The 288,358-nt window shown below is 35.3% G+C and overlaps 9 protein-coding genes and 3 long non-coding RNA genes across 22 annotated transcripts; 8 read left to right on the top strand and 4 right to left on the bottom strand.

The window, feature by feature from the left end:
- The first annotated feature begins 6,576 nt into the window (after positions 1-6,576).
- On the top strand, positions 6,577-35,582 carry LOC123547069 (uncharacterized). 7 transcript variants are annotated; one of them, XM_053551357.1, is made up of 19 exons: positions 6,577-6,714; positions 7,186-7,595; positions 10,747-10,923; positions 12,801-12,975; positions 15,688-15,876; positions 16,610-16,757; positions 17,985-18,057; positions 18,188-19,279; positions 21,637-21,738; positions 21,951-21,983; positions 23,415-23,557; positions 27,496-27,587; positions 28,361-28,518; positions 29,774-29,824; positions 31,255-31,442; positions 32,682-32,773; positions 34,093-34,178; positions 34,399-34,496; positions 35,388-35,582. In XM_053551357.1, the coding sequence occupies exons 2-19, from the start codon at positions 7,247-7,249 to the stop codon at positions 35,535-35,537; spliced, it is 3,396 nt and encodes a 1,131-aa protein (XP_053407332.1). In that variant the 5' UTR covers positions 6,577-6,714; positions 7,186-7,246; the 3' UTR covers positions 35,538-35,582. The 7 variants fall into 7 exon arrangements, with proteins under 7 accessions (XP_053407332.1, XP_045189778.2, XP_053407331.1 ...); XM_045333843.2 differs by having other exon boundaries at positions 6,617-6,954; positions 31,255-31,415; XM_053551356.1 differs by having other exon boundaries at positions 6,617-6,954.
- Positions 35,583-38,760: 3,178 nt separating this feature from the next.
- On the top strand, positions 38,761-84,639 carry LOC123547947 (monocarboxylate transporter 9-like). 2 transcript variants are annotated; one of them, XM_045335192.2, is made up of 6 exons: positions 38,761-39,193; positions 72,448-72,682; positions 76,510-76,653; positions 80,652-81,428; positions 83,076-83,126; positions 83,746-84,639. In XM_045335192.2, the coding sequence occupies exons 2-6, from the start codon at positions 72,475-72,477 to the stop codon at positions 84,147-84,149; spliced, it is 1,584 nt and encodes a 527-aa protein (XP_045191127.2). In that variant the 5' UTR covers positions 38,761-39,193; positions 72,448-72,474; the 3' UTR covers positions 84,150-84,639. The 2 variants fall into 2 exon arrangements, with proteins under 2 accessions (XP_045191127.2, XP_045191128.2); XM_045335193.2 differs by lacking the exon at positions 38,761-39,193 and adding an exon at positions 61,443-61,961.
- Positions 84,640-95,120: 10,481 nt separating this feature from the next.
- LOC123547067 (EF-hand and coiled-coil domain-containing protein 1-like) lies at positions 95,121-104,948 on the top strand. Its single transcript, XM_045333840.2, has 8 exons — positions 95,121-96,406; positions 96,710-96,813; positions 97,856-97,950; positions 100,926-101,093; positions 102,085-102,131; positions 102,459-102,583; positions 102,946-103,177; positions 103,698-104,948. The coding sequence occupies exons 1-8, from the start codon at positions 95,608-95,610 to the stop codon at positions 103,772-103,774; spliced, it is 1,647 nt and encodes a 548-aa protein (XP_045189775.2). The 5' UTR covers positions 95,121-95,607; the 3' UTR covers positions 103,775-104,948.
- A 126-nt stretch (positions 104,949-105,074) lies between these two features.
- Positions 105,075-116,415, top strand: LOC123547068 (uncharacterized). Its single transcript, XM_045333841.2, has 6 exons — positions 105,075-105,622; positions 106,959-107,053; positions 109,343-109,511; positions 110,571-110,651; positions 112,675-112,797; positions 113,099-116,415. Exons 1-6 carry the CDS (start codon positions 105,473-105,475, stop codon positions 113,807-113,809), a joined length of 1,329 nt encoding a protein of 442 aa, XP_045189776.2. The 5' UTR covers positions 105,075-105,472; the 3' UTR covers positions 113,810-116,415.
- An 11,789-nt stretch (positions 116,416-128,204) lies between these two features.
- Positions 128,205-175,556, top strand: LOC123547066 (VPS10 domain-containing receptor SorCS1-like). 2 transcript variants are annotated; one of them, XM_045333835.2, is made up of 24 exons: positions 128,205-128,525; positions 134,555-134,616; positions 141,656-141,749; positions 147,584-147,739; positions 148,117-148,276; positions 149,041-149,222; positions 151,096-151,266; positions 152,176-152,337; positions 152,801-152,974; positions 153,588-153,682; positions 155,072-155,179; positions 156,528-156,651; positions 157,101-157,240; positions 157,600-157,716; positions 158,952-159,117; positions 159,794-159,980; positions 160,745-160,893; positions 161,137-161,275; positions 162,284-162,396; positions 165,955-166,071; positions 167,567-167,669; positions 169,054-169,237; positions 169,911-170,056; positions 170,346-175,556. In XM_045333835.2, exons 1-24 carry the CDS (start codon positions 128,220-128,222, stop codon positions 170,432-170,434), a joined length of 3,444 nt encoding a protein of 1,147 aa, XP_045189770.2. In that variant the 5' UTR covers positions 128,205-128,219; the 3' UTR covers positions 170,435-175,556. The 2 variants fall into 2 exon arrangements, with proteins under 2 accessions (XP_045189770.2, XP_045189773.1); XM_045333838.2 differs by having other exon boundaries at positions 134,555-134,621.
- An 11,090-nt stretch (positions 175,557-186,646) lies between these two features.
- Positions 186,647-189,248, top strand: LOC123547946 (homeobox protein vex1-like). The gene is made up of 3 exons (XM_045335191.2): positions 186,647-187,309; positions 187,586-187,761; positions 188,337-189,248. Exons 1-3 carry the CDS (start codon positions 186,838-186,840, stop codon positions 188,838-188,840), a joined length of 1,152 nt encoding a protein of 383 aa, XP_045191126.2. The 5' UTR covers positions 186,647-186,837; the 3' UTR covers positions 188,841-189,248.
- A 510-nt stretch (positions 189,249-189,758) lies between these two features.
- LOC123547065 (acylpyruvase FAHD1, mitochondrial-like) lies at positions 189,759-198,512 on the top strand. The gene is made up of 3 exons (XM_045333834.2): positions 189,759-189,856; positions 194,268-194,364; positions 197,869-198,512. The coding sequence occupies exons 1-3, from the start codon at positions 189,789-189,791 to the stop codon at positions 198,358-198,360; spliced, it is 657 nt and encodes a 218-aa protein (XP_045189769.2). The 5' UTR covers positions 189,759-189,788; the 3' UTR covers positions 198,361-198,512.
- A 10,884-nt stretch (positions 198,513-209,396) lies between these two features.
- LOC123547064 (uncharacterized) lies at positions 209,397-216,562 on the bottom strand. The gene is made up of 4 exons (XM_045333833.2): positions 216,428-216,562; positions 211,715-211,769; positions 211,127-211,228; positions 209,397-209,751 (listed from the first exon to the last, which is right to left on the bottom strand). The coding sequence occupies exons 1-4, from the start codon at positions 216,506-216,508 to the stop codon at positions 209,657-209,659; spliced, it is 333 nt and encodes a 110-aa protein (XP_045189768.1). The 5' UTR covers positions 216,509-216,562; the 3' UTR covers positions 209,397-209,656.
- A 22,769-nt stretch (positions 216,563-239,331) lies between these two features.
- On the top strand, positions 239,332-246,461 carry LOC123547063 (uncharacterized). The gene is made up of 5 exons (XM_045333832.2): positions 239,332-239,485; positions 240,172-240,405; positions 241,074-241,165; positions 242,486-242,625; positions 244,651-246,461. Exons 2-5 carry the CDS (start codon positions 240,175-240,177, stop codon positions 246,246-246,248), a joined length of 2,061 nt encoding a protein of 686 aa, XP_045189767.2. The 5' UTR covers positions 239,332-239,485; positions 240,172-240,174; the 3' UTR covers positions 246,249-246,461.
- Positions 246,462-255,659: 9,198 nt separating this feature from the next.
- On the bottom strand, positions 255,660-268,206 carry LOC123547061 (uncharacterized). 3 transcript variants are annotated; one of them, XR_008372420.1, is made up of 3 exons: positions 267,775-268,206; positions 257,301-257,373; positions 255,660-256,190 (listed from the first exon to the last, which is right to left on the bottom strand). It is a non-coding gene; the product is annotated as an uncharacterized LOC123547061 (long non-coding RNA). The 3 variants fall into 3 exon arrangements; XR_006685579.2 differs by lacking the exon at positions 267,775-268,206 and adding an exon at positions 258,305-258,769; XR_008372419.1 differs by lacking the exon at positions 267,775-268,206 and having other exon boundaries at positions 257,301-257,624.
- LOC123547062 (uncharacterized) lies at positions 265,138-267,150 on the bottom strand. Its single transcript, XR_006685580.2, has 2 exons — positions 266,785-267,150; positions 265,138-265,676 (listed from the first exon to the last, which is right to left on the bottom strand). It is a non-coding gene; the product is annotated as an uncharacterized LOC123547062 (long non-coding RNA).
- A 14,707-nt stretch (positions 268,207-282,913) lies between the features above and the next one.
- Positions 282,914-285,461, bottom strand: LOC123547945 (uncharacterized). Its single transcript, XR_006685774.2, has 4 exons — positions 285,197-285,461; positions 284,860-284,946; positions 284,337-284,504; positions 282,914-283,461 (listed from the first exon to the last, which is right to left on the bottom strand). It is a non-coding gene; the product is annotated as an uncharacterized LOC123547945 (long non-coding RNA).
- Positions 285,462-288,358: the final 2,897 nt, after the last annotated feature.

Genomic DNA, 288,358 nt, shown 5'->3' with positions numbered 1-288,358 from the left:
GTGCTTTAGGCATATTGTAACTTGAACACTTTTACTACCTTTTATTACTTTTATTATTAAATCTGATAATACTTTTGATTAGTTACAAAGTCAGCCAGTAGAGAAAATCATATATAATATAAATTCCGCTTTCAGTTTAGACAATTAAAATGGATTACAAATTTACACTCGCCTTTTCCACTGGGCTTAAATATTACTAAGGAAGAAATAAAAAATATGTGTGGTTCACTGAACTAGACTGACCCTAATTTTACCCGCCGACCCTAACATTTTTTTCCCTATCTTTTCGGTACGAATTTTTTGGGTACGATTTTTTTAGTACGAAACATTTATGCCGACAACGATATTTCTATTATGCGCCTCCGATTACCAAGTTACGTCCCTCTACTGAACAAAACATGGCGCAACTATATGTGTTGTTTTTACTAGCGAAATTTAAGGAGGCCCGAAAAGGACACTGTACATTGAAGGTAAAATCACATAAATTTTGATAGTACTTTTAATAAAATGAATTGCCCTGACAGTTAAAGTGGAAATGTATTTCATTTGAACTGTTTGTTTTTAAACTTCCAAAACAACATGGGGTTCCGTTCAATGTGATTTCACCCTGAGCTCTTGGTAGTGCTATTAATATTTCCCAATGTTTAATATGATATTCTTTGTATTAAATGGTATTGTCAAAGTGTTCTTTTTATTCCTGTTTCCTTCAGTGATGGGGTTCAAACTGGTATAAACAGGAAGAATGAAATATTCAACAAAACTGTAGACCTGTCTGACAGAATGAATGCCGAATTCCTTCGAGACACGGTTGAGACAGTAAGGAAGGTACTTTGTGCAGCTGTGTATCATTTATGGTGTGGTTAAATAAACAATAAATGCTGTTTGACAATCAGTTATATATCAAAAGATTTTCAAGCATTATTTAAATGTAATTGCCCAGTTAAATTGTCAAAATAATTTTGAGGTGTGAACATCATTCAGCTTAGTTTATAAATATGGAAATTACGCTCAATCTTTGATCGTGTCTGACGTTAGAGGGGGAGGACTCTGTGATAAGCAGTTTTTAAATTCCACCAGGCCTGAACTGTTTTGATTTCTGTTTTCTGGCCTGTTTCTTCGGGCCCTTAAGGGTGTTTCTCTTGATGCTCTGTCTTCTGCAAAGGCACTGAGTACATACGTTTTCGGTTCTTAAGGTTTGCTTTGTTATGTAATTATACAGGAGCATTTTTGTGTTTTACGTGCCATGCCTTTTGTTTCCATTGCGTGTGTTAGAGATTCACCTGACGGGCATTACTTTTATAAATTAGTCCCCTACTGGTTGAAAACCAGTTTCGGGGACTATAGGAATGCGCTTTTCAGTCATTCCGTCCGTCCGACCGCAATTTCGTGTCCGGTCCATAACTCTGTCATTCATGAAGGGATTTTAGTATTACTTGGCATAAATGTTCCCCATGATGAGACAATGTGTCCTACGCAAAACCCAGACCCCTGGCTCAAAGGTCAAGGTCACAATTGGAGGTCAAAGTTCAACAGGGCTTTTTTCCTGTCCGGTCCATAACTCTTGCCATCCATGAAGGGATTTAAATATTACTTGGCATAAATGTACCTCATAATAAGACGATGTGTCATGCATAACGTGCAGATCACTAGCTTAAAGGTCAAGGTCACATTTGGCAGTCAAATGTTAACATGGCATGAACAGGGTCTGTTTCGTGTCCGGTCCATAACTGTGTCATACATTAAGGGATTTTAATATTACTTGGCAAAAATGTTTCCCATGACGAAACGACATGTCATGCGCACTACCATGACCCCTGGCTCAAAGGTTTAGGTCACAATTAGAGGTCAAACGTCAACAGGGCTTTTTTCCTGTCCGGTCCATAACTCTGCAATCCATGAAGGGATTTAAATATAACTTGGTATAAATGTTTCCCATCATAAGACGACATGTCAGGAGCAAAACCTGCACCCTAGCTAAAAGGTCAAGGTCACAATTGGAGGTCAAAGGTCAATAGGATTTTTTCCTGTCTGGTCCAGAACTCTGTCATCCATCAAGGGATTACAATATTACTTGGCTTAAATGTTTCCCATGATGAGACGACAAGTCATGCGCAATACCCAGAACCCTAGCTTAAAGGTCAAGGTCACACTTGGAGATCAAAGATCAATAGGATTTTCTTCCTGTCCGGTCTATAACTTTGTCATACAAAACAGGATTTGAATATCAGTTGGCACATATATTCCCCTGGATGAGACAACCTGCCATGCGCAAAACCCGAGCCCTTAGCTGAAAGGTCAAGGTCACATTTGGAAGTCAAAGGTTTAAACGGCTTTTTCTTGTCCAGTCTGTAACTCAACAATCTTTAAAGGGATTTTACTATTACTTGGCAAAAATGTTCACCACCATAAGACGGAATGTCAAGCGCAAGAACCAGGTCCCTAGGTCTAAGGTCAAGGTCAATATGAGGCCAGGGGTCAGAAAAAAGAATGACTTTGTCCGGGACATTTCTTCTTCATGCATGGAGGGATTTTGATGTAACTTGGCACAAATGTTCACCATCATGAGACGGATTGTCATGCGCAGGAACCAGGTCCCTAAGTCTAAGGTCAAGGTCACACTTAGAGGTCAAAGGTCAAATTCAAGAATGACTTTGTCCGGAGCATTTCTTCATGCATGGAGGGATTTTGATGTAACTTGGCATAAATATTCACCACCATGAGGCATCCTTGTTTTTAGAACTACTCTCCTTTGTTGTGTTACTATAAATAGCTTATACTGTAACTTTCTTATTACTGGCCGTAGGGAAAAATCGAGACCACTTTTCTGTGGTACAACATGCTTGTTACATCCAATTTTATGTGTATTTTGACCTATCTCAACCTGGTACTGAGTTTTATGTGGACCTACATTATATAATTTTTTTTGATTGGTGTTTTTTTTTGTTTTTTTTTTTAGGATTTACTTCCCTGTGTTGTTACTGTAAATAACAGTAGAGAAAATTAGGTGCCTTCCAGTAGGGGACTTTGTACTGGATGGCAATACTTCATTCACTTGTTTACACTGTCCCGTGACTTTGGAATATAGTTGGGGTAAGAGTGAGGTTGGGTGCACACCATAAACCGGTTTAAGCTCCCCAGTGGTGTTTTTGCCACTGACCGTTCCAAGGCGGTGCCCCACTTTGTTCCTTTTTTGTTCGTTTTGTCCTCGTGTGTTTGCTTTGTATGTGAGTGTGTGTTGGCAGTGTGCTCATCTGCATGCTGTGAGTTTCGTTTTGGGGAGACTGTGTTTTTGGAACGTTGCATTCCTTGTTTGATATTTATCCTTGTTTTTATACAGTATATTTAAAAATAATATTAAAATATTTATTTGCGTATATTTATGATTTCTGTGAACTACAGATTCAGTTTAATGCTATTTTAAATTGTCTTTTACCCTGCATTTATAGTTTCTTTTTCGGATGCCTGTATGTACCAATATCTATATATAGATTCAATTTGAGCAGCGTCAAGCAAAAGCGGATGTACAACCTGGACCCGGGATTACAACCGATACTTTATACACTCAGACTTCAATACTTACTCCCAGAATTGAGTTGAGGCTGAGTTTGCAATAGGCAACACTCAGCATTTTGAACTCTGACCTCAGGAACTCGAGTATTCCTGCAAGGGAACAGATCTGTTCGCTTAGAGGAAGTTGTTCTTTCTTGTTGTCGAATAGGGGTATACTCGTTTGGCCCATTCTTATCTTCTGAACATGTGTGCCATGTCAAACACCGCTTACTATTAAAACCTGTTTTAATCGGTTGTGTGGACTTCGCTTCACAGCGCAGTGCGTTGTTTTAAACAGTTTCCATCGTCAATATATTATTCTTTTTAAAAGATTTATCACAAATTCTGAACATCATATTTTACTCACATCTTTGCAATATTATAATGTTTACAGCTGATATTTTTAACACTTTTATATGTATATACATTTTTACGTAAATGTTTTAAGAGATGCTTTTACAATTTACGTTTTCAATACAGCTTCTCTACGATATGTGACCTTTTTGTGTCGATTCGCCGTAAAACCAAACTCACCCACTCACTACATGCTAATCGTTTCTGGAAAAAGTAGGTTTCGCAGTGTGCGTTGAATTGTTAAAATTAGCAGTTGGATTCTGCTGATTTACAGGACTATATGAGTAGTGCGATTTCCACATTCTTGTCAATATCGGATGTACTAACTTTTATCAATTGATGTATGTCAGTATTTTTACATATTTTATTACCTTATTTACACGAATTGGTCTATTTATATTATGTTTTGTGTAACAACTACTTTTAATATACAATAGTTACAATAAGTACAATGTCCCTAGCACCGGAAGTCGTGTTATTTTGGGGAACTGAAAACCTCTTCCCTACCATACACCAGGATATGAGTAAAACTTGCCTTTCCATTTGATTTGTCTCCTGAATTAGTAATTATAACTAGGGCGTCTATAACGTGACGCGTTGTTACGTCTTAGCAGGGTTGGTCTATCGTAATAATCACGTGAACAATATTTTTGTGATTCAGTGGTCCAAGGGACGATACTAAAGAAACAACATTTTCACTCATGGCTGAGTTTGTCCCCCTTATCATCTGTGTAAATCGGTTTTCTAACTTTTAATAAAAACTGATCCTTTTAAGGCAGCATATTCGACAGCGGTACGTATTGCTTTGTACAAAATGAGTGTGTCAAACTTCGACATTGTTTTTTTTTCAATTCAAAAATTACAAAAGCCGTGCTAATATTAGTCTATAATACAAGACTTAAGGACAGTACTAGGGAATAAAGACTTTTGACTCTTATCCTTAATCTGAATAAGATTCTACCTTACTGTGAATTCACGACAGTCTCATTCCTTTTCTTGTGTACTAAATGGGTGTGCATGTGTGTTCGGGTATAACGTCGTTTTCAACAATTTTTCAGTCATAAACGACGGTGTCTACTTATAGCAGTGAGCACAACCACCCTCACTGGAACATCACGCCGTAGACACGTGACATGATACCCCACCCAGTCACATTATACCGACACCGGGCTGACCAGTCCTAGTACTGTCCTCTTAATGCTGAGTGCCAAGCGAGAAAGCTACTAGTACTATTTTACGTCTTCCATGGGCCTGGGATCGAACTCACGACATCCCGCACTCTAAGCGGGCGCTCTACCACTAGGCGACCGAGGCGGTACACTAAATCTTAGCTAAGACACGTTTGATTTACAAAATCGCTCCGATTTGCCTCATTTTATGAGGGGCACTACTTGTATGATGGAAAGTTTCACATTTTGACAAAAAAAACAACACTTTCTCACTCAGTCAGAAAGAGTTGTGGCCCTTGACTTTGTCAAAAATATGCATATAAAGGTACAAAATTTCTGTTGCACGTATCTTAAAATATATTTTACCTAGGGTAATGAAAATATAGGAATATTATTCAACATGTGAAGTTGTGCACCAAGGGTTTTGTTTGGGAATCCGGTCGGTCAGATCAGAGTTATGGCCCTTGATTTAATAAAAAATATATACAAAGGGCATACAAGTTTGTACTGCATGCATCTCAAAAAGTATTTGATTTGTAGTCATAAAACATTAAGAGCTGTGGTCCTTAAAATGAATGTGTTTTTCGACTGAATTATATAAATCCGTTTATCACATGTTTGACGTCGCGGGAGTGTAATACAGCCATTACTTAAATATGATAATACACTATAATATAGTGTAATAAAGCTTTGACGTCGACGTCGTTTACAGTATAGGAGACGTTGGTCAAATTGACTTGTTTACATAGTAAAAGAAAGTAGATTTTTTTTATGTTTCGACAGGAAAAGCTAACATGTGATAAAAAGAATATAACATTTGTGACTTTCCACATTAAATTTATTAAACTCGTTGAATAAAATTGATAAAATGCTCGGCAGAGCCTCGCATTTTATTATTTTATCAGCAGAGCCTCGAATTATATTTTATTCAACTCGTTTAATAAATTCAATATGAAAAGGCACTCATGTAATATCCTCTACACTGTATTTATAAACATCTAAAATAAGTAAGTCCGATCTTATGTAATACCTTAATGTTATAGTTTCTCTTCCAAAAGTTTAGTTACTAAATAGAAATCTTTTGTCAGTTTCATATAAAGTTTATAATAAAATTGTCAGTCCTCTTACTAGGGACGTTAAAAATGTACCGATACAGTCCAAATGGCACGAGGAAATATGAGCCGTGCCATGGGAAAACCAACATATTGGGTGTGCGACCAGCATGGATCCAGACCAGCCTGCGCATCCGCGCAGTCTGGTCAGGCTCCATGCTGTTCCCTTTTAAAACCTATTGGAACTGGAGAAACTGTTAGCGAACAGCATGGATCCTGACCAGACTGCGCGGATGCGCAGGCTGGTCTGGATCCATGCTGGTCGCACACCCACTATGTTGGTTTTCCCATGGCACGGCTCATATATATTTCCCATTAAAGAATCAATGGGTGACTAATGATATCGTCAACATCTGGTAAATACATTCGCCTACATCAAAGAATAAGATCTGCATAAGGTGATCAATCAGTGTGGATACAAAACATGTTACTCATAATTTATCGACTTTGATTGTTACATGTGGAGGCAAAGTTCTACATGAGCTAACCATGAATATTTCGTATTGAGGATTTGCAACTTCTGCAAACATGTAAATGATTGGATGTAACTTTTTGTTCTGGATACTCACTGTATACTACGCGTAGTATTTCTTCTATTCTAATTCGTTAACTCTAGTTTTCTAACTCATTTTAAAGACCCACATTATTAAAATGTGCTCCGCAATCGAACTGAAGTGAAGTTGGGACATCAAATGAAGATCAAATATTTTCTAAGATATCTGGAATTAAAATAATCTACAAATGAGCCATGTCATGAGAAAACCAACATAGTGGGTTTGCGACCAGCATGGATCCAGACCAACCTGCGCATCCGCGCAGTCTGGTCAGGATCCATGCTGTTCGCTAACAGTTTCTTTAATTGCAATAGGCTTTGATAGCGGACAGCATGGATCCTGACCAGTCTGCGCGGATGCGCAGGTTGGTCTGGATCCATGCTGGTTTTCTCATGGCACGGCTCAAATAAGCTTCACCTGATAAGAACCTTATGAAAATAATTACAGATGAGCAGCACTTCAAGCTAGATACGTACGCATTAGAGAAACTATTAAATAACTCATAGAAATGGCTGAAGAAGAAGATATTATAACAGATCATGAGGATGACGAGGAGGATATGCAACGACAGCGCATGCGCGAATTTAATGAAATGGTCCACATATTATTTACAAAACCAGAAAGACTTATACTTTACAAGATTTTAAAAGATTATCAGAGGCGTCGAGATGTCGCGCGACTGGTTGTGGGCCTAGACTTAATCCTTAGAACGTATACAAAATTAGAATTATTGAAGTATGTGAGGTATTTTGTATGGCAAAGGCATCTTGACGAATTTGATAGACTTACTCAGTTTCAAATGAAATTTCGCCGTCGGCGTCGTCAACACAGGAAAGCTCATTTACTACAAATACCAGGTTAGTGTGCAAATCTTTGAAGCAAGTAACGTGCACTTGAAAGGAAATAACATAGGGACTTTTTACTACAATGTGGATGTATACTTTTACACTATGTAACAGTCCTTTATTTTTTTTTTGTAACTCGTCTATCAAACATGCCGAAAAACGCCTGCTTTCTCAGCCGAATGTACAAGTTGAGTCGAGCGAGCTTTTAAGATATACACTTATTTTGTAAATACCGCATATATTATGTGCGTTACACTTGTTGGACACCATAAGAACTTTTTTTTACATTTTCTCCAAAGCTGTACACCTTCACACAAAATAATGATAAATGGAAATAATTTAGATGCATTATAACATACAGCTCGTTTAAATGGGTCAACCGTGTTGTTGCACTTATAAACTAGACTGGCCCGGTTTATAGGTGGTTGGACAGGGCTACAGATATGTATTGTATTTTGCCATCGAAATATTTCTATAGATGCTTCTTCCCCTTCCGTTTGGATCCGTCCATGTTTACAAACACGTTTGTTTATTTCATGGACTTCATCTGTGTTTTAACAAGTAAATAATAACCACGTCAATTCGTCAATAATCAGCCCTATAATACGTAAACTTGTATTGATCAAATATCCCCGCGTAAGACACAGAGCGCATCAATTATTCAGCGTAATTAAGAAGTCAATAGGATTCTTCCCACCCGTAATTACACAAAACAAATGCAGCTATTGTTCTGCGCTTTTGTTTTTGGTATAGTGATGCTAACATATTTTTGAGTTTTGAGATAACGGAATGAAAGTACAAAAGAAACCTTCAACCTTAGGTAAGAATATTGTATTTACTTTGATTCTTTTGTTTAAATGGATGGTTGCTGTTTTAATAATTAGTCAGCTAACTTACCTCACAAATACCTGTAATCCCCATTTTTTTTTCAAATTAATACCTATATTTGTAGAAAATATGTTAGACGTATCTAAAAACTTCATAAAATCTGAGCTTTTTTAAGCATGAGTAAATCCCGAGTATGGGTAAAATAAGAAATTGAAACCATAGAAAATGAGCATGACAAAATCTTTGCCAAATCTTTCTTTGCAAAGGAATGAACAAGGTTATTATTATATTACTGAAACGCGTTTCATTTTCTTTCATACACGTGTATGTGTATCTTACATTAGAATTGATAACAGCAGTTTTATGGAATTGACGTTACTGGTTGGGTTGCTTCCGTCAGTGAATGTCGGTAAAGACGAGAATATGTTTAGGCGATTTCAGAATGTATAATACGTTTTTTCATCTTCGGATTTGGAAGTGTACTTCCTATAATTTACCTCTCAGTTATTATATTATGAAACGTCTCTAAAATATGTTTTATTACAAACTTGAAAGCAGCCACCCCAGACAGCTGTGGCGTTCCATAAGTAAGGTAAAGTGTAATGCTGTCATCTCATATCAAGTAAACTAAACGAAAGTCGAGACGCTTTGACGAGCGCAGTAGATCGAAATGAAACGACAGCTGGTTGAAACAAGAGTAAAAATCCATAGAACTATTTAACTCTTTATTTCCGAACTGAATATATCACAACATAATTTGACTTGCACATTGTGTTACTTGATAAATATCATTTGCATAACCAACAACATGTTGTATATGAATAGGTTGATACAAAAAGCTTGAAAACAATATCAAGGGTGTTGTCAATGAACCAGTCAGACGGATCTAGAGGCGCTGAGATGCACACTCTTTAAAGTCTGCCAGGCAACTATTTTGCTTGGTTTTAAGCTTAGTAGCCAAGATATTTTGGAAAAGCTTTTATTTCGCTTGAAATAAATATTATGTTATGTTATGTTATGTTATGTTATGTTAATATGTTATGTTATGTTATGTTATGTTATGTTATGTTATGTTATGTTATGTTACGTTATGTTATGTTATGTTCTGTACATGTATTTGTAATTCATTTACTATCTCGCGTATGTAATATATATTTGTAATTTACAAAAACAAGACAATAAAAGAGCTGAAAGGCAAAATACCTTTGCTATATACCAGCCTTGAAAGCGTTCGCGAGAGTTTCTGTATATGAGATGGGCAAAATTTTTCCCAATAACAGAATTTCTTCAAACTTTGGATATTGAAGGACAATCATTTAAGAAACAAAAATATGCAATAAAAGTCATAGGTCCCCAGTATTGAAAAAGAGTTATCTGCCCTTGAACGTATATCTGAACGTTCAACCTAGGATATACACCCGATTAATCTTTAATAAGTGGAAGAATGGTATCTCTGTGTCGGAGAAAGGGTTTATTGATTTTCATAGGAATTGTGGAGAAACATTTCAATTTGTTTCAGAAACTTCTATAAACTTACTTTAGACAGTAGGTTCCTCATCGAACAACCCACTAAACTCATGCTGTTAGAAAGCATAAAAATAGTTTCTAAAATTTCCTATTCAACGTCTTTCATAATAAGTTTTAATTATATTTTTCCGCGATGGGAAAATAAATAATTAAAAGAAACGGAAGGGACTCATAATTTTACCATAATATAACCTTGCTATTCATCTTGTAAAGTAGTGAGGGCTGACTTCTGAGAGAATGTCTTCGTATCCTTTCAGTCATTATATACAGGAACTGAAACTGTGGTTTTAATATACATGTACATAAATGTATTAACCATTCTATACTTACTACACGTTTTAGGCTGCAGATCTAGATTCGTCCAAAGTCGGGTTAAATTTAAATGCTGCGAATCTTTTACTTTGATCCGACTGGCGTATTAGATCCAGAGTTATGTGCCGCTGAATTATCAAAAATATGTTTGTAGATCTAGCCATAGCATATTTCTTTCTTTCTAATGAATTACTGGCTCTGACACTTCATATAATACCACAGTCACACAAACGGCGCGAATAGCTACGTTTAGCCACGGATAGAAACGTAGTAATCCGGATCGATCCGTACCTGAACCGTACCTTAAAGTAGTAATCCGTATCAGTCCGTACCAATCCGTACGGCTTAGGTACGGATTACTACGTTTCTATCCGTGGCTAGACCTAGCTATCCGCGCCGTATGTGTGACTGGGGTGTTAAGCAGTGAAAAAGAAAGAAGTTTGCACTAAGACATCTTTCGCTTTCAGCCCTCTTCATAAAGTTGAAACTGTTTCAGATCACAGATCGATAGCCAGTACGAGCACTAACGCAAGCGGAAGAGGTATTAAAGATGTAAGGGTCTTTACAGTCCATAGAGAAAAGGAGGAACCCAGTCTTGGGTTTTGTGTCCGTGGAGGTTCGGAACATGGCCTCGGGATCTACGTCAGTGAAATAGAGGAAGATAGTGCAGCTGGTAACATTTACATCTATCTATATCTTTATTCGGATGGCATATATATTGTAGCACCAATATAGATCTATCTTTACACAAAAAAAAACCAAACTTCTGTCATACACATAATGCTGTTGGTTAATCTTTATATAAACAATACCAAGCTAATGATGCATTTTTTATTTTTGTAGAAGGAAGCTATTGGTATATATCTGTATAGACAGCAGCAGTCTATTATCGCATCTATCAAAGTATAAGCCATTGCTATATCACTAAGCTATATCTTTATGCAGTGTACCTATATATTCAAAGCTCCATACTACAATCGCTACTGTTTGCCGTATTCACCCACTAAGGGTCTATCACATTTTAATAAAGATACCTGGGGTTAATTTTAGACACAGACAGTTTGTGGTCAGGGCCCACCTCCTCCACCCCTTGCAAACTATCAGCTAGTTTTTTGTCATATTTAAATGACCCGAGCGTAGATAAAATATTAGACCATGTTTTGTTACAATTTAAGTATGTTTAAAGATACCCATCAGCTAACTGTCACTAAAATATTTAATTTTAGATAGATCTAAATACTTCAAAATTAAAAACTCCTCATCAGATGCATTTAAGTTGACTAAATATATAAACAAATTGTGTGTGCGTGCGTGCGTGCGTGCGTGTGTGTAGAGCTACATTTATTATTACATGTCATGCAATAACAATCGATTGTTTAAAAAACTTCTAGTTTTTTAGTGGTAGTACACATTTATACTGTGTTCAGATATACATGAATACAACGTGTACTTATTTAACATAATGCATGGTACTGTTAATACACATAAACTTGTTAATCATATGAGCCGCGCCATGAGGAAACCAACATAGTGGCTGTGCGACCAGCATGGATCCATGCATCCGCGCAGTCTGGTCAGGATCCATGCTGTTCGCTTTCAAAGCCTACTGCACTTAGAGAAACCGTTAGCGAACAGCATGGATCCTGACCAGACTGCGCGGATGCGCAGGCTGGTCTGGATCCATGCTGGTCGCAAAGCCACTATGTTGGTTTTCTCATGGCGCGGCTCATATGTGCTTATCCATATGATCTCATCTTGTAATCTTGTAAAAATTCATTTGTAAATACTAAATATGGTCTATGGTCACCTATGAGCAGTTTGTTTTACAAAGGTTAGAGAATGATACTAATATTTGGAAGTGGGATGGGGACTGACCCCTAAGTGTCTGTGTGTTTTTGGACGCTTTACGGGGCTGTCAATATAAATAGTTGTCGATTTGTGTTCATTAGTTAGTACGTCCAGCCGTATCAATAAGACATCGATACCTTATAAAGATGTGTATATATTCAAAGTTGTCCACGACCAACAATATACCGCCTCGCTAGCCTAGTGGTAGAGCGTCCGCTTCGAGTGCGGGAGGTCGTGGGTTCGATCCCCGGCCGCGTCATACCAAAGACGTAAAAATGGTACTAGTAGCTTCCTCAGCATTAAGAGGATAGTGCTAGGACTGGTCAGCCCGGTGTCAGTATAATGTGACTGGGTGTGGTATCATGCCACGTGTACGGCGTGATATTCCAGTGAGGCAGCACTATAAAGTTGGGCATTGTGCTCACTGCTACAAGTAGACACTGTCGTTTATATGACTGAAAAATTGTTGAAAAAGACGTTAAACCCGAACACACACACACACACACACACGACCAACAACTGAGATAGGATTTATTCACACGGTATTTTGGTTGATTTATTTGGGAAAAAAAATTGATTTAAAATGGAATTGACTATACATAAATTCACCTACCTGAAACATTTTTGTTATAGCTCTAAATAACTAGGTAACTATTTTATAGAAGTGTCTTTACAGTTTTAGTTTCTTTAATTCTATTACAGCAAAATCTGGACTGGAGACCGGGGATAAAATTCTTGAAGTAAACAACATCAGTCTACGAGGTGTGGCCAGTAGCAGCGCGATCAAGGTTTTAACCGGCTCTAATCGGCTCAAACTTGTCATTCAGCGGACTAAGAAAGTTCCAGAGTGGCGGTTGTCGAGAGAGAAAACGTCATGGTATGTCTTATAATAAGGGGCAAGTATTGGTTCTGACAACGCGATATCTCTTTGGTTACTATCAGTTAAAATCCTCTAGTTTTCATTTAACACATGTACCAACGTATGTAATTACGTAATAAGGCCTTCCAGTAAAAGTCAACTCCATCAGCCCAGAGGGTAAAGTTAAAGTAGATTATTTCCCTTCATCCAGCGGGCAACTGTACACATCTATTAAACAGAAAATAGAAAAGTCAATGTTCGCAACAGAAGCTTTTAAAAGTCAATGTGCAGAATTTAAGGTTTTTAGTTAAAACGAAATGATTTCTGAACAAATTCTATAACCGTAATATAGGTGTCCACAGCCGGTAGGTTCTAGCTGTACAACAACAATTATCTCAAATATGTACAATTTTAAAATTGTACAGTTTTCACCTTTAGACAGTATTCCACTCCCGTATAAATCACAGAGTTTTATTCCAAAAGATTTCCCTCCAAAATGGATCTCATGCAGGATATAGATGGAATTATTGTAACTGTGTGTGTAATTGTGATTATGTCTGCAAATAACCTGCAGCTTAGAGATTTACGAGGTAGACAATGGGTTCGTCCTTGAATTGCACGTAGGGGACAATACGGGGCGCATGGTAAAATTCAATTAACTTTTCAGTGTCATCCTTTTTCCATTGTGCATTGGAAGCCATTTTGTTTCAGATTTGTGTTTATATTTTAGACAATTATTTCTGGAATTTCATTCACTTGCCTCATAATCAGCTAATATTTAAATTTGTTGCTTGTCAACGTGGGTGGTACGTAAGACAAAGCTTACGAAATAGAACATGTAAAAAAGCCCTCTACAGACGGTAGGTTTTTGTTGTACAACACTAATTATCTGAGAGGTGTACAATTTTGAATTTGTACATTTTTCACATACAGACAGTATTCCATTCTCATAAAAATCACAGAGATTTACCTAGTAAACATAGTGCATCAGGTACTGAAAAAAATGTAACTATTAATAATAAAAATAATATTCACCTTTTTATGTTCCATAAATTTGATTACGTATGACACATATGAGTCACGCCATGAGAAAACCAACATAGTGGCTTTGCGACCAGCATGGATGCAGACAAGCCTGTGCATCCGTGCAGTCTGGTCATGATCAATGATGTTTGCTTTCAAACTCTTATTACAATTAGAGAAACCGTTAGGGAACAGCATGGACCAGACTTGGAAACGCACTATGTTGGTTTTCTCATGGCGCAGCTCAAGTCATTTAACTTTTCAGTGTCATCCTTTTTCTATTATGCATTAGAAGCCATTTTATATTAAGATTTGTGTTTATTTTTTGGGCAATTGTTTCTGGAATTTCATTCACTTGCCTCTTATCAACTAATTATTTACCAATTTGTTGCTTGTCAACGTGGGTGGTACGTAAGGCAAAACTTACGAAATAGAACATGTCCTAATCTGTAAGTCAAGACTTAAGATTTACGAAATCAAGGAATAGCAACGTACACACGGTAATATTTAGCTGTACATCTTGAATTTAATTGGTGTTGTACAACAAAAACTTACCGTCTGTAATAAGTCGAGACTTAAGATTTACAAAATCAAGGCATAGCATCGTACACATGATTAATTTGGCTGCACATCTTGCATTTAATTGGTGTTGTACAACTAAATCCTACCGTCTGTTTTTGTTTCGTTTTTGTTTTCTCTATAAGCCCTCTACAGACGGTAGGTTTTTGTTGTACAACACCAATTAAATTTAAGATGTACAGCCAAATATTATCGTGTGTATGATGCTATTCCTTGATTTCGTAAATCCTAAGTCTTGACTTACAGATTAGAACATGTTCTATTTCGTAAGTTTTACCTTACGTACCACCCACGTTGACAAGCAACAAATTGGTAAATAATTAGTTGATAAGAGGCAAGTGAATGAAATTCCAGAAACAATTGCCCAAAAAATAAACACAAATCTGAATATAAAATGGCTTCTAATGCATAAAAGAAAAAGGATGACACTGAAAAGTTAAATGATTTGAGCCGCGCCATGAGAAAACCAACATAATGCGTTTCCGACCAGCATCCGCGCAGTCTGGTCCATGCTGTTCGCTAACGGTTTCTCTAATTGCAATAGACTTTGAAATCAAACATCATTGATCCTGACTAGACTGCGCGGATGCACAGGCTGGTCTGCATCCGATGCTGGTCGCAAAGCCACTATGTTGGTTTTCTCATGGCGTGGCTTATTTGTGTCATGCGTAATCAAATTCATGGGGCATAAAAAGGTAAATATCATTTTTATTATGAATGGTTACATTCTTTTCAGTACCTGATGCACTATATGTTTGCTAGGTAAATCTCTGTGATTTATACTAGAATGGAATACTGCCTGTATGTGAAAAATGTACAATTTCAAAATTGTACATCTTTGAGATAATTAGTGTTGTACAACAAAAACCTACCGTCTGTAGAGGGCTTATGTAACACTATACCTCGAGGATGATGTATTACTTCTGATATGTACAAGTGATGGGGTTACGACCTGGATTTTGGTCGCTTGAAACTATGCACAATTTGTCATGAATCCTGATCCTGTTATATAAGGATCAACAAGAGTCAACTCCATCAGTCATTAGAGTAAAGTCAAACTAGATTATCTCTCTTACTCCTGCCTGTGTTTAATTTATCATTGAATAGCTCTCTCTCTTGTCGTTTAAGGTATGATATTCATGACAAGAAGCTTATATCAGGAGAATTTGAAGAATGTGGTATAAGTCACAGTATTCGAGGCTTGGACGTGGAAGTTCCTGAAAGAAGAATCAATCTTAAGTTTGGGAAGGCCAATCGAGGTCTGGGCTTCAACATCAGAGGTGGAAGAGAGTATGGCCTTGGTATATATGTATCAAAGTAGGCGAAATGATATATTGCGTAACTTTATAAGTGGCCCGTTACTAAGAGTGAGATCCCTATTAAAATGTGTCTTTGATTATTTTTGTTAAGAATTTTGAAATTACCTACCTTTAATATGAAAACAGTGGAGTGTTCCTTTCAATTTGAATCTAATTTTAAATTTTACAATTGCATATGACATACATTGGCACTATGCAACAATATAAACAAAAAGACAAGTTTCAAAACAGCCTTCAGATGCCAAATTCATTTATTTACGATCTGTCTTTGATGCACAAGTAGGATAGACATTGGAAAATAAACATGAACAGAATATATAGTCGTCAGTGAAAATCCTTGATGATATAGTATTTCTTATATTTTCATCGTTCCTTCGACAAAGTATGTTTACAACAATTTTATACTTAATTAGCTAAAATAACTGGTATATTGGTTGGGAAATTAGACTTTAAAAATACTGCCAGTGAAAATCTTGCGTATGAAGCACTCAGTAAACATCAGTAAGTGTAAATGATATTGAAGTGCATGAACTGATCCCTTTGGCAAGTATCATATCGAGACAATCGCAAACTCATGAATCTAACTTATTAGACCTAAAAGAAAATATAAGATTTTTCTGGGGAACTGTTGTTCAAAACTATTGTTTACCTTTTAAGTATGCCGTTGCATTAAAGTAGAATGAAACAAAATGAAAAACAAAATGTAAAACCGTATTTTTACTTTGTTGAAGAGTTGACCGTGAAGGCTTGGCTGACAAAAACGGGGTTCGAATAGGAGACCAAATTATTGATGTGAATGGAATTCCTTTTGAAAACATTACTCATGCTCACGCTGTGGAAGTGCTGAAAGGAAAGAAACATCTAATTCTAACGTTACGGGTGTGTAATTTTTCGTTATCTTAGAAACTCAATGATAATATTAGGGAAAACAACCGTTAATTTAACACACCTTTCTATCTATAATATAAAACTATGCTATAACGACGAAAAGGTACAAGCGGAGTCTCTGGAAACAAAACCGTTCAAAGACTTGTTATAGGCATATACTTCAATATGCAAGTGAATTCACGTCTGAAATAAAAGTTTATTAACTTAACTTCCCTTTGCCTAGACGGCCCTTCTGCTTTGATGACTTCCGCTTAAGCCGGTAGCAGTGGATGTCGCATATTTCATTACCTCTCATGAACAGACTCAATCAAACCAGAGTCTGCTATTAATTTGTTTTGATTCGTTTTAAGCCAAATATGGAGAGCAGTCTACGTATCGCATAGTCGCGAGTTCAATCCCCGAGCGTGGCGTACTGTTTTCGTGACGATTTGATAAAAGACAAGGTGAATTATTCGTCTTCAACCTCTGATTTATGTGGAGAAGTTGGTAGTTACTTGCGACGAAGAAACTAGTACTGGTCCAGAATCCAGCACTGGTTAGGTTAACTGCCTACTGTAACACAACGCCTCGCCCACTGATCGAACTCACAACCACACAGACCGTAGTCTGCACTCTCCTATTTAGCTAATTGGGCGGACATTCGTACTCTATCTCTAATTCATGTGGGGAATTTAAAAAGTTACTTGCGGAGAACAGGTTTGTACTGACCCAGAATCCAAAAACACTGGTTAGGTTGACTGCCTGTCATTACAAAACAGAAATATTGTTGAAAAACGACGCGAAATCCAAAACAGTGAAATTTCTTATAGATTTTATTAACTATGAAAACAGCAGACTTAAAGTGTCGCTCGGCGCCTTTGAAAAATCCCCTTGTACTTGGACTCATTGTTGTTATATTTTCTGATCCAGAGATTACATTCCGTTTTACTGTTATAGAATTCCACTTTAGCGGCTGCAAAGGGACGTGAGAGGTGTTGAACATTTCATTACCTCTCATGAAGAACACAATAAAACGGAGTCTGTTATTGTTTTGCTTGACTGCGTTATTTGCTTCCAAAAGATCTTTTTATAGATTTTACTGAAAATATGTATGTTTTAATTTATTGCAATATTATGAGATAAATTATTCTTTTTAATTGTTAAGTAAAATTACATGATCATCTGTAAAGTTAGCGTAGAACGTGAAATAATTATACCAGAATTTATTATTTTATGCAGGATGTGGGTCGTTTTCCTGTTTACAAAGAATTGTATGCTGAGTACACATGGAGTGACGGACATATAAAACCAGGTGTGTTTCTTAAAGAATTCCGTTACTAATTAAAAAAATAAACATTAAAAGTATACTTTAGAAAAAGAGCAAATTGTTTATGACTACCTTTCGTCTAAACAGAATTTACTTTACATGCCCTTACCTTCAGGTTCAAGCACGATGAGTCTACGAGATATACATGTTGAGCACCATGAGCTTCCAAAAAAGGCTGAAAGTGTTTCTGATCTGTTCTCTGGCAGAAGAAGACCTAGTACACTACACACTGAGATATTTCTTCCCGGTGAAAGACAGCTTCACCCGGAAGGTACTAGTAGTGCTAACGACGATATTGTACATAATATGAACACTGAAGATGATACCGATAGTCTTATCGATCTTGACCAATGGGCACAAGATATTCAAGACACTGGAAATGAAAACCGTGCATATGTTCATGACGAAGACGTTAAAGATAACTCTCTTCAGAACAAGTATGTGAAAAGTCATTTAGTTAAAAGAGGGACTGTTTTAACTAAGCATGACATTACCGTTAAAGAAGCTAATATAGAAGACATAGATGGAGATTACGACAGTCCAGACATGATGTATGCCAAGATTAACAAACATACTGAAAGATACGCATCCACAAGCAATTTAAGTGCATCTATTCATAAAGAAGATGAAACAAAAAATACAGAAAGTATGATGCCAAGAACATTGCATGAGGATTCATCTTCCGAAAGATCATTCAGAGCTACAGAAAACAGACAAACATCATCTAATGAAGATCTTCATTCTTTAGCACCTAGTGTGGATGGAGCACTTTACTCTACAGTGAGGAGACTAAGTGGTGGTTCATTTAAAAACCTGACTGGTTCATCTTTAAGTATCTTTGATGCTAACCAAAGTACCAAAGACAGTGAAGTTAGTAAAAACTTTGACAATCTTGAATTCACAGTGCATTCAGAGGATAAATTACACAAGAAACGTAAAAGTGTAACTTTACCATATGCTGAGAAACAAGATACTGACAGTGACGATGAGCATGGTGCAGACTCGTACGACTTGATCAATCCATATTCAATTCAAACAAGAAGCTTTAAAGGGCCTGACACATCTGACCACATTGGTCATACTTCAACGAGAAATGAGGACGACGGGTTAGACATGGGGGCATTGGAAGATAGGCTTCAAGAGCTTGAAGAAAGACAAACAAATATTGGCTTACAAGAATTGAATGCTTTAAACGGAAACGCGCAAGGTATATAAAATATTTGTCCTATTTTAAACGGTCTTCACGGGTAGGTGTATACTTGAATTATGATGAAAGATTTAACCATATCCATCAATATTTTGGAGTCTTGCAGAGATGTCTGATTGCAGTAATTCAATTTTATTACCTTATGCGATACACTAAGCACTATTGGCACAAATACAATTATCAGGCGTTCCAGATACCACAAAGAAACATTATTGTACATTGTAATTAATAGTCTAAATGTTGGATAATATCTTGCTTAATGTTTCATATTGATAGAGTTACACGCCTTAAAAGTGAGTCTCCCTCAAAACAAAACAAAAATCGGAAAATATAAAACTATTTTCTGAAAAATTTCAGCTTTCGTATGCATCCAGTGGATGTTGCTGAACATTAAGGGCTTAAGATCTAACTATACCAAATGAATCGTTAATTACGAGACGACAGATGTGTCAAGCGCATTTTCAGTAATTTTCAGACGATAGATGGTGTAATGAATTACTTTCCCACTGGGAAATGAACTTGATTAATCAACGATTAGTAATTTCCCATTTGTCAATAAAGAACTTTCACCAAAGATTATGTTTTGACATAACATCCTTTTTAAGATACAGTTTTTGTGGTACATCATCTGTAATTTCCAGCTGATTTTTATACAAATGGGAGATAATTTTAATATTATAAAAAACACCTCTTATGCCCGAGAAAATATTCCAATAATGGTTGAGTAAAACGTATGATAACTGATTTTCTGCGTATATACCTGCATCATCATACAGCGCTCATTTTTATGTGCAGTTTAAATAAAATTAGAAATAACCCTTACAAGAAATTATGGCTTTAACTGTCTGAAAATGATACAATGTAGTATGTTACAACTTATAAGTGACCAATTAGCAATTTTATTACGTGTACAAATTGTAATTCGTCATTTTTCTTACTTTTTCTCGAAAATTTCATCAATCTCTTGAGGGACGAGCGCAGAAATAACTAATGTCCACTCATGCTGGAGAGATGCGCAAAATTCCAACTACGGCTCGCCTTTAATTAAGCGTGCAATCGATCTCGATCATGTAAAAGTTATGAAACTGTTTGTCAAAGAGATTTATTTCACTGACTAAGTTTTAAACTGCATATAAGCTATTGATTATTCTTCCGGATTTGATTAGGTACTGGCTCAGTTATTTCATTGGTGTATTGCAATCATCAAACGTATTGACCCTCGATATCGGAGATGATATCTTTAAGAATTGGTGACCGTTCTAAAGTCGTCCCCACTAGCCTCGGAAAAAATAGTTTTATCCCAGAAAAACAAATCTGGGGGGAAAAAAACATTTCATCTGATCTTTTCTATCTAAAGTACGATATTTATATTCTCTATTGTGACTTTAGGGTAGAACTGACAAAGAAATTATACTCGTCTTTGAAAATTATTTTAAAAAGGCACGTAGTGGACATTTGACACAAATTGAAAATCTTAAAAAATACGCTATTATATAACTTAAAATGTTTCATGTCTTAGGTTCTTGTATGTCAATATAGGGCACGAAAATTAAAAATTGAGAAATTTGTAAGAGTTCACGTAAACTGGAAAATTTGAACATATTAAAGCAAATAGTGACTTGTAATTTCAGATGACGACTCTAGTGCTGACGGTAAACTATGTAAATGTTGTAACTGTTAGCCATTGTTATGCATGTATCGTGTAAAACCATATTGTTTGCAATTATTACATATTTAATGAAGCACAAATTATAATGTAGCTGAATATACCCGTTAAAGTTTCAAAACCGGTATATCTATGATTCAAGTGATTCTTTCAAATTAGCAAGATATAAAACTTGTCCAGGTCGAAAAGTAAACATAACTTCCATTGCGATATAAAATAATGTAATAACGTGAAAACATTTCTTAATTAATAACCAAATGTTTTCGCCAGTTGTACCTGCTAAATTCTTACTTGTTTAAGAGAGAATCAAAAGAGGAAATATAGTCTGATTCTTATAGATACAGATAAGATATGCCTTGAACATTCGTGTTTTAATTTATTGCGTAAAACATCTTAGTTAAAAAAGGTTTTAATTTTGTATGACGTCATTTCCTGTATATTTATGTTGTTACTGATGAAGGCATTGAGCCGAAACATGTTTAACAAAAAGACATAAATAGAAATATTAGTGTTAGTTTTGTTTTGGATTATTTAAGTAAGTATTGATGGAAACTTTCAAAATGATTTTATTGAGATGGATTCCTTAAGCAGCATCGCTGACGAATACAAATTCTGTCTACACGTTGTTGTTTTAAAAGAACTCATAAGAAGCCAATAACACGTACCCAATGACCTGTCTTATATTTTGCAGACACGACATATTACGATGGCAGTGTCAGAAAAAAGGGAAAATGGAAAACTTTAAAGAATAAAATTAAAGGCAGTCTTCGATTAAGATCACCAAGACATACAAGTAAGATAATAACAGTGAATATGATAATGCTGAAAAACTGCTAGTCTTTTCTGCTCCTAATCTTTTGTCACTATCAAACAAATGTGAACTTAAATGTTTGTAACATGTACTATAGATAACTGTTGTTGTCATATTTCCAGATAGCATATTCCAATGATATACATATCACGCATATTCTCAATATTTCACGTCAGTCTTTATTTTCTTTTCAGAAAAAGAGGATGTTAGTGTAATACGATCAACAGGTAATGCAATCATAAATAAATGAGCCGTGCCATGAGAAAACCAATATAGTGGGTTTGCGACCAGCATGGATCCAGACCAGCCTGCGCATCCGCGCATTCTGGTCAGGATCCATGCTGTCCGCTAACGGTTTCTCTAACTACAATAGGCTTTGAAAGCGAACAGCATGGATCCTGACCAGACTGCGCGGATGCGCAGGCTGGTCTGGATCCATGCTGGTCGCAAACCCACTACGTTGGTTTTCTCATGGTACGGCTCAAATGTTAAAATGTTAGTTTTTTTCTCAGTTAAGAATACTCTACTGACAGATCTTTTGATAGACTCTCTCCAATCCAAGAGAGGATTTATAATTCACAAAAACTAAAGATGCCTTAAGAGTTCAAAATAACCGTTAAAATAAGATTTTAATTATATTTCAATTTATCTGGGAGAATAATAAAGAAAATCAGAAAATAAATGACACAATACAGTTATGTTCGTATCCATAGGTTTATTCTAACCAACTTGTTTTGTATTCTATGCCTCCTTTTATATGCGGAATAACAATCCGGCAATCATGTTTATTTACGTTATATAATATTGACATTATAACTCGCAAAAGCGGTTTTTATTCCACTTTTTTAGCACACTTTTAACAGTTATGACCATATAGGGAAACACGAAGCTCCCATTGCTCAAATGAATGCTGTTCTATTATGTCTGCTACATGTAGATAGTTATAACGTGTTTATTCATTGTTGTTGGTGTTTTTTTTTTCAGCTGTTTTACTATTTTCTTGTCAGTCAAGCTGTATTTATGTATATAATGATAATAAAAAATGCAGCAACTTGTCCTTATAAACGACAGGCTCAAGAAGTATTATTTATAACATAATTTTTGTAATAAATAACTTCCACAACTATTTGAGCAATATAAAATTGTGTTCCTGTATCTCTTGACTTGCTATGTCAAGATACAAATTGCTACTTTCCAGTCGAGACTTTGACGAAAATCCTTTAATTTGTTTAGACCACTTAGCTTAATCTTTGCTTAATTTTGTTCGCATTCGCTAACAATAAACATCTCTTCTCGCACAAAGCACGAATATCACACGACATATCACACTGAAAATAAGCAAATGGTTCCAATCGGAAAGCAATAAAATGATATAAATTTACTATTTTTGTGACCATGGTTGTTCAGATAAAATAGCATCTACAGCAAGCTATTTTCCATGCTGCTTTTTAATTTTAAATCTAAAATTTTGTTTTCCTCAAAATGTTAGAATTATCCATGGTTGTTTTAAAATAACACCAACTACTTAAACTCAAAATTTCTGAGGTAAATGTGAAAAAAGAAAGAATGGTGTTTACTTTCTATGTGAAATTGTAAACATTATTATAACTGAATTATACTGAAGTATATGATTCTAGTTGTGAATAAAATGCTTGCAGATATTCCAGAATACTCTTCAAAAATAACGAAGGAATGGAAAGCAGAAAAGATTGATAGCGTCAGTTTGGCAATGTTAGAGGACGCTGCACAAAGACTGCTCGATGAAGATGAATTCAAAGTAGTAAAAAGACATATTAAAACGGTAAGATAAACAAATTTTCAATGAAAACACTAACGAACAGATAAAATACTGTAATGATGTAATGAACCTTTATTACTCTGTTTAAATCGATCTCCGGACATAACAAACATATTTGGCAATGTTTGAAAAAAGAAGGTTTACTTTTATTGCTTTACAAGCCCACCATGTTTACGGACTCTAAAGCTACACAGGGATCAGATCAATAAAATGATGCTGATACAATTTCTAATTTAGTTTAAAGTGCCGCAAGGAGTCTTTATTATTCTTATAGATGATTTCATTTCAATTTATTTTAGACATGAGAGCAATTACTTCCGCAATTAAGGCTACATGTATACAGTGATGGTTTTAATATAATTCTCTAGAGCTTGCAAATGTAGCATGCGTTATATCGGATCAATATATACCAATTATAGATTTAAGTACTTACTCGTGACCGTATTTCTATATTCCCGAGTTTATTCAAAGAACAATATTTTCAACTTACCCTACAGCGGATCGAATTATCATTGCACACGTAGCGTCAGAAAATGTCTCAGTTTCCTATAAATAGATAAGAGCAAAATATCTCGATTCAATGAGATTGAATCTTGATTCATGGTATTATGGTTTAGTTGGTTCTGCTTTTTACAATTGATCAACATAAGTCTAATCGCAATTTTCAATATCTGCAATATGACAAAAAAGTTATTTACAGTGTCCTACAAGCTTTTTATTTCTGTATAACAAAAGCTTGTAGTTTACATTTGCCATCTATATTTGCTTTCTTGTTGTATCAAGAAAGTAAATTTTGTGAATTCTGTTAAGATAAGCACAGTCACGAGTATCGAATCTGGGATGAAAAACAAATATGATCAGAAAGACAATAAAACTTGTTTTCATCTTGAATCAATCCAAACTGAAAATGTGGTGAAATATGAGCCCCTATCAAATGATATATACCATCTACACAAGGCTAGAATCCAGAGATTCGAGCCTGAGAGCAATGGAATCACTTCCAACGCCGTTGTGAAATAAATTCTCCTGAAAATTACACAAACTGTCTATCACTATTTCACGTATGTGTTTAGTTACAAAATGTCATCAGGAAACGAGTGCCTTCCGGTGAATTTGACCCGTGCTCAGCTGACAGCCATTTTCATACCGTTTCGTTGTGCCGCATTTTTATCTCGACTTTTCGAAGAAAAAATAGAGCTGTTGCACTCGCCCTGGCGTCGGCGTCGGCGTCGGCGTTGTTTAAAGATTGATGAAGTTAAATATATCTGTTACTATCAAAGCTATTGACTTGAAACTTAAAATAGTTATTTACTATCAAAGTCCTCACCAGGGAAAACAATCCCCATAACGCTGATTTGAATTTTGACAGAGTTATGCCACTTTTTATCTTAGCATTTTTGGGTTAAAGTGTTTGATAAAGTTAATGTTACTATCAAAGCTTTTGACTTGAAACTTAAAATAGTTATTTACTATCAAAGTCTACAACAGGAGAAACAATCCCTATAACTCTGTTTGAATTTTGACAGAGTTATGCCCCTTTTTAACTTAGCATTTTTTGGTTAAAGTTTTTGATAAAGTCAAATATCTCTGTTACTATCGAAGCTTTTGACTTATAACTTAAAATAGTTATTTACTTTCAAAGTATACACCAGAAGAAACAACCCCCATGATTTAAATTTTGACAGAGTTATGCTCCTATTTAACTTATAATTGTTTGGTTAAAGTTTTTAACCAGGTTTTCAACGATACCTGAGTTATTAGATTGGGGTATGTCGTTGGGCGGGCGGGCGGCGTCAAACTGGTGTTTCTGGTCAATAACTTTTGTTTAGGTAAAGATATTTGAAAAAACTTGGTATGTATGTAGCTTATATCAAGACAAAGGCTGGGATTGATTTTGGGGTTTCTGGGGTCAAGGTCAAGGTCACTATTACTTAAAATAGAAAAAGGGTTTCCGGTCAATAACTTAACTTAGGAATTAGCTATCATGATGAAACTTGGTGTATAGAAAACTTATATAAAGTTGTAGCTTGGGATTGATTTTGGGGTTTCTGGGATCAAGGTCAAGGTCATTGTTACTAAAAATAGGGTTAGGGTTAGGTTAGGGTTAGGGTTAGGGTTTTGCTTTAAAGTGGTGCACTGTGATTCAGTGTACCTTTTATACGCCCGAAGGGACGTATTATGTTATGACGCTGGTGTCCGTCTGTCCGTCCGTCTGTCTGTCCGTCTGTCCGTTAGCAATTTCGTGACCTCTCTGTAACTCTTGAACCCCTTGAAGGATTTCAAGGAAACTTGACACAAATGTTCACCACACCCAGACGACGTGCAGAGCGCATGTTCCGGATGTCTCGTTTCAAGGTCAAGGTCACACTTAGGAGTCAAAGGTCATATCAGTTTGTTTCGTGTCCGCTCTGTAACTCTTGAACTGCTGGAAGGATTTCAAAGAAACTTGGCAGAAATGTTTACCACATTGCAACGATGTGCAGAGCGCATGTTCCGGATGACTCGCTTCAAAGTTAAGGTCACACTTAAGGGCCAAAGGTCATATATGACTTTGCTTTGTGTATATTGCTCTGCATTGCAATGCTCTTGTTTTTATTTGGCAGATCTCTTTTTTTTGTACTTACAATAATTTTTTTTTGAATTACTTCCCTTTTATGTTACTATAAATAGCTTATTTTGAAACTTTTTTATTATTGGCCGTAGGGAAAAACCGAGACCACTTTTCTGTGGTACAACATGGATGGTACCTCCAACTTTAAGGTGTATTTTTACATACCTGTACCTGATAAGGATTTTTTTGTAGACTTTGAACTTTTTTTGTGGACTTAGATTTGTTTTTTTGAAGTTTTCCTTTTGTTGTTCCAGTCCTTTGGGGCTTCAACAGTCAAGTTCTTAAAATTTTGCTCCCATCCTATGATGTAAGCCTTCGGGCGTATATTGCCCCGCTTGGCGGCGCTCTTGTTTATTCTTATGAAAAGTGTTGAAAACCTGGTTTCGTGGCATTGCCGCGTTTCTTGTATAAAGTTTTAACTGGCAAAGCTCTAATTCAGAGTCAAGCACTGAGAAAAGTCGAACGTGCTGTCTTACGGACAGCTCAAGTTAGCTACCTGGGAATTTCAGCAGGAAGGCACTCGTTTCAAGATAGATATTTCATGAACGGGAAGGGCTAGGGATTTCCGGTTGGTCTCATGTTAAAACTAATTCCAAGGTCCAGTACTCGTGCCTTTGAAGATACGGTGGAACCTCAGACGTCAACAGTTTTTCTTATTATATACTCATTTAATAACTCCGTTAAGTTTCAATGGAACCTGAAACCATATTGACGTTCAAATTTCATATCGGGTGTTTGTCGTAGTTTATGACGTCAGTTTCTTGTATGTCGTCTCGTTTAAAAGTTCTTTAAAGACGATATTTTTAATTTTGCTCAGGCTTAGTAACAAATTTGTATAATTTATATAATAATTTCAAGTGTAGATGCGTAGATTCTATGTAATAAAAAGATTATTAGATTTGCACTCATTCTTTCGCGAAATAATATTGCGCTCCTAAAGTCGCGCAATATTTCCGCTGCAGAACTCGTGCATATTTCTCGATACAAATCTAATAACCTATAAATATCAACTCGTGAGTGTGACGTCATTTCTGACGCAAGGTTCATATGTGTCGTCGCGTTAAAGAGTTCGTTATATTCAACTTTATTCAGACTACTGAACATATTTGCAAAAATATTGGTAAGTCTAAAGATGTACGTAATAAGCAGAGTATTAGATTTGCAAAATACGACGAAAATATCATGCGGGTTTTTCGATGCTACTGTTGCACAATATTTTCACTGCAGGACTAATGGATATTTCTCAATATAAATCTAAAAACCTATAATTGTTGTAGAACCATGAAAGCTAAATGTTTACAAAAAGCAATATTCTTAACCATATTTGCAGTATCATGAATCCCATGACCTTGAAAGGCTGGTTGATGTTTTGCTGGTTATACTAGATAAACCGGAGAAGCTTACCTTAATCAAGGATGTCAGGTAAATATTGAAGATATAATTAGTTTGTTTCAAAATAAGTGGGTGAATAAAAAATACACTCAAGTATACGTAAGGCATAAATTTTTAGTTAGTTGTGCATGCTGTTAAACATTTTTATGATTTGTAGATTCTACTTGTATTAAAAATGCAAAAAGAGCGTTGGTCATATACAAGTGTGTTTCGGTAATTTTATACTTTTTCATGGCTTTGCCACCTTAAGACCAACTTTAGCATCATTTTACCAGAACACAATAAACCTTTTATAAAAGGAGTCACGAACTTAGTATTTAGTCGTACAGAGAAAAAGTTTTAAAGACTAGAAATGACACCTATAACCAAAACATATAGCTTACCTTATACATTGTATCACACACATTTTCCTAAAACTTCAGAATTCCACCATTCTATCATAAAACAAACGAGATATCTATTAAAATATCTTATTTGTAGCAATGACAACATTTGTTTATATTCAGAAGATCATAATTGAGCCGCTCCATGAGAAAACCAACATAGTGACTTTGCGACCAGCATGGATCCAGACCAGCCTGCGCATCCGCGCAGTCTGGTCAGGATCCATGCTGTTTGCTTTTAAAGCCTATTGGAATTGGAGAAACTGTTAGCGAACAGCATGGATCCTGACCAGACTGCGCGGATGCGCAGACTGGTCTGGATCCATGCTGGTCGCAAAGCCACTATGTTGGTTTTCCCATGGCACGGCGCATATAGTGTTTCTCAACATTTATAAACATTTTTCACAATTACAATTGCAGGGGTGTTATCTACCAGCACGACATGGTAAAATTTGACAATATGGTGAACCACTTCGAAATAGAAGAAGCCTACCAGAAACTATCAATGAAGCTGCATCTACCACTGAATCATAAACCACAGAAGAGGCCACGCAGAAAGCTAATCACCACCGAAATAGGTAAATGTCCTTGAATAACCTAATAATTTTCTTCTTCATACGCGCATTTTGTTTTATTTTAAAGCATATCATCTGTTACCATTACTGTCAACATTGTCTGGGAGTAGTGGATCGTTCGGAAAATAAGTAAACGCGATCAGGTAGGCGAGTGTTTGAAATTGTACCTCAAACATCCTTTGATGTTATTGCCAATATCGATGACATGCATTCTGCTTAAATATCCAAAGGTTCATTTAGTAACATGTATACCAGGCGCTAAAAAGCTGATTGCTTTGATGAAATTTCTGTATACTCACAATAGACCTATAGACCGAGTGTTTTGCATGAATACTGTATGTACTCTTTGTCTGTAATCATCAAAATCATAGTTGCATTGATTTTATCTCAGACTACTGTTCTATTTTGGACTGTAGTATCTCGTTCTTTTTCATGACATCGTCCTTAATAATTGCCTATCTTTTATACAATTTACTTTCTTGATTTGTCGATCGATCAAATCCAGTGTAGCTGACTGTCTGCTGGAAGTTGATACGATTTTCTGATAATATGTATTCCCTCGGTGAATCTGCTACTACGTTTGTAAGGGAATATACCAGAACCTCTATTACTTTCATCCAATTATTTCGTACTATCATTAACTAAACGTGTAGCAAACTGGATATAAGATGTATTAATCATAGTATATGTAATCTGGTGTAAACATTTTTAGAAAAAAAGCAGAATTTGAATATTTGGCTTAAAATCAAATTTTCTCAATTAGATTGTTTGAATAAATGTGTGAACGCTATATGGACTTTTAGAAATCTTCTTGATACATCTGAATGAAATTAATCCACAAGATAAAACTGTGTCTTGAAAGTACGTTTGCCAAACAGTCATAAAAATATGTTCGTATTGAATTCAGTCCCTTCAAACTTGATTCCACGACAACTGTCTGAATTGTGGGCATTATCGGTATTATTGGACACAAAAACTAAATATCTCACAAAGTGCAGGGACCTAAGGCCACTTCTTCATTGTTGGTCCAGTCTTACCGTGCCTAATCAAAATAAAATTGTAATGTTGACCTGCAAATTACACAAGATCTCTTTTTCAACAAAGGTAAATGCTGTACTTTGCTAGAATTCGTGTTATAGAATTTACAGATTATTTATACAATACCTTAATATTTTACCACGATAGATAATTCATGTCATTTAGATTTATTTTTCTTTATACCTGTTGAATATTCATATTTGGTTTGCTTTGCATCCAGAAAATCCATCCGATGTTCCAAACGCCGAAAAAAGCCTCGATTCTGGTGAAGGTATATTATATCTTGTCCTTATTGTTGTCTGCATTTGTGTCTCTGCTTTTGTTTCGTTTAGTTCCATGTTATCAGTATTAAATTTTACCACTGATTTCCCAGATTATAAACATAGTGCCAGTGCACATTGACATAATACAACATGCAAGAAAAGAGTTATGGTTCATGACCTTCTTACTCACCTGTCAATAATGAAAAAAGGTATGACGTATTAAAGAAAAAAGACAACTTCAAGAAATTGCTAAAATACAAGTCATCTGAGAGAAAAACGGCCATAATTCTTACAAATGGTGGGGGGCCTCTTGATAATGAAGTGTACAAAGTTTCAAAGCTGTACCTCTAAGAGTATTCAAATAATTGAACCAAAATTTCAATAAATAAATTGGGCTATACGTGTGACACTATGTAAGTCAGAGTAATGACAGTGCACAAAAGGCCATAATTCTGACGAAATGCAGGTGATGATTATGGTACTTGTCCTACTTAATCAATTAATGATAATAAACAAGAAATTTCAAAATTATAGTTCTGATAGCTTTTTTTTTTTAAAAGAGAACCTGAGCAAAAATCTTAATCAACGCCGACGCCGGCTGCCAAGTGACGACAATGAAACACAAAAAAAAGACTTTATAGTAGAAATTTTCTCCATTTAATTTCAGAGTTGGATTGGATTCCTATTCCTACCGTCGAGGTTTTCTTTTTTTTTTATTTGTTTTTGTTTTTCATGTAATTCTTAGCTATTGTTAGCAGATTCGCCTTCATGTATATTTCCATTTTCTTAGATAGGATTCCTTGATCATTATACTTTAGTTTCAATATGTGTTCAAATATGTGTTCTAACTATCATGTAACTAGCCTTGAATACGGAGTCATCATTTCCTCTCATCTTTTATCTTTTAAAACGAAAAAAAGACCAGATTCATTATAATTGTTATCTCTAGATTGTTAATCTTATACATTACTTGAAATTTTCCAACAATTATGCATGTGTTAAACTTTGAAAATATTTACAACAAAAGTCAGGTTTATTATTTAGGTTTAATTAATTGTAATGAATTAGATCATTAATCTAAATGAACTGAATATACAGAAAACTGAATCGATTTTCTGTATAGAACAAAACCCTTAAGCTAGCGTGAAGAATCAGTGATTTAATATTTCATGATAGATTGTGGATGCGGAGAGCATTTAATTGCTTGTATCTGACACGCACGCATTTTTCTATTTTGAGGTTGAATAAAATTAAACATAAATGATCATATATGCACAGTGTTTTTAGCAAGTAAATATACGTTAACAACTCCCTAAAAGAAACACTAGCTTTCAAAATTGTTCTTAAAATACAAAACGCCTTTGGTATCAATAGCTGAATTATTTTATCTAGAGAGTACTAATACTCGTGCTGAAAGATTTTGTTATCAATTATTCAGCGGAAGATGGTCATTTTCATATAAAGACGATGAAAAAGAAGGATGTCGTTGACGTTATGAAGGAGAATGTAGAGGAAACCAAAGCTAAAGTAACCTCCCCACATAGACAGGTAGAGTTTATTTCAACAAAACCTCAAGGAGTCTATAGAAAACCCAGAGAGGTAGAGTCTATGTCAATAACATTTCAGGTGATCTATAGCTTAATCAGAAAGATGGAAGTTATTTAAATAACTTAAACCTTAACCACACAGTTTTTAAACAAAACTTTAAGAAGCATTAAAGCTTAACGTCCCTATACTCACCAGAAGAAATATTGTTTTCCATAAATTCGTATGGAATACAAATGTACCTAGAAAAATATAAATCCAAATTATCTTTCCAACAAGAGAGTTAGGTTTGAAACTGGTTACAAAATGTAAGTGTACCTATTAAGAATAATGGTTTATGACATACTAATCAAAATTGCTTAAGTCCCGTCAGTATCTTCGGCAATATCTTTCACAATTCATAGTACATTTGAGCCGTGCCATGAGAAAAGCAACATAGTGGGTTTGCGACCAGCAAGGATCCAGACCAGCCTGCGCATCCGCGCAGTCTGGTCAGGACACATGCTGTTCGCTTTCAAAGCCTATTACAATTAGAGAAACCGTTAGCGAACAGCATGGATCCTGACCAGACTGCGCGGATGCGCAGGCTGGTCTGGATCCTTGCTGGTCGCATACCCACTATGTTGGTTTTCTCATGGCACGGCTCATTTATTGAATTTCTTATGTACTTAAACGCTTTTCTGATAATAAAATGTTAAAATTTCAACAAAAATGAGTGGGGCAAAGACAGCATTTCATTCTTTTGCATGAAAGTCACAAAGTACACATGAAAGAAATTGTGTTCATAAAACGAGCAAATATCATTTGTAAGGTTGCAGAGATCTGGATATTGACTTTTCACGAAAAATGATCCAATATCAAAAAAATAATAATTTGTTCCAAATTTAGGACAGGAGGAAGAGGTTACGTCGTATTTGTCAGGATTTTCCTGCATTATAATGAAATTTATTAGTTTACCAATTGTAGAATTGTACGTGTATTTTATGAATTTGGTTAAGGCCTTGAAATGGTAAATTATGTCATACCATCACTCTACTTTGCTGAAGTTCTATTATATTATTCACAAAATCTTGTTCTAAATAACTGAGGCATTTGAAAGATATACCATTAATAATCTTAAAGATGTTGTCAAATATACCGAGGGGTGGGGGTGGTCATTAGAAATTTTCTTTAATTGTACATCTGCATGACTTTTTCCTATGAGGACTATAACTTTGTATGCCCTTCTTGATTAATTGATTGTTTTTTAATAAAGCAATGTCTTCAGAGAAACACGCAATTCATTTAAAATGATATTTTACCATGTGAGTATCCTTCCAGGGGCGAATCGCAGAAGAAAAGTCAGCTTTAGATGAGTTTGAATATCTTGACTTTGAGCATTTAGAAGAAGGCTCTTGCATAGCTGCTTTTAGGTATGTTTTCCCTGTTGTCGACAAAAACTGCGTATACACTACCTTTTCAAATTAAGGTCCAAGTCATAAAATACAATGCATCTCTTAGTCTAGTTACCATCCGTATACATAGTATACATGAAATTTTGTAATGCTACTGCTTTATATTTGTTTGAATCTATACGCTTGCATGCAAAATTCTAAATTCATTAAAAAATTTCTGTCTTTTTGTTGAGTCTTAACGTCTCACAAATAATGTTATGGTCATAGAGATTGAGATCATATAGATGCAGTATTTCCAATGCTTGTTGCCCTAATAGCATAGGTTTACATTTGTTATTCTGTGCCGTCGCAAATAATACATGTATTAAGTTCAATGTATGTTAACCAATTAGACAAATATGTCAGATAGACGGAAGTGTATATACATTGTATGGAGCATATTTTGTCTGATACTTTATCATTTCGCACATGGACGGAGATGACATTTATGATCCGTTATGAAACAGTAAATAAAAATACAATTCGGGGCAAGTACAATAAAGCGTAGATCTAAAAAACACTTATGATGTAACAGTGACGTTAAGCTAAAAACGTGTCCGTGTAAGTCATGCCCCTGGTCATACATGTATACAAACTTAGCTGTTTTATTGACAGAATATGAAATGAAGAAAAATATGCAAATGATACTATTAGTTACATTGTCGATATAACAAACCTGTAGATGTAGATGGTTTATCTTGACGAGTACTGTATACTGGAAATATGTTTGAATTTATCGTTACTAGACATAAACATACGAACGTTCATTCCACACAGGACACCATTCTCTTTATAAAATGATACACGATTTATAAAAAAAAAATATTGCTAGCTATGGCCGAAGTATACGGCCGAAGTTCAAACTTTAAAGTAACTTTCTCAAGTAACAAATATTCCAGTTTAGGGCTAATTTAAAATCTTTCCTATGTGTGTTTAAATAACGTTAATTAAAATGTTGCTTATTACCAATGGTTTAGTAGCATACGACAATTTTCGACAAAATGTTTGTCGGAATCATAACAGTATAACAGTAATCATTATTCAGCATAACAGCTTACAGACACATTTGCTTTTGACCTAGTAAAAAAAAAACAACACAATATCCATATCAAACGACCATCAACAGTAACCCGATTTGGAAAATAACATGACGTCTTCTCGCCATAAGCTCACGAACTTTACTAGGAGGCATAATAAATACAATTACTCAGTATTGTCACGTTTGAAAGCGATTGACGATTTATACACTCTGTGTTGTAATGTTTCGTAAGATCAGCGCTATTTTTTATATGTTCCAGTGACTGCGGTTCTCATGGGTCTGGAGAGGTAGGAAAGATTCCAGGAACTGTTATTGTTCACCTATCTAAGACTAAACATTCCCTTGGTACAGTATGACACTTCCTAATTTGTGTAATAACAAAAATATGTATCAATAGCTGTACACACTGCTTTGCTGTACAAAATGTATTGCTCTACAGAAGTATAATACTTTAATTAGCTGTGCTTTTCAGCGGATGTGCCGTCTTCATCATTTTTACTCCATTGCACAATGTACTGTACTAGCTACACTGTATATAAAGGTTTTATGTAATTTCTTTTGGTAGGTATCGATTTTGTTGAAGAGATGATAGACGGTGTAAAAGAAGTAAAAATTGATGGAATAGACCCTAATGGCGCCGCGAATGATGACAGTGAAATACAGGTTTGTGAAGAACTAATTCCTTCCTTGTTAAACTATGAGAAAGTTCACAATAACCATTGTTTAATCAACAGCCTGTGGCTATAAAACTGCATTTAGAGACTGTTACCCTTTAAGAACTACTCAGTCAGATTCTGGAGTACAAACATTTATCAATGGTTTTAGTTGCAGATGGGAATGTCCGGCTCGAGAGTAACTGCTTAGGTGGTAACGTACCTCTGTCGAGTAACCGCCAAAATAGTTACTCAAAATCGGATATCTTCATCAGCATAGATATTTTTTGCATATAGTATTTTTAAATAAAACGAATGACTTTCTTTGTAACATTCATTCCTATCGTACCACATGCAAACAAAGCGCGGGAAAACAATGCCCATTTGAATAGAATGACGTCACGACGTTTCAAGGTCGCAACTCGGTTTTATTATTTGTAGAGTAACGCTATGCAAATTTTCGTAAAATATTTTTTGAATCGAGAACTACTCTATAAAGAAAAAAGAGCAACTATCCAAGTATTTGACGTTTATCAGTTTAATACAACAATATACATGTACAGTTATTGCGAATATCTGTTATAGAAATGTAGTTCTATATTCGTCATTTACAACAAGAAAATCATTTGTCATTTTGAACACGTACGATAGTGATTATACACACTGTTCTAACTTTTAGAGATATAAGCATAATTTGCTTAATGCGTCAAGAAACTGTTCTGAGGCCTATAATCATCTTTATGTAGTGCTTCAAATTTCATAGATTGTCAAATTATAAAGTTTCAGTCATCGCCTAAATTATTTACCTAGCATTTCTCTAGTTTCATGAGTACAGTTATATATGTAGTCGCACTTATATCATTTAATAATAAACTGTATGTATCGATACATCTGTCTTCAGGTTGGTATGGCAATACTTGCGGTTGACAGGCACAAAGTAGAAGGGCTCTCACTTGAAGAAGTCTGCGGAATTATAGATACTTCATATATGGACAAACAACATGTGAGCATGAAACTTGTGCTTCGAAAACCAGAGAGCACGGACTTCTGAGTTTAAACTAGTTAGATTTTAATAAATAAAGTGGAATTAAATTTTTGTTGTCGTTTTGTTGTTAATTCTGATTTAAATATGCGAAACTATAAGTCCGTTAAAATGGTATGAAATCACATGAACTTCAAATTTGTCTAAAGCTTTACATTTTCACCCTACTAAACGGTCATTGATCAGGATACTGCATAACACAGAGAGGATTTCGTGCGTACATAACACGTTTTCCCTCTAACAATTTACATGGATAAACGGTTCGTTAGTTTGTATTATAAGTGCGCCTTCATCATATGATTTCTTCGCCATCTGGGCTTCCAGCAATGATTTTTTTCAGAGACAAATCACATTTTTTTTAAATATTAATATATACTTTAGAATTTCGTTTCTGTGGTTAACTCATCGTGTCTTTTTGTTACAGTTATGTTACAGTTACGTCAGATTGGGGTTCACCTGGCAGTGATACCTTTCATTTTTCTCAGTCATTATGTCACTTACACAGTAAACTTATAGGTAGTTGCATTCTTTCCATCTAACAAGTTCACGAGATATACCTACATGAGGCAAAGGTTGTTGTTTTTCTTATCACATGTATAACATTTACCTCATATAGAGCAAGTCCGGGTTTTTGTAAACCGTCTATATTTCACCACAAAACATCTGTTATAGACTTTTTATTGATAAAACACTGACATACTTATTACAAACGACAATATCTTACAATAAAGGTCATTACAGCACAAGAAGTGTATTAGGACAATATAAAGTTAACTATGCGGGACATATAAAGTTATAATAAATTGACGAAGTGAAAGAACGATGGTTTGTCAGATGCCCAGATATAGTGTGATATCAACAAACACAGACAAACACTTCAAATACAAGGAATACCTTGATGAACATAATAATATATCAACAGTTATATCATATCGTATTATTCTAGTAAATTAAATCTAATAAAATATGTCCCAAGGCCCTTCCACACAATATGCTGAAAGCGAAGGGATAAATTACTTGATTTTCATTGCCATTATCTATTGTTTGATGAAGCACAAATGCATTGAAGTTTATCAATAAATTCCCTTAGACATGCGGACTTGGGTGCATCGGCGCCTTATTGGCTTGTGCAAGGACATGATAATATCTATAAATCACTTTTGATCTTGTAGTAAAGTATCACTTCGAGCTATAATTCGTTGAATAGTATCATTAGACATTTATACCATAGCTCTATCAAGCAGTCCTTTGTTAAATAGTATAACCATACATTTATACCATAACCCTGTAAGTTATCTTTTGTTAATCAAATTAAACAGACAGTAACATCATAGCTCTGTATTTGTTTGTTTTGGGTTTAACGCCGTTTTTCAACAGTATTTCTGTCATGTAACGGCGGGCACCTAACCAGTGTTCCTGGATTCTGTACCAGTACAAACCTGTTCTCCGCAAGTAACTGCCAACTTCCCCACATGAATTATCAGAAGTGGAGGACGAATGATTTCAGACACAATGTCTTTTATCAAATCGACACGGAGAACATACGCCCCGACCGGGGATCGAACTGGCGACTCCGCGATCCGTAGACCAACGCTCTCCCTACTGAGCTAAGCGACGGGCTCACAGGTCTATAAGCTAACTTCGTTAAACAGTATAAACAGACATTGACATCATAGGTTTATAAGCTAACTTCGTTAATCATTATAAACAGACACTGACATCATAGGTCTATAAGCTAAGCTCGTTAAAGAGTATAAACAGACATTGACATCATAAGCAAACTTCGTTAATCAGTATAAACAGACATTAACATCATAGGTCTATAAGATCACCTCGCTAATCATCATAGGTCTATAAACTAACTTCGTTGAACAGACATTGACATCATAGGTCTATAGGCTAACTTCGTTAATCAGTATAGTTTAATTTATACATAATTTGTTTTAGGTGGATTGTGAAGCAAGTTTTACAACTTATATTAATCACTCTCGACACCTCATTATCTCTAAAATATTTTATCTTTAAACATGTGCTAGTATTTATTTCAAATGTGGGAAATCTGTATCAAATTGTCTTTTACTTTACTAGATATATAAAGAATTGTGTATATAGAGCTACGTTCATCATTAACTGTCATGCAGTAACAGTCAACTGTAAAAAAAAAAACTTCCAAATTTTAGTGGTAGTACACAAATATTTTGTATTCAACTATACATGTATTAAGTCTGTATTATGTTTAACCTTATGCGTACTGCCGAATACACATAAACATATTAATTTTAGTTTAACTGTGACTTTTATGAAGTAACTCTTCATATCTTTAGATATGAAATTTTATGTCTAGTATACATTCATTCAAAACCCTACTGGCCATATGTCAATAAACTAGATCTTTAACTAGGTCACTTGGTCAAATCACAGAAACCCTTATTAGCAATTCTACTTAATAATTTTAAATCTTTGTCGGAAGGTTTGTCTGTATGAAACGAAGGTGAAGTGCAGGAATCGGTAACCTTAGGTCGTAAACTAGGTCACTGGGATACATCAAAGAAAAACCTTACCCTAGAGGCCACATTTTCTACTTGATCTTAATAAAACCTTGTTAGAAAGTTTGCCGCTATGACATCCAGGTCAAGGTCAACAGGACAAATCATAGGAAGACCTAGGTAACACCCGAAGGCCACATTTTCTACCTGATCCTTATAGTACTTGGTCAAAATGTTTGTCCGTTTATATATGAACCTTACTCACTTGGATAAACAACTACGTTAGTAGGTCTGGTAATTGCAAAACTTGGTTAATAATCTACCTGATTTACAAAAAAAGCATGGTCAGAATGTTTGTCTTTATAAATTCTTGTTTAAATAACATCACAGAAATGTTCCCTCTTCGGATCATTTACCAAGTTTGTTCAAATTATTCCTGTTAATAGGGAAGAGACGCTTCTTCGTATATGCAGAGTACTATTTATACATATAACATACTACTTTCATGTTGAAATACTATTAGACTGTATGTTGTAAATTGTTCATATATGAAACTGAGATCTTTTATACCTTCAAAAGGTATTATCATTTATTTGTACCATAACTCTATAGGCCATATTTCAGTAAAGAGGATAGAAATACATTTATGTCATATTTCTATAATCTATCTACCGGTGTACAGTATAAACAAATATTTGTATCATAACTAATTAAGCTATCTTTCGGTAAGTAGTATAAACCGCTTTTATATCATATCCCTATAAGCTAACTTCTAGAAAACCGCGACATATCCGATAGTTTCATCGGCATAACAAGTAAATCATCGAGTCTCATAGGACTCATCTGGTAGAAGCTTGAATTCAGGGAAACTTTAAATCAATACTCTGCAAGCCACGGTTAGATAAAACACCAAATGTGCTTTATAATTTACCGCAAAGACAAATGATCGAATAATATTCTATAAATAAAGTATTTTCTTCTATAAAGGATAGACAGTATGTGTGTATTGTTCTTTTTTCAACTCGGAATATATAACTAGCTGAAATTTAGTGAAAGATATGTTCAAATAATTTGCAAAAAAAAGGCAAAAACGTAGTGCAAAAAAAATATTACAGACAGGATATGAGGGGTTTTCTTTCAAGATGTATCAATATGGAATACTTAATACCGTTTAGTATGGTAAGTCAATACTTTCTGTAATTTTTGCTGTTTTCTCGACAGAAATATTTCAATATCAGCGTAAGAAAAAAATGTTAAGGTCAATGTCATCATGACCCCGGTACACAAAGCTCAATCAAATGACAGCAGGATAATATACTTGTTCTAACAGGTCTCTTTTTTGTGTTTGCTGGGTTTAAAGTTACACCAACGCAATCATAGGACTTATAGTGACGTTCAAGTTTTTTTTTTGTGGTAGAGTAAGACCCGAAGTGCCCCTGGGGGCATTTTTCAGGTACGATCGGAAACCTGATAGAACCGCGACCACTCCGTGAGCCAAGATGGCTTCATCACATGAAGGAATACTACATCCCAAGCGAATTTTTAAACCCAAAGCGGTGGCCTTAAACACTCTGCCACGGAAGCCCCTAATAGGTCTTCGTGTTACTTTGTTGGCTCTTTTTTGTTTTTGCAAACTAAATTTCCAATCCCCCACCGAGACTGACATCAACAAATATATAACCAACGCAAGAAACACGTAACAAATGTATCAGCCACGTTTTCATCAGAAATAAAATGTATCATTCAATCATTTAAGGCATATGTTAAGACAACAAATCAAAACGCAATACAACACTAAATTTGACTGAGTCTGATAATGAAATATACACCGTCTAGCACCGGCTAAAAGAAAACATTAAATGAGCACCATGATCTCAAAGACCAGAAATAACAAAAAAAATCGACAAGATTGGGGCGATATCTAGCGGCTACGGCACGAAGTTTGAAGACTGCTATAATTATCTATAAATGCTCTTGGAGACTGCTGTATTACTGTGGTTTTTTTTTTTCAAATCCATACAAGTTTCCTTAAAAGCATACAACGCCAACTAGATTGGGGAAAATTCAGACAATAACAGAATATCAGAAAATGCATTCAGGACAATCTGTCCGAAGAAAATAGATGTTTAGCAAGAGTTAATACTAACCATTCTTATATGTATTTAAATGAAATAATCAAGACTTTATCTAGAAGATTGATTTACCATGTTTCCCTCTCAGACACTACATTCCTGAGAGAGTACATATAGATTTACAAGCTCAAGTCTTTCCTCAGGCATCGCACTACAAAATTGTTACTTAAATTGTGAAATGTATATCATATAGCAGAGTGATGATGCTATACTGAATAGCATTACATGTTACCAGATATTACCAGAATAAATTTCTGTTGGTACTTGTAAATTCGTCGCTTACCGTTATTTGCCAATCATAGTGTCAAATAATGCAAACAAATACATGAACCGGAAACTATGATCAATAAAAGATGAACGAAAGTAACCAAAAAAGCACAATACCGGATCCACAATAGCAATAAGCAAACTTGCATGAACAAAGTAATAAAACACATTACATGATCCAAAGCAAGATATACATCACCCAACCTGAACAAAAAATAAGCAAAAGCGCACACAAACTAAACGAAAATGGACAATAAAGCGCAAATAAGCATTAAAGCATCTAACATGAACAAGCAAAAGCAACGAAGCAAATAAGGTGGACCAAAGTACGATATGAAACAACTTACATGACGAACCAAAGTAAGTTCTAAAGCACACGGTAATGTCAAGTGGTATGTTGGCTGAAGTGCCGAATAATCTCTTGCAAAGGAAGTATCTGAAATTATAGCCATTCTCCTAAATATGCATATAAACCAAAAACGCGACAGTGTAAATGGTTTGATAGAGTTACAAGTTCTTCAGTTTAAATACCTTCTGAGCGCAACGTCCTTATTTCCTATTCTGTCAGATAAAGAACACAGTATTCAGACTTCTTTATTTGTATCTGTTGTCTGTATTTGATACAATGTATTTTGGTCTGTATTTGATACATTGATTTTTATGTCGACTATTTCTAAACTAGGACTTCGCAAAACTAATTCTGATTTTACGATTTTAGATTGGAATATAGATAAAATATACATTGACCTTTATTTACAAAGACAAATATAATTTCAAATTCAGTTCACAACCCTGGTAGAAAAAAAATCTCTTTAAATGCTGCTGTTCTGTTTGTGTTTTGAACTATATTTCGTGACATGGATAAAGAAGCCAACAGAAAGGCGACAAAGACAAATCGGTCGATGTGCAGATTGTCTGATTAACACAGAGAAGATGGATTTTTAAATTAATCAAAACATTGCGTGACAAATGTATAGTGAACTATCTAAAGTAATTGTCACGCAATTTACAAATGTGTTTATATTGGAATAATTCTTGGAATGCGGTTTCAATGTCTTATCACTTAAATCTGAATGTTATTTTATCCTGTAAAATCAGGTCTTGATATTACAATATCTACTTATTTTTCTCTGTTTCGCACAAATGTAGTAAGATAGAAATTGGTTCTCTATCGAGTTAGACAAGATTTATTCTGAGAATGCATGGCTGTCACAAAGGCTGAAATGTTTGTTTGTTTGTTCTTGGTCGCTAAGCATAGCAAATAAGCTTCTTAAAATAGACAGTTGTACTACCAGGTAACAATCTAAACATAGGGCAGTGGCTAGTAGACACGAAAAATATTTTGAGAGGTTTCTGCTGATTTAAACGCCCTAACCACAGTATCTGCTCTGTACATCACGCTATAATAAAACACAAACCTGAGTATCTGTAAGTTATGTATATCTCCCTCTCTCTTAGAGCTTCTGCACGTATTATGTCTGTAATACATACCTCTGTTAACATGCCCAGGCCTGAAACATAAATAATAACAATAATAAAATGTAGAGTTGATATCAAATGGATATCATACATACAATCAGATATGAATCAAACGACTATACTCCAATTATTTCATACAACGTAGATCATTTAGAACATAATATATATATATATATATATTATTTAAGATGTTACATGTAATATAAATACACAAATGTAACTTAAAACATAGTATAAGTATATATTGCATCATTGTGCGGCGGTCTATCGGTACGTATAGCGGCTAACATCTAGTGTTACATGTACAAGTAGTTGGCAAACTTTACCGATCTTTTACTTCAATCACTCTGTTACTTCATATTTAAGTACATGTATGAAACAATAATATATTCACAATATACGATACCTTATTTATAGAATATGAACCCACTGTACCCAATCTCTTTTGCCACACTGACTGCGCATCTGTAAATTACTGGCACACCCAAGAGTTGTAACTGTGCTGTAATGTTAATATCATGATATTCATGCAAGCAAATGGCAGTTGTAGACCTGCGATTACAAAACTTTACGCTGATTCTAGAATGACAAACAAAACGCGTAAAATGAATGAATACAGCAATTTCAACAAATTCTGAAATAACACAAATCCATAACATTATACGAATCCAAATTCGTTATCCAAATATCAGTTAACTCGATTATAGATACTAAAACACCTAATAGCTATTAACAACTTGCTGTGCTGTTCTAGTTAAACATAACCAAGATCACATGACCACAAAACAACAGACACTCGGGCCTCACTGGTCATCTAAATTAATGAATTCATGGTGCTTTAACGGCTTGTTGACAAATGACACAAAAATAGGTTTAAATGTCCTATCTGATGTGACGAGCAAACACATAAAATGAACAATATAATCAAAAATGTTAAAATGACGCTGCAACAAGTGTACAAAGATCTGCGCCTTTGCAATAACTGAAAAAGAATTTGCCACCCCTCTAATGAAGTTAGACGTTATAGTAGGATCTGATACTAAAATTGTAACTGGTAGAAATTATAATTTAATGTATAGAACATTTGCAATGACGAATTCATCCTGTATCTTAATTGAACGTGTTCCTTCTACTGTAACGTATCAAATGTAGATTTATCTCTCCATTTTCTACATCAGTTGAAACCGGCATGTTCCCGAAAGGGGAGTTAATAAGCAGGATCAATAGATAGGCAGTTTTCAATGATCTATAGGTGATTTAAAAGGAATCAATTTATCCATGCATAATTCATTTGTCATAGGTGACAAAGGGGAATTGAATTATATGCTGTTTCAATTATTGTACATGTATCTTTTAGGAAGTTAGTCATATTGTATAGTGTTGAATGTACTAATGATATAAGATGTGTTAGTGGTCTCAAATATCATTAACGATAATCAAATATTGCTGTCAAAAATTAACTCGCTTAATCAATTAAGTATGAATAGTCGGATACGTAATAACGTCTAAATATGTATTAAACATAGAATTTTAACAGAATCTTTTGGAATAAATTTCCAAAATAAAATCTTCCTATGAGATAAAGCAACAAATTCTCTTCCTTACTGTCATCACTTTCTAGTAAAGTTTAAAGGACCAAACAGAATAAAAGCGTGCCATATTAATTGCGTGCGTCTTCACTTTCTAGTGAAGTTTCAGGGAAAAAATACACCAAAAGTGTGTTATATTAATTGCATGGCAGACATTTTATGAATATGAATTTTAAAAAAAAACAGGAAGGAGTCCCAGTAAACTATATACAGCTCGTAGACATAACATAGCTAGAGTTCTTATAGGTCGATCTTCTTGAGGAGATGTTGGTTTATTATGAATAAACTAGAGAAACTGGTGAGGACTTCCCAAAACAATGACCACCATATAGAACTGCAATACTATTGAAAAACAACGTTAGATGCACCCATTTCATACGTATTAATTTTGAGCCTTCATCTAGTAATTCATACATACTCAAACGAAAACTGCTAAATACTTGTATATAGTGGTATATGTGTAATTTATTACTTTGAATAAGTTTCATATCATATATTTTTATTCAATTAATTCAGTAAATTCAGAACTGTACTCATATCTTAATATATACATTCCTAGTATTCTTTATTTATTCTGTAGACAAACTAAATCTCTTAAAAAACTTTTCAGAACCATTCTCTCAGACGTGTTGTTCACATGCAAGACAATTGTCAACTAAAAAGCGTCTTTATTAAGGAAGTCTAGACTTGCAGTTTAATAATGAATTGCAAAACAGTAGGAATATCTACTAGCGCATCCACGCATTAATTTACCGTATATCTATTAAATTCAATGTCAAGGACGTCGTTAACTCTAAGATACACAGCTACTAGTCATGTAACCGATAATACTATGCCGGAATTGCGGCAATATCGAGCGATGCTATCGGTTAATTCTACTCATTTTACACAGTCACTAACTCTCTCAAATAACTGTTAAACGGTCAAGAAATCAGTTCATGAAAAATAATCCATAATACCTGGAGCTATATACTGTCATGCCGTAAAGTAAATAAGCACTTGCTCAAAAGGGACCCTCCTAGAGTTAGTTGCAAGCAATATTTCGGGTCCCGAATTCGGTTCAAACCCCGCTACTTTCTTTGTACATAAAGCATATAAGTACATAATCATGTATAAGAAATGTCCGTTTTTGGAACTCCCTTTAGTATGTATTTCTATCTATCACAAGGCACAGGAGAACCCCTTGCGGGTATAAAAAATAATCAATAATACCGTAAAGGAAATAACTATTTGCTCAAAAGGGACCATCCTCAGATAACTGCAAGCAATATTCCGGGTCCAGAACTTGGGTCAAAACCCTGCTACTTTCTACGTACATATAGCATATTTTTATATATCATCATGTATCGGAAATGCCCGGGGTTTTTTTATAACTCTATTTAGTGTTCCATTGCTCATCCGTTCAAAGTCAAATTTAAAAAGGTTAAGTATTCTGGGAAAGTGCTAAGCTATACTATGATACCATACATATGTATTTCTACCTATCACAAGGTCCAAGAGAATCCCGTTCGCGTATAAAAATAACCAAGCACTGAAATAGGGAAGGCACTGAACTAGAGCTATATACTGTTATACCGTAAAGTAATAATAAGTATTTGCTCAAAAGGGACCATCCTACAGTTGATTGCAAGCAATATTCCGGGTCCAGAATTCGAGTCAAAAACCTCTAATTTCTACGTATATTTAGCATGTAAGTATATAATCATGTATAAGAAATGTCCGTTTTTGGAACTCTATTTAGTGTTCCGTTGCTGACCCGTTTTAAGTCAAATTTAAAAAGGCTATGTATCCTGGGACAGTGAATGTGCTAAGCTATAGTATGATACCTTTCACATGTAAGCACGGATGAAACGTCACCGAAGTCAGACTTTTATAATATTTATGAATTTCTCTGGCTTCTTTTTTTCTGCTGTCACAATCTCTATTTCCGGTCAGTGAATTTTATATGAATGAGTTTCATTACCTTAGTTATAGAATACGTCATTCTCTTTGACATTTGCTTATAGAGTTAGCAGTCGGTATTTGCAGTTTGCATGTGAGCAGCATCAAGACATTAACTCTATTTATGTCATTAATGTCATATGTTTGTCTCATAATCCGTATTGAGTACTATTTTGTAGGAAAACAGGTCCTTCGTATATGAGACTTGCCATTATTCTGAAAATTTGTCCCTGGCTAATTCGCATCTAAGACTGCTAATAAAAGTTCATTCACAAATTCACTTAAGGGGAGGAAAGAAAACTCCGACAGGATTATTATGTGATTTTATGAGACAATGACCGACATGAATGTTTGCAAATATTACTGAATCGGGTTTAAATGTAAATATTGTTCAGGTGTGTTTGTTGAAGTTGTTGCTAATTACTTTTTTGCATTATGTCTGTTGAGGATTTTATAATACAAAGTGTTTGTGAAGATAGTATTACTGATATTAGCCTCACTGAAATTTGAATTTGCACATACAAAATTATACCCCTTTTGATTTGCTGAAAAGGATAAATGTGAACATTATTTCGCGATCTGCTTTGTTATATATAAAATGGTCCCTGCTAAAAGTTTGATCTTAGACATAAGAACAAGAGAAACGACTACTGGGTACCCTTGAAATAAACCAAATGCCCTTGGGCTTCAAGATAATCATTATTATCTCTTGCGCTCAATCAATGTTGGCATCCCAAGAGTGTCTGGACATACAGTTTACAAATGAAAAGAAATAACAAAAATTAATCAAAATACTCAAAGGACATACGGCCTCGTATTGATGGTCGCATTTACCCACAAAGAACATCATATAATTTGATAACGCTCAATAAATGGTTTGAGCAGAATTTATCAGCAACATCAAAAGAACTGGTATTTTCAGATACAGAAAATTCTCCTTTATATTATGTCAAAAAATGATTTAATAGAGTAAATATCTATAAACGAAGGGGAAGAGTAAAAAGAGGAAACGCTGCTTTATGAAATCAGACAGAAATTTTGAACTCTGTACAAGCGCCTGAAATAGAATGTTAAAAATATTAAAATGCCAATGACTGTTATACTGGACAATTATCGATGGCTCTTTTAGCTCAGTCTGTTTCAGCAATAATTTCTAGAGGAGGGCGTCTCCCAGCACAACCTGGTGTCAAGTCTAGTTTGCTGTCGCGTCTTTTAAGAAATCAGACGAAATTCGTTCATTATAATATGAGCTTTATTGTTCAGGAAGGAAGAAGTTTCCTTCTTTAAACGTTGTTTGTCTTCGTACTCTACGACAAGTATACAAAGTATGTCTACTTATGACCGGACTTGATATCTATTCTCCTCATGGGTGGACTTGATATGTGTCCATTACAATGTGAATTCTTGGGTTGAGTCAATGTGCGGTATGTTTGTTTCTATAGTTTGTTTTTCATGACAAGAAATAGCAAGTTTTTAACTTTGAAATTCAAGCAGACTGGAAAAACAAACCACGTCTGCCAACTGATACTGTATTTATCAGCCCCAGTCTGTACGTTTCTGGCGTACGTTTCAAATAAGCCGTATATAACCAAGTAACAGCAAGCCGTATCTCTAATTAAATCCATAAAAATATCCTTAGGAAGCATAGAACGCAACCAAAAAGATATAGCCACCCAGTCAGCATATTTAGTAATCTTGCTGAAGAGAGGTCAAATACTTGGTCCTAATGTCTATTAGTGATTATTTCATCACTTAGGTGGTACGTCTAGCCGAGACATTTTCTGTCGAAAAATAAGAACTTTTCTAGTACGCAAGAGGTATTAATGGAAAGTTTGTTGCCAGGAAAAACACATAGCAGACAAATTTTAAGTTGAAAGCATTGATTTACGTTAGACTCTGCCAGCAAAACAGAATCGTTGATTTAGGTTGACATTTTTTTTGCGATAACTGCCTTTAGGACAGACAGTTCTTGAAGTAAATTCGTCTTGTTCTTGATTAAAAATAAATAACTAAAGAATGTGAAACAAGCCACTGAACTTCTTGCGGACAATTTATCTACCACTGGAGGGTTTCATTAGCTTATTCAATTAAACTTCCGTTCCAAATAGCAAAACGATTTTTCTGTACCATCAGCATAAAGTTAAACATTTAAAATTACTTTGGTGTTACCTAGAAATTGTTACCTGGCCCTCAAGTCGTAGCACATTTCAGGTTTTTTTGTTGTTGTTTTTTTCATTTTGTGTGACTAAAATATGCAACAATATACAAAAATATCTTAACTTATTTGCGCTCCAAATGACTTCTTCATTTACTTATATGCCGAATGTGCTAAATTATCTTAGCTCTTTTTCTAATCATTGTATGTTGTGAGTAAAATATTTCACCTTCAGTAAAATTGTTCAAACCTGAAGGAAAATGCGAAAGGGGTGTATCGGAGTAATATAACTACTAAAAAGTTAATACTTGCTATAGAGCAACATTAAAATGCATTTAAGTATTTACTATGAAAAGTATTAACGATTCAACTGATTTTGACTACAAAAAAGACAAAATTGTTATATAATGAGGACAAGACATGGGTAAACAGTCTTTCAAACATTCACAGTAGGACTCAGTTATAAAGAATTTAATATTGGTCGTAAAAGAAATGAAAATAATATTTAAACATTTCTAGTACAATGTTTTTATGACATTTTCTCGATTCAGGTAATTGATTTATAGTGGAATATCCATGTCTTACATCAATGAGAAAAAAAGCCTCGCTATATTTAATTAATTTTATTTCTTCAAGACAAAGTCATAGCAAAACTAACACAAGTAAATTATTCCCTATCTTTTTACGTAATTTATATTTAAAGCATTATCGCAATATGTAAAGATGTCAACAAAGGGGGAATAGGATTCTAAAACTCCACATAGAAAAGATGTAATTGCTGTAATTTTATATGCAAGCATAAACATTACTATTTAAAGCCCTTTCTTCGTACCATGCCGATGTAAAAGATTCACATACAATGTTAAAGGAACTCATTCTGGTATATATACGGTCACGATAAAAACAGTTTCAGAAAGAGGTTGAAACAGCTACGATCTTCATATCACCTTAATACTAATTTAACAGCATTACACTTTATCACCTTATTTACCTTTACCTAATTTATTTTTACGGTTACATATTCAGTTACCGTGAATTGTTTACAAAACACTCCTGGTCTCATATAAAGACATAAAGAGTCGTAAAAACCATATTTGTGCAATTAAGTCTGAAAATGCCCGCAGAGCCTAACTGTGAATGAATAGCTACCTTAGTTTGGAAAACAATGTAATAAAGAGGATATCTATCTACTTTTTATTATTTAATTTTTATTTTTATTTTTTCTATTTTTTTTAACAGCTTATTCTAAATATGTCGTATTTTATATGTTCGCATTAGAAATCTGGATATTGTAGAATATATCAAAGAGCTATAAAATAAATGTATTTTATAGTTCTTTGAATATATGAGGATTTATAAAAGATTTTAGATGGAAAGAATATGCTGTTCTCGGAAATACTGTTATGTGAACATACTAAACCAAATAAATGCTTAGTATTTTAAATGATTGTCCTTGACCGGTTACTAGCATACGGGAAATTTTCTAAACGTGTAAGATGATTTAAACAAAGCATTAGATACTGGCCCTGTTAAATTTATTAAAGCTACAATTTACACAGAAATACCTTTTGAAAGCCTAAAAATATTAACAAAAGTGCAATTCTTGGATGTAGATATCTTGTCCCAACTCTCTCTCTCTTTCCAAATCTAGTTAACAAGACGCTTATCAGCGATTATTCGATAGTTGTTTATTGGAGGGCAATTAGCACAATTTACACAGAAATACTTTTTGAAAGCTTAAAAACATTAACAAAAGTGCAATACTTGGATGTAGATATTTCTATAAGTATTTAAACATCTTGCCCCAACTCTCTCTCTTTCCAAATCTAGTTAACAAGACGCTTATCAGCGATTATTCGATAGTTGTTTATTGGAGGGCAATTAGCACAATTTACACAGAACTACCTTTTGAAAGCTTAAAAATATTAACAAAAGTGCAATTCTTGGATGTAGATATTTCTACAAGTATTTAAACCTCTTGCCCTTACTCTCTCTCTTTCAAAATCTAGTTAACAAGACGCTTATCAGCGATTATTCGATAATTGTTTATTGGAGGGCAATTAGCACAACAGGGCCTCAAATTAATATTCTCTCAGTGAATGTATATCTAATAATAATAATAATAATAATGATTTATAAGAATAATATTTAGTCACAAATATAGCAAACATCGATAAGTTTGTTTTATTGTCAAATAATATCTGCCAATGTCGTCAAAATGAAAAAGGTCATACCAGTGAAAGTGAACTTACCTTTATCATATTTATTTATTTATTTATGTCTCATTCATTTACAAACATATAAAATTACATACAGACTAAAACAATTGTAAATGACCGTTCTAAATAGAACTATAAGAGACAATATACATACTCACATTTAAAAACATACCATATAACTTATAAATTCATATTAACTTAATTAAGAATTAAAATATAAAATCATGTGTACTATATTCAATATCATTTATGAATAAAATTCATCTGGTATGACACTAAATAAAAGTTGACAATGACCAAGTAACTACATGAATACATCTATGGACGTTGTATGACTACCCGAATGCATGAAAGTTGAGTAACTGACCGAGTGAGTACATGAATGTACGGATGTTGAGGTAAGTAGCCGAGTGGGTACATAAATACATATGAAGATGATGAGTAGATGACCAAATGAGTACATGAGTGTAAGGATGTTGAGTGAGTACATGAATGCACAAATGCTGAGTAGCTAATCAAGTGAGTACATGAAAGTACAGATGTCGAGTGAGTACATGAACGCACATATGCTGAGTAACTGACCAAGTGAGTACATAAATGTACGGATGTTTAGGTAGGTGACCGAGTGGGTACATGAGTACATGTCCAGATATTGAGTGGGTGACCGAATGACTACACGAGTGTGTGGATGTTGAGTGAGTACGTGAATGCACTAATGTTGAGTACCTGACCAAGTAAATACATGAATGTACAGATGCTGAATGAGTGCCAGAGTGGGTACATAAATATATGTACGGATGTTGAGTAAGTGTGTGTATGTGTGTGTGTATTCGGGTTAAACGTCTTGTTCAACAATTTTAAGTGACTAAAAGAGTACATGAGTGTACGGATGTTAAGTGACCAAGCGAGAACACGAGTGTACCGATGTAGAGAAAATAACCGAGTAAGTATATAATACCTGTATTAATGTTGAGTAAGTGATCGCCTGATTATATTTTATATTTATTCATTTCTATAGTATCATCTATGCAAATAACTTCTAATAGAATATAGCATTGTGCATATCCGTTCTTAAGATACAATAAAAGGTCATTGTGTCATTCCTTTCTAGTACACTATAATTACTTTTGTTAAGTATTTACAGACTAACACTTAAGAACATAATAACAATGTTTATCTTACAGAGAGTAATTGTTACATATTCTGAAGAAAACAGCAAATACTGTCTCTTAAAAACTAGTTAAAACAAGGAGTGTAAGACATACACGTGCGATTGCTGGATTACAACAGAATGGGATTAAATCAAATTATTGTGTTTTTCAATTTTCAATAAAAAGTCGCATAAAGTTTGCCTTCTCCGTACTTTATTTTAAAACATTGAAATGACCATGTTAGCCAAATGTTTTTAAAATATTCGGCAAGCAATCAAATAAAAATTTAGATGAGTTAACGCCTCATTTTTCCTAAAAGTCTAATTTGAATTTGTGCACATTTCAAACAATTTTTAACCAGATTTTGTAAGTTTAAAATTGTTAACGTAGACCAGATAAAACCGTGCTTTTCTTCCTAAAATATGGCAAAATTAGTAACTTAAATATATTCCTAAGTAAGTTTCTTTTTCTTTTTTTTCTTTTTTTGTTGTTGTTGTTGTTATTATTATTATTATTATTATTAAGTTTGAAAAACAACAAATATTTTTCTTGTCTTGAAAAAGTTTTACCTTTAGAATTATCACACAGTTGATGATGAAACACACTGTTTCCTCTTTAACTCTATATTGGTACAGTTGTAAAGCTGACTGACTTTCCAAATAACAATGACCCTCATTTATTGATACTATACTGTCAAAGTTACTAGCCCATAATTGTGCAAATCAAGGCCCACTGCCTTAATCAAGGCCTATAATGTCAAGATCACACAGTTCATTTTTATGTTTTCTTATCTTGGTCATACCTATCATCTTACATTGAGTTGAATGCGTTCTCTACTGCACACAATTGTTGCATAACGTAGTCAATGTCAGGTAAGCGCCATAGGACTATTATAAACATCTTGTCAATTTCTCTGTTAATCTTGCTTTTACAATTGACGGAAACGTTCTATATCATTTCTATGGTGTCAATTAATTGACTGCAATCCCATTTACTGCCTACCTTTTTCCTTTTAAGCATTTAAAGTTTGTTTTCTCTTATCGGTTAGACCTTTCTGTACCTGATAAAGTGCGTTATTCAGGTTGTGTATTGGTACATACTTCAATCAGCTTACTCTAGCTGCTTGATTAAAAGACTGTTTCTGTGTAACGGTATAGAATTTCACTGAAATTACCTGTGATGATTAGTTTTATGCATGAGATGGATGTGCTCTGTATGTCGGGCTTTTATATAAATTTGACTTTTCAGCTTGATAACATTTAAGTACATTGTTACTAAAGGAGTTACCCTACTCATGCACATGTAACTGTGTTCATCACATTTATATGGGCCGTTCCATGAGAAAACCTGTATTAGTGACATGATATGATTATTGCATAATAAATAGTTCAGAATACTGGAAAATCATGATTGTTTTTTTTTCTCATGGTCATGCGGAAACTAGAAACTAGTATATTGTAATTTTATTATCTAAGGCAAATCAAATTCTGCCATATTTTACAAATATATGTTTTTATGTTGTCATGACAACCGAAATCTCAAATCTCAAAGCACCTATGTACCATTAGAATTAGGTGGCTAGATAAAGGGCCCGTGATAAAAAAAAAATACACGGTTAACTCATTTATTCAGTAAAGTCATTTTAAACTGTTTCTAAATATTCAAATGTATTGCGTTTTAGTGAGTGATACGTATAATTTGTCGCATAGATGACATGAAATATACACGCCATGCACAAGGACGTCATGTCTCTAAACGCCTTCGATGTGTATGCATATATATGTATATTACTGATATATACAAAAAGAGATATATCAGCAGCATTACAATAATGGTATATTGTGTCTCAAACGATAAAGGAAATGAAGAAAATCTGTAAAAAGATATCTCGTAAGCATAGAAGGTAACCAGAAGACTCGTTGTGATCGTGTCTATTCACCAGAGATAATGGTACGTTATTGTGTAACCACCATCGCATCCACTAACATCGGCTTTTTAGCGTACTTTTGTTATACAGAGGAAACTAGAAACTAGTATATTGTAATTTAATTATCTAAGGCAAATCAAATTCTGCCATATTTTACAAATATATGTTTTATGTTGTCATGACAACCGAAATCTCAAAACACCTATGTACCATTAGAATTAGGTGAATAGATAAAGGGCCCGTGATAAAACAAAATACACGGTTAACTCATTTATTCAGTAAAGTCATTTTAAACTGTTTCTAAATATTCAAATGTATTGCGTTTTAGTTAGTGATACGTATAAATTGTCGCCTTCGATGGCTTGCTTCAAAGCAAATTAAGATTTAAAATATTGAAGTTAATTCCTGCAGATTTTCAAATTTGAAAGGTAAAAGGTAAAAAAACAAATCTTGATAATATTTTGTTATCTCTATTTTAATGTTTTGTCTCTAATACAGGTTTTGTCATGGAACAGCTCTGATACAAAAGCAAAACAGTTAAGATAGATACAATAGGATAATTCGCGTTCCGAGAACATAGCTCACTCAAACTGTTACCCTTAGGCATTGCATTTTATTGTTGGTGTTTTTGCTGGATTTAGAACCACACCAGAACAGTTTAGGTCATATGACGAGTTTGCCGGGTTTTAATCCAAGTCCACTTCTGATCATTTTGGGAGCATGCTGGGAGCATTTGAGTGGAACCAACGATCCTTCTATAAGCCAGCTGGATTGTTTCCTCACATAAATTGTATTTCGAAACAAAGTCGGTGGGAGGGCGAAATCAGCAAACTTTGCCACGGAGACCCCAAGCTGTGTATGCATATATGTGTATATTACTGATATATACAAAAAGAGATATATCAGCAGCATTACAATAATGGTATATTGTGTCTCAAACGATAAAGTAAATGAGATAAATCTGTAAAAAGATACCTTGTAAGTAAAGAACGTAACCAGAAAACTGGTTGTGACCGAGTCTATTCACTAGAGGTAATGGTACGTTATTATGTAGCCACCATCACACTCACTAACATCGGCTTTGTTGCGTACTTTTGTTATACAGAGGACCCCATGATACTAAAGTACCAGAAAATATAACAATACTGAGTATTAAACAATTAAAACAGTAACATACGCTTGAAAGTGCTGAAACTGAAAAAATGTAACACAAAGTAGGCGATTAACTTTTGATAGAATTTTATAGAATAGGTTAAGTATAATTATTTGAATTTGTCAAACACTACCTGCTTCCAGAACACAAAGTATCTTGCTGCAGCAACAAAAAGCGTTGCTTAGATGTTACATTACATACTAGTAAATATTACTAGCATATTTAAATGTAATATGCTACAATTGTTCTTTGTAGACATCCATAAACAACTTGTTCAATACAGCAGGCATTTTATGAGTAACATTCCTTATGCGAATAGCTGGAATGTAAATTTATTGTAAGAAACGCAGTTTTCAATTTGTTATAAAAGTCATAAAGTTTGTAACCATATGTTTTTGAAAGAAAAAAACATTTTGTTTATCAAAGGTCGGGCCAAGGTTTCAGTTTTTTATATGTTTCTCAAATATTAATTTCACAGTCTTTAAATCATAAAGTAAAATACAAAAATGAATTCGTAGATGTAATTTCACTTAGGTATCAAGTTCAATGTATAATTAAGTTAGTCAAATTATAACCCGTGCATGTAGTCATTACTATACAATGGTTTGATTTTTTAACATGTCTATAAAAATAATAATAAAGATCTCATTCTTCCATCTTATGCTTCAAAATTTTCACTGTGTGGCTTACAATATCTGGCCGTAGTTACCTCCTCCTCCCACCGCCCCCAACTGTCCCATCAAATTAACACATTAATTACTCAGCCACTTTGACTTATGTTTAAATATAGTTCATGGTTACTTTCCATAGTAACTTTATAAGGAATTATAGATTTATAAAAGAGTAAGAGATCAACTAAATGCATTTGAAACATCAACGAAGGAAAACCAAATATTTGTAGTACATCACTTTAACTGTGTAGAATAAGGTATCGACAGAAAACATGGGGAACTATATTCAAAACATTTCTATTATTGATAGTTTGTACTAGAGTTGAATCCACTTCAATGACAGCAACCGCGGGAAATGTCAATATTGATTCTCCCATTAGCACTAGCTAAATATTTAATTGATAATCATCTCTCCTGCCACAGCGGCACGAGCGCGTCCAATATTTCCTTCTAGTAAAATTAAATAAAGTACATACCGTAGACATGCTGGTAATTAGGGACACCACGATACAGGCAAAATGTATGAATAAATAACAAGAATATTGCAAAAACAAACTTGAATGCACCCTTCTGTAACTAAATACAGAAACCCTTTTTTACGAAGCATAAAGTAGGGCGTTCAGTCATTGCGCCATTACACGTGTTACCTAGCTCTAAAAAGGATATTATAATACTACAATAAACTATAAGTTCACGAGTGTGTCAGCAATTTAGGAAATCGCTTTTATCTTTTCTTTTTCTGTCTTAACAAATATGCTGTTTACAAGACCATTCCAAAAGTAAACAAAATGTAACCTTTCCATCTATTTCACCGATGTCCTCTTAAATATTTCTCGCAATAAACTCTTATCTTTGTGTGTAAATATTCAAAAACCATATTTTGTTGGTCTAACACTCACAGTCTAATATCTGGTGACATGTCACTGATAAAACTACTTGCAATCATTTTGAGAGTACCTGAAATTGCTTTGTACCTAATTTATACAGTTAATTAGCGTAACATAAAGTCTTGAGGCAACTATTCCCTAGCAATAAAATGCCATAATTATTGTAATTTATGTTCCTTGCATTTATGCATGCACTTGTATGAGACATTATTTCAGATCGCAGAGATTTTACTAAAGCAGAAAAGAACTAGGCTTGATGAATAGTTAAACATTGATAAAGTGAAAATTATATTAAAGATGCAAGGCAAGTAAACATTATAACAAGACAAACATTTTTGCTTGTTATCAAACACTTACATTTATAGTTTAAAATAACTACAAGTGATTTACATTTAGACTATTAAATCAAATACAATTTATTAGTGAGTTTTGCTGCTCTTTCCCGTCTGCACCATTAGCAGACAGCAACGTGCACGTGGTATTTACCTTCGAAAACAATATACATTGTATTCTATTTATGTGAATGACTACACTAGCTTTAAGACTGTGGTAAATATTTTTTTCTTATAATCTTGTAACTTCTTATTATGTTTTTAAAATGTGCAATGAAACGTATTCTCTCACAGTAACTTGCTATCAATGTGAGTTTAAATATATTTCTTAATCATTCGTCATTACCCTGGTTCGAACGTAAAAGCAATGATTGAGGGTTTGCAATAATACATTTAGTACAATATAAACATCGCACGACATCAAGTTTAATTGAACTTGCACTCACTGATGCTCCGAGCTTTTCATGATTCCGACGATTAAGGCATAGGTTTTGTTACCCTTCCAATTCAACTAAAGCAACTGTAACAGAAAGAATGTTTAATGTTGATCCCGGCTAGCTTTGTATACTATAATAAACATTTCAATAAATACATTTTATGTTAAGGTTTTAACCTCCTTTATGTTTGTTTTTTGTTTTTGTTGGGTTTAACGTCACACCGACACAGTTATAGGTCATATGGAAAGACCCCAGGTGCCCCTCCGTGCATTATTTCATCATGAGCTGGCACCTGGGTAGAACCACTGACCTTCCGCAAGCCAGCTGGATGGCTTCCTCACATGAAGAATTCAACGCCCCGAGTGAGACTCGAACCAACGTCGGTGATTGGCAAGTGATTTAACCTCCTTTATGGAGAAGCAACGTCGTAACCTTGAGAATAGTGTCATTTTATAATGGACAAATTCCGTAATCCTTCGCGACGTACCTTGCCGACTGCCGATATTGTTTCTGCAACAACTACATAAAATCGTATTGGTTAGTAATAAAAACTCTTTTCAAAAACGTTATTTAAAAAAATTATCCGTGCATCATCCAACTCAGTAAAAGAGGCATGAGTATACCTGTTGAGATAGCGCTTTTATTACATAGAAGTTATTATAATAATCTTTGTTGTATACTACTGAGCATGTCTTGTTAACATGGTAAAACTTTAAAGAAAACTAGTTACTTCTTAATGAATTGCAAAACATTAGCATATTCAAATCCAATTGAAATTTAGTGACAATTGCTGTTTTCTAAAATGTTGCCCGAATACCATACGTTCATATAATCTAGAACGGTAATATAAACATTGGTTATTTCCTGGCAAATATAGCATGTGCCTTTCTAACTGTCTTGAAAGTCTCTTTGTAATAAAGTAGCTGTTTGCTTACCCGGAATAATTTTTACAGACAAATCCATCAGAATTAAAGATAATGTTAATAATTTTATATTCTGGTAACCCAGTATTTTATGTAAAGCTATAGCGGACAAAGGTTTACACATTTTTACTTGAAAATAACGAGATTGTTTTCCGTTTCGATTGGTCCAAAGGTCAAGTTCACAATTTAAGAAGCAATCTAAGAATTCAAAGTCTACAACAGAAACCAAATGACAAGCAATTACCATACCGTCTTTTATTCGTTTTATTCTCTCACTCTCTTTTATTCTCTGTTTCTGAAAACTGTGACATTTTTATTAAACGTGTATGGATCGATAAAACCTTTCAAAGTTATATCAAGTACATTAATCGAATTTCGTTCATTGTGGAAGCAAACATTTTTCCACACGCGTAAACTTTAAGACGTGATTTTTTTTCTCGTGTCGCAGTAAATTATTTTTATCGGAAAAAAGCAAATTCGTTCGCTAGATATTTATTTTCCATGTAGTTACTGTTAAGGCGTTACCTTAGATTTGCAGGCACACGTGTATTAGTTAAGAACATTACTAGGTGGAAGCTACAACAAGCTTAATGTCATTGTTGTTTCTGCTAGCATACTAATACATAACGTAGCAGGAAAAAACTACAACAATCATGACAGATAAAATTGAAAACGGAAGCAGAGCGTTTCTGTTGAAATGTTTAACTAAATTATAGAATGGTTTTCACACTTAAACAGAAGAGAAACATCAACACAAAATGAATAAGAGTTGTGGCTATGGGTTGAGGTATGGGGAGGCTTTCCCAGTTGGATAGTTTTTACTTGGATCATACTCGAATACCCTTCCTTTACATGTTGCGAAAATTAACAATCGTAGATTTTATAACAATACCTGACTTACCAATGTTTAGAAAAATATCGGGCACATTACAGCCAGATCCACATCTATGCCACCCACTTATATAAACTGTAGCTAAAGGATATAGTAGACGGGATACTTCATTTACCCATCAAAGTAATGCAATTTAGCTACATGAAAGATATCAAAACATTGGGATGGAGAAGGGGAATACCCTGAAGAGGGCGTGGGCGGGAGGGGGGGGGGGGGATGAGTAGCACCACCAAAATACAAGAAAACAAACATAAAATATAAATGTTTAAACGGTGTGATGATAAAAAAGAAGTAATAATTAGGGTACCGCCTTTGAATGGTCAGTAACGAAACGTTTTGGGCATGCCAAACTTACTATAACCATATTTTCAACTTTCTATACCAGACAGTGTAAATTGAATAATTACGCTCTGGATAGTTACGCTCTGAATAGTAACAAAATAATCGATTGTAAGAAGTAAAACACGTATATAACGTATTACCTAGGTATCAGTACACCGTTAAGTCGAACAGCAAAGAGCAAGACTAGGCCAATTGCAAAACAAAACTCAACTCCTTTCGTCCGTTATGCGTAGGATTTAAGAAAAAATTATTTCAGTGTCAGTTCTAGTATCCTCATAGTTGAAGAACATTCCTTTCTTAACTTACTTGCATGCTTACAGACGTCTTGTTGCGATACTTTTTGTTGGAAAAGAAATGTGTTAAAAAGACAGATTCATTACTAGAATGTTTGTGGTAGGAAATAAGAATATACGCGTCGGACTTTTTAGAAAAACAATATCGGTGGTAGAAGACAGCGTTTTATTTTCAAGAACTGTTTTAGGTCCTATGTAATCAACTCCTTTTATTTATACTAATCAAGAAATAATTTATAGAAAGTAAAAGAAGTCTTTGGAGTTTTCGTCAGGGTCCCTGGGACTTTACAGGTGGGCACAGAGGTCAACGTTTTATTGTGCCGTAATAAAATGTAAAAAGAAAATCTTCTTTAAATTTAAGGTACACGACAGAGGCAAATGATTTATACCTGACGTAAGGTCTCCCGTCAAGCGTGTCTATGACAGGCCCCTTAGACTAAATTTGGAGACGCAACAGGGGTGCGTGTTTGATAGAATTACATATAGAAATCTCAATGAATCTTTTCTTCAACGGGTGGAAGTGCAAGACTCTCAGACGATATATTTTACATGAAGTTTTAGCTGATGGCACCCAAGCTTGGTCACAGGACAGTCACATGGTCCGTGTATTTACATTGCATTACATTTAAAGAAAGCCATTCGTACATTACCTTGGGTCATATATGCTGATATGGAATAGAACCCAATGAAGAGGCGGTATTTGAGGTCCTTATTCAAGATTGGGGTCGCAATCATGCCATGGCCATATCCTTTTGATACCAGAAACAATTGTTAAGGTACAAATGCAGTATTTCGCGGCAAACATTCGAAGCCAAAATGTCAGTGTAGGTTAAGCACCATAGGGTCATCATGGTCACTTGTTCATTGATTTCTTAATTAACAGAAACATTCTCTGTCAACACCATGCTAACATTTGACAAAAGCATGTCTCGATCTCTACGTGCTTTTTGTACTCTCATTCACTTTCTGTCTCTGATGAATGTTGAGAACTTCTATTAAACATTAATGTTGTTTTTCTGTTATCAGCAAGAACTTAAGTTCGTTAATCAAGTTTGTTCAGTGCTATTCCTTTTATTAGCTGACCGCAGTTGCTTAATGAAGACGTGGTTATGACTTGTGTCACGGCACCGTTTTATACACATTTTTTTAATGAAATAAACGTTCTATATAGCTATTTGGTTTCAAGATCGAGTAGAAGTACGTGCTTAAATACAATATGAAGTGTTCCGAGTAATTCAGAGTAGAGCTATAGCGACAAAAAGTGTACTTTTTTTGGAGGGGGGGGGGGGGGGGGGGGGGGGGCGGGGGAGGGAGAAGTTTTAAGAATACAACTTATTTTACTGTCGTTACTTAAATAGAGTATAGATCGAGTATATTACATGAGTGTCGTTTTCCATTTTCAAGTTATTACAAGACTAGAATAAAAAATAAAATGCGAGGTTCTGCTTAGATATTTTCTTTTTTTAATTCAACGAGTTTAATAAAACATCTGTTTTATTCCTTTTTCCGATTTGTTAGCTTTTTCTACTGAACCAGGGAATTTCTGATAAAGGTTGGAATTCTCTCGTTACATCTTATAGCCAGTCTATTCGAACAACGTCATCTATATTTGAGTGTCACATCAAAATATTATAATTTTGTGTCATACTAAACTTACATAATGGCTTGTTTTCATTCCAACGACGTCAAACCTGCGAAAAAATTTATATATATCAATTATTTGAATTAAGCATGTTAAATGTAAAATGCAATGCAATTAACTTCTTATCTTAGTGCGTAAATGTCCAGTCACCAGATCTTGCTGTCCGAGCTTCGAAATTAGTTTAATATGGACGGACAGCGTTCTCTCTTACAAATTTCATTGCTTCAATCATGCTTAAGTCTGCAAAATTTTCCAGCCAGTCTAAGCTGATGTGTGAAGTAAATACAGACATCTCTACATGAACTTGTAGTTACGAGTCCAGCAAGAATCGGGTGCCTTGGTAACCTTGGATTTTGAAGAGAGGCTAAAGAAAACGACCGGGTAGTGATCAAATTTTGGATATTTCACTATTTTGACCATGTGTGAAATGTAGTCATTTACTGGGCATACATTTCATTTTTTAATTCTTATCTCGTAATTTCAAGCTAATAAATAACATACACCTGCAATAATTCTCTGTCGTACTGTAAAATAGTATTATTGTGTACGTTTAAAAGAATGACTGTGTTCAGCTTGCATCATATATATTACGTGTGTTGTTGATTTAACTTCCGCCCTCCCCCTTCGCCACCCTTTAATACCCCTTCACCCATTTTTATTTCGTTTTTTATATAATCCAAATGTATTTTGGGCATTGAAGAAGCCCGTTTCATATAACACTCCACTATAATTAATACTTTGGGCGGCCTGCATTGCGGTGAGTGGCTCTGATTATGTTAGCTCCGTGTATAAATTTGACATTTAAAAAAGAAACGCATCGGCATGCAATTACAGGACTGTTCTTTAATTAATTTCTTCTATCACTCCATTTTATTCATTGTTGAATTTTTATCAAACATTAATGACTTTGTCTTCTGTGATCAATAAAACCTTTCAACGTTAGATCAAGCAGCTTCATCGGGTTTGTTCACTGCCTTTTCCTACGCGATCGGCAACTTGGATTATTTCCGAAGACGCGGTTTTTTCTTGTGTTGTCGCTAATCATTTTTATTGGAAAAAGTGCAATATGACAAATATTACATTGAATGACAAATATTTCGCCTTCTGTTTTTATCCAGTACGCCTTATTACTGTCGCCGTAGGTGCTACTGTTGCAGACATTTATGCTTAGAAACGGAGCAAATTAGATAACTTTGTTAAAACAGGAGCAAGAGAAAGCTTTTGTATTCCACTAACTGTCAGAAAATATTATTGTTTTGATGGAGTATTAAAAACGATTTAAACTGCATACCATTGCAGCAGTTTATGTTTAACAAACAAAATGCAAAAGTGAAACAATGAAATGTGATTAACAGAAATAAATTTGGCAAATATATAAAGCGTTTCTTATGAACTTAGATATACAAATTTAGTTAAGCTTCGTACAATGTGCTATGGAATGGATAAAAACACTTTTATTACCAAATGAAAACAAAGGTTCTCTTACAAAGGGGTAGGTGCAGTGAGGGAAAACATGTAAGTTCATTTTTAGAGCAATTATAATTTTTTGACTGAAAGATAATAGCGAAAAACATTATATCAATACACTATATCAATTAGCTAAATGCTGACAAAGAAAAACATTTAGTATATTAACAATTTATAAGTCATTTTTGTATCATAGCTTCATATTGTTTTCTTATAGCGTCGATAACTTGCATGAATTGAAAACAGTGTTGATAGTTATATTATTTCAATATCTAGTTGAGAAGGTGACTATTTCTGGGGATATCTTATCCACATTTAAAGATATAGTTACATTTGTTATATCAACGATTTATTTCATTCTTGAACCATAGCTTCGAACCGTTTTCATAAGAATGTTGTCGATAAGTGGGAAGTGCACAATAGTGAGTTAATAATAGTGTATTTCAATATCTAGGTGATAAAGTGACTATTTCTGGGGACATCTTTTCCAAGTTTAAAGATATGTTTTTAACTTTATCAAGTTTATGTAAGCATTTGTGAATGTATGTGCGTTTCAACAATTTCTTTTTAAACTTAATTTTGCAAATATTGCAAAAGATTGTGACGGATGTGCAGGCTGATCTTGGTCTGCACTGGTCGCAAAGGCAGAATCACTTGCCGCCAGCAGGCTAAAGGTTAATAACACGTTTTAGTATAATTATTTTCTTATGTATCATTTTGTAATATCTCGTATAAACTAATTATAAGTAAAAAACTCGTATTCTTAATTTTGGGTCACCAAATCACAGAATTATTTTTGAAAATTGTGTGGTTTTAAACAATCGTCCTGCCTCCTTTAATAATGTTATTGATAAAACCACTATATATGTATGTGTATCTTGAAACGTTGTCCCCATCAATGTCATTATTGTTCGCACTTTGTTGGAGAATAATTTATGAAAAATACAAAATACGAAGAAATAGTTTCCCCTATTTTACCTACAATCCCTTGTTATTTTGTTTTATTGAAGACAAACTATCTCATGTTGGAGTGATGTGTGGATTTCTTCTGGAATATTGACTCAGACATATGCTGGTATCACCTTGTTACAATCCTATGAATATTTATTATGCAGACAGTTTTTTTTCTGTTCTAGCAATAAACTATGATATAACTAAGTTACACAATAAAACACAATAAAGAATCAAACACATTTTACTTTAAAAGTGGGGGCGGGGGTGCGGTATTAAGGTATATGTTTGTCATATTTGGGAAAGTATTACCAACTGGTAATTGGCCACAAAAACAGAAAGTAGTAAGCTAGGGTGTAGGCAGTGTTTATATAAAAGACTCTCTTGTTGTCCGTGATTTACAAAACAAGATGGCCAGAAGCAAATTAAGGAATTACATATAACACTTTTCTCACAGATTTAAACCCCGTTTTGTTTTGCTTTAACTTTAACCTGTCTACTTTGTTTTGTTCCTGACGACAAACAATCCAAAAATAACCACGCCTTACTAGCACAGCTCTTTTTTTTATTTCAGAGAAAGTGTCGCGTGTAGACGAGGCAATTTACAACTTAAATAATAAAAGAAACACATGCTGATGTCATGTCTGTACTAATTCACTTTTCTGAGAAGAATAACTGTATTTTCAGAATATTTTTTGTTTCTCATTTAAAGAGCTATAAGGGCTGGTTACTTATGTCAAGAAATAACAATACCAACAATTAAATAAACTAAACTAAAAATACATTTTTTCAAAACTCATGTAAGGTAAAGTTAGTGCTGTTCTTTGTGCTTGCATACATTCATCAGTACAGATCTGTTGTACTGACGCAATTGGTCCATTGAGTGTTTCATATCAGTAGTTTTTAAGAAACCTTAATTTTGTAAGCAATGGGTCTAGACACCCTTGGGTATGCAGCGTTGATGGAGAATGGTTGGAGATGATAATCGCAAGTCCGGATTTTCAACAAAAGTTTTATATATCTAATACTTGTGTTGGTATAACGTGCTCGCAGATTCTGATTTTTTTATGTACAGCATATATTGAAATTACTTACACAATACATTTACTTGAGGACTCAATTGATACCTATTACTTTATAACATGGCACCGAGAGAATACATCATTTACCGTAGTGTTTACATTACTCTATCAACATAACTAATCAAAAAAGCCTTAAAGGCGATCAAATTGGAGGACAATACATTAAGAGAGAGCAAATGCAATGCGACTTACCAAGACACAACATGATATTTATATGAGCCGTGCCATGGGAAAACCAACATAGTGGGTTTGCGACCAGCATGGATCCAGACCAGCCTGCGCATCCGCACAGTCTGGTCAGAATCCATGCTGTTCGCTTTTAAAGCCTATTGGAATTGGAGAAACTGTTAGCGAACAGCATGGATCCTGACCAGACTGCGCGGATGCGCAGGCTGGTCTGGATCCATGCTGGTCGCATACCCACTATGTTGGTTTTCTCATGGCACGACTCATATAGTATTTATTATAGTGTAAGTGATAAACGCAACAAAGTAGCGAATCTTGCAATAAAGTAAGGAGAATACTCAACGCTTTAACTTGTAGCATACAGGATGATTTTCAATATTTTTTTACATATCAAAATATTGCAAAATTCTTTGCCATTGTTCTAATAGATGTAGATATTTCGAAACATCCGCAAGGGTCCAAAATATGCGTATTGTATATTTTTGTATTTGACATGACATTCTCAATGAATAAATTTTCTCGGTTTCAACAACCTGCATGGGATATTCATGCATAATATTTTATGTAACCCGGACTTGCATAACATGCGAACACACATAGATGCATATGTTCATTCTAATCAGAAGTTGAAAAGATAAAGTATAGTTACTACCATACATGTATCATGCATTATTTTTAAACACTCTCTGTATCGTCTAAGTAGAAAATAAATAGGTAGGTATAAACTTGAAGATGTCGTTAAAGAAAAACATAACCTTTCACTTGATATCAAAACAGCAATGCGGAAATGGAACTAAGTATTGTAAAATATGAGATAGGGACGAAATATTTAACATACTTATAAATCATTAATATTTACGCGGGCTTAATTTTCGTGGATTTCGTAGATGCTTCAACCTACGAAATTAAATCTAAACGAACAGGTAAATTTCCAGCCATTTTTTGCTGCAAAAACTGAAATCAACGAATTCATTTCCAGACGAGAAAGGTGCTTTGACCGAAGCCTTATAATGTTGTATTGTCACGTCCACGAAATAAAAATATTTTCACAGAATAGAGGAGACAACAAAACAAAACGGTAATAATGTTGATATTCGCATTTTGCTATGAGATACATTCATCAAAACACTGATTTCTACTTTAGACCAAAGAAGAATGTATCGTTTGCTGTGTAAAACTGCCATTAAGAGTTTGATGTAGACTGACGAACATGGGAAAACAGGAAAATACGTTTCAAACAATTTCAATAACTGATAGTTTGTACAATTCAATGTCAGCCACCGCGGGAAATTCCAGTATTGATCCACCCAGTAGCACAATTTACCGTTGATGATCATCCGTTTTATCAATGAGACACAAGTGGCGTCCTAAATGACAATTTATATCAATTATCTATGTCACAGGCAACCAATAATTGTGACTGGAAACATGTTTCAACTTACAAAGTTTATATTGGTAGTTAAAACTACAATTGTAATGATTTTTTCAGTACAGTATACATTATTCTATCCGCTACTCCTTATTATATAGTGCGTTTTAGTAGTTGGTATCCTCGAGTAATGTATGTTATCACAATAATACAAGTATTTGTCTGGCCTTAAAATATACCATATCCGTTTCATAATTACAAAGAAAATACTAGAAAAACAAAGAAGTCCAAAATGTGTGAAACATTGTTGCAACTGTTGCGCAAAAAAAGTCCAAAATGTGTGAAACATTGTTGCAACTGTTGCGCAAAAGTTCATTGCTTTTACAGGCTGGACAAATGTTTGCAATATAGCTTTCAAATTAAGCAAATGCTTTTTACCAAATGTTCTCAAACTGTTTTAGTGTCACAGCGTGTCATATGTAATAAGTCTTTTAGGCATAAATTGAACCTAGTCAGTGCTAGAGACGTGAGCGGCTTTGCGCATTTCATTACCGCTCACGAATATACTCAGTGAAATCGAGTCTGCTATTATTTTGCTTGTGCATTCTATGCTTCAAAAAGTTCATTCTAGATAACAATGCAGACGTATTTACTGTATTTGACGTAATCCATCCTAAGGCCTTTCTCATGACAATTAAATTCATGTCGTTTTATACACATACTCATTGACAATACAATTTTTTAATTCATGGAGGGTTATGTTCTAATTACGTGTAGCCAGGCGGGAGATTATTTGGTATCATTCCATTCTTTTTCTATACACTGCCAATACTTGAAACTTCCAGTATGCACTTGCATTGTTAAAACATTACAAGAGATAAGGTCACAAGAAATAGTTTATTGGTTTTACTGTTCAAAGCGTTATTCAGTATGAACCGTTAGTCAATATTAGGCGTTCCATATGATCCTGGGTTTTAACATTATTATATAATAATAATAATAGCAGTAGTAACTACGAAGGTAAACACGTTATCTTTCTTATATTTCAATCTTTCTTGGTCAGGCAAATCTAAAACAAATTACGCATAATATAATATTTAAACGATTGGTAAAAAGTAGAAGTACTAAACTGACAGTCGCATAGCTTGATTTCACTGGAAGTAGTTTCCTCTCAATTAAGTGAGACATGAGTCATATTATCAATTAATAATTAGTTTAATATATTTATCATTTGATCATATACATAACAAAACGATAAAAGAGAATCGTTTAAAAGCAGTTATCGATTGGAAACTAATGGAGCTATTTGAAATTGAATGCATATACATATATGCAGTTGTAATTATACGGTCGATACATTTTACCCAGTCTATAAAAGTTTTTAGATATTTAATTTCGTTCCGTTCAAGCTTTTGTTAAAAATATGTATTTATCTAAGACAACTCGCTCGACTTTTCGACAATTTTTAAGTCGAACAAGGGCCATAACTTAGACAGACTTATATAACAGTAAATCAATTACAAATTAAAATATTATCATTGCGTACAGAACTTCATTCAAATATTCTAAGTCAAATAAGAGCAATAATTTAATCTTATTTCAATCACGAGTCCTCTAACTTGGTTGTGGATAAACTTTGGATAAGAAGGCTGTCTTGTGTTTAAATCCAGTATATTTGTTTGTTACTGAGATACAGCTCGATAGCTGATTGTAAACAAACGTTCAGCTGGATTTTCTAAACAGAAAAGATCACAATATGAATCAATTTCTAACACACTCATTTCAGTAGAAGCATATAGTTGTTGCTGAGATACAGCTGAATAGTTATTAGCATGAAAAGTTTTAACTAAAGAATCTAAGTCGAAAAAAAAGGTCGTGATTTTTTTCATATAAAAATTCAACCCAAAAGTTATCTGACATGGGTGTCTAGTAGGTGTGATGAATAGAATGTCTTGTGTGAAGTTTCCATCAAATACATACCATAGTTACTGAGATATGACGACGAAGCTTTCACACGGGTTTAACTTTTCTTCGAATTGTGGTGCAACCCCCCCCCCCCCCCCCCCCACCACACACACACACACACTTTTTATACTCCTAAAGCAATGATATTATTCTCGTGCTTGGAGAGAGTTTTCCGTGGGCGCTTCTGTATATATAATTATGATTCTCAACTTTTGTTTCAAGTACATGTACCAACCAAAACAGCAGTCCATGTAAAACTTGTGATTTTGTTGTTGTTGTTTATTTTTTTAATATATCAGTCGCTTAAGGTGTATAGCAAATATATGTGTATATCTCAGAGTTTCTTTAATAGCACTTATGGCTTTTCGAAAAGCGTCGCCATGTTATTTAAATTTGTTTTGATTACTTTTCAAAATGCAACTGTTTTCAGCAATTTCTAAAAGACATTGCATTTTCACAGATGTCATACTTAACGAATGACAATACAATATCTATTTTAAGTGTTCTGTAAACAAAAATAGAACAGTTTTGATTACAATTATGAATTGAATATGATCGACGCAATGATGTTTCAAAGAAAAACTTGCTATCGTTTTATAAGAAAAATTATACAATCGGAGGGTTTTCGTTTGATATCAACAATTTCGATCGTCGTTCGAGATCTTCCGCAAAGGGAATGCTACTGGCGTTTCATATATAAAGAAAACAATATTACCTTCGATACGCTTTTTATTGTGTTAATTTGTCATTCATTCACAAAAAAAACCTGACTAGTATCTACATTCGTTTATTACCTTGTTATCTCATTGAATACAGAAACTGATAATATTTCCCAGTTTCAGTTAATTTCAATTGATCTCTTTTTCCCACTCGCTTTGATCAGGTTCTTTCTATTTTGATTGACCCTGTTGTGATATATGGTACTTTTTGCATTGAATTCTAATGATTTTTCCTCTGTTATCAATACAGCCTTTCGATACTAGATCAAGTCGGTGCATTGCTTGACTACATCACATGGCTCTTTCAATACACTAACGTGGATTATTACACTAAAATGTGATTACTTCTCGTGTCGCGGAAGATTCATTTTTATCTGATAAAATAACGGAATAAATCTTTTCCGGAATTAATCTTTTCTTTTTCATACGAGAAACATTTGCTTTAATATTGATTTGTAACATTGTCACCGTAAATGATACTGTGAACAACGACGTTTTGTAAAGGTGAAGAACAATCAAATCACTGATTTAATAAAGTCTGTCACTAATGGTTTTCCAAAGAAACCGTGCGGCAGTTTCATGTACTTGATAACAGATGTTTACTCAACATACCTCCAGTTAATATACAATTGACCAAGTTATCCATTGTTACACACTCATATACAACGGCTATATTTTAGTCAAGGCTATAATGAAACGTGAAGAAAAGGTAAATATCAAAGCTTGCATTTAAGCTCTGCTTCTTTTCAGGTATCTGCAAAAGAGATATTTTCTTACAGTAATAATATTCTATCAAAATGAATGCCCAGGTAAAGGTTTGAAAGGCATACTGTTTATACATGCGTCCGCACACAAACGACTAATTGTACAGTCTTTCTTAGAACAAAGAAAAGATTATCCAGGTTGGGCACCCGCTTTATTCTCCTGACCTAAGACCCTGTGACTTTTACTATATCCCTTGCTTAAGAAAATGTTCAGAGGTAGACGCTGTGCTACTAGAAGTGCCATTGGTTCTGCAATTTTTCAGTGTATCAACAGTTTAACAAGGGGAGACTACTTGGAAGCATTTAGGTCATGGATAAGACTTCAAAAGTGTGTTTCTGTGCAGGGAGAATACTTTTAATGGACGACGTAAACATAGTCTTGATCTGATTGATACTTTTACGCACAAGGTGACCAATAACAGAACCTGCTGAACCACCTACTGCCTACAGAGCCTCAAAAAATGTTAACTTTCAAGCTATAAATGTACACAGAAATTGATTGTCTTTGAAACAACATGTGGACTAAAACCTGTACAAAATATGACAGCACTGGAATTTAATTGTAATTTCTAGTGGAATTTCTAGCGGCATAAATAAGTTTCATGGGAATTTAAAGTGAAGTCGAGAGCTACAGACTGGGTATAACAAACTTATTGAACTAATATAAGATCCTCGTAAGAATACTCGCTGCTGCGGATAGCAATGTAAGTTCCATTTTAATCAAAACATGTTACTGATACTGACGATAAGAATGCCACAAAAGTAGCTAAGATTAAACATGGTATAAATTAATTCTGGTAAAGTTAACTAACCTTTAGACTGCTGGCGGCAAGTGGTTCTGCCTTTTCGACCAGTGCAGGAACATCCGTGCAGGCTGATCATGGTCTGTACTGTTCGCTATTCAATCCGTAAATTTTTAGTGAACATCCCTTTGAATAGAAAATGGTACTGCCCAAACTGAACGATGGACCAGTCTATTTTATAAATTTAGCTATCTGTGGAGTCACAATGACCTCTAGATGAACATTTATATCGCAAGCTTTCATATTGACACTGAAGTGATAAACAAGATAGTTATTGTTAACATTTTCAAGTGATTGTATTCTGAAAACATGAGCTTATCAAAATTACCAATGCAAGCTTAAATGGATCAGTTTTCCGCATTGGCAAAAAACCAGTCCTGATATGTGCATTAAATCACTTCCAGAAGTTTCAGTATCATTATAAAAACAGTTTACAATTCAATTCCATTCAATTCAATTTTATTCAGGTTATAAGATCACAACACGTGACTTGATAAAATTGAAATCTACTTTTAAAATACCACATATCTGTAGTACTCACAGACGACGTTATCTCATTCACAGACGACATTACGTCACTCACAGACGACATTATCTCACTCACACGTAACTTACCTAAAATGCGATTCTTTTCATTCTTGTGTCAGCATTTTTCAGTCCTGCACAAACGAAAGTGGGGTGTTTATTATGAAGACTGCGTTTTAATCTGATCATGGACGTACAGATGGTTTAACTTATCCGATCCTGAACTGACTTGAACAATTATTTCATAAATCGAAAGCCAAACCGTTCATCATTATTGAATTACCATTGGTTTGGGTACAGCCTGTGAGAAACAAATTTTCTGGCAAAACATATCTATTTTATAGCGATAAAGTTTGTTCATGCAATGATGGAAACTATTAATAGTGTCATATGCACGCAAATAAATAATGCATCTGATTTCTCCACAAACATGCAGTTTTACAAAGCGTAATATTGAATAAAATCAATGGACAGGAAATCTATTTAACTGCGGCAGGAAATAATTAGCACGTTCATAACAAAAATCGCTTTCGCCTGCAGATTATGTCATTTTTAATATTCAACTACAATTTAGCTAAGCAATGTTTTAAAGTTGCATATAATTTCATTTTCTCGATCAAACTAAGTCCGCTATCATTTTCTAGGATCCTAATATTAATTTGCTAACAAGCTGTGGCTGTAAAATATAAAGGCCCCCATGATGAACTGGCGGAGGTAACTTAATGTGTTATTTTGCCAGCCATAACACAAGTCTAATCCTTTTACTGGTTTGAAATAGTTTACAGTCTCTAGGTCAATGTAACCTTGACCTTCTGACGGTCCGACTACTGGCCTATGACGTCCGGCAACTGTAGGGCAAATCATTCTCCAATTATTTACCAGAAACTGTTTCCAGTCTAACCGTCCTAATGACCTTGTCCTTTGACCTATAAAACCCTAGTCAGTAGAAGTTATTTAGTTACCACTGGCAGTTGTCCAATAAAATTATTCGCTTTTTTTTCAATCTGAAGGTCATTATGATTTTGACCTGCTGACCTCACAAAATTAAAGGGACCACAAATATGCCAATTTTTGTGATTTTTTTTCCATAAATTTGACCTTTGACCTTGAATATCAAGTTTGACCTTCATTCCTTTTTGATGAATTTCTAATTGCTGACATTGCGTGACATATATCCATTAACTGACAGTCAGATAGCACTGTAATCAAACAGTGAAAAAACTGGTAGATATAAACTTGACCTTACCCCCTGATATTTTTACAAGCGAATTTTACCTCCCCTATCACAAACATAAGTGAACAAGGTATAGATAGGCATAGGATATGGGTTTTCATGGAGGATATGAAATATCGTTTCCAAAAAATTATAAACTTCTTTTGGCCTCAATTGTTGTACTAAAAGTCCGTGAGCTCTAGGACCAGTCGGCTGGCCGTAGGCAAATATCCTGAAAAAGTTAACCACCGTACGTCCAAGCCTCGAGTGATTGAGCCGTAAACCGTTTTCAGTTTAAAGGTCATTGTGACTTTGACGTTTCTCCTACAGACCTCAAAACAATAGGGGTCATATACAGTCAATCATTTTATGACGTATGGCCACTGTTTGCCGTTGCGTTCTCTAGTTATTGAGCGGAAACCATTTTCAGTCTGGAGGTCACTGTGACCTTGACTTTAGGCTTACTGGCCATAGGCGAGTATTCTATAAAGTTTGACTAGTGCAGACCCAAGTCTTCTCCAAATATTCAACATTTACCAAACACATGCAGTCACCATATGAAGTTTTAAACTCTGTACTTATTATTTAACTGAAACCCGTCAGAAACAGCTAGGTAAATTACTAGTAGTGTTTTCCTCACAAAACATCTGTCACGATATATAAATCTTTCCAAGCATTTTTTTTTTCATGGACGAATGTGTAGGTTACGTGCACACAAGCATTTGGTCGAAGTGATTGTGAACAGTATTTAGAATGTCTGGCAGACGCACTACGTGCTCAGCTCTTTTTCATTTTACTAAAATCCGTTAAATGATAAGATACTATTAGAAAAGCAAAAATGACAAAAATGTGCACGGTACCGAAAGGTTTCGTGGCTTGGCCATACTGAAATCAGACCTGGCACGAATGTTTGAGATATTTAAGTAAACATTTCTGAGATTTTCAATATTTTTTCAGGGCACGTAACACGCTTTTCGTGACACCATGACACCTATGATGTCACAAATGGAGGAGCTGGATAGAGGCTGGTCATGGGTAGTACTTGTTTCATCGTTCGGCTATTTCATGATATTTGGAATGTTTCTGTACGGTGTTGGGATGGTACATGCCGTACTCCTGGATGAGTATTCCGGAAAGTCGGCCTCCACAGCTTGGGCCGGCAGTTTGTATGCAGCCCTGGTGTCATTGGGAGGTGAGTTGAAGAATACATTTTATTATGATGGACAAATAATACGTTCAGCTCTAGCCCAAGGAAATCCATATAGACCTACATTTATATGTTACCGTTCATTATTATTCGATGACCGTGATCGAGTGAATGAAGATATTTTCATTGGCATACAAAGCTATTGACTTGAAACATAAATAGATATTTACTATCAAAGTTTACACGGGGAGAAACAGTCCCCATAACTCTGATTTGAATTATGACAGAGTTATGCCTCTTTTTAACTTAGATTTTTTTTGGTTAAAGTTTTATAAAATTCTACTGGCAAAGCTCTAATTCAGAGTCAAGTACTGAAAAAAGTCGAGCGTGCTGTCTTACGGACAGCTCTTGTTATAACGGCGGGCACTTAAGCTAACCAGTGTTCTGGAGTCTTTACCAGTACTAACCTGTTCTCAGCAAGTAATTGCCAACTTCGCCACATGAATCAGAGATTAAGGGCGAATTAACTTTAGACACAATGTGTTTTTCAAGTTAATAAATGCATGTATATATTTGCTCAAAATTGCACAAAACTGAAAGTTAGCATTCCTGAAAAAAGTAAAGTTTTAGCCAAAAGCGTTTCTTCTTCACATACAAGTCATACTTGCCGACATCTGAAAAACACTCCCAAGTTCAGTGTTTGGAAAATGTTTGGACTCTGAGTTTCCCTACAATTCACTTTGGGAATTAATTTCTTGTAATCTGGATGTTTTACGTACACTTTCAAAACGCTCTATATACATAACGTCAGTCGTGGAAAATAACTTCAAAAGAATCTTCAGAACTATCTGAAGGACAAAGAAAACAGACTGTAAATCTAGATATGAATGGCTAATTATTACCATGTAGGTATGAAATATATAACTATGGTGTTGATAAGTATTTTAAACATGTCCAAATCATATGTATTTTATATCCATATGTTAACTACTGGATCTCGAGTTTGTTTCTTTTTAAATTGTAAATATTAAGTTATGTTCTCTGATTAGTTAATCAATAATAATTCATATTGACATCGACTTTTCTTTTGTCTTCTCTATGCTAATCTTACTCTTGTAAGAATCAGAGACCACAGATAAAAAAAAAAAGTGCTATTGAAGAGGATTTTAGGGCAGACCGATTTATTTTTAACGGACTCCAACGACTGATGGCAGTCTAGTTGTATCCAAGGTCTCGTACAAGTAACGTCGAGCAGATATCATAGGCACTAGAATGTCAAGGATATTTGGCATGTAGCGTTCTCCATCAATGTACAAAGAATCAATGCTACCGCCAGGATAGTAGATTACAGGCTTACATTTGCCTTTTTTCGACATCAATTTCCGTGCTAACTATAGAGTAGCGGCAAATAAAATCTGAGCGTAATAATGCGGTGTCTAAGTGAATTGCCTATAAAACATTCGTGAAATATAATGTATAATGACTTATTTATTGACAGACTCTTAAACTAGAATCTGTTTATGACCTAAATTTATATCCAGACATAACCGGTTTCATTCGAGCATGATATTGGATTTCGGATCAATTCAGAAATCACGGAACACGATTATGAAATATTGCTCATTTCCGAAAAGAAAACTCCTAAATAATTTTTTCTTGTGATATTGCTATGCATTATTGCACGCATAAAATGATATAATATGCTATTTATCTTTAAAACTGACATGTTTTTATTCTTTAGTTACGGCATGAAATATTGCCCGCAAGCAAACAAAAAAAAAACACGTAAAATGAATCACAGAACCAGCATTTTTCCAACATAACATGCATTTTCATACTTGTCTAGGCACAAATTCGTCAATTGAGTTTTTGTTAATGCAACTTTATTTTTCACTAAAACCATTCTTTATATCAGCCTTAGGTATTGATTAGCAACAGCAACACGACAATATCAAGCGCTAGGGACTTTCTCAACAGTACTGATTAATTTAAGCATGACGTTTAGATACTTTCTCAACCAGTATTGAATAATTTAAGCATGACGCTTAGGGACTTTCTCAACACTACTGAATAATTTAATCATGACGTTTAGGGACTTTTTCAACAGTACTGAATAATTTAAGCATGACGCTTAGGGCCTTTCTCAGCAGTACTGAATAATCTAAGCATGCCACCAAGTTTAGCTCAAAAGTAGAGAAATTTACAGATAGCGTTGTACTAAAAGAGGAAAAAACGAATAACATTTTTATTCTGTCTGTGGTAATTCTTTTGACAGATGTAATTATTTTGAAAATGACGACAGTTCGAGGTTTTACAAACAGTAATCTCTAATCCAAAGTCCCGCAGGAAGGCATAAAAACTAGCATTTCTTTTCCTGGATAGTCTGACTTCTTATCGATATCGAAAACCTGTATCTTCCTTGTATTCCTTTCCTGTTTATCATAGCAGATAATAACTTCTGGTATCCCTTTGATTATGAATTAATAATGCATTTATGTCTGGTAGGCTATTTTATGTCTGATAGGCTATTCTTGTATAAAAACTACCGTTTCTGTATTAAATACAGAGTATATTGCATCTTAGAACGAGTTTGAATGAAATTTGATGAAATTTTCTGCATTAAAAAGTAACATTTTCTAACATCGACATCCCTAAAAGAGGGAATATAATATTTGGTAACAAAAACTGCACATGTGTAACAGTATAATTTAATATTTCAATATCGGCCTTTCGGCAAAAAAAGAAATACAAAAGAAGATAACTTTCTTATTCGAACTTCTTACACAGACAGTGAATATTGGAATATTTTTCGTATGTCTGTTATAAATGTGGGGTTTCTTCCGCAACTATGCACTGCACGGCCTCGTTACTGCGTTTTCTTTTTTGTTCATGAAGTCCAGTCTGCTGTGACCTTAACAGGTATATCGTGGAGACATGAATTTATTAGGGGCCTCCACGACCGAGTGGTTAATGTCGCTGACTTCAAATCACTTGCCCCTCACCGATGTGGGTTCGAGCCTCACTTGGGACGTTTAAATTCATGTGAGGAAGCCACCCAGCTGGCTTAAGGAAGGTCGGTGGTTCTACCCAGGTGTCCGCTCGTGATGAAATAATGCACGGAAGGACACCTAGGGTCTTCCTCCACCATCAAAGCTGGAAAGTTGCCATATGACTTATAATTGTGTCGGTGCGACGTTAAACCCAACAAAGAAACAAACATGAATTCATGGGTGACAAATCTTATTAGTAAAATATATCAGATTTTTCATTTAATGCCATTATACAAGCACACAATAAGCGAAAAATTAGAACACCACAACTTCTAATGATCTAAAAGTACAGTCAAATTTGCCATAGCGACAATTTTTGCAAACTTCTAGACTGTGAAAAATGCCAAGGGTCGTTCGAATCAGCCATATAATCGTCACGGGATGCAAAAATTACGGTCGTTTGTCGCGTCAGACAGGGAGTCGTTTAATTCAGTGACTTTATATAGTGATTTACGTTGGGCGGTCTGGAACAGGGTCGTATATAGGTCGTATACGACAGGAAGTCGTTTAATTCAGTGAGTCGCTATGACAAGTTTGACTATTTGATTTACTTCAAATCCAGATTTGTCGTCTCTTTAATTACTTCATATCTGATTAATATCAGGATTGTGTAGACTTTGGTGTTCTCTCTAATCATGTCATGTATGATTTATTTCAGGATTGCGTAGACTTTGGTCTTCTCTTTAATCATAAATGTAGGATTATTTTAGGACTGTAGCATTGACTTTGTTGAAGTTGCAAAATATTTCGTATTTGGTTCGTTTCAAACACTGTGTGCCGCAAGTTGATAATAATTAATACGTCATATTTGATTCGTTTCAGGTCCCGTTTCGAGTATAATCATCGACAAGCTTAGCTGCAGATCTGCTATGTTTATAGACGGGTTTCTTACCACAGTCGGTTGCTTGGCAACAGCATTCAGTCCAAACTTAACCTTGTCTATTTTCACTTATGGAATACTAGCAGGTAAGTCGGCATGTTTATAGCAGGGTATTGACTGTATTCCTGGGACCAAATCGTTTTTTAACATTCTTTTCTTCTCAAGTACATTGCCTTTCTTTTATTTTTTGACGTTGTCGTAGAAGAATTTACGAACTGACTGAGGACATCTGTTCACTTGAATCCTACCGCAGAATGTAACTTTTTCCCGAGAAAATCAATCAATAAAATGTTTAATTACGTGATCTATATAGATCATTCTACGGGTTTACTAGATAATGACACGAATTAAAGATGTTGTGCTAAAAGTGGATGTAAGAGTTATTTAACTGTCAACTTGACCGTTGACAAATACGTAATGAGAATTATTTGAATAATATCTTTGTGACAAATGCAGTCTGTTGACTATAGCATTCTGGCATCTGTTGCCGATTTCATGAAAATACATAAGTTTGTTGAAAAATGCCGTGAGCACTCGGAGCTGGGCGTTGCACGAAAAGCGACGTCAGGGGCCATGTTTGTGACACAACAGGAAAAAACTCGAACAAAATGGCATCAAAATAGAGTCGGTACTCAATCGCATATATCCTGAATTTTTTACAGTATAAATTTCAGGACGAAATTCGGAAAAAAATTTTTTACAGTATAAATTTCAGGACGAAATTCGGAAAAAAATTTGAGGCGCATTCCACCTTAACAAAACTTAAGTATTTTCGTGAAACCATAAAGTTCGCAGCATAAAGTAAAACAATTCTGGAAAACAGAAAAAATCAATACCCTAAGCCTCCATAGAATATGTATCATGTTAAAGTTGTCGTTTTTTTTGTTTTTTGTTTTTTTTTTCGATTGCTGTTTTTGCTTATTGACAACTTGTATATTTTACTACCTTATAGTATTTTTTGTACATACGTATGTAACATAAACTATGACAAAAATAATATATTTGAAAATAAACAGTTTTGTATATTTACATATTGTTATAGAATCACCGGACTTCGCAGTGCTACACTAGTGTAAACGAATATTCCTGACGTAAAAACTGATTACTTTCTAATTCATTTACAAATGGTATATTAGCACTTCGCGATTTCAGTTAGCAAATCCATCTTAATCGTCATGAAGTTGGTGCAATACTACTGTCAAATCCATTCGGTTCGAGAAATTGTACGGTGGTATGTTTAGGACATGCATTTATTGTTTTTAAGATTAAATTATCTCGTGCGCACGACATCTTATCTCGAGCGCACGACATCTTATCTCGTTCCCACAACATCTTATCTCGAGCGTATGACATCTTATTTTGAGCGAGATTACTTGTACTGCAAGTAACCATTTTGGCGGGTCATTTGGTATAAAACACACAGTGCGCTGATCGGAGCGATTTAGCGAAAACAGGCGCCGTTTCCAGAAAAACAACGAAAAAAAAAACACCGCAATGCAACAAAATTACAACTTAGAATATTTTCAGATACTGTATCGTCTGCTCAATGTCGGACTGTAACTGATTTGTGCATTTATTGTGTAAATACAGAGCCATCTTATTTGTTCGTAGTGCATATGAAAGTTTGACGGCGGAACAATTATGTTTGTATATTGTAACTAGCAATCGCTTCCACCCGTCAAACACGAGCTGTAGGTCAAAGAACCGCCGTCCGCCAACGGCAACACTGTATATCTGTAAATGAACATTATGTAAGCTCATACAAAGGGTTACATTATATTTTAAGTTTCATTAATCAAAGCATGGTTTATGTTATCCACTTAACGTATTATTAAAAGTATAGATATGTACCTCGGTCTTTATGTGAATTTTGGTATCTAGATAAAAAAAACGCTTCTTAGCCATCTCTATCTCTGTATCAAAAAGCTCTGCCGACAGTAAATATGAAAGCTTCGATCTGTGTTGTTGTTTTCAAACGAAAAGCCTATCATAATACAGACCCGTCGCGACAGGCCGGAATAATCATTCTGAAAAAGACCCGACGACCATAACAATAGATTTACATAAAATGATAAAAATGCGGACACGGCAGCTAACGGCACTATACAGTACGCATTGTTATCTCCGTCAGCAGGAAGCATGATTATTCAAACATAAATCTCTGCTTGTGTATAATATAATATTGAATTGACAGAAATATATTTTTCTTCCGTTCCCGGATCATCTCCTGCTGGCATTACGTCTATTCTTATAAATGATTAATGGAAACACTTTAAATGGAGACATGCACGATCGACAGACATAATTTGCTAGTCGGCGTTCATTAAGTTCTTTTGCTGATAATTTTTGCCACTGTCTCAAAATGATAATTACTGTTACATTTTTAACAATTGTTGCATATTGTGAAAACAATCTCATTTTAACAATTTACACCTAAATGAAGGAGTGGTCTTGGCACTTTTACATAAGGGAATCAGTGATACATCGGTAAGAAGATTGGATTGCAGTGATAATAATGATCCTGCTTCCATTAACTGTTGCGACTGGTATCCCAGTTAGTGTTCTGTGCTTATATAGGTACTATTTCAAGTAGTATCGGCCTTGACCGGATGCTCGAGAGGTAAAAGTGATACTTGCCGCATGTTCGACTGGCAAATAAGTGTTTTTCCACCCATTCCAGTGTTAAATATGTAACCATACAGGATAGCACTGTCAGACTTGCAACTGACTTCAATTTGCCTTCAGCTGAATCACGTGCCTGGCGTAAAACGGCGTGTGCTTTTATTGTTACGAAGTAATCCGATTCATCACACCCTATGTTTGTGCCGCGTACCAAGACCATTACAGTCCTTAACACGACCTGTGCAAGACTTCATTAAAACCGTTCTTCAATGGAATTAAAAACATTGACCTTACGGAACTCGGAACCTGAGAACAACCGAGCATGTGCCGCTTCGCGTGCTTGAATTTCGTGTAACGATTCTTTAATTAGTACACGTGTGCTAGTTCCGGCGGTTTATTCTGACAAGTTGTCGTAGTCGATATTTCTAATTAATTGAAATCCTTCCTTTTATATTGGTCTAACTTCTTGTTAGCTATTGTCAGTGAATGTCTTCCGTTACACTTTAGTGTTCTTTTATTGTCCGATCGAATAAAATTAATGAGAAAAGACGGCAAGTTTTTCTTTTCTTTCTGGCATTATTGGGATTTCATCAAGACCGTTTCAACACACAATGAAGCGCAAAGTAGTAATCGGCTGATATTCTCTTTTCCAAACGTTCTTTAAATCTTTTATTACATGCGACTATATCTTTAAAAAAAGTATTAAGTTTTCTAAAAAGAAAAAATGAAAATTTATAGAAGCCGAGGTTTCAGAACTTATGTGTGCAAAATATGCCGAAAACAATGTCTATAACTTTCACTGGAATAGTTCATACTAATACAATTTATTAATCAGTGTTTGAGGACAGCAATGCTCGACTATTCAAAAGCTGCTAAACAAAACTGAATTAATATAACTTTGTGAAAAAGGACAGCAGGGTTATGGAACTTTACCATTGCATGTCAGTTAGTCATAGCGAATAAGTGTGTTAAGTTTCAATCCATTCCCACAAGTGATTATTTAGATACCAGCTTTTGTACAAAAAAAACTTACATAAACTGGGACCTTAACATAGACGGCAACGCCGACGAATGAGTAAGTGCAAAAGCTCAAAAGTCGACCTATACATACTCATTTCTATCCTTATGTGGTACGCATGGATGTCATTTTCATCCGAAAAGTTTTACTAGTGGTAAATATGTATTTTTTTCGTTATATATTTGAGAGCTGTTTGATATTGATAGAGCGGTGAATTCTGAAAATGGCACGTAGCAATAGCTTACACAGGTGACAATGTATTTGAAATAGGTAGAAACGTAGGTTTCTAACGAGATATTTGATGTCAAATTTTGAAACTTCACCTAAGTTGCATCAAATATTATGGTGATAATACAAGCATCAAGAGTTGCCTCCGATAGTAACACTTTGCAGTAATGAAATTGATGAAAGTCTTTGAGCAATTATTTATATTTATATCGACAGGTTTTGGTGGTGGTGTGGGCTACACGGCAACTATGGTTGTAGTTGGATTCAACTTTCGACGGTGGAGAAATACTGCTTTGGGAATAGCAGTATCGGGCGTTGGTGTCGGAACATGTATTTTCACACCTATCATGGAAGTATTACGTGATTTCTATGGCAACGCTGGTTATTTTATCATAATGGCGGGAATTGGATTACACAAATGTCTATTCGCTGTATTATGTAAGCCTTCAAGACTGGAACTAGCTAGACAGGAATCCATTAAGACAGATGACGACGAAGAAATTACCAAACGACAGCTATTAAAACACTATGCAAAAGTGTATACCAATAAACTTATTATATGTTTTTCGCTCAGTTTAATGTTATTTAGTATAGGGACATATATGATATTTCTCCATTTACCACATTTTTCAATGATCAAAGGATACAGTCATATAGCGACCACTATTCTAATTTCATCTTGCGGGTTCGCGACAATCTTAGCACGGGTGCTGACGTCATTGATATCAGAGACTAAGAATATTGACGAAGTAGTTCTTTATTCAGGTACATTTGGCTCACTCGCACTTGGAACTTTTTTATTTCCCCTTTATTCTAGGACATATACGGGTCTCTTAGTGTATTCAATTCTATTGGGTGCCTATTTTGGCGGGTGCTATGCAGTTATGAACACTATCAACATTAAACTCGTTGGTATAAAGTACTTGTCTATAGCCACTGGTATGGAACTCATTTTCTGTGCTGTTGGAACAGCCCTCGGACCTGTGATAACCGGTGAGTACAAAATAATGGCTCTTCTTCTAAATTGTATAGTAACTAATCATTTCTCTATGGAATTCGTAAAACAATTTTAGAATATATAATTTTTTTTGCCTCTTTTTAATATCAAGTAAACTTAGATATCTGGCTATGAATCATTTTAAGCATTCATTATTTGATCGCGATCCATAATTATGACGCGTGTACTTTTCACTGACATGGAACTTCAAATACTGTCCATAGGCCATGTAAAGGTCTTGAAGAAAAATAATTATAATAAAAAAAAGTACAGTGAAAAATAGAACTGCGGTTTTTCATGAATGAAAAGGGAATCTGGTTTTAAGGTTTAGATTAAGGTAATTAGTTGTAAAAATATGGACAAAAAGGGGAGATAAACCGATAATTATCTAGGAATTACTTAATCTTACTGACTATTAGTAAACTAGGATGTCGCTAATAACTACATATCCTACTTTCTCCATAGAAGAGTTCGTTTAATTTTATACATAATTTGTTAGTTTGAAAAAGACAAAATTTTAGCCCTTGCAGTAAAACATAAAGCGAGTTGAGCTCAAGGACTAGGATGTCGCTAATAACTACAAATCCTACTTTCTCCATAGAAGAGTTCGTTTAATTTTATACATTTGTTAGTTTGAAAAAGACAACATTTTAGTTCAGCTCAAGGACTAGGATGTCGCTAATAACTACAAATCCTACTTTCTCCATAGAAGAGTTCGTTTAATTTTATACGTAATTTGTTAGTTTGAAAAAGACAAAATTTTAGCCCTTGCAGTAAAACATAAAGCGAGTTCAGCTCAAGGACTATAGGATGTCGCTAATAACTACAAATCCTACTTTCTCCATAGAAGAGTTCGTTTAATTTTATACATAATGTGTTAGTTTGAAAAAGACAAAATTTTAGCCCTTGCAGTAAAACATAAAGCGAGTTCAGCTCAAGGACTAGGATGTCGCTAATAACTACAAATCCTACCTTTTCCATAGAACGGGGGCCTCCGTGGTCGAGTGGTTAAGATCGCTGACTTCAAATCACTTGCCCCACATTGATGTGGGTTCGAGCTTCACTCGGTGCGTTGAATTTTTCATGTGAGGAAGCCATCCAGCTGGCTTACGGAAGGTCGGTGGTTCTACCCATGTGCTCGCTCGTGATCGGAGGAGCACCTGGGGTCTTCCTTCACCATTAAAAGGCTGGAAAGTCGCCATATAACCTATAATTGTGTCGGTGCGACGTAAATAAATTCTCCATAGAACTTGAGTTTGTTTAATTTTATACATTTGTTACTTTTTAAAAGACAACATTTTAGTCCTTGCAGTAAAACATAAAGCGAGTTCGGCTCAAGGACTAGGATGTCGCTAATAACAGAAGAGCGGAGATCTATTAACACCGCTCTGTGACAGGGTTGACACGTTCTCGGCTTAATGTAGTCGTAAAGAAAGAGCATGGCAAAAGAAGTTTTACTAGTTGCCTGGGCCAAGACTGTGAGTGGTCGGTTAGGTGGGAGTACTTTGTACCAGAGTAACAGCTAAAGCCAGCTACTGAATACTGAAACGATACGTATACAATATTTGCTGACAAAATAACATATAGGAGTCCAGATTTAAATGCTCAAGAGATTTCAATAGTTTGACTGTTTTGCATTTCAGGCTTGATTGTAGACAAAGGTGGCTCATATGACCATGCATTTATGATAGCAGGTATGCATTTATTCGCAATTCAATGATGTCATCTTTGATAAATGAGCCGCACCATGAGAAAATCAACATAGTGCATATGCGACCAGCATGGATCCAGACCAGCCTGCGCATCCGGGCAGTCTGGTCAGGACCATGCTGTTCGCTTACAAAGCCTACTGCAATTAAAAAAACCGTTAACGAACAGCATGGATCCTGACCAGACTGCGCGGATGCGCAGGCTGGTCTTGATCCATGCTGGTCGCAAATACGCTATGTTGGTTTTCTCATGACGCGGCTCAAATAAACTTTTCGTTGGTGTCATTTACACCAACTTTCCGAAATATAAATTTCTTTGATGCATACGTATATTAGTTCAATGATAGGCAAAACCCATTACCAATACGGTATTGTTTTCCCAGAAGAAGTTTATCCATTTTAGTTTTTGAGGATAGCGCGAAGCACAACATATTTTTCATTTCCAGAAGAATCCTTTTACATGCATTATTTAAAGTATCCTTAGAAATCTAGAGTACCTCCAACGTAAGTCTTATTTGAGATACGTAAGACTTGAAGATTTTAGATTAGATCTACTGTCAGATGACAAGACCTCTGGCGTTAAAGTATTGTCTTTACTTTTCAGCATTCATAATCCTTATTGGTGCCGCTCTTGGTATGGCAACGGTGGTTTTTCAGCCAAACGGTGATTCTCCGAACCCTCCCGATGTAGACTTTGTCGTCACGAATAATGGTGACGTCATTAATGAGACGTGCACGGCATCTTCGATGATCGCCAGCAGCAACAGCAAACAAGGAAAACAAAGCAATGTAGACATGGAGGAAAAGCAGGATTCCGAATGCCAAGAATTCAGTGCGAATCAAAAGCTCACGTGTTCCGGAAGTGGTTGCTCAGCAACGTCCAATCAGAAAGGTTTTAACAAATATACTGATTCCGCAGAAACTGAACCTTTGAATTTTACTGAAGAAATACAACGGCTTTTAAATGGTGAAGAGTTGAAATTTATAGATGAAAATGAGGATTTATGATGAAAAGCCATATTTAGGTTGTGTTGTTTTCTTTCTTTATGATGATGATGATGATGATGATGACGACATTTAATACGAAAGTACGCGCTGTGTATGTGTATTAATTATGTGGTAACAACCTTCATTGTAAAAAAAAAAAAACATATCTAGAAAAGAAAAAAAGTTTCTTCTTGTAATGGTCACCGATTAGAGATATTTTCCCAATATCCGATTTGTTTATATAAAGAACATTAACATTTAGCTGTAGAATTATTAATAACCAAAATATGTGGAAACCTATGCGGTCGAAATTGTAGCAAGATTGCTTTAGCTATAACTCCGTTTATTAAACCGTAGTGTCTGTTTTCTTAGAAAAATGATAGTTGTAGATCTATTTATAACAGGTTCTGGTCCAATGTACGATATAATATTTATCATTATGAATGTAAAATTTTAATGATATGTCTTTTATATTGATTTCATACGTTCTACACAGAAAAAAGTTCAAACTGTTAAAGCCTCCTGTTGTTTTAACTTTCCCGAATGCTGAATTTTGTTTTTTCTTAGGCCTGGTATGATAAGTCAATAAAATTTTATTAAGCATGCTCATTCATAGTAAAAGGCCAGAAAAATCACATACTTAGATTTACCATTTACAGTGACGTTGGTCTTTGAGCGAAGAACTAGGACCTTTTTACGTCTCATCGTGTTTATGCATTGTTATTTCAAAAGTCTATTGTGGGCGCAATGGTTATAGGTCAGATAATTAGAATTGTTATTTTTATATGCCAGACAGGACTTTCCTGTGTTTTTGCCGGCGCTGGAAAAACTCGTCTTACACCCCGGACGGTTCACGCGGATTTTTTATTTAGATAAAATATCACTTATAAATAACTTGAATAAGGCGACAAAGAGAAATTCAAGAATTTCTAATACTTTTATTATGGTTTATATCTTTTTATTGGACTACATATCAAATAGATAGCTCTGTAGCACTCAACTCAACGAGCAATTCACATTCTGTCTAGGAGAGGATGCGTGTGTGCGTACATGCGTGTGTGTTCATCTTGTTGAGAGTCGACATGGCTTTCAAGAATACGCGCATGCGTGTAGCCGTGTCTAGTCCCATTTTGTTAACGTCCGGACGATAAACTTGAGGTTACAATACACTAAATAGCTGTTCTTCTTTATTCTATATAAAATTGACATATTTCCAATGGCTGCAGCACACATTAGGACCAATTTTAAATGTCTGTAACTTACATTTTCTTGAAGAATATTGTTAATGCTGAATAAAAATCAAAAGGAAAGTGAGGGTCATGTTTGATGCAAGAAAAATATATTCAGTCAAACGCATACCTTTTTTCCTCTCCATTTTCCTATTTAGTGTCTTGAAACACTTAGAGTAATTATTTTACGAAAGCAACGTGAGACAACAGCATATTAGAATCTTTCTGTGGTTGAAGGTGCGGATGGAAAAATCTGGCTCGAAGTAATGTTCAGTCGGTAATGAGGCTTTTACATACAGTTTTCGTCGACTATAAAAAGAATTAAAATAAAACAAACGCGTTTCTTTCGAGCACTATTTTATTATAGTAGCGTATGAATTTACGCATTCATTCATAAATTTCAGCACGTGAGTCATCTTTACACCCCGGGATGTAAGACGAGTTTTTCTAGCACCGACAAAAACATGGGAAAATCCTGTCTGGCAAGAAAAAAATAGCTAACTTTAGTGGTTTGAGCGGTTGATAAGGCTTTCAAAGATACTTACAGTTGGAAAAGGCAGATTATCTTCAGGCGAATTCACAAAAATAACAACGTAGCGCATTTTCGCAACATCATACAATAACAGAAATAATGTTTTCTGAAAATTATACCATACAATATGCACACATGTGATTATTAAGGATCACTAGAAATGTAGAAAAAAATGGCAGCCAGCTTGTCGTCGGTTTAGGAATTTGTTACAAATCATTGACTAGAATACATTCGATTGCATACTTAGGGATGCATGTTAACTAACTGAGCACAACAGAATTGCTTGTGCATTTAGACTTGAAGGTAGAAATTGATCAGTGTAAATCCCATATTACACCGGAATATTTAATAACTCTAAATCTTTGTTTACTATTCCTTTGAGGCTGTCTTGGAGTGTCTGTGGCATCATGTAACTTGCTTTTAACAGGCATTGATACACCGAAAGTAATGTGGTAGTATACAATGTGATTACCGGTATAAAATTCTGCCAAATTTTGATAGCGACAAAATGCGTTGTATATTGCAAGGGTGTATACGATTTGATAAGGATAATTGACTGGAACGCAGTTTGGCATCTTTGTTCATAGCAGAACTATCATCATAAAAGTCGTAATCATCATTCATCATGAACGTCATTTTCATAACAATCTTCATCGCTATCACTAGCATAAGTTTCAGCACCATCATCATTAGTTTAATCGACATTTTAAACTTTGGCTTCAGACGGACGGACGTATGGACATTGCACACACCCGCTGAAATGACAGCTAAGTCATTGCTCAAGTACATGTGATTTTGTTTATAATAGGACAAATATGTTGCTTTTGTGATGATAATGATGATGATGACGAAGAAGAAGACGTCAATGACGATGACGATGACGACGACAACGACGATGATGATGATGATGATGACGACGATAATGATGACGACGATGATGATGACAACGACGATGATGATGATGACGACGGCGATGATGATTATTATGATGATGATGATGACGATGGCGAAGATGACGACGACGATGATGATGATGATGATGACGACGACGACGATGATGATGATGAATACGACGACGACGATGACGATGATGATGATGTCGACGACGATGATGATGATGATCATCATGACGACAACCATGATGATGACGATGACAACGATGACGATGATTATGATGACGACGACGACGACGATGATGATGATGATAATGATTATCATAATTATATTTATTAAGATGATGACTGTAATGATGATGTCGACGTGATTTATTATCAACAACATATAATGATATTTTTTCCCATTTAAAAGTTATCTGTTTGTTGTTTTTTCTTTATTAACATCGGCATTGGTAATTGCTCCGGCGTCCATCGTCAACATTTTCCTCAATCTGACTAAAGTACATATCCTATTACGCTACGCATAGGATCTGAGAACGACCTATTCATAGCCTCGTTCTGACAACCCTTTCGCTAGCCAACCAGGGCTTAGCTTACAACATTTTGCAAATCTACCTGTAGCCTTGACTTTTGATATTTACAATTCTTATGTTAGCTCAGTCGGTAGCCCGCTTGCTTTGTAAGCGAGGGGTCGCGGGTTCGAATCCTGGAATGAACGCACATTTTCTTACTCTTTGACTTTTAGAACAAGTCGTCTGATTGGTTAAAATAAAAATAGCTATACTGGAAATCCAAAATATACAGAAGACGTATGTGAATGGGTCGTTCTCAGATCTTCGTTTAGACGTATGTGAATGGGTCGTTCTCAGATCTTCGTTTAGAAGATCAAGTACTTAAGTCAGATTGACATTTTCCTTTAAATACTAAAATATCTTCTCATCAACCGCTTGACACGATATTCAATCATCCTTACACTTCTCTCGAGTTTGTCCAAATGGTCCGCTTGACTGCAGCTTATCAGGTAGACTAGCTCCTAGACTATGATATATCTTTTTATATTTTTATGATTGAATGTAGTGAACTGAGCCAGTCTATATCCTATGTCCAATATCATAGACTGATAATTTCAACATCAGTCCTGTGTGAAAATCTCTAAAATAGACTGGCTTTTGTCTCTATGAAATTGAATTCGTCAAAAAAAGGAAAAATATAGAAATATAGTTATTATATCAGTCTAGTGGCTAGTCTACTTATCAGGCTCTCTTGATATCTATAGACGATATTGTTTCCTAATACTAGTATAGCCTTATTTGTGTAACTGAAACAAACAAAATCGTTTAAATGTATCAGTTTGCCAGTAATACCAGTTTGAGGTGCAATGCATTTCGGTATTGCACCACCAAAAATACGTTGTGTTTTACGCAATTTGGTATGTCTACCCGCCAAATTCGGACGAGTTTCGGGAAATCTACTAAACTGTGTTGCTTACATTCTGATGCGTATTTCTTTTATATTAGTAGACATTTTCTGACGCAGTGATGTGATCTCAAGAACAAAACATTTTGGTAGGGGGAACAAGGATAAAATGTCGTAAACCTGGCCAAATTTATTCAATGATTGCCTAAAATGTGGGTGAAAGGAAAATCCTTCAGACCGACAGCTTCCCGAAATAGAAGAAAAATCCTCTAGAAAAAATCATGAGATTTGCATTTAATGACGAAAAGCACAACCATTCAGTATGAATTTAAAGATATATTATCAGTATAACTCTAAAATATCATAGAATTAATTTATCTACCTAATAATTATATTGAAACTTCACATAGAAAATAAATAAATGTGTTTGTGGATTATTATACCACCAACTGAGACCACGTGCAAAATATCTCATTTCGCACGTGCAGTCCATGGCTCGGTAATTTCCCAATATCATGTTTATATAAACCCAATCTGACAAAAGTACTTGATCTTCTAAACGAAGATCTGAGAACGACCCATTCACAGTCGTCTTCTGCATATTTTGGATTTCCAATATTGCTATTTTCATTTTCGCAAATCTATCTTTATTTGAACCAATCAGACAACTTGTTCGAATGTCTAAGAGTAAGAAAAATTTGCAGTCAATCCAGGGCTCGAACCCGGGACCTCTCACTTACAGAGCAAGTGCGCCCTACCGACTGAGCTAACCGGCTGTTTGACATCATTCTACATAAAAATTTTAGATATCAAAAACCAAGGCTTTTTAAAGCTTGCAGAATGTTGTAAGTTAGTTTTTGATTGGCTAGCGGAAGAGTCGTCAGAACGAGGCTATCAATAGCTCGTTGTCAGATCCTATGCGTAGCGTAATAGGATATGTACTTTAGTCAGATTGATATAAACCTTGATATTTTGAGCAATCAATATTTTGAGCAAACCCTTTGGAGCAAATTATGAAACATTTCAGCAACTGTGCATAAGATATGCTGAAAACAATAATTACACAGTATGAACCTTGTTGTTTTTTTTTCTTCTAAACATATGCATTTAGAACTAAGTGTGATTATTTTAATTAGAATAAAACACGATTCTTCGGAGAGTCAGGTAACTGGATTCCGTGTTGTCAGCGAGTCACTGGAAACTTACTCACATTCATAGACGTTCTATCCAAACGAAACGCTGCCGTTTGAAGTATCCCTAAGTGGAACAGGCGTGTCAGTAGGTGTATAAACATGTATAGCGTTTAATTTGTGGCCAAGAGCGGATGCAGTGGCCCAGTGGTACTCTGACTGACTGCGACACCAAGGTTCGTGACTTCGAGCCCCGTTCCCCAACTAAAAATAACAAACACAGGGATAAGAGTCCCGCGGATGGGTGCTTTACACCTGGCGCGCTTATGAACCATGGAAGCTTCTGGAATTGGATTGTCTTCTGTATCTTGCACTATTTTCCCATATGGATTATCGGTGATGACTTAAATAAGCTTAAATACAAACAAAGTTATTTTCATAAAGTCTTCAGGTACGAAAGTAGTAATTCGCCGAATATGCCACTCGAATGTAGTCCATATCAATATAATATAGTGCCATTTCCGCCTAGTCTGCCCATTAAGCTCCATATAGGGACAGCGCAGATCTACGGATCGGGTGGTCGTTGGTTTGATACCCGGGCGAGGCATAACGATTTGATAAAAGACATTGTGTCTGAAATCATTTGTCCTCCACCTCTGATTCATGATGGGAAGTTGGCAGTTACTTGCGGGGAACAGGTTTGTACTGGTACAGAATCCAGGAACACTGGTTAGGTAAACTGCCCGCTGCATTACATAACTGAAATATTGTTGAAAAGAACGGCGCTAAATCCAAAACAAAACAAAAAAAATCCCGCTTAGTAAAGGCCATTTTCAGGCCTCATTGCATTATGGTCAACCCCATATTTTTGGTATTTTTTTGATTGCCCAAAGACGGACCTTCAAGACAAGGTTAGTCTCGCAAGAAGTGAGCGTCTGAAAATGCTGATAAAACATGTCATAAATTGTTCTTTTTACATAGAAAATAGTAGCGGAGGCATTTAGTACCGTCTAACCTTCAGCATCGTTAAGATGATACGTGCTCTATGGCACCACAAGAACAAAAAATACAGGGTAAATAAGTTAGGGTAATTTAACCGTCTATTCAGCCAACAAAACAAATAGTACAAAGGGAATAAATTTACATAAATATTCAAAACAGAATTACGTGTCTTGCATTCCGCAAATTTATTTCATTGCATTATCATCTACCAATAAGTTATTCTTAGGAGTTTGAGAACACAAGGTTTATGTGTAGTTCCGGTAAATAACTATACATGAACCTTGTGTACTCAACTCCTCCAACAGCTAGGTTTCATTAAATCAAATACATCATCAACAGGAAGTGGATTGCTACTTTCATGCTGTAAAGTCAGGATGGTGCATTAACTTGATTTCATAAGACAGTGTGACGGACTGACGGACGTACAGTTCAAACACTGTTTGCCTTCCGGATCAGCACATGAAACACAAAATTACTTTGTGTATTAGCAAGGGGCAGGACGTGAAGTGGTTGCACACTTGGTTCAAGCGAGTGAAATGGTTGCAAACTTGCAAAATGGCGGATATTTTCTGAAATCATCGCGTGTTCGCTTGTTTTTTTATCAGGTAAGTGGGCTTCTATGATATTTTGAACCCTATGGATATTTGCATGCATCAGATCTATGTCTACGTCACACTCGGTTTTGTGTTTCAGCGTTGTAGATTTCGAATTTTCGAAGTTATTGAAGTTATAAAATGGTCATGCCCATGTTTTGATATTTGAATTGCGTCGTGTCTTGCTGTTTTTTTTACATTCTTATGATCAAACTAGCCTGTTTTGGGGCCCTTAAACGAGACAAAACAAATAATTGTGAAGAATTCTATAAACATTTGGCTCTGCATGTTTTAGGGATAGTGCTATACCAAAATAAATCTTGTTCAAGCTCTTTTTTGTAGCAAACTTGTACTTCAAGCAATTTCTGTTGCAAACGTTTTCTGAAGAAAAAAAATAGTGTCCAACTCTCAGAGAATGTTTATTGTGCAACTCGTGTATATTTCTTTTCTGTTTAGGGTCGTACATTTTTATAGCATCAAATGGCCCTTGTATATTATAATATAAATTTTGATAAAAAAACCAAACTTACCATGTTTTAATGAAACCTGGTAGGATTAGGGTTAGTGTTCCTACATAATTTTAGCATCTTCCCTGTTTATAGATTCAGCTGTCTAGATTGCAAGCAGAAATAAAACTAAACTTTCGGAGATATTGTCTATAGGTACATTTTGTCTTTTGGATCTTTTCCGGCTATACACACTATACAGACAACGACTTTAACATGCAGTTGTTTTCTTTCAGATCTTTTCAGATCTGGATGCTATGAACATCAGATGCTATTATGACCCGAGAGCATGAACATGAATCTTCCTTTGTTGAACAAATTACGCTAACACGTACATCAGAAATAACCGTTAGGTAAGTGTTATTGGTATCAAAGACAATTTGTAAAATTTTGTAAGCCTACTCTTATTTTCTATTCCTATTCTGAACCAACACTTTTAGCAACCTAAAGTCAGATACATTTTTTGCGTAATATTATAGTAAACACAAGCAATATTGGTTACCAACCAGTAATGAAAAGTACATTAATTACAGTGCCATAATACAGAAGACATATAAGTTTTGCTACAGAAATGAATGGCAAGGACAAACATTGAAATGCCGTTTACTTGCAAAATTTATTTTAATTGTTAGAAACAAAACAAAAGCGTCAAGTGCAACAGTGCATAATAATGTTAATCAGTTATTTATATTATATCAATTTTGCATTACATTGCAATATATTACACAAATTACCAGTGTTACTTTTTATTGCAGAGATCACGAGTTTAACCGAAGGAAAGGAAACGTACCAAAGTATAGAACATTAAGAAAATTGAATGATATACCAACAGGTGTTCGACCAGTTAAGTCACATTACAGAGTTGACGAGTCCACTAAGACTATATTTTGAGCGAACTCACAAAGTAAAATACAGCGCAACAGTTACGCTGTATACAGTGGATTGAAATTGATAAACTATAACAAGAAAAATGTTCGGCTGCGATTAAATCAGTCTTCTCTGAAAATTAACAAACATAATTATGGTGTTTTCTGTTGATTGGCACCACAAATTTAAATGCCAACTCTACTGTTTTCAATTTTGCCGTAATAAAGTTGCTTGTGTCCAAGATTACAGCTTTTTGGATACCGTGCAACTTGGGTTTTGCCTTTTCCGAAGTTGTATGTGGTACTTCTTCTTTCTGTTTAAAACCATTCAATTTTCCAATCAGAAACTTTCAACGACAAAATTAAGTACATGATAAAATGGTGGGAACTACATTCATATTTCAGCAGATGTTACACTGTAACAGAGATGAGTTAAACATTTTATCTCAGTTTTACTCTCATTGTACAGCGTCCATGTGTTTTAGTGTTAGTATCGAATTATTTATTGCTTTTGATACACAATAGTATGACTCCTAAGATATTCAAAGACGACGATTTATGTTTCAGAAACAAAATATGAACTATGCCGCATGTACGTAAAGGGGTATATTACATGTACCTTATCACCAACATTCAATAGCCTTGTTTCGTATTATGATCATGTTATATCGACACAAGATTGCGCAGGTGGATAAACAACTACTATAACTTCTAATGAGTTCAAAACATTTTACATCATAATCATATCTTAAGACTAGGATATATTATTTTTGTACATTTAATCTAGAAATGAAACATTATGTATGCATCTATGTCATTGTGTTAACGTTATTACATCACTGTTGTATATAAATGTCTTGGTTTTCTTTTCTATCAAAACTACATGTGCTAATATTTTACGAAAAACAGTTTTTTATGAACAAATCTTGTATCCTGGTAGTTTCTTGTTTCACGTGATGACAAATGACGTTGAAGCACAAACCGTGGACGGAATTTCTTTTTGCAAATACCACATTCCAGAGGAGAATTCCCATCGCTGTCTCAGTCTTGCATTTTTGCCTGAAAAATAAATTGAACAAGGAAATACAATACTGTAGATTTCAGATCGATTAAAATTAAAACACACGTTTGCTATATATTAGTTCGACTATGATATTTCTTTTATGTAAAATATCTTTAACAAATTTTCTGTCAATTATAAATACAGGTCAATGGACATGGGAACTTAGAATTAAGACGAGAACTTATCAGATTACACGATTTGCATTAAGTAATTTCTTGGGCAAGATACACACAAGGCTAGTGCACACCATAGCAAAACATCGACCATATTATTTCACTGATCTTCCAAAATCACAAAAAGTTAAAAATAAGTCTCTGTTTTGTGCCCAAACGTCGTTATACGTGATTAGAAATAGAATTATGAAATTTCGCGCTATCTACTGCAACTCTGAGGAAATTTATGATTTGCCACTTCAACCAGTTGCACAATAAACGTTCTCTGAGAGTTGGACACTATTTTTCCAGAAAAAGTTTGCAACAGAAATTGCTTGAAGTACAAGTTTGCAACAAAAACTAGCTTGAACAAGATTTATTTGTGTATAGCACTATCCCTAAAACATGCAGAGCCAAATGTTTATAGAATTCTTCACAAATAGTTGTTTTGTCTCGTTTAAGGGCCCCAAAACAAAATAGTTTGATCATTAGAATGTTAAAAACGGCAAGAAACGACGCAATTCAAATATCAAAACATGGACATGACCATTTTATAACTTCAATAACTTCGAAAATTCGAAACCTACAACGCTGAAACACAAAACCGAGTGTGACGTAGACGTAGAACTGATGCATGCACATATTCATAGAGTTCAAAATACCATAGAAGCCCACTTACCTGATAAAAGAACAAGGCAACACGCGATGATTTCAGAAAATACCCGCCATTTTGTAAGTTTGCAACCATTTCGCTCGCTTGAACCAAGTGTGCAACCACTTCACGTCCTGCCCCTTGATTAGGGAATACGTGAAACATAAGAGTGAAATTTCATGTTTCACTGCTACTGAACTACAAACTTGGTAAACACTGATTAATTAAAACAAAGAAATGAAATAAAAAGAGAAAAGATTATAAAAAATGTCCTTCGTGAACAAATTATTTACATCCGGCATTCGTAGCTACAAGACTCGTGAAAAAAATGCACCTGGTGTTCACAGATATTCACATCCATTCCCCACCCCACCCTTTCCCCCCTGTCTCTTATTTCAAGGGGGTTGTCCTTCCTATCATGGCCTAACATTAGTAACTAAAGCTCCTTAAAATTAAATTTAGTACTTGCCCACTAATTTTCTTGACAACATGTTAACATGTATGTACGAAATACTGGTAATGTTGATTTCAAAGAAAATAAAGTTAGATATCGGTCAACATTACTAAAAGTACAATACATATGAGCCGTGCCATGGGAAAACCAACATAGTGGGTATGCGACCAGCATGGATCCAGACCAGCCTGCGCATCCGCGCAGTCTGGTCAGGCTCCATGCTGTTCGCTTTTAAAGCCTACTGGAATTGGAGAAACTATTAGCGAACAGCATGGATCCTGACCAGACTGCGCGGATGCGCAGGCTGGTCTGGATCCATGCTGGTCGCATACCCACTATGTTGGTTTTCTCATGGCACGGCTCATATGAATTTGCATGTTATCTTAAAAATATCGTTCAATTCATGTTATGTATACTTTGTATCGTGGCAGCATTTCCGTGGAAATGTTTAATTGACCGGACGTCAAAACAGTTTTAGTATTACTTTGGCACCATAATTTGTTATCTTTAAGCACGGATGATAAAAGGCGTAGACCGTTAGAAGTGGATTTTGTTGTATGCTTTACTTCTCGGAAACCAAAACAGGTGCGAGATTTTTATGAGATTATGATAGACATTAAATGGAGCAATTGATGTTGAAGTTGAAGGGTCAATTCTGCTGCAGCAATGATAAAAAACATCGTTCACATGTGGTGTCAGATAACAATCTTAAAATGTTGATAAGTAGGTAAATGTAGTTTTAAGTTGTGAAATACACATCGCTGTACAAATGTGTCAGATTTTAGGAGTTTACAGGATAAAAAAACTTTGGAACTATTTTTGTGATAAAATTTCTATTCGAAATTGTGTTTCAAATGGATGTAAACTTATTCTATTTGTAGAAATAAACTGGAGATCAATTATTTTACTGTAATATATCAAGTTTAATTATATCTTTCCCACTGGGGTAAGTCTGAGGCTAAAATAAACCAGTTTACTGAAAATTAAAATGAGTTTGATTCCGCAATCTCCGAGGGTCGGCCGATCTCCAAAGATGAAGGCAAAATGGCTGTCGAATACAATGGCATATCAATATGGCAACAACGGCACGAAGAAAAGTGAAATTATCGTGCTCTCAAATAATCTAGATCAATATCTACAAGATATATTTCAAAGTATAGACGCAAAGGGACGTGGGAAAATCTCCGGGGAAGAATTTCGTCTGTTATGTGATGTTCTTAATTTACGAGAGTCTGTTATTAACAGGGATACAGACAATGACCTTGGATTTAAGGATTTCCACGACCGACTTTGTGAACATTTTGCTTGCTATGGGGATTACACTGGTTTTCTTGTGAATCAAACATTTCGGGCTATGAACACGGGCAATTCTAAAAATGGAGATACCAAACCTAAGCTACCAGATACAGGAAAACTTACTCAGTTTCAAAAACGAATGGCAAACGGGAACAGTCATAAGTGCATACATGACGCTGAAATTTTCAAAAACTGGGATAAACTCCGTCTGTCTGGTTTCCGGCTCAGTGAGATTAGGGAACATATAGATCAGATGTTGTATGAAGTTTCCTATCACAAGGAGGAATCACAGACTTTGAAAGAAATCATTGAAGATTTAAGGACAATGTTGCAGGCCTCAGACGCCCAAAATATTGGGATGCAAGTCGCACTGAAAAAGTATCAACGTAATCTTGTATCTACACCGGAACTGGGTGGCATGATACCCAATGGGACCAACAGACATTCCATGCCACCAGGTGGCAGCACACTCGTATATAAACCATTAAAAGGTATTGTAAAATGACATATTTGGTTCTATATTCCTATTATAAGTACCACTGGCGTAGTAAATCAAACTCCACCAACCTCGATTCCCCTATTGATTGCTTCTCTTAGTGGTACCCCACCTGTTTAGTATTAAGGATACTACTGCAATGGGGATTACCTCTTAGTACGCAGACGACATCTACATTGATTTTCTTATAATATTAAGAAAAGTGCAAATTGTTGGAAATTAGATACTCGTGTAGATATTTCCTTTTAAGTTTTATAAAAAGGAAAAAAAAATGTAATGTACAGCTTTTGTATTTTAGGCGAGGAGAAATCTGTAGGAAGACTTGCACGAGAACTAACCCAACTCAGAGAGCTCAGAGATAAAGAAGTGAAAGAACTTATAAATTTCAACAATCAGCTACAGGTGAATTTGCAATTTCGTTCCATAACAAAGTGTTGTTTTTTCTAAATCTATCAATATAAGTTGATAATTTAATGATATAACATTTTTATACACAATTTCAATTGTGTGACTAACTCGTTTGAGATTTTTGCTTCATTGTTGACTGACTACCAGGGTTTTTATTAGCAAACATAACAATTTGTTGTTTTTTTCTAAATCTATCAATATAAGTTGATAATTTAATGATATAACATTTTTATACACAATTTCAATTGTGTGACTAACTCGTTTGAGATTTTTGCTTCGTTGTTGACTGACTACCAGGGTTTTTATTAGCAAACATTTTTTAAACGCACAGAAACAATTCATTTCTTCTTTCTTTTGCAATTAATAACTAATGAAAACCAATTTGATAAAAAGACATTGCACCATGTAAGTTCTTTATTACATTTATATTCTCTGCATCTTGAGGGGATGTCTCATAATGAGTGTATATCAAAATCCCCTTGATCAAAATCCCCTCCACTGAAAAATGACTGGGTGTTACAAAATCCCCTTCATACTTTTGCAGGGGGTATCATAATCCCCTCTGTGATTTTCATTATAGATATATAGATATCAGTGCTCCAAATTAAATTATGTTTGCTAAAGGCATTGTATTTACGTGCTTTATGCAATAGACTTTTTAATAGTGTATAGTTGTATTTGAACTTGATGAAATAAGTAAAAATCACAGAGGGGATTATGATACCCCCTGCAAAAGTATGAAGGGGATTTTGTAACACCCTGTCAGTGTTCAGTGAAGGGGATTTTGATCAAGGGAATTTTGATTGTCTCCCTCTCATAATACCGCAATGTCGAATATTTTCAAAGAAAGGAGATGTCAAGTTGATTTGCAAATTGTCGCTGTCTTGTAATTTCTAGAAACAATTATGCGTGATATCAGGATAGATTTGCCAAGAATTGCCAGGAATACAAAGAAATAGTCACTAAGAGGTCTGTTTATTGTTTCCTTTAATGAAGAGCACACTGACAGCTGTCAAACACTTATGTATTCTTTCAGCACGATCTGACTGACATGTCACGCGAGATTGTACGTCTGGAAGATGAGAGCAGACGACAGTCAGGGCAACTAGAACTGATCGTGAAAACATACAGGTTCGGTTTTTGTTATGAAGGCATGACCATATACATAGACATGTGGCTCTATTATTCAGGAAGCAGACATTTACGATTGTGGTGTAGACAATATTCTTTCAATACCAGACCCTATAGATGGCGTTTCAATCAATATATCAAATAATCGGACATTTTATTGCTTTTTTGCACTCCTATAAAATGCAGGAAACGGATGTAAGCAATCTGACTAAAGTACTTGATCTTCTAAACGAAGATCTGAGAACGGCCTATTCACATTCGTCTTCTGTATATATTGGATTTCCATTATTGCTATTTTTATGTTATCCAATCAGACGACTTGTTCGATTGTCAAAGGATAAGAAAAATATGCGGTTATTCCAGGACTCGAACCCGGGACCCCTCGCTTACAAAGCAAGTGGCCTACCGACTGAGCTAACCGGCTATCTGATACATTACGACATAAAAATTGTAAATATCAAAAGTCAATGCTACATGCAGATTTGCAAGATGTTGTAAGCTAGGCTCTGATTGGCTAGCGAAAGAGCCGTCAGAACGAGGCAATGAATAGGTCGTTTTCAGATCCTATGCGTAGTGTAGTAGGATATGTACTTTAGTCAGATTGCGGATGTAAGTGTAGCCGTTTTATACGAAAATCATATCAGCAAAATAATGTGTTCCTTCATTATACTGCTGTATTGAAGATAAATCTGTAATACAACACTTTAGCACTTCCAGTAAATGGAATGATATCAAAAATTGAAACACATGCTTTCCTTGGTATGACGTAATGTTTAAACTGATTAAGCTACATAACCATAGTAAAATGGTTGTTTTTCTCTAGAAAGTTTTGTCTAGACTTTATTGTTTAGCAGCTTTAAAGATAACCTTAAGTCTGGCAAACATTCTCGTGTTTTGATAATCAAGAGAGCACCTAACAAAGACTAATAAATCAAAAAATGAAACAACAAAACAGTCAAAATTAATTCCCGATGCAATAAAACACTTACTGAATGGCTTGTCGGTCAATAAGCATATAGTTACTATATCCCCTTACAATTTTACAATTTATAACGTTTACTCATACATATATATTTATTTCTACTAAATGTAAAAATAATACATCCACCATGAAATTAAAACAAATAGTGTTCCAACTCCATGACTTGTCCGCCATTAAACGACTTAGGCCTAATTATAGTAAAGGGACCCATGGCGGACAGGTTTTTGAACCCTAATTTTTCACTTGGCATGGCCACAGAGGTCTAAATTAAAGTTGGTTTCTGTTTAAATTTCATTGTTGATATATTTTTTTACATTTTGGTAGAATAAAATGAGGGAGGAGGTTGTATTCGTGAAGTTAAACTCAATTTTAGTATGAGTAGTACTTCCAGGTCCCAGCAATGTGATTTTGATGTGATTTTACAGTAAGCAAAAGTGACACGAGAAATCTCTCTTAGAAGATACATGACTTCTACTTTACTCTTCGTTTTATATCAGTTTTATCATAACTAAGGATTTGTTCTCTGAAATGGGTCTAGCAATGTTTGGTAGCTCTTTAAAAATGTCAGTTTTATATAGAATATATAGGGAATAATATTTACGTGCTATGTGACCTAAAGACCACATGTCGGCGCTGCATACGTAGTCTGTTACCCTATTTTTTTTTCGTTTGGGTGATTCCCTTTTGTATATACTAGACTGGCGTCAGCCGTCATGAGCATATATCCAGTAGGGATCAGGAAGGGTTTTTACAAGGAAGCTCACTCAGCAGTATATTAATACTTTTCTAATGTGGAGTGTTTTACGTTTGAATCTCCTTTTCCGTCACATGTTTTCATTAATATTTTATACATAATAAAAATTGATATGCCATACCATTAGGAAGAATTCGTAGGATGCTTATACGAGTTTGGCTGGTGATTTCAAATGTAGGCCAAAATCTCCCTGTTCAATTCCGTCCAGCTCATATAAATCTCCCCCTTTGGTTTTGATAAATAATTTTCAATGTATGTAGATTTGTTCAAATTGTACAGTTTTAAGTGTTAAAGTGATGCCGCATGGGGATGCGAAAAGTAACTGAGTTATAAAAGGTTTCGATTGATCCAAACATAAAAAATACATAGAAAACGGCATATCTTTATTTATTATATACCTATATAAATTCTGTTAAAAATCGGCTTGTATTGCACAATTGAATATGAACAGACAGACAAAAATTCCGTATTGTACCTTTTAAATTCCGTATTGTATGCTGCCGGACTAGTTTCATTAATATGCATGACCCGACACATTTCTATAAATAGCGCACATAAAAACTTCACTAAATTCCATTTAATATCGATAAACATTGAAAATTTCGTTCAAGAACAAAACAAGAATCAAAATGGTAAAGGTATATAATAAAAGGGTCATTATAACAGTAGCTAGATCTGGGACTTTGTATCCGGCTCTCGTGGATTTTGCAAGGTCGGATCACACTCGGCGCTTGCGCGCCTCGTGAGATCCGATCTGGCAAAATCCACTCGAGCCGAATACTGCATCCCAGATCAAGCTACTGTTATAATAACCCTATTGTATTCTTATAAAACCGTCTTTGATAGAATTTTGATAGCATATAAGCAACATTTCCATTTTAAACAACTGTTCAATTCGAAAAGAAAAAAAAACTGAAATTGTATTTTAGATTGCGTTTTGGCACGATTTTTGCCCTGGGAAAAAACATTAACTCGCTTATTTTTTAAATAATTCTTGTGAGCTAATGAATGGATGTTATTAACCATTAAATGTTTTCCGAAATCATCATCGATATCTTTCCAGCAATAAATAATATTCTAGAACTGGTCAATAGAAATTGTAACTTATGAATTACAAAGATTGTGTAGCCTTGTAGTGGTCATTAGTTCACTAGAATATGGCTACCAAGAATTTATTTTATACTAAAGGCATTGTTAAGTATAATTCATGTGATATTATAAAACAAAATGTTTTTGCAGGTGTTGCCGGGAGTTGTTTGCGGTGTGTGTGGAGAGTTTTAAAGAAGTTGAGAGTGCCGGAGACACCCCACTGACGCCAACTTCCGTCCCCCAGTCTCCCATCCTTGTAAGGACACCAAATTGTACTCCCGGCTTGAAGAGAAAATTCTCATTTTCGGGAAAAAATAGGTAATAAATGCATGTTAGATTTTGTCAGAACAGGCTTTTTTTCTACCAGACAGTATTTCTATCCAGCCGACTTGCGTAAAGTCCGTTGTACTACCCAGGTACCGGCCATACTTTCTGATTAGCGGATTTAATTAAATCTCCATTACCACCCAAACTTCTCTCCTCCAAGACAAATGAAATGTTTTTTAATTGATCGTAATTGCGGTTTTACCAAGTCCACAAACAGTGTACTACCTTTTCAACTACTTAACAAATATGCTATATGAAAATAAAACAGAAGACAGCTGTGTTTGTTTTTTCAAAGTCACTGTACATGATTTTTTTTCTATGACGTCTCTCTTTAAAAAGTTATAATTATGCATCTGCAGTAGATATTTTGTCTGTAGACGAATTAATTTTAATACGACGAAGCTACAAGCAAATAGTATTATGTATGTGCAAAGCTGTAATATAAAAAAAAACTTCTTCTTCCAAAGAATATCATGCAAATACCGATGCTTCATTTATCACTTGAAAGAAGAAAATTCGATATCATTTGCATTTAATCAGGAATTCAAAGAGTTTGTTTTCGGTTTTCTAATTAACATCCGTATTTTATGATAGAAAACATGAAACTTCATGTTCAATTAGGGCTCATGTGATTTTCTTACAAAAAAAAAATTAGTTTTTGCTAATTTGTATTTTCCTTTTAATGTTTCTGTTGTTAAAACCTAGTTTCTTGAAAAATCCCTGTATTGCAGAAAGTCTCAAAAGCTTTGAAACCACTTTGTCGCATTATAAAAGACCTGAAATTTTTCATTTACACAAAATAAGATGCTGAGAAATAACAGAAAGGAGTGGAAACTGGTCATGAGAATTCAAAGGCCACATTTTAAAAAATGTATGATGTTACGTTTTCATGTCAGTATTTTAAGAATATGGTTCTTTTCTGTAGTAAATAAAACTTAACATGAGTGTCAACTTAAATGTGTCGTTTTTTTTTTTTTTGCAGATTCAATGATTCATCACAATCGGAGAGTCTGGCAGAGGATAACTCAGGTAGGTTTGGTACATGCGGAAGTTACCTCCCCTATAAGTCACTTATTGTTTTTAAGTAGCATTTGTTATTTTTAATACAATTAAGTTAATTCATTACTTCATGTGTACAGTTTGTTAATTTAAGGGCTGAAATAAGCTTACTGCGCAAATAAACTACCGGCAAAATACCACTTTAAAATACGTACGTTGATAAAAGCCTGTTCCATTTCTTTATTCAAGGCAAGCAAACTATTTTTTGGCAAAAGAAATTATTTACATATGTAAATCATGGTATTTTTGCAAGGTACATCTGATAAGAAGTTATAGGTCATAAACTTTATTTTGTAGATAAGATCGACATGGAAACCGCTGACATTGAGGCAGACGAACACTTCCCACCGGAAGTTATCTTGATAAAGAGGCTGGAGCACGAGATAAAAACTCAGTGTGAAGCTTTTCATACACAGCAACAGGTAAAGCATGGGTTTAAAGAAAAAGATCAGGTTTTTATTAAAGAGATAAGAAAAAAAAGTGTCTTTAAATCTGCATCTTAGTTTATGATTTAAAAATTCCTTTTGATATTCGCGAAGTCTTTTTTCTGCGTGGTTTACCGAAATAGCTGAATTATAAAAAACATTTGGAATTACAAAAAATATAAGTGGCTTTTATCGTAAAACTCTTATATCAAAACGTAGATTTATTTTAAGCCTTTCATCAGATTTGACAGGGATGCAGTTGTAATAACGCTTCTTACGCAACTGTTTCAAATCCAAATCCTGCAGCGCAAACTTCAGCATTTATACCTCACAGAAATTATAAATAATGTTTTATTCAGGAAATGGCAAGACTTGACACGGAGTTAGACCTCTGCAGACGACATCTCCAAACGGCCAATTTCCAGGTTGAGGCTCTAGAAACGGAATGCAGTCGTCTGTTGTCCTTAGAGGACCAACTTGTTTCGGTATTTCGTCTGCTGCAGAAAGGGCGCAGCCAGTGTCTGAGCCGAAAGACGCTTGGGCAGTTGCTGCTGGATGTGATAGATTCAAGCTTTGGAGAGGATGAACAAGGTTAGTCTGACTACCGGCTAGATGCTCCATTTTAAAGTTTTTATCGTTTCTCTTATATATTCTGACTTAATCTCTCTTAGTTCTGATCATGTTTTGAGAAGAAAATGGTGAGATTTATATAAAGTTTTGATAGAATTAGTAGTTATCTATATTATTCAGAATAGCCCCTGTTAAATTGGCAAACAATGTCGAGATTAAAATATAAACTGTTGGAACCGTAAAATACGCCTAAACCCTATCTTTTGCATTGATATTCATGCTGTTTCTAATATCTAATTACGTTTAACTAATGGAGGGCCAAATCTAGAGTGTACTTCTTAAGCTTGAACAGCGACTCCCGGTTGGAAGAAGAATACAGTGTCCTAAATGAATAAGTTGCCCCGAAAGTTTATTTAAATCCATTTTTGTTTTTGTTTTTACTAAGACCTTTGGATGTGAGATTACGCTTATTTCGACAGCGTGAGCTTTCTTAATAGTGTTTGGATAATACAAATTATATGTATGCTCATTTACTTTGCAGATATGACAGCGGACCAATTCATCCGCATCTTACAGAAGACATTATCGGATTGTCCGTTGTTTCTATTCTCTAGCTGACAGTAGTAAAATAGCGGCAACATCACTTCCGGTCATATCAACTTGGCATCACATCTGTTTCCGCTTCTCATTTTCTACTGATTTACTTTACGTAATTTCATGGGGGGATACGAAATACATTTGTAACGTTATTACATGTAAACATCTTCTGTCTGATCGTAAAATCCTGTCGAAAGAAAAAAAAGAATGTAAGGGATAACACACAGATCTGAACAAAATCTTGATTTTTCCATCAGTATACTATATTTTAAAGGAATGTGTGACAATTATTACTCTTTTAAAGACGAAATATCGACATTAATGGATTGTGCATAAAGTCGTTAAATGCTTTCTCCAAAGATGTCTTACAAAGACTTTGTTTTGTACCGTCTTGCACTTAAAACATAGCTTACAGTTCGCCCAAGTTGCTCTGCCATTTCGTTCAAATCTGGCCATTCTATTTCACATACAGTATTCACATCAACTGTATGTATTAAATTTAATTGTTAAATGTTACGATTTAATAGATTCCGCCAGGAAGGTCTATCAGTTGTTCCAGATTCCGCCAATAACACTGTACCCGAGTAGGGGCTAACTGTAAGCCGGTTATAAGTTGAATACCGCATTTTTAAGATATTAATTTCGAGCGAGCGGTAGCGAAGCGAGAAATTGATATCTTAAACTTATAACATATACATAACTTATAAATGTATCTAAAATTTGTATCTCTTACATGTAGATTTCTTATATAATGTAGTGTTTCTATTTTATTACTACCCCTACTGATAGTGGCCCGTTATGACAATCGGCATTTTTTGCTCGATTATGTATTTTCCGCACGCGATTTCGGTATTCTCCGGTTATAATGAAAATTGACCGAAGGATGCCGAAACAGCTGTTTTTCGCACGGAAATTGCCGAATGCCTTGACGGGTCCACAACGTTCATCTAAGATTTTCAACATTGTCAATATGATATATACTTGTTTATTTACACATTGCACAAACTAACGACGCATGAATTCATCATTCATATGACAAATCATTTGTACTTAGTTAATATATTATTTATTAATTATGATTATATTTGTACCAAATAAGTTATATACCTCAACTGCCTTGTCAAAAGTTAACTCTATTTTGTATAAATATTTTGTATACATAGTTCAGTTATCAAATAAATTGATATACACATCTATACAAGATGGTTTCTTATATATTTATTAATCTATTCATCACATTTCAAAGCAAAATGAAATACAGCATTAAACTTGATTGAATACGAGTTTGGGCGCTTATATTGATTTCTATTTTGTTCAACTGAAGTGTTAAAAAATCTCAACATTTTATTAACGGTGTATTGATGTGTCAAATAATATAAATCATTGAAAAATATGGTGTCTGCCTGCTTGTAAAAAGTTTGAATTTAATATCGGAATACTGGAATTAAAGATTTTTTTTATTTGAAGAAACATGTTTCTAATGAAATGTTTCACGTTTAAAAGGGTTGCCTCTGAATATTTTATTTAAAAAATACAGGTTTTTTTTGCACTTTCTTTCCAATATAAGATAATATATTTCCATGTGTTATTCATGACTGTATGTACAGAAACAGTAGGAGACTATGTTGTACAAAACGGTCACCTTTGACCTGTGATCCTTAATTTTTAAACGAAAACTTTTGGAAGTGATGTTATTATGGTTTTTATCGTGATATAGAGATGTCGGACTTACTAACTGTTAAACTTGACGAACTTTTCCGAAAGTTACCGAAGAACAGCGGACTAGATCCCCGCTTAATTGAAGAGGCAAAAACCGAACTGAATGTTCTAAAATTTAGAGCTGGGGCTCACGTACAGACGCACAAACAGGTAACTTGCTTGTATATTATTATGCAATGATAAAATAGCATTTAATAATAATAATAGCAATAATTATAATAATATTATTATTACTACTACTAAATACTATTTTATTATTATTATCATTACTATTATTATTATTTATTGTATTAATAATAACAATTCGTAATAATAATAATAATAATGATAATAATATATATTAGTAATAATAATAATAAGTTATAATAATAATAATAACAACAACAAGGATAACATCTTTTACTATTGCCGTTCAAACATGATAATGAATTCATTGTCCTCTGAACAAGTAAATGATCATTTTTATTAAAAATTCTATCCTTTCAAAATTCAACACAGACCGTGAATTAACCCTTATCATGCTGGATACAATTGATTCTGCCTTTGCGACCAGTGTAGATCATGATCAGCCTGCACATCTTGATCTGCACTGTTCGCCATTCAGTCAGTATCTTTTTTGGTAAGCACCCTTTTTAACAGTTAATGGTACTGTCCAACTTGAAAGATTGAAAAGTTGATTATAGAAATTTAGCAGGGTAAGGGTTTAAATAACTTAATAGTGAAGAATCTGACCCGCAGTGGCAGAAAATGTAGTACTTAGAAGAACATAACATTGATCTAGGCAACCTCAGACGGCAATGTACAAGCGGTTAGAATAAGAGTCATTTGTATTTCACGCATCGAAAACTCTCACGGACAAGTGTTATGTTATTCTTTTTAGTCATTATCTCAGCATGCAATTCTTGCGGAATTGAAGTGCATGGAAAGTCTTATTATAAAGTTCTGTACACAGCTAAGTGAAAACTTTTACAGTGACTACATAGTAACCGGCATTATGGTTTTAACAAATATGATTAACGTTCGTAAATGTACTTTCTTTTCGTTGAAAAAGAACTATAAATTACTAGTGTAACAAGCATTTTAGTCTGGCTACCGACTAGATAATCTTTTTTATTTTAGAAAAATAATAATTCCGTAAAAAATTCTGACTTCATAGGTCTTGGCTCTGCTTAGCTATGTTTTGAGAAGATAAGGGACATAAATACGCAAAATTTGAATAGCCTCAGGAGTTATCTCCTTTGAACAAAACATACGGTCTGGACACAGACTACAAGCATTTATGAAGGGATGATTTTGTAATGAAATATCCGAATCATCTGAGCCTTATTCGTTTGGTGTCTATGATTTGCCTCATGCTGGGCACGTAGACTGAATCTGTGCCGAAAATACAGAGTAAAGTCTGTCTGGGAAATGATTCCGGCGGTGCCGAGTTAACTCCGCATAAAATGTGATATAATTCGTACTATATGCCATACTGATTTTGCAGAAGTCCTGGAGTAAAACAGACACACAACAACTACAGGATCAGTTGCAGGATAAAGACGCAGAAATCTTGTTGTTAAAGCGCCAGCTTCAAGACAGGTACTGCCCTAATGAATGATTCTGTTTGGAAATTGTAGTTTTAAGACAAGTACAAAGTTATTTAACTGTCAGAGTCGAAACTTTGAGACTACAACTTAAATAAATGTTGTGTTGAGGCAAAATCTTCAACACAAGTACTATTCTAATTCGCTTGTGTAAAATCGATGCATACATGTTCAAAACTAATTTTCTGGCACCTTAGAGACGGCTGGGGCTAAAATACAAAATTAAACCTGGTTCACATCGGATACGGTCATCCATCGATGTCGATTCTGCTCAAATCTGCGTTTATGAGACCCTTTTCGCGCTACCCTTATTAAATAAACGCCTGGCATAATGAGTATAAAACTATACATGCGCTGAAGGTCTGTCATGTGCATGTAATACGGTGCCCTGAAACTGTTTTCATCAAATAAACGACTAGCTGGACAAACTGAAAATGTCGTACTTGCAAGGCATTTTTTGTCTTGAAAATCAACAAAACTTGAGTGTCTCATACTGGTACATGTAACAACCATGCAGTCTTTTGGAGAACTTTCAATTTAACTAATCCTCTGGGCTCACAACAGAGACTCCGTTAAATATATCCTACTGGGGGGAGTATCCGTATTCGCGATAATTTTGCTAAATACCAGTTAGAAAGGTATAATTTTGTTACAATTATCTGGCAACACGTGGATACAGATTAATACAAAACCGCACACTTCTGAGTTCTCAGTCACTGTGAATAAGATTCAGGTACACTTGAAACATTATTTTGGTACAATTTACTATTAGTGTTTCATTCTTAAATAAAAGAAACTTCAAGTTGCTAATACAGACAAACCTGTCTACAAAGACCACCCTTGGAAGAGCCAAAATGTGGTCTTTATTCGGAAGTGGTCTTTATTCACAGGTAAAAATGCATTGTAAATAATAAAATGGGAAACAAAACATGTGGTCTTTATAGCCAGGTGGTCTCTGTTCAGAGGTGGTCTTTAACACAGGTTTGACTGTATTGCCTTTTTTCCCATGAATAACAAGAACAATTTCAAGAGAAATTCCATTTCTATTTTGCTACGTGAAAAGCAAGTTTAAACAAACTCGTTCTGGAAAACTCCATTTTCAGATATTAACTTTCATCCCTAAACTTGTTTGAGACGAAACGTTTGAGCTTGTAAAATGGATTATGTTTGAACTAAAATGCTAAGCTTAATTTGTCTGCCACATTAAGCCCTGATAAAATGTAATTATGTATGTTATGTACATTATCAAAATACAATTCAAGGGGAGGATATAGAAGCTTATTCAAGGCAGGAAAATTATCGTAGTATCCTCCCTTGTATAACATATAGACGAATCGTCGGATATATAAAAAGTTTGTACACGCGCGAGACCAGCGGGAAGTTAGCAGTAGAACAGTAACAGCAGTGACAGCAGTATTACTGCTATTACTGCTATAACGTTATAGCAGTAATAGCAGTAATACTGCTGTCACTGCTGTTACTGTTCCACTGCTATTACTGCTATAACGTTATAGCAGTAATACTGCTGTCACTGCTGTTACTGTTCCACTGCTATTACTGCTATAACGTTATAGCAGTAATACTGCTGTCACTGCTGTTACTGTTCTACTACTAACTTCCCGCTGGTCACGCGCGAGTTTGTCCCGTTATCCGACTGAACGACTTTTAACTAAGATTTCAATAAATATATGTTTGTTTTGTCATACCGCCACAATCATTTGATCATATGCATGCAGATTTCCAGATGTTGGTGGAGAAAGACCTCAGCTAAGTGCCCATTAGTCCAAATAATAGGACGTTTCGGGACAGCGTGATAACTTTTGACTGTCGCTGTACATGTCTCCGCCCCAGAGGGATGACAACTATAAAATATCAGATCATAAAATAAGCCATCCCGATAAGTCAAATGAGTAAGGCTAGGTGCCAATGTGCCCTTTTGGTAGAGCCATCCACCTTCCATAAGCCAACTGGATGAAAGAATTTTACACACCAGTGTTTCGAAGCCACATCAGTGCGGCTTAAGTGACTCGGAGTCAGTGACTTTAACCACTCGGCAAGCTACAGTCTTAAGCGCTTACACGGAATTTAATTATAATCCTCGTCTAACATCAACAGCAAACTTGTCTCCAAACACCATCAAGGTTTAGGGACTACTGTCAGAGATCATAGAAGAACTGGGCATTATGTCCAAAAATCCCGTTGTTGTCATCAGTGTCAAACTGCAATAGTGCAAATGATTTCGGTTTTAAGTCAGTTGTTTTCGTATCATATTTCGGGATTTCAGAGATTCATTTTCACGTGACGATGGGAAATCTGAAAGCAGCCAAGTGATAAAGATCAAAGACAACTATAAGCGTTTATTTGAGCAAGAATGGGGTGAAACGTACGATTACTTCAAATCAGAGGGATGGAATGAAATAGAGATAATTGTTACACTACAGAGGATACTGCGGGTAATACATTATTTTACACAATAAATGTATATAGTAGGTAGGCTCGATTCATACAGCACTGGGTGATCAGTACTGTACACCGAAATGCGCCATGATGTTTCGATCGGGCTATTCGGCATATCCCACATGTGAACCGAACTGATGTGCGCGCAACTAGCCCGATTGAAACGAGTACAAATCGGGCAAAATCGGTGGACCAGGCAAAAAACGGGACACACAATCGAGCCCACCTAGCGACAACTGAATACAGGCTACTCAACAGGGTGCCACGGTATAAAACTGTGTTTTGGGACTAGCCCTGAGACTCTATCATTTGACTTGTTGTTTACGAGTTCACAATGAAGTCAGGTTAAAAATAAACTTGGAGATTTATATATACATGTAATTAATTAAGGTACATTTCCCCATGCAGCTTCATCTAAGCACGTTTAATAACTATAATTATCGCATGACTCCTTACAAAGTCGCCGATCGGTAGCATACATTTATTGATTGGCTTGCCGGGAAATAGTCACAACAATTGTCAGAAGGGCATAGGGTAAATAGTTTTGACTATTAATCGGATCGCTATTCAATAACTGTTTTGCTGCATGGCATTAGACATGAATTTCTAAGTTCTACTTTAAGGCCAGCCTACAGATCGGTCAAAAGCACATACTTTAGACGGGCCATTTGTGTAAGAAGTCGTGCAATAATATGTGCTTTTGGCCGATCTATACTTAATAGTGGTAAGCGACAGTCTATTTTCAGAGTATTTATGAATAATCAAGGTTATTTACTTATGATGATTTTAGAAATAAGGATTCCCAAAAGTTGGTATAATCGAATGTTTGGATCGATTTTTCTAGCTACATGGAGTCGGCCGTGTCTGAAAAAAAAAATAAACCGATGTGTCGGGTGTCAGTTAAAACGAATATAATCAGTTTGTAATTCCTTGGAAGGAGATGAACAGTTCCATATGACCTTTTACAGAATGCAATAATGATCATATTTATTTGTCTTTAATTTGTTTTCCTGCGTTTTTTTTTTCTATAGTAGATGTCTTGTTTGTTTTTCAAGGCGAGTTATTCATTCAGCCAGGACGTTGCACAGGAGCAACTGGAGAATATCGAGGGCGAGGCTCTGTACCCCTCAGCTACGGTATGTATCGCGTATTTCAATCAAACCATTTTGTGTTTTTGTATCGCCATGTTTCTTCGTATTGTTTGTTTGTTTGTTGTGTTTTTGGTTTTGTCTGGTTTGGTTTAACTCGCACCGAAACAAAATAGGTCATATGGCGGTATTCCCTTCGGACGTGCTTTCAGGCGTTGGTCGACACCAAGGTAGAACCCTGAACTTTCCGTAAACAAGCTATATGACGTGTTCATTATCTTTTGCGGGGCTTTGAGCCGAAGTCGATTTGAAGAAAGCGACCCTGACCATTCGGCCATAAGAACACCTTTCAACCATTTGAATTGTGCGTTTAAAATGCATGTAATTGTTTGGAAACACTTAACCTTAAGATCGTTTACTTTAACATTTTTCGATCTATATCAGAATGATGACGGAAATTGCTTTGTCAGGTGATGGGAAATTTGATTAGACAAAACATTAAAAAAGTGGATAAACTTACCCGTTAAAAAAGAGTGAAATTAGTGTAGAGACACATGTATAGGGATTACTCTGTATCATTATATGACTTCTTTTCGAAATCGCTGGTCCACAAATTGTCCTACAAGACCGATCTATATTCAACACATGTTTACTGGGGGTATAAAAATTAACATTTTCTAAATGACTTTTCGGTCGATAGTCAAAACTAAGAGGTAAGGGGAGCGGTGGTCTAGTGGATAAGGTGTCGGCCGCTCAATCCAGGGGTCGTGGATTCGAGCCCCACTGGGGTCACGACCATGACTTCTCATATGACACCAGAACTGGTTTTTTCCAGGAAGCGGACTCGAGGAGAGTGGTTCCAATAAGCTTGAAGCCTTCATCACAATCGAGCTAAAATAAATTAGTATAAACTAAAACTAATTGCCAAAGGTCATTCGGAAACAGTTTTGACTACTATTATGGACCAGCGAGTCATTCTATAAGTGTACATCATTAAAAGACCCCTCCTTGTATAATTTCATGTGCATAGCTTCACACAGGTTTGCTAAGCATATGTCTAAAATTGAGAAAAATAAGGTTGCAGTTCATTTCAAATATCATGAAGCGAAACACTTATTAAATGGACTTTCAGCAACAGTTTTGCCTATTGAATGGCAAACTATTAATAACATTTTGTAGATTTATAGTATTAACTAAATACATGTTGTCTCTTCTTTTCAAAACATTTAAAGGCCCATAATGCCTTTGTTTAAAATGTGGCTACCACTTTTTCCGTTATATCAATTTCATGTTTAATCCTATTTAATTGTTTTCCCTAATATTTGTCAGAAGTTTGAATATTGATGAGCAAAGTAGAAAGTTTTATTGAATCTACTGTTTTTTATTACCTCCCTCTATGACATTAACTTCAACAGTTCATGTGCAGTATTAAAAGTAGCGCTTTTCCAACAATATTATTATGCATAACTTCTATTTGGATAGCTGTTTCATCTTTTTTTATCATAAAATTTAAAACCTTATGGAATTTTGATAATATGAAATAAGACACTGCCTCAATCGGGAATCGATTCGACTTCAACTTATCCCATAAGATTTGAAAAGAACTGTTTAATGACAACACGGAAGGATAGATTTTTGTAATTCGATACTAAATATATCATTCGGAATATCGCATGCTATCGCAGAGGGGTCGATCCCGTATCATTTTAAATGTAGATTTTGGAATAAAAATAACACTGCCCATATTTGTACTGATGTGCAAGACGTAGTGGTTCGGACAAGTTATGTGGCCGCTTATTAGGCACAAGGAAAACGCGCATTCTCCCCCCCCCCCCCCCCCCCCCCAAAAAAAAAAAAATCCGAAGTCAGACGCTCTGTGTACGTGCCGGAAGGACACAAGTTTTAATTCGATAGCATATATCTCATTCGGTATATCGCATGTTACCGTACAGGGATCGATCCCGCGAAGCGACGAAAATTGGTAGGATCGATTCCCTATAATATAGAGATTTTCTTACACATAAGAGCGGGAAAAACTTGCAATTAATTGGAGACCATTTTCCTTTTACAGTGGATGGATGATGATGGTATAATCACGCGCATGAAACAACGCCAGATCTCGCGAGAGATTGCGACACTTGCCAAACTTTATCAGAGAACCACTGCACAAGAATGTCTCCCATCTCTACAGAAGGCAAGTGTTATGCATTATATACAAAGTTGCATCTTTTATTTATATCATATATAAACAATCGCGTGTCATTAAAATGTTCTTACGGGAAGTGCAACCGCAGGTTTTGCAGTTTTCTAATATAATAATGTTAAGACGAAATGCCCAAACCATAGTGCCACGTTGCCTTTATGGTGTTATGGTGTAACGGCTTCTTATTTTACATGGAACTAGCCTGATGATTAATACTTGAAGATACTGGTAATAACAAAACTACAAAAATACAAATAAAAATTGAACTTTGAGCGTGATTTCTGTTTTTCAGACGTTTATTGACCATGTACTCCCAACCTTTATTGACCCGGCAAGATACAGCAACAAGATAACTAAACAGTATACCAAACAGTGTGTAGAAATCACGTGGTGTATGTGCATACAGGATCGGCCCATGACTTTTCTAGACAAGCTTGACAGAGGAGCCGACTTTGATACAGAAACGTTCAGAAAATACACGACAACTGGTGGAGATAAGTTTGACTACCTTGTATGGCCAGCTTTGCTTCTACATCAAGACGGGCCTCTGTTAGTAAAAGGTATAGCACAACCAATTAAAATCTCACCGGTATTGCGTGAAGACGTAGTAAGTAACGACAGTGAAATTCTTCCTCAAAGAACGCCGCCTTCACCAACTAGATATTCTAGAATGTCAAAAAAACATGAAGATATGATTTTTGTTGAATCTGAAGGTCGCAGGGGAATAGCTCAAACTCCCCCGAAAGTATACAAGCGTGCTCAAACATATAACGACAATGTGGCACCCAGTTCACCATTCTTTGCGCCTCACACTAACCGTACACCAGCTCCGCTATCCAACCTTACGCCGACAACCAGCCCCATCCCAGCCATACGTGTGTCAAATCATGATGAAAGAGTAAGTCGACAAGGCAAGTCAGGGGCCGGGTACCACCATGATCATGGAAACCTGACAGTTGCTTGGAAAAACAAGAAAGATGAGCGCATGCCCAGTGCCCCATGAAAAACAGTTGTGCATTTTTGACGTCATTATTTTCACAGTAGAACTAATTTGTTTAAAATGTTAATAGAAGTAAAAAGATTGCCGTGCCTTTAAAAAAACGGACCTTTTTTGCACAAAACAAACTATATTGGAAATAGGTCTATTTTCTATGTACAGCTTTATGATTTCATTGGGAAAAAAACAGATGTTGACTTTCAAAAAGTTCAGTTCCTTGAATTCTTAAATGAACAGACGCACAATCCTAGAAATATTCTTTCCGAGATACGGGGCAAAAACAACGCTTATTATTAACGTGGGAAACCTGGGCGTAGGTGAATGTAAAAGGATTATGTTTGTATGAGTGTTGATGGCCCTAGATTAAATAAGCAGAGTCATTCAAGAAATATTTCCGCGACATAACTTTGAATGTATGTTTTCAAAGTGTAGCCATATCGAGAAAATGGCGTCTGTAATTAACTTAAGAAGCATATACTGCTTCTTGTGAGGCGCTGATAAATAATTTTGACTGATTCATACAGTCAAAATATACGCCATGATTATTTGTAACAACTTTATAGTACAAAAATATTGTAATGCTACTAATAATTCATTGAATTTTTATCCCCCGCTTGTGAATGAGGGATCTAAAGTTTGAAAGATATAACAATTAAAGGACAATAACTCTGCCTTTATTTGAGAAATGCCAAAGACTTTGCGCGTGCACTACTGTCCTATAGTGATCGATATTTGTATTAAGTTTCACGCAGATCTATCAGTGGGTCACTTTGTTTTGTGGAAATTCATTAATTCTAGAACAATTAAAGAGCAATACAAAATGTAACTCTGCAGTTACTGAAGAAATCCTGGCGAACGCCGTTCTATAGTGATCTTATTTGTTTTTAAAGTTAATGAATTACGTGGGAATTTTAATAGGATTGTTAAACAAGTTTGGGGCAATAAATTTTACACCACATATACTAGCATATTTCTTTTAAGGGAATTTTCATAAATTCTGATGTTTGCCTGTGTCATAGGTATCATACACATTTAGGCCATTTGCATGCGCGATAATGTTCTTAAACTGTGTTTACGCATCAAATTATGATAGTTACAGTACTAGTAAGCCTCGCAGATAGATATCCGAACGTGCGAATCAGCGAAATTACATTCTCCGATAATTGAAGTAAGTTCTATTAAGGTATTGGACCCGTAATAGAGTATCTCCTTTTTGAAGAGTATTCAATTCCCACCATAAACCTACTTTGATTGCAATTTTCAGGAGGGCGTAGGTTCAAACCCCACTGGGACCAAATTTTTTTTCTCCATGTTTTCCTTTTTCTCTAGTAAGTTTTTACTTTTTTCAAGACTTATTATGGATGAATTGTACAAAAGTGGAAAATTTTCATTTTATAAGCGATTTTTTTGCTGTTTAATGTGAATTTACTTCTGAATCAGGAGGAGTAGAGTTAGACATCTTTAAAAATACTGAGTTACGTGTTCTCTATTTTGCCTTTGTCGACGGTTCGTTTCCCTTTCACCACTTCTTGGTGATGGAGCTAGGGTTAAGTAGCCGTAAATTTACATTAAGAGTTATCTAAATCGTTTGCTACAGTGAGAAGTGTGTGAAATTTCAATCTAATATTAAACGCTTATTGAAGAGCTTGCAGGTCAATAGTCAAAACTATTGCCCGAGGTCAATACATCTAAGTCGTTACGTTCCTATAAAATGCGCGAAAATCCCGGCAGAAAAAAAACCTAAGAAGTCGCGAAAATCGAAAAAAATATACCATAATAGTTAAGGAATAGAATTCAGTCACGTGACGTCAACATAGCAACAAAAACAGTATTGAATCGACCGAGTAATTGACACATCGTAGTGGTACTTTCCAGGGATATCTATGCCATTTAAATCACTTTCCACATTCATTCTTAATATAAACGCAATTCCTTCATCCATGTCAAAGTTACGGCCCGGACACTTTGACCTCCAAGTGTGACCTTGACATCTGAGATAAGAACCCGGGGTTTGCGTGCGACACTCCGTCTCATTGAAGTCAACATTCACGTCAAATATAAATACAATTCCTCCATGCACGTCAAAGTTATTGTCCTGCCAAAAACATCAGGACAGACGGACGCATGCACTAACCCACATACACCGAAAAGCCATTTTGATGACTATGTCTTCCCCTCCTTGACAAAAATCAGGATCTTTGATGCAAAACTTTTAAAGCGTAAGTAGGTGGTTAATCTGATTTTAAGCAAGTAATGAATTTGTTGGAAAAGGACGATTTATTTTCTTGAAACAAATCCGTGCAAACCGTGAACATTGGCCACGTTTTGATTATATTGTGTAAAACACATTATTTCATTTGTATTTGAGGCTCCAGTACTTTAACTAAAATATTGTGTCCGAAAATCTCGGGGAAAATGTTACTTCAACATACATTTGTATTAAATGTTAAAATGTATTAACAGACTCTGATCAGTTTTCAATACACTTTTTTCTATATCAAATTAGTAAATAAAATATAATTAATAATAAGATATACTGACTTTCTGAGAAATGAAACAAGAATCTGTCTGTAGCACACAGGGTGTGCCCCCGCCCCAAACTGGTACATTTGTCACAAATAAGGGGAAATAATTCAAGTGTTTGCAGTCTTAATGGGGTATAGCCTGAAAAAAAAATTATGAAAAAGATTCATTATTCTATACCATATACTTTTTGAGCTATGAGCATCACAAACAAAACATCCACTATATTGACTATTTCAAGGGCCATAACTCTGTAATAAACACAAGATTCTCAAGAAGAATGCCAAGTGTGCAAGGTCACATTATGATAATGACTCGAGCAAAGTTTCATGAATTTACATTAAATACTTTATGCGTTAGGCACATAACTAGGTGAAAATGTGCATTTTTTACTATTTCAGAGGCCATAACATTAAAGATAGGGGAAGGAGCCAGCAAATAAATAAGAGGTGTGCAAGTTTATATCATGATAAAGACTCGTGTAAGTTTCATCCATTTATATCATATACTTTTTGAGCTAGGTGCGTCTCAAGGCGAAAATGTGCATTTTTGACTATTTCAGGTTTAATAAATTTATATTAAATATTTTTGAGTTAGGCGCGTCACAAGGGGAAAATGTGCATTTTTGACTATTTCAGGGGCCATAACTCTGGTAATAAGGGGCGGACCCAGATGAAAATAGAAGGTGCGCAAGTTCATATCATGATTAAGACTCATGCAAGGTTTCATGAATCTATATCAAATACTTTTTGAGCTAGGCGTGTCACAAGGTGAATATGTGCATTTTTGACTTTTTCAAGGGCCATAACTCAAAAATTTGGGGGCGGAGCCAGACGAAAAATAGAAGGTGCGCAAGTTCATATCATGATTAAGACTCATGCAAGGTTTCATCAATTTATATCAAATACTTTATGAGCTAGGCACGTCACGAACTTCGGACAGACGCACGGACGGACGGACGGACAAGAGCAAATCAATATGGGGGTGGGGGCACAAAAAGATTATGTAAAGCTATAAAAAGTTATAATGGCTAGCTGTTCAATAGTCAGAAATATTGCCCGAGGTCCACAGAACCAATGACAAGTAGTCTGAACATTAGTCTATACTTCTGGCCAGCAGGCTATTCAGTAAGTGTGTAATAAAATTATAACACAAAATGAATTTCAACAGATTTGACTTCAGGAGACAAATGTTGAACTTAAACAGTCATATAGCAGAAACTATGGACCGCCAGTTTATATAACGGTCATGTAATAAATCCGAGTGTGCCCACCAAGATTGATTTCTGATTGTAATCAGTAGTACTTCATGTGCACAACTTAACGTTTTGAACAACTTTCCAAGTTTCAAGACTCCAGGTAAGATATGTGCATACAAACGTTTAGGCCATTAGCTAAGTATAGGGCGACAATTCTGGTTTGGCTAAGTAAATAAGTAAAGTCATAAACAAAACCCTAGATGCACTAGATACTTTTTGAGAGATGGGCGACACGAATTTTAAGTCGTTTATGCATATTTTTGACAAAGTTAAAAAAGGCATAACTTTGGTCTTACTTCAGTAAAGTCCTCAAGAATCTCTAGAGGCACAACTTCATATTCTGAATGACGGTAGGCGGGTGATAAGCCATTGACCACTTTATAGAACAAAACTTCTTCTTCTTATTCGTACGCAACTACACTGTCAGACCAGTAGCCTCGATGAAACTTGACGTTTGGCGCAGATCCTCAATGCCTCCATACAGTTTTTGGTGGATTGAGGTATCTAGCTCGCTCCTGATCATGCCTTTTACATTTCTGGAGTATATGCTCTGTAGTCTGATCTTCCTCACCACATGGACAGGTTGGTGATGGTGCCAGTCTGTATTTCTTGTACAACTGAGCATTGAGCTTGTTGTGCCCTGAGCGAAGCCTGACCAGCACACTTGTTCAGACTGATCAAGGAGATGAAAAGCATCTTCCGCTATCTTTGGTCTCGTTAGTGCCTTGATGATGGTGACTTTCTCCTTGTAGCTCACAGGTGTTGTTGGTTGTTCTGACTGAGCTCCTAGCTTAGCCAATTGGTTTGCCTCTTCATTGCCTGCAAGTCCACTATGGGATGGAATCCACTGAAGTGCTACTTTTCAGGTTATACTCAGGCTCTGCATTCTCCTGGCTAGCTGCGGAGCTTTATTGTTGATCAAAGCTTCCATGACAGACAGTGCATCCGTGCGAAATACGACTGAGGAGCTTTCTTCTGCCAAGTCTTCAATCATTGAGACCGCCTTCACGAGTGCTTCAGTCTCCGCCCTGTAATTGCTGCAGTGTTTTCCTGTGGCTGCATGTAGTGTTTCTCTCTTTCCAGATGGGTATAGAATGAAAACACCTGCTCCTCCACCTTTGATGGCGCATATGGCTGATCCGTCTGTATAGACATGAGTCCATGTTTCCGGAGGATAGTCTTTATTGATCATAGCCAGTGTGAGGCTCTTTCGAATACCTTCATCCTCTTGCTTCCCGCTGTCAAGATGAGGAACAGCAAGCCTCACAGTCACTGAGGACTGATCATTCGCTAGAGGGTTTATAATGTCTTCTCTTTTTAGGGGAGTCGTTGGTATGTTCAGCTCAGTTTTGAACTCTCGATTGAGTTTCTTTGCCTCGCGAACGAAGCTGCTACGTTTGAGCCGATTTTGGGTGTAGCCATTCGACTTGGCTTTCATGGGATGGCCTTGAAAAGACCTGAACTTCTCCGCTTGAAGCAGGACCTTTACATGTTTCCTGTCTTGTAACGGCTGTGTACCTGTTAGCTTTTCTGTAAAGGAGATTGGTGTAGACTTTGTAGCACCTGTCATGATCTGCAATGCTTGGTTTTGAACCTTGTCTAGAGCCTATTGGTTAGTTTTGGCAGTAGTGGAACAGGCAGTTGAGCTATACTCTAAATGGGGTCTCACTGTTCCCTGATATATTATCTTGAGTATGTGCTCATTTGCTCCCCACGTTGTTCCAACAAGTTTACGAATCATGGGCCTTCCCTTCTGCTTGACTAATGTGGGGTCTCCAGGTTAGCCGTTTGTCAAGAGTCACTCCAAGGCAAGTTGCCTCGTCTGCTTCAGTCAGCGAAGTATTTCCCATCTTGATTTTACCCGCCATTTGCTTTGACGACAGAGAAAATAGTGTGGTGGACGATTTCTCTGTATCGATCGAGACATACAAATCCTCAGCCCAAGCTGAAAGCTTGTTGATGGCTTCTTGCATCCTGTGTGTGGCTGTTGTGGCATGTTCGTCCTTATACCATAACACCAGGTCGTCAGCGTCCTACTGCTGGCATGTTCTAAGCATGCCGTGCATATACTACCACTTTAGATTCCATACAGTTAGTTAATTCAGCGCCGGGTTATAGTGATGAATACAGCCAGTCTACTTACCCCTCTGATCCGTAACATGGTCTGTTTATTGTCCGTTCTTCCATCGGTGAAAAGATTTTAATATTACTTGGCATAAACGTTCCCTATATTGAGATGACGTGTGAGACGCAAGACCAAGACCCCTAGTTTCAAGGTCAAGGTCACACTTAGAGGTCAAAGATTAACATTGTATGTTTCTTGTCCGGTCAATAACTCTGCCATTCATCAAGGGGTGTTAAAATTACTTGTCACAATACAATTGTTCCCTATAATAGTGAGTTGGTGTGTCGTGCTCAGGACCCAGACCCCTAGCTCCAAGGTCAAGGTTACCTTTGGGGAACTTTTTTCTCTGGTCACAAAATGATTCATACCTAAACTATTCTGGCATATTTTTCACAGACAACTGTAGCATTCTTGGGCACACTTTGGGGGCGTTTGTCACTAATAATGACAGCTCTTGTTTGAGGTTCAATTTTAAATACTTAGTATATTTTGAGATTTATATATACTTGTATTGTTTCCCTATAAAATGTCAAGGTCAGTAGTGGATGTTTGTCAAGGTATTTTGAAGACGCACCACAAAATAACTGTATTCTTTTGTATTTCCATGATGGTAATTATACATTTTTTGCATGGAGAAAATGATAAATAACAAGTATCTAGTTACAAATTGACAGTGACATATATAAGGCTAAGACAATGTGTTTAATGTCTAAATAAACTGTTAAATTAATGTAGTAGCATGCACGGTACTTATGTATTAAGGTGAGTTTAGACTACACTCTGTTTCTACAGTGTAAGACAGTCATTATTCTATGTTTATAAAACTATAATGAGAAGAAAATGTCATTGACTGAATAAGTTTGCAGATGAAGTTGTGAAAACAGGGCCTAAATTGTCCACCTGTCATCTTGTAGAATAGCTGTATTATACCAGCATTACCAGAATTATTTGCACCAGTTCATGTGGGAGGAAAAAGTAGGTCACTAGGTCTTGGTGGGTCTTTAACATTTCAAGTAATTTCTTGAATACCGATAGTTAAAATAAATACTATAGCCTATTTATTAACGGTTAATGCGAATGCGATAATGTTACACTCTGATAGTAACAAGAGAACTACATGCAGATATAGACTTGTCATAGTACGCTACTGCGGAAAATATAAAGTGGTAGTATTGGACTGGGAATTCATGGCATGGCTGACTCTTGCTCTTCTGTTGTAGAGGTATGACTTAATCTACCTCAGCATGTGACCTCCTACTCCACTCCTCATCAGTTTGACGAGAAGTCCATCAGTCCAGCGCTGCAGATCAATCAATGCTGTAAGCGCGACTTTCTGCTCTTGGAAGGCGTCCTCTATATCTTGCGATAGGTAAGTGGTCTGGTCCTCAGTGGAGCGGAATTGTCTGAAGCCAGCTTGTTGTGTTGCGAGTAGGTTGTAAGTTACCATGTACCACTTCAGACGTGCATTCACAATCCTCTCCATGGTCTTTACAACACAGCTGGATAGACTGATTGGACGATAGTTTGCAGCCTTCTTTGGATCCTTCCCTTTTTTATGGAAGGGGATCATGACTGCTTCTTTCCATATCAGAGGAAGTAGTCCTTGTGTCCGGCTGCAGCTGTAAGTTTCCAGGAGTTTGCAAATTGCTGCAGTGCCTAAATGGGACAGCATTTCATTTGTGACTCCATCTGGTCCAGGAGACTTCTTTTGTCTTCAACTGCCTAAGAGCTGTCTGTAGCTCATGTAGATTAAGACTCTGTTCCATGCATTCTGATGTCACTTGGCTTGTCTGCCTTTCCCTTTTTTCTCTTCGGGCTTCCCTTTGCCGTTCCCTGTTAATAGGAATGTTGGAAACATATTTGTAGTTGGAGGCAAAAGTGTTTGCCGCTTGTTTACCCGTCAGCATTTCACCATTCTCTTTCAAAGCTCTTCCTCTGTGCTTCCAGTTTGTATCTAAGGAATTTGGCCTTGGTTCGCTGTAGAGAAAGGTTACTTTCTTGTGAGGGATTGTTTTCTGCTTCCTTCTTGGTTTCTGATAGCTTTGCCTGTAGATTCTCCACCTCATCACTCCAGTAGGGCTTATAGTCCTTTCTTGCTTTCCTTGGAACGGCTCTGTAAGCAGCCTTTAGTATACTGGCGTTGAAGTATTTGACAACCCAACTGATGTCTCTACCTTCCACTCTAGCCCGCCCGCTTAGCTCAGTAGGTAAGAGCGTTGGTCTACGGATCGCGGGGTCGCGAGTTCGATCCTCGGGCGGGGCGCATGTTCTCCGTGACTATTTGATAAACGACATTGTATCTGAAATCATTAGTCCTCCACCTCTGATAATTCATGTGGGGAAGTTGGCAGTTACTTGCGGAGAACAGGTTTGTACTGGTACAGAATCCAGGAACACTGGTTAGGTTAACTGCCCGCCGTAACATGACTGAAATACTGTTGAAAAACGGCGTTAAACCCAAAACAAACAAACAAACTACCTTCCACTCTGATGTCTTTACAGCGCTCATCACTCAGACTTTTGTAAAAGGTCCATCTGGCCTTCTTGTAGTTCTATCTGGGGATGTTAGGTGAAGTAGAGGCTGTACGGTCCATAGTAAGATGGACTGGGCGATGGTCGCTACCTCCTAGTTTTTCATCAACATCCCGCTTAACATGTCCGTGTATGTCATCAGTACATAAAGCAAGTTCAGGGGTTGACGTTGTTCGCCAGCTTCTGGAGTAAAAGGTTGGGGATCGTCCGGCTTGTTGATGAGGTTATGCTTGTTATCATCTTGCCAGGTCTCCACTTCCTCTCAGATGGTCATATCCCAAGCTTTGTGAGTGACTGTTAAAGTCTCCAACAATGATGAACCTGGTTTCATCAGTTGCAATTTTGTCCAGGGACAGAGCTTTGTCACTTGGAGAGTATATATTCAAAAGTTTCAAGTTGAACTCGTTCTTTCTGAGGCTCAGAACTTGGAACTCGGAGTCATCCATAATTATGCATGTTGGTCTGGACAGCACTGATGTTGTTTCTGACCAATGTCATGAAGCCTCCTTTTCGTCTGTCAATTCTGTCACAGCGAAAACACTGGTATCCTCTGACTTTGAAGGATTTCTCTGGTTGCAGGTGTGTTTCCTGAATGCAACAGACATTGATGTCTTTCTCATGGAGGATATGCTCAAGTTAGCCTTCTTGTTGAAGACACCCTCCGCATTCCAATGCATCAACCTGAAAAGCTGATGCTGATTGGTTCTCCTCCTTGGTATGTTCCTCATTCTTCTCTTTGCATATAGTGGATTGAAGGAGGGGCCCCCAGTAGCTGTGGGTGGACTCTATCGAGGCTCAGAACCCGGCACTGAATCTCCCTGGAGGGACCTCAGAGATTCAGCACCACAGTGTTGTATACCGGATGGCTACGTAGTCATAGCGACATTGCATAGTGCTGTGGTTCGTTAAGAGAGTGCCAATGGCCCAGCATCTCTGTCTTCAACTCTCTAGGTTTTGGTCGGGGTACCTCACCCTAAGTTCCGAGTTCATACCCTACCCTGGGAACACAGGGGCTATTTGTCCCATAGCTGGGGGTCTGTTCATAGGCATCAGGGCGTGTCCACATACCGGTGAGCCTGGCATGCCACATGTCTGGGGGCATACCTCCTAGTCCCCTGCAGTTCTGCCTGAGGCCTCAAGGTGCTCAGTTACCGTGTGCCATGGCGCCATCTGGGAAGCACTGCAAAAGAGCTTGTCTGCAGAGAGGCTACTAGTATGTACTGGCAGGGAAGACTTACGCACTCGGCTTCTTTTTCACCAGAAGGCTAGCCAGCGGCGGAAGCTGAAAGCGGAAGGTGACGAGCACACAACACACCACACTTGTCGCATCAACAGACCAATGCCACAGTATAGAACAAAACAAGGCGATGTTTTTTCGTCGTGCCGTCAGAGGTTCTCAACTGAGATCGAGTAAGAGTTTCTGGATGTTACAGAATTTTGTGGCACCGTTGACTATACGAACAGCCTCGTTCTGGACGGTCTCGATTTCATTCTTTAAAGCATCTGTACAGTTGTCCCAAACAACATGAGAATATTGCAAGAGTGGACGAATAAATAAAATGTACATTCGTTCGAGACAATGTCGATTCAGTAGAAATTTAGGAGATCTCATAATTCCAAGTTTTTTTCAAAGTGATCAAAGTGAGAGATATATGTGAGGACCATCTTAGATCCGAGGAGAAGGTGAGACCAAGATGTCTGTGTTCAGTCACTTCAGTGATTGGTATATTGTTCATACAAATTTGTTTTATTTTTCAAGTTATCTTCTGGAAACGATTTAACTGCTCCGGGTTACTGTGACATTGACCTTTGACCTATTGATCTCAAATTCAAATAAGGGAAATCTGCTGGTCATGATCAACCCCCTATTATGTTTCGTGACCCTAGGCCCAAACGTTCTCAAGTTATCGTCCGGAAACGGTTTAAGTGTTCCGGGTCACTGTTCCCTCGACCGTTGGACCTACTGATCTCAAAATCAATAGAGATCACTTGCTGGTCATGACCAACCTCCCTATCAACTGTCATTATCATAGGCCCAAGCGTTCTCAAGTTACCGTCCGAAAACCGTTTAACTGTTCTGGGTCGCTGTGAACTTGACCTTTGACCTGCTGATTTCAAAATCAAATACGGGTCATCTGCTGGTAAAGACCAACCTTCATATCAACTTTCCTGATCCTAGGCCCTATCGTTCTCGAGTTATCGTCCGGAAACGGTTTAACTCTTCAGGGTCACTGTGACCTTGACCTTTAACCTACTGATCTCAAAATCAATAGGGGTCATCTGCTTTTCATGTCCAACCTTCCCGTCAACCTTCATGGCCAAACATTCTTGAGTTATCATCCGGAAACCGATTGGTCTAATGACAGACCGACCAACAGACCGACCGACAGACCGACCGACTGACATCACCCCTCCTTCTTCGAAGGCGACATAATAATGCGGTAGTACCGCCTGCCTTGCATGTGAAAATTGCTTGTCAGTCTTCCCTACAGACGTTAATATATGTATTGCTGAAGTCAAGACATTTAATCAACAAGAGGGCCATGATGGCCCTATATAGCTCACCTGAGTTTAGTTGCTTGCATGAACAAATTTCTTTGCCAAAGCTTCAAAAACAAAACAAAAACTAGGTGAGTAGGTCATAGTAAAACTTTTTCAAGATAAGTATTGAAATCTCTTAAAATATTATATGGGTGGTCCAAATCTCTTTGCTGTAGCTTCAAAAACAAGAAAGTAGGTCAGTAGGTCTGAGTTAAGAATATTAAAGATGAGTATTGAAATCTGTATCAAAAGATATAAACGTAGTCCAAATGTCTAGCCTGTGCCTTCAAAAACAAGAAAGTAGGTCAGTAGGTCATGATTAAGACTATAAAGATGTGTATTGGAATCTGTATCGATAATTATACATGTGGCCCAAATTTCTATGCCGTAATTTCAAAAACGAAAAAGAAAGGTCAGTAGGTCATGATTAAGACAAAGAACAAAGTCCCATAACTCTGCAGAATATTTTTCTGAAAGAACGTAACATGCACCATGCACAAGTAAGATTGGTACTGATTACTTGTGTGAAGTTTCATTAAATTGTGTGCAATTGTTCGGGAGGTTAGGTGCGCGCAAGATTGCATATGCAGACTCTATGTATATAGCATAGTAACAAAAAACAAAGTTCAATAACTCAGCAGAATACTTATCTAAAAGAACGTAACATGCACCATGCACAAGTAAGGTTAGTACTGATCACTTGTGTGAGGTTTAATTAAATGGTGTGCAAGGGTTCGGGAGTTTAGGCGCGCACAAGATTGCATATGTAGACTGTATGTATATAGAATATTAACAAAAAAACAACAACAAAGTCCCGTAACTGTGAAGAGTGTTTTTCTGAATGAACGTAACATGCACCTTGCACAACTAGGGTTACAGGGTTACTACTGATCACTTGCATTAAGTTTCATTAAGTTGTGTACATGGGTTCAGAAGATTAGGCGCGCACAAGATTGCATATGCAGACTGTATGTATATACATTTAGTATATTAACAAAAAACAAAGTCCCATGACTTTGCAGAATATTTTTTCTGAAAGAACCTAACATGCAACATGCACAAGTAAGGTTGTTACTGATCACTTGTGTGAAGTTTCATGAACCTTTACCCTACTAAATTTCTAAAATGGACTTCCCCATTATTCAATTTAGGCAGTACCAATTCTTATTTGAAGGGATGTTCTTTGAAAATTTACTGACTGAATAGCGAACAGTACAGACCATGATCAGCCTGCACGGATGATCTTGGTCTGCACTGGTTGCAGAGGCAGAATCACTTGCCGCCAGCAGGTAAAGCTAAAACTGTGTGCATGGGTTCAGGAGATTAGGATCGAACAAGATTGCATATGCAGACTGTATGAACATAGTATAGTAACAAAAACAAAGGCCCATAACTCAGCATTTTTGTCTCTGAAAGAACCTTACATGCACCATGCATAACTACTGTTGTTACTGATCACTTGTGTTAAGTTTCATTAAATGTGTCAAGGGAATGAGGAGAATTGGTGCGCACAAGATTGCATATGCAGACTGTATAATATATAGTATAGTAACAAAAAATAAAGTCCCGTAGCTCTGCAAATATTTTTTCTGAAAGTTACTTCTGGTCACTTGTGTCGAGGCGAAAACGCGACAACCACATTATTTGTCGAGTTTTCGAGTCTTCGTTTTGGCGGGGCGAAAACATGAAAACTTAACGCAAGGCATTCAGTAAGTGTATAAATGACATCAAGTACTGAAATCTATGCATCTGTTTCACCCGTGATCTGACCTTGAACTTCATACAATGTGAACTACCACGGCATTTTGGTTAACCGCAAAAAGTAACAAAGACTGTGTAACTTGAAGTGCGTCGTCATCGCGATTTCTTTTTATAATTCTCATGAGCATAGTTTTGCGGTTTAAAACAAAGTCTTTGGTGTTGAAATATGCGATCAGTACATTCCCAAAACTTATATAAATCATATCTTTCATCTCGATTTCAAACTGTTTTATATAATGCTGATTCATGCGTGTGCTTTTTTCTTTTTCAATTAAGCTAGTTGTTACCGGGTTGCAATAGCGTAAAATGCACGTATGAAGCTAATGAAAATTCCCCTTCGCTCGCTTCCAAACCGTGCCCAACCAACCCCTATATAGGGCCAAGAAATAGTGGGTGACCCGTACTCGCAATACAAGTTATGTATGGGTAAGAGGATTCATTATCCGCTCAGCGGGTTTTATGAATTGTCTTACCTTCTTATTGACAAACTGACACTAAGTACTGCTGGTAGATGCAGATCTATCTTATACTGTGTTCCGTACATTGTCATCAAAGTAAAGGATTCCTAGGTATAAATTGAGAGAGGAATAATAAACTAAATACATAATTATAACTTTTGAGGTTTTTGAGAATTGAGGAAGCCTTCAATTCATAATGTCAAACAAAGTGATAACAATCACGGCATTTATTCGTAACCTGGAGATGATATTATCCATATAAAAGCCAAAAACAGCATCAGCTACTTTGTACTTTGTAATTAATTCAAGGAACATATTTTGATTTTATTCTTAATAGTTGTTTCCATCTAAAGAACACATATTACTTAAATTACCTGGTAAACTATGAAAAAAATGGTTGTTCTTATCAAAAAGGGGAGCTTTTTGCATGATCTGTGGAAATAAATCTATCAATAAATTCGGCTATATCCAATTCACAGACCTGATTAATTAAAAAGAATGTCATATCTTCATTGCATACGAAAAACCTAGCGGTGAAAAGCGTATTGCTACCCATGCGCATTAAAGAACAGTTGTCACGCTCTTCCGAGACCGATTGCAACATCTCGGGCATTGCTACCCATGCGCATTAAAGAACAGATGGTCACCAATGTCACGCTTTTCCGAGACTGATTGCAACATCTCGGGCACCATGCAAGGTGCGTGCTAAACACGTGAGTGTCATGATATAGGACGATAGATACGACCATCGAATAAAAAACGCGTTGTTTAACTTTTCTTTAATCTGTTGTTTATACCAGCGTAAAATATATGCATGTTGAAAAAATGGCCTTCCAGAAGATAGTGTCGGGAGGAAATAAAAATTAAGGGAAGGTAGATAAGGAGTTAATCTAGCAATCGGTATATTTATATATTTAGAACAAAGAACTAGATCTATAAAAACTTTGTTTAAAAGCTTTAAATGTACCAATTTTAACCCCCACATAAATATACATCCTCATATTTTCTCAGTTGTCGATCGTGTTCATTTTAAATGTTTTAAATCGGTCATATACGGCCCTGGCAACGCAGAACCAACGATGATGCAATTATTGCACCTGGCACGTGATTTTGTTATGGTTTTATTGGCGACCAATCAAAAAGCATGAATTGATTTTTGTTGACATACCGAGGGAACAAAACCGAAGTGCTCGAATAGTATTTTACTATATCGTAAACATGGCGCGGAATCAAAACATCATGTGTGTAGTATTTATTTGCATTTTTCATGTAAATCCTTTATCGGGAAAGATTTTCAGTCGATCTTTAAGTGAATTTAGGCTTTTCCAACAGCCAAGTGTTTTATTTAATAACGACAACATGAATTTACGGACGAAAAGGAGCAGTAACTCAAGTGAGAATTCTACTACGGACCATGCGGATGTCTTTCATTCACAAAAAAATAATTTGTCCACAACCTCGTTCGCTTTGCACGGGGAAATTGATAATGAGGCCTTCGTACACTGGAGTGGGGAAAACAATGATGTAAGTCTTTATTTTATATGTCTGTGTTTAGAAGTTTATTTAATGCAAGATTTTACCGTAAAAATTTCCATGTTGAGCTACCTATGACGTCACAGACATCGTCTATCAAAATTGATTTAGGATTATCCTAATCGGATAAGGATAGGCTTACATGGAAAACTTTACTGGCAGACCAGTATTAGGTTACTCAGATTATCAATTTCTTACAGGGGTGTATCAAACTTAATATACAGACACAGATTTGGGCATGGGTCTTTAAAGAACAAGTAGCCTTTCTGGATGACTTATGTAAAACTTATAGTTGTCAAAAGAGTTATCACCTGTTCCAAAACGTCCTGTTACTTGCACTACAGAACAAGTAACTTTGGGAAAATATGTGGTCATATTATAAAAGTGTTAAACAAAATGGTCTAGTGTAACCTATATAGAATATTAAAAATATACTTGAAACATACTATTTTTAATGTAATGTTCAATTTGGGCTATATACTACTGTATATAAAAGTATATAGCCCAGACAGAACAGTTTGAAAAATATCATGTTCTGAGTAGATCTACATGACATATATGTATATGTAGCAAACATACATGGTTCAGTTTTTCATTTATAATGTAGTAGAATATGTTCAAGTTCACTTGACCTTTAAGTAATTGAAAATTAAAATTTAGAAATTTTACAAATTTGAGGCATACATGACAATGCCTAGGTCTGTGAAAATAGTTGGATGAGACATCAGGACATCAGTACTTCACAGAATTTGATGCTTGTATTTTTGTTTCAGTTAATGATAAGGAAGTACTTACCCATTGTATTTGCATGTCAACACTTTTTAGTGGGATTTTTTACCCACAGTGTTATAAAATCAAATAAAAACCTCCATTTATAAGATTTGAAAACAAGATAGTGGAGTAAATGTATACTGGTAATTCAGAAATTCTTATTAAAACAATGTTTTATATGACAGCTATTAGTATATAACTGCGGAAATGACAGTTTCATATGTTGAACATTCTTTTATTACTTCTTTTTCCTTATTTGAATACCATTTGCATGTCATTTGCATATTTACTTAACATACTGACTAGACATACATTATATAGAACACCCAAGTTCTATTTTCACAGGTAAATGTTACATTGAAGCAACTGTGTTACAATTATACCAGATTTCTAGATGAAAATTGAAACAACTGGTGAATACAAACATGATAAAAAGTATTGCTACTGTTCTGAACATAATACATATACTAAAAACGCATCAAACTATAAGTATTTCAAGTAACATTATAACATAATATTATAATGGTTAAGTTAGGATGATAACATATTTGTTAAAAAAAATAACTTGACAGCTAGTTTCATACTTAAGTTTTATTGTACTTGAGGAGAGCAAAAAGAAGAAGCAGTCAAATGAGAAGACACTGACCTTTTGTTCAGTTTTTAAGGAAATTAACTAAAGATATTAATTTTAAAGGATATCGGTGAAAAACACTTCTAGTATAAAATTTAAAAAAAAAAAAAAAAAGAAAAAACAAAAAAAAAAAACAACAGAAAGGGAATCTTTATGTTTACAGAATTGTTTTTCTGGTATTGTAAATGTTGTTTAAAAAGGAATTAAGACTAAGACCCTCTGGATTACAAAGTATTATCCAGGCCATCAGTTGCCATCTGATGATCAGAAAATAAAAGACTCCTTCTATTTTGCAATTTAGATTCAAAATGGTAAATCCAGCTGCCATTCAAATAGAAAAGAAAATTATTCAGTAATTAAAGCATTTCATTTTGCTCTTTCTAGGAGAACAGTTTTTTTTCTCTCTATGTGTGTTAATGCCCGGTGCAGTGACATGAATTTTGCAAGATGTACTAATAAATTACAAAAAACATTGCGCAGAAAGGTAAACTGTTGTAACACTTTTAAAAAAAAAATGGAGAAAATCAATAATCTTTTTGCTTTTTTTATCGATATCTAACACTTATTTTCATTTGCTTTATTATTTTGTAATGTCACACATTCTATGCCAAACGTGGTGCAAAATCAACATGTTGAAAAATTTCACCTCATCTGTGAGCAAGTAGCTTTAATTCACTGAAATTTCCTGTCTGTACATACGATATTCATCATTAGAACAGTCTTCTGCAAGCTTAAGACTCCTATGCCAGCTATCTTTCTAGACAATATCCTTTATAAGATTAGGCAGTGTTTTATCTTTTAATTTTTTTAGTTTTAGATTATTTTTATCTGAAAATCTGCATCTGTTTAGAACCTGATATAATTACTTTTAAACAAGATCATCATGATGTAAAATATGTTTGTTCCAGAAGTCAGATAGAATTTTTTTCTTAAATACTGTGGGTCACCATGATCGAGGGATTTGTAGAGACATTGCTTCCTATCAATCCTATTACTTCCGTTAATCCTTACCCTGCTAAATTTTTTTAATGAACTTGTCCATCTTTCAATTTGGACAGTACCATTAATGATAAAAGGGTTGCTTACCAAAAAGATGCTGGCTAAATAGCGAACAATCCATGCAGTCTGATCATGGTCTGCACTGGTCGCAAAGTCAGAATCACTTGCTGCCAGCAGGCCAAGGGTTATAATCACAAAAAGTGTATCACGCAGTAAATTTCAGATCATGGAAGGTATCATATGCACGTCCTTTTACTTTTGCTTTTAATATCCTCCAAAAATCTTTCGCGCGTAGGTGTCGCCAATATGAGGAGGAGGCTGCGGTTATAAAAAGAGATCATCTCTAAATGTAACAGCAGTTTAAAGATAGCAATATTTGTCTGAAAGCTAAACTACTTCACAATTTATTATAATGCATTCATTTCGCCATTTATTATATAGTTTTTAAGCATTTAAATTTATGTGCACTTAAGGTTTAAGGTAATTGAGCTTTACAAAATAGAATTACGCCCATTTTGATATATAAATTATATAATCTTGCATGTGCAGTGTGTTAGTGGAAAAACAAACGTTCCAGTTAAAAGAATGAAAATATTGAACGAATGTTCTAAAATGTGTGCTTGGAAAGAGAATTTAGAACATGCATGACATGTGGATGAATGTACTGTATGCTAATTAAAGTATAGTACTCTGCAGTATATATCATTGATAGATTAAATCAGTGTCTACCATTTTTGTGATGTTTTATGCTTTTTTTTGTTGTTTTTTTTTTTGTTTTTTTTTTTTGTTTGTTTGTTTTTTTGTTTTTGGTGCTATTTTCACACTTTCGTAATATGTCTCTTTTTTTGTGATTCTGACTTAAATTTCTCCTTTCAAATATTCATTGAACCAACAGAAAATGTGAAGGAGCTGCTGCTACTTAAGAATCTGATTTTAAATTGATTGACCACGTGAAAATTATAATTTTTCTGAATATTTTTTAAACATGTCTGAATATTTCTGAACATAGACTGAACACTGTCTGAACAATTTTTAGCCATCTGAATCTTTCTGAACAGAGAGTTTATGTTCTGAACTTTTCTGAATTTTTCTGAACTTGTACTGAATCGTATCAGAATGATTCAGAAATGAATTCAGATAGTTTCAGAAGATGATTTTTTGTTGAGCCCGCTTGCGGAAGCGAAGACATAGTTGTCCAAATGGCTGTTCAGTGTATGTGCATGCGTCCATGCATGTGTATGTGCATCCGCCTGGATTTGTTTGTCCGGACCATAACTTTGACATGCATGCAGCAATCTGGTTTATATTTGGCATGAATGTTAACCTCAGTGAGACGGAGTGTCATGCGCAATCCACAGGTTCCTATCTCAAAGATCAAGGTCACTCTAAGGTCACATTTGGAGGTCAAAGTTTAAATTCAGACGGGCTCGACATGTTGCCCATGGCATCTAGTTTGAACTTCTACTGAAATTTTCTGAAAGACTAAGAAGACTCAGAGAGGTCTGCCCCCAGACATGCGGCATGCAAGGCCCACTGGTGAGTGGATATGTCCCACTGCCCATTGACAGATCCCCTCTGATTCCAGGGTAGGCCTTTTGGCTGGAATCTAAGGGAGAGGTAACCCCAACATAAAACCTAGAGAGCTGAAGACAGATGTACCAGGCCAATTGGCGCTCTCTAACAAACAGTGGTACAATTTAATGCACTTACACCATGACTTGGCGAATGCCAAGAAGAAGAAGAGCTATAATTGTGTCCATGCGACATTAAACACAAAGAAATAAATATTAAAATAAAGTACTGAAGGGCTTAATATTTCTGTATTATTGTCTGAGATTTCCTAAATGTGACTGAACTGATGTCTGAATTACATCTGAATATTTCTGAATTATGTCTGAACATTTCTGAATTTTTCTGAATTGTGTCAATTTAAGCAAGAATTCAGAAATTGGCAAAGAAGGGATTTTCAGACAAATTCAGAAATGTTCAGCAATGATTCAGATAAAAATTAAAAAATATTCAGAATTTTTTTTTTCTTGAGGGTAAGTCTGCTGCCAAAAAAATAAAACCTGTCAGCTGCATATAGTAGCCAAATAAAAGCAAAGACCCTCGTTAAATATTATGTCAGTGTTTACTGTTATGCTATAAAAATAAGTCCGACAGTGGAAGCAGTATTATTATTTCGGTAACTCTCCCCCCCTCTGCCATTTCCCTCTTCCATTCCTGCACATTTTAAATGAAGTAAATATCTAATTTTTGACATTTAAATAATTGTTTTTACAAATGTACCACACAAATACAAATGTTCTGACAAATGCAGGATTACTTTTAACATCTTACTTTGGAGTATGATAAATGAACTATATTAACATTTTTGTCAATTTTTGTAGGTGAAAAAAGTATCTGAGAACAAGTTTATTATAAACCTCCCAAAAAAAAACAGAAAAAAAATAAAGTTACACCTTAAGCAATGTTTCAGTCGTGTTTAATACAAATATTCATTTTAGACACATGTCAGATGACCATATAGCCAGCATACGTGTTTCACAAACATTTGTTGACTCCACAGTTTGCTCTCGTTTTCACTTCTGTTTTGCCAAACAGTTTAGAATAGTAAAGCTAAATGCTGTCCATCCACCTGCTGATGTTTCTTGTGACGTTGATGATTACATGTACAGTGATGATAGGGTGATACTAATCCCCAATGATAACGTGATTCCCGCCGAAACGCGAGGACGAGTCTAATTCATGATAACTGATGAAATAACCATTCATAATGCTTGCACATTACTTGAAACGCAATTATTAGTATTTCTTTCATTTCAAATATCCACTAACTATATGGCAACATAGCTCAGTTGGGTAAAATGCAGACAATAATTGGGTGGAAGCAGATCGTTTTGTGGGTTCGAATCCTCACGAGGGTTGTTTTTTTTTTCAGATTTTTGTTTTGTTTTTCCTATTCGTTTTCATTTTCGCTTCCGTATTTTCGTTTCTTTCTTTGATGGTTTGTTGTCGAGCGCGCTTGCGGTGAGCTCGATATAGTCGCCGCACCAATTTCGGTGTATGTGCGTGTGTAAGAAGCAGGTCCTAGGTCCAAGGTCAAGGTCGCACTTAGAGGTCAAAGGTGCTGGTGGGCTCGACATTCTGCCCGTGGGCTTACTTGTATTTCTATATATGTCTTGATATAACACACTAATATGTTCATTATTTGCATGGCTTAGTGCATGCATTTAATCAATATCATCTTTGTTATGTAATAAACTATTCTATTCTACCATATCGCCTTTAGATACCTCTCTTCGTATTGTCACAGAGCTCATGAAGGAATCTTAATTTTTATGCAAAATTGAAATAAAAATTAAAAAAAAAATAATAAATGTGGATGCTAAGTTTCGAACCCACACGGCAAAAGATCTGTTGTACATGGACTGTATGCTTTACCACTGAGCTAATTCGTAACTGCTACAAAACCTGGAAATATTTAGATTGTAACGTGTTAGGAAAATGTTGAATTCCCTATGTTCCATTTTTATCTATTTATAGTCATGTTTGTAAATATCAAGTTATCGTTGGGGCATAGTATATAAATTGATGACTGTTATTATTATTATTTCAGACTGTTTTTGTTCTAACCAGAAGTCACAGGCACGGTGCTGTACATTCCAGTACACTATGGAGGTATGGTAAATATATTCACCTCTTAACTTTATCTAGGTTTGAAGAACACAACAGCAAAATGACTCAATATTTTCAAAAGAAAATTATCAGTAATCAAAATTTAAACCATTAACGTAAAAATTCCAAATTCCGGTAGATTTATCTCATGTAATTATTAAGAAGCAACTAATAAAGAAGTGTTAAGCCTATCTTTAACACAAATCAAATAAATGCTACTATAACAGCATCGTTCAAGGATTTATCAGATGTTGAGAAATAAATGCCTGCGGCCCAAGATATATGAGCCATGCCATGAGAAAACCAACATAGTGGCTTTGCGACCAACATGGATTCAGACCAGCCTGCGCATCCCCGCAGTCTGGTCAGGATCCATGCTGTTCGCTAACAGTTTCTCCAATTCCAATAGGCTTTAAAAGCGAACAGCATGGAGCCTGACCAGACTGCGCGGATGCGCAGGCTGGTCTAGATCCATGCTGGTCGCAAACCCACTATGTTGGTTTTCTCATGGCACGGCTCATATTCTTCACTTGCCAAGATTGATTCAATGTTATGACAGGATAAGATTTAGATTCGTATTTTTTGCAGTGATGATGTAACATTTCATCATCACAGTTATTTTTTTAGCGCTGCCTATGAACAAACTTCATAAGGTGTTTTGATGTATGAAGAAATCAAGGTTATATAACATCTTCTTATTATTATAATGGCTGACAGTCAACTGCCAAACTATTTATGGCCATGTATTAGGGGGCTGTTAGTCTGTGTTTGTTCACAGGAAATAACTCCTGAGGCTGTTCAAATTTTGTATAATTATGTCCCTTTTCTTCTCAAAACACTGGATAATCAGAGATTCGGATGAAGTCAGAATATTATAATAGAATTATTTTTTCTAAAAAAAAAGATCTAGTCGGTAGCCAGACTAGGAGGGCTGTTGGGGGTGGGAGAGGTGTGAATTGAGCTTTTAGTCTAGTCAGTAACTGTGGGATAAAAAAAAACTGCCTTATATTAAAGCAGAGAATATTCCTATAAAAATGTATGACATTAATGTAAATGAAAAAATGCAGATTAAGAACAAAAAAGAAAAAAGAAAAATGGTGGAGTCTGGACATTAAAACTTTAATTTTAAAGAAAGATCATTTTTAACCAAAATCTGGAGGTCAGTGCCTTTAAAGACATTGGCATAATAGCAAACGGAGATCTAGACTGTTTTTGCTTATGTATCATTGTGAATAAAATGCTAACATCTGGAAACGTAATTGTCAGATGTTTTCCTCATTGGCATTGTTGCTGTGTTAATACTGACATTTATCTGCGATTTTGTATTACATCATCATAAAACAGAAAGAAAAAAATGTCTTTGAAGACATAATGTCAATGAAAATGTGTTCAGTAAATCATTTTATGATGCAAGCAAATATAAAGCTTGTCATGCAGCACTGTATTTAGGTTTCTGTTTTTTTCTGAATCAGATTTTAATACGCTTTGGTAATTGCGTTTCAAAAAGGTTTACAATTTTGTTGGTAAACATTGTAATTAAAACAAGATCCTATCATAAAGTTGCATATTTATAATTTAGTTTTGTTTTATTTCTAAATTTTTCTATCTTGCAAGGAATCATCATGCTTTAAATTAAAATATTCCCTTGTGTCATTAAATATTCACGATTAATGCTTATATAAATTCACAAGATTAACTCTGAAACAGATTTAAGACGCAGTTCCATGTGTTTATGCAATTCAGTAATTAAGGCACGTAATAGAATAGAATTTATTATATATAATAAGTCTTTTAAATTTAAGTACATTTTGACCCTGGCATTCTTAAGGTCCCATTAGGTTAGTCTGGACATTTGAACAATAGAAATATGAACAAATACAATCGAACAAACTATTTGGGTTTGACTCTTTGAAGATTAAAGAAAGATTATTTTGTATACAGTCATACAAAATATATAAAAGCAGGTCGTTTGTTTTAATTTATAAGGTTAAATTTGACAAAATTATGTGATTTAAAAGTTCTTTTTTATTGATATGTTTTAGTATATTACATATAACAATGTCATAATGTATATAAAATACACCACAAATTCCCTGAATCTTGGTATTGCAACTAAGTGAATGCTGGATGCTATTCAAGATACAATTTAAGCGTTTTTGTAAATTTCTTTCATTAAATCAAACATAAGAACAGACATATAAAGGAGCTGCTAAGGATACAATTCATGAGAACACACTAAAAGTATAATTCTCATGAATATTAAAAAGCTTTTATTACTTGAACAAATTTAAATCAAGGAAGCCAACTTGATGTGATTGACAGATTAACGAATTGTTAAATATTCAACCTCTGTACAGGATGCAGCAATTAGGCTGAAGAATTATGTCGAACATAATTATGTTGATTTAGATTATGTTAATTGTTATTAACATTTCAATATTCTCCAAATGTCAAATGACTTTGGTTATTTGCCCTAGCCCTCAATTTGCTGATCTGTATTATTTAAGTGCCAAAAGGCCACAACAAAATAAATGGTTGGCTAATGATACATTAGTAATAATTTTAAAAAGTTCTGTTTTATTATGTGTTCTCCAGCCTATTGTCAGACATTCTTTTCTATCCTCTTGAAATATTTTCACGTAATAAGCTTGCATACTCAATAAAATGAAGTTTGTTTGCTTTATTACATTCAGAAACATATAGAATGCAACTTTCAGTCATGTCAGTTAAAGGTCATGGTTATATATTGAGATCATTGCGCGGTCTGGATCCATGCTGGTCGCAAATGCACTATGTTGGTTTTCTCATGGTGTGGCTCAACTAATCATTATTAACTGTATCATTGCCAATCCCGACCATCTGTCTACATGAATTTCATCATTTATACTAATCTAAAGGAACTTACTATTTGTGATAACAATACATAAACAAACAATCATATATACAATCAGGGTGGGTTTTTTTTTTTTGCCGTCATAACAATATGCAGCATATGTTACGTATTGAACTGTATTAAGATGTCAGGTGCAAAATAGCTGTTGAAAATGCCAGTCGTGTTGATCCAAGAAAACATGCAAATACGGCTGTGACATTCTACAGTCCTACGCACTATTATAGAGTGTGCCATTCTCCGCATTTAATATTGCTGCAGCAAAATGCAAAACATGAAATATATGCAGTCAATAAGTGCAGTGAAATAATAACAAAGTTGTGAATATTAAATGAAGTCAGCTAGATTTAGATCATATTATGAATTTTTAAAATAATTATGTACACATATTGAAAACATCAAGACATGTAGGTGTCAACAGAAAATGAGCCGCACCATGAGAAAACCAACATAGTGCATTTGTGACCAGCATGGATCCAGACCAGCCTATGCATTCGCGCAGTCTGGTCAGGATCTATGCTGTTCACTAACGGTTTCTCTAATTGCAGATAGGCTTTGAAAGCGAACAGCATGGATCCTGACCAGACTGGGCATCGCAGGCTGGTCTGGATCCATACTGGTCGCAAATGCACTATGTTGGTTTTCTCATAGTGCAGCTCAAATATTTTTTAATTAAGTTTATTTTTGTAAAAAGTTAATGGTTGATGAATTTGTCAAATTACTATGTGCACATGACTGTTGTTACCAATGACAGACATTTCTATATTTAATTTTTATTTTAATTTTATTTAATTCTTAATTCATAGCCAGACATTCATGATTTAATTAGATATACTATAGACTGTTGCAACTGCAAAACCCACTTAGCTCAATAGGGAGAGCGCAGATCCCGGGGTCGTGAGTTCTATCCCAGTGCGGGGCGTATGTTCTTTGTGACAATTTGAAAAAAAGACATTGTGTCTGACACCATTCGTCCTCTGCCTCATGTGGGGAAGTTGGGAACAGGTTTGTACTGGTACGCAATCCAGGAACCCTGGTTATCACTGAAAACAGCGTTAAACCCAAAACAAACATAACATACATTTTTATATCTATGGTATTAAAATTTTAAGAAATTAAATATATAAAATAATCTCCTTTTCTAATAGAATTTCATCACTTTTGTAGAGTTTGAAGAGTACCCAGCTAACCTTTTGTAAGCAGGATGCTAGCTAAATAATTTGAGAAGTCACATTATAATAATTTGATTTTATAGGAATGTTATAAATGCGTTACTATATAACTGCGTAAAAGGTGCACTATTTTGAAGCTGCAGGCAGCATATGATATTTTTACTTTTCTTAAGACGAAAAATGCTGTGGGTGGATTTCTATATGGAAAATTAAATGATAAGATCAGAAGTTGATGTAAGTACATTGAGGTTACCAAGGTTTAAAAATTAATGCTAATTGAAATACCAAAATAGTGTCTTTATCAATAATTGATGTAATAAACATTGTTGTTTTGATAATACTGCTTACCAGATAATTTTAAAACTATCAAAGATGTGGGTTTTTTTTTTCACAGATAAAGAGAAAAATAATTTGCTGTTGCTGTAAAATCAGTAATATTTGTGGGAGCCATATTTTTTTATAGTGGATTTTGAGGTTGTATAAATTTTTGAAATTAAATCATAAGGAACAAGATAACCTTTCTACAGTCTATTATTTTTTAATATTGAGAATCCTACAGTAAAATAAATTTACCAGAACTTTTTACTGTCATTTACTTGTATTTCAGGTCGGTTGATAGACTAGCCACTAGACTGATAATAGAGATTTTGTCACAAAATTTCAGACTTTTGAGATTTTTCTTTTATTAGCTCACCTGTCACATAGTGACAGGGTGAGCTTTTGTGATCACCCTTCGTCCCTCGTCCATCCGTTCACAATTTACTTGTGAACACGATAGAGACCACATTTTATATTTGATTTTTATCAAATTGCACACAACTTGTATGGGCATGATATCTCGGTTCCTTTCGAAAACTGGCCAGATCCCATCATGGATTCCAGAGTTATGTCCCCTTAAAGGGTCAAAATTTACCATTTTTGGCTTGTGAACATGATAAGAGACCACATTTTGAAATCAGCTTTAATAAAACTTTAACACAACTTGCATTGGCATAATGTCTCGGATCCTTTCGAAGACTGGCCAGATCCCTTCATGGGTTGCAGAGTTATGGCCCCTTAAAGGACCAATATTTGCTATTTTGGGCTTGTGAACACAATAGAGACCACATTTTGTAATCAACTTTAATCAAACTTGCACACAACTTGTATTGGTATAATATCTCGGTTCCTTTTGAAAACTGGCCAGATCCCATCATGGGTTACAGAGTTATGGCCCCTTATAAGGCTAAAATTGGCTATTTTTGGCTTGTGAACATGATAGAGACAACATTTTGCAATCAGCTACAATCAAACTTGCACAAAACTTGTACTGGCATAGTATCTCTGCCAGATCCCATCTTGGGTTCCAGAGTTATGGCCCCTTAAGGGGCTAAAATTTGCGATTTTGCTTTTTGCCTTTTGCAGTCATATAGAGACTTCATTTACGGTTTGATTTGATACAAACTTGCAAAATATCTTCAACATCAAAACATCTTGGATTCCATGATGAATCTGTTGATCCAATCATAGGTTCTGGAGTTACGGCCCCTGATTGACCCCTAAAAGAGCCAAAATTTGGTAATTTTTACCTTGTGAACATGATAGAAGTGACATTTTATGTTTGTTTTTAATCATGCTTACACACAACTTAAGTTACAATAAGATCTCAGTTCCTTACGAAAACCTGGCTAGATTCCATTATAAGTTCTAGAGTTACTGCCACTGAATGCGGGAAAATTTTCTATTTTGGCCCTTTCAGCCATATAGAGGTTTCATTTATGCTTTGATTTTAGAATGATTATCATGATGATCTCTAGGCCTGGATCCAAACTGGGTCATGTTGGGTCAAAAACTAGGTCATCAGGTCAAATCAAAGGAAAAACTTGTTAACAACTTAGAGGCCGCATTTATGACCCTATCTTCTTGAAACTTGGTCAGAATGTTTATCTTGATGATATCTAGGCCAGGTTTGAAACTGGGTCATATGGGATCAGAAAGTATGTCATAAGGTCAAATCAAAGGAAAAGCATGTTAACATTCTTCAGGCCACATTTATGATCCTATCTTCATGAAACTTGGTCAAAATGTTTATCTTGATGATTCCTAGGCCAATTTTGAAACTTGGTCATATGAGGTCAAAAACAAGGTCACCCAGTCAAATCAAAGGAAAAGCTTGCTTACACTCTTGTTCTTTTGAAGTGCATGAAACTTGGTCAGAATGTTTGTCTTCATAAAATTTGGTCAGAATGTTTGTTCTCATGAATTCTTGGGTAATTTTCAAATCTGGGTCATGATGGGTCAAAAACTAGGTCACTAGGTCAAATCATAGGAAAACCTTGTAAACACTCTAGAGGCCACTTTTTTTCTTCAGTCTTCCCAAACTTTTGTCAGAATGTTTGTTTTCATGAAATTTTGGACAAGTTCATGGGTGATGTGGGGGAAAAAATAGGTAACTAGGTCAAATCAAAGAAAACACTTGTTTAAACTCAAAAGGCCAGGTTTTTTGGTCCAATCTTAATAAAAATTGGTCAGAATATTTGTCTCCATGAAATCACATGGTAAAACATGTTTCCACTGTTAAGGTGTGTTACACAGGTGAGCGACCTAGGGCCATTTTGGCCCTCTTGTTTTATGTATTAGTGACAAATGCAAGTCTATTTTTAGAGCTTTTGTCAGAGATCTGATTCTGATATTTGATCTAGGATATAGACTGGCTATATTCACAGCTTCACAAAAAATATATTATAGTCTAGGAGCTAGCCTAGTCTGTTGACTATATATATGGAGAAGCCTGCAGTCAGATACATGTACCAGAACGTTTTACAGTCAGTTACCTATATTTCAGGTCATTTGACTATTGAGAGTCCAAAAGTTAAATTGATTTACTACAATTTTATACAACTATTTACCAGGGTACATGTATTTCAAGTTGGTTGGCAATTGGAGAATCCTTCGAAAAAAATAGATTTACCAAATATTTTTACTGTTATTTACATTTCAGGTCCATTGACTATGGAGAATCCTACAGTAAGATAAATTTACCACAACTGTTTACAGTCAGTTACATGTATTCATCACTTGCAGACAAATCAAAGGTATTCATAAATATCTATATATATTTTAGTATGTAACAGTGAAATCTTAAATTTTTAAGTATCTCTCTGTTTTCACAGAAATGCTACTGTGTTTGTTATAAATACCCTTACATGTCTCACAGGTTGGCTATATAATTACAAAATATTCAACCATCTGAACCAATTCCGATTTTGTTTGTTTGTTTGTTTTGGGTTTAACGCCGTTTTTCAACAGTATTTCAGTCATGTAATAGCAGGCAGTTAACCTAACCAGTGTTCCTGGAATCTGTACCAGTACAAACCTGTTCTCCGCAAGTAACTGCCAACTTCCCCACATGAATCAGAGGTGGAGGACTAATGATTTCAGACACAATGTCGTTTATCAAATAGTCGCGGAGAACATACGCCCAGCCCAAGGATCGAACTCGCGACCCCGCGATCTGTAGACTGACGCTCTACCTACTGAGCTAAGCGGGCGGGTCCAGTTAGCAAACTTTGAGCCTAGTGAAAGTGCATGATTTTATAGTAAAGTGACACTGCATATTTAGATGTTACATCATGTACTCCATTTGTAATTCCATGTACTTGTAACCCACAAAATGCCAAAGGAATAAAAAAAAACAGTGTTGTTAGATGTTCGGAATGAGTTTGGAATGTTCAGAGAATGTGCAAATATAAGAGGTAAAAAAGTGATTCCCATGTGGATAATTTCTTACAGGACACTCTGTATACCACATAACACAAGATTTTTAGTTGATACCATTTTGGTTATGAAATTCTTACAAAATATCAACATTTGGTCCAGTAATACCCTACTTTTGACATAACTTTACTTCAAAGGCACAAGGTGTCCAGGCAGGTGCACACAGTTTGGCCATTCATTCAACACTGGCACTCAGGGAAATTGTTAAACATACATAATTACAGCTTACCTATGTTTTGTTCAGTGGAGATACCGGTAACTCCTAAAGCTGTTCAAATGTTGCATAATTACATCCCTTTATTTCCCAGAACAGATAATCGGAGCCTAGAAACATGAAGCCAGAATATATTAGAGAAATTATGTAAAAAAATTGAAAAGATTGTCTAGTTAGTATAGCCAGACTAAATTTTAGCACATCTATTTAAAGTGTAAAAACAGCTAGATTATCAATAAATCATCTGATGGCTCTGTCTTAAATCTTTAAGCTGTAATAAACTACAGCTGTCTGAACATTTATTAAAATACCACATTAAACACTTTTTTCTCCTAAAATAAAAAAAAGATGCAAGTATTATCAGGAGATGGTTGCAAGCAGGAAAGCTTCCGGCCATGGAAAATTTTCCTGTAATACAAAAATGTTACATCATAGATGAGAAAATTATATGCAAGTGGAAAATTACCAAATGAAGAGTCTGCATACAAATATTTATGTCTGTTGGAACTACTTTAATTACATTCTATATATTATGAGGTCTTTTCTACTTGTAGAGGCCTATCTGAAGAAAAAAATACTGTCTTCCAGTCTAATATAATTACATGAGTTAAAAAGAGGTATTCTGTAAATCTTAAAGTGTTTTGTTCAACAGATGTGGGAGTACATTCACCATATTAAATGTAACTGTAAAATCATAGATACTTGATTTTCATGGCTGCCCCTGCGAAATAATCTGGAATAGTTCTAGAACTATACTAACATTGTTCTAGAATAAGTGCTCTAGAACAGTACTAGAACAACACTCATTAGTTCTAGAACATTTAAAGAACAGTTCTATTACGTTAAATGAGACAAATCTGTCCCTGGAATGTTCTAGAACTGTTCTGTTACTTTTTTTAATCAGTTGTTCTAGAACAGTTCTGAAACATTTCAGGGACAGATGTTCTAGAACTGTTCTGACCATTTGTTCTAGAACAGTTCTACAATGTTAAATGGGACAGATCTTCCCTGAAATGTTCCAGAACTGTTCTAGAAGAACTGATAAAAATGAAACAGAACAGTTCTAGAACATTCCAGGGACAGATTTGTCTCATTTAATGTAATAGAACTGTTCTTTAAATGTTCTAGAACTAATGAGCTTTGTTCTAGAGCACTTATTCTAGAACAATGTTAGTATAGTTCTAGAACTATTCCAGATTATTTCGCAAGGCACTGACATGTTGAGTAAAACAGTAAACTAGAGTGGGATTGGGAGCATAATAAGTAAACAATTGCTGAATAAAATTAAACAATGTATAATTTACTTTAATCACAAGATTGAAATTCAGATGTATGTACTAGCTTTGCTTCAGGGTCGTGAAAACTTGTGACATTTTAAAAGGACTTTATTTTTTTTAAATGAATGATTTATGACAACACCATAATTACTTATTTGATTTTCAGTATACTCATGTTCATTTTAAACAATTCCTAACTGTAGTATGATAGTTATTTCCTTCTTATTTGCTGCATAAACTTCTCAAAAGTTGCTGAATCACATGTGCAAAAAATTTCCCAGCATGCAACAAAATAATGGAAACTGATCATGTGACATTATGAGTTTAATGTTCATGAACATTAATGAAAAGTTCATGAAGTTATTCATTTATTCCATATTACTCGACATAAAATAAGAACATGTACCATTCTTTGTCTTTGATTTATCTCATTGTTATACTGTTAAATGTTTTAAGATCATATAACACATTATGACGAACAAATGACTTAAAATACTTGATTTCTAAATTAATATATTCTACATCTGCTAAGGTAAATGCATCAACAGATCTGAGAAAACATTGAAAAGTTAAGTTGGCATGTTTTTGGCCACTCTATCTTCAAGCGAGAGGAGACCAGGCGCAAGCATGAGACAACACGCGATGCGATGACCCCTAAAAACCGCAGACGGCACCCAGCACACGGACCACACCCGAATGTATGACAGCAGACCTCAGCTCACCACGGCTCGGCACCAAAACGATGCCACGAAGCAAGTCAAGAGCTGCTACCAAACACTCAGTGCTAGAAAGCTGTCTGATATATGTCTGTGCTAAAACAAGAACGACAATATTGGCATTATTGTCCACGAAAACGGCACGCGTTAAATATTCATGAGACAGCCCAATTCTTCAGCTGGTAAAACTAAAATACGGACTGACCGGGCCTACCACACAAAACACCAACTGATGCACCCCAGATACACTTCACCTTGCAAGAAGCAACGCAACATAGGCACCACACAACATTATAGTGAAGCATTACAGACAACGAATGCAACCAGGGCCTCACCAGTACCATTGTGATGCATTACAGACACTTCATATCGCAAGAAACAACGCAACATAGGCATTACCAACACTATAGTGAAGCACTACGGACAACGGAATGCAGCTTGGGCCTCACCAGTACCATAGTGATACATTACAGACACAACCTAGGTTTCGCCAATACTGTAATTATTCACTATAGAAGCTTCACTACGCAAAAAAAGCAAAGCAACCTAGGCATCACCAGAACCTATAGTGGTGCACTACAACCACTTCACAAGCAAGCAACGCAACGCAATGCAATCTAGGACTCACCAGTACTATAAGGACGAAATCCTAGTGACCCGAAGCAACTTCAGGTCAACCAACCTTAAATAGCAAGGTGCATCTTTTGCAATGAACAACCTTTGGTGCACTGTTTAAGACAATAATGCCCTTGTGATAGGCCCGATAAAGGCAAACATAGTTTCACCAAACTGAGCGGACCGTGTCCATAACTGACAGATGACAACGCTGATTACACTGAACTGTTCCGAATAAAATTCATGACACCAAACGCATAGATATATCTCTAGTTCGGCATCAACCGTATAAATCGCCACAAAACAAACACCAAACCGGTTATTGTTTAGCAATCTAATTAACTTGATATCTCGCCTGATCCCCTCAATTCAACATTATTTGAACGACAGTCCTAACATTTAAGGTATAATTACCAATTCATAAAAATTACATAACACAGAAATAACTGCCAGTGAGCCTTATCTTTTATCTAGAAGCTAAGATATAAATGAAAATACCTAAGCTAAAGTAATATACAAGTTCATGTAATTTCTTTTCCTATATATTCTTTTACAGAAAATGTCTTAAACATTAATTTAATTCCCGATATCCTAAAAAAGCACACAGTTCCAGTTAAAAACATTCTGACGAATGCTGTTATTTATCAACACAATACACCTGAATTCCATAAATCGGGAACTATCCTAAAGTTAATTTCCAGGAAGTATCTACGGTACTTTGAAGTTCCTTCGACTTGACTTCTACCACAGAACATTCATTCGTAACTTCTTTGAGTATGATTATAATTGGGATATCGGAGACTTCACAGTGTACGTTGCACTAACAGCTCACTGACATCTTCAATAAATGCCATATAAGAAATCGGTACCCTGAAAGTATAATACAAAACGCAGCAAATCTGACTCAAATTTCTCCAAAATGTCAGGTCTTTCACCAAAAACTAAGTTAACCATAAAAAATTACTGCATTAGCAACTTTAGGGGTGTGGCGGGAGGGTAAGTTTATCTTTACTGAACGACATGTAGAAGAACAGTAGATTCTGTCAGTCAGTGTATAATAACGGTCTATTCGCCCTTTCAGACGCAATGTGAGAAATCTGCACGGGCTTTTTGCTTTTATATCGAACAACTGGCTGTGTTCTCGGCTCGCTGAACATGCACATCAGTGCTGTATTGATAAAACGAGAACCAGTTCAACTTCAGCTGAATAATAAAGGCCGATTAATCCCGAATCCTTAGCAACTAACAAACATTTTAAGTCTCGAATAAATTATTATTTTAAAGAAATAATTTATATTATTGTAAAAGGTAATAAACCTAAGTTTTATGTTTAATGAATGAACAGTTCAGAAGTTAAAGTTATACAGGTTTTTCTAAATTTTTGTGTAACAATTATTGTATAGAACATTTGAAGAACATAAATCCCTTAACTGTTCTAAAAGTGTACTGGAATTCTGTTGCAGATCGTTTCTAGAACATATGCAGAACTTGATTTGACAAAATCTTCTAGAATTTTGTTTCAGAACATTTGTAGAACATTTGAAGAAATTGATATTCCCTTGAAATGTTCTAAAAATGTTCTACAAATAAGTTCTGGAACATTTGTAGAACTTGTAAATCACAGAATACTGGTCATGAATTTATTTTGGAACATTTTAAGAACACTTTTAGAACCAAATATTGTTCTGCAAATGTTCTTGATTTGTACAATAAAATGTTCCAGAACAGTTCTAGAGCAATTGTTCTAGAGTTATGGAACACTTCTAGTACTGTTCTGTTACGTTCGGAAACAGTTCTAGAACTGTACTGATTTCTAGAACAGATTTTCGCAGAGGTGAGTCAGTCCGCAAAATGTAGAAATAGTTAAACCACTCCTTTTATGTTCAAAATTTAAAACCCATGAATTCATTTTCTCATGAAGTAGTTGTTGCTGCCAAAATCATGAAATTTTATGCCCACAGAATTGTATGATCTTACAGTTTTTCATTTTTTAAAGAGATTTAATGGTTTACTATTTATTGTGAGTCAGCCCGCTTAGCTCAATAGAGCGCATATGTATGGATCACAGGGTCACGAGTTTGATTCTTTAGTATGGCGTATCAAAAGACACTTTGACTGAAATCATTCATCCTCCACCTCTGGTTCATGTGGAAAACAAGTTTAGGTGTTGAATCTAGGAACCTGGTTAGGTAAAATGTCAGCCATTAAATACCTGAAATACTGATGGTTTTAAACCCAAAACAAATTATTTTTTATAAAAACAGTGCTGTAAAAGGAAACTTAGTATGTAATTTAATATTCTATGTATAATGAAATTCTTTATTTTTCAGATAATTCTGTCAGATTTAATTCAGAGACAATTATACATAACAGAGGACACTGGGCAGACATGGAAGCACGTGAAACTGAACTTCTCTCCTTACAGGATACTTCTGCACCCGTCCATAGCAAATTTTATTCTGGCTTATAGTTTAAGAGAAATGAAGGTAAATATTATTATAGGGTTTGCACAGATCTTGAAAAGGCCGTGAATTTAATGCTAGCCCTTGAAAACTCCATGAAAATGTCTTGAACCTTAAAATCCTGAAAAAGTGCTTAAATATTGAAAAGGACTGCTTGAATTTTATCCAAAACTTTTCAACAAAAAAAAGTTTTATCATCAACTGGTTTTTGGGAAAAGAATAGATTTAAAAAAGACAAAAAATAAAGACAATTTGGAAGAAAATGTATTTTGTAACTATTAACCTATTATTGAAAAAAATTATAAATGAAAATACTGCTATTGATTTAGTCTCTGTTGTTATTATTATTAGATATAAAATGTATACACACAAGTAAGTTATTTCTCCAATATATTAAACAGTTATATGTGTCCAAAGATTTTGGTGCTACATGGAAGTTGATGATGGAGCGTGTGACGGAGAGGTTCTTCTGGGCGGTGGACGGCGTGGACCATAATCCTAACATTGTTCATATGGAATTACAGGACCCCATGGGACCGGTCACTTACTTTGCTTGTATAGGTATGCGAGCTTGTAACACTGAAATTATTACTGTTTATTTTGGGGACAATATTTGTGTTGATTTCACAGTTTGGTCTGTAAAACAAAATCAAATCCCTCAGAAAATAGATAATTCTGGACATCTTGTTTTGAAAAAAAAAAACCCCAAACTTTTTTGATCAAAAATAGAATTTTTTTACCATCCCAATTTTAGGCATTTTATTACTGTCAGTATTCATTCAGTAATGTTATTTTAAACCCTGTTAACTCAGCTAAAAATATGTACATGTGTTTTAAAATACTCACATTTTTGTAACATGAAATATGTTAGTACACTAGTGATTAATTATAAGCCAAGAATAATATCTTATTAATTTGTATTGTTGTTATGACCGACTTAAAATTTTGCAACAAAATGCCTGTTATTTTATTAATTGAAATAAAAAGCCTTCAGGTTGTGTTCTGTTCCTGTCAGCTATGCCGACGGAAATGAATAAATGCACAAATTATAAAACATCAGTTGCTTTCAGACATTTAGACAAGAAACTCCTTGTTTTGAGATGTTTAATGAGACAAAGTATGTTTTCAAATGACTCAACATGTTCAAATAATAACATAATAAAGTCTGTCTTAGCTGTCTTAATATGTGTATTGTAATGTTGTTTAAAAATTGATACTTGTTTTGGTTCACCACATCCTATCTTAATAAACAATTTGTTTACTAATTGATAAAATGATGTACCTGTAAATATAATTTTATATGAAATATAAACACCTTTTTTCAGCCCCAAATTGCGATAAAGCTGAATATGACAAAACGTTGGGAACTATAGATTTCTACTCACTAGTTGTGGAGAATGAATACATCTTTGTACAGAAGTCGACAGACGACCTGACGTCCTTTTTTGTGTCTTATAAGAGGGGACCGTTCAAGAGAGCATACTTTCCATCAAATTTAACACCACTGGTAACGTATTATTTTATCCTAATGTATGCCCAGTTTGAAGAAAAAGCGGTACATTGACTTTGTCAAGTCTGTCTGTAGACAATTTACTTTACTGTTTAACAAAAGCTGGTGTATGCTTAAGTCGGTAATAATTAAATTTCATTGGATGATTGTGCTTTGTTGGTAATTGATCACAGTAGATTTTCAGGTCCATTGTAAAGGTCACAGTGACCTAGAGATTGAAAACATTTTCCAGTAGCATTGCTGCCTTTGTTGAATAGATGACCCCTACTGCATCAAGGTCTCATTGACTTTGATAGATAATGGTCAAACTTGATGGGATTACTGATTAGGCCGCATTGACTTCTATACTGTTCATAATTTCTGAGTGAAGAATGCTTTGGCCTATATAAGACGGTTGACTGTGGTCAGTAGATGACCCGTGTTGTTTTAAGAGTCAGCAGGTCAAAGGTAAATGTCACCTAGATTTAGAGACTTACATGTTAGGCTAACTATGGTTTCTTATCAAAAGCTAACAAGTGTTTAGCCTACCACCATCAACTTCCCAGCACGATCGCCTATGGTCAGTGAATTTCCGCTTGAAAGGCAAGGTCAAAGCAAAAGTTGAGATGGATAATTTAACACCCATTAATTTACAGAAGTAGTTTGATTCCAGACACATGTTATAGAGTACTAATCTGACAATTCTCAGACATGCATCTATATTTTTTTTACTGAAGTGAGGAAATTACCAGTCTTATGACTGTAATAATATATAGGTGCAGGACATGCTTGGAGTGTATAGGTGCGTTGTATTCATAAAATCATGTTCTGGTGATAATACATTCAGCAGCATGTTACTTTTGTAGTCCCGAAGGGATCACAACTGCACCATCTTGACACGAGTACTGGCTGGTATCCAGGAAGTTTTCTTAATCGCATTTCAAGCTTTTAAGTTTTCTTCCCAGGTGAGTCAGAATAAATAGGTGTAAACAAAATACTTTGTTGTAAGTACACGCCATGGAATGAGTGCTATTAATGGGAAGATTTTAGTTCCTTTATGTACCTTTAGCCTGCTGGTGGCAAGTGATTTTGCATTTGCAACCAGTGCAGAACAAAGTCAGCCTGCATGTCTATGCAGGCTGATCATGGTCTGCACTGTTCGCTGTTCAGTCAGTAAATTTTCAGTGATCACCCTTTTGAATAATAAGTAGTAATGCCCAAATTGAATGATGGACCAGTCCATTTTAGAAAAACAGCATGGTAAAGGTTAGTTCAGTCAAACCTGTGCTCAAGGATACCTGTGAACAGAGACTATATTTGCTCTAAAGACCTTGAGTTTTCTTTCCAATTGCTGTGTATTTTTACTTTTTTAACCCGTACCCTGTTGAATTTCTAAAATGGACTGGTCTTTGATTCAGTTTGGGCATTACCATTTATTATTCGAATGGAGTGTTCACTGATAAATTTACAGACTGAATAGCGAACATATAGACCAAGATCAGCCTGCATGGATGTGCTAAGGCTGATCTTGGTCTGCACTGGTTGCACAGGCAGAATCACCTAAGGTTAAAACAGTCCATGCAAATAAGGAGCAGATGTGTAGAAATGTGGAAACACAAAGGCCCGGGCTTCAAAACTTTGACATAATAGTTGGTTTCATATGTTTAAGACTACTTCAGAAATTGCCAAGAAGTAGGAAATTGCATATAGAAAAGTAGAAATTAAATATTTCAGGCATGTGCCCATATGCCCATAGCTTCAGCAGGCTTCAGTATCATTTTGAGCCGAACTACGTACCGGTTCTGTTTGGCTGTCCCAAACATGGTCTTTGTATGCAAGTATTAATTTAAAAGTGCATTTGTAAAGTCCATGTTGTGATTTCAATTTTCAGGATTTCAATATAGTGGACACAAGTGACCATCAAGTGTTTATAGCAGTTGACCATGAGGAGGATATAGCCAATCTTTACTTGTCAGACGTCACTGGACAGTTCTACGTAATGTCTGTAGAAAATGTGGTCGGTCTTCGATATCCAGGAAAATTTGATGTAGATCTAGTGAAGGTGGGGGAAAACAGTTATTTCACCTGATTTTTGTTTTGTCCTTCAACATTGATTAAAATCACAAGTATTTGAATTAAAGTCATTAGTGCTAAGCTGAAGTTTCAGCTTTAGAGAATTTAGAGATACTCATTCTGGTAGTAATCTATGTAATGAAAAATTTTCTTAAGGTCTTTTCAAGTACTTATGATATTGTGTCTGTCCCCCAAAATGTACTTTTGTACATGAAAACATGCAATAGCAGTCACCTTTTTTAAGCAGTCACATCTTTTAAGCAGTCACATCTTTTATACAGTCAGATCTTTTAAGCAGTCACTTCTTTTATACTGTCACATCTTTTAAGCAGTCACATCTTTTATACAGTCAGATCATTTTAGCACAAGGATGTCCAGTTTGCTGTATAAGAAGGAATCATCTGGTTAACAAGGTTGTCTGGGTCAAACCCTTTAGGGACTGTTGGTTACTGGTTCAGCTGTATTTGTTTCTGGCTTCAAATAGCTATACAGTCAAACTTCGTTCACTCGAACTTCATGGAACCAGAAAAATTTGTTTGAGTTATCAGTAGTTTGAGTCATCAAACAACATAAATTATGTAGGGATTTTGCTGGGACCTGACAATGAGTTAGAGCGAAGGACAGTGTTCGAATTTTCCTAGTTTGAGTGAACGAAGTTAACTGTATACTGTGTAATCATTAATATTCGTGGGGGACTAATTTTCGTGGATTTCGTGGATTTGATCCCAACGAACAAGTAAAATTCCCATTCATTTTATGTTCAAAAGTTGAAATCCACGAATTTATATCCCCACGAAACTGCCGTTTTGACCAAAACCACGAAATTTCATGCCCACGAAATTAAATGATTTTACAGTATATTTTGCTGTCTGATTACTTTACTATTTCTATCTTTCAGGTTAAGGGTCTAAATGGTATATATATAATAAACAAGTTCGAGACATCTCGTGTTGATGGGGGCGTGTTTTCTCAGCGTACCTATATAACATTCAACAAGGGAGGGATGTGGAAACTGCTCAGTGCACCTGAAGAATCGAAACAGAACTGCATGGATACAGAGGTGAAGAATTTAGGCAGTTGCCGTCTGCTTCAGCTAGTCTTCTGCTTCATCTATGTTTACCTAATACCTAAAGAAATTAGTGTTTTATTTCATGAAATCATTTGATATTGTGGGAAAAAAAATATTCCTGAGGCCCACCAAACATGTATGTTGTGGGGACATGAATTTTGGGATTTCAGATCTAAAAGATGAAAGACACAGATATTTTATTTGTTTGTCGGGAAGTAACTTCCTTGACACAACTAATAAATCCACAAAATGTAGTCCCCAATAAATAATACTGAGTTTACTAAGAAAGTTATATTTGTTATTGATAAGCATTTCAAGATCTGATTTCTTTTGAAAATGCTGTAGATATTCCTGTCTCCAGTTTTTACTTAAAAATTGTCTTTTTGTAATCATATAGTTTCGTTACTTAGAAGCAGTTCATTAGTCAGAATGTTTGCTTTTAAATTTGTTTCAGAAATGTAACTTACATCTTCATATAGGAAACACAAATCAGTTTTTCCGGATCCCTATGGCTGTATGTACAGAGGAAGCGCCAGGCTTGATCCTTGCCCACGGTAGCGTCGGAGAGTTTCTAGACATGGATTCACATGTTTTTATCAGCCGTGATGCAGGATTCACATGGAAAGCAGTATGTAGCCAGTTCAAACATGATACTTTCTGTGTTCAAAAAAACATTACTGCAGATTAGAAGAAAATATTTAGGGCGGTGAATAATACCAGGTAGTAGGGAGATAACTTTTTGCTATTTGTGTTTAAACACTCACCTACTTTAAGATAAACAACATTAGTATTTAAAAGAAAACTTATAAACATTTCTAGTTTCAAATGCCATCATCTATTTATGACCATCCCTATTTTAAATTTTGTGAAGAACTGACTTACACACAATGAAAAATTTTTGTCTTAAGAATATGCATTGTTTCTTTCATATCTTCAAACAAATTCAGCTAATTTTATTTGCGCACAGTACATGATTTTACAACTACAGTTGAACCTGTGTAAAGCAGCCAGCCAAGAGAGTCTGGCTGCTTAAGACAAGCTAAATTTAAAGAAAAATGTCTATTTGGGGAATTAGCTGACAGGCTGTTTAACACAAGTAGCTGTTTTATATAGGTGGCTTCTAATGCAGGTTTAACTGTATACGTTAAAATTACAATCTCACGAAGTTTATGTTGTCATTTTTGCTATGATTGAATGTGTGTAAAGTGATTATATGATGTTTTCTGTTTATTTGTCAACAGGCACCATTCAAAGGGAATCATTTTCTCAATATAATGGATCAGGGGAGTGCAATATCAGCTGTAGCAGCTCACGGTTTACCAACTAATCAAGTTCAGTAAGTGTTAGATATCTTTTATATGCCTCTGGGCATGTAGTAATAGAACTGTTTGTCCAATTGTCTGTTCATCAGTCCATATGAAGCAGATTGCCTATAGCCCACATGAATGTCCCGATTTAGTTTACACTCACACTCAACAGTCCTTGTGGCAACTACATACAGACTTATATATAGATGACCTTCACCCTCATATGACCTTCACCTTCAAACTTTAAACCTCGATAAACAAAATCTTTAGTCATACACCTTAGGGGATGGTGTCACATTTTAAAAGTGCTGCTGCTTTTTGAAGTTAATCTTGTTTTGAACTGCCTTTTCTATCATTTCCTGAAAGATGCATCCTCAGTTGTAGTGTCATTTACATGATGTAAAAACTACAGGTTTCAATAAAATGTATGAAATATGGTGAAACCATTTTTTTTTTTAATGATTTTGGACAGAGCAGTTATTTTGTTGAAAATGAATTCAAGGATTTCAACTAATGAAGATAAATGAATAAGAATTTACATTTGAAATCCATGAGAACTAGTCCCCCACCCAACAACAGTTAATGATTTTATAATGAGTCCTTACACATAAGGAAGGCTCTCTATTGAAATATTATAAACCCCATAAAAGAACTTGTGGCTCACATGTCCAAACATTATGAAAGTTCAACTGCAAACTAAGAACAATTATATATTATAACCATTTGAATACTGTTCATGTAATGGAAAGTCAGCTTTATTGTGCTCAGTGACGAAATGACTCTATCCTAAATGCGCATTACCATACAATACAGCACTGATCACTCAAAGACGAAAGGAGTTGAGCAAAGTCCTTAAGTTATCTAGGGTTCTGAGTAGTCCAAAGATAGAAAGTACAAGGAAAATAGCTGGTAAATACAAAATTGCTTGTGTCAGCCACTGAAGCTGGAGTTAGCAGTATTTTATTGTATGTGATAAATTAATGATTTATAACTTGCATTATAAAGTTTGTTAAGATACAATATCATATGAACTGCTCCTACATACCGGTATTCTACATTCTAATAAAAATTTGCTATAAAGACCATATTTGGCAATGCCCATATAAGGAAAGAATAAAGATGTCACTGTGTTCAAGATAGTTGCATTTTCATTTCATGGATAGTTTGTATTGAAATGGCTTTTTTATTTGTAGTTTCATTTTCAAAATATTTTCACAATATCTTCAACAGTTTTTTATGTGTCATGAAGTTCTTTCATAATAGAAACATTGTTAAATGTTAGAAGTTTTTCCTGTAAATTTGAAACAACCTTGGATAAATTATATTGCCATATTTTTTTATCTGTGGTGTGAGGAGCATAGATTATATGGAATTTATTAATTACCTGATATAATTTCTTTATCTATGAAATGTTGTAGTTTTTCATGCACTGAGGGAGCTTCATGGGTAACACATAACATTACAAGCTCGGAGATGAATGTGGATGGTGTAGTCAATGAACCCGGAATAAAAACTTTAATATCAAGGTATGAGAATATTAAATATTTTTTGGTAGGCTTACAGAATATCCTCTTTAAGACTGCGTAATAGTTATACTGGTGCAGTGTATTTCTTAAGATTTATTCATATGAATATAATTTTCTATTTTTAATTCCTTATTACAGAAATTATGATACATTAATGATTGAAAAAGCTACATAAATAATCTCAAGCTGTTTCTTCAACTATTTTAATTTTATAATAATTGGTTTAGTGCAGTAGGACTGGCAGATTTGGCAATAATGAATTCACTACAGAATTTTGTTTACCTGGCTTCAAGCTGGGATTAAGCATCAAAGTTTAGGTACTAAATTGCTCAAAAAATATAATTGAGCCGTGCCATGAGAAAACCAACATAGTGGGTTTGCGACCAGTATGGATCCAGACCAGCCTGCGCATCTGTGCAGTCTGGTCAAGCTCCATGCTGTTCGCTTTTAAAGCCTATTGCAATCAGAGAAACTGTTAGCGAACAGCATGGATCCTGACCAGACTGTATAGATGCGCAGGCTGGTCTGGATCAATGCTGGTCGCAAAGCCACTATGTTGGTTTTCCCATGGTGCAGCTCATTTTTTTTATTATTTCTGTGCTCCCCCTGCAAAGAAGAAAGGATATATCGCTTTGCTCATTTGGGTCTTTTGGTCCATAGACACTGGTTTCAGATCAATAACTGCAGTAGTCAAACTCTGTAAGGTGATTGTCTGTGGTCAGTAAACTGACTGCTGTTGTTACAGGGTTAGTAAGTGAAAGGTCAGGGTCACTGTGACTAGGAGACTGTACATGATTCTTGAGTAATAACAAGAGAACGCTCTGACCTATAATAGTCAAACTCTATAGGATGATTGTCTGCAGTCTCCCCCTATCATTTTATGAGGGGTTTAGTAGGTGGAAGGTCAAGGTTGCAGTAGGTCAATGTCGCAGTAATTAGGAGATTATTAAATGGTTTCTAAGTAATAATGCTTTTGCCTACAGTAGCCAAACATCACAGAATGATTGCTGTTGTCAGTAGAATGAACCCTGTTGTTTTGAGGTTAGTAGGTGAAAGGTCAAGATTGCAGTTACTTTTACACTTTATGTGGTTCCCATGTACTAATTTGAGAAAGTTTAGGCCTGCAGTAGTCAAACTTACAGGATATGCCTATTGAACCCTATTGTTTTTGCAGTCAGCAGGTCAAAGGTCAAGGTCACATTGACCTTATAGACCTAGGGAATGCCTGGACATACACCCATTAAACTTTTTAAGATGATTGTCCTCAGTGAAGTTGTGTCAGATTCAAGAAGTAGTAATAGTCTATTTCTAGAAAAAGCTTTCTTACATTCTGTGATTACTTCTTCAGTGTATTTGGTCATATGAACTCGAGTAATGGCTGGGTTATGGTGAAGATGGATTTTGGATCTGTGCTGGATCGTAAGTGTGGCTTCGATGATTTTGAACTGTGGCAGCCATCAGCTGATCTTGTGGTAAGAATTTTAGGAATTTTGATGTCATTGACTGTAAATTTAGTTTTATATCACAAAATGAGATGTCTGATTTGGCATTTTGGACTTTATTGACACAGACAGACTCTAGATTCCTGTACTGTTTCAGTCATAACCAAGCATTAGCAAAACCTCACATGAGCAGGGTTCAAACAGCCTTATGTTAGGCTTGATTCTGAGCTGGCATCATGAATGCCTTAAAGACTGAAGTCTTTGAGCATTTAATTAAAAGAACATGAAGAGTTTAGATTACTACCCTGTTTTATTGCACTTTTGTTGTTGCATGTACCTGTCACCAGTAAGGTTTCAATACATTCTGTATTTGAAGAGTGAAACGTGTCTAAATGATTCTAATATACTTGTTGATACTTTGAAGTTAATACTCAATTTATTGATATTTCTTGCTTACATTTAATATACTATCAAATTAGGAAAACAATGTGAGATGCATTATGGGAGAAAACGTTGTATATGAGCGACGAAAACAGTTATCAGAATGCTATTATGGGGCTGATTATTTTCGACCAAAAAGTGCCCAGATCTGTTCATGCGAAAGAGAAGATTTCGAATGGTATGTAACTTGATGTTTATTGTTCATGTTTTGTTTTGCATTACCATGCTAAATTTGTATAATGAACTTGTCCATCTTCAGATTTGGACAATACCATTAACTGTTAAAAGGGGTGCTTACCAAAAAGATTCTGGCTGAATAGCGAACTCTGCAGATCATGATCAGACTGCACAGATGTGCAGGCTGATCATGATCTAACTGGTCGCAAAGGCAAAACCAGTTGTGTCCAGCATGGTCAGGTTTAACCATAGTATGAAGTGTTGATGCAAGTTTTGAAGTTTTGAAAAATGCCACCCCAGACTTTTGTCTTTAGTATAGACTTATTGTTGTGTATAAGAGATGCCTCATTTAAATTTCAGTGATTTTGGATATGATGTTGGAACTGATGGTACTACATGTATAAAATCAGCCTGGTTTAAAGAAGATCAGTTTCCTGGACCTCACTGTATAAATGGGAAATATAATCATTCAAAAGGGTAGGTTGTCATTTTTAGCTGAACTATGCAATGTATATAGAGAGCAGTCCTACTCGACCTGGTGCCCATGTCTGTGCCGCATCCACACCTTGGTTAAAGCTGTTATGCACTTTAACTTTATCTCGATTATTTCTTGATGGATTTGCACCAAAATTTAAATAGATATTCCTCAACATCACCCACATCATTTGACACAAGGGCTATAACTCTCACACCAGTATTTTATGAATTATCCCCCTTTTTACTTGGAATTTCAGGTTGAAGTTTTGGTACACTTTTCACTCTACCTCTGTTTTTATGAAATGGATTTGGTTCAAACTTTAAATAGTTGTGCCACATCAACCTTCATCATATGAAACAAGATCCATAACTCTGACGCACAATTTTCCACTATTTCTGTTATTACATAATGGATGTGATTCAAACTTAAATCAGTTCTCCCTCATCATCGTCCTCATCATATGACGCAAGTTCCATAACTCTTGCTTAAATATTTAATGAATTATTTCCCTTTTTACTCAGAATTTCAGTTTTGATTTTTATGCTTTTTCACCAGATATCTGTTGTTAATTGATGGATTTGATTCAAACTTGTTTTGTTTCATATCATCACCCAACCCACATAACTCTGGTATACTCAAAATTTCAGGTTGAATTTGTGACGCCTTTTTGCTCAATTTCAGTATGACTAATTGGATTTGATTCAAACTTTAAATGGTTGTTCAGCATTATTAGCCACATGATATTATATATGGTGCATTAATTTTGCAGAAATAGTCCATTAATTTTGTCCCTTTTATGCTTAGTTAATTTATTTATACACTTTCTCTCTATTTCTGATATTAATTAAAATACATTTGACTCAGATGTGCTCGATTTCACTATGCAGCATGGAAATAGTCAAGCGTACTGTTTCTTGTGACAGCTCTTGTTTAAATAGTAATATAGACAAGTGTGTGATCAATTATTTATGTCGTGAAAATGAATCATTTTTTATAACTTAACCATGGTCAGAACTGTCTTAGTGCATTTTATTGCTATTTATTTGAAGCTTAATGACTTACTTCTGAATTTGTTAAAAGCTTGATATATCTGGTCAAATGTTACAAGAATGCAACCTTTGGTGTGAGTAGCTGACACTTAAACCCCAGCACCATCTCTGTCTTTATACATTTGTATTTAATATGCAATAAACCATGATCTCAATTTTATCACTTTCTTTTGAAACAACTGTAGGTATAGAAAGGTTGCAGCAAGTAAATGTAACGGAGGAAAGGAAAGTAAATATTTACCTGTAGAAACAGACTGTCCTTTGTTGGCACCCAGGGGCATTACCATATACAGTGAAAAGAAATGTATACAGCGAGGTGTAAATGTCACATTTCGACTTACCCAAGAGTCTGTAAGTAACTGAAACTATAATTTTAACATTTGACTATTTAAGATCATGTCTTTAAGGTCTTTTTGGTTTAAGCCCGCCGCTTAGCTCGATTGTGACAGCGCAGATCTACGGGTCGCAGGATCGTGAGTTTGATTCCTGGGCACGGCATATGTTCTACATGATAATTTGATCAAAGACATTGTGTCTGAAATATTCCATCTTCCACCCTCTGATTCATACATGTGGCAGGATTGGCAGTTCCTTGCGGAGAAAAGGTTTGTACTGGTACAGAATCCAGAACCACTGCCTGCCGTTTCATAACAGAAAACTGCTTTAAACCAAAAACAAAATCTTTTTGGTTGAATCAGACTCCTGTTTGTTAATTGAATTTCAGTTACTTTCTTGCATCTAACCACTTGCCTCTCATCGATGTGGGTTCGAGTCTCACTCAGGACGTTGAATTCTTCATGCGAGGAAGCCATCCAGCCGACTTACGGATAATAATTGTGTCAGTGCGACGTTAAACCTAACAAAATAAAAAAATCCTTTCTTGCATTCTGAACATTCTTCTGCCTGCATTATTTCTGTAGATTTTATATTGTCAGATATTTTTAGTGACCCATATCCGACTTGTCAACGATTCTGTTCATAGACAACTGAAACTTTTTATTTATGTAAGAACCATATTTTTGTGTAGGGATCTGCAGATGAGACTGTTTACACCTGGACTTTTGGTAACGAGAGCTCTCCAGTTACTATAAAAGGACTACATAATGCCGCATCTATTACAACATCCTTCAGTACTATAGGGAAATACAATATCACTGTCCTGGCTGTAAACAGTAAAGGGACAGCCCAGGCTGTTCTACCTATACATGTTGAAGGTAAGCTAAAATAACTTTCTACCATAGACTTGGCTTTTTTCCAGTCTATCCAGGGATTGGGAGTTCTTTCAATGCTTAGGAAAATGCTGTCAGGATCCATGCTGTTCGCTAACAGTTTCCCTAATTGCAATAGGCTTTAAAAGCGAACAGCATGGATCCTGACCAGACTGCGCGGATGCGCAGGCTGGTCTGGATCCATGCTGGTCACAAAGCCACTATGTTGGTTTTCCCATGGCACGGCTCATATATGAGTTTAATGGGAAAAAAAACAGTGTTACTAAACAGAATTGTTCTAAACAACCTTTTACTTGACCTCATATTCATATTGATGGTGGACTAGTCCTGTAAAAGTCTTGTATGTATAATTGTAAAGTATTTACTAACTTGTGTCATTTATACAATTAAGACCATTAATGATAGTCCACAGATTAAATATTCTTTGTAACTGATTTTGGCTTTTTCTGGCTTTTTTTTTTTTTCAGAAAGGCATGTGCAAGCTGAACTATATTAACATCCAAATAATGCCGAATTGCCTAAACAGACAACATAAATTGCCATATACGATTAAGGACCCAGTGTCTTAAATTACATTGGGGGGTGGGTGCGGTTCTCCGGGGCTGAGTGGTTAAGGTTGCTGACCTCTCACCGATTTGGGTTCGAGTCTCACTCGTGGCATTGAATTCTTCATGTGAATAAGCCGCTGGCTTATGGTTTTGATCATATGTACAGTTATTCAGACTAAGTTATTGGTCATTTGCTTTCAGAGGGTTTGAAAGGAGTGCTGGTTGAGATACCATGGGGAGCACGGACAGGCATGCCCAGTTATTTTAATGTTACAGTCCTTGGCTCAGATAATATCACAAAACTTGGAAAAGAGCAATCCCTTCACTTTGCATGGCACTTCGAAAACAAGGTATATAGTATTCAAGCTTTTACATTTTTACTTAACTTTTAAAAAAATTTACTCTTAAATTGCTTACCAAAGGTGAATCATCGTCACATTCACCAACATAAAACATTTTAGAAAAGAATACATTTTTATACTGTGGCCGTAAGTCAGTTGTTACCAGAAATACATACTATCAAAGCAGAAATATATATGTTGTTTGGTTAATAAGTAAATGAAAGTCTGATTTTGTAAATTACATTTTTGCAGATGACAGGAGATATTAGGCAGCTTACATGGCAGAATGTTATACAACAAGAGTTCAATGAACCTGGAGAATACAAACTTACACTAAATGTATTCAACTCTGTCAGCTCTGTATTCTATACACAGTCTGTGGAGGTGTATGGTGAGTTCAGGTGTACTTGTAACATTTTTTGTTTGCATTGGAGAATGTGGCCATAAAAGTTTGTGGAGGGAAAGGCTTTAATTACATTAGGTCAGGGTTAAAAGAATCAGTACTGTTGGCTTTATGAGCCGTTATCTTGAGCATTACTTAAGCTTCATTGCTGGAGAGGGGGTGGGGGGCCTCACTCGGGGGCATTAATTTCTTTCATTAGAGAGTAAAATTTAGCAGACTTTTAGGAGAATGGTTGTTTGTATCTATGTGCCTTCCTCTGCCTCGAGGGGAACATTCTGTGTTAACTGGGAAGTTGCCAAATGTGAAGGTGTGATTTAATCCCAACTAATATCAGAACCTTCCTACTTCTTTATTGATTGTTTTTAAAGCATTCTGTTTTCTTAAATATGTGATTAACTGCATATAGCAAAGAAAAGAGATGTAAGCAATTTGTTTGTTTACCATCAGTTATATTTTTTTAAACAAAAATGTAAAAACTTGCTCAGTAAAGATGACAGTATGTCACATTTGTTGATGTATTTATCATTAAATTGATTACCGTAAACCTTCAATTAAATGTAAGGTATCTAAAGAAAATACTGTGAATCCTTTAACCTTTAGCCTGCTGGCATTAAGTGATTTTGTTTTTGCGACCAGTGCAGACCAAGATCAGTCTGCATATTCGTGCAGTCAGATCTTGGTCTGCAGTGTTCGCTATTCAGTCAGTAAATTTTCTTTGAACAACCCTTTGAGTAACAAATGGTGCTGCCCAAATTGAATGATAGACCAGTCTATTTTAGAAATTTAGCAGGGTAAAGGTTAATTTCATGGGCATCATTTTTATTTGGAGTTGAATATCATGGACATCAATTTTCAAAGATAAAGTAGTGGAATATATGCTTAATCGTCAGGATTTTGGTTGATCGAGGCATCATGAATTCCTCAAAAATATGTCACGAATGAAAATGAATGATTTTACAGTATGTATATGTAATTAGTAATATATTTGTTTTCCAGATGACATGACAACTGTGCGTTTACATTTTTCGGAAGAGATAAACAACTATAACAGTAGTAGCCTCAATGTAAGACAAGCACTTGCGGAAATACTTTGCCATAATCTAGCACAGGTAAACATTGCATTGAACAGTATAAACTTGGTGAATGATGCTTCTGTCAAGCAAACACATTGTCTACAGTGGAAGATATTTTTTTATTCCTGTTACATCATACTATTTAGTAAATGAACCTGTTTAAAGACGTATTAGACCCAAGTTTATGTTCAAAAAATAAGAACAGTTATTTCATAGCTGTGTTAGGTTACAAGATACATGTATAGGTAAACACAGTATAAATGATTTATGTGCCTCCCAAAATTTTTGAGGGGCGTTTGCCCTTTTTTGCCCGTCTGGCCCTCTGTCTGAATGTCCGTTCATCCGTCCATATTTGTGTCATGCATATCTCAAAAAGTATTTCACCTAGAGTTATTAAACCTCACAATGATTGTTATTCAGCATGTGAAGTTATGCACCTAATGTTTCACACAGCCTGGCCAGACAAGAGTAGTGGCCCTGGACTTAGTCAAAATATGCATACAGTATCAGGTGTGGGGGCACCAGTTTCCTAAGGACACGCATCTAGTTTAAAAAAAAGATTGTTTTACATGACATGTATCTATGGATATAGCTCTAGAAGTTTAACACAGATCATTTATATATTTAGTCAAATTTATTTGATAAAGATTTTCTAAATTTTCAGTTGGTACCTAAAACTACTTTAAATAGTGAAAGATGCACATTGGATGTCTTTATTGTAATAAGCCTCTGCAACAAGCACATTTTTAGCTCACCTGTCACAAAGTGACAAGGTGAGCTTTTGTGATCGCGCGGTGTCCGTTGTCCGTCGTCCGTGCGTCGGTCCGTGCGTCCGTGCATGTGTAAACTTTTCCTTGTGACATCTCTAGAGGTCACATTTTTCATGGGATCTTTATGAAAATGGGTCAGAATGTTCATCTTGGTAAATTCTAGGTCAAGTTCGAAACTGGGTCACGTGCAATCAAAAACTAGGTCAGTAGGTCTAAAAATAGAAAAACCTTGTGACCTCTCTAGAGGCCATAATTTTCAATGGATCTTCATGAAAACTGGTTAGAATGTTCACCTTGATGATATCTAGGTCAAGTTCGAAACTGGGTCACGTGCCATCAAAAACTAGGTCAGTAGGTCTAAAAATAGAAAAACCTTGTGACCTCTCTAGAGGCCATATATTTCACAAAATCTTCATGAAAATTGGTCAGAATGTTCACCTTGATGATATCTAGGTCAAGTTCGAAACTGGGTCATGTTCCATCAAAAACTAGGTCAGGAGGTCTAAAAATAGAAAACCTTGTGACCTCTCTAGAGGCAATATATTTCACAAGATCTTCATGAAAATTGGTCAGAATGTTCACCTTGATGATATCTAGGTCAAGTTCAAAACTGGGTCACGTGCGGTCAAAAACTAGGTCAGTAGGTCAAAAAATAGAAAAACTTTGTGACCTTTCTAGAGGCCATATATTTCTCAAGATCTTCATGAAAATTGGTCAGAACGTTCACCTTGATGATATCTAGGTCAAGTTCGAAACTGGATCACATGCCATCAAAAACTAGGTCAGTAGGTCAAATAATAGAAAAACCTTGTGACCTCTCTAAAGGCCATATTTTTCATGGGATCTGTATGAAAGTTGGTCTGAAAGTTCATCTTGATGATATCTAGTTCAAGTTCGAAACTGGGTTACGTGTGGTCAAAAACTAGGTCAGTAGGTCTAAAAATAGAAAAACCTTGTGACCTCTCTAGGGGCCATATATTTCATGAAATCTTCATGAAAATTGGTCAGAATGTTCACCTTGATGATATCTAAGTCAAGTTCGAAAGTGGGTCACATGCCATCAAAAACTAGGTCAGTAGGTCAAATAATAGAAAAACCTTGTGACCTCTCTAGAGGCCATATTTTCCATGGGATCTGTATGAAAGTTGGTCTGAATGTTCATCTTGATGATATCTAGGTCAAGTTCGAAAGTGGGTCACGTGCCATCAAAAAGTAGGTCAGTAGGTCAAATAATGAAGAAACGTTGTGACCTCTCTAGAGGCCATATTTTTCATGGGATCTGTATGAAACTTGGTCTGAATGTTTATCTTGATGATATCTAGGTCAAGTTTGAAACTGGGTTAACTGCGATTAAAAACTAGGTCAGTAGGTCTTGAAATAGAAAAACCTTGTCACCTCTGTAGAGGCCATACCCTTGAATGGATCTTCATGAAAATTGGTCAGAATGTTCACCTTGATGACATCTAGGTCAAGTTTGAAACTGGGTCACATGCCTTAAAAAACTAGGTCAATAGGTCAAATAATAGAAAAACCTTGTGACCTCTAGAGACCATATTTTTCAATGGATCTTCATCCAGGTGAGCGATTCAGGACCACCATGGTCCTCTTGTTATCTTTCGGGCAGAAAGTGAAGAGGTTCACACTGTATGATTAAATGTTATCATAAAAATGTAATTTGTTAAAAAAAACATATAAGGGAAGTACACTTGTCAGCACCTTTATGTAAGCTTTTTTTCCCATATTATATTATGTAGTAATTTATCATGTTTCAAAGTGACTTGCCTGCTGTTTTTTTATATTTTTGTTAAAATTTCAAAGTGCAGACTCATTAGTTTCTAAAATAGATTTGTAACAAGACATTAACTGTTTGAAGACATTAACTGTTTTGTTGTTATGAAAATTTTATGTTCATGAGTCTTATAAATAGAACAAATGCACCTCAAACTTGATGGCCTGTCACATAACTGGATGTTTACTTGCCAAAAAAAATGCTGTGTTGACCACACAAAAAAGTTCTTACTTCTAAAAATACATCCAGATTTAAGACATTTGTGCATTAATTATTAACAGAAAGTTCAAAGTTCTTTAGGCAGCACAAAAAAGTTATAAATATACTGTATACATGTGTAGTTAGGTGAAATATGTAGAAAATTAATCTTGTGCAACACAGTACAATTTTAAGATAAAGATGAACTTGGCTGTAGTTTATTTATATTGTTAAAATAGCAACTGTACTGATACTGTAAAATCATTTAATTTCGTGGGCATGAAATTTCGTGGTTTTGGTCAAACCGCAATTTCGTGGGGATATGAATTCGTGGATTTCAACTTTTGTGCATAAAATTAATGGGAATTTTACTTGTTCGTTGGGATTAAATTTCGTGGATTGACTCAACCACGAAATCCATGAAAATTAGTCCCCCACGAATATTAATGATTTCACAGTAAATTGTTTTGGTAGTTTAAGGTCAGAAATATTAAATCATCATTCATGATAACTTTTTGTAAGACGGAATATTTATGATCTTGTCATAATTAATGACTTGGTATCTTTTTTACTGTATGAAGTATTTATCTTAACATAATCTTAAGATGTGAGCCGTGCCATGAGAAAACCAACATAGTGGCTTTGTGACCAGCATGGATCCAGACCAGCCTGCGCATCCGCGCAGTCTGGTCAGGATCCATGCTGTTCACTAACGGTTTCTCCAATTGCAGTAGGCTTTAAAAGCGAACAGCATGGATCCTGACCAGACTGCGCGCAAAGCCACTATGTTGGTTTTCCCATGGCGCGGCTCATGTGTTGTTTTTGTTGTTTATTCAGATTTTGGAGATAAGAAGATCACGTATAATTATGTCTGTGCCACCGACACAGCCTGTTGTTGGAGATTTGACAGTGCTTCCACCAAAAAGGGACATCAATGAAACAGAAACTTATCAGGTACTTGCCTGATTGTGGAAATAGTATATATATAATGACATTATCATTATTATTTCCTCCAAAATTGAAGAGTATATACTTGTTTAGATCTTTTAATATGTCTTTTTAATCCTTTTTTTGCATCCTGACTGTATTGATACTGGCCATGTTAATACAAAAGTGGCAAGAGCAAAATCAGAAGAGTATCAAACATCTATTTAAGATTATTTAAAAGACAAATTTAGTTAAGCCTTAGCTAAAGAACTAAGGTTTCAGCTGCATAACTAATGGTTATAGTATTTTTGTAGGAACAGGAGTTTTAAGGTGACGCATTCTCAAAGAGCACTTAATAATACTGATTAGAAAACTCGATCTTCACAGTTTCTTCATATACAAACTGAAATAAATCAGTGGAGATTGATTTACAAAGATAAAACTTGAAAGTGTAATTGAAAAATTTCTTTAGAATATTGCCTAATTACCAGTCCGGTTGGCCAACTAATGTGACTTTTGGATACACACGTAGAAAATGTCCCGATTCAGGTAAAGTATGGATGTTATCTACACAGTGTTTCCATGAAAAAGCAGTTTGGCAAAGTGTTTGAGAAAAAATCTGAGAACTGATGGCAGATTCATTATACAGAGGAATGCACTCATTTTGGTGTCTTCAAGGCAATTTATTTCATGAAAACCAGTCAAGTAATAAGGCAAATATAGGCAGAATGTTACCTTAGTTGGGAGCCCACCCGCTTAGCTCAATAGGAAGAGTACAGATCTATGGATTGCGGGGTCGTGAGGTCATTCCCCGGGTGAGGAGTATGTTCTCTGCGACGATTTGTTAAAAGACATTGTGTCTGAAATCATTCCTCCTCCACCTCTGATTCATGTGGGGCAGTTGGCGGTTACTTGTGGAGAATAGGTAATCCAGGAACACTGTTAAGTTAGCTGCCAGACATTACATAACTAAAATACTGTTGAAAAATAGCATTAAACATAAAACAAACAAACAAAGCTGAATCAGACGTTTTTCAGTGTGTACGGTATCCAGAAGTCACATGGGTTGGCCACCCTGATCATTGTTATATTGTAAATCAAGAGAATTTATTTATAATAACAAATAGATCAGGTGGAAAAGTGTTGCTAAAGCATACAATAACATTGCAGCTTCATACATGTTTTACAATTCTATACTCTTATGGGACGGCCTGATGGACAAGTAAAAAGTTTTTCCCAGACGTCTAAAGGGCTGAGGGAAAATATTTATGACTTTAAACCAGCCATATTACCAGGCGTCAGAAATGAATTTACATATATTTTTTTTAAGTTTTGTTTTTTATCTCAACTTGTGTTGAATATACACTGGTCATATAGCAGACACTACATAGCAGAAATACATAAGGAACGTGTGCTTCTAGCTAGGTTTAATTGATTTGTTTTGCTGAATGTTATAATTATAATGAAAAGATAATACAGAGAAAAGAAAGGTTTTTAATGTATACATTTTGTACATGAACAGGTTGTAGAAATGCTGATAGATCAAGCAAAGCAACAATACCTGGCATTCCCATTGTTCACTAGTGATGATATTGTTATAATAACAGATGCCGGAATACTCGACTGTAAGTATCCTGTGCAGTTCATATATGAGCAGTGCCATGGGAAAATCAACATAGTGGCTTTGCGACCAGCATGGATCCAGACCAGCCTGCGCATCGTGCAGTCTGGTCAGGATCCATGCTGTTCGCTAACAGTTTCTCCAATTCCAATAGGCTTTAAAAGCGAACAGCATGGAGCCTGACCAGACTGCGCGGATGCGCAGGCTGGTCTGGATCCATGCTGGTCGCAAAGCCACTATGTTGGTTTTCTCATGGCGCGGCTCATATATTACTGTAACATTATAATGTGAAATCATGCTCATTCCTCTTACAAATGAAATAAGCGGCATATTTGAGCCGCACCATGAGAAAACCTACATACCGGTAGTGCATTTGCGACCAGCATGGATCCACGGTTTCTCTAATTGCAATAGGCTTTGAAAGCGAATAGCATGGGTCCTGACCAGACTGCGTGCATACTATCATTTGGGTTTTCTCATGGTGCGGCTCATTTTATAAATGATTTGCAGGTGTAAACTAATATATAAACTACTATGTTAGCTAAGTATTTATTGCGAATGGCATATGGAATTTAGTTATTTCTTTCCCATTTTATACCTCGACTAATTAAAACTATTGTGCATGCGCAATGCTATCGCCATGTCCCCGTTGAGAGTAATGTTTTGCAAACACAGAATCTGATGAGATATCATCAAAAAACTTAAGGTAAATACAGTCTTGTGAAACAGATTTTTTTATAGACACGAAAAGTGAACATCCAAATGTTCCTGATGAAACATTTTGTGTAAATAATGCTTAAATAAAGCGGTTATTATATGACATTGTATCTTGAAGCTGGTCCTGTCAGTACACTGGTTCCCAAACAGTCTATTGAAATTATGGTTATCCTGAGTAGAGCTAGTGGTTTAAAAAAAAAGCAGGAGTATTGGACTTCTGACAAAAATTAACTAAAAAGTATCACCTTTATTTATCCTCATATAACCCAATGTGCCAGAAAACTATTGTGAAAACTTGACCCTTTCAAATTACTTAATCTTTAGCCTGTTGGCGGCAAGTGATTCTGCCTTTGTAACCAGTGCAGACTGACCATGGTCTGCACTGTTCACTATTCAGTCAGTAAATTTTCACTGAACACCCTTTTAAATGATAAATGGTACTGCCCAAATTGAATGATGGACTGGTCCATTTTAGATATTTATCAGGCTAAAGGTTAAACAACACCAAAATAAAGATTTGAAAACAAATAGATATCAAACCAACAGAACATTTGTCAATAATTTTCAAAATACAATATTTAGAAACATTCATAATATACAATTAGATGGCCATATTATTTGTTTTTGTGTGTTCATTTTTGTAACATGTACACTTTTTCATTGACTTTTAGTGCGGACTGGAGCAGAATCATCCACCATACCACCACCCCCTGCAACAGTCACAGTGATGGTACCAGTCCATGTAAATGTAACCACAGTGCAAGAAAAACACAGTCTGGTTGCAGTGTATATATCAGTGCCAGTCCTTATTTCTGTTATAGGTTTAGCAGTAGCAATTATATTTTATTATAGAAAGTAAGTCAGTTTGTATTAACTATTTTATAAGATGAAGTTAATTTTTATTAAGTCCGATTGATAAAAGCCAATATAGGGAATCTGTAGGCCATTTTATTTATTTTTTGGTCTAAATTTGTGGTTATTTTTCAATAAAAACAGAAATATTTTATTTAAATGTTCTAGGTTTATGATAATGCCCCATGTGATGGGGGGTGGGGGGAGGGAAGCTTTTTATTGCTGTGCAACTGTTAGTAAAATCTGAGCAAGACTGAACTTAAACTTATAATTTTCAAAGTGAATAATAGGAAAATTTGATTTTTTTATTACATTTTTCAAACATTTGCTTGGAAATTATATATTTATCAGCAATTCAATAGAAAATCATTTTTATAAAATTATTATTACCTCCCTTTTTCAATCTTGCCAGCCAGTGTGTAAATGAAAAATTGTTCCCGTAGAGAATAACAGTTTTTAAACTTTCCTGTTGGTTCAGATTGTTGTAATTTTCCAAATATAGTATCTATCAAGTGTTAATGTTAAATATAAATTTGAATTGAAATCTGTAGCAATACACAGCTTTGTCAGTATTTTCTACTTAAAGGGAGGTAATTGCAAACATCTATTAAGAATGTAAAGCACATTTCAGACAAGGGTCTTAAGTCGTAATAAATTATTATAATCTGGTTTTCAGAAAATTAAAGTCACACAAGAAGTATTACCCAATTGTGAAACACAGGTCACGTATTCACCACGACTCGACGTGTTCATGTGGGGAGGAGGATATATTGGGTCTGGAAGATCCAGACGACAGTATAATACCCGACAGTGAATATCCTGGTAGTTATTTATGTTGTTTCTTTCTATGTCTATGCCACCACGGCTCTTTTGTCTCGGATCAGTGACTGGAGAGTGCTTTGTGGTGGTTATGCTTAATAGAATGATTTTAACATACTGTAATTGACATAAAAGTCACATTTTACATAGGGTAAAATAACAAGGTATTTAAAGTGGTATTAGATATATGCTTGTACCTATTCAGGATGTGTCTTGGTTTATATGTAAGCACTTTTATCTGTTTGAGACATAACTTCCATTTGTATAAAATAAAACTTATATATATTTTCAGATAACCAGCCAACACTGATGATACTAAATGAGCCTCGGTCCAGTCGGACTGAGAGATCCCCCGATAGAGTCGGACTTGTAAATTGTTGACGAAAACTCTAGCCTAGGACTAGTGACACTGTGTACATATGTATATTTCTGAATTCTGTCCTTTTTTTGTCAATACAAGTCTGTACTGTAGTTATACCCTATTCTGTCAAGGTTTGTGACGTGGTAGATGTGTCTATTTTTGTGCAATAATGAGAACTTTTCTTTTTCACTTTTTTTGAACATTTTTTGTCAAAAGATATTTGCTAAAAAGTTTACAAAATTACCCAAAATTAAGGTTTCTGATTGTGTATTTTCATCAGTTTTTTAAGATTTTTTTTTCTAGAAGTACCAAATGTGTGTGTATTATACTCGTATAAAAAAAGGTGAATTAGAATAAGAAAATATAAATGGGCGTTAAATCTTTATTTAGCCATAATTATATCATAATCTTATTTCATATCTTATTTAAGCAAGTGCTAAGACGGATACACCATATATTGTGTAGATTTGTTCTTTTAATTAAGTACGGTTTTCTTTCAAAGTTGGCTTTAAACATATAAAAGAGCCACACCATGAGAAAACCAACATAGTGCGTTTGCGACCAGCATGGATCCAGCCCAGCCTGCGCATCTGCGCAGTCTGGTCAGGATCCATGCAGTTCGCTTTCAAAGCCTATTGCAATTAGAGAAACTGTTAGCGAACAGCGTGGATCTTGACCAGACTGCGCGGATGCGCAGGCTGGTCTGGATGCTGGTCGCAAATGCACTATGTTGGTTTTCTCATGGTGCGGCTCATATAAATATTCTTACTTGCCTTCAATTTCACTTTTATTAATTCTTAACTGTAACTTTGAAGGTAAGAGACTATATTTTTCTACTGTGAAGCTGTTTGCAACATCAAATATTCTGTTAACTTTGTTGAAACATGAATGAAGAAAGTTAAGGTGTTTTACTACAAAAAAAAAATTGGGCACCAGGAATTTCAATTTAGAGAAATATCACAGTGCTGATATACCATTGAGGATCAAAATTTTAATCATATTTCTGGTATAGAGGACAAATGTGGCTGGACAGTCTTTCCCAGTTATTTTTATTAATTTTAATATATTATATGTTAAAAGAAATTTGCTTAATGCTTGTTTTATTTTGTATATATATAAATACATTATGCATGCAGGTTTTATTTAGGATTTATTCAGAGAAGAAATGTCTGTTTTTATGAAGCAGGTTTGAGTCATACTTGTACTTCGGTATCTAGATGTGTGTACATCAGCCCATGATGTCAACCATTTCGAGTGTTTTGCAGTGTAAATAGGTTAACCTTTATCATGCTGAACACGACTGATTCTGCATTTGCTGCCAGTGTAGATCATGATCAGCCTGCACATCCATGCAGTCTGATCAAGATCTGCACTGTTCACCATTCAGTCAGAATCTTTTTGGTAAGCACCCCTTTTAACTGTTAATGGTACTGTCCGAATTGAAAGATGGACAAGTTCATTATAGAAATTATGCATGGTAAGGGATAAAAATCCAAGTTATGCAGTGGTCTTTTATGGTTTTTTTTCCTGCCGTGGCAAGTTTAGTCTGTAGATATATAGAATAAGAAATCGTTAAATACAAAATACAGTTCTAGCATTGTTATCAGATGGTGTTTTAACACAAGAGTAACCATAATAAGAGAGATTTTCTGCGATTAACACCTCTTTAGATACAGCAAAGTCTAAATTTTTAGCTCACATGTCACTTTGTGACAAAGTGAGATTTTGTGATCGCGCAGCGTCCGTCGTCCGTCCGTGCGTCCGTTCGTAAACTTTTGCTTGTGACCACTCTAGAGGTCACATTTTTCATGGGATCTTTATGAAAGTTGGTCTGAATGTTCATCTTGATGATATCTAGATCAAGTTCGAAACTGGGTCACGTGCAATCCAAAACTAGGTCAGTAGGTCTAAAAATAGAAAAACCTTGTGACCTCTCTAGAGGCCATACTTTTCAATGGATCTTCATGAAAATTTTTCAGAATGTTTATCTTGATGATATCTAGATAAAGTTTGAAACTGGGTCATGTGCCTTCAAAAACTAGGTCAGTAGGTCAAATAATAAAAAAAACCTTGTGACCTCTCTAGAGGCCATATTTTTCATGGGACCTGTATGAAGATTAGTCTGATTGTTCATCTTGATGATGTCTAGGTCAAGTTTGAAACTGAGTCACGTGCGGTCAAAAACTAGGTCAGTAGGTCTAAAAATAGAGAAACATTGTGACCTCTCTAGAGGCCATACTTTTCAATGGATTTTCATGAAAATTGGTCAGAATGTTCACCTTGATGGTATCTAGGTCAAGTTTGAAACTGGGTCACATGCCGTCAAAAACTAGGTCAGTAGGTCAAATAATAAAAAAAACCTTGTGACCTCTGTAGAGGCCATATTTTATGGGATCTGTATGAAAGTTGATCTGAATGTTCATCTTGATGATATCTAGGTCAGTTTCGAAACTGGGTCAACTGCGGTCCAAAACTAGGTCAGTAGGTCTAAAAATAGAAAAACCTTGTGACCTCTCTAGAAGCCATACTTGTGAATGGATCTTCATGAAAATTGGTCAGAATGTTCACCTTGATGATATCTAGGTCAAACTTAAAACTGGGTCACATGCCATCAATAACTAGGTCAGTAGGTCAAATAATAGAAAAACCTTGTGACCTCTCTAGCGGCCATATTTTTGATGGGATCTGTATGAAAGTTGGTCTAAATGTTCATCTTGATGATATCTAGATAAAGTTTGAAACTGGGTTATTAACTGTGATCAAAAACTAGGTCAGTAGGTCTAAAAATAGAAAAACCTTGTGACCTCTCTAGAGGCCATACTTTTCAATGGATCTTCATGAAAATTAGAATGTTCACCGGGATGATATCTAGGTCAGGTTCGAAACTGGGTCACGTGTCGTCAGTAACTAGGTCAGTAGGTCAAATTATAAAAAACCTTGTGACCTCTCTAGAGGCCATATTTTTCAATGGATCTTCATGAAAATTGGTCAGAATTTTTGTCTTGATGATATCTTGGTCAAGCTCAAAAACTAGGTCACTGTGTCAGATAATAGAAAAAACGATGTCATACTCAGTTCAAAACTGGGTCATGTTGGAACAGATGAGCGATTCAGGACCATCATGGTCCTCTTGTTTACTGCCCCAAAAAGAATAATTTAAAATGATATGACATCAACATCATCAAACAACGCTGACATTCCCGCACATTTTAATAATGTTGATGTAAAATATATTGTTATATCCTTTTTTTCATATTTAATGCTCGATTGGCATTAATGCTTGTTTAATGTTTGTTTCATGTCATAACATCTTCAGAATCGTTCAGGGTAGGTTGGTACTATAGTCTTGCCAGGCTCGATACCAGCCAATTCCTTAGGATTCTGCTGATGTTATAACATGAGAAGTGTGTCATTCCTACATTCAAATGTTATTTATGTTATTTTCTGACAAAGATCCATATTATGTTAGGTGATATCAATTATTCTTTTTAATATATTTTAGCTTAAGCCTGTTTTAGGTCCCCTGCCTTTTTCGAAGAAAAAAAGGGGGACATAGAAATAGGCTGCGTCCGTCCGTCCTTCCGTCCGTCACACTTTGTGTCCGGTCCATAACTCTGCTATCCATGAAGGGATTTTGAAATAACTTGGCATAAATGTTTACCATAATGAGACGACGTGTCCTGCGCAAGACCCAGACCCCTAGCTCCAAGGTCAAGGTCTCACTTACACATCAAAGGTTAACAGGGTCTGTTTCGTGTCTGGTTCATAACTCTGCCATTGATCAAGGGATTTAGAAATTACTCGGTACAAATGTTCCCCATAATGAGACGACATGACTTGCAAAATGATCCAGACCCCTAGCTCTAAGGTCAAGGTCACACTTAGAGGTCAAAGGTCATATACAAGAATTACTTTTTCCGGAGCATGTCTTCTTCATGTATATTGGTATTTTGATGTAACTTGGCACAATTGTTCACCATCATGAGATGGAGTGTCATGCACAAGAACCAGGTCCCTAATTTAGAATTACTTCTCTTTGTTGTTACTATAAATAGCTTATATTCATTATTGTAACTTTTTTATTACTGGCCGTAGGGAAAAATCGAGACCACTTAATTCTCAGTAGTACAGCATGCATGTAACATCCAATTTTTAGGTGTATTTTGACCTTTCGCTACCTGGTAATGATTATTGTGTGGACTTAGATTTTTTTTTTAACCTATACTGTGTTGGTGCGCAGTAAAACCCAAATAAATAAGTAAATAAATAGATTTTTTTTTCTCAAGATTATCTTCCCTTTGTTGTGACTTTAAATAACTTATATTGTAACTTTTTTATAATTGACCGTAGGGAAAAATCAAGACCACTTTTCTGTGGTGTATTTTTTTTTACATAGATGTTGCTTTCAAATTTTAGATGTATTTTAAAGTATCTCTTCCTGGTAAGGAGTTTTTTTTGTGGTCTTAGAAAAACAAAACTTACTTCCCTTTGTTGCTACTATAAATAGCTTATTCTTGAAACTTTTTAACCTGGTTGTTAGAATTGGATATGTCATTGTTTTGGCTTACTGTCTACCAAACTTATACAGAATATGTTTTACTGTAACATCTACATGACGGGCATAATATTGTGACATGCTTGCACTCTTGTTATTTTTGCTCATGCCAAGATACTGTATTGGCATGCAGTATGTTTTGTGAAAATTGTCCTTAGGTGGGGGACGTTGGTAACTCTGTTACAAATTCTTGTTTCATATTGAAAGCACCATATTTTTGTCGCTAAATAGTATACATGTAAATACTGCCAAAAATGTGTTATTTTTACTATGAATTCTTTATCAAGTTGTATATAATATGCGACTCATTGTCTATGTGCTGATGATGTATAAAGTGTATATAGTATATTAAGTATTGCTATGACTTGCATGAAAGGGTACATTAATGCTGCAAAAATGCTTTGAAATTTTATGCATATGTAGATGCAAGAGATCTGTGAAAATGTTTCTGGACTAATAGTCATACATTGTGCTGTTTATACCCTGGAATCTCTTTGGTAAATTTAGCCAATATTGATAGGTATTTCTTGATTCGCAATGAGATGTTTTCTTGAGTTTTTTGTTGTTGTTGTTGTTTCTTTACCTGTTATAGCACAGTTTAGAAAAAATACTAAGTGGATTATAAATTTTTGGTAAAACGTGTATTCCCTGCTTTTATATCTCTATATTCTCGTGTTATTTATAATTACTATATATAGTTAAAGTATGGTGTCAAACCCTTATCATGCTGGACACGATTGATTCTGCCTTTGAGACCTGTTTAGATCATGATCAGTCTGCACATCTGTGCAGTTTGTTCAAGATCCGCACTGTTTGCCATTCAGTCAGTATCTTTTTGGTAAGAACCCCTTTTAACAGTTAATGTTACTGTCCAAATTGAAAGATGGACATGTTCATTAATAAAATGATTATAGAAATTTAGCAGAGTTAAAGCCATAATAAATTGCAGTGTGTTTGGCAGCTAGAAAACATATGACAATGGTGTGAATGTAGTATATGAGCAGGTTATTTATATGATGTATATGTCTAGTATGTCTACATTTATATAATGTAAACATCACTTCATTCTGTAATATAGATCCAGGGTTATAAACCTGTGTTTGAGACCAGCACCTGATTGGTTGATTTTGAAATTAGTTTTGAAATATACCAGTAGGACTGGTCTATTAATGTGTCAGTGTTATAAATAAGAGTTTGTAGAGCTGTCTGAGAATGCAGCCTTTTCATTGGTCAGTTTCAGGATTGTGGCCAAACGGCCAATCAGGTACTAGGAGATTCAGAATTGTGGCCAAACAGCCAATCAGGTGCTAGGAGTTTCAGGATTGTGCCCAAACAGCCAATCAGGTGCTAGGAGTTTCAGGATTGTGGCCAAACAACCAATCATGTGCTAGGGTTTGAGACTGGACTCAAGGCTCAGTTGTATAACCTTGGACCATGGTAAAATGCTGTATAATAAGTGTTTGATATTGCTTTTCTGTGTGAATGTTAATAGAATGTTATGAATTCAGAAAAAAGTATGTGTGTTCTATTTTTTGCATTTGAAATTGCTAAATAAAATGTATATGCACTACAATGCAACAGAAAATGGTTGTGTCTGCATAAATATTCTTAATAGTGCTTATTTTGACCTTGTAGGTCACAGTGTGTGGGGGAGTGGGGGGAGGGATTCATTGCTTGATTTTAGATAGTTGGATCAAGGCATGGTAGTTACAAGGAAAAACTTCTTGTCAGGGTTAGCATACATTTTGTTGAAAATATGTAACAGACTGGTCATTTGGTGAGTTTCAAACCCAGGTAGCACTAGGCCAATCATTTGAGTTATACTTTGATATCCACTGGTCTAGGTAAGAAGAACTGGGTTAGTGGGTCAAGTTATAGAAAACCCTGTTGTGCATTTAGATACCATATTTCACATGTCCTCTTTAGAAATTGTTTAAGAATCGTAGGATACAAGATAAGGCATAACTAAAAGGACATTATATAGTTACATGTACAAGTATATACATAACAGATCTTGTCTTATATATATGATATATGGTTGTATTATTAACTTTTTCAAATACCGGCTTGAAGGATATTGTATTATTTACTTGCACAAGAATGTGCATAAAGGAATTTGTGTTATTTACTATTATGTTTTATGATCTTGATTTTACATGCTTTGTGTGAATTTCATTGTTTTTGTTGCTCATTGTTCAAGACTTATGAATAAAGAAAAACAAAAGAAAAATTGAGTTTCTTTTTATACGTTTTTAATAAAAAGCAGATTTACACCCGTCAAAATAATACAGCTGTTTCTTTTTGTTGTACTTTTTTAGCTCACCTGTCACAAAGTGACAAGGTGAGCTTTTGTGATCGCGCGGTGTCCGTCTGTGCATGCGTGCGTCCATAAACTTTTGCTTGTGACCACTCTAGAGGTCACATTTTTCATGGGATCTTTATGGAAGTTGGTCAGAATGTTCATCTTGATGATATCTAGGTCAAGTTCGAAACTGGGTCACGTACCTTCAAAAACTAGGTCAGTAGGTCTAAAAATAGAAAAACCTTGTGACCTCTCTAGAGGTCATATATTTCACAAGATCTTCATGCAAATTGGTCAGAATGTTCATCTTGATGATATCTAGGTCAGGTTCGAAACTGGGTCACATGCCTTTAAAAACTAGGTCAGTAGGTCTAAAAATAGAAAAACCTTGTGACCTCTCTAGAGGCCATATTTTTCATGGGATCTGTATGAAAGTTGGTCTGAATATTAATCTTGATGATATCTAGGTCAAGTTTGAAACTGGGTCACGTGCGGTCAAAAACTAGGTCAGTAGGTCTAAAAATAGAAAAACCTTGTGACCTCACTAGAGGCCATATATTTCATGAGATCTTCAAGAAAATTGGTGAGAATGTTCATCTTGATGATATCTAGATCAAGTTCGAAAGTGGGTCAGGTGCTGTCAAAAACTAGGTCAGTAGGTCAAATAATAGAAAAACCTTGTGACCTCTCTAGAGGCCATAATTTTTATGGGATCTGTATGAAAGTTGGTCTGAATGTTCATCTTGATGATATCTAGGTCAAGTTCGAAAGTGGGTCACGTGCCATCAAAAACTAGGTCAGTAGGTCAGATAATAGAAAAACCTTGTGACCTTTCTAAAGGCCATATTTTTCATGGGATCTGTATGAAAATTGGTCTGAATGTTCATCTTGATGATATCTAGGTCAAGTTCGAAACAGGGTCATGTGCGGTCAAAAACTAGGTCAGTAGGTCTAAAAATAGAAAAACCTTGTGACCTCTCTAGAGGCCATACTTGTGAATGGATCTCCATAAAAATTGGTCAGAATGTTCACCTTGATGATATCTAGGTCAAGTTTGAAACTGGGTCAGGTGCGGTCAAAAACTAGGTCAGTAGGTCTAAAAATAGAAAAACCTTGTTACCTCTCTAGAGGCCATATATTTCATGAGATCTTCATGAAAATTGGTCAGAATGATCATTTTGATGATTTCTAGGTCAAGTTCGAAACTGGGTCACATGCCGTCAAAAACTAGGTCAGTAGGTCATATAATAGAAAAACCTTGTGACATCTCTAGAGGCCATAATTTTCATGGGATCTGTATGAAAGTTGGTCTGAATGTTCATCTTGATGATATCTATGTCAAGTTCGAAAGTGGGTCACGTGCGGTTAAAAACTAGGTCAGTAGGTCAAATAATAGAAAAACCTTGTGACCTCTCTAAAGGCCATATTTTTCATGGGATCTGTATGAAAATTGGTCTGAATGTTCATCTTGATGATATCTAGGTCAAGTTCGAAACAGGGTCATGTGCGGTCAAAAACTAGGTCAGTAGGTCTAAAAATAGAAAAACGTTGTGACCTCTCTAGAGGCCTTTCTTGTGAATGGATCTGCATAAAAATTGGTCAGAATGTTCACCTTAATGATATCAAGGTCAAGTTTGAAACTGGGTCACATGCCTTATAAAACTAGGTCAGTAGGTCAAATAATAAAAAAACATTGTGACCTCTCTAGAGGCCATACTTTTCATGGGATCTGTATGAAAGTTGGTCTGAATGTTCATCTTGATGATGTCTAGGTCAAGTTTTAAACTGGGTCAACTGCGGTCAAAAACTAGGTCAGTAGGTCTAAAATTATTAAAATCTTTTGACCTCTCTAGAGGCCGTATTTTTCAATGGATCTTCATTAAATTTGATCTGAATTTTCACCTTGATGCTAGGTAAAGTTCAAAACAGGGTCATGTACCTTCGAAAACTAGGTCAATAGGTCAAACAATAGAAAAACCTTGTGACCTCTCTAGAGACCATATTTTTCAATGGATCTTCATGAAAACTGGTCAGAACTTTTATCTTGATAATATCTAGGTCAAGTTCAAAACTGGGTCACATGAGCTCAAAAACTAGGTCACTATGTCAAATAATAGAAAAAATGACATCATACTCAAAACTGGGTCATGTGGGAAGAGGTGAGCGATTCAGGACCATCATGGTCCTCTTGTTTAGCTCATCTGAGCCAAAGGCTCAGGGTGAGCTATTGTGATCGCTCACCGTCCGGCGTCTGTCCATCCACACTTTCCTTTAAACAACATCTCCTCCTAAACCATCAAACCAATTTTGATGAAACTTCACAAGGATGTTCCTTGGATGGTCTTCTTTAAAAATTGTTCAAAGAATTGAATTCCATATAGAACTCTGGTTGCCATGTCAACCGAAAGGAAAAACTTTAAAAACCTTCTTGTCAAAAACCACAGGTCGTAGGGCTTTTATATTTGGTATGTAGCATCATCTAGTAGTCCTCTACCAAGGTTGTTCAAATTATTCTCCTAGGGTCAAATATGGCCCCGCCCTAGGGGTCACATGGTTTACATAGACTTATATAGAGAAAATTTTGAAAATCTTCTTGCCCAAAACCACAAGGCATAGAGCCTCAATATTTAGCATGTGACATCATCTAATGGTCCTCTATAATGTCTTTTTTTTTTCTTTTAAGTATCTGCTTATTATTACTGTTGTCTATACTTTTCTCTAAAACTGTAACATGTATTATATTGACTGTCTTGCACCGGAACACTGTTAAATCATGCTAATTTACCTTTTTGTAATAACCCCATGTTGTACTATAATACCATGTACCTGGGTGAATAAAAGAAATGTTCTATTCTGTTCTGTTCTATAAAGATTGTTCAAATTATGCCTCTGGGTTGAAAAGAGGCCCTGTCCCGGGGGTCCCAAGTTTTACATAGACTTATATAGGAAAAAAAATTCTTGTCTGAAACCAAAAGATCTAGGCCTTTGATATTTTGTATGTAGCATTGCCTTTTGATTTCCTACCAAAATTGTTCAAATTATGCCCCTGGGGTGAAAAGAGGTCCCGCGCCGGGGGTCCCAAGTTTTACATTGTCTTATATAGGAAAAACTTTAAAAATCTTTTTGTCTAAAAACTGCAAGGCCTAGGCTTTTGATTTTTGGTAGTTGCATTGCCTAGTGGTCCTTTACCAAGATTGTTCAAATTATGCCTCTGGGGTAAAAAGAGGCCCTGTTCTGGGGGTCCCAAGTTTTACATAGACTTACATAGGAAAAACCTTTTAAAAATCTTCTTGACTGAAAGTTCAAGACCTAGGCTTTTGATATTTAGTATGTAGCATTGCCTAGTGGCTCTCTAACAAGATTGTTCAAATTATGCCCCTGGGGTGAAAAGAGGCCCCGCCCCGAGGGTCACATAGTTTTTATATGAGTTATATAGGAAAACATACTTCAAAAATTATCTGATCATATTTCCTAGACTGTTTAATTATAATTACCTTATGACCCTAAGTAATTAGGGGTCACTTGACTAACCTTGACCTACTGACCTACTTCCTTGTTTTTAAAGATACAGCCTTGAAATTTTGATGACATGTACAGTTTTGCACACCGATCTTAAAACTGACTCAGTGACCATGAATGTGACCTACTGACCTACTTTCTTGTTTATTTTTAGATACAGCCTTGAAATCTGGATGACATGTACAGTTTTGCACACAGATCTTAAGACTGATTTTCAGTGATCTTGAATGTGACCTACTGACCTACTTTATTGTGTTTAACAGCTTTTTGGATGAGATGTATAGTTTTGCATGCCGATCTTTAAACGGACTTTCACTGACCATCAATGTGATCTACTGACCTACTTTCTGTTTTCTAAGCTACAGCAAAAGGATTTGGACCACCTGTGATTTTTTTTTACAGATTTCAAAAGTAATCTTGCTTAATCTTTACCTTGACCCACTCTCCTAATTTTCTTGTTTTTAAAGCTTTAGCTAAGAAATTTGTTCAAGCAAACAACTCTACTCAGGTGAGCGATATAGGGCCATCATGGCCCTCTTGTTAATGAGCACATTATAATCTATTTTTATGCCTTCCTTTGAAGAAGAGGGAGTATATTGTTCTGCTCATGTGGGTGTGTCTGTCTGTAAGTAGAACACATAGTCTCCAATCAAAAACGGTTTAAGTCTTGGCTCAACAGTGGGCAGACTTTGTATGACAGTTGCCTGTGGTCAGCAAGTGACCCCATTGTTTCAAAGTCTTTTGGTTAGAGTTCAATGTTACAGTGAACTTCAGGCTGGAAACAGCTTCAGATTAGTACCTGAAGAAGTGCACATGTATCTATGAAATTTAATAAGATGATTGCTTATATAGTCAATTATTATGTGAAAAAGTATGTGATAGCACCAGTTACCTCCTAGACTGTCTTTAATTAGGGAGGACGTACGTGTCTTACAAGCAGCTCTTAACCACAGAGCTTAAGCATGGATTCTAACACCCAGTATTTTATATTCTGTAAGATTCTTATATAAAAAAGATTCAACCTTGTCTACATGATACTAGAGCAGTCTTTCCAAGAAAAAAAGCAGCCAGCCTTGTGGTGAACATAATTATGCTGTTCTGTAATATATATATGCATTGTCGATATATCCAATACGGAACTTGCATGTTTCAGCGCAAGAAGTAACAGGACATGCTAAATATTAATAAAATTGGTGGAGGAAGTGTTTTTTTGTCAATTCGTAAGCAGAACAGAACAGAAAATGTATTAATCGAATGCATGATACAGCATATAGACATAAACAATGGTAAATACTATCAATGCATGGCAACAAATAGTACAAATAATATTTATATTGCCTTGCCTAGAGAATTGATCCACTTCTTTATTACGGTACCAAAGTGTTCTGTCATCTACTGAAAAAATGAATTTGTGGACATATAAAACTATGAACTAATTCCCTTATACCTACCACAATGTAAAAGGAAAATTCCTTCTTTTGTATTGACAAAAATGATGTGTTTCGGCCATTGTCTCACTATTTAGACAGTATTTCTACACTTACGTAAAGCTCAGTGGAAAATGACATTCGTCTCCTACTACATTAGTATTACAATTATTACAAAAAATATTCTTCCAGATGTATAATGTTCAGCTGTTGACCGATTCTCGCACTTCATGAACGTTTTACTTAGAATGTCAAGGTGTTAATTTTCTATATAACAAAATAATGGCAAATTGAAATCTGACGGTCTTAAATCAGACTTTTTTAAAATGTTGATGAATACGGGCCCAGGTCCCTCTCCAGATTACGCAGAACCTCTAATGATGAAAACTTATTAAACTAAATTTCAAAATATTCTTTTCTCTATTTGGAAACAAATTTTTGGCCCATATTTTCTTCTAAATATTTGCATAAAGCATCTCCTTACAAATTCAGTTTTCTATTGATAGTTTTTGTCAGTTACCTGGTCACAAGCCGAATGTGTTTTGTGTCAAAGACGGTCGAGAAAACACGTCTCTTTTACAAATGATTACTTGACAAAGAGAAGGGTTTTAAGGAATTTACGCATTAAGGTATTGGAATGGATTTGTTGATATTCTCGATTAGGTGATAATATGGAGTTAGAATTAAATGACAGACACAAAGAAGCCGCCGCATGATAGCTGTGTGTAACATCAATTTTTCTTCTTGATTTTGATAGTTCTTTCATTTTTTTCATCATCGCTGTTCTCTTTCTTATAAGCAGAAAGCAACTATCAAAATTCCCGTTTCTGGTAATACAGATTTATGCAATTTTATGTGATTTCTACAAAAATAACGAAACATTAGGATCTTTTCATGTATGGCCTGCTCTTTTTGTTCGTAATGCTTTTAAACTGGAGTAAAGTTCAACAATAAAAAATAAACATTTACAAATCTTATGTTTTAAGACTTCCATTAAGGTTTGTGAAAATGCAAAACTCACGTCTAAATTCTGTTTTTCTTTTTTTTTTTTGTTCTTGTTGTTTTATTATAGAAAACGGATCGACAAATAGTTATGTTGTTTTCAGAAATGGCTCGGATGGCCAGTTTCGTCATAAAGTCCTTTAGAATCCAATCTGTCATGTCACCTGATACATAAAGATGTACATTTATAGCATAAATACATACATCCTTTATGGGAACAACGATATTGCGTATCAAGATTTTACGTGACTTGTTTTACAAGCCATCTTCAGACAAAAAGTATTTAACTACCGAAGTCATGAGCAAGAATCATCTGGTGAACCATACATTTTAAAAATACAGCACCTTTTTCAGATGACGCTGCAATTGTTGGAAACATAATACCCTTCTGTAAAGCTTGTTTTGAAAGCGATCAATTTAAAGTATGGTTAAGTCTTTTGGTCATTAAAGATATCCACTGGCTATCTTTCACTAAAATATTTTATATAGAGGATATTACATGAGTGTCTTTTCATATTGAATTTATTAAACGAGTTGAATAAAATGATAAATGCGAGGCTGAGCCGAGCAATTTATCAATTTTATTCAACGAGTTTAATAAATTCAATGTGGAAAGTCTCAAATGTAATATTCTTTTTATGACATGTTAGTTTTTCCTTTTGAAATATGAATAATTCTACATTCTTTTACTATATCAATTTTTTCAATTTTCGATTTATTGCATAAAGCATGTAAATACAATGCCTATAGCAAATACAAACATCATATAATATGGAGCACAGAGAGTACATAAATATTTTCAGAAGAGATAATAAACTAATAAGTCAAACAATTTGTCACAATGTTATCACAAAACTTATATATTTTCACTTTGATATCAAACAATTAAACCTGTGTTCAGGGGTATATACACCCTATATATACCTATAATGTAAACCAAATATATTATGAGTTTCTCCTTTCCATTGCCAGGTAAATGAATTTTGCTAAATCATTTAAGATTTTACTAGAGGTTGAAGAGATAAGACTTTCGAATTTGTTAATGTTTGGCCAATGACAAAAATATGGTTTTAAACATTTTCTTCTTATTTCACTATAAAATGGACAGACAAGTAGGAAATGATATTCACTTTCCACTTTACTCATATTGCAAAAAGTGCATATTCTATCTTCTCTTAATACGTTTTCATACCTTCCTGTTTCAATGCGGAGTTTATGTGATGAAGTTCGAAATTTACACAGTGCGTTTCTATATTTACCTTCAGGAACAACCTTTAAATATTTCTCTAATTCAAAGTCATGTTTAAACAATGCATACGACCGCATTCTACCAGAGTTATTTATATCAGAATACCAGTTTTGTTTATAAGTATCAAAAACTCTTTGCTTAATAATTTCATATGGGATATCTATAACATCTTGACCAATCCACACTTGAGAGAATCCATGAGAATCTAAGAAATGTTTAAGCTGATACGCCCAATTATTGTTATTATAATTTCTGTTTAAATCCGCATCTTGCCTAAGTAAGAAATATGCCTGTTTTACTAGTGAAGTATTATTTTGGTTTAATATTTTCATCCAATATCGCAGCATTATAATCTTTCTTAGTACTTCAAATGGAAACAAGTCAATTTCACCGACGTCTCCTATACTAAAAGCGACGTCAACGTCAAAGCTTTATTACACTATAGTGTATTATCATTTTTATTTAATGGCTTTATTACACTCCCGCGGCGTCAAACGTGTGATTTTAATGATTTACTTTAGATGTAGAAAATCATCATCAAATATATTTAAACTTTACGAAATACATGAATTAACTGTGTATGTAGAGCTACATTCATAATTAGATGTCATGTCGTTGTTTAAAAAACTTCCAGTTTTTTAGTGGTAGTACACATAACATACCACATATTTCAGCCATGCATGTATACTGCATGTACTATTCTTAACCTAATGCATAGTACTGTTTCAAAAATGAACTTTTGTTTTAGTATACATTTAAGGATATAGTTAGGGCTCCTCCCTTAATAGCAATGGTTAGGGCTCCTCCCTTAATTCTTGTAATGTATACTTGCCAGTCTCTGTTGTGTCTGCTTTTATTAATGTCTCTTGCACTTAACTTTGAGTGACAGTATACCGATTGTGTATGAAGTGTTAAAAATCATAAACTACAAAACGTTACAGATCTATACCCTGAACATTTCAAGCCCGCTAGAAGAAATATAATGAGCCGCACCATGAGAAAACCAACGTAGTGCGTTTGCGACCAGCATGGATCCAGACCAGCCTGCGCATCCGTGCAGTCTGATCAGGATCAATGCTGTTCGATAACGGTTTCTCTAATTGCAATAGGCTTTGAAAGCGAACAGCATGGATCCTGATCAGACTGCACAGGCTGGTCTGGATCCATGCTGGTCTCAAACACACTATGTTGGTTTTCTCTTGGCGCGGCTCATATCTTAAATCATGCTTTACTGCTTCCCGATGACATTTTTATTTGTTATCGAAAAAGTATCCACACAATATAATCACTTTTCGTTTGTCTTTATAATTCTTTACATGATATATGTAGTCAATGTTATAAAACAACAACTATACAAAGTTAATATTGAGTGCAAACGTTATGGGTAAAGTAGCTTTTCAAAATTTATAAGAATCGGTATGAAGTATATATTGCATAATACAGTTATTGAGAATTGTTGTCAGTGTTATTGATTTTTCGCGACAGCTTGTTTCTGGTTTTGTATTTGATATATAATATATCTTATTCTTATAGGATTTCATTGCTAGATTAAACAACTTTTCCTTTTCCATAAGCTATTAATTAGATAAAATTGCCATTTTCAACTAAATGGTGGAAATTCTTCTCAAATAAAATTAATTTTTCACTTTGATATATTCTTAAAAATATATCTCCTAATTCCATCTAATTATTATCCGATTATAATCAATTGTTAAAGTTTTGTGGCTCTTTTTCACGGTGAACTACGAAGTTATCCGCATAAAGTACGCGACAGATCTTCCACTTAGACTCTATTGATATAAATATATTAACCCCTTCTGTACAAGTTTTGATAACTAATTGACCAGTTGTTTGAAAAACCCATAATGCCATTGTTTGCCTTAATCACGTCATTGAACGAGGAGTTAATTCTTAGCAGAAGGTGCGATTATTTACTCAATATTTCGCCACATTTTTATTGTTGTTCCGTGCCTTCTTTAGCGTAATATCTGCCAACGGTTGGTTAATTGTACAAAACATTACTCTAAACTGTTAGAGGTGTTTAATAGTGTAACAAAAGATAATGAAATGGTCAATATTCAACATGTTTGATCTGGTAAATAACCCAAGCCAACAAACAATTGACTCAAAAAAGTTTGAGTAAAAACTGTTTATGACACCAATTTTGCGATTTATATCTGTTCCCAGGACCTGTCCTGATCATTTTACTGCCAGACTTCGAACGAAGAGTTTTATCTCAATTTTATCCGTTCTAAATCATCTTCTCTGCTGGATTAATATATTATTGATTGTGACATTAACACACATAGGAAAGATTTTAATTCAATATTCTGTGTAATTTTTAGCGCAAACGTTTATCGTCTGCTAAGATGTTGCTGAAAAAGAAAGGCACCAAACGACAAAGTTTCTCAGTTGAGAGCTTGGCGATAAGTAGTCACGAGGAACAGGAACGCGATACAGACTCCCCGTATCTGTGTTATTTGGAACAAAGAAAATCATCTGCTGCTATTGACTACAATTCAAATAATGTTCCACAACAGTGGAATTACAGTGCACGTGAAAATGGACTACTTGTAAATGACTTTGGGCCATCGGTGCCGGAGAATGTATTAAGGAATTCATTTGAAAGACACCCGACACCGTTTTCTTCCAGTACTCGTCTGCCTAGTCATTCAACGCCGATAATGCCGTCACCCAAACGCCGACGTTTAGATTCAACGTGCACGCCGCCGTCTTCAGATGAGTCTAGCGCCGACGACAGGATGTTGATCGACAACAGTAGCGTTCTTGCTGATGAAGATAAACAAAGCCCTGCATCTACCTCTACCACTTCAGCATCAGGTAACATCATAGTCATAATCATAAATAATTAACTGGCTATACTAAATGATATTTTGCATGGAATTCGAATTTTCTTTGAGAATTGTCTCGAAACAAGAAAGCCTTTTTTTACGAAATATTATTTACTGTTACAAATGATTTGTTACAATCAGTGCCCCATTAAATCAAATAAACGTCGTATTCACTTGGTGTCTAAAACTGAAAATAATCCACAAATCTCAGATAATGATTTTTACACTTTAACATGCAATAAAAGATATACTATCTTATTTTTAGATGCAGACAATGAAAGCACGTGCAGTGAGGAAATGTCTCGAGGTCGGAAGAAGGCTCGAACAGCGTTTAATGGTGAGCAACTGAAAGAACTTGAGAAAAGATACAAGTCTCAAAAATACCTTACAGCCAGTGACAGAACTAATATTGCCAGAAGCTTGAAACTGAGGGAGCAACAAGTAAGTAAACTTGACACTAATCTATTAAACTTTAATAATCAAAATTAATGTTAATGTCATCAAAGGGTAAATAATAACAAGATAGTAACACAAATTGTAAAAAAAAAACTGATTCTGATTTAGGTTGGCACGACATTAACGTCATTTTCATATTTTGTTCTTGATTTCTGTACCAGTACAATAATTTCGAGTCAAATAAAAGTATACACGATAATTTGAAATTAAAAAAAAAATCTAACGCGCCCTATATTCTCCCCCCCCCCCCCACCATCCCCGACCCCCTACACACACATACTATGGCAATGTGTTTCTGTCTGTATTTGACCGTATGTTACCTAATGCCTATATGATTGACATATTGTGGTGATGACAACTCCATTTAAGGGATTAGCTGCTGACACGGTGGCGCATATGTCAGAAAACGTCTGTTGCACGCGACAAAAAGATTGCACTTAGGGTTGCTACATATGCTTATTTTCGATACGTTGACGTACATAATGGGTTATCTTAATGTCTTATAGACAGAAACATTACGATATCAAATCAATAATTATATTCTACTTTTTGTTCTACAGGTAAAAACATGGTTCCAAAATCGCCGTATGAAAGAGAAGCGCCAGCAACGTGAAGAGGAACAGTCACGTGGTTTCTGTTTGCCGACAGGTGGTGTAGATGTGTCACAATTAGCGGCGTTTGGTATTTGCCCGCCACCATACCAGCTAAGTTCTCCAAGTCCCAACAGCCAGGCGTACAGTAGACTACCATCCCCTATTGACATGAGAATATCCTCCGTACCGCAAGCACCTTCACCGAACGGAAACACAGTCAGACAACACCAACTCTTGCCAAACACTCCGTATTCGACCGGAATGGATCATGGGATGTTACAAAAGTTACATGCAACTGGTGACCTTCAAAATGTACTGCGGAATGAAAATTCTTATGATAAACTCACTTCATTTGTTAGCACACAAGGGCTTCATGTACCAATGGCGCTATATCCGGGAAGACACAGTTTACCAAATACGGGGCTTTCGCCAAATCCTGCCAGTTATCATTATGTTAATCATGCAAGATAGCCTTTTACCGCGCTGTTCAAAATGTAGCTATGAATATACGTTGACTACGTACATCTGGGAAAAGATTTTATGTCGCAATAACATGTAGTGCTAATTTCACTGAATGGAAAATATACAAGACACACCATTGACTCACCATGAATATACAAAGAAACGCTTTAGGTATATAACATGATTCAATATAAAGTTTTTATCAAACGAAACATTTTTATGCTTTTACAGTTTCTAATGTGATCAATGGACATTGATATTGTTATGTTGTGCATTTATAAAGTTTGAATACTTGCAGACTTGCTCAAATTAGATAATGTTTAAAGTGTTGAGTTGTAAATATATTGAATTGAATTATATATATGAAGTATTTATATTTTGAATGTCTTAATTTATATGCATTGAAAAGAAGTATAAAAAAGACTTTAGCGTGTTATTAATTATTGGCCTTACGCTTTTGGCTTATCGGGATGACTTATTTTATAATCTACTGTACATATACTAACTGAGTAATGGTTTATATTTAATAGCGATAGCAACAACAACAATAACAACAATAACAACAACAACAACAACAAACTTTATTAGCCGAATATCGACATAATATGTTTTTGGCTAATGAACAGATATAACTATAATAAATAACTAGATCTACATGCACATGAGTAAACATTACAATTATATGTATAATAAAAGAAATTCATACCGACAGTCAAAAATATCAAGTCGTATTAATTATTTGGACTAATTATATATCTATTACAGTAAAATTTGATGATTAATTATCCTAAATAGAGATTTGGAAATGGTTTTATTTTGGCTACACATTAGTATTTTGCAGTAGGCAGATAAACACAAAACTGCCTGGCTTCCTTGTAAAATATATAAAAATTGTAGGTTAGCTATTTTTGCGAATAGCCTGTACAATGCAAGGGAGGTAATTTACACACATTCAAAATGGCCACAAAGCTGACACAATTTAGAGAGTTCGGTAGAAAGATTGTAGCAGTGGGAAGGAACTACAGGTGAAAATATTATGACAACTGTGGTATCGAACAATATAATTAAAATGTAATTAAATGAAGTTATGGTAGTAATAGGGATTTCCCAGGTTTCTACAGGAATTGACGGTAAACAGGCATCGTGGATATGTTTAGGTACAGAGTGTGCCTAAAATTTGATACCCATATTTTAAAGAAGCATTTAAACCGTTATGGTGAGGGATCAGGCAAAACAAGTTTGCAGTAAAGAATTTCAAATGGGAGATTTAACAGTTAAATCACAGCACGTGGTCAGCATGGTGGCTACACAGGGATCGGTCACATGCATAGAGCACAGGTGGCAGTAACGTACCTAGCCCTAGGATACAGTATGGGTCCATGAGCCATATGCCCTTAAATTTACTACAATTATAATGTTTTCTTAGGGAAAAAGTGGCAAAAAGCCATTTTGAAAAAAATTTTGCTCCTGTGACAATGAGCCATGGGTACGTTACTGCCACCTGCGGCATAGAGGGGAAAAAATGTAAAAAAAATCACACTTGAACCATAATAGCTTTATAGGCATGGTCATTCAAATGGCTGTTCTTTGTATACACATGCGTTAGTGCGTGCATCCATCCAGTATTTTTGTCTGGACAATAACTTTGACATGCATGGAGCAATCTTGATTATATATGTCATGAATTTTTATCTCAATCAGACGTAGTGTCTTGTGCAAACAGCAGGTTCCTATCCCAAAGGTCAAGGTCACACTTGGAGGTCAAAGGTGATGTCAGATCCACAGACACTGAGGTCAAACCCCGCTCCCCTGTCCGTCCCTGCCAGATATCAGCCAAATGTTTACCTCCTTCGGACAGTGTTGCACACAAATCCCTGAGGTTTCTATCTCAAAGGTCAAGGTCACAGTTAGGGGTTGAAGGTCATTTTAGAGCTGGACAGGGCCATAACTTTGATAAGGATGGATCTTTTTATGCTCCCCAGAAGGGTATAGTTGCCACCTTGTCCGTCCATCCATCTGTCTCACTCTGTCACACTTCTTGTCCGGAGCATAACTTAAAAAGTAATGAAGAATTACTACTTAACACAATGGTACTTTGAGCTCATTGATTGGAGGTGCAGTGATAAGGAACAAAAACTCTGGATGGACCCATTTTTGGATTATCTACCTTTTGTGATCACCCTTCGTCCGTCGTCCGTCCGTCCATCGTCCGTCCGTCCATCGTCCATCCGTCAATCCACAATTTCCTTGTGAAAACGATAGAGACCACATTTTATATTTGATTTTAATCAGACTTGGACACAACTTGTATGGCCATAATATCTGGGTTCCTTTCAAAAACTGGCCAGATCCCATCATGGGTTGCAGAGTTATGGCCCCTTAAAAGGCCAAAATTTGCCATTTTTGGCTTGTGGACACGATTATAAGAGACCACATTTTGCAATCAACTTTAATAAAACTTGCATATAACTTGTATGGGCATAATATCTCAGTTCCTTTTGAAAACTGGCTAGATCCCGTAATGGGTTGCAGAGTTATGGTCCCTTAAAGGGCCAAAATTTGCTGTTTTTGGCTTGTGAACACGATAGAGACCACATTTTGTAATCAACTTTAATCAAACTTGCACACAACTTGTATTGGCATAATATCTTGGTGCTATTCGAAAACTGGTCAGATCCCATCATGGGTTATGGACCCTTTAAGGGCCAAATTTTGCTAGTTTGGCTTGTCAGCCATATAGAGACTTCCATTTATTGTTTAATTTGATACAAATATGCAAAATATCTTCAACAACAATAAATCTTGGATTCCATGATGAATCTGTCAGATCCAATCATAGGTTCTGGAGTTATGGCCCCTGATGGACCTTAAAAGAGCCAAAGTTTTGTAATTTTTGCCCCTGATGGACCTTAAAAGAGCCAAAGTTTTGTAATTTTTGCCATGTGAACATGATAGAAGTAACATTTTATATTTGCTTTTTAACTACACTTACACACTTACTTAAGTCACAATAAGATCTTGGTTCCTTTTGAAAACTGGCTAGATTCTGATGGGTTCTAGAGTTACTGCCCCTAACAGGGGCAGAATTTTCAATTTTGGCCTATAGATGCAGTCATAATTAAGTTTCATTTATGCTTTGATTTGATACAGGCCTGGATGGAAACTGGGTCATGTCGGGTCAAAATCTAGGTCATCAGGCCAAATCACAGGAAAAGCTTGTTAACAACCTAGAGGCCACATTTATGACCCTGCCTTCTTGAAACTTGGTCAGAATGTTTATCTTGATGATTTCTAGGCCAGATTTGAAACTGGATCATATGGGGTGACACATTAGGTCACCCAGTCAAATCAAAGGAAAAGCTTGTTAACATCTTGTTCATTTGATGACTGCATGGAACTTGGTCAGAATGTTTGTCTGCATGAAATATTGAATGAATTTTAATCTGGGTCATGTGGGGTCAAAAACTAGGTCACCAGGTCAAATCAAAGAATAAGCTTATTTACACCCTAGGGGGCACATTTTTGATTCTATCTTCATAAATTTTGGTCAGAATGTTTGTTATCATGAAATTTTGGACAAGTTCTAATCTGGGTCATGTGGGGTAAAAAACGAGGTCACTAGGTCAAATCAAAGAAAATGCTTGTTTACACTCAAGAGACCACTTTTCTTGGTCCAATCTTAATGAAAATTGGTCGGAATACTTGTCTCCATGAAATCACTAGATAAAACATGTTATGGTGTGTTACACAGGTGAGCGACTTAGGGCCATCTTGGCCCTCTTGTTATAAAAAGCTTGTCTGGAGCCTAAGTCCAAAACTATGAAAGGGATTGACTTGATACTTTACGTATTGATAGAGATCAGTGAGAAGAAGTGCAGTGTCAAAGAACCATAACTCTAGCTGACCCCATTTTTGAATTACCTCAAAAATCATGGGTTGGACATTGTTACCCTTTGGGCGTCAAGATTAAAGTTTAAAGAAATTAAACTATTTCTCCTCATGAACTGCTTGATAGATCTTCACCAAACTTGGTCAGAAGAGTACTCAAGGGGCTACCTAGGGCGATAAGAATTATACGTACAAGATAGGGGGTGAGTGTTGGAGGGGTGGGGTATGTCAGAGCTCCCCCGGAAATCTTCTGAAATATTGACTTCATTGGTGCAGTCTGGCTGCTTTTTAGGGTAGTATTTTGGCACAAAATTATACACGTGCATATTGTGAGTAACTAGTTACGCCCTTGATACTTGTGTAGGTCACTTGTTTTTTTTTCCAATTGTTCCACTTTACTTCTGTTAGGGGTAGCCAGGCCCAGGTACCATTAAACAACTTCTGAAGAACTACTTCATGTACAGCTTCACAAAGCATTATTACCTAGTCACAATACACCAAATATCTGTCAAGACTTGAAGTTTGCTTAAGTGATTCTAATTGACCACCTTTAGAGACTGCCAGGGCAAAAACTAGGAAAAAATTGTGGACATCTTCTGAACTTCTTGATGTTATCTTTATCACAAGACTTCTTCGAATTTGGCAGCGACTGAATGAATTTCAACCAAACTTGGCTGGAAGTATTTTGTAGTACCGGTACCAGAGGTTCAAAAATTAACAATTAAATTTAATAGCTTGACTATACAAAGAAAAATTACAGCTATCCGACTGACCAGCATGTCAGTATCATACCTTGGTTATCATTTTGCATGTCAAACCATATTTGAGCCAGACCATCAGAAAACCAACACGTATCCGCGCAGTCTGGTCAGGATCCATACTGTTTGCTAACGGTTTCTCTAATTGCAATAGGCTTTGAAAGTGTACAGCATGGATTCTGACCAGACTGCACGGATGCGCAGGCTGGTCTGGATCCATGCTGGAAGCAAATGCACCGTGTTGGTTTTCACATGGTGTGGCTCACATAATATTGGATTAAAAAGTCAAACAAGGCTTCCCAGCTGCCAAACCTTCTGAAATAATCAAGGTAAATAACACTTGTTTGAATCTAATATGAATTATGCCCTATTTTAGAGTTTGAACTTTTGGTTTTTAAAAATGTATTCAGTGTTTGCAAATATATAGTTATGTATCATTATACATCTGTGATCATTATCCCCGGAATAGTCAAGCCTGCTGTCGTATGGACAGCCCATATCCTGAAAAGTACATCCTTGGGACTTTTAAGGATTTTCCTTCAAATGGCTTCATTTAAAAAAAAACAAAACTATGTGACTGATTTTAATCAAATACATGGCAGAATCCTTTGGCGGTAGTATTTCAAAATGTACAGATAAGATCACTAAGTCTCTGGGGTCCAGGAGCAGGGCACCAAATAAAAAAAGATGACACAACCGTGAATATTTCTGTTCCTCCAAGCTAGGTCTTTATATACACAGGATGGATGGTATTGTCCTTAAATATATCATGGTTGTCTCTGTATTTCAGAGCACATGCTGCAGAGCTTGGAAATCCGGTCCCACAGAAACCCATCTTGTTCTTAAAACCAACTTCATCCTACATTACAGAGGGAGAAAATATCAAGGTAAGAGAACACTGTTTAAGGTTTTCAGGTTGATTTTGAGGTGTTTACAAGTTATTTGAACTTATTTCATTAAATTGTCATATGTTAAAGATGTAAAAGTTCAGGGAGCTATCCCAGCATCAGGATGGGGTGTAGACGCCTGGTTGATGGTTCTCAGCCATCTCAGATCTCAGTTATTACTCATTACAACTGAATAAAACTTCAGACATGCTTTCACCATGATGATGGGGATGTAAGAATCAATATTGAGAAAGTGCAAGAATGATTTTAGCTCAGATTTTCGAAAAATAGGTAGAGCTATTGGACTCACCATGCGGTCAGCATCCCAATTTGGTTCAGTTTTTGTATGTAAGCTGTTATTTATTTATATTTGTGGGAATGGATTGAAACTTCACATACTATTCACTATCAAAAACTGACTTACTTTCCACAGGTTCCATAGCTCTGTTTTGCTTTTTTACAAAATTATGCCCCTTTTTTCTAATTAGCAATTTTTAGCTCAACTATTCAAAGAGTAGGTAGAGCTATTGGACTTTCCTTTGCGTTGGTGTCGGCGTCGACATCCCGATTTGGTTAAATTTTTTGTATGTAAGCTAGTATCTCAGTAACCACTTGTGGGAATGGATTGAAACTTCACACACTTATATACTGTGATAAACTGACTTCGTTGCACAGGTACCACAACTCTATTTTGCTTTTTTACAAAATTATGCCCCTTTTTCAACTTAGAAATTTTTGGTTAAGTTTTATATATAAGCTGGTATCTCAGTACCCACTAGTGGGAATGGATTGAAACTTTGCACACTTATTCACTGTGATGATCTGACATGCAGTTGCACAGGTCCCATAACTCTACTTTTTATTTTTACAAAATTATGCCCCATTTTTGACTTAGCAGTTTTTGGTTAAGTTCTTGTATGTGAGCTGGTATCTCAGTACCCAACATGGGAATGGATTGAAACTTCACACACTTGTTCACTGTGATGATCTGACTTGCAGTGCACAGGTGCCATAACACTACTTTTTATTTTTCCAAAATTATGCCTCTTTTTCAACTTAGCAGTTTTTGGTTAAGTTTTTGTATGTAAGCTGTTATCACAGTACCTACTATATAAGACAGGATTGAAACTTCACACACTTGTCCATTATCATGAGCTGTACAGGTTCCATAACCTTGTTTTGCAATTTTACAAAATTATGCCCCTTTTTCGACTTTTATATTCATTCAATTGACAAGGCTGTTGAATAGTCTAGCGTTGCTGTCCTCCTACTTGTTGGGTAAGTTTTTGTATTTAAGCTGGTATCTCAGTGGTACTACCCACATATGGAAATGGATTGAAACTTCACGCAGTTGTTCACTGTGATGATCTGACATGCACTGCACAGGTTTCATAACTCTGTTTTGAATTTTAACTAAATTGTGCCCCTTTTTGACTTAGAAAGCTGGTAACTCTGTACCCACTACTTGGAATGAATTGAAACTTAACACACTTAATTTGTGCACTATGATGAGCTGACAAGCAATGTATAGGTTCTATAACTTTGTGCCCCTTTTTTTCAACTTTCATGTTAATTCAGTTGACAATTAAGGCTGTTGAATAGTCAAGTGTACCTCTCCTCTGACAGCTCTTGTTGTATGTGTGATAGGGCTGGAGCAATTTCAAAATTTTGAAACCGGTTAATCATTTGTATGAAATTAAATCGAACCGGTTAACTGGCTGCCATATTGAAAATCCTGTTTCCTTTCCTGACGACCGTATCAAGGTACTTCAGACAGCTGACTTCATTAGGAACTTACAGGCTTTATCGTTTGCAAGCAGTTTGATAATTAAGAAGTCATATTGTAGTGTATTTTATTTTAAATAGGTCACGACAGGCAAATCAGAGACTGTTGATTATGTTGATGGTACAAGGGAAAGTTTTCAATTAAATCACATGTTGGTTATACAGTAATGTTGTCAAGACAAAGGCTATTTTTAATGAAAATTTAGAGCATTTTATTTTTAATTTTTTCCTCTGATGTATTAACAAAAAATATATAAAAAACAAGTCAGTATTAGATTTATATATTATTAGATTAACTACTGATCCATGTATAACAGATGTTTATGTTAGAGCCTACCTGTTTATGGATCGATAAACACATTCAGGCGTGTTGCTGTCAAGGATATAATGTATATAATATACATTATATCCTTGACAGCAACCAGCCTGAATGTGTTTTATGCAGTAACATACATTTTATTGGGATTGTAGGATGTTTATTGTTTGAGAATGATTAGCGGTTTTGCAAAATTGAAACCAGTTTAACCTAATAATCGAATCAGATCCAATTAAACAAAGTTATCGTTCCAGTCCTACTAAAAACATAAGTACATTCTTAGGATGGGTTGGGGTAATGGGGGTGGGAGAGGAAAAGAGGTTGAAAGTTAACAACCAAACACAAACTTGTATGAAGAAATGCAAACAACAGAAACTAAACAAAAACCATTTTTGGGGTTACGTCCCCCTACCCCCACACACCTACATACATGCACACTTTTAAGGTGAGCTGTGATGTCTATTGACAACTTTTGTTTCTTAGTCTTGGTTTAAAGCTGTATTTCAACAATATGCAACATAACCAGTGTTCTAGATTCTGTACCAGTACTGACTTATTCTCCACAAGGAATTGGCAACTTCGCCACATGACTTGAGAGGTGGAGGATGAATGACTTCACACACTGTCTGTCAAATCAGGGAGAGTATAGGCCATGCACACTTAGGGATCAAACTCAACCTATATATCTCAAGTGTTTAGTTGAGAAAGAGGAGTTATATTATATAAATATATAATTATATATAAATTTAAATAAAATAAAGGAGTTTATTTCCATCTGAAGTACATAATCTCTGTCAGGATTTGACTGAAAATATGTCTTTAGAATATTCTCTGCCTCAGATTCATATGGGATACTAGTAGTTGTCAGTTGTGGGCTAGAAGAAGTTATCCTGGTATCAGTTCTATACACACTGGTTTGTTTCATTCATTGTTGAAGGTTACCAAGAAGCTGTTGAAAAAAAAATCCCAAATTGAATGACAGATAGAAATACAGTATATAGGTAACATTTACTGTAAAATTATTTAATTTCGTGGGTATGAAATTTCGTGGTTTTGGTCAGAATGGCATTTCGTGGGGATATGAATTCATGGATTTCAACCTTTCAACATAAAATGAATGGGAATTTTACTTGTTCGTTGGGATTTAATTTCGTGGATTGACTCAGCCACGAATATTAATCCCCCGCGAATATTAATGATTTCACAGTATCATATTTTGATGCTATTATGAATTACTTTGTAATACAGCTTTTTAGTTTTCAGTAATGAGGTACACATTAGACCTACAGTAGCCCAGGTCATTTCAGTGCTGTTAATTTATTCTCAGTTATGTACTCAAGGATAGTTTGACCTAGAAATTTTAAAGAAATGCTTTTAGCTGAATATACATGTGATTTTGTCAGATCCCAGTTGGATGTTCCTCTCTACACCATGAGGTGGAGCTTGGAATCGTCATTGGAAAACCTGGATCAGCGATACCCGAACAGGATGCTAAAAGTTATATTGGGGGATACATCCTTGCCCTGGATATGACGGCCCGGGATTTTCAGGATGAGGCGAAGAAAAAAGGTCAACCATGGTCCCTAGCAAAAGGGTTTGATACATCGTGCCCAGTCAGTGGTTTTATTGATAAAGACAAAATTTCAAATCCGGAGAGTGTACGTTTGTGGCTGAAAGTGAATGACGCTACTAAACAAGATGGTACGACCAGTGACATGATCTTTAGCATTCCCTATTTAATCAGTTATATAAGTCGTTATTTCAAACTGGAAGAAGGGGACGTAATTCTTACAGGAACACCAGAAGGAGTTGGGCCTGTAGCCAGTGGAGATGTGATTGAGGCCGGGCTAGGGGATGTTGTAAAAATGAAATTTAAGATAGAGCAGAGAAACTAGACTTTCAGGGAAGCAGTTTGTTACATAAATCTATGCAATAATCAGGGGCTGTGATTCATTATTAATCAGGTGTTACTTTAAAACCAATAGAGTATTATGATCTCTTAAAATTGTTAATGGATATTACCAGATGAATAAATATATAATTAATACCGAGGTTTTTTTTTCTGCAGCATGGTTATTTACAGTTGGTAAAAAGGGTAATTACACACAGTGCAGACATACATCTGGACAATTCAAAATATAGATCCCTTTGTCTTTGGTTGGTGAAAGTAACGAACAACTGAATGGAGTATTGCCGTGCAAAACAGGGTCCCCTAACAGAAAAAAAGATGTTAAATGCAAAATATCTGGGTTTGAATTTGCATGTCCGAAAATCTATGATAGTTTATTGCTTTTAAATATCTATAAAATATAATATGTTTTAATTGTAAAATCATTTTATTCTTAAATTGGCTGGATAATGGAGACACAAAGTAATTAATATAATGAAAGACTTCAAGTAAATGGGATGAAACTAGTCCCGAGTAATTATGCCCCACCAAAGGCAGAGTGGTATTGTTTTGGTTTTGTCTGTCCAGTTGGTAGTGTCCGTCCGAAATTGAAAATGCTTATAATTCAGAGACTTTCCAAATCTCACATAATTATTAATTAGCACATGACCTTTGCTCACACTTAGTATTATCCCCCTTGACCCAGTAAAAGCAGAGTTTTTCCCCTTGATTTGTTTGAAAATAGTTGAAAATGCTTATAATTCAAGAAGTATTTCACTTCACCAAACCCCGCATAATTATTCGTTAGCGCATGACCTTTGCTCACATATAGTATTATCCCCCTTCAAAGGACCCCTTGACATAGTAAAAGCAGTTTTTCCCCTTGGTTTCTTTGCAAAAAAAAAAAAAAATTGAAATTGCTTGTAATTCAAAAAGTATTTCAGCTAGAATTACCAAACCTTACATAATTATTAATTAGCACATGACCTTTGCTCACACATTGTATTATCCCCCTTGACCCAATAAAAGCAGTTTTCTCCTTGATTTGGTAAAAAACCGGGACTTTTGACTGTTACTGTATATAAATTACCAACTGATGGATCTTCATGAAACTTTACACAAATATAGACCACTATTGGGCAGTGGTGCATGCAATTTCGTCATGATCACTTCATTAACCAGAGTTATTTCCCTTTAATGATTTTAAAATTTATAAATTCCATATTATAAAGTAACTGTTTCATGGTTCTTTTGAACATAACATGTGTATATCTGGAAATTAAATATCTTTCAAAGTATAGTACCCTCGTTCACAAGACAACTTTTTTGGCGGGGGATATAAATTATAAATTATTTATAAATTCACCGAGTCCATGTTACACATCAGCTGGATATGTTGAATGTTTACTTGAAAACCCATGCGTGCGTAAGACAGTTACAAACTGTTCAAGCTTAGTCTTTGACATCTAAGTGTGACCTTGTCCTTTGAGCTAGGGGCCAAGTCTTTTGCATGACACATTGTTTCATTATGGGAACATTTGTACCAAGTATTAACATCCCTTGATGGATGGAAGAGTTATGGAGCAGACACAAAACAGAGCCTGTTAACCTTTGACCTCTGAGTGTTATCTTGGTCCAAAGCTGCGAGTTGCACATGAAATGTTGTCTCATTATTAATTTTTAGCTCACCTGAACCAAAGGTTTAGGGTGAGCTATTAGTATAGGCAGATGGTCTGACATCTGTCATCCGTTGTCAACATTTTTACTTAAACATCTTCTCCTCTGAAACTACTAACATCATTACAAAACTTGGTCCGTAGCATCCTCGCAAGGTCCCCTTTCAAGTTTATTCACATAAGAGCAATTAGTTCCTTTTAGGGACTGCTAACAGTTAAATATAGAATACCTTTAATCAACTTCTTCTCATGAATCACTTAATGGATTTTCATCAAACTACATCAGTAGCATCATTATAAGGTCCTCTCCCAATTTTGTCCAAAGGGTGGCCTCTTTAAGGGACTGCTAGAGTTTAAAATAGAAAAACATTTAGACAACTTCTCATGAACTGCTTGATTGATTTTCATCCAGCTTGGTCTGTAGCATGATTTTAATACACATTGCAGTTCCATGACTGTTCTTCACCATGCTTGTGAAGTTCAAATGAATTTCTTTCAAAAGTTTCCAGCAAATTTACTAAAGGGAGACATTCTATCAAGTAAGTACATTGCACTTCCACTTAATGGCTTCTGTCATACTGTGCAGTTTTAACAAAATTTCTTCAATATTGCTGGGAGTTACGCTCCTGACAAAGGGCGCACAGGCAGAGACCATAACTTATTTCCCCTTACCCAAAAGGCAGGGGATTAATTGAAATCCCATCATGTATGGTCCAGTTATGGCGCGAGTGCAGGAGGTCGTGGGTTCGATCACCCGCCGCGTCATACCAAAGGCAGGAAAAATGGTACCAGTAGCTCTCTTGCTTGGTGCTCAGCATTAACAGGGATACTGGCCTCCTCTCACACCCTCATGGCGATAGATTCCATCAGGACTTAGGTGTTGAGAGTGATTAATATAAGTTGTAGAACTTGCTTCACTATCGGCCTAAAATAAATTAGTATTTATAGACTAAGTTATAGAGCGGAGAGGGAAACGAGCTGTCTCAAGATACAGCTTGCTCAACTTTTTCAATGCTTGATATGTGAAACTGAGCACATTGGAGGAAGCTGGAGCTGTCACTGGAGTGGTTAACGACTTCAATGTGAATGAAGATATTGGAATATACTTTAAGTCCCTGTCAAATGTATTTAGTAATAACTGAGTTAGAGAGGAAAAGTTATCAAAACATTAAATGAGTACAAAAGGGTCATAATTCACAGAAAAGTTCTGTAAGAGTAATGCACCATGTGTTATATCATGTGGGTAACATATGGAACAACTATTTTAAGCTTGAATCAAAAGAGCATCATAATTCGAACCTGAAATTCTAAATAAAAAGGGGGCATAACTTTTAACATTGGTGCCAGCATTATGGATGTTGTGTCATATGATGTGGGTAATGATGTGGTAATCCAATTCATTCAGTTACAGGCCCGCCCGCTTAGCTCAATTGGAAGAGCGCAGATCTTTGGATCACACGGTCGCAAGTTCGATCCCTGGTCTGGGCTTATGTTCTCTGGTAAGATTTGATAAAAGACATTGTGTTTGACATCATTCGTCCTCTGATTCATGTCGGGAAGTTGGCAATTACTTGCGGAGAACAGGTTTGTACTGGTACAGAATCCAGAAACACTGGTTAGGTTAACTGCCCGCCGTTTCATAACTGAAATACTGTTGAAAAATGGCGTTAAACCCAAAACAAATCATTCAGTAACAACAAAGATTTTGCTGAAAAGGCATAAAGTTAAACTAAAATTTCAAATAAAAAGGGGACAGGAGTTATAGCTTTTGTGTCATTATGATGATGATGATTATGTGGAAGAACTATTGTACATTTAACATGATTTGAGTCAAAATTAACCTGAAATTCTAGGTAAAAAGTGGCATCATTCATGAAATTTTGATGCAAGAGTTATGGCTCTTGTCATATGAAGTAGATGATGACTTGGAACAACTACTTTTAAGTTTGAGTCAAATCTGTTTGGTTATTGTAATGTAATAAGATGTTACAAAACTGTCAAAACTGCAGTAGCTTCGGGGTGTAAAACATCCGTTAATTAATTACTAAGTTGACGGAAGTTGAAGAATGTGTCTGCAATGTTTTCCTGAGTGTATTATCCTGTGTATACTCAATATATTCTCTGTTCGGTAGAGGTGCCCAGGTGACGGGCTAAGGGACATGTCGTCCCGCTCTCATGAACTGAAACTTAATAAGCTGAAGTACATTTATAACTAAGAAATTGTGTTTATAGAATTGTAAACAGAATTGTTTTAAAAGCCTAACTGAACCTTGATAATACCTGTGAAATTAGACTGAACATTTATAACTAACTGTGCATCGCTGTCTTAAGAAATAAAAATGTTAGAACTGTCGTAATGTGTTGTGTTTCAAGACAAACTTCAGGTACACATGTGTTACATTACATTATAATAGACTGAAAATGGATCAAACTTTATCCAGAAATTTGAAGTAAAAGTGTGTGTGTGTGTGGGGGGGGGGGGGGGGCAGACATCCCAACTTTTTCTGAAAGCCAAGTGGGAGTTTTTGCTTTCCAAAGTGGGAGATTGAGGTGTTCAAGTGGGAGATTTTATACCGCGGTAATAATGTGTGTGTGTGTGGGGGGGGGGGGGGGGGGGGGGGGGGCGTTAATTCATCAAATATTGGTGCCAGAGTGAAGGCCCTTGTGTCAAATTATGTGGGTTCTGATGTGGAACAATTACATTAAGTCTGAATCAATATAAGAGATATAGTAAAAATTGCAATGCCCTCAAAATTAACAAAATTCTAAGTAAAAAGGGGGCATAATTCATAAATATTGGTGCGAGGGTAATGGCCCTTGTGCGGTCTGATGTGGGTGATGATGAGGAATAACTGTTAGTTTGAAGCAAATCAATATAGTTATTACAGAGATAAAGAGAAAGAGCATAAAAACTTTAACCAAGGTGTTGACGCGGAAGGACGCAAACGCCAACTCGAGTAGGATAGCTCTCTGCATACTTCATATAATTGAGCTTAAAATTGTGACGTTTGTCTTCCTAGCATGCTATTGACTTTTCAGCTAAGGGTTTGGACATTGTGCAGGACATGTTGAGGGGAACCCCTAGTGAATGACGAGGTCTGGAGCAGACACGAGGGAGTGTACATTATATGTAACTAACAGACAGATAAGCGAGATCCTTTGCTCTGCACAATCTGTCCTAAGGTAGGAGACGTTTAGATGTCAGATTAGAAATGGTTTTACAAAATTTTAAAACTTAATGAGAGACTGATTGTGAAAGTGAGACAAAATGAAATGAATGCTAATTTTACAGGCCAGGTTTATATATTATGTCTTAAATTCCATTTACTAATTTTATGTCAACAACTATGTTACCTCATGTTCAATTTCTCAAAAATTGTCGGTAACTTGCTGTACATGATTTCTTAATAATAAGAGGACCATGGTGCCCTACACTGCTCACCTGAGTTACACAGCTTATAGGGCTGTTATCTTCATATTATCTCCAAGTACTAGTTTATCATGCTCCCCACATTAACCACCACACCCCGCTCCAATAAAAGTGACCAGACAAAATTTCTCCTAGACTTTAAACATTCTAATCAAATCTCATGAAGATAAAGTAGAAAATGTAGCAATTTTTGTGTTAATAAGGTTCTATGATCTGACCTAGTGACTTATTTCAGGCTTGCATAATCCAGTTTCAAACTCGACTTCTACGTGCATGTTACTAAAGAGGAACATTCTTACAAAGATTTATGAAGATCGAGTACAAAATATGCCTCTGAATGGCCTTTGAAGACGTGCTAACAAGGATTTTCTAGAACTTGACATATTGACCTAGTTTAACATCCTTGGTAACCCAGTTTTGAACTTGACCTACGTGTCATAAAGACAAATATCCCAAACAGCTTTTTATGAAAATCAAATAGAAAATGTAGCTGCTCAAGTGTTAATAAGGTTTTTCTTTGATCTGACCTAGTGATCAGTGCTATGTAACTCAGTTTTAAACTTAATTTAGTTTTAAAACCTAGATTCATGCATAGGGACAAACATTCGGACAAAGCTTTATGAATACAAGGCAGAAACTGTGGCCACTGTTTTCTATGATTTAATAAAGTGACCTAGGCAACCAACTTTTGACTTGACCTAGATATCATAGACTATTCTGACAAAGTTTTATGAACATCACATAGAAAATATGGCCTCCAGTGTTAAAAAGTTTCTCTATCATTGACCTAGTAACCTATTTTATGACATGAAATTCAGTTTTAAACTCGACCTACCTTTCACACAGAAATGTTGATGAAGTTTAATAAAGAGCAAGGAGAAACTGTTTGTTTTTCATTGATCTGACCCTAGGCTAGTGGTCTAGTTTTTACTCAAAACTAGAGCTATCACTAAAGGTAATTAATACCCCCAGATGTTGCTTTGATACAGGGTAAGTACAATATTATGGTCATGATCTTTGGTCTTCAATAGTGACCTTAACCACGAATCCAATTATCTTGGCTGTGCATTGGGAATGTCGTCTAGATGAAGTGAAAAACTGAAGCTAGTTTTATGAAAATCCTTCCAGTGATTAATGATATGGAGCAGTAACAAATTTGAGTTAGTTCATCTTTGACCCCACAGAGTGACCTTGACCTTGGACCTATTTACATGGCTTGTGTGCTCTGCATGCCATCTTGATGAGTCTAAGGATTGATTCTAGTTTTGTTTCAGTAATTTAAAAGATATGGAGCGACACAATTTTGAACTATGTCGTAGTGAACTGGGTTATGCACTCTGCATGTCGTTTTTATCAGGTAAATGGAATATTTGAAGAATTTTGGGAAATATTGAGCAGACATAAAGCTATCAGACCTTTAATCTCTAAATATGATCTTGACCTTGGACCTGGTAATTGTGCGCTCTGCACAGTCTTGATGAGGAAAACATTTCATACTAGTTTTATCAAAATCTTCCAAGGGGTTTAGAAGATATGGAGCAGATATGGAGTTCTGCTATTCATAACAAGGACACAAATACATATGGATAGACAAATGAACAGACATGTATAAATCCAATATAGCCCTGGAGGTGTTTTAAGCCAGTTTCAAACCTGACTTAATTTGATAGAGAAAAACATGCTAACCTTGACCTTTGAGGAATCTGAGGTTTGCACTTGCTGCACTCTCACTCAGGCAAATTCTGCCAAATGATTGCTTCATGCATGTCAGTTGAAGCCTGGACAAGCTCAAAACTGACCATTTACCCTCTAAGAGTGACCTTGACTTCTGACAGGGACATTGGTTTGCATGTGACAAAGAGGAAAACACCTAGTATACCAAATAAATAATACAACAAGAGCTCTGCCAAGCGGGGCAATATATGCCCGAGGGGGTACATCAGAGGATGGGAGTAAAATTTAAGGAACGGGAGCAAAATTTAAGGAACTTGACTGTTGAAGCCCAAAGGACAGGAACAACAAAGGAAAGAAATTTAAAAAAAATTCTAAGTCCACAAAAAAACAAGAGCTGTCGGAGGACAGCAACGCTCGACTATTCAACAGCATTGTCGCTTGAATGAATACGAGTCGAAAAAGGGGCATAATTTAGTAAAAAAGTAAAATAGGGTATGGAACCTGCATAGTGCTTATCAGCTCATGACAGTGGACAAGTGTATGAAGTTTCAATCCATTCCCATTAGTGGGTACTGAGATACCAGCTTACATATAAGAATTTAACCCCAAACTCCTAAGTTGAAAAAGGGGCATAATTTTGTAAAATGCGAAGTTCAGTTATTGACCCTTTGCACTGCATGTCATATCATGACAGTAAACTAGTGTGTGAAGTTTCAATCCTTTCCCATTAGTGGATACTGAGATACCAGCTTACATACAAAAACTTAACCAAACATTTCTATGTTGAAAAAGGGCCATAATTTTGTAAAAAAGCAAGATAAAGTTATGGGACCTGCTTTGTGCATGTCAGATCATGACAGTGGACAAGTGTATGAAGTTTCAATCCATTCCCATTAGTGGGTACTGAGATACCAGCTTACATATAAGAATTTAACCCCAAACTCCTAAGTTGAAAAAGGGGCATAATTTTGTAAAATGCGAAGTTCAGTTATTGACCCTTTGCACTGCATGTCATATCATGACAGTAAACTAGTGTGTGAAGTTTCAATCCTTTCCCATTAGTGGATACTGAGATACCAGCTTACATACAAAAACTTAACCAAACATTTCTATGTTGAAAAAGGGCCATAATTTTGTAAAAAAGCAAGATAAAGTTATGGGACCTGCTTTGTGCATGTCAGATCATGACAGTGAACAAGTGTGTGAAGTTTCAATCCATTCCCATTAGTGAGTACTGAGATACAAGCTTACATATAAAACCTTAACCAAAAAATTATGTCGAAAAAGGGGCATAATTTTGTAAAAAAGCAAAATAGAGTTATGGAACCTGTGCAATGTAAGTCAGTTTATCACAGTAAATGAGTGTGTGAAGTTTCAATCCATTCCCACAAGTAGTTACCGAGATACCAGCTTACATACAAAACCTTAACCAAAAATTTTTAAGTCGAAAAAGGGGCATAATTTTGTAAAAAAGCAAAATAGAGTTATGGAACCTGTGCAGTGTAAGTCAGTTTATCACAGTAAATAAGTGTGTGAAGTTTCAATCCATTCCCACAAGTGGTTACTGAGATACCAGCTTACATACAAAATCTTAACCAAAAAATTATAAGTCGAAAAAGGGACATAATTTTGTAAAAAAGCAAAACAGAGTTATGGAACCTGTGCAATGTAAGTCAGTTTATCACAGTGAATAAGTGTGTGAAGTTTCAATCCATTCCCACAAGTGGTTGCTGAGATACCAGCTTACATACAAAAACTTAACCAAATCGGGATGTGGACGCGGACGCATGGGCGAGTCCAATAGCTCTACTATTCTATGAATAAAAAATCCTTACCACGTAAAGATATGTCAAAATACACATAAAAATTGGACGTACCATCCATGTTGCACCACAGAAAAGTGGTCTCGGTTTTTCCCTACAGCCAATAATAAAAAAGTTTCAAAATAAGCTATTTTAACATAAAAGGGAAGTAATTCAAAAAAAAATATGTATGTGAACAAAAAAGGGATCTGCCAAATAAAAAAAAAAAAAGAGCACTGCAATGCAGAGCAATATACACACAAAGCAAATTCGTATGACCTTTGACCCCTAAGTGTGACCTTGACCTTGAAGTGAGACATCCAAACATGCACTCTGCACCTAGTCCCAGTGCAGTGAACATTTGTGTCAAGTTTCTCAGCGAAATCCTTCAAGGGATCTAAGAGTTACAGAGCAGATACGAAGTTGCTGACAGACAGACGGACACCGGGAGTATAATGACTCTATGCATATGAAATTTATAAACCAGATCAGATCTCACATGACTTTAGACCCTCAAAATGCCTCCCAGGCCACGACAATGGAAAACAAGAGCTCCGCCAAGTGGGGCAATATATGCCTGAAGGATAATATCAGAAGATGGGAGCAAAATTTAAAGAACTTGACTGTTGAAGCCTAAAGGACTGGAACAATAAAGGGAAGAAATTCAAAAAAAATATTGAAAGTGAACAAAAAAGGGATCAGCCAAATAAAAACAAGAGGGTCATGATGACCCTGGATCGCTCACCTGAGTAAGATGACCTACATGTTTCAAATGTCAAACTGATGATAAAATATTAAGAAAGTCAGTAGGTCACAGTGATGGTCAATGAAATTCAGTTTTACGATTTGTGTGCAAAACTGTGTATGTCATCAAAATTTCAAGGCTGTATCTTAAAAAACAAGAAAGTAGGTCAGTAGGTCAAGGTCACCGTCAAGTGACATCATACTACTTGGGGTCATCAGGTAATTATAATTAAACAGTCTTGGAAATAGGATCAGATGATTTCTTTAAGTATTTTTCCTATATAACTCACATAAAAACTAAGTGACCCCAGGGCGGTGCCTCTTTTAATCCCAGGGGCATAATTTGAATAATTTTGGTAGAGGACTACTAGACAATGCATCATACCAAATATCAAAAGCCTAGGTCACATGGTTTCAGACAAGAAGATTTTTAAAGCTTTTTCCTATATAAATCTATATAGAACTTGAGACCCCCAGGGCAGGGCCTCTTTTCACCCAAGGGGTACAATTTGAACAATTTTGGTTGTGGACCATAAGACAATGCTACAAACCAAATATCAAAGGTCTAAGTGTTGTGGTTTCAGACAAGAAGATTTTTAAACTTCTTTTCCTATATAAGTCTATGTAAAACTTGCGACCCCCGGGGCGGGGCCATATTTGATCCTAGGGGGATAATTTGAACAATCTTGGTAGAGGACCACTAGATGATGCTACATACCAAATATCAAAGCCCTAGGCCAAGTGGTTTTGTACAAGAAGATTTTCAAAGTTTTCCCTATGTAAGTCTATATAAACCATGTGACCCCCGCGGTGGGGCCATATTTGACCCTAAAGGGATAATTTGAACAAACTTGGTAGAGGATCACTAGATGATGCTATATACCAAATATCAAAGCCCTAGGCCATGTGGTTTTGGACAAGAAGATTTTCAAAGTTTTCCCTATATAAGTCTATATAAACCATGTGACCCCTGGGGCGGGGCCATATTTGACCCTAGGGGGATAATTTGAACAATCTTGGTAGAGGAACACTAGATGATGCTAGATTTTTAAAGTTTTTCCTTTCAGTTGCCATGGCAACCAGAGTTCTGCATGGAATTCAATTCCTTGAACAATTTTGAAAGGCGGCCACCCAAGGATCATTCCTGTGAAGTTTGGTGTAATTCTGCCCAGTGGTTTTCAAGAAGATTTTTTTAGAAAATGTTGATGGACACACGACGGACGACGGACACAAAAGCTCACCACGAGCCTTTGGCTCAGGTGAGCTAACAAGAACACCGCAATGCACAGCAATATACACAAAACAAAGTCACATGACCTTTGACCCCTAAGAGTGATCTTGACCTTGAAGCAAGCCATCCGTAACATGCGCTCTGCATGTCGTCTCGATGTGGTGTACATTTGTGCCAAGTTTCTTTGAAATCCTTCATGCAGTTAAGAGTTATAGAGCGGGCACAAAACAAACTCATATGACATTTGACCCCTAAGTGTGACCTTGACCTTGAAGCAAGCCATCCGAAACATGCGCTCTGCATGTCGTCTCGATGTGGTTAACATTTGTGTCAAGTTTCTTCGAAATCCTTCAAGGGGTTCAAGAGTTACAGAGCGGACACGAAACTGCTAACGGACGGATGGACAGACAGACACTAGGGCTATAACATAATACGTCCCTTTGGGCGTATAATAAAACTCGATAACAACAAAACTATAAGTAGATAAAATCTTTCTCACAAATTCTATTTATTCAATAATAATTACATATCATTCAAACAACTAATCCAAACACTGCATGACAAGATTTTTCAGGCTTGATCCACGAATATTGTAGTAATCTACCAACCAGTAAATTCTGACACTCTTGCATTATGAAATGATATTTTTGTCTGGTTTTTAAACTGTTGTAAATCTTTTGTAATTTGCACTTTTTCACTACGCTTAAAACGTCACATAAACCTGAGTTTTTCATCACAGTTTTGATCTATTTATCATCACCTAATAGAAGTGGTCTGTCTAATGGAGCTATTTCTAATGGTGGTAGACCGTCGGATTCTCTCTTCAGATCAATCATATCCTCTGTAAAAGAATAACAACATTTATTTGATACAGATGTTCATGGGAAATAACCCCTATTTAAACTGTATTGAATTCAGTGTTTTATATAAATGATGTTCACTACAGTTACAGTACAATGATTTTGCATGCAACTTGAAGAATTGTTGACATTCAACATCAAACGTAATGGTCTTGTGTTATGCTCAGAGGGCTAGTGTCATTATAATCAAGCCAATGGAAGGTGATTTCGGCTAGAAGTTGTAAATTCTGAAATTATTTTCAAACTAACTTTAAAAGAAATATTTGAAGTTGACCAAGTACACTCACAGCCATTTATTGGTAGTTCAAATTCATGTTATACATTTATCAGTCCTGACCTTTTATTTTAATCTACTTTGAATCTCTGGGGATTGGGTAACTAGGTCCAATTATCCATGAGAACTGTATAGTTTAAAGGTTACTGGTTCATGCCATAGCATAAACCAACACAAGGAAAGCAAGGAGAACAAGGAATTGGTAAAACCGAATGATACTCCCCGATGCATGTGCTTAATCTGTCATTTTGTGAAGTTTCAATGAAATGCCATTATTATAATATAACAAGCCTTATTTTGAATAATAAAGGGAGATAATTCAAAAACTAGGTAGAGTTATAGGTCTTTGACACTGCACTTCCTGTCAATGGCCTCTATCATTTTGTGAAATTTCAATGAAATGCCATTATTATACTTTTCAAGTAATGCTCCGGACAAGCCTTATTTTGTATAATAAAGGGAGATAATTCAAAAACTAGGTAAAGTAGAGTTATGGTTCTTTGATAATGCACTTCCCGTCAATGGTCTCCATCATTTTGTGAAGTTCCAATGAAATGCCATTAATACTTTTCAAGTAATGCTCCGGACAAGCCTTATTTTGTATAATAAAGGGAGATAATTCAAAAACTAGGTAAGGTAGAGTTATGATTGTTTCAGACTGCACTTTCTCTCAATGGCCTCTATGATTATGTGATTCAATCAAATGCCATTAATACTTTTCAAGTTATACTCCGGACAAGTGTGACGGACGGACGGACAGACGGAGGGACAAAGTGGCAACTATATGCTCACCCTTCGGGAAGCATAAAAGTCAAAGGTCTATAAGTTCAGAAATGGAATGTATATTCTTATATGTGTAATTTGAAAATATCTTCCAAGTAATTAACAACTGCTTCTTGTATTTTAATAACATTATTCAACTGGTCAAACAACAAGTATCAGCAGTGATTTAATGCAAATACTCAAGTACTTGTCTATGCCCTACCTAATACAAATGTCATATTACAGAACTTTACAATTTACTGTAAAAAAAAGTAGCCCTTATCTCATTCTGTAGACAATTAAGATTCAAATCAACTTACGTTCACCCTTGTCTTGCCAGTATCTCTCAACTCTTGCCTTCACAAAATCAAAGTAGACCTTTTCTTTATCATATAAAGCTTGTTGCTTTGGTGCCAAATTTTCTGAAAAGTCAATGAAAATAAAATAGATACAGACTTTTCTGAAGGCAACTTGCAGTGTATACAATGTACGTACATGTAACAGCTGAATTTTTAAAATATTTTATGTCTTGTTAATTCTTTTTTTAAATGTGTTGCCATTTTCAACAGTATACTGCCACTGGTTTGTTCTATTAACCGGCTAACAATTCCTCAAAGAAACCAACAGTGCAAACAACAATAGAAGAGAAACATTGCCTCATTCTGGGATCAAACTAATAGTCTCTAGAGGCCCTCTTAGTGACTGAAGTTTTGAGAACAAGTAACATGTCAACGACTGCATGCAGGACTTCCTCTACCATAATCTCGCAGATATAATTATTTATTTTGAATTATCAAAATATTTTAAGCACACAGCTTAACCTCAAGACTTATACTACACATTACTCAAATACTTGTTCATCAGAACATATATTTCATTAAACTTCAACAGTTATTAAAGGCACTTACGTAACCTCCATGCACCATACAAAATTCCCGACACCAGAGCAGCATACCGGGTAGTCTGAAATAAAATTATTATGTTTAGGTCTACAGAACAACGTAATTGTCATGTGATAAAAGTTTCAAAGCCGTATGTCAAACAGTTTACACAAAATATGAACTGGTGCGAAAAACTTAACCAAGATTTGTAAGTTAAAAAGGGCCATAATTCAACCAAAATCCTTGAAATTGATGGAGTTATGTACTCTTGCCTAAAACTGGACATGGTGACAGTACACAAGTGTTGAAAGTTTCAAAGCTTTATCTCAAAAGGTTTTGTCAAAATGTGGACTGGTACAAGAAAACTTAACTAAGGTGTGACACAGACTCTGAAATCATGGTGAGAAGAATAGCTAAATACTTATTCTTCGAACAGTCAAGCTAAAAATAAGTTTGAAAGCTAAATTTATTTATTTAATCTATGGCAACTTTTCAGCTTTGATGGTGGAGGAAAACCCTAGGTGCCCCTTTGTGCATTATTTCATCACGAGCGGACACCTGGGTAGAACCACCGACCTTTCGTAAGCCAGCTGGATGGCTTCCTCACAAGAAGAATTCAACGCCCCCGAGTGAGGCTCGAACCTACATCGATCAGGGGCAAGTGATTAGAAGTCAGCGACCATAACCACTAGGCCACCCTTCAAAGCTAAAATAATGCCTCTAAATAATAATATAGCTATATGTACTTGCATGCAAAACTTTAACCAGACTTTTCTAAGTCCAAAAGGGGGCATAATTTGGCCAAAATGCATGTCAGATTATGGGACTTGATGCTAACACGTAGTTTTATATCCCTGAAGACACATGTATACATGATGATTGTGAAGTTCTGCAGTAACACTGTTAGCATTTTTTGCTCATATTTGACTTAATTCATAAGCCAAATAACACAATTAAATAAGTAAATGAAAGTGTACAAATATTATTTTGATAATGTCACGTAACTTCTATATGACTTTGAAGAAGAGACAGTAAGTAATTTCCTCCATGAAAGATAGTGTTTTACATTTAACAGAAGTTATATATGCTATGGATATATGTTAAGCATGCGAAAAATAATAGTGAAAAGCACCATTTTTTCACATCCCCTTGAATTTAGTCAAAGAAAATATTTGTTTTTCATGCATTTTTAATTTTGAAAACTGTACATAGCAGACACCTGATATCTTTCATATCTTAAACATCTTAAATATTTCGGAATATATCCAGCCACTGACTTGTATTTGAGTTCAAGTCTCCAAATTCTAATTTCGCTGGGCCTACGATTGATTAGTTTGACCGGAAACGGTCAAAACTACACAGCGCAGTAACAAATAGAAAACATTATAATGCACAATGCATAGTTCGGTGCTCATCTAATAATAGAGCAAGATGACAACGACACAATCATCCGCTTCTATTCGTTTCGTCATTATTGATTTTTGCAAAATTCCGTTTTATCGGCTGAAAAGGCAGTAAATTTCTCGAGAAGATTAAAAATACACTTTGGTATGTATTCAAACAAATTTCTGTTTGCAGATACAGTCAACTCGCCAATAGAGAATCACTGCCAATAGCGGGTCACTTGAAAATAAAATGTGAATAGATCTCTCTTAAACATATCAGAGTATACAATGTTTAAGTATCCAGTTATATAAACTTATCATTTAGCAATTATTAGACAAAAGAAGACGGATCTAATCTAATGAGTTTGAGTTCCATGAGTAGATAGCTCTTGCAACCATGTTTCATGACTTGGATTTTAGCACTCTTGAATTCTTCAAAGTAGAATATTTTTGAGCATACCTCACAATTTCTTAGATAAAACCACACAAATTTGGTACCATTTTAAAGAGTGAAACGCACACTTTCGTAGGAATAATATGATTATGAATTTTAGATTGACTTCGATGAAAAAAAGTGCCATCAAATAGAGGCAGTCATTCAGCCAATAGTGAATCACCCATTTCAGGGATAATCAAAAGGTTGTTTATTTCGCTTAAAAATACAAATCAAAGGTTGATTTGATGTTGTACTGGTTTGAACTGGCAAATCTAGATAAATAAATAAGGTTCCATGAATGAATATTTTGATTTTAGTTTTAGATATAGGTGGTGCTAATTATGCATAGAAATACAACTGTGAAAACTAGTGCTATATTCTTTGACTTAATATCTCCTGTTTGAAATGTAAACATACTATCTCTCATTATATTCTGTCTTGAAATGTTTATTTCTAATACCACAGTCATGTTTTGTCAGAAAAAGACAAATTTCAAATGGATAAAAAAAAGATAAACTAGGTGACCCCCTATTGGCAAAAGCGACCCCCTATTGGTAAAATCAGACAGGTATACATATTTCATCATAACTTCAGACATAAAAGAATGATTCAAATAAATCAAACATTGATATTAATGTGAGCAATAGTTTTAAGTGTTAGTAAGTTTAGATATCATGAAAGTCTAAACATTCTTCACTATATGCTAAAAGTTTAGAAAGTGACCCGCTATTGGCGAGTTATCTTAAATAAATAACAGGTAAAATTAAACCAGAACACTGCTTATTCACTGAGAAATCGATTACCAGACTACTAGAAAATCGCCAGGGGAAATGCTAGTCGTCTGGTTACCGGACGACTAGAACGCAGGCTAGGCGCCCAGTTACCGGACGACTAGACACATCCATTTTTTATTCCCCTTTGCCAGGCCTCGATCTTAACCTACTTTTGCTGGTAGCCAGCAGGGCTACCAACTTGTGAAATCAAGTAGCCCGACCACGTTTCTGGTAGTCCTGTTTTGGAAAAGAGAAAAATATATTACAGTCTTCGCCTTAATTTTTTTTCAGCACTTGTCATTTCAGGCAAGTAAGTTAAGAAAACCACTTGCCCGAAAACATTTTTAATTGCCCGAAATCATTTTGTTTATAAATATGATGTATTTTAGTTTATGCTTGATTCAACATTCAGTTATTTAAAGTGTAGGCAACTAACCTACTCACACTATCCATGAGCAGGCTAAGCAAATGTAAGTGGAAAACATGTTGCAATATTCAAGTAACTTAAACTAGCAGACAGAAATTATGGGAGAAAACTGTAGAAAAAAAGTAAGACCTATACCAGTATCTAGTTATATGCCAGGCATGGGGTTCAAATTTGCACTACCCATCTAAAACTTACTTTTTTAGCCAGGGCCTTTAAAATATAGTGTAGCTGTTCAAATTTAAATGCAATAATGGATCAGGCAGGTTAGCCCCCCCTCACCCCCCCACCACCAAAAACGTTGTGTTTCTGGTGGTATGGCCAAAAAAAAAAGTAGGGTCGGTAGGTCGGTATTTCCCTTTTTAAGCACTATTATCAAGTAAATGTTAGCCTATTATCACAGTCCGTGGCGACGTGGACACAATAATATGTCGATAATCATCATCAACCCACCCGTGTTTAAAGCGAAAAAATTATCGGTAATTATTCTGTTGTTAAACAAGTAATTGGCCTTGTTTTCATTATTAATTAAAACCCTCTCGAAGACCTATAAGAAGTGTGTCGGTATCATGACATCTGAAGTGGAGATCAAAGCGGTATAATTGCCCGAGATTGTCATGGCATTACGTCATGTTTTCGCGCCATGTGACACATCACTGTCTGATCGTACGGCCTCGGTTCTTTAAACTGCTGAGAAGAAATCAATAAAAAAAGGTTTCTTCTTTTTTTTTCAAGCGAATGTGCAATATCCCGTATAAACTGACTGGTAAATGTGTCAAACAATATTATTTACGTTATTTACGAGGTCCCGTAACCTATTCATCCGCACTTGCAGAAACCTGTTTTACACGATGTATTTAAATTGCCGCCGCTTTTTCATTAATTAAGATTTTTTAATTCTGGTTTTAGTAATTTCTTGTCAAAAGTCTGAATTTTATGACTATAGTATGTATTATTTATTTACTTTTAGAAATAAATAAATAATTAAGATCGCGCTGTTTGAAATTTTACAAACAATTGTAAGAAACTTTGATCGTTTTTATGAAATTTTGCCTACTTTATTCTGTCGACATCTTATTAAGATCGTTATAGAAGTCAAACTGTATTACTTCTAAAGCGGGGCTGAAAATTTGAAGCGATTATATTAAAAAATGAATGCACTACAAGCGTTTTTGTGTACTTGCCGATAAAAATTAAGTAACGGCGATACGATAGGTCGCACGTGCTCGTTGAATGGAAAATTACTGGCATGACGTTTTGATATCTTTACGATTCTCGGGTAAATTCCAGTCAATCCAGGTAATTTTCGTGTTATGCGGACCGAAAATATCGTTGTCATTTAAAAGGAAACAGCAGATAAATCGGTGAAATTTCACGCTTTTATTATTAACAAGTTTGAAAACTTAGTAGCCCGACGGACTACCCAGCTTGGGAAATTCGGTAGTCAGTCTGAAAAACTGGTAGCCTCGGGCTACCGTCAAGATCGAAGCCTGTTTGCCCAAATATAGAGCTTATTTTCCCAAATCACAAGCCTGGGCCCCTTCCCCTCCTGATAAAAAAAACCCTGAGAATTTTTGAAAGATGTAGACATGGAAGAAGATAGATCTACTGAAATTTTTATTTGTGGGTGGGGAAAATTTACAACAAATTTGCGACAGTAGTGTACATTCTGTCGTCATTTGACATTTTAAATAAATGAAATTAAGGAAGATATATGCATACTCTAACTAAAGACGAAGGTGCCTTTGGAGCCAACTTTGTCATAGGATTGACAGAGGGATTTTCTCGCGTTCCCCAAGGCATGATTGTTGCAATGAAGGTCAGGTCGGTGTCTCCGTGATGAACATAAAACGTGAAAATTGGTGATCTCACTTAAAAGCGACAAGAAGCAAAGTGAAGCGTCAAGAAGGTTTATTTTTCTTTTTTTTTTCGCTTATAATGAAAATGATATGATTTAAGACTGATGTTTTAAACATCATACCGTTGAAAATTAGAAAAACAATATGATCATCATACAGTGCTTTAGGGTATAGCGGATTTTAGGGTATAGAGGACAGGTTGATAAATTTTATATTTAGACTTGAATTATTGTATCAATTTTTATATCATTCTTTTACTGGCATGCAGACAGACATTCTGACATACATTTTAAATGTTTGCTTGTTGTGTTATTTTTCATATGTCATCAAATGAAAATTGAAGCTATCCTCTACTGACTAAATCAGTGTGTATGTAAAAAAACGTCAGTGAATGAAAAGTATTTGATAAAAATTTAAAAAGCTGAATGTTTTTGAAAAGGTAATTCATTATTATTCTGATTTATAGTGAAAAAATATTGAGAAGTTTGTTTAGATGTGGATTTTAAACTAATAATGGAAAAAAACTGTACACCCTAAATCAGCGCATATGTAAACAATGACATGGAGAGAAAAAAAACCACATGAATTTCTATTAAAAGCTGAATGTTTTGAAAAATATAGCTGTTTTCTGTCCGATATACAGAAAAAAAACTACTAAATTTCGGTTTTTTGAATTGGAACACAGGAAAAATTAGTTAGCTATCCGCTATACCATTAAGCACTGTAATCACCTATCCAAATCGTGCATTGCACTTTTGTTGTCGCTATCAGGCCATGCACTAGATTTATGTCGATACTTATTTTATATTGCATTTAAACATCAACCAGAATATATTAGAAAAAAATGAATTTGGCAGTAATTTATATAATATAAATACGTTATTTTAAAGGTTACATTCCACTTCGTAGTCCGCGTTTAGCGTCGAGAGATTGTTTGCAAGCACCGCGACAATAATATGACTCTGTTGAGCGTATTTATATTTACTGACAAGAGTAATATACTTTTAATTAGTGATAAAGTGTACTTAGGGAGAACATATTTTTGCATTTCATTTATCGTTGAAAAATAAAAAAGCTAAAACATCTTACCATTTTATCGTCATCATAACACATGTCTATTTTTTTTAACATTCATCAGATGTACTATATAAAACATATAGGGAAACGTGCATCTTATCTTGTCTACAAATTAAATTCTTTAAAAACACCAGCATAATATTGATAATCTGCCCGTTTTCCTTTTGACTCATCAGCATGTACACTGTTACATATATTTTTTTCCATTATAATTTGAACTACACGTATATACATGAAAAATTGAGTAAAATTTCCAAAGTAAAACCTTCAAAATACTCTCCACCTGACTGTACACACTTTTCTAGGTGCAGAAGCCACTCAGAAAATGCATTTTGGAAGCGCTCTTTAGGTATACTGTTTATACACTGGGATAGAGCGCTTCCAACTGCTCTGCGCGTTTCAAAACGGCGCCCCTTTAAGCATGATTTAATATATGGGTTCAACCAAAAGCCACAAGGGGAGAGATCAGGGCTATTTGGTGGGTGTGGTAAAATCTCAATATAATTCTCCTTGAGGTATTCCTGTACTTCGGCCGGCTGAACGATGGGCCGGGATCGATTGATGCCACGCGCCACTGTCCTTGAACGTTTTGCTGTGTAGTGGTCGAGAACAGCAGAGAGGACATTTTCTTTGTAAAATGTACCAGTAACACTACTGTGTTCAGTCACAGGGACTCGAGCCAAAGTTCCATCGGAGTCAAAGGACAGGGCATACATAACCCGCCTGACGCTTCTGCTCCGCCGAGCAATAACGGGCCTCTCGTTATTTTCAACTACCAGCATCTTTACCATTTTCTTTATTGTCAGGCTAAAAAAAGTACAGCCACGTCTCATCACCTGTAACAATTCCTTTGATACGCCTGGATTCTTTGTTTTTATATTTGTCGAGTAGGGCGGAAGCTAATTCTGTTTGATAAAGTTCAAATGAATTCATAGCCTGTATCAAATTTCAAAGAACATGAACAACATATGTTATTTTAATACCATTTTGTGATTTCTTGTCTTTTTGTCGGAGGATACCTAAACTGTATTTGTTTGACTTGTAACCCATGGTTTAAACAAATGAACTTCAACTGAATTTGAAATTCTCTGTGAATCAAATTCAGATGACTTTTATTCAAATGGAATTAATTAAACATCTAAGTAAAGCACACTTACTCGTTACTGACTACATTTGAAGTAGTATTACTTCCTTTAAGAAATTTATGTGATATAAAAAAAAGAAGTTGTAATTCAGCATGGAATACTTGATGTTAAAAATCGTATTAGACTCAGTACCTATACCAAGCTTTCAATGCTTTATCAACTTTTATCAGGTGATTAAAAATCTGTATTGCTACAAACAACAATTGTATTACATTTCACACGATTATGAGCCTGAACAGACAACTGAAGTCATTGTTAAGTCTAATAACTTTTAACTGCAGGTTCCAACTGTCGTATCAATTATCTGAGTGATTCGTTTATAAAAAGCTTACCACAGAGGAAAACAGTATATTGTTCCGTTTAAGTTTTATGATAAGCAGGCCTGGGCCACTGTAGCTTTATTAAGTAAATACCTATAATATAAGCAACAAAGAACAACTGTGAAGCCAACTGATTATCATCGAGTGTTACGTAAACAATTACAATGTACCAATATCAATACTCAAATCTTGAAGCCTATGAGACAGAAAACTATTATATCACTATATTGCTGAACTAATACAAATGCCATACCGTAACCATACATTTAAACTAATCTTACCCATTTGATAAACATTGGAGAGCGAGCGTGACGTTTGTGTATACAGTTGTGCCCAAGGAAGCTGATAAAGAGGTAAATTTGTACAGTGGAGAGCGAGCGTAACGTTTGTGTAGTTGTGCCCACGGAAGCTGATAAAAGGTAAATTTGTACAGTGGAGAGCGAGCGTGGCGTTTGTGTAGTTGTGCCCGTGGAAGCTGATAAAAGGTAAATTTGTACAGTGGAGAGCGAGCGTGGTGTTTGTGTAGTTGTGCCCACGGAAGCTGATAAAAGGTAAATTTGTACAGTGAAGAGCGAGCGTGGTGATTTTTTGTGTGTGATAATACCCACGGAAGTTGGTAAATAGGTATTTTTTACATTGGAGAGCATGGAGTTTTTGTGATAATGTGAAACATTGTATATGCTAAAACCAATTGATATAGATATATATTACCATTGATATCTGTTGTAAATAAGTTTGAAAATTTGATGTTAATTAATCCATTAAAGGAGTGAAACAAAATGCATCTGTTTTGTATAAAAACATTGTTAAACGATGATGTATACATGTATTCATTACCGGCAAAGATTTCGGTCTAAATATAGACTGCAGTTATAAATACCTATAAAATAAATTAATAGTAGATGGAACACTCATGTCCAACATGACACTTTAACGATTTCTCTGAATATTTCTTTGGAACAAAATTTATGCCGCAAATAAATGCTAAATCATCCAAATATGGCTAATTATGTATCATTTAACCAAATAGATTCTACTTGTTGCGAAAAAAAACCCCAAACAAACAAACAAACAAAAAAACAATTCACACTAAAAGTTTTACTTTTGGCTTGCATCTACCTTAATCTGAGGTAAGATGCACAACGCGGTAGGGGTAGATATTTTCAAATATCTATTTAAACAGGTCATGTTTGGTTCTGATATTTTTCTGACAGACATATATAATAATAACCTACAACTGAAATAAAATTTTAAACATAGCATTTTATATTATATAGGATGTTAATAAAAACAATCAAAGCACTGTAGTACTGATTTGGGTTCGAACCCCTCTACCAGCCGGATTGTTAATGATTATGGTCTAGTCCTGTTCCTTCCCTTATACGGCATTTAGGAAAATTGACCGACACGTAATAGCGTACCTCCTTTTTTTTTGAAGAGTATTCAATTCCTACCATAAACCTACTTTAACTATTTTTTCAGGAGGGAGTAGGTTCAAGCCCCACTAGGGCCAAACTTTTTTTATTATATTTCTTTTATCTAGTAAGATAAACTGTTTTTTTAAGACTTATTATTGATTTGTTTTACAAAAGCGGAAATTTTTCATTTGATTAGCCATTTCATGCTGTTTAAAGTGAATATAACCTCTGATACAGAAGTGTGAAGGTTTAGACATTTTAGAAGATACTGAGTTACATGTGGTAAAATTCTTTAGTTGGCATTTATTCTTTAGTTTACATATTGTGGAAGAAATGTGGGTAGGTTTTACTTCTGCCCTATCCCAGTAGGCATTTGACGTCGGTTAGACGTCGTATAGACGTCGGACCCCGACGTCGGATTAACGTTGGATTTTGGTTTGATTTGCAAACCGTTTAGACGTCGGATCCTGACGTTGGCTAGACGTCGCAATCCGACCATTTTCCAACCTAAATCTAACCACTTTTCAACCAAAATCTGACCAAATTTTCAACGTAATTTGCAATCAAACAAGTAATCAACACATGTATTTTATCATCTTTATTTCATATTATGGCGACGTAAGTCTAATACAATAAGTCAAAAAGTAATGCGGTAATTGAAACTTTCAAGTTTCGTCATTTTTGTATGATTCTTCAACTCCGCCAACATTTTCACCTGAAATGTATAAAATTTGACAGTTTCATTATTTAACATATACAAATATACCAATGCTATTACTAAGAGCATAATTAATACGTGCCAAACAAATATGTGATATTTTAAATTCTATGAAAAAAAGTAAAATGTAATTAAATGCAATTGCTTTTTAAAGTAACAAACAAAAATAAGTCGATTTTTTAAAAAAAATACGGAATATAAATCAGTATAACTTTTAAAATAAGTATAATTTTTAAAAATCTGTTACTCACGTTGCGGATCCTTCCCTTTGTGTAAAGTATTTATAAACTTGCTCTATCTTATCCCAATAAATATCAAATTACAGGAAGACTGTGTAAACCGATGCAGGCTTATCTCGCGAATGTGTGACTAATAGACAACATGTGTAGAAGAGAAGATCTATGTGAATTTAGAATAATGTATACATGTGTATAGAATGCATTTTTATCTTGAACAGTTTAAAGTTCATGAAAAAATCCGTCTCCGAAAATAGACAATCTCATGCGATATTGTAACATAATTAATATAATATTTGTTGTGAGAATGAACTATTATTAATAAGCGCATGTCCAGGCCTTTATCAAAACAAGTAAATATCTTTAAACTATACTAGCAAAATTATACCAGTTAGTTTTATAACTAAAAACATTTTATCAGACTTTCTATCCAACCTAATTCCAACGTCTTCTAGACGTCTAAGTCTGACGTCTATTAGACGTCGTGGATATGACGTTGGTTAGACGTTGGATTCAGGTCGCCGACGTCGCGACCAAAATTCAACGTCTAACCAACGTCGGTACGACGTCAGGTGTTTACTGGGATGGTTGTTTTTAAAAACGTTAAATCAAATAATATTATAGTTAATAGAAAATGGAAGAAATGTAAACATTATTTCTGTAGCAAAATCATAAAATGTACGATGTTTCGTTATACAAATCGTAGAACGTGGTCATTTGTTTCTTCTAACGTTACTATGACAATTCCTCGCAGCGCTTACATCCCCTAGAACGTATAGCAACTGATCTGGAAAAGTTTATTTTTAAAACGTAAGCTTTCCTTTAACATTATTCTTATTTTGTGCTCATTTTTATTGTATAATATGCAAAATCATACCTAGAAAAAGTAATACTTTTATTAAACATATAATTAACAATGCGCAGTATAATTCATATCGACATTGTTAAGAATGAAACTGTGTTTGTTTAATGACCGAGGTAATAAGCTATGATCGATGAAATTTTAATTCGATGTGTTGTATATTTTTGTTGAAGACGTTTTACATTTGGCATGATTTATTAGCTTTGTCTCTGCATATTACACAGTGTGTGTATTATGTCATTGAGTTTTACCTTGCCAAAGACGAATCAAAGCTCTGGGAGCACAGACAGGTCGAAACCCGCATTTGATGGGCAATAAACCATCCCGCTGTAACAGTTCAAGTCACTTCCATGAAACAGTACAAGTCAAATGGTTTATCGCGGCCAGAAATTTGTAGAAACCGGACAGAAGTTGCGAAATAGTCATTTGTGCAGGAAAGAAGCGTTTACCATAATGTCCAGTACTGGACAGGAATAGTGACCATGCACGGACACAGCCAATTTTCTCAGAGGGGGTCCGATCCCCTGCCCCCCTCCCCCCCCCCTGGAAAATTTGAAATTTAGCACTTCATTTTTTGCAGTCTGGGACAGTTTTATGGACTAACCTGTTAAATTTGGGAAAATGATAAAATCAAGCTTTCTTGAAGGTAAAATTCTTAGTTTCTTTTAGATAAATAATATGAATTATGTCGGGGTCGTATGTAGCAGCAGCCGCATATACTTTACATGCAGTCCTAATGTTGCCTTTTTCGAAAAACATTTTCTTTCCTTCTTGTCTTCTTTCCTTTTATAAAGATTTTCCAGAGGGGGTCCGGATCCCCGGTCCCCCCATCCCCTTCTGGATCCGCGCATGGTGACATATCATGCTTTCTGTTTATGCAGGTAAACTTGTCTTAAAAGATACAATAAACAATGTTTATGTGCATGTAGACCAGTCAAAGGAGGAAATGATTACTGCAAACAACTTGAGACTCATGGTTGATGCAGTAAACAAGGGAGAACACTTAGCAGTCAGAGGAAACCGCGTCTTTAAAGATCAACAGAACAATGGCAGAAATGGTAATACTGGGAATAGTGGTACCCATAATAATGGTACAAATGGTGCAAACCAAAATAATGGTTTTCGTAACTCAAGTAATACAAATAGTGGTACCCACAATAATGGTACAAATCGTGGTAATAATAACAATCGTGGTTTTAGAAATAACACTAACTCCCGTAATGGTCAAGGTCAGAGAGGAAGAGGTCAAGGTCAACATGGAAATGCGTGGAGAGGTCGTGGTCGTGGAAACAGACATAGCTAGGTTTCCGTTGGGTTTTGGAATGTCAACGGTTTTAGTACAAAAACAGACAGTGACAATTTCTCTTTGAGATCTGATTGTATAAAACATCTGGATTTTGACATTTTAGGCATAGCTGAGACACATTTAATAGATGATAATGTATTAAATTTACCAGGATATGTCTGGATTGGAAATAATAGGAAACTAATTCATGTAAATGCGAGAACAGGGTCTGGCGGTGTTGGTTTTTTTATAAAAGAAGATTTTAGTGATAGGTATTTTATAAATATCTTTGATGATAGTTATGATGGTATATTATGGCTAGAATTTGTTGATAAATGTACTGGTTTTTCCTTTTATACATGTGTTTGTTACTTACCACCAGTTAATTCCTCTAGAAATGTCGATGTATGTGAGTTTTATGATACATTACTCAGTAATATGTATTCTTATCAAAATTTAGGTCCTCTATATATTTCTGGGGATTTTAACAGTAGAATTGGTGACAATCTTGATTATATTGCTGGTGTTGATGATTTACCAGAGAGAAATATTGTTGATTTTAATACAAATACATTTGGTGACAAATTGATAGATTTTTTAATTGATAGCAATATGTGTGTTCTTAATGGTAGACAGTGTCTAAAAAATGATTACACTTCAGTATCTGTTAAGGGATGTTCTGTGGTAGACTATTGTATAGTCCATCATGATAATTTGTATCTATTCAAAGACTTCAAAGTAATTAGAAGTTCAGAAATTGTGTCTGAAATTTATAGAAATAGATGTATACCATCATCAGTACCTGATCATTCTATTTTGTCTTGGATTTTTGATTTGTCTGTTGTTATTGTTAACAATACTACTAGTGGTGATTCATATAAACATGGTCCTAGTGCTTCATATGAAAAATTTAACCTGAAAAATATTCCAGATAACTTCTTGAAGTCTGACACAGTCGTAACATCACTACATGATGCAATTTTTAAACTAGAACAAAGTTTACGTCATCAGCACGATATTGATGCAGCCTATTCTGACATTTGTTCTGTTATTAAAACAGAAATGTATGATAAATTAGACCATAAAACAGTAAATATATTATCTGGGGTTAATACTAAAAATAGAAGGGTTGGAAAACCCTGGTGGAGTGACACTCTATCTAACCTATGGATTTCTCAGACAAAGGCAGAACGAGATTGGTTGAAATGTAATAATGCATCTGTTAAAAAACGGTTGAAGTCTGTTTTCGTGACAGCGAGACGGGCCTTTGATCGTGAAGTTCAAAGAAGTAAACGGGCATATTGGGTCTCTGTCCAAACAGAGCTTTTGTATGAATGTGAAAATAACCAACAAGAGTTCTGGAAATCCATAGGCAAAATAGGTATTGCTCAAAATAAAAGGAAACCAATACCAATGGAAGTTATAGATAATGATGGTTTAGTATCTAATAATGTTGATACAGTTTTAAAGAAGTGGAAACAAGAATTTAGTAGTTTATTTTTATCAAGAAATAATGGTGCACATAATGTTTTGAATCCACAATGTAATAATTCTACAATTGAGAGTGATTCTCTTAATGCTGGTATTTCATTAATGGAAGTCAAAACAGCAGTTAATAAAGCAAAATTAGGAAAAGCCTGTGGTACTGATTCTATACCAGTTGATGTTCTGAATAATGATGGTTGTGTTTCATTTCTGCATATGCTTTATAATATATGTTTTGATACTGGTGTTGTACCATCAGAATGGGGAAGGATTATTATTACTCCTATCCCCAAGTCTAGTACTTTAGATTCACGTGATCCTCTTTCATATCGAGGCATTGCACTCTCTTGTTCAATGTATAAACTTTACTGTTCAATTTTAAATGAAAGAATTTCTAAATGGGCCGAAATTAACAAAATAATTGTTGACGAACAGAATGGTTTTCGAAAAAAGCGGAGTACTATTGACCACTTGTCTTCGTTAACAAACATTGTTGAAACCAGAAAGAAACAGAAACAGTTCACATTCTGTGCTTTTATAGATTTTAAAAAGGCTTACGATTTTATTGATAGAAGTATTTTATGGAATGAACTGTCTAGTTCAAATATTGGTATTGGGGGTAAAATGATTGTAGCACTGAAATCACTGTATAGTAGTGTTTCTTCATGTGTTAGAATTAATGGATTATATACTGATATGTTTAATGTACAATGTGGTCTTAGACAGGGTTGTTCTTTATCCCCTCTGCTTTTTAATCTCTTTGTAAATGATTTGGCTGTGTCTATAAAATCTGCAAATAAAGGTATAATGGTTGATAATGACAAGATATGCATTCTGTTATATGCAGATGATATAGTATTAATAGCAGAGACAGAAGATGACCTTCAATTTATGCTGAATATTTTGAGTACCTGGTGTGATTTAAATAGTATGGTGGTTAATCCTTCAAAAAGTCAAATTGTTCATTTTAGACCTCAGTCAGTTGAAAGAACCTCATTTGAATTTATGTGTGGCAATCATAGTCTACAAGTAACAACCAAATACACATATCTTGGTTTATTGCTGAATGAATTTTTAGATTTTAATGTCACAGCCAAATGTGTTGCATAAAGTGCTGGTAGAGCACTTGGTTTATTGATTGCCAAATATAAGTCTGCTGGTGGTATGCCATATGCTGTTTTTACTAAGCTTTATGACAGCACCGTCTGGCCAGTAATCTCATATGGTGCTTCTGTTTGGGGAACGCAAACTTATTCATGTATTAATGCTGTACAGTTGCGAGCAATGCGCTTTGTTTTGGGAGTAGGTCGTTATACACCTAATAATGCTGTGTATGGGGAGCTTGCTTGGCAACCTCCAGTTGTTAAACAATGGAAGACTGTTGCACAACATTGGCATAGAATTAGTATAATGGATAATGATAGAATTAATCATAAAATTTTTGCGTATTGTAATACTAAGAGTAACTCGGGATGTAAAAATTGGGAGTTTAGAGTACGAAAACATATGAATGATATAAATTTGTCAGATATGCTTGTTAACTGTAATACAACCTCTTCTAAATATTTTTGTGATAGGGTTGTAACTTGTTCCATGCAAAGGTTTATTGTTTCATGGAAAGAAGCTATTAACTGTGATTCTGGTCCATCTGGTAGAGGAAGAAATAAACTGAGAACCTATAAAATGTTTAAACATGACTTTGTACCGGAAAAATATGTTGGTGCTTTTATTCCAGCTAAACATAAAGCTGCATTTGCCAAGTTTAGATGTGGTGTTGAACCTCTAAAACTAGAAACGGGTAGATATGAGAATATTCCTGAAAACCTGCGTCTTTGTCATTTTTGTAGAAATAGTGTTGAAAATGAAATACATGTTTTATTCCACTATAATGCCTATCAAAGTTTCCAGACTGATCTATACACCAAAGCCTGTGAAGTTAATAGTAATTATAATAACCTAGGTAATGAAGAAAAAATAGTATTTGTACTATCTGATGAAGCCATGATAAAAATAAGTGCCAAAACCTGTTATATGATTTTAAAAACCAGAAACAACATGCTGTATAGTTAATGCACTGCTAAGCATCAATATATGTTAATTTCTTTTACTGAAGATCGATATTCAATTTTGAAAATTTCAATTATTAACTGTGATCTATCGAATTATTTAAAGTCCTTTATAATTTTGTATGTAGGATAACAAATGATTGTATGTGTTCAAAGTGAGACTTGGTTTGTCATGTTAGGGGCTGACGTGGCACGGTCATTGCTGGCTTTGCCATTCATGGCAGTGTTGTTCTTTCTTTGGTGGATGGGACTGGGTCTTGCACTGAACAGTACAATTATTCACTAAATCTTAATTTGATGCTTTGTGGTTCATGTTAGTTAATTTTAACTGTAATATATCTATAATGTGATATGTAAATACCACTTTTATAGTAATAGTAATATATCTATAATGTGATATGTAAATACCACTTTTATAGTTAAGCTACATTAGTAATGCAACAAATTGTTTAAACCATGTTTGTTGTAATCTTACAAGACTAAATGTTGTAAAAGTATGTTTCAACGAGAGGCTGGTATTAATCAGTTTACAACAGATCTGATCTGTTATAATACTTGATTTTTTAAACTGTTTTTTACCAGATACACATTAGTGTTGTTTTGGCCTATCAGTTTTTTAGGTAACTAAATCGTTTTATGGCAGTTTTTAGGCCAGTGAAAGGCCCAGATTAATGCCAGCTTCTCGGTTTTTACACATAGTTTTTACACATAGTTTTTTAGCTCGACGCTTCGAAGAAAATGTAGAGCTATTGCACTCACACCAGTGTTGGCATACTTGTTGGCGTGCCGTTGGTTAAAGATTTTGATAAATATCTCTGTTACTATCAGAACTATTGACTTAGAACTTACAATTATATAATTATTATCTATTACAGTCTGCACCAGGAGAGACAATTCTCATAGTTATGATTTGAATTTTGAAAGATTTATGCCCCTTTTTAAATTTTTATATTATAAAGTCAAGTATCCTTGTTGCTATCAAGCTTTTGACTTAGAACTTCATATATTTTTCTACTATCAAAATCTGCCCAAAGAGAAACAATCCCCACAACTCTGATTTCAGTGTTGAATTGATAATTAAATACTCGTTTACTATTAAAGGTTACCCCACTATAAACAATTCCCATAGTTCTGATTAGAAATTTGAGAGATTTATGCCCCTTTTAATGGCAAAGCTCTTATTCAGAGGCAAACACCGTGAAAAGTCGAGTATTGTTATTCATGAATCTTAACTGTAAATTATTTGAATATTTTATATGATATGTACAGAAATTATATTATATTTGTAGTCTCTTATAATTCTTAAATAGAATGGTCTTGCAATAGTTTGTTGTAATTGTACACTGTAATTATATGTCGTATGCAAGAATGAGACGTAAATAAAGATATAAAACTGTGTTTGGTTAAATTTAAACAGAGCACAATTGTCTGAACAGTGTACAAACTCATTACTGTTTTTTCAGGCAAGGGTGGAAAAAAAGTGGTAGACAATGAAAGCAGTAACAGTTTTATTAAAAAAATAAACAATGAGACAAACATTTCCAACATCTTTGGACGGTTCAAAAATCCAATGTTAAACAAACGATAAAGCCCGAAACGCGTGAAAATGTTCCGAATGTAAATCGGGTGAAGTACGCGCTCTATGTATAAAATTAGATTGTGCGTCTAGATTGATTAAACTGGGCGAGTCTACTTACTTATTACTTGAGGATGAAAAAACGTGTTTTTTAAATGTTAATTGCTCTTAAACAAGGGTGGCGGTTGAACTACTAAAAGTACAACAACAGTTAATTCACAACAAATCGCACGGTATGTTTTATAATCAGTAGAAGCTAGTCGTATTTACGCTTATGAGACCTGTTTCACCCATAAGTAAAGAATTCACAGGTCCATCATGAAATATTTTCCCCAGCGCGTATATACTTGTCCTATTCAAAATGGTTGGGCATTGTGCTCACTGCTACAAGTAGACACCGTCGTTTATATGACTGAAAAATTGTTGAAAAAGACGTTAAACCCGAACACACACATATTCAAAATGATCGCGGCCTCATAGGCCGCGATCAATAACATTTAAACCAATTGCATCCGTGTTACATTATATACTTTAACTTTTGCTCTGACTAAAACCATCAAGTTTCTTGAAACAAACTGACGAGCTGGGTAATGCAACCCTATATTGGTTTAGTTAAAATTTACTATAATGATACCAATGAGAAATGCAGTATCTGTTTCATTAAAAACACAAATATTCACACAGAGAATACATTGTATAGATAATAGAAATATTAGATATTAAAATTTAACAGTTAAAGGCACTGGCCTCCAGATCATTCGACGACAAAAAAGAAGATATTTAGATGTCTGGAAATAAATGCTATACTTCTTAAGAATGCTCTGAAACTTAATTACTGAAAGACGATATATGTTACGGAAACACATGAAAATTAGCTGTTTTTACTAACTATAAATGTAAACAATTTTAGATGTGAGAAATAACGGTCAAATCACGGCGGGTAGTAAACAAGACGGCTATATGTCCAGCCCAAGGGTACCTGTGGTTTCAGTCATCTTTCGGTACCTGTTCTGTTGTGTTCTATAATCACTTCAGATTTTAGCGCCACTTGCTTTAGTTAGGCTAAATGAAATATATATTATCATGATCATTTTTATAAATAGCCAATGAAAATAAGTTATTATCAGCGCACGTATATATTTTAAGAGACAAAATATAAATTTAAAATAAAATAAAAAAACAAAACGGCGCATAAAATTAAATATTCTCCGACAAAAATGAAAGTACGCTTGCGCAATCAAACTCAGATACACACAAAGAGCATTGATCTATGATTTTTTTTGAAAATGACGTATATGTAAAGCAAAATATTTTTCGGATGGTTTAAAAGAGCTAAATAGATTTAACACACACTCTATTTAAAAAAATAAAAACTGGTAACTTCACACCAAAGCGGATCATTAGGTTGATATTCCAAATTTAAAAAATAAAATACATTGATTCTACAGTAATGTTTATCGTACTTAACAACATCTGTTAGTTGATGCGATGACATTTCTTTACATAAATAAGTATTTCTAGTCTTTATATCCAAAATACTTTGGGAAGAAAGAGTATTCAACTAGAGTCTGATTACCGAGTAGAAAAAGATGTGCGGTTTGAAGAAATGATTCGAATGCGGCAGTGACAATATAGTGGCACATACACATCAGCTTTTTGTTCTAAAATAACTAATACATGCTGCATATGAAATTACAAATTATACGGAAATGTGATGGGAAAATTTTTTGCTCAGTCTCAACGTTTGAGATTCCTAACTAAATCTCAATTACTTCTATAATTTCCGTTTGAAGCATTTTGTGTTTACACCAAATAAACCCTAGCATTCTTATTCGAAGGCGTACTAAGCTTCTTCTTTTCTGAAGAAAGTTTTAACACTTACGTAAAGAACATATAACAAAAGAAAGGATGCCGTGTTCGTTTTAAAGGAGAAATATGAGCCGTGCCATGTGAAAACCAACATAGTGGGTTTGCGACCAGCATGGATCCAGACCAGCCTGCGCATCCGCGCAGTCTGGTCAGGATCCATGCTGTTCGCTTTTAAAGTCTATTGGAATTGGAGAAACTGTTAGCGAACAGCATGGATCCTGACCAGACTGTGCGGATGCGCAGGCTGGTCTGGATCCATGCTGGTCGCAAACCCACTATGTTGGTTTTCTCATGGCACGGCTCATATTTGCAATCTAAAATAGCTCAGCGGGAAACAAACCATGTACTTAAAATCAGGAAATTGTAAGTTGACATCCTGGTCAACGACGAAAGGTCAAACGAATGGAAAGTATGTTTAATTGCAGATACAATACATCTATGTCATCTACTTAGCTCAACAGGAAAAAACAAAATACTTTAAATCGGGAAGATGTAGGCTGATATCCTGGTCGGGACATAATTATGCTCTACATTCGTCGCCTACCTCTGATTCGGCTTTACCTGCGGCCTGGAGCCAACAAGTTGTGTAGACGATTTCACGTGACTTTACCAATTTACCATTAGCATTTATGGAACGCTTTTTTTGCGAAATAGCTGGTACTCTATATGATATATAGAGAAATGCTTGTGACCTGAATTCCTGATTCAATATTTCATATAATTTATTCAAACTTTCAACAGTGATCAATACTGATACCTAGTTGTGCAGTTGTGCATAAGGACTTTTTTAATTGCTCTCTAATTTGCTGGATAATGGTCTAATGTTGTTTTACTACGGTCTGTTTAACTTCTTGCCGCATGAAATTTTCGACTTGTTTAGTCACTTGCAGAGAATATAAGGATAACATGTTAAAACAACTGTTATACATGTATGTTAATACATGTAGGATTCTGGTAAGGAATCCAGCAACAATTGTAATATTAACTGAATATTATATGTGTATAAAAAGCAGTTGAAAAAATATGGTTAAAAGCACAGACCTTCAGATTTTGGTTTGAAATGATATTTCTTTAGAATTGAAGTTTGGTCATATCATGAGTTTTTGTTTCTTAACTATCTTAAAAATGCCAAATCAAGAAAAAAAGGATGCCTGTGTAGGGAATCAAATACGAGCCGCCACCGCAATAATAATAAAAATAATAATAATAATAATGATAATAATAATAATGATAAATAAAACAACAACATTCCGTTGTACACGGATTATGTGTTTAACAGGGTTTTTGTAATAGTAGCTCGATCTGGGATGCTGTATTCGGCTCGAGTGGATTCTATCAGTTCGGAACTCACGAGGCGCGGAAGCACCGATTGTGACCCGTCCTCCGAGAGCAAATGCAAAATTCCAGATCTAGCTACTACTAAGTATTGTAATAACCATTTTATTATATTCGTCCACCTTTGTGTTTGTTGTTTTGTTATCGGACGAAATCTTAAATGTTTGTCAACGTTAAGATAGAAAAGAGTGAAGTTTTTATGTGCGCTGTTATAGAACTGTGCCAGGATTTTGGGTGCAGATTAACTGAAAGTAGCCAGGCAACTTACAATACAAAAGATACAATACAGATTTTTTACTGCCTGTTCATATTTGCTTGTGAAATACGAGCTGTATCTTTGACAGAATTTATATTAGGTATATAATAAGAATATTTATAATAATAATAGTAGTAATAATAATAATAATAATAATAATAATAATAAAACTTTATATAAAGAGGATAACATTGTATAATTTATGGTCCTCTAACATAATAATGTAAAAGATCATCCTAAGTACGTAACAAGGACAGTGAAGTGAAATACAAGAATCAAAATAACGTGATATGAACACATTAATTCTTCGTGGCACAAACAGTATATTATAGTACAATGAACAGAGATTAATAAAAAGATAAAATTATGTACATGTGTTGAAAGAATAAATGTTATTTGTAATCCGTGCACCAACACCCTAAACACCCTTTTGTGAGAAATGTACGGAAAAGCTTTGGATCACATTTAAAGAAATGATATTGTTATTATGTCACACATGCAATAACAGAAATGGACTAAAAATAATATCGCATGGTATTGTGAACATGGCAAGGCTCTTACTCTTTAAGAGAGAAAAAATAAATAAATAAGAAAGAAAAACAAATAAGAAGAAAAAATGTGTTGTCACAGAATTGTCATATGATTTATACATAACTGGTTAGATAAGAAGATAATTAAACGAAAGCAATGCCACTATGCAAGCTTAGTAAAATATGTGTATTATAGAGAATAATGATTTTTCTTTATAAATGTATATAAGAATGACTTTTCGTGAAAGTTACAATGTCTAAGAACTCATGAGTAGGAAGAATGGACATAATACACAAATGAATGATACTGAGGGTGGTGGTGGTCAGAGAAATGGAATGCACCAATCAGAAAATAAGGAAACAAACAGTCTTGACCGCACCCTTCCCTCCTGAGGCTATCTTTCCCCTATTGCTGGACACCAGTGTTCATAGCCTTGCATGATTCGAAGGCAGTTTACCTAGATTAAAGCGTTACAAATGCTTTTCGATTTTCATTGTAAAAGTTAGTAAAAACCACCAATTATCGTGTGTTTCCGTAACATATAGTTTGTCAGTCATTAAGTTTCATGCTTTCTTAAGAAATTTAGCATCAGTTTCTTGATACCTATTTTTTTCATTTTATTTTGTCCGGCACGATCTGGAGGCCAGTGCCGTTACACCAAATAAATCATTTCTAGAGCGAACTCCACTGGGAAGACGGAAATATATTTGTTGTACAGAGTTGTTGCTCTTGGGAAATTATTTTACCATGAATTACTTCAAAGAGAAAGAAATTATTGTCTTTATAGAGAGGTATTCGCTAATCAGAGGTGCTATTTTCAGAGATTATACTCTAACTTAAATGCTCCTGGAAATAGCATTAAACCCCATTGAAAATAAAATGTTTTCTTGCAGTTTTACCTAGGTTGAAAGTAAATATACTGTTTTGATATATTTAGCTAAGTAAATTATCTTTAATATTATGATGGCAATATTTAAGCAGATGTTTTTACAAAAAAAAAAGACAAAATAAAAACGAGTGCATTAAAATTAATATGTTAAATTGTCGTGTAAAATTTACTTGTATGAGCGATAAAATGATATATTGATGTAGAACGCACATGTAAATGATCCTAATTAATCAATATGGAAAACTCATGCAAACATTCAAAGGGTAATGCTTTAGCTAAAAAGATACAGACAGCAGCAGGCATATTTTCGATGAAAGTATTTGGACGTAGTAACGTAGTAGTACGATCTTGGTAGGACATTAATGTGTGGCAATATGTCTCTGTAAATCATTACACAGCCACAACTGACTTGCTTTTGATTCATAAAAATTGGTTTCTAAAAGTTTAATAACCTATCAAACAGACGGATCATGCTTTTCACTTCTCAGTAACAGCTTATTTTCACAAGTTCATTCTCTCTTCTTTTAAAATTGTCATATATAACTTCATTATAAAATGATATCATACTATTGTAACTACAATATTTAACAACCGAGGAAAATTATATGTTATTCTCCATATAGTTTATGGGAGATAGGAAACAGCATGGCGGCGTTGAAAATCCAGCAAACTAGAATTGCCGCATTTTTATGCCCCCGAAGGAAGGCATATAGTTTTTGAACCGTCTGTCCGTTTGTCGGTCTGTCGGTCTGTCCGCAATTGTCGTGTCCGGTCCATATCTTTGTCATCCATGGATGGATTTTCAAATAACTTGTCATGAATGTGTACCACAGTAAGACGACGTGTCGCGCGCAAGACCCAGGTCCGCAGCTCAAAGGTCAAGGTCACACTTGGACGTTAAAGGTCATTTTTCATGATAGTGCATTGATAGGCGTGTCCGGTCCATATCTTTGTCATCCATGGATGGATTTTCAAGTAACTACGCATAAATATGTGGCACAGTAAGACGACGTGTCGCGCGCAAGACCCAGGTCTGTAGCTCAAAGGTCAAGGTCACACTTAGACGTTAAAGGTCATTTTTCATGATAGTGCAATGATGGGCGTGTCCGGTCCATATCTTTGTCATTCATGCATGGATTTAAAAAAAAACTACGCATGAATGTGTGGCACAGTAAGACAACGTGTCGCGCGCAAGACCCAGGTCCGTAGGTCAAAGGTCCTAAACTCTAACATCGGCCATAACTATTCATTCAAAGTGCCATCGGGGGCATGTGTCATCCTATGGAGACAGCTCTTGTTCTCTTTTTTTTCACATACATTTATTCACTGCTAAGTGTCAGAATAATTTGTATATTTGATGTATTGCTAACGTAACACATGAGCACAGATTGTGATTGACTCCCTTTTCATGCTATCTTTGTTATTATTATTGTTGAATTGCTGTTAATAATAGACTTTGAGTTATTTCTGGCTAATCTGGGTTCATTATGTTGATAGCTGGATCCCAGCATCTCACACTATATCATATACAACAGTTTAATGGAACCAGATATTTATTAGAACAAGTACTCGATATAAAATGCTATGTATAAATTTGGGCCAATCAGAAACAAGTTCTATAAATAGCATGTCTGCTAGGGTATAAATAGGTAGATGGATGGCAGAGAATTCATTCGGTATCCAGTGATCGAAGAAGACACATCGAGGATTCAACTAATAATTTATCCCAGTACCTTGATAAGGAAGTAATTGCAAGTACACTGTCAGGGCGGATAAATTATTAAAAAGAAAACATTTGAAGTTCATAGACTAAAGAAGAGTTGCAGAATTTCAACAAGGTTTCGAACTATAGGGCCAGCACATAGGAGTTTTTACCTTAAGGGTAGTTGAATGCTATAGACGATAGCATATATAGGCTGAGCATCGGGAAGCTGAGATAGATACCCAGAGTTTGGTAATCTACTGAGATAGTTTTTTAGGAGAGTTCCAGCTTATAGACGGTTCAGCGATATTGGCGAAGTACAGCCAAGGCATCGGGATATACCTATAAGGTACTTGAATGCTACATATTATAGCATAGAGGCGCTGAGCATTCCAGGAGTCAGGGTATTCATATTCAATTAAGAGGACAGAGGCCGAGCATCTATGCGATAGGACTCGTATGTTGTTGATTCAAAGACATTGTCTGACAGGAACTTCAACAAAAAAGACCAGTCAAGTATAAAGTCTCCAGTCTTTAGGAGTTTGAGCTAATTGAAAATTGTTAGTTTGAAACATTTAGTGATTTGCCTGATCCTTGAAATTGTCTAGCTTATAATTAAAATCATTTACGAATCATTGGTACATGAATCATTTAGGCAAGGTAGCCAGAGGAAAATTCTATATATGAGATATTTGGTCTCATCAGCTATACGTTTCAACAAATAAGCATTCTACATCGTTTGTCAGCTAGTCTAAGACATAGTCAGCTTAGCGATAGGACTCAATTCATTGTTTAAGATACTAAAGGCGTAGGCACTTCCTAGGGTCATATAACTTGTATCCTGACACTAAGCATATACAACTATCTGTTTATGATCAGTATGAAAACTAGCATAGAAAACCGAATTCAAAGTATTAAAATATAAACACTATCAAATGTTTAGATCATTAAACGTTTATTTAGAATTTTGATATGTCGTATTACGAATAGGCTACATGTATAGAAATCAACTGCGAGGTATTCGTAATAACGTGAAACATTTTTTGATTAAGGTTAAAAAAAATGATATCATACTATTGTAGTTAACATTTAACAACATAGGAAAAATATTTGTTATTCTATTATAGTTTATGGGAGATTGGAAACAGCATGAAAAATAACAGATTTGATCAAAAAGTTGCAAAACCTCTCTAACATACGTACGGATGCATATCTTGATAAGTCGTCTGTTGAACCAATAGATGAAAAATAACAATATTGTCGATCATGTTTTAAACAAATAATAACTAGTCGTGCGAGTTGGCAATTTTGAATTGTTTTGTTTTTTCACCTAGAAATACGATAATGCTGGGATAATGTTGGGAAAACGAATCCTTTTTTAGTGTTATGTGTAGAAGGCTGTCGATTCCGTTAGTACAAGGGCACCAACATATCCGGAGTGATTCTGCAAACAGGAAGCAAACATTCCTTAACACAGTGCTAGCATAAACAAATGTGTTAAGACCTTAATCAAATAATGTTTAGCGATCAGTTTTCATTTTTGTTTTAACTTCCTTTAATTATTTGGGTCAAAATAATCGCGCTTATATACAAAGGTATGTTAACAGCACATGTTTACTTTCCTATCGAAACACCCCCTTGAAAAAGAACAGTAGTTATGTGTTAGAATAATAATCCAAAATATACTAGTAATTAAACGTTTTACTTGTTTGCTGGATTGTAAATCACAATGAACAATTAAGGAAGACCTTATACGTATGAATGTTTCTCATTGCAGAGTTGGTGCAGCCGTTCGGCGCATGCGCGGAATTATTATCAAATGGAACGCACGGCAAAAATACTCATTTTTTTGCATGTCCGCATGCATTTAGTGTATAATGTGCATAATATATTGACTAAAGGTTAGGGTTAGAATCACCATGGTTACAAAATATATACATTTAAGGTATTTTTGTTCAAATTTAGTTAATCCGGTATATACCGGAGTCTGTAATATATCACGGGCGCACCAACTCTGTATTTAGTCACAGCCTATACGTATTGCCTTCCTTATTTCAAGCAGACAGAAGCGCCTATATAGGCATAGAACCGTCAACCTTCTGCTAGCAAGCTGAAAGCTCTCCTCTCATGAAAGACTTCTACATCCCTTGCAGGGTTTCAAACCCAGAGCAGTGAGGTACAAGTAATGCACAAATGACTGACTCAAAGTCTCGTCTACGAAACTCGAAAATACCGGTTAAGAGCCAACTTTGATGCCTCTCACCAGCTGTCTAATATGCCGGGCCCGCATTCAAGGACATCCTTGACATCGCCAACCCAGTGGCACTCTAGTTTTTTGTACGGTTGCTGGCACAGAATCTATCTTCTACAAGAGGCTTCAAAGCACTCCCGGTCAAACATACCAGCCCACGCTGAGAAACAAAAGGTTTTCCAACACATGGCTCTAGAAGTGACCAGTGACTGCCATTCCGGAGCTTCAATTGCATCACACAGTTGTAATTTGTTTGTACTTGGCAACCAATGATCCTATTTATAAGAGACAGATACTATTCTGAGAGTATACTGTACGTAATTTGGTCCCGAATTCTCTCTGCTTTCAGAAGAGCTAATCACGGAACCCTGTTTCCGCCATCGAATTTTCGGGCAGACAGGCACGGGCTAATATGAATTTTAGCATTAAGCATTTCAAGTGGTCATGATGATTGTTTCTCTACCCAAAATTTAGCACGAAAAGTAGTGGCCTAATACAGTGACACTTTAGCGTAAACGTGACTTTATGCACGAAGAATTGCAATGCTCAAGTACTTTCAATGTCTCCTTGTCTCCATGTTATCTTTAGTACACATACACCACTTTATTACATCACGGACATTTCCTAAGAGTACTCTTACCTTATGATATATCCGTGTAGATCTACTTGCATTTTCACAGCTCATTAAGTGCAAACGGAACGTGAAACTTTGTGATAAAATTAAGAGCAGCGTCCTCAGGATATCTGATAATAAAATCGCTGACAAAGAGAATACACTGTAGTTAAATATATTTTGTAGTTCTGAAACCGTTTTGAGAATGCTCCTTTATTTCAGTGCCATTTTATGTTGAGCTTGCATGGCAGGTCCAGCATAAACGTTTATATCTTTCTTTTTCACATTGCTGTCATAACTTTTCGGATGATTCGCTACAGTATGAGTGACTCTGCTTAATATAATAACGAATTATGCTGCTCGGACCATTTCAAACTGTTAACCCTTACCCTGCTAAATTTCTATAATGACTTTGTCCATCTTCCAATTTTGACAGTACCATTAACTGTTAAAAGGGGTGTTTACCAAAAAATACTTGCTGAATAGCGAACAGTGCAGGTCATGATCAGACTGCACGTATGTGCAGGTTGATCATAATCCAGACTGGTTGCAAAGGGAGAATCAGTCGCGTCCAGCATGCTAAGGATTAAGGTCTGGATTCCAAACCAACGAATTATATTCAACACACAGGCATTGGTTTTATATCTCTGATCTGGCGAAATAGAGATTTTTCTTGCTTGGGGCTAAACGTCGCACCGAAACAATATAGGTCATATGGCGACTTTCCAGCTTTGCTGGTGGAGGAAGACCCTAGGTGCCCCTCCGTGTATTATTTCATAACGAGCTGGCAGCTGGGTAGAACCATCGACCTTCCGTAAGCCAGCTGGATGGATTCCCCACATGAAGAATTCAACGCTCCGAGTGAGGCTTTAACCTACATCAATCAGGGGCAAGTGATGGCGAAATGGAGATAGTGGCACAAGAAGCACAGCATATTTTGCATACTGCACTCACTTAAAATGTCCCCTATTTTTGTGTTTTTAGTTTATTTTATCTTAATTATGCAAAAATGCCTGCTTATTTTTAAAAGACTTTTATTCTAGCAATATAAATTGAAAAGCTTCAAACAAAATGATACTTTAGTTGAAAAGTAAAGTCACTGTACAATCTATAATTAATCTATAATTCAATCATTATCAGTTTAAACACTTTCCAAACTGTGTAGGAAGAGTTTTCCGGATATTACGCTAGCCTACTTAATACTGTCTGTACGAGTTATAACCTAAAACTCATCACAAACGGTTTATTCGCATCTTTACCCTACATACTGGAAGACCACATCGACAGGTATGTTTTTATGAATATTATATAGAAAAACTTAATATATTTTTTTCACTCTGCAGCTAAACGCTTATCATGCCGTAAAATAATGTATTTAAACATCATTATAAATATAAAGATTGGAAGTAACACGATACGAACAAATATTTATAGTCTCTGAACGCTATTGCAACGATGTCATATTTATACTTTTATTTACATGTATAATATATTTAGTCTAAACTATAAATGTATGAATGTCGAAAATATACACGTGCGTTTTATGCCTTTTCTTGAGAAATAACACGGCAACTTGTATTTTTAACTTGACGGATTAAAAAATCTTATACTTGAAAACAAAATGTCATATTTCACTCGTTGAAGTATGGCATCTGTTCGTCGGAGATTATACAAGATGGGAATTTGCAAATTTAGTTATTCTACTGAAACAAACAAATATAAATCTACAAAAAGGGGAATTCACAAATCTGAAGGTAAAACTTGGTGAAACATTCAAACTTGAATATAACAATAGGACAGCAAACAAAAGACATTTGAACACTATCAGTATAATAAGAAGGGATAACATCATGTAAAATAAATGTTCGTTAAGCTTTTTCTTTATTGTGAAATTGTCTAATTGTCAAACTACAGAAAGACATGTATCAAAAATGTAAATATCAATGCTTTACTTCACATTTGATGTTTTTCAGAAAATGGCTGCAGAAGCAAAACCACAAGAAATATTTATGGAGAACATTCAACTAAAGGAAGAAAATGAAAACCTGAGACGGTTTAAGGAAAGAGTTGAAAAAAATTCTGGCATTGCAGACGAAAGTCGAATTACAGATGAGAGGGAATATTGGTTGCGGTCTTTCTTGCATGATAGCGATACCAGAGTTCTTATAGATAGAACCCCCACGTGCAATAAATTTTGCACACAATTTGTGAGTTTTCTTTGGATTCGTATAGTCTTCTTTAAAAATAATATGTTAGTTAATAATATGTTTATCATTTTTGAATATCGTTTTGATAATTTTCCTGAAATAATTGTCACTGGGTCCAATGGACGTTAAGTCATTGTTAACCACAGAAACTTTGAGTCAGGACACCCTTCTTACATCTCTCCTCAGTCCCAATATCTTTAAGCCCCTAGAACAGAGAGAGGGGAGTCTTTTACATACAGACGCCTGTCCGGCTAACTTACCGTAGCTCTTTGTGAGTAGACAGTCTGATTCTTTAACATGCCCGGTGTAAAGTACTGATACTTTTCGAAACCGTCTTTCCTGGAAAGAGCTAATACTGGCCTCCTAGTCAGTGGTGACACTCGGGAGCATTTCAGAAATTTCCAGCGCCTGGACCGATATTCGAACCTCGGACGTCTGGATTGGTAGGCAAGGGTGTTACCACTAGACCACCGAGTCACCACATATGTCTCAAATTGAACCCCAGACCTCTGGATTGGCAGTCGAGCGTGTTACCATTCGACCACCAGGCCAGCACATATGTCTCAAATGTTATGTAGAACCATTTCTTACGTTGGATTGAGTACTGATCAGTAGTCCAACGGCAACTTGCATTTCTACCATATGAGTAAAGTGTACATTTATTAAAGGTAATAAGGACCCTGCTGAAAGTGCTGTTGATAGTCCTGGTTACTGTCTGTGTGATAACTGTGTATGTGCTGACGGAACGAAGACATGACAGGTTGTCATAGTTACTCTATTTTTGTATGTTCTCACTGTAAACTGATCTCAGCTGATAGGACAAAAGTAAGAATAATGCCATTTACTTACCATTTACTTTACTGGAATTCAGCTTTCCTATATCATCATTATTGATAACAAGATGTAGATGCTGCCAAGTTGATATTTCAAATATATGAAATACTTATATAATATGCACGTGAATGTTATAATGCTTTACTTCATATATAGTGGTGCCCGCACGAATTTATCGCATTATACTTTTGACCCAGACAGATACAGTTCATACGTGGTACAGGATATGATTTTGTACACACTGTATAGTCTTTACATGCACAGTCTGACTAAAGTACATCTCCTATTACGCTACGCTTAGGATCTGAAGACGAGCTATTGATAGCCTCGTTCTGACGACCCTTCCGCTAGCCAATCAGACGGCTTACTTACAACATTTTGTAAGCTTAAAAATTATATTTAGCCTGGGTTTTTCCTATTTACAATTCTTATGACGGCCACATCGCGACTATGCCCTCGTGTTTTGAGAGAAATCATATGTCATGAAACGGACTTGGTCACGTAAGTGTCAGATAGCCGGTTAGCTCAGTCGTTAGGGTACTTGCCCTGTAAGCGAGGGGTCCCAGGTTCGAGCCTTGGACTGACTGCACATTTTTCTTACTCTTTGACATTCGACGCTAGTTTGATGGTTCAGCCAAATTCTTGTTGAAACAAGTCATCTGATTTGTTCAAATAAAAATAGATTTGCGAAAATAAAAATAGCAATGTTGGAAATCCAAAATATACAGAAGACGAATGTGAATGTGTCATTCTCAGATCTTTGTTTAGAAGATCAAGTACTTTAGTCAGATTGTTACATGCATTGATGCGTTTCTATGGATTAAGACTCGGAGCCAGTGTGGTTTAATTATGTAGGTCAAATGTATTAATTTTCAGTATTAATATCATTTTTGCTAATTTGGACCAACAGAAATTGTTTTAGGAAAAGTAAGATTATCTAACGAGTCTTGCACTGGTAATACAAATGAGGTAGGTCTATAATAAAATTACAGACGAAAAATTATAAAATGCAGGTTTAGATTTTTGACGCGTTCTCCGTCTAGCCGATACAGATCTAAGTTCGTGATACTTTTATCATTTTAAAAGTGCATTATAACAGTGTGTAAACCGGTTCCAGTGGAAATATTTATTCTCACATTTGCATTAACAGTTTGATATCTAGGTTTCGTTTTTTATTTCCTCTATCTTAAAACATATACGATAGTGATAGATTCTCCCTGTATTCAAAATATTATCTTTTTTACAGTACACTGAAGTCTTTGGTTTCCGCCGTAAAATCCTCTACGAAAGAGCCGAAGGCAGTTTACGGCGGCGTTTTACCGTTCGTCGCTAATAAAGCTGGAAACACAGACACAGATGCCATACAGAAGAATTACTTAAACATCGGTTAGTCCACAGGCACTGGTCATTTGGTCATATGCAATATATATGATACTGTGACCGGATTTTTGGTCATCTTTTTTTTTCCATTTGACTTACGTATAAACAGAAAATGGATTTTTGAAAAAAGCTATACACTAGACCAGTGCCTGTGGGTTATAAATCAATACCAATACATACATACAGCATCTAGCATTCGCGGTACCTCATGTCATGTAGTTTGGTTTGCCGGTTTCAACAGTATTTCAGTTATGTAACGGCAGGCAGTTAAGTTACCCAGTGTGTCTGGATTCTGTACCAGTACAAACCTTTTTTCCGCAAGTGACTGCCAACTTCTCCACATGAATCAGGTTGGAGGACGAATAATTTCAGACACAATGTCTCTTATCAAATCGTCAGGGAGAACATACGTCTCGCCCCTGAATTGAAATCACGACCCCACAATCAATAGATCTGCGCTCTACCTACGAACCTAAGCCGCCGGACTACGCGCTGAATTAACCTTAATTTTTATACACCCAAAGGGACTTATTATATTACATGCCATTTGTCTGTTCGTATGTCTCCGATCGAAAACATGAGTAACTTTGTCTTATACTATAGGCATTAAATAACCCTTATTGATTTTAAGGTTAGTGGGTCAAAGATAAATGTTACAGTGACTGTTTTAGCATAGGTCGTTTCCGCTCAATGACTTTAGAATGCTATAACCCATGACCCTAAACTTAATATGCACAAAGTTCATGGACATTCCATGATACCTATTGATTTCGAGGTCAGATACTAAAAGGCCAAGTTCACAGTGACTGTCAGTACAACAATTTCTGCTCAATATATTTAAAATTAATTTCCTTGACGTAAGATCCTCACAACTGACTGGCATATTAACCAGGGGCAGTGCATGACACCAGCTTTAAGGCCATTTGGCCAAAGGTCAAGTTCACAATGACTGTTAATGCAAAATCCATTTTCGCTCAATGTTTTGAGTGCAATTTGACATACGACCCTCACACTTAGTTAGTATGTTGCTAATATTAAGTGAATTATTCTTCTTAAGTCAAAAGCCAATGTGGCGGTGACAGTTTAACGAAGACCCTGTCCGCTGAACATCTCTGATTATTATACCTCACTTTTGTCTACAATGGTAAAATGGTAAAACCCCATTACCCGAAAAAGGGACATTTTGACTATAGAAACATTTTCAACCTTTTTGACACGTGACCAAGCGAAAGTGACTGTCAGATCATGTGACCGCGCTGTTATTTTGAATGTCATATAAGGGCAAATAACTGCTTCAATATTTTAGCCAAAATGATTGCCTCCCTTGTACACAATGTCATATTGTAATGACGTCACTATTCAATGTGTACACAGGTAATTACCGCGCTAAAGATGAAACTGTTGATTTAAATGAATTAAAAACATTTTTAAAAACTTTTTATGTGCTTAATTTTGTTCAGTATAATAAAATAAATATCATATGACAGCGTGTGTGACATTGCTATTGTCAACCCTCGAAACAGAATGTCACCACTCGGCTTTCGCCTCGGGTGACATTCTGCCCTCGGGTTGACAATATCAATGTCACATACGCTGCCATATGATATTTATATAATGTCCTTCAACTTGGCAGATACATTGCTTATTAGCAGCGAATGACCCTACGGATTGTTAGGACTGCGAGTCTAAAAGTATAGTTACATAGAACATTCACCATGAATCCATTTTGATTTAGAATTTTCATACTTATAGTCAAAAGTCATTGGCACTGTCATGCAAAGTGAAAACATTGACGTATTATGTGATACTGCTTGTTATCCATCCGTTCTTTTGTCATTTAGTGTTCACACAGTGACTTTAGAATGTTTTGAGTTTGATAAGCATATTGCTTCGGGCGTGTTATTGCCCACCCATTGGTGTTCTTGATGTTCTTTATGTACCTGTAAAATCATGCACCTATGCATTTAAAGGAGGTTAGATCGAGATGAAAAGCTAACTCTTTCTCGAGTAATAAGCTATCATCTATTTCAGGGTTGCGTCAAGACTACCAAATTCAGGAATGTCAAGGGTCAGAACTTAAACAGTCGTTCCCCGACGTGGACTATTCTCTGCTAGGCTATAACATATTGAAAGGCTTCCCGCTCGCAACCGGACACGATCCTGGCTTTACATACCCAATATTTCGACATGATTACTCTTCTGGTGGCATGACTGCTGACTGCCGGTACAGTGTACCACGTGGCCTTGTAATTATCCCGGATGTCTCGTGTGTAACTTCGTTTTCATCAACAACAATACAAACAAAATACGAGTTTTCAAAGGCGTTGTCAACTTCCGCTAGTGTAAGTGGAGGTGGCTGGGGAGTGAGCTTTTCTGCAAGTGCAGGGTACAAGCAATCTTCGTCAGAAATGTCCACTGGAGAATCAGTCTACATTGTATCGTCTGCTCATTGTAACTACTACTTTAGTAAACTGATAACAGAAGAGGCTCCGCAATTTGACAATGTTTTTGTCAATTGGATTCACAAAATGAATGAAACTGACTGGGATCCTGAACTCTACTTCGAATTCTTCGAAACATACGGAACACACTTTCCAACCGAGGTTACTTTTGGCGCAAGATTTGTCTACGAGCATAAAATGTCGTCTTCCAAGTATGAAAGTGAAAAGAAAAGCGGGGTGAATGTTGCTGTCCAAGCCAGCTACTCAGGATTGTTCAGTGTAGGCGGCGGTTTCAGTTTAGACTCAGAGCAGCGACAGGCAGCGTCTTCATTCTCGAAATCAGTGGAAACTAAAACAATTACCGTTGGCGCAGCACCTCCTTCTAACGGCGATGCTATGACGTGGGCTTCCGAGGTAAAAACAAGTCCAGTGCCAACTGCGTATAAATTATCATCGATCGAACTTCTCTTTACTGAAAGATACATGGGGAAAATGAATGTAGACTACGAACGTATTCGTCATAATATAGACACTAAGAAACATGAATATTGTCTATATCTTCAGAAACAAGGAGAAGTTGAGTCGTGTGATAGTTTGGTTGCCGGAGTTGAGCTTGGAAAAACAAGATTATTCCATCATTACAAAGAAATGCAGGTTGCTCTGAGTACGGAATGTATCGAGAAATGTCTGGAAGAAGTAGAGTGTGTTGCAGTCACAGTATGCATTACTTGCAAGAGTGACAATTTTGCACACAATACTTGCTATATGTACAAAGAAAGTGGTAACATGGTTACCGCAGACAGAACCGAAGCAGAAAACGCGATTTGGCAAAGCAATATATTTCCAGAGAAAATGAAGAATCAGATTGAATTTAGCGACGCAGCAATTGTCGGCGTCCCGCGCGGATTTGAAAATGATCAAGACAAAACTTCAGACCAGTCAAAATGCCACGAGCTTTGCATCAAGGACGCCCATTGTGTTGCATACACTCACTGTCACTGTCCGGACAAAATAGTTAAGTGCAATATGTATAGCAAGGAGAGAACATCTGGCTTGATAAAACAACCGGGTACGAAAGCATTTTTTATTTCGAGCCGTCAGCGTGTCAAAACAACTACACCGGTATCAACAAAAGTTGGAACAACAACAACAACAACAACAAAAGCAATAACAACAAATGCACCATAGAACAGCACCAAATGAGTGCTACCGCCTAGAGATTTTTTTCATGTAACCATATATTCATTTTTCATGAACAATAATTAGTTTAGTCCGTTTAATGATTCTATCGTATACTGCATGATCACGGATTTACTAATCAATGTCCTGCCTAAGACTGAAAGATCTTGAAATGAGATGAAAGATGTAAAATATAACTAAAATAAATGCTATATCAACGAATGTTTTGTCTTTAATGTTTAGATAGTACAGTGATGTCAGTGAATGGTTGATCTATACTGCGCACTAACTTCGTTCTATGCTAACTAATGGCTGATTTTTAAAAGGACAATAAGTACGCCCAATTTCATGGCCACAAATGATAACAAAAAAAAAAAAAAAAAAGCCATACAATATCCCTAAGCATAAAACTTGCACTTAATGCAAGGATGGTCCCACATTTCTTACTGAAAGATATAACGGAATAACTGTCCTTCCAAATTCATGTTCTTACGTCACATAGTCTTTTGAAAAGGGGAAAATGAACTGGTGCGGCGCATTTCGTTTAAGCTAGTATAAAAACGGGTTTCCTATAGATATTTACATTCGTTTGTACGTCTGAAATAGTGGTTTTGATCCCATTTAGGGGTCCTTATCTTTAGCCTGCAACCAGCGCTAGGATGGTCCAAGATGACCCAGCGCTAATTTACTATAAACGCACCTTTGTCCCATCACCGCCGATTGTTAATTTTCTTCTTTGAACTGTCGTTTATGATTGCAATTTTCTAAATGCACTAGTGTTCTTAGCCTCATAATTGATCAAAATACAATTGAATGCTTAGCGCTTGGCCGTCAGGGACCATCCTAGCGCTGGTTTCAAATTAAACGTACTGGAACCGTAATCGGGTCAAACCAATATTTCTACATACAAACAATTGTTATTATCTATAGGAAACCCGTTTTTCCTCCACTATAAAAAACCAGGAAGTCGAAGTATGTGACGTTAAACCAACAAAAATATGTTACATCTCGAAGATGCTTTTGTAGAAAAGCGCGTAACACCCTCAATGCATAGTCGTATAGGCAAAAATTCATTAGGGGTCAGAAGCGAAAGTCAAAGAAACACTGATTGTTGGCTGCAATAGGGATAAACTACTTGGCATGTCAAATCATTCCACTAAGTTCCAATATTCTAGGCCTGGAGGTTCTCAAGTTATGAATTTGAAACGGTTTTTACATTTTCAGACCCCTGTGACCTTGGCCTTTTATTGAGTGATCGCAAAATCAGTAAGGTTCATCTACATTGCATGTCCAAACATCCTATTAAGTTTCAACATTCTGGTTGAAGTGGTTCTCAAGTTATTACTAAAACTGATTGGAAAGCGTTCTTTCTATTTTAAGCCCACTGTGACCTTGAATGAAGGAGTGACACCCAAAACAATAGGGGTCATTGACTACGGACGTCCGTTTGAAGGTTCTAGGTCAAATGGTCCTCCAGATTTTGACCGGAAACGGATTTCCATATTCTGTCCGCTGCGACCTTGACCTTTATTAGAATGACCTCAAAGTCTGTAGGGGTCATTTTCTCTGCATATAATCAACCTATGAAATTTAAACATTCTGGGTCAAGAGGTTCTCAAATCACTGACCTGAAATTGTTTTCCAGGTTCAGGACCCTGTAATCTTGACCATTAAAATAGTGACTCCAAAATCGATAGGGGTCATCCAGTCTGCATGTCCATTCATCTTAAGAAGTTTCAACATTCTAGGTCAAGTGATTCTCAAGTTATTATCGGAACTGATTTCCATGTTTAAGCTCCTGAGACTTTGACCATCAACAGAGAAGCCCCAAACTCAATAGGGGTCATTTGCTCGTCATGACCAATCGTACTGTTTTTGATCTGAAATGTTTTTCCATGTTCAGGCCCCTGTGACCTTGACCATTAATAGTGTGAACCCAAAATCAATAGGGGTCATTTACTCTGCATATCCACTCGTCCTATGAAAGATAAAGGTTCTAGGTCAAATTCCAGTTATTGATCTGAAATGAAGTAAAGGACGGACGGACAGGGCAAAAAGAATATGCCTTCCCCAGTGTGGAGGATAATGTCTTGTGCAAATCATTTAAGAGACTGTACAGCGCTCCTGGGGATGGAAGTCGCGACCTTTTGATCCAAAATAGTATGCTTTACTTTCGGAGCTAAACAAATTGAAGTAATGTGGCATATATTGGAACTATTAAAATTTGTTCTGTTCAAAAACGTTTTACTGTCAATGTACATCTGCAGTCATAACATTTGCTCTACATTTTTGCAATTTAGTACTTGTAACAGGAATATCATAAAAAGAATGTTTCAGCGTACTTATCTTGGCAATTGCTGGAAAGAAACAGTTCTGTTTTGTATGCATGTATTATGTGTACGTCCTTTGCCCACCACGTGCGCAGGTTGGTATTGACATACTATTCTACTGGTAAGAATAGTATTTGGTTACCAATGTTAAAATACAAAAAGGTATCGTAAAGGTAATAATGAGCAAACTTAGAACATTTATATTTAGGAACCAAACTAATGAATAAGTTTGCCTGAAAAACAAAAGGGAAATGTATATAAGAAATGATAATTCAAGGTTAAATCTTAATTATGTAAGCAAGATTGCATGATTGATAGGGAATCTGGCAAATGAATCGAAGGCAGACAGTTTCTAAGGTAATACTTAATTTGGAATGGTGCGGCAACTTGTTATTGCGCTAACATAATGGATTTAACCAAGTTCATCTACATTGCATGTCCAAACATCCTATTAAGTTTCAACATTCTGGTTGAAGTGGTTCTCAAGTTATTACTAAAACTGATTGGAAAGCGTTCTTTCTATTTTAAGCCCACTGTGACCTTGAATGAAGGAGTGACACCCAAAACAATAGGGGTCATTGACTACGGACGTCCGTTTGAAGGTTCTAGGTCAAATGGTCCTCCAGATTTTGACCGGAAACGGATTTCCATATTCTGTCCGCTGCGACCTTGACCTTTATTAGAATGACCTCAAAGTCTGTAGGGGTCATTTTCTCTGCATATAATCAACCTATGAAATTTAAACATTCTGGGTCAAGAGGTTCTCAAATCACTGACCTGAAATTGTTTTCCAGTTTCAGGACCCTGTAATCTTGACCATTAAAAGAGTGACTCCAAAATCGATAGGGGTCATCCAGTCTGCATGTCCATTCATCTTAAGAAGTTTCAACATTCTAGGTCAAGTGATTCTCAAGTTATTATCGGAACTGATTTCCATGTTTAAGCTCCTGAGACTTTGACCATCAACAGAGAAGCCCCAAACTCAATAGGGGTCATTTGCTCGTCATGACCAATCGTACTGTTTTTGATCTGAAATGTTTTTCCATGTTCAGGCCCCTGTGACCTTGACCATTAATAGTGTGAACCCAAAATCAATAGGGGTCATTTACTCTGCATATCCACTCGTCCTATGAAAGATAAAGGTTCTAGGTCAAATTCCAGTTATTGATCTGAAATGAAGTAAAGGACGGAAGGACAGGGCAAAAAGAATATGCCTTCCCCAGTGTGGAGGATAATGTCTTGTGCAAATCATTTAAGAGACTGTACAGCGCTCCTGGGGATGGAAGTCGCGACCTTTTGATCCAAAATAGTATGCTTTACTTTCGGAGCTAAACAAATTGAAGTAATGTGGCATATATTGAAACTATTAAAATTTGTTCTGTTCAAAAACGTTTTACTGTCAATGTACATCTGCAGTCATAACATTTGCTCTACATTTTTGCAATTTAGTACTTGTAACAGGAATATCATAAAAAGAATGTTTCAGCGTACTTATCTTGGCAATTGCTGGAAAGAAACAGTTCTGTTTTGTATGCATGTATTATGTGTACGTCCTTTGCCCACCACGTGCGCAGGTTGGTATTGACATACTATTCTACTGGTAAGAATAGTATTTGGTTACCAATGTTAAAATACAAAAAGGTATCGTAAAGGTAATAATGAGCAAACTTAGAACATTTATATTTAGGAACCAAACTAATGAATAAGTTTGCCTGAAAAACAAAAGGGAAATGTATATAAGAAATGATAATTCAAGGTTAAATCTTAATTATGTAAGCAAGATTGCATGATTGATAGGGAATCTGGCAAATGAATCGAAGGCAGACAGTTTCTAAGGTAATACTTAATTTGGAATGGTGCGGCAACTTGTTATTGCGCTAACATAATGGATTTAACCAAGTTCATCTACATTGCATGTCCAAACATCCTATTAAGTTTCAACATTCTGGTTGAAGTGGTTCTCAAGTTATTACTAAAACTGATTGGAAAGCGTTCTTTCTATTTTAAGCCCACTGTGACCTTGAATGAAGGAGTGACACCCAAAACAATAGGGGTCATTGACTACGGACGTCCGTTTGAAGGTTCTAGGTCAAATGGTCCTCCAGATTTTGACCGGAAACGGATTTCCATATTCTGTCCGCTGCGACCTTGACCTTTATTAGAATGACCTCAAAGTCTGTAGGGGTCATTTTCTCTGCATATAATCAACCTATGAAATTTAAACATTCTGGGTCAAGAGGTTCTCAAATCACTGACCTGAAATTGTTTTCCAGGTTCAGGACCCTGTAATTTTGACCATTAAAAGAGTGACTCCAAAATCGATAGGGGTCATCCAGTCTGCATGTCCATTCATCTTAAGAAGTTTCAACATTCTAGGTCAAGTGATTCTCAAGTTATTATCGGAACTGATTTCCATGTTTAAGCTTCTGAGACTTTGACCATCAACAGAGAAGCCCCAAACTCAATAGGGGTCATTTGCTCGTCATGACCAATCGTACTGTTTTTGATCTGAAATGTTTTTCCATGTTCAGGCCCCTGTGACCTTGACCATTAATAGTGTGAACCCAAAATCAATAGGGGTCATTTACTCTGCATATCCACTCGTCCTATGAAAGATAAAGGTTCTAGGTCAAATTCCAGTTATTGATCTGAAATGAAGTAAAGGACGGACGGACAGGGCAAAAAGAATATGCCTTCCCCAGTGTGGAGGATAATGTCTTGTGCAAATCATTTAAGAGACTGTACAGCGCTCCTGGGGATGGAAGTCGCGACCTTTTGATCCAAAATAGTATGCTTTACTTTCGGAGCTAAACAAATTGAAGTAATGTGGCATATATTGGAACTATTAAAATTTGTTCTGTTCAAAAACGTTTTACTGTCAATGTACATCTGCAGTCATAACATTTGCTCTACATTTTTGCAATTTAGTACTTGTAACAGGAATATCATGAAAAGAATGTTTCAGCGTACTTATCTTGGCAATTGCTGGAAAGAAACAGTTCTGTTTTGTATGCATGTATTATGTGTACGTCCTTTGCCCACCACGTGCGCAGGTTGGTATTGACATACTATTCTACTGGTAAGAATAGTATTTGGTTACCAATGTTAAAATACAAAAAGGTATCGTAAAGGTAATAATGAGCAAACTTAGAACATTTATATTTAGGAACCAAACTAATGAATAAGTTTGCCTGAAAAACAAAAGGGAAATGTATATCAGAAATGATAATTCAAGGTTAAATCTTAATTATGTAAGCAAGATTGCATGATTGATAGGGAATCTGGCAAATGAATCGAAGGCAGACAGTTTCTAAGGTAATACTTAATTTGGAATGGTGCGGCAACTTGTTATTGCGCTAACATAATGGATTTAACCAAGTGTTTGTGTGATGAGGGTTGGTCAGCATTGTTCATGAGTGGGAAGTAAATGTGTTTTTAACAATTTGGCAAAAACCTCCTTTATAATGAAAGTTTGATAATAATAATCATTGGAAAGTAATTATATAAAGACTGGTTTTAAATTTAGCAGGAAATTGATTTAACTCTACTGTTTGCAGATCAAATTGCCCCTTCACCTGTTTTGAAATCAGTCGATTTATACGTTTACGTCACAAAAGCGGCGAAGCTGAGGTTATTTTTAGAGTAATCAGGACAGGTTAACCCCGCCCCATCCGCTAGTTTTTCTCCCCAATAAATTATGTATTCACCTTGTCGCTTCAAAGAGTTGAATGAGTCCTTATTTTTCATTTTGACGTCACCTCGCGTTAAAAATTTATTGATCCACCTAAGACTATCATATATAGCTATTCTGAGTCACTGTGATCTTGACCTTTGACATACTGACCATAAAAACGCAGGGAATCATCTGCTGCTAGTCATAACCAACTTTTCTATCAACTCTCATGATCCTAGGCCTACATGTTCTTGAGTTATCATTCAGAAACCGTTTAACTGTTCCGGGTCACGGTGACCTTGACAGTTGTCTTACTGACCTCAATATCTATAGGGGTCATTTGCTAGTCATGACCAACCTCCCTTTCAACTTTCATGATCCTAGGCCCAAGCGTTCTTGAGTAATCATCCAGAAACGGATTGGTCTACGGACGGACGGACGGACCGACCGACCGACCGACCGACCGACATCTGCAAAATGATATACCCCTCCTGCTTCGAAGAGGGGCATAATAAAAGGGTGATAATAAAATAAACATTTCCTCTCCTCACTTACGTTAATAGGTTTACTAACTTTTCAACGACGACTTTGTTTATTGTAACATTGAAACCGTAATGAAAAAATTCACCTTTAGATAGAGCAGTCGTGTTCAACATGTCCCTTTACATGATATTTTCGCTCAATTAAGGAATGAAGCAACACTATTCGCTGTGTGTACAGTAGCTATCGAAAACATGCAGCCATTTACTTTTAAAAGCTGTTTATTTTACTTGAGTAAATAAGGCACGCCATCCAGAAGCTATAGACCAAATACCCATTTGTATATTACATTATGAATAGACTTTACGGAAAATAAAAAGAGGTTTACATATCATTATTTTGCGATCATGTGTTTTGATCCGGGCCTCGAGCTGTCCGTGGTCCTTTAATTCTTTCACCCGCTGATAAAGCTTGGAAACCTCACTTTCTGTTGCAAATGTCCAGAACTCATTCAATTGTTTTCCAATGACTTTTCCAACGGATCATCCATATTATATTAGTACTCCACAGATCGGAGCCCAGTATATTCATTTTCTGATTGCAAGTCATACCGGCAGTATCAAACATCTTGTAATATTGGTCCAAAGAAGGAACACTATTTTCTATGAATCGCTGATCCACCTTTGTATCAAACTGCACAAACGCCTCTGCAATTGTTTCTTATAACTATCACACCTTTTGCCCGCATGATCCTCCGACATTCTTTGAATGTTTGAATACCGTTTCAAAAATCGGATTTTGTTCGATCAAGGTGGTGCAAAACCTGTGTGTAATAAAAGATGTATCTCATACTAAAACTTTGAAATAGCTAGGTATAATATAACTAATCTTGTGTTTAAAATGTTCATGGTATAACATTTTGATACCAAACTTTGAAACATTAGGTAACTTTTTGTATACGTCAGTGTTATTTCTCAGTCAAACACACATAACAGAAAGTAAAGCCTGTCTCTTACTAGGAAGACCGATAATAAATATTGATGTCGTATTTTGTACTTCTGAAGTTACAGACACTTAGGGTTCAGACACCCTTTCAACCCCTCTACTTTGTTCCAGCCAATCGTAAGTCAATATCTTTTACTTAAATGTTAACGGTTAGCCCCGTGTTTTGAGAAAAAAAGAATAAAAGAAAACGAAGTCATAGACAGAAAGGGTTGTTTTACATGAACAATGATAGTATATAAGGCATGTATATTACTCTACTACACAATTGTCAAGTTACTTATAAATAGTGATGAGAATCGGACAGCTGAAGCAGAATCGATTAATCGGTCCGATTCTGATCTCTCTCCGATTCGATTTAATCGAAAGAATCGGAACCGAAAGATCAATACAGACTTTTGTAATGTGGCAATATGGTAGTAACAGCAAACCTTTCTCAAGACTTTCAGATTTTTATATGACTACTTTTATTACTTTTTATGAAGAATTCTATGACACAGCTGCTGTACTGTACAGCCTTTAGCAACTGTTGGGCAATTATGGCCAAGTTGTTCGAATCTTTAACCGGCTGTTAACCTATCTGCTGGTTAGATCTTGATTCAAAATATTTGTCTTGATGGGATTTTTTTTTATTTCACTATAAAGGCAGTCCTTAACTCAAAGATTTGTTTTTCAAATTCTTCTAAAATGTCGACATAAATCCTTAAAAGTTAACCAACCGATAGCTTAACCAGCTGTTCAAAGGTTCGAACAAATAAGTCCAGACTGCGATCTGGGAGGAACTATTGGAACAAATGCAAAAGTAACTAGAATTCATCTTTTTTCTATGACTCAATGCCTGGGATTCAAGTCATGCTAGAAGCACTGCCAAATTTGACATAGAGTATATGCTGGGGACATTGCTGGCAGGTCTGGAATTAGTTTATCATCTTTTTTTAAGTAAATCCAATATTTTGTATTGAAGGAATAATAAAAACTTGTCAAATAAAATCTGAAAATTATTTCCAGTTAGAAAAAATGTGGGTGGGGTACCTTCGTTAATGTACGCTTTAAAGCATATTTTGCAAGCAGCTCTAGTAATATCAAAGTTTTGCTTAAAAGGAGCCAACACCCAGCATTCAGGCTTCATGCAAAACCCAAAATATTTCAAGGCGTCTGATTTTTTACTGCCAGGGCAACAAAAGTTTTATTATTGTTACGATCATGATAGCTGGCCTGACAGCGTTCTCCATTTTAAAGAGCAGATGTTTTGAAATACTAACCCAGAGATTATAAAAGAGCAAAAATATTTAAGCTAAACTGCGAGAAGTATCTGAAGAAGTCCTGAAAGCCTGATTTTAATTTTTTAACAAAATCAGCGACTAGAATCGATTCTTTTTGGTCAGAATCGATGTCGCCGACTTTGAAACTCTGGCGATGATTAATCGAACATCGGCGACAATCGGAACATCACTACTTATAAATACATTGAAATCCGGAAAAGGACTGAATAAAGGAGCTATAGCTTAAGAGAAAACTCACAATTTTCAAAGTTTCATATCTTTATTTTGATGCATTTGCAATGATGTCCCAGTGCTGAAATTTCAACTAGGTGGAACTAGTTTTAAACTGTTTATCATTATTATATTATGAATGTCATTCATTTTAGAGGGGGATGGGGGTTGGGGGGAGGGGGGTGGCAACTTTTTGAGAATATGATAAGTATCCAGTCCTACGGTAACCTTATGAAAGAAAATGTACTTCTAGGCACTTTGCCGTAATTGGTTTGGTATATTGTGGTGGTGATTTAGTTCGTATAAATTCTCTCTACTATAAATAAATAAATAAATAAATAAATATATATATACTTAGTTTAAGACAAAAGCTTGTTCCAAACTGAAGAAATTGAATATCAAACTGCAAAATGTATGAGAATATTTACAGGTAAACTACTGCAAGAGTTAAAATAATTTAATTGTTAATCTTTGTTTAGAACAGTTAAACAGATTTATTTGAATTTACAGAGCACAGTCATGATTATTATGTAATGACGAAACATATTACTATATTTGTTGATACACAAACCTCGATCACGTTCAATACATTTATTGAATGTATATTAATTTTGTTAGTGTTCACGATTGCTCTCAATACACTTTATGAATGTATATTTGTCTGTCTTTAATATTTCTACAGTTTTGCAGCTAAAATCTTTACATGTCAACTTGTTAGATACCTAGTATGTCTTGTTAGCCTTCTTTATTATTCTGCCGTCTGCACGAACCACATTCATCTGCTGGGTTGCATCGTTGTGTAGATGCCTGCGCAAACGTGTAAGAAACATATCTTCCTTTGAGAAAACCAAGTTACTTTGAAGACCCATAGGAGGACCAGGAGGTATGCAGAGCGTGAGATTCAAAATGGTAAATAGGATAACAATATGCGTAAGGCGTATTGAAACAGCCATAATTCTCGACCGCAACAAATCTGAAATGGAGACAGGCATTGAACGCATAATTAAGTAACAAGATCAAAACAGATCTAAAACATTGTAAAAAAAAATAACAAAAATGAACAAGCATTGTAATGGTTTTACTCGTATACTAAAGGAAAATAGTAATATTGACATTTGTGAAGCAACGTACGGTGAAATATTTCATCGACATGTGATGACGGTAAAACTAAAGAGGACGGCAGTGAAGGAAAGTATACTGTTCAATTTATTTTGCCTATAGGTAGAAACAAGTCTAACACCATGTTTTTCCAGCACAGTTATTATAATGACAGTCAGTTTTCTTATTATTAATAACTAACATTACTTGACTAAATATTTCTCTGCAAGTATCTGCGAAACAGGCCGTGAATCATAGTTGTTGTGACAAATTGTTGCGGACTACATTGCCTTACACAGATGTTAAAACTGTCACATCTTGACTGATCTACCTTAGGTTTGCCATACTTTAAGAGAATATACATGAAATAATCGCGTAATAATTCTGCAACTATCTATGATGTTTATAACGTGTTGTAATTTTCGAAGTACTGTTTCTGTTACCCTTTACTACGAAATATAGTGAAACTTCTAGACTTGAAGACACGAAATCGTGCTACTCAAAGCAATTTCGCAGATTATGCTTGCTTTGAATATTATTTCCTAACTCACAATAATAAGACCTTGCATCATGTCAACTTTTGATAATTTTGAAAAATATACTTGTACCCACGTAAAAAATTGCAATCATAAAATATCATGAATATAGTCTTCCCTTAAAATCAAATTCAGATAACGTTTAAAAGTGTTTTATGTAATACATTCCAAAAATAAAAACTACTTCGAATCCATAAGAACAAAAGAAAATGACAACTTTATTCCTACATTAATAATTTTGATATGAAAATATAGATATAATTAAACAAGACAATCATTTTCACATATTAAAAATTTAATTAACTTACTTATTTCCTGTCCAAGAAGAACTTGTGACTTTTATCAGAAAATAAACACGAATACAAGTAGATACATTCCATAAGAAATATCTCAAGAACATTTAAATAAAAAACAAGATTATATGGAAATTAACATTAAAATACTCTTACCCGTATCTAGTCTAATCCTCTATGAAATATAAAACAGCAGAACCCGATCCAGTAAGTTCGCAGTAATGAAATGCTAAAATATTGTTAAATTCAGTTCACAGCGTTGTATAACTTGCCTTTCAATTGCATGTTATGCTCAAGTAAGTCCTTTATAAGTGTCTACCATATAACAATTGATATACAATATAACGTTAATGATTAGGTGCACAGGTTCTGTATGTTTACTCAGACTGGACAAAATACATTTTAATGAAATAACTGCTGCACCGTGTGTAGTAATCATCACTGCAGACGGCATGAACATACCTCCCCAGATTCAGTGAGCATTATACTAAATCTGTTTGGAGCATGTGGAATCGTTGCAAAATCCGGCGTCAATGTTTATATCTGATATTTTCCCTACATTTTGTTAGTGGCTTGCGGTGGGGGAGGTGGGGGTGGGGGGGGGGGGAGGGGGAAGGGGGTGTTGGGGTGGGGTGGGGTGGGGTTGGATTAGGGGCCAAGGGTCACTGGAAAGAATCAAACATATTGAATATATCCTTTTCTTCCACTGGTATGACATAGTCCCTTTGCACGACGTGACGTTAGAGCTCAACGGCATTATAAATATCTTCAGCAAGCTATGCTAAGGGTAAGGAAGGCATGAATATTTATACGTATTTTATTGTAGTTGGACTAGGAGGTGCAGTGAAAGATATATAGAGAATATTAGGTTACTGTCTTATAAATTTAAATTTATTAAGTGAGTCGGAGAAAATAGTCGAGGCTCTGCCGAGACTTTTATTTTTTCGTAGACGAACTTAATAAATTTAAATTTATAAGACAGTAACCTAATGTTCTATTTATCTTACCTTCTGATCTAAAATCATTCTTTAATTAAAATTCAAAGTTTACCAACTAGATCGGAGTCTGTCTTGCACAGAAATTAATACGCCCCACCATTACACAAACAGGTCGTTAAAATAAAAATATTACAAAATAAGAGCCGAAAAACAAAGGCTCACCTTGTTTTGCTTTGTGTCAGACTTCTCTGTTCTGCTGAACATTAAAGAATAATTTTAATTTGCTGCCAACTGGCCAAGTGAAGTTTTGTCCTAAGTTCAGCTGAATGCCGGATTACCCATCTTCACCAACCAAACGATTGACGAGACTTATATACACGCCATATCGCCGCTTGACAGAACAAATAGACAAACCGTTTCCTCGATGATGTTATTCAATAACGCTCAATTCCAGATGCAATATATTCCTAGATTGAAGTGTAGAAAGCTAAAATTCTGAACAAACGCTATACATGAGTCACTTTCCGTTTCTCCGAGCGTTTCCGTTATAAAAACTTTTTGTAGTAATTGCAAATACGGTATGCATACACTATACATTTGTGACATGGTCTCACGTACCTAATAAAAGCGCGTTTATGAAAATAATTGCATAAATATGTCTTTTAGCAGTTATTCTCAAAAACAAGATGGCGTATCCAAAAAGAAGTCCGCCAAGCTTTATCTAGTCACTGACCAGATCAAGCAAAATTTATCTGACCCCTTGATGTTTGCCTTTATTTTGCATGAAGGTAGGATAAATGTTTATACTTAATATGGCATAATGCAATGCTTATTAAGATTTAAATGTTTGGCAAAATTAAAAAAAAAGTAAGTATTCAATGTAATCATATGGATATCAATCAAAAAATAAAAGGTCAAGTTAGAACAATTTGAGAGTTGTTGCGGACTTTATTTCCTCATCATCAACAGGCTCAATCAAAATCTACTCTTACATTGTTTGGTTGCATTCCATACTTCTAAAGGAACTTCTGCTAAGTTTAATTGGCAATGTCAATAAAAAAATGGATCCGTGATTGACTGCTAACTGGAGCTGAAAAAGTTATTTGTTGAAAATCAATATTTGATCGAAGTGTATAGATACACACCCAAGTTTATTGATACTAGTAGTACACTTAAAGAACGCAACATCTTTGACAATATATTTAATGTAAAATAAAGGTACAGTTTTGAAATTTTTCATACATTGAGAGAAATGGTGTAGTTGATAACAAACTTAAATTTCAACACAATCAAGTGTGTTGCTTTAGTTTCGTTTTGTTTAATCCACTGTTCCATCCAAACTTTAAAAGTCGAAACATACAAATGAATGTCTAGTACATAAAACGAGCGAATTTCGTAAGGCAAGAACAGAACAACATTTTCGTCCTGTCATATGCCCATTTTATAATAATCGAATAGTCGACAGAAGTATGGCCTCCTTACAAGGAAAACGCGAGCGTGGTTCGAAGCACACAGCGGCGAGTGGCAAGCGACTCGAATACAATGAATGTAATAACTTGAACACAGCAGTACATAATGAGAACTCACATCAAAACTATTTGGTAGCATCATCACTAGAAAAACAAGATTACAATAAACAAAATTACAAAAAAAATAAAAAATAAACAAAAAACTAAACATTAAGTGATATGTATCGATTAAGTATTTCAATACCTTGGTTCTTAAAAGAACAATACAAAGCCCACAAGGACACGCAAATAACTGCATGATGAGTCGTGTGGTGGTGTTAACTGACTTAAGAAAACTGTATAGTTGTAATATTACCTGTATTTAATTTATCTAAAGATGTTTTGGAACAAGTCACGCTGGCGAATCGGTTATTCATCCACATTATATAATGATAATGTTTCTGATATCCTTCACACTTAAAACACCTAAGCACGTACTTAAATAGTCATTTAAGAACATATCAGTGTTTCTTAGCCATCAAATGCTTATAATATTTCCCCTTGATTAAAGGAATGACAACTGAAGATTAAAGTATTTCAAAGCAAAATTAAGAAATAATAGGAAATAGAACATGAGTCGCATAATAACATTGAATCGTAGTCAAAATTACACGAATTCTGGCATTAGCCTCACAATCACAATTGACTCAGAAGACTACAACAATTATGACATACAAAAGGAATTGAACTTAACTGCATCGAAAGAGACATCCACAGTAAGAATAGACGGCATCACACAAAAATATCTTTCGCTTCCTTGGGCTAAATAGTAACTAAGTTTTGCTCTAGCGCGTTCTAGCATTCCAGTTAATGCATCCATCAGAAAAATTTGACCAACTCCACTATCAAAAGTTCCTGTGCATAACTCCCTGTTCAGCAACCAGCATCTAGCAAGTGTAAATACCATTCTTAAGTCGAAATTTCATCGAGATTGTTTTCATCAATTACAAAGCTGTGCACCTATTGTTAGAACAGAAACAAACCTTGTAAACGGGGTGAAATTTCCAATATCAGTACTCAGTATGATACCATCTCAAATTTAAAACGCAATTCTATAGCAGCGTACGTAAATATGTGTACATATTAAGGACGAGGTAAAGCAAACACAAAAGGAAGAGAAAACAATCAGATATAGGAACGCATCTGGGCACCGTCTCGGGTGATATCCATAAAGCATGTAGAATAAACTAAAGAACTCATTGACTCTGCAGACAAGCACAAATTAGGGCACAACGAAATAGGATTTGAGTCAGTACATCCGGTTTGTTGAACTGATTGTCACGGAGTCTTCCCGATATATACAAATCAGTGGCATGTTTAACAACTGTCTTGCCACATAAATTTAATTACGAAATAATAAATATGTCCCTATATTTTATCAGTTAACAGAATATGGACAGGAGTTCAAATTCGTAATAATTTGATTAGGAGTGTGAAGTTTATGAAATCTATGCAGTTTCTGAAAATAGTACAAATGACTGATGACGGAGCGAAAAATAATTTTATTATAGAACATTTCCTCTTTAAACCGTTAGCATAGACGGCGTATGATTGTAATATTTCACATGGTCAGGATTATTACAAAATAAGCAGTCAAATTGTAGTTAAATTGTTATAAAACTACAGTCAGTGCATGTTAAATCAACTAATTATAGAAATCAGTCTGCGATACACATACTGCCTAGATAAAGAACATGTTCGCTATATGTTTATAACAAACTGTCTATAACGAACACATTTTGCTTGTTCCGATAAGTTTGTTATAACTGGAGCTTCCCTTACATTATTTCAAACAAAATATGAAGTAAGCAATGATTGCAACAAATTCTTGTTGCAACCAAATTTAGCCAGTTTAATTGTGTATGCTTGCCAGATTTTCGCTACGCAGCTGCGTATCTGCGATAAAGCAGCTTCGTGCCTTGTGAATATGTATGTGTTGAGAACGCTGAAAAATCTATGCTATCAATATATATATGCGTAAAAGTTTGGGAAAAAATCAGGAAACATGAGAAAATCAAGGAGAACCATCACTGACTGTGTTGTCCCGTACAGCAGGTAACATAGAAATGTTACTTTTGCACTACATTGATAAAACATTGAAAGAATTGAGATTGATACACGGTGATCACTCAACAATTTTACTCTATAAACAGACTGTTTCTTTTATGTAAAAAGGGCTTAGAGAGGATCTCTGATATATTCCTTTCTTATTTCTTCTGCTAAAATATTAGGACAACATTTGATTAGACTTTCCATCAGAGCAAAGTTAATGTTCAATGTTCTGTAGAATAGCTCAATATTGTTTTTTATTTCAAAACCTGCCCTTTGATGAAATGAAGTATTTAGAAAGCAAATTTGCCTTATAATTTTCAAGATGTGTTTGAGACATTTATCAGCAAAATGAACAAAATAGAATAACCGTACATCGCAAAGACTAATCTTTTAATTTCTTTTGTCCTTGTTATAACGATCTATGATTATTTTCAAAAGTAAAAGCAAATTCAAAGCAAAACAACAACAACAACAACAAGTATGACAAAATTTGGCTTATATTTGTATAACTTAGTGGAATGAATTAACATTCTTATGTTATCATTTGTTATTTCATTATGTTTCTTTTATCTAATAATTTGTTTTAATAAGTTTTTGTGATTCGCGTTTATTTCCATTATTCAAAATATAAATAGTCAAAGTTTTCAAACAACACTTAAATTCAATTTTGCCTACGGTTTGCTTTGTCTTTCAACCTTTTTTTCTACTCTGAGATAAAATTGAAACTGAAACTGAATAATTTGATTAAACGCCTATTTTATACAATGATATATTCAATGGCGTTGTACATAATAATGATAATAATAGTCATTATAACAAAATTAATAATGACAATAATAATAATAACAACAGCCTTATTGTAATAAACAGTCCCGATCGCACCCCTCCCGTTGAGGTCATTTTACCCCTATTGCCAATACCAGTGCTTAAAGCATCTGGTACGCCCAGAGGTTCAAACCCCCGGTTAATAGCGCCATCATATACTATTTAAGAAAGAAATACTACACACTTCCCTACCCATAGAGCCTTACCAACAAGTGCGTTTATCAAACAAACCTTGGAGATATAAATGTTGAAATGTTAAACCTTTAACAAAAATTTAAGAACTATCACCTGCTGTTTTCGCATGATAAACAGTTATCAAAAAATTAAAACAATGCCGCGAAATCTCTGAAATACAGTGTCTTAAGATTTTTTTGAATGTGTCAAGTGATTTACTTTTGCGTAGTTCTAATGACAGTTCATTCCAAAGTTTTGGACCAATAGTACAGAAACTTTTATCATTGAATGTTTTGCACTTGTTGTATGGAACAACATAACGACATTCAGAGTTTTCAGACGATCTCAACCCTTGTCTACTAGGACTATACTCATCAACAAAACCGTAGACTGATATGGATTTTGGAATGACATCAAAAAGAGTTCCAGCATAGGTGAGATACAGCCAAGGACCAAGGCAACTGCCCTGGGGCACACGGCATTCAAGATGGCGGTCTAATGAATATACATATTGTTGATATTAATCTAACAAGTACGAGCCCTTAAATAGGAGTCTACCCATTGAAGATCAGTATCACAGACGCCATATTGTGCTTTTAGGACATCTAGAAAAATGTCGTGGTCGACAGTGTCAAATGCTGCACTTAAGTCAGTCGCAATAAGGGCAGTGACTTCCTTTTTCTCCATACCACTTAGAAGATCATTGACTAACCGAAGTAGCACAGATTCACAGGAATGGTATTTTCTGTATGCAGACTGGTTCTTAGGCAAAAGATTGTTTACATTTACGTTTGTTTAATCTGCAAAGAATAGCTTTCTCAATAAGTTTTGATAGAAATGATAAATTACTCACAGGACGTTAATTGGAAAGCTCTAGTTCAAGACCGCTTTTTTGGAGCAGAGGTCTAGCAACTGCTTGTTTGTATTTCACAGGGAAAACACCTTGTTGTAATGAGAGATTCACCAATTTAGTGATACTAGGGAATAGTTCATCTACCTGTGATTTCAGAATACGTGTTGGCAAAATATTTAATTCTGAGGACGTAGTATTCAGTACATTGATGAGATTTTTCACTTCATCTTGAGTCAATTCAGTAAACTTGTTTAAATTTTGTATATCCTTTACTTGAGGTTTAAAGTTTTGGTATTCACTTAGGGATTTACGTATTTTTGAGATCTTTGCCATGAAAAAGTCAACAAATTTTTCGACCAATGAATTATTAGACTCTCCTTGAGGCAGTGGGTTTTCAGATTTGGTACCAGTTAGCTCAGATACCAATCCATACAGAGTCTTAGAATCACCTTTAGCGTTCTCTATATTTTCACTGTTGTGTTTATCTTTTGGCGTTAATTTAAAACTTGTATTCATTTCTTACTTTTAAATACGACTCAAACTGATCTGTTTTACCATAACGCCTCCATGTACGCTCCGACTTTCTAACTTGTTGCTTTAGATGTTGGAGTTTTTTATTGAACCAAGGTTTGGGTGCTCTCTGAATTATAGTTTTTTCTTTTAGGAGAGCGTGCCTATTCAGGACATCCTCTATTTCCGATTCAAACTCTTTCACAAACTTGTCTATATTCTGTGAATCAATGTTTATTGTACTTAGGTTGTTGGTAAATTCTGATTCGTTCAAATTTTTTAAGTTTCTAAATGTCACGCTCCTACTAGTAATAGTCTCTTTTTAACATCTAAGAGAACATTAACAATACAGTGATCAGAGATATTTGTGAGAAATGAAAACAGAGATTTGAGTATGTATATGCAAATATTGAACCAGCACGAATATGAAGTACAATTAGGGCTCGTATATAAAGCAGCATCGAAACTAATCTTATTGGGTTAGTGGACTTGCTGTGGCATGTGCGTGTTCGTTTTACTGCTAGGCGCTTTGCCACAATTGGTCTGGTATATCGTGGTGGTGAATTAGTTCGTATAAATTCTCTCTACTATATAATAATTCATAATGCGAACTTGTATCCTAGCGGATCTCACGTATGGGAAAGTCAACTGTTCTGAATTTAATCATATCCGTTAATGAAACTATCACTATATATTCTATATATCCTCGAGATCCAGTTAACTTTCAGAGAGAGAGAAAATACAGCTTCTCTGGTTCCAATCTGTAAAAAAGGCTAAAATGTCAATACTGATTTGTGAGACATGAAAACAGAGATTTGAGTATATATACTAGTATGCAAATGTTGAACCAGAACGAATGTGTAGTACAATTCGGTCTCGTATAGAAAGCAGCATCGAAACTATTCTTATTGGGTTAGTGGGCTTGTTGTGGCATGTGCGTGTTTGTTTGTACTGCTAGGCACTTTGCCGTAATTGGTTTGGTATATTGTGGTGGTGATTTAGTTCGTATAAATTCTCTCTACTATAAATAAATAAATAAATATATATATAGTTAGTTTAAGACAAAAGCTTGTTCCAAACTGAAGAAATTGAATATCAAACTGCAAAATGTATGAGAATATTTACAGGTAAACTACTGCAAGAGTGTAAAATAATTTAGTTGTTAATCTTTGTTTAAAACAGTTAAACAGATTTACTAGTATTTGAATTTACAGAGCACAGTCATGATTATTTTGTAATGACGAAACATATTACTATATTTGTTGATACACAAACTTCGATCACGTTCAATACATTTATTGAATGTATATTTGTTAGTGTTCACAATTGCTCTCAATACACTTTATGAATGTATATTTGTCTGTCTTTAATATTTTTACAGTTTTGCAGCTAAAATCTTTACATGTCAATTTGTTAGATGTCTAGTATGTCTTGTTAGCCTTCTTTATTATTCTGCCGTCTGCACGAACCACATTCATCTGCTGGGTTGCATCGTTGTGTAGATGCCTGCGCAAACGTGTAAGAAACATTTCTTCCTTTGAGAAAACCAAGTTACTTTGAAGACCCATAGGAGGACAAGGAGGTATGCAGAGCGTGAGATTCTAAATGGTAAATAGGATAACAATATGCGCAAGGCGTATTGGAACAGCCATAATTCTCGATCGCAACAAATCTGAAATGGAGACAGGCATTGAACGCATAATTAAGTAACAAGATCAAAACAGATCTAAAACATTGTAAACAAAATGAAAAAAATGAACAAGCATTGTAATGGTTTTACTCGTATACTAACGGAAAATAGTAATATTGACATTTGCGAAGCAACAGTGAAATATTTCATCGACATGTGATGACGGTAAAACTAAAGAGGACGGCAGTGAAGGAAAGTATTCTGTTCAATTTATTTTGCCTATAGGTAGAAACAAGTCTAACACCATGTTTTTTCCAGCACAGTTATTATAATGACAGTCAGTTTTCTTATTATTAATAACAAACATTACTTGACTAAATATTTCTCTGCAAGTATCTGCGAAACAGCCCGTGAATCATAATTGTTGTGACAAATTGTTGCGGACTACATTGCCTTACACAGATGTTAAAACTGTCACATCTTGACTGATCTACCTTAGGTTTGCCATACTTTAAGAGAATATACATGAAATAATCGCATAATAATTCTGCAACTAACTATGATGTTTATGACGTGTTGTAATTTTCGAAGTACTGTTTCTGTTACCCTTTACTACGAAATATAGTGAAACTTCTAGACTTGAAGACACGAAATCGTGCTACTCAAAGCAATTTCGCGGTATTTTGCTTGCTTCGAATATTATTTCCTAACTCACAATAATAAGACCTTGCATCATGTCAACTTTTGACAATTTTGAAAAATATACTTGTACCCACGTAAAAAATTGCCAACATAAAATATCATGAATATAGTCTTCCCTTAAAATCAAATTCAGACAACATTTAAAAGTGTTTTATGTAATACATTCCAAAAATAAAAACTACTTCGAATCCATAAGAACAAAAAAATAATGACAACTTTATTCCTACATTAATAATTTTGATATGAAAATATAGATATAATTAAACAAGACAATCATTTTCACATATTAAAAATTTAATTAACTTACTTATTTCCTGTCCAAGAAGAACTTGTGACTTTTATCAGAAAATAAACACGAATACAAGTAGATACATTCCATAAGAAATATCTCAAGAACATTTAAATAAAAAACAAGATTATATGGAAATTAACATTAAAATACTCTTACCCGTATCTAGTCTAATCCTCTATGAAATATAAAACAGAAGAAACCGATCCAGTAAGATCGCAGTAATGAAATGCTAAAATATTGTTAAATTCTGTTCACAGCGTTGTATAACTTGCCTTTCAATTGTTATGCTCAAGTAAGTCCTTTATAAGTGTCTACCATATAACAATTGATATACAATATAACGTTAATGATTAGGTGCACAGGTTCTGTATGTTTACTCAGACTGGACAAAATACATTTTAATGAAATAACTGCTGCACCGTGTGTAGTAATCATCACTGCAGACGGCATGAACATACCTCCCCAGATTCAGTGAGCATTATACTAAAATGTTATTGATATTTCTGTTTGGAGCATGTGGTATCGTTGCAAAATCCGGCGTCAATGTTTATATCTGATATTTTCCCTACATTTTGTTAGTGGCTTGCTGGGGGGGGGGGGGGGGGGGGGGGGGGGGGGGGGGGGGGGGATAAGGGGCCAAGGGTCACTGGAAAGAATCAAACATATTGAATATATCCTTTTCTTCCACTGGTATGACATAGTCCCTTTGCACGACGTGACGTTAGAGCTCAACGGCATTATAAATATCATCAGTAAGCTATGCTAAGGGTAAGGAAGGCATGAATATTTATACGTATTTTATTGTAGTTGGACTAGGAGGTGCAGTGAAAGATATATAGAGAATATTAGGTTACTGTCTTATAAATTTAAATTTATTAAGTGAGTCGGAGAAAATATAAAAGTCGAGGCTCTGCCAAGACTTTTATTTTTTCGTAGACGAACTAAATAAATTTAAATTTATAAGACAGTAACCTAATATTCTATTTATCCTACCTTCTGATCTAAAATCATTCTTTAATTAAAATTCAAAGTTTACCAACTAGATCGGAGTCTGTCTTGCACAGAAATAAATACGCCCAACCATTACACAAACAGGTCTTTTAAATAAAAATATTACAAAATAAGGGCCGAAAAACAAAGGCTCACCTTGTTTTGCTTTGTGTCCGACTTCTCTGTTCTGCTGAACATTAAAGAATAATTTTAATTTGCTGCCAACTGGCCAAGTGAAGTTTTGTCCTAAGTTCAGTTGAATGCCGGATTATCCATCGTCACCAAGCAAACGATTGACGAGACTTATATACACGCCATATCGCCGCTTGACAGAACAAATAGGCAAACCGTTTCCTCGATGATGTTATTCAATAACGCTCCATTCCAGATGCAATATATTCCTAGATTGAAGTGTAGAAAGCTAAAATTCTGAACAAACGCTATACATGAGTCACTTTCCGTTTCTCCGAGCGTTTCCGTTATAAAAACTTTTTGTAGTAATTGCAAATGCGGTATGCATACACTATACATTTGTGACATGGTCTCACGTACCTAATAAAAGCGCGTTTATGAAAATAATTGCACAAATATGTCTTTAAGCAGTTATTCTCAAAAACAAGAAGGCGTATCCAAAAAGAAGTCCGCCAAGCTTTATCTAGTCACTGACCAGATAAAGCAAAATTTATCCGACCCCTTGATTTTTGCCTTTATTTTGCATGAAGGTAGGATAAATGTTTATACTTAATAGGGCATAATGCAATGCTTATTAAGATTTAAATGTTTGGCAAAATTAAAAAAAAGTAAGTATTCAATGTAATCATATGGATATCAATCAAAAAATAAAAGGTCAAGTTAGAACAATTTGAGAGTTGTTGCGGACTTTATTTCCTCATCATCAACAGGCTCAATCAAAATCTACTCTTACATTGTTTGGTTGCATTCCATACTTCTAAAGGAACTTCTGCTAAGTTTACTTGGCAATGTCAATAAAAAAATGGATCCGTGATTGACTGATAACTGGAGCTGAAAAAGTTATTGGTTGAAAATCAATATTTGATCGAAGTGTATAGATACACACCCAAGTTTATCGATACTAGTAGTACACTTAAAGAACGGAACATCTTTGACAATATATTTAATGTAAATAAAGGTACAGTTTTGAAATTTTTCATACATTGAGAGAAATGGTGTAGTTGATAACAAACTAAAATTTCAACACAATCAAGTGTGTTGCTTTAGTTTCGTTTTATTTATTCCACTGTTCAATCCAAACTTAAAAAGTCGAAACATACAAATAAATGTCTAGTACATAAAACGAGCGAATTTCGTAAGGCAAGAACAGAACAACATTTTCGTCCTGTCATATGCCCGTTTTATAATAATCGAATAGTCGACAGAAGTATGGCCTCCTTACAAGGAAAACGCGAGCGTGGTTTGAAGCACACAGCGGCGAGTGGCAAGCGACTCGAATACAATGAATGTAATAACTTGAACACAGAAGTACATAATGAGAACTCACATCAAAACTATTTAGTAGCATCATCACTAGAAAAACAAAATTACAATAAACAAAATTACAAAAAAAAAAAAATAATAAAATAAACAAAAAACTAAACATTAAGTGATATGTATCGATTAAGTATTTCAATACCTTGGTTCTCAAAAGAACAATACAAAGCCCACAAGGACACGCAAATAACTGCATGATGAGTCGTGTGGTGGTGTTAACTGACTTTAGAAAACTGTATAATTGTAATATTATCTGTATTTAATTTATCTAAAGATGTTTTGGAACAAGTCACGCTGGCGAATCGGTTATTCATCCACATTATATAATGATAATGTTTCTGATATCCTTCACACTTAAAACACCTAAGCACGCACTTAAATAGTCATTTAAGAACATATCAGTGTTTCTAAGCCATCAAATGCTTATAATATTTCCCCATGATTAAAGGAATGACAACTGAAGATTAAAGTATTTCAAAGCAAATTCAAGAAATAATAGGAAATAGAACATGAGTCGCGTAATAACATTGAATCGTAGTCAAAATTACACGAATTCTGGCATTAGCCTCACAATCACAATTGACTCAGAAGACTAAAACAATTAAGACATACAAAAGGAATTGAACTTAACTGCATCGAAAGAGACATTCACAATAAGAATAGACGGCATCACACAAAAATATCTTTCGCTTCCTTGGACTAAATAGTAACTAAGTTTTGCTCTAGCGCGTTCTAGCATTCCAGTTAATGCATCCATCAGAAAAACTTGACCAACCCCACTATCAAAAATTCCTGTGCATAACTCCCTGTTCAGCAACCAGCATCTAGCAAGTGTAAATACCATTCTTAAGTCGGAGTTTCATTGAGATTGTTTTCATCAATTACAAAGCTGTGCACCTATTGTTAGAACAGAAAAAATCCTTGTAAACGGGGTGAACTTTCCAATATCAGTAGCCTCGGTATGATACCATCTCAAATTTTAAAACGCAATTCTATAGCAGCGTACGTAAATATGTGTACATATTAAGGACGAGGTAAAGCAAACACAAAAGAAAAACAAAACAATCAGATATAGGAACGCATCTGGGCACCGTCTCGGGTGATATCCATAAAGCATGTAAAATAAACTAAAGAACTCATTGACTCTGCAGACAAGCACGAACAAAGGCACAACGAAATAGGATTTGAGTCAGTACATCAGGTTTGTTGAACTGATTGTCACGGAGTCTTCCCGATATATACAAATCTACAGCATGTTTAACAATTGTCTGGCTACATATTTAATTACGAAATAATAAATATGTCCCTATATTTTATCAGTTAACAGAATATGGACAGGAGTTCAGATTCGTAATAATTTGATCACGAGTGTGAAGTTTATGAAATCTATGCAGGTTCTGAAAATATTTCAAATGACGATGACGGAGCGAAAAATTACGAAAATCCTCGATTTCACGCTTCGTCATCGTGATCTCACGCTTTGACATCATGATTTCGCGCTTTGCCATCGTGATCCCGCGCTTCGCGTATCGCCTGCTTATGATGGAAAAGCGTGAAACGCGAAATCACGATGTCGGAGCGTGAGATCACAATCGCGAGGTGCGACAGTACGAAACTTTCAGGCTTTAATATTAGCATTGGGTAGAAATTGTACCAACAATATACAGTCATAAATAGATATGGAAAACATAGCGTGACTGTTGATATATATCAACGACATCTAAAACCAAATGTTACACTGAAACCGTAATTAGATAGTTTTTTAGAATGTTGTTTAAAATCTTCTGAAATACAATTCATATAATTAAGTTACCTATTAGGCCACTGCAAAAACTGTAATCACCACTTATAACGAAAGAACATATTAAATCTGACACTGTGAATTGGTTGCCAGAGGTTGTAATATCGTATGGCTTGTACCGATGTCAGACCTTGTCAATACGCGTAGGATTTAACTAGGTGTAATCATTTGATTTCTATACTATTTTATTTTCTACAACATTGGGGCCATGGAATAATTGATAATTTTATACATTACAAGCACAATTATAAGAGTTATCTATGAAATCTGAAAATAACGTAATTATTATTATGCGTGACAAATTACGTCTGCGGTGTTATACAAAATGTCCTATACAAAAGCTTTTAGCCTTGACAATGTCTTTTTTGCCGATTTCAAAATCATAATTTTATCAATTTTTGACATTGTATTATAATTTTATCATAGGAAATTTCCTCTTTAAACTCTTAGCATAAAAGGCGTATGATTGTAATAATTCACATGGTCAGGATTATTACAAAATAAGCAATCAAATAGTACGATAACATTTTTATATGACAAAAACGTGGTAATATATATATTGACAATGAAAATACTCGACACAAGATGGAAGTCTATAAATCAAATAAATAAAATGACTTCACATGCCTTAAATTATTTGGTAGACTGATCTGAAAAATTAGGACATCACGCCAGTTTTCATAATGGGAGTCTATGGGAAAATCACAATTTTCATAATATTTTCGCGAAATTTTTTCTTTAAAGTTAAGTCATTATATTGAATTATTTAAATATCATATTTTAACTTTATAACAATAGTTACGCTACCACTGTAATAAAATTACTGACGAGTAGCCATTAAAATGATATTCATTTCCGTACGCCGAACCCAGTTTTTATTCTACGTTTTCCGGTTTTCCGGATGACGTTACGCCATCACTTCCGGTTTATCAAACGTACACAACTACCTTAACGTAACGTTCCCTCGCGCATCTGCAGACAAGTTGATACGCAGTAAAACGTGTATTATCCGTAAAGAGTAATAATTTCATTTTGGAGACGTTGGTCATATTGATCTGGTACATCACAGATCAAGCATATCAAAGTTCGTTCATAAACACACACAACACACAAAATTACAAATGTGGTCTATAAATATCGACCACCTTTGTGGAAATATGTGTACAAATAGGTCATCGATACGGAATCGGCCATTGTTATTGAAATTCAAACAAATAAAAATTGGGCTGAATTTCAGCTGAGTTATATTTTACATTATTCTAATTTTGTTGACAATGTGCAAAGTTTTTTTTTCAGTAGTTAGATATGATATATTTTGTTTGTAAAACGAGCAAAAAACTTAAAAATAGATATAGATATATCAAATACTTTCATTATGTTCTTAAAGGTTGTGACATAAATGTCAATTTGACTGTAGATTAAGGCAAGCGTTTGATTTACCCGGCGTTGCCAAGCGCACCGCCATTTTAGGATCACATGGTTGTACCATCGCCACGTGATTTATTTGAAGGCAGGGATGATTGTTTGACAATATTCCTGCGCAGAAAATATAGCTTCTCTGGTTCCACTCAGTTAAAAAGACTAAAATGTCACTACTGATTTTTGAAACATCTTATAAACCACGTAAGAGGTCTATAACAATTACCAGACGTGCCCTTCTTCTACTGTTTACACGAAAATGTTTATGACGAATAATCCCAAGAGCCTGTAGTGGGATTCAAACCCGAGTCGCTCGGGGGCTAGTCCAAAGCTCTATCCACCGAGCTAAATGGTCGACACACTTACGCAGTTGTCAGAGTTTAAATTTATTTTGTGTAAAACACTCAGTTTCCTGGATTCTATACTCGTATTGACTTTACATCCACAAGTAACTGACAACTTCTTCACGTGAATCAGATGTGGATGATCGGAACGACTTTAAACGAAACAATGTTTATTCAAATCGTTGCCACAAAAGTTTCAATATCTCTAGAACAGTACTAACATTTATATTTTATATAGTTACATTTTTGATTTAATTTAGTTAATACCATATATCAACAATACGAACAAACTTGCATACAATTTTATCTGTTTCCTTTGGTAAAATAACTGAACTGAACTTGTCATGATGGTGAGTATTAGCACTTTCTTAAGGGGACGCATATTGCTACATTCACAGTTCATACAGAAATGCGGAAGGGGTGCATATTCAAGAAATCGATGGTGGGAAAATAAAAAACATATTCCTAAACTGATATAATACTGATGGACACCTGTAATATTCAGTATTTTGTGGATAAGGATGTGGTACTATGAATGTAATAGGAAAACAGAGGTCTTTGTGAAAGTACATTCAACACAAAATATTAAGATTTTGTATAAGGAAAAACAGGTTTTTTACAATAACAGTGTTCCAAATAATGTTGAAGGGATGAGATTTTCTTTCTAACACACCAGGTTTGCTTAAACATGTAAACATTTAACACCACGTCATTTCAGCTCGGGATGGACGCCATATTTCTCATTGATAAAAATGTAAACAAAAAAATCAGAGTGGGATTAGCATTGCAAGGGCATAACATGACATTCTACACAATGAATACCTTAGAATAGATATCTAAGATGCTACACAGGTCAGGCGGGTTAAATGCATAATGGCGATCACTTAAAATTCATCTTGAAAAAGTGGTTAATTTTAGTTTATTTACACGGTTTTTAATTTTCCCACGACTTTCTCGGCGATTCACAGCAAATGTATTACTGCGCCGGACGAAAGGTAACTCTAATAAACAACGGGAGACAACTTAGGTGTCAGCACGTGTACGATTTTTAAAAAAACATGTAGATGATTATAATTTCTTATCAAATAATGAATCCTATTCAGATATTCGTCTTTAATATTAGAAAATTATTAATTTCTGCGGACATTTGTCAAAAAATATTACTTACATTGGACTACTTTTCGCATCAAACTGGTTTCCGCTTCATTTGTGAGGCACTTCCGTTATACTTTTTTGACAACAATAACAAAACACAAAATGAATCAATAAAGTCACTTATAAACCGACTGCTCTTTAAATCAGTGTAAGTAAAGTTGTTGTTACAACATTATACATGTTCGTTACGTTATGAGATAAAGTTAATCTTGAACTGCATAATCCATTAATTTACGTTTAGATGATATTGCATTTACAATTTATTTGACCCCATTTTTTTTACGTGAATGACAGCATTCTCGTGCAACTCGTGCAAACAGAGTTATGAAAAGTATGGTGGAGAATTCAAGGACAAGTTATAAATGACGTTAAAATGAGGATAACTGTATATTCGTCCAGTTTTGATCATTGACGTGCCTGCTGTGTATTAGTAACTTTTGTGAACAAGATTAGAATGTTACTTTTGCACATATACACATTGATTGGACCTCTCAACCAAATTTCATACCTTATTTTAGGGATTTTTAAGACAATACATTTTCAAAAGTTTGTTGAATGTGTTTTGATATTTAAGTGCATTGTAGTTCATGAATACCAAGTTAAAAATTAATAATGGCAGCATTTCTAGGCCCTTATTGTAAGCCACTAGACTTCTGTAACGATAAATATTTAATGTATTAAGGGGAATATACTCTTTTAGTTTTGGAATGTGGCATTCCTTGACCACCGTATCTTTTTTTATGCACTACTTTGTAAACAAACTAAATAATGTGTTTTAGCTTACATATGCCAAATGAAAAGCAAGACAGTGACCATATTTCACATTCTTTCTTTAAATTAGAATCTGTAGGACATTGATAAATGTTTGGACAAGGTGAAGCACTATTATTTTCGCACCAAAAAGTCTTAATTGTTTACTTTGAATGTACACAATAAGGCCTTATGTAATTCAACAATAACTTTCTTGTTTCAGTTTTCTCATTTTTATTTTAGTGAGCAATCCTTCGTGTACTTATAACAGTTGAAACAGTATCCATTTCATGTACCAAAACCTTGTACTTTTTTGCAGGTAAATGTTATCATACCCCACCCACTTTTTTCTAATTTCGAAGTATGCGTCCCCTTAATAAAATGTTATCAAAACTTTAGTGTTTTCTATTGTTCCTATTTCATCCCCGTCATACCGATTGGTGTACTAGTATATTATTTATGATGTACCCTTGGGAGAAATGCCTAGCCTGCTAACTTAGGATTATTTTACCAAAAATATACAAGAGAACCCATTTACGCTATTTGTTTGTAACGTAATGGGCACGCACCATTTACTGGTTAACGTGATACGGATGATACGCATTTTTGTGATAATGCAATGATAAATATATATTAATACGTTGATAGGGCAGTGTATATTTAAGTAGCAAATTAAAGAACTAAATAAACTTACAGTTTCTTCAAATAATTATGTAAAAAAAGTCTTATAAAATACCATTCGCGTCAAATTCTGACTAATTGACTAGACACACATTGCTGACCTCAAAAGAGACTATAATCTTCCCAGTATTTCTCCGAGGTGCACGGATTTTTCATTCAATACTAATTGCTGACAAATATCTTTACAGGTGCGTAGCACGTTGGGCATTTTGGTTTATTAATAGTATCCGATGAATTGTAGCACATATTGTCGTGTCCCTTCTTCTAATTATTTGTTTTTAATCATACATACATGTTACAAATGGTTTACAAATCCGAAACCAATTTGGACTATGCATAACAAAGAAGCATGTAGGTAAGTCAGTTATCATTATCGGAATAGGTCTGCATGGTGCTTATAGACCTGTGAGGAGATTTAAAAACCTCGCTCGCTACCGTCGCTCGATTCACAAATCCCCCACAGGTTTACAAACGCAATGCAGACATATTTCTCGAACAATAACTATTACTACAATGATAATTGTTTGTTTATTTTATAAGCTTTCGGTAACCAAATGGATGTTGCGGACTTTATTTCGTCATCAAACAGGCTCAATCAAGCAGACTCTACTCTTACATTTGTTCTTCGGCTAAGTTTAATGGGTAATGTCAATAAAAAAAGAATCCTTGATTGATTGATAACTGGAGCTGTAAAAGTTATTTGTTGAAAATCAATATTTGACAGAAGTGTATAGATACACACCCAAATTTATCGATACTATAAGTACCGCACATTATTATGGCGTTTTTATTTTTAGCAACATGTAAATAAACAATCAGTCCTTAGCAATCTCCTTTAAAACGAAAGATATTGAAAGTAAGTTCAATAGTTGGCTTGATGGCGCAGTAGTTTCAGTGGATAGAGAAGTAATCATTTTGTAGTAATAGTTTTGATGGCTCGAACTTTGCATCCGTCATTTTTTTTATTTTGCATTTAATTTATATACTTTGTATAACTTTGTTTTTCTCTGATTTCTAATTTAATCACGAAAGCCTCAAAAACATTAGATCGCATTAAAGATGAAGCTTATTTAAACATGATTACGCGTTACAATGACATATAAGTTAGTGAACAAGTTAGAATTAGACTAACAGACATTTTTGTTTTCGTTGAATCGTATTGAAAACGAAATTAGTTTTCTAAATACTTTTTTACGGGTTCGGGAATCGAAGTCCCGACGAAAAAGTATAAGACGGATACCAATACCACTCGGCCAACGACGATTTACTATATGCAGCGTAAACGTTGTGTATTGAGTTAATTTTTTGCTACTGTTTTGTTTGTTCACATTTCAAAGCGCCTTATTACTGTGCGATACCTATAGTTGTACACTTAAAGAACGCGACATCTTTGACAATATCTTTAATGTAAATAAAGGTACAGTTTTGAAATTGGCCATACATTGAGAGACATGGTGCAGTTGATTATAGAGTAAAATTTAAACACAATCTATTAGGTTGCTTTAGTTTCGTTTTATTTATTCCACTGCTCCATCCAAGCTTTAAAAGTCGAAACATACAAATAAATGTCTAGAATATAAAACGAGCGAATTTCGTTATAAGGCAGGGAGAAAACAGCTTTTTCCATCCTGTCATATGTTTGGAACAAATTTAAATTTGTTTTGACATTTGACAATATGTCAGTGACAAGTCAGTACGTGCACCACTGTATCCTTACAAATGATATTTGTCCGTTTTATAAAAATCAAAAACTTCTGGGGGTAGATGTTGTAAAAGAAATTAAATAATAACGTTTCACAATTCGATTTTGTTGAAATTCAAATGTTATTAACAACAAATTTTACTAAATGTGTAAAAGAAAATGTGCCGTTAATATAACGACTGATATCGCCAATAATATCCAGGGGGAATTCAAATGTTCGGTTATATAAAACTCATAAAATGTTTCAATTATGAAGGCGCATTTTCATGTAACAATAAAAGACACCTGTAGATTATAACTGTATGATGACTTTCTAAAAATGCGACAATATAATGCACGACTAGTTTCGAAGATAACTTTATACTGTCCTTTGGTGAACGGTTTAGGACCGCGTCAACAGAAGTATGGCCTCCTTACAAGGAAAACGCAAGCGCAGTTCGAAGCACACAGCGGCGAGTGGCTAGCGACTCGAATACAGTGAATATAATAACTTGAACACGTAAGTATATAATGAGAACTCACATCACAGATATTTAATAGCACCATCACTAGAAAAACAAAAACACACTAAACAAAATTACAAAAAGCCCCAACTAAAACATTAAGGGATATGTATCGATTAAGTATTTCAATACCTTGGTTCACAAAAGAACAATACAAAGCTTTCAAGAACACACCAATAACTGCATGTTTCTTTCAACGTGACGCGTGTGGTGTTGTTAACTGAGTTTAGAAAACATTATCTGACCCTCCTTACATTTAGGACGTTTAAAAGAGCATCATACAGACATAACATGCACGAAGTACGACGCTAATATTTAACAGTTACACATACAAAGTTTCAATTCAATTAGGCATATTGATCTTTGTCAAAATATGCTTTAATACATTATGATGTTTGCTTCGAAAGCGTCATTTTTACAACCAACAGAAGACTGACCGACCTTCTATTCGCGCTGACCAAACCACAATTGTCCGATGCAATCCGAAGACATATTTCTTATTACGGTTGTAAGGAGCACATTTCTAAAGCCAAATGAGTGCATGTATCTGACTTATTCGGCGATTGTAAAATTTCGGAAACACAATAAATTATCAGTGTATGCAATCATGTATGTTTATTTACGTACAATTAGGAACCAATCTAATGAATAACTTTGCCTAAAACACAAAAGAGACATGAATATAAGAAATGATTATTCAAGGTTAAATCTTATGTAAGCAATATTGCATGATTCATAGGGAATCTGGCAAATGAATCGAAGGTACACATTTTCTAAGGTGATACTAAATTTGGAATGGTGCGGCAACTTGTTATTGCACTAACATGACTTAACCAAGTGTTGGTGTGATGAGGGTTGGTTAGCATCTTACATGAGTGGGAAGTAAATGTCTTTTTTCACAATTTGGCAACAAACTTCTTTTGTAATGAAATTTTGATAATAATATTCATCGGAAAGTAATTATATAAGAGTGCTTTTAATTCGAACAGGGAATACATTTACTTACTAGTTTGCAGATCAAATCGCCCCTTCACCTGTTTTGAAATCGAAAGAGGTGTACGTTTAAAACCTGAAACTATTTTTAGAGTAATCAGGACAGGTTAACCCCGCCCCATCCGCTAGCTTTTCCCCAATAAATTATGTATTCACCTTGTCGGTTGAAAGAGTTGAATGCGTCCTTATTCTTTATTTTGACGTCACCTCGCGTTGAAAATGAATCGATTCGCCAATGACAGTCGCACGCACGCATGCACTCACTTAAACACAAAGCGCGCGCTCTGGTTCTTTGAAATGTCAACGAAACAAGACGCGAAGGCCGTCCTTGTATACTTTTGGAAAGGTCATGAAAGGGTACAATACGGTGAATGAAATGAATACTTTGTTAAAAAAATTAAAACACTCATATTCCAAATAGGAACAGCGTTTATTGTTTGTTTTGACCATTATTACCGACGAGGGAAAATGAAAAGATACAGTCATTAGCGTCTATAGTTATTTACGGCTACTCAAGGTAGATTAGGTATTATCGAAAGATATCAAGCTTCACAACACTTGTAATTGTCATATCCGTAAAAATCTGATTAATTTACAGAATGCATCATAAAATCTTCCGTAAATTAACTAATGCAAATCTAACTTCATTATAGTTATTTAGTTTAGGCCCAGACTATTGACTTTTGTTGGGGATGGGTGGGGAGAAGACTTTAGTCTGATCCTAATCCCTTACATCAATATTAAAAGATAGAGAAGAAATATTTAGTTTTTTATTTTTTCCATTAAATGTCTTACAAAATGAACTAGTTTTATAAAATGCTATTTAAACACAGCTTCAGTTACATACATGTATTATTCTTAACTTATCTAAAGATGTTTTGGAACAAGTCACGCTGGCGAAACGGTTACATAGTAATCCGGACGTACCCAACCCCCATTAATGGAAACATTCTTGTTACGCCTGGACGAAAATATCTTCTCCAAATTAAATGACCAATAAAGCAGAGTTTGTGATTATTATGTAATAGACAATATTTGTTTGATTTTGAAGAATATTGTCACGGATAAGAAGAAAATTAAATATTTCACGAAGGCGGAGCATGAATACTTATAAGACTGGAAGCCATATAGCTGGCTTACGAAAGGCACGTGGTTCTACCCAGATGTTTGCTAATGCTGAAATAACGCTCGGAGGGACACAAGGTCTTCTCCAACGATCAAACATATGACCTATAGTTGTGTGAATGTGCCGTTAAGACCAGTAACAACATATATACAGATCCGACTCAAAGATAAACTGCAAAGCGATTAGTTTATTTTGTTTTAACTTAACACTATGACACTTCTATAATAACACCCAAATACGTAGATAATTACACCCAAACACGTTGATACCAGTTTACTTCATAAACGTTGTCAGTCTTATATGTTAAAATATATTTCATCAACTAAAACAATTAAATATGCTCAGTGTATCTGTTTATGATTAGTAGTATTTATTTTACTTCAAATCTATCAATTTATCTTTAATCTATTTATTAGTATTTTATACTATGTGCAAAAAGGCGAAATGAAACTGCATTAACTGAATTTGAATTTTTCAGTGAATCAATATCAGGTGTACTTTTATTTTAACAGATTACATTGAACATGTAAGTAAAGTATTCTTTCCCGTTACAGAAGACATTTGAGGATATATATTGCCTTTAATGTATATTGTTAGAAAGAGTTTGAAAACTTGAAGTTAATTGATCAATTTAAGGAGTGAAACCAAAGACGTGTGGTTTGAGGGCGACGTAACTATGTATTCATTACTCGGTCTTAAAGAAAAGGAAAAGAGTGCAAAAATACCTACAATGTCAGACTGAACAATCGAGTTCAACATACCTCTTAACATAACATTTAGTTCAACATATTACGATTTGATGGTAATATCGTTGAGAATTCGAAATATTTTTTAAAAAGTTTAGTGTTGTTAAAGTGAACCTGTCAGAACTTGAAAAAAGCAGTTTTTCCTAAAACGTGGTGAATTTCGTTATTTCTTCCCACATAAGTTGCATATTCCTTATGTTTTTTGTATGGTTTAATAAAAAGTGGCAAAAAACAGATGAACTTTTTAAAGTTAAACAAGAGCTCATACAATAAGAAATGCATCCCCTACTCCCAATGCATTCAGTATCTGCACAAGGAACAGAAATTATTTGGTCACTGTGCACTGGACGTTTGACGTACTGACCTAAAATCAATAACTATGGGTCATTTACCAGTCATAAGTGACTTTCGCATCAAATGTGATCTTCGACCGAAGCATTTTCTACTGTTCTGGGTCAAAGTGACCTTGACCTTTGACCTACTGACATCAAAATCAAAAGGTCATCTGCTGGTCATGATCAACCTTCCTATTAAGTTTCGTGATCCTGGGCCCAAGCGTTCTCAAGTTATCGGCCGGAAACGGTCTAGATTTTTCGGATCACTGTGACCTTGACCTTTGAGCTTCTGACTTCAAAATCACTAGGGCACATCTGCTGGTCATGTTCAACCTTCCTCTAATGATTTGTGATCCTAGGCTTAAGCAATCTCAAGTTATCTTCCGGAAACGGTTTAACTACTCTGTGTCACTGTGACCTTGACCTTTGACCTACTAACCATAAAAACGCAAGGGATCATCTGCTGCCAGTCATGACCAACCTTCCTATCAACTTTCATGATCCTAAGCCTCTTGAGTAATCACTCAGAAACCGTTTAACTGTTCCGGGTCACGGTGACCTTGACCTTTGGCCTACAAACCTTGAAACTTTCATGATCCTAGGCCCAAGCGTTCTTCAGTTATCATCCAGAAACTGATTAATCTATGGACGGACCGACCGACATACCGACCAACCGACCGACCGACAGACCAACAGAACGACATCTGCAAAACAATATTACGCCTTCTTCGAAGGGGGTGGGGAGGGGGGCATAATAAAATGTTGATAATGAAATAAACATTTTCCCCTTCTCACTTACGTTATAAGGTTAAGTAACTTTTCAAGAACGACCTTGTTTAATGTCATCTGCTGGTCATGATCAACCTTCCTATTAAGTAAACTATTCTTGATCGCTGTGACCTTGAAATTTGACCTACTGACCATAAAAACACAAGGGATCATCTGCTGCTAGTTATGACCAACCTTCCTATCAACTTTCATGATCCTCAGCCTAAGCGTTCTTGAGTTATCATTCAGAAACCGTTTAACTGTTCCGGGTCACGGTGACCTTGACATTTGGCCTACTGACCTCAAAATCTATAGGGGTCATTTGCAAGTCATGACCAACTTCTGTATCAACTTTCATGATCCTTGGCCCAAGCGTTCTTGAGTTATCATCCAGAAACTGATTGGTCTATGGTCAGACCGACCGACATCTGCAAAACAATATACCCCTTCTCTTCGAACGGGGGCATAATAAAAGGTTGATAATAAAATAAACATTTCCTCTTCTCACTTACGTTATAAGGTTTAGTAACTTTTCAAGGACGACCTTGGTTATTGTAACATTGAAACAGTAATGAAATGAGACACCTTTAGATAAAGCAATCATGTTCAACATGTCCCTTTACATAATATATTCGCTCATTTAAGGAATAAAGCCACACTACGCTGTGTGTACATTACCTATCGAAAACATGCAGTCATTTACTTTTAAAGGCTGTTTATTGTACTTGAGTAAATAAGGCACGCAATCCAGAAGCTAAAGACCAAATACCTTTTTGTATATTACATTATGAATAGACTTTACTGAAAATAGAGAGGTTTACATATCATTATTTTGCGATCATGTGTTTTGATCCGGGCCTCGGCCTGTCCGTGGTCAGCGAACTTGTATTCTAGCGGATCTCACGTATGGAAATGTCAACTGTTGTGAATTGATCCGGGCCTCGACCTGTCCGTGGTCAACGAACTTGTATTCTAGCGGATCTCACGTATGGGAATGTCAACTGTTGTGAATTTAATTATATCCCTTGATGCAAACTACCTGTATATATTCAATGTATTCTCGAGATCCAGTTAACTTTCAGAGAGAGAAGATATAGCTTCTCTGGTTCAAATCAGTTAAAAAGACTAAAATGTCACTACTGATTTGTGAGACATGAAAACAGAGATTTCAGTATACATATATGCAAATGTTGAACCAGTACGGATGTGTAGTACAATTCGAGCTCGTGTATAAAGCAGCATCGAAACTAAACTTATTGGGTTAGTGGACTTGCTGTGGTATGTGCGTGTTCGTTTGTACTGTTAGGCGCTTTGCCGTTATTGGTCTGGTATATTGTGGTGGTGATTTAATTCGTAAAATTTAATATATATATAATATATATAGTTAGTTAGTTAGTTAGTTTAAGATAAAAGCTTATCAAACTGCAAAAATGTATGAGAACATTTACAGGTAAACTACTGCAAGAGTTTAAAATAATTTAATTGTTAATCTTTGTATAAAACAGTTACAGAGAACTATTTGAATTTACAGAGCACAGTCATGATTACTAGTATTTTGTAATGACGAAACATACTACTATATTTGTTCATACACAAACCACGATCACGTTCAATACATTTTAATTATTGAATGTTTATTTGTTAGTGTTCACGATCGCTCTCAGAATGTATATTTGTCAGTCTTTAATATTTCTACAGTTTTGCAGCTAAAATCTTTACGTCAACTTGTTAGATATCTAGTATGTCTTGTTAGCCTTCTTCATTATTCTGCCGTCTGCACGAACCACATTCATCTGCTGGCTCGCATCTTTGTGTGGATGCCTGCGCAGACGTGTAAGAAGCATTTCTTCCTTTGAGGAAACCAAGTTACTTTGAAGACCAGCAGGAGGAAGTCTGTTCATTTTATTTTGACGACCCAAAGGTCTGCACAGCGTGAGATTCAAAATGGTAAGAAGGATGACAATAAAAGTAAGACGTATTTGAACAGCCATAATTCTCGACCGCAACAAATCTGAAATGGAGACAGGCATTGAACGCATAATTAAGTGACAGGATCAAAACTGATCTAAAAAGCAAAAAGAAAGAAATGAACAAGCATTGCAATGGCTTTACTCGTATACTAACGGAAAATAGTAGTATTGAAGCAACAGTGAAATATTTCATCGACATGTGATGACGGTAAAACTAAAGAGGACGACAGTGAAGGATAGTATACTGTTCAATTTATTTTGCTTATTAGGTAGGTACAAGTCTAACACCATGTTTTCCAGCACAGTTATTATAATGGCAGTCAGTTTTCTTAACTAATATTACTTGACTAAATTTTTCTTGCAAGTATCTGCCAAATAGCCGACATGAATCATAGTTGTTGTGACAAATTGTTGCGGACTATGTTGCCTAACACAGATATCAAAATTGTCACATCTTGACTGATCTACCTTAGGTTTGCCATAGAGAGTATACATGAAATAATTGCGTAATAATTCTGCAACGAACTGATGTTTATGACGTGTTGTAATTTTCAAAGTACTGTTTCTGTTGGATGTGGATTGACCTGACCTTTACCATTTACTACGAAATACAGTGACACTGCTAGACTGGAAGACACGAAATCTTGCTACTCAAAGCAATTATGCGGTTTTATGCATGCTTTGTATATTATTTCTTAACTCACAATAATAACATCTTGCATCATGTCAACTTTTGACAATTTTGAAAAATATACTTACACCCAATTATAATAATTGCCAACGTAAAATATCATGAATATAGCCTTCAGCTTAAAATCAAGTTAATTCAGCTAACGTCTAAAAGTGTTTTATGGAATACATTCCAAAAATAAAAACTACTTCGAAATACTGATTTTGATATAAAAATGTATGTTACCCTTTGGGTTCTTCTACTTCTAACGATAAATACAGCTAATATGCTTGAACCACAACACTGGTACAGTTCATCATTTTATTCATATTTACTTCACAGTTTATAGCATAAGGTTGCAGGGTACACCGAAATGATAATACAAGTATCGTAAGTGTCGACAATGTTGTGACCCTGAAAGTAAACAATAAATTACACTAAATACTTAATATGAGCTTACATATACATGAGCGGCAATATGAATTACAACAATAGCAATCTGGACAGCATTGGAGACGATTATTCCTTATTCAATATAATACTCCAACAGGGAGTATTACACTAATTTTAAATATAACTCTCACACGAAAAAGTCTGGTTCGACTCCGTATCAGGCATCTGGTTTCATACATATATTTACAACATATTATTATGCGTATTTCATAATAACTCTAAAAGTATACAATGTACATGATCAAGCAGCCAATCAAAGTATTACCTTAAATAAGCCTTATACAATCATATATAATAAATACAACATTTTACATACCGATTGTGGATCGAATCAACACACACACCGTCTCTACAACTGCTACGTACTCTGTCCAACACGCACTCTCGTGAAGGTGCTGTTATGCTGCAAATTAGAGTAACAACGAGTGCAACTAAGTACCATAGACTGTGATCCTTTATTGTTACTGCATATGTATTAATTAGGTTTAAGAATAATATTTTAGAAAGTAAGAAAGTTAAAAATGCCGCCATCTTGAAAACTATATACATGTACAATTACATGTATTCCAAATATTTCATTACTTATAAAACACCAGAAATAAGCTTGCAGTCTATATTTAAACAAATAAAAACAAGAGCAAAGCATTCCTAACCTGTAACAATGACCATTACAGCGATAATTAATCAAACAGAGGAACCAATTCAACATGTCCGTCCTCCTCTACAACTGACTAGGGACTGATCTCACGTGACGCTTACAACAACAATAAAAGGCGGGAGAATTGCCAATGATGGTCCAAGGGAGATAACTAGTACTTGATTATGTAAATAATCCAACCTGGTTACATGAAGGTATAACTAAACATGACAAACATTTTCACATATTAAAAATTTAACCTGTCAAAGCCGAACTTCATTTGTGACTTCTTGCAGAAAGTAAACATGAATACTAGTAAATACATTCCATAAGAAATATCTCAAGAACAATTAAATAAAAAAAAACAATATTATATCGAAAGTAACATCAAAATACGCTTACCCGTATCTAGTCTAATCCTCTATGAACTATAAAACAGCAGAAACCGATCCAATAAGATCGCAGTACTGAAAATAATTGCTAAAATATTGTACAATTCTGTTTAATAACTTGCCTTTCAATTTCATGTTATGCTCCAGTAAGTCCTTTATAAGTGTCTACAATATAACAATTGATATGCAATGTAACGTTGATGAATACGTGTGCATGACATGCATGTTTATTTAGACTGGTCAAAATACATTTTAATGAATTAAGTGCTGCAATTGTGTGTAGTAATTATCAAGTGCAGAGAGCATGGCATACGTCCTTAAGGTTCAGTGAGCATTATACACACATTTTATTGATATGTCTGTTCGGAGTATGTTGTATCGTTGCAACATCCGGCGTCAATGTTTATATCTGATATTTTCCCTACATTTTGTAAGTGGCTTTCGGTGGGGGAGGAGGAAGTGGGTAAGGCGGCGAGGGTCATTGGAAAGAATCAAACATATTGATCATATCCTTTTCTTCCACTGGTATGACTGAATGCACAGTCCCTTTGCACGACTCAACGGCATTATAAATATCATCAGCAAGCTATACTAAGGGTAAGGAAGGCATGAATATTGATACGTTTTTATTGTAGTTACACTAGGATGTATGTTTATCCTTAATTAATATGGCATAATGCAATGTTTTTAAGGTTTCAAAAGTTTGGCAAAATTCAAAAAAGCATTTAATGTAATCCTATGGATATTAATTAAACATTAAAGGGTCAAGTTAGAAAGAATTGTTTAATGTGCATGTAACTTTTGCAGCACCTTTTAAATCTTATTACATGCTAATTGTTTGTTTATTTCATAAGCTTTCGGTAACCAAAATATAATATATGAGGTTTTTTTGCGGACTTTATTTCCTGTCATCAACAGGCTCAATCAAACAGAATCTACTCTTACATTGTTTGGTTGCATTCCATACTTCCATAGGATCTTCTTCTAAGTTTAATTGGCAATGTCAATAAAAAGAATCCTTGATTGACTGATAACTGGAGCTGAAAAAGTTATTTGTTGAAAATCAATATTTGATCGAAGATAAGTGTATAGATACACACCCAAATTTATTGATACTAGTAGTACACTTAAAGAACGCGACATCTTTGAAATATCGTTAATGTAAATAAAGGTACAGTTTTGAAATTGTTCACACATTTTGAGACATGTGTTGTTGATTATGAAATAGAATTTCAACACAATCTAGTGTGCTGCTTTAGTTTCATTCTATATATTCCACTGCTCTAATTAAACTTTAAAAGTAAAAACATACAAATAAATGTCTAGAATATAAAACGAGCGACCTTTTTCATCCTGTCATATGTTTGAGACAAACTTAAATTTGGGTTGACATTTGACCATATGGCAGTGTCAAGTCAGTACGTGCATCACTGTATCCTTACAATGATATTTGCTCGTTTTATAAAACTCAAACACTTCTAAGGGTAGACGTTGTAAAAGAAAATAGACGGACATAGCCAAAACTATATCCCTCCGCCTTTGGCGTAGGGGTGGGGTAAAAAGACAGTTTCCTTCTTTGTCCTAACGGAATTTCACATGAAAATCTACGATAAAGTCCGAAAATCTCGGTTGTGGAGAAAAGAAACTTAATTAAATGGTTCCCGCCAAATAAAGTCTTTGCATTGGACCAGCAGCACATGAAGACACTCTCTCAAGAATAAAGTCTGCATCGGACCAGCTGCAACGCTTTATCGTCATCTGATGATCTGTCTCTCAGGAAAAAGTCTCTTTTCTGGATCAGCTACTCTGCCTAACTTAGACCTCTCTGTCTCTGGTTATTTGTCTCTCTGTTTCTCTGTCTCTCTCTCTCCGGTGGGGCTCAAATTCCGGAGCTCTCGATCCGGAGGCGAACGCTCTACCACTGAGCTATCATGGCACACGATTCCACTTTCAGTGAAGTAATTTTGTCTAATGGTAGTGCGTACGCCTCCGGTGCGGAAGGTCGCGGATTCGATTCCCGGCTGCGTACCAAGGATGCGAAAAATGGTACCAGATGCTCCCTTTAAGTGGCATTATGCGCATCTTACTCCACATAGTGTGTTTTTGGTGAATCTTCTTAAAAAGGCAATTTTCGGTTGATGTGCATTTAAATGTGTCAAATTAACGATGATGCTGCATAAGCATTTGAAGTTGATGCTTTATGTATAAAGAAATCAGACTAATAAGATAATAGTTTCTACGCAGTGATCTTCCTTACCTATAGGTAGATATTTCTGAAGTTGAAGGGAAGCAACTCCTGCGTGCAGTTAGTCTTTTCTTAAAAAGACTGCCCCAGTCAGAATAAGAAAATTCATATTTGGAAAGTTATTATTTCGTACTGGTAAGAGGAACTGTTTGGTATACTGGGTTAAAAGATATAATTTCCTCCACCTTTTTTACGCACACATCTATTTCATTTGGATTTTTACTTGAAAAATACCCATAATTCCACTTTAATATGCTCAGCATTATGCGGTTAAAGCAGACTCTTCTCTTAAACTCTTAATCTCGAATGAATGAGATGTGGAGACTAATGTCTAAATCGGTAGAATTTGTTTCAGGATTCACCTTAAATTTATTAGTGTAAAAATAGTAATTTTGTATCAGATATATGATCCGACATAAAGTTTTAGCAAAGTTGTCTCCATTTTTTCCAGATATTTTACCCAGGATCTTTTTCTTTCAGCTCAAATAACTCTTTTTCAGAAAATGATATCTAAAATATTTTTCAGACTGCGTACTTTGAT

Source organism: Mercenaria mercenaria, chromosome 9 (assembly GCF_021730395.1).
Source record: "Mercenaria mercenaria strain notata chromosome 9, MADL_Memer_1, whole genome shotgun sequence".
Classification (NCBI taxonomy): Eukaryota; Metazoa; Mollusca; class Bivalvia; order Venerida; family Veneridae; genus Mercenaria; species Mercenaria mercenaria.
This window is presented reverse-complemented; position numbering and strand designations above follow the sequence as displayed.

Bases quoted from the DNA above. Each gene is read 5' to 3' on its own strand.
- LOC123547066 (XM_045333835.2), top strand. From the start codon at position 128,220: ATGGCGCGGAATCAAAACATCATGTGTGTAGTATTTATTTGCATTTTT. The intron at 148,277-149,040 runs GTATGCGAGCTT...ACCTTTTTTCAG, and splicing joins CACTTACTTTGCTTGTATAG to CCCCAAATTGCGATAAAGCT. The intron at 151,267-152,175 runs GTGGGGGAAAAC...TCTATCTTTCAG, and splicing joins TTGATGTAGATCTAGTGAAG to GTTAAGGGTCTAAATGGTAT.
- LOC123547067 (XM_045333840.2), top strand. From the start codon at position 95,608: ATGAGTTTGATTCCGCAATCTCCGAGGGTCGGCCGATCTCCAAAGATG. The intron at 96,814-97,855 runs GTGAATTTGCAA...GTATTCTTTCAG, and splicing joins ATTTCAACAATCAGCTACAG to CACGATCTGACTGACATGTC. The intron at 103,178-103,697 runs GTTAGTCTGACT...TTTACTTTGCAG, and splicing joins CTTTGGAGAGGATGAACAAG to ATATGACAGCGGACCAATTC.
- LOC123547063 (XM_045333832.2), top strand. From the start codon at position 240,175: ATGGCTGCAGAAGCAAAACCACAAGAAATATTTATGGAGAACATTCAA. The intron at 241,166-242,485 runs GTTGTCATAGTT...TCTTTTTTACAG, and splicing joins ACGGAACGAAGACATGACAG to TACACTGAAGTCTTTGGTTT. The intron at 242,626-244,650 runs GTTAGTCCACAG...CATCTATTTCAG, and splicing joins GAAGAATTACTTAAACATCG to GGTTGCGTCAAGACTACCAA.
- LOC123547947 (XM_045335192.2), top strand. From the start codon at position 72,475: ATGACACCTATGATGTCACAAATGGAGGAGCTGGATAGAGGCTGGTCA. The intron at 76,654-80,651 runs GTAAGTCGGCAT...TTATATCGACAG, and splicing joins CACTTATGGAATACTAGCAG to GTTTTGGTGGTGGTGTGGGC. The intron at 81,429-83,075 runs GTGAGTACAAAA...TTTGCATTTCAG, and splicing joins CCTCGGACCTGTGATAACCG to GCTTGATTGTAGACAAAGGT.
- LOC123547069 (XM_053551357.1), top strand. From the start codon at position 7,247: ATGGCTGAAGAAGAAGATATTATAACAGATCATGAGGATGACGAGGAG. The intron at 31,443-32,681 runs GTGATCTATAGC...GTATCCTTCCAG, and splicing joins CTATGTCAATAACATTTCAG to GGGCGAATCGCAGAAGAAAA. The intron at 32,774-34,092 runs GTATGTTTTCCC...TATATGTTCCAG, and splicing joins TCTTGCATAGCTGCTTTTAG to TGACTGCGGTTCTCATGGGT.
- LOC123547946 (XM_045335191.2), top strand. From the start codon at position 186,838: ATGTTGCTGAAAAAGAAAGGCACCAAACGACAAAGTTTCTCAGTTGAG. The intron at 187,310-187,585 runs GTAACATCATAG...TCTTATTTTTAG, and splicing joins CTCTACCACTTCAGCATCAG to ATGCAGACAATGAAAGCACG. The intron at 187,762-188,336 runs GTAAGTAAACTT...TTTGTTCTACAG, and splicing joins TGAAACTGAGGGAGCAACAA to GTAAAAACATGGTTCCAAAA.
- LOC123547068 (XM_045333841.2), top strand. From the start codon at position 105,473: ATGTCGGACTTACTAACTGTTAAACTTGACGAACTTTTCCGAAAGTTA. The intron at 105,623-106,958 runs GTAACTTGCTTG...CTGATTTTGCAG, and splicing joins ACGTACAGACGCACAAACAG to AAGTCCTGGAGTAAAACAGA. The intron at 110,652-112,674 runs GTATGTATCGCG...TTCCTTTTACAG, and splicing joins CTCTGTACCCCTCAGCTACG to TGGATGGATGATGATGGTAT.
- LOC123547065 (XM_045333834.2), top strand. From the start codon at position 189,789: ATGGCCACAAAGCTGACACAATTTAGAGAGTTCGGTAGAAAGATTGTA. The intron at 189,857-194,267 runs GTGAAAATATTA...TCTGTATTTCAG, and splicing joins GCAGTGGGAAGGAACTACAG to AGCACATGCTGCAGAGCTTG. The intron at 194,365-197,868 runs GTAAGAGAACAC...TGATTTTGTCAG, and splicing joins CAGAGGGAGAAAATATCAAG to ATCCCAGTTGGATGTTCCTC.
- LOC123547064 (XM_045333833.2), bottom strand. From the start codon at position 216,508: ATGCCTTGGGGAACGCGAGAAAATCCCTCTGTCAATCCTATGACAAAG. The intron at 211,229-211,714 runs GTAAGTGCCTTT...TTGACTTTTCAG, and splicing joins GTATGGTGCATGGAGGTTAC to AAAATTTGGCACCAAAGCAA. The intron at 209,752-211,126 runs GTAAGTTGATTT...ATTCTTTTACAG, and splicing joins CTGGCAAGACAAGGGTGAAC to AGGATATGATTGATCTGAAG.